Source organism: Somniosus microcephalus, chromosome 12 (genome assembly GCF_052327205.1).
Source record: "Somniosus microcephalus isolate GS21.2 chromosome 12, FLI_Smic_1.0, whole genome shotgun sequence".
NCBI classification, from domain to species: Eukaryota; Metazoa; Chordata; class Chondrichthyes; order Squaliformes; family Somniosidae; genus Somniosus; species Somniosus microcephalus.
This window is the reverse complement of record NC_140998.1, coordinates 42995427-43283784: the sequence shown is the minus strand read 5'-3', so window position 1 is coordinate 43283784 and position 288358 is coordinate 42995427.

The following is a 288358-nucleotide window of genomic DNA, read 5'->3' as shown; positions in this document are numbered from 1 at the left end:
ATCCTTGTAAATTTTCTCTGGACCTTCTCCAGTGCCTCTATATTCTTTTTATAATATGGTGACTAGAATTGTATGCAGTACTCCAAGTGTGGTCTAACCAAGGTTCGATACAAGTTTAGCATAACTTCACTACTTTTCAATTCTATCCCTCTAGAAATAAACCCTAGTGCTTGGTTTGTTTTTATATCGCCTTGTTAACCTGTGTCGATACTTCTAGTGATTTGTGTATTTGTACTCTGAGATCACTTTGCTCCTCCACCCCATTTAGATTCTTATTTTCCAAGTATGTGACCTCCCTATTTTTCTTACCAAAATGTAATACCTCGCATTGATCTGTGTTGAATTTCATTTGCCAATTATATGCCCATTCTGTAAGTTTACTAATGTCTTCTTTTAATTTTTTGCAGTCCTCCTCAGTATTGATAATCCTTGCCCCCCCCCAAATTTGGTGTCATCCACAAATTGTGTTTTTGATTCCAAAGTCTAAATCGTTAATATAAATTGTGAACAACAGTGGTCCCAGCACTGATCCTTGTGGAACACCACTTCCCACCTTCTGTCACTCTGAATAGCTACCCTTTACCCCTACTGTTGTGTATGTAACCTGTACCACCTTAAGAGACTACCTTAAGAGATGGACTACTTTCTCTTGGCTACTGTATATTGTAGTACCGGTGGTGACCACACCGGTATATAAACTCTGTGTAGTAATTTGCTAAGCAGTTCAGCCCTGACCTTCGATTAGTAAAGACCTGTTTTAGTTATTCTTGTTGTCTGTGTCCAGTGATTTATATTAAGCATATCTGGAACACTCAGACTCAACAGTGGCGACGAGTCCGATCTTACCCTGCGGCAGTTTGCATCCAAGGCAGCTTCGTCCCCAGAACGGGCGTCGAGAAGAGGCATCCGCCCTCATCATCCTGCTGAGCACCGCATTCGCACGGGAGGCATCGAGAACCCGGGGAAATTACTGACCACGAAGTCCTCCATCAGCGACAGGCAGTGATCATCCTTCTACCACGGTGGTGGGTAAGCCGATCTAGCGACACGGGCAGAAAGTCGGCCGCGTTGTCAGTGGAGAAGGGGAGGGAAACCGGAGGAAAAAGGGCGGAGAACTCGACCGCGGCCGGTGAAAAGGACTGGGCTGCAATCGGGGCCGAGAGGCGCAGCGACAAGGGCAGCGTTAAGGCCACGAGAACCGCGGAGAACTTGACCGCAGCCGGTGTAAAGGGCCGGGCTGCAATCGGGGCTGAGAAGCACAGCAACGAGGGAAGCGTTGAGGCCACGAGAACCGCGGGGGAGCAAAAGCAGCGTCGGGGGAAAGTAGGAACCGCTGGGAGGCAAGAACGGCAACAGCGCGGTCAGAGCCATTGTAGCCAGCGGGGGAAGAAGACAAGCGCAGGAAAAGCCGCCAAGCACGGGAAGCCACCATTGTAGTCGGCGGGGGAAGAAGACAAGCGTGGGAAAAGCCACCAAGCGCGGGAAGCCGCCATCTTGGGAAAATTAAAAAAATTAAAAAAATTAAAAATTCAAGGATGCCTAAACACGGTAACATCACTGCTTTTGATCGTGATGTTGAAGATTGGACCACGTATGTAGAATGCATTGGAGTTTATTGTACAGCAAATGAAGTACCAGATGATAAGAAAGCAATAACATTATTAAACTCAATGGGGGCGAAGACGTACGGGTTATTGAAGCATCTGATAACACCAGATAAACCGACGGATCAGACTTTCGCGAAAATTGTTACGATCCTGCAACAACATTTAAACCCCACGCCGCTGATGATAGCGGAACGATTTAAATTTTACAGCAGAACGCAGCTGAAAGAGGAAAGCAACGCTGAATTCTTAATTGAACTGCGTAAGCTATCAAAGTACTGTCAGTTTGGTACAGGACTAGCAGATGCTCTGAGAGATAAATTTGTGTGGGGATTATTAAAAGAAGGAACACAAAAGCGTCTGCTAGAAGAAAAGGACCTTACGCTTGAGAAAGCTGTCACCATTGCAGCATCGCACGAGGCCGCAGCAAGAGGCACCGCGGAAATGCAACTAAGGTCATCGGAACTCAGCACCAATCAAATGGCATTGGGTGCAGTAAAGTGTTATCGTTGCGGAAGGACAACGCACGATCAGAACCAGTGCTGGTTCAAAAATCAGGAATGCAGAAAATGTGGCAAGTTCGGTCACATAGCTAAAGTATGCTGGTCAGGTAAGAAGACCAGCAGCAAAAAGTCACCGCAGGAAAAGTGCAAAAAGGTACACAAGGTGACAGAGAACAGTTTGGATGAACAGAAGACGGATTCAGACTCCAGCAGTAAGGAACTGGGTTGTCTAAGAATACATAATGTGGGTAACACAGCAGACCACCAAACTATCTGGGTCACACTTCAGATAGCAGGAGTCCAAGTGAAGATGGAATTGGACACTGGATCGGCATTGACGGTCATGAATAAGCAAGATTACAAAAGGTTATTTCCACACATTCCCTTAAGGGATACGGAGATTGTTTTGAAAACATACACGGGGCAAAGAGTATACCCCATTGGAAAGATAAAGGTAAAGGTGGTCCACAAGGATAAAGAAAACCGAGCAATGGACTTGTATGTGTTACCTGAGGGAGGTCCACCATTACTGGGACGGGAATGGATCAGGAGAATAAATATGGACTGGCATTCCTTAAAAGCACTAACTGTAGATTCCGGCAAAAAGGAAGATGTCAAACCTAAATGACTGTCCAGAATATTGGACGATGCTAAAGAAGGGTTCCAGCAGGGACTGGGAATACTGAAAGGAATTATAGCAAACATCAAAGTTGAAGAACATGCAAAGCCGAAATTTTCCAAAGCCAGACCGGTACCTTATGCGATACGACCTGCTGTGGAAGCTGAGCTGGAAGGACTAGAACGTTCCGGAGTACTGTCAAAGGTGGACTGGAGTGAATGGGCCACGCCCATTGTTCCCGTCATGAAGCGTTCATCGAGTAACAAACCGGGGGAACCGGGGAAGGTTCGCATCTGTGGCGATTTCAAGATCACTGTTAATCCGGTGCTTCACACAGTGCAATATCCGCTTCCACGGATTGAGGATATCTTCGCTTCGTTGGCTGGCGGGAAACACTTCACCAAGATAGACCTGGCGTAGGCGTATTTACAGATGGAAGTTGATGAAGCGTCACGCCAGTATCTCACGATCAACACGCATAAGGGCTTATATCGGTATAATAGACTGGTTTTTGGAGTGGCATCGGCTCCAGCGATTTGGCAGAGGGCCATGGAGCAGGTATTACAGGGAATTCCAGGCACACAATGTTACCTGGACGACATTCTGATTACAGGAAATGATGATGAGGAACACCTTGCAAATTTGGAACAGGTGCTCAACAGATTGAAAGAATATGGACTTCGAGTTAATCACCAGAAATGTGAGTTCTTTCAGAAGCAAATCTCGTACTGTGGTCACGTCATTGACCAGGAGGGGCCTCACAAGTCACCTGACAAGATCGAAGCTGTTGTGAAGGCTCCCGCTCCGGAGAATGTATCCCAGTTGAGGTCATTCCTAGGGTTGATTAACTATTACCATAAATTTCTGTGAAATTTATCCACGGTGCTACACCCGCTGAACGCTCTTTTGCAGAAGGGAGTGCCATGGAAGTGGAGCGAGGACTGCAAGCGGGCCTTTCACAAATGCAAGGCATTGATCACCTCTAAGGAAGTGTTGGCTCACTTTAACCCAACGCTGCCTATTCGGTTAGCTTGTGATGCTTCTCCATATGGTATTGGGGCAGTGCTCTCTCATAAGTTGCCAAATGGCTTGGAAAGACCAGTCGCATTCGCATCCAGATCATTGACCTCCGCTGAGCGCAACTATGCTCAGATAGATAGGGAGGCTCTCAGCCTTGTGTGGGGAGTAGGAAAATTTAATCATTACCTGCAAGGGCAAAAGTTTACGCTGCTGCCAGACCACCAGCCGTTGGTTTCCATTTTTAACCCTAAGAAGGGTGTTTCGGTGATGACAGCGCTGAGGCTCCAGAGATGGTCCCTTTTCCTAGGGGCACATCAATATCAGATCGAATTCACAGGTACAAAGCAACATGGTAATGCTGATGGGCTGTCGCGCCTGCCACTACCTACAGCGGAAGAGGCACCAACAGTTGACCCTGTTGAGTTATTTCACTCGACCATCATCGAATGTTTACCAGTCACCAATGCAAGTATTGAAAGAGAAACCAGGAACGACCTGACACTGTCTCGGGTCTACGAATTGACAGTGAAAGGATGGCCAGCTCATGGTGAACCACTGTTAACAGCATTCTCAGCCAGACGAGAACAGCTGTCCGTCTGTCAAGGAACATTGATGTATGGAACACGGGTGATTATTCCTCCTAAATTAAGGGAGAGAGTTCTAAAGGAACTGCATGAAGGTCATCTGGGGGAGTCAAGATGAAAAGCCTTGCTAGGGCTTATGTGTGGTGGCCAGGCATCGACCAACAAATAGAGGATCTGACTAAAAGCTGCTCAGGGTGCCAAAAAGTTCCAAATGCACCTTCAATTGCACCGCTGCATCCATGGGAATGGCCTTCAACCCCATGGCAACGTGTACATATTGACTTCGCAGGTCCATTCATGGACTCCATGTTTTTAATTGCGGTAGACGCACATTCTAAATGGCCAGAAGTGATTAAGATGGCAACCACTACCTCGGAAAAGACGATCGCAGTGCTAAGAACGATATTCGCAAGAAATGGATTGCCAGAACAAATATGTTCAGACAACGGACCGCAGTTCGTGTCAGATGAATTCCAGAAATTCATGAAGAAGAATGGGGTGAAACATTATACCTCTGCCCCATATCATCCGGCTACAAATGGGTTGGCCGAGAGATTTGTACAAATGTTCAAAAAGGCGATAAAGGCCATGAGCGAAGACCAGATTCCACTACAACACAAGGTGGACAATTTCCTAATGGCATATCGAAATGCCACTCATGCAGTGACAAATGAAAGCCCTGCCGTGATGTTCTATAACAGGAGGTTGCGGTCCAGGTTGGACTTGTTAAAACCAAATGTGCGGAGGGAAGTCGAAAACAAACAGTTCCAGCATATAAATAACAAGACCACTCGGAGTTTCGAAATAGGACAACCAATGTTAGCCCGGGACTATAAGAATGAGAAATGGCAATCTGGAAAAATTTGTGCCAGACAAGGACCCCTGATGTACACGGTAGATATTGGTGAAAACGTAATACGACGTCATGCTGACCAACTTGTAGAATCGAGAACAAGGGTCGAACCCATGACTACGACAGAGACACCAGTGGAAGAAGTTAGTGAACCTGAAGCATCTACCTCAGACACCAATGTATCTGATGATGTCCAATCCATAAGAGAACAACTAGATGAGTCACCCCAGCAACGAGAACCGGAGACCCCTGAAAGGTGTTATCCATCTCGGATCAGGAGGCCTCCTCAGAGACTGAATCTTTGAACAGATTTGCATGAAGTTGTATATATGTTATCCGCCTCCTCAGAGACTGAATCTTTGAACAGATTTGCATGAAGTTGTATATATGTTATCCATGTTATGTTTAAATTGGGATGTATACTGTTAAGCTAAAAAGGGAGGAATTGTTGTGTATGTAACCTGTACCACCTTAAGAGACTACCTTAAGAGATGGACTACTTTCTCTTGGCTACTGTATATTGTAGTACCGGTGGTGACCACACCGGTATATAAACTCTGTGTAGTAATTTGCTAAGCAGTTCAGCCCTGACCTTCGATTAGTAAAGACCTGTTTTAGCTATTCTTGTTGTCTGTGTCCAGTGATTTATATTAAGCCTATCTGGAACACTCAGACTCAACACCTACTCTCTGCTTTCCCTCTTGAAGCCAGCTAGCTATCCATTCTGGTACTTGTCCTCTGACTCCACATTCCCTGACATTATTTATTAGTCTATTATGTGGTACCTTATCAAAGGCCTTTTGAAAATCTAGATAAATTACATCTACTACATTACCTCTTCAAAAAATTCAATTAGGTTGGTCAAGCAAGACTTTCCCTTTTGAAATCCATGCTAACTATTTATTATTATATTTTTGGTTTCTAGATATTCTATTCCATTTTCTCCTTTAGTAGGGATTCCATTATTTTTCCTACCACCGATGTTAAGCTGACTGGTCTATAATTCACTGGACATGTTCTATCTCCCTTCTTAAATATTGCTATTATGGTAGCTATCTGCCAGTCCTCTAGGACTACACCTTTTTCTAATAAATTACTAAATATGTGTAGTAATGTCTCTGCTATCTATTCCCTAGATTCTTTTAAAATGTGCAAATGTACTGGGGTTTTATCCTCTTTGAGTTTGATTAGTTTATTTAATATATCGTCTCATTTTATTTTACATGCAGTTATCTCATTATTGATCTCATCATCCAATGTCATCTCCACCTGTTCTATATCCCTGGTAAATACTGAAGCAAAGTAATTATTTAATATCTCTACCATCTCTCTATCGCTGCCTGTGGTATTATCCTGTCCATCCCTTAGTGGCCCTATTCCCATCCCAACCTTCTGTTGTTTATTGACGTGCCTTTAAAATATTTTTTATCATTTTGTTTTATGTTCCTTGATAATTTACTTTAATAGTTCCTCTTTGCCTTCCTAATTGGTTTTTTTGGACTTCTCTCCTAATCTCTTCATATTCTCCTTTATCATGCTCTCCTCTGCTGTCCATGTACTTAATATATGCCTCTTTCCTTACCCTCAATTTTTCCCGTACGGCTTTATTCATCCACAGTATCTCATTAGTGTTTAGCTTGTTCTTGTTTTTTAGCAGAATATATTTTTCCTGGACTCTGTTGAACACCGTTTTAAATGTTTCCCATTGCTGTTCTACATAACTGTTTGCCAATATTGTTTTCCATTTTGTTTTCCCAAGTTCTATGCTCAGCCCCTCAAAATCAGCTTTTCTCCAATCTATTACCCTGGTCTTTGTCATGCTTAGGTCTTTCTCAATTATTATCTTAAAGCATATTATATTATTGGTCACTATTGTCTCAATGTTCCCCTATTTTTACTTAATTATGTTATTCCTAATAAGTACAGCTACTCCACCTCCCATTTTTCCCTCTCTATCATCTATAAATATGTTATACCCTGCAATGTTTAATTCCCAGTCCTGATTTTTCTGTAGCCATGTCTCAGTAATCCCTACTATGTCTGGTTCCTCGCAATGCACGATTGCCTCCAGCGCCCCTGTTTTATTATGGACACTGTGTGCATTGCTGTACAGACAGATTAATTCATTTTTAATAGCAGTTCCTCTCACTTTATTTTTAACCATTTTTTAAACTCCAGGGGATAAGAATTGGGTAGCGCCCCAAAAAAGTTAGCACCCCCGCGGCCGAATTTCCCACGTAGCGCCCTGCGAGGGAGGAGGGGTGCTACTGGAAGCACCCCGCACCCCTCTTGGGGCGCTGCAAGTCAAAACCGCGGTGCAGCGGCACATTGCGCTGCGGTACTGCAGGCCTTCCTCCCCTTAGTAAAGGGGAGGGGCCTGGCACAGCACGTCCCAGCGCCCAACTGGGCCACCAGGGATCGGGAGCGCCGGCAAATGAGCCTGGCACTCAAGAGGAGTGCTGGGCTCACAGAGAGCAGCCGGCACCCCATGGGGGAACTTCATGGGGGCCGGGAACAGTAACGGGGGCAGGTGCTGACAGGCGGTCAGCAAGAAAAATGTCCGCCTGCCATCTCCCCTTTAACTAGCGCTGCCCCAGCCGCAGGTAGGCACCCCTGACCGTGGCAGACATAGCATCCAGCGATAAGTTGGGAGGGGCACCACCAAATGTTACAGCCGAGCAGGGGATGCGCACGGTGAAGATGTCATCGCCAGTGCGCAGCGCCGCGCTAATGGTTAGCTTCGCCGCTAACCTCCCGCTGAATTCAATTCAATTCAATTCAATTCAATTTTATTTGTCATATATGCAGCAGACATGTGTACTGCACAATGAAATGTTGATTTTTACGAGTCCTCCCAACATTGGAATAAATATGGCACATTGGAATAAATATGGCATTTTTATTATTTCACTAGGACATGGGTCCCATCCTGGTTCAGTTGGAGCCCATCCCATCAGTACAGCTCCTTTCTCTTAGGGCACTAACGGGAGGTGCAAATCAGCCAAATTTAGCCCCTCTGTTCTATAACTCTATTTATTCTCTGGCCATTAATGTCCTCCCTTATTTTACTCTTTCCTATGCTCTCCTTTCCTGCTTTGTTTATATTTAGGCTGTTTTCATTTCTTGTAGATTCCTCCACCTGTGTTGCTAGTTTAAAGCATTTGCCACCTCCCTATTTATCCTTTCCGCTAGGACATGGGTCCCATCCTGGTTCAGTTGGAGCCTGTCCCATCAGTACAGCTCCTTTCTGTCCCAGTACTGGTGCCAGTGTCCCATGAAAAGGAACGCCTCTTTCCCACACCATCCCTTTAGTCACATGTTAATTCTGCTGATCTGACTGTTTCTATGCCAATTTGCATGTGGATCGGGCAATAATCCAGAGATTATTACCCTCGAGGTCCTGTGTTTCAATTTAGCTCCTAACTCCTGATACTCCCTCAGCAGGACCTCCTCCCTGTTCCTACCTAAGTCGTTTGTTCCAACATGGACCATGACAACTGGATTTACCCCCTCCCTTTCCAAATTCCTCTCCAGCCGTCGTGAGATATCCCTTAACCTGGCACTGGGTAGGCAACACACCCTTCGGGATTCTCCTTCTTGGCTGCAGAGGATGCTATCTATCGCCCTATTTATAGAATCCTCTATCACTGCCACATCTCTTCCCCCCCTCCCCCCCCCCTTGGACAGCCTTCTGAGCGATGGTGCCTTGGTCTGCATTGTGGCTGTCCTCCCCGCAGTCTTCCTCCTTGTCCTCACAGGTAGTGAGTACATCGTACCTGTTGGACAGGACCAGTGTCTGTGGGACCTCCTTCTTAACCTCTCCTAAGTCCCTGCTACCCTAACAGTCATGCCCTCCCTTTCCTGAATCTGTGCTTTCCTCTGGGGTGTGACTGTATTCTGGATTAAACTATCCACAAATTCCTCCCTGTCCCTTAAATTTCAGTGCATCTCTAACTCATACTCCAGCTCAATGACTCTGAGCCAGAGTGACTAAAGGAAGGGACATTTCCTGCAGAAGTGGGAATCCGGGACAGTCTCGCTGTCCACAAACTCCCACATACTACAGTCCCGACACATAGCCTGCCCTGCCATCTCTAGACATTTTTATTTATTTGCTTGTTTAATTAGTGATGTGCCTTCAATAACTCAAAGACAAGGAGTTTAAAGGATTCAACTAAGGCTTTTAATCACTAAGAACATTGCAGCACATTGCAGCATTACAGGTCTTCCCACATTGGGTTCGTCTGGTAGGAATGACTCATACAGCTCCTGAGACCTTTATATGGCAAAAGACAGGGGCGTAGCCAATACACACAATAGGAACAAAAGGGGGCGGTTCACACAATACAAGCAGGTAAAACACATGGGCTGATGAAGGCATATATTTCATCACATTCACCCCTTCTACAGATTTAGTCTGTCCGGGGGTGTGATAGTCCTTCCTGAACGTCGCAACAGTGCCTCGGGTTCCGACCGGGGGTCCGTGGTGCCCTCCTGGGCATACCCATGTGCTGGGGGTGTTGCAGGTACTGCTGGGGGTGGTGAGGATACCTCTGGGGATGGTGGAGGTTCTTCTGGGGGTGGTGGTGATGGGTCATCGTCGTCGCTTCCTGCCGAGGCGAGGTCCTTTATGGACACGGTGTCTTCACGCCCGTCGGCGTGCTTGACGTACGTGTGCTGTGGGTTTGCGTGGAGTAGGTGTACTGCCTCCACGAGGGGATCCGTTTTGTGGCCCTTCACATGCTTCCGTAACAGGACTGTCCCTGGGGTGGAGAGCCACAAAGGTAGGGATACTCCTGAGGTTGATTTGCGGGGAAAAACAAACATCTTCTCGTGAGGAGTGGCATTAGTAGCAGTACACAGTAGCGACCTTATCGAGTGGAGTACGTCTGGGAGGACCTCCTGCCAGCGGGAGGTGGGGAGGCCTTTAGACCTTAGTGCTAAGGTGACCGCCTTCCACACTGTCGCATTCTCCCTCTCCACTTGCCCATTACCCCGGGGGTTATAACTAGTGGTCCGACTCGTGGCTATCCCCTTTGACAGCAGGTATTGGCGCAGTTCATCGCTCATGAACGACGCCCCCCTGTCACTGTGGATGTAGTTGGGCATGCCGAACGTGCAAAACAGGTTGCCGAGGCACTTGATGACCGTGGCACTGGTCATATCTGGGCAGGGGTAGGCGAATGGGAAGCGGGAGTACTCGTCCACAATGTTGAGAAAGTACACATTGCGGTCGGTGGAGGGGAGTGGTCCCTTGAAATCTAAGCTCAGGCACTCGAGTGGCCGTGTAGCTTTGATCAGGTGGGCTCGGTCGGGCCTGAAAAAACGGGGCTTGCATTCCGCACAAGTGCGGCAGTCCCTGGTCATAGACCGGACCTCCTCGATGGAATAGGGCAGGTTACGGGATTTTATAAAGTGGAATAGCCGGGTGACCCCCCGGGTGGCAGAGGCCATTGTGGAGGCCCTGTAGCCTGTCCCCCAGGATGCTGGCACACATCCCTCGTGATAGGGCATCAGGGGATTCGTTGAGGGCCCCCGGCCTATATATTATGTCGTACTCAAACGTGGAGAGTTCGATCCGCCACCTGAGAATTTTGTCGTTCTTGATCTTCCCCCTCTGTTTGTTGTTAAACATGAAGGCTACCGACCGCTGGTCGGTAAGCAGGGTGAAGCATTTGCCGGCTAGGTAGTGCCTCCAGTGCCACACTGCCTCCACTATGGCCTGGGCCTCCTTCTCTACTGAGGAGTGCCTGATCTCGGGCCCTTGGAGGGTTCTTGAGAAAAAGGCTACGGGCCGCCCATCCTGGTTGAGGGTGGCTGCTAAAGCAAAGTCGGACGCATCGCTTTCGACCTGGAAAGGGATGTTTTCGTCCACTGCCCGCAGCGCGGCCTTCTCAATGTCGTGTTTAATGCTGTTGAAGGCGGCGTGGGCCTCGGCCGTGACCGGGAAGGACGTTGATTTCAGGAGGGGACGGGCCTTGTCGGAATAATTGGGGACCCATTGGGCGTCATAGAGTCATAGAGTCATAGAGTTTTACAGCACAGAAAGAGGCCCTTCGGCCCATCGTGTCTGCGCCGCCCATCCATCCCTGTCCAGTCTAATCCCATTTTCCAGCATTTGGTCCATAGCCTTGTATGCAATGGCATTTCAAGTGCTCATCCAAATGCTTCTTGAAAGTTGTGAGGGTTCCTGCCTCTACCACCCTTTTAGGCATTGAGTTCCACATTCCAACCACCGTCTGGGTGAAAAAGTTCCTCCTCAAATCCCCTCTAAATCTCCTGCCCCTTACCCTGAATCTATGCCCCCTTGTTAGTGACCCCCCTACTAAGGGGAAAAGTTCCTCTTTGTCCACCCTATCTATGCCCCTCATCATTTTGTACACCTCAATCAGGTCCCCCCTCAGCCTTCTTTGCTCCAAGGAAAACAACCCCAGCCTGTTTAGTCTTTCTAATAGGAGAAGAACCCTGTTGAGTCTGAGTGTTCCAGATATGCTTAATATAAATCACTGGACACAGACAACAAGAATAACTAAAACAGGTCTTTACTAATCGAAGGTCAGGGCTGAACTGCTTAGCAAATTACTACACAGAGTTTATATACCGGTGTGGTCACCACCGGTACTACAATATACAGTAGCCAAGAGAAAGTAGTCCATCTCTTAAGGTAGTCTCTTAAGGTGGTACAGGTTACATACACAACAATTCCTCCCTTTTTAGCTTAACAGTATACATCCCAATTTAAACATAACATGGATAACATATATACAACTTCATGCAAATCTGTTCAAAGATTCAGTCTCTGAGGAGGCGGATAACATATATACAACTTCATGCAAATCTGTTCAAAGATTCAGTCTCTGAGGAGGCCTCCTGATCCGAGATGGATAACGCCTTTCAGGGGTCTCCGGTTCTCGTTGCTGGGGTGACTCATCTAGTTGATCTCTTATGGATTGGACATCATCAGATACATTGGCGTCTGAGGTAGATGCTTCAGGTTCACTAACTTCTTCCACTGGTGTCTCTGTCGTAGTCATGGGTTCGACCCTTGTTCTCGATTCTACAAGTTGGTCAGCATGACGTCGTATTACGTTTTCACCAATATCTACCGTGTACATCAGGGGTCCTTGTCTGGCACAAATTTTTTCCAGATTGCCATTTCTCATTCTTATAGTCCCGGGCTAACACTGGTTGTCCTATTTCGAAACTCCGAGTGGTCTTGTTATTTATATGCTGGAACTGTTTGTTTTCGACTTCCCTCCGCACATTTGGTTTTAACAAGTCCAACCTGGACCGCAACCTCCTGTTATAGAACATCATGGCAGGGCTTTGATTTGTCACTGCATGAGTGGCATTTCGATATGCCATTAGGAAATTGTCCACCTTGTGTTGTAGTGGAATCTGGTCTTCGCTCATGGCAATTTTTTGTCTTTTTGAACGTTTGTACAAATCTCTCGGCCAACCCATTTGTAGCCGGATGATATGGGGCAGAGGTATAATGTTTCACCCCATTCTTCTTCATGAATTTCTGGAATTCATCTGACACGAACTGCGGTCCGTTATCTGAACATATTTGTTCTGGCAATCCATTTCTTGCGAATATCGTTCTTAGCACTGCGATCGTCTTTTCCGAGGTAGTGGTTGCCATCTTAATCACTTCTGGCCATTTAGAATGTGCGTCTACCGCAATTAAAAACATGGAGTCCATGAATGGACCTGCGAAGTCAATATGTACACGTTGCCATGGGGTTGAAGGCCATTCCCATGGATGCAGCGGTGCAATTGAAGGTGCATTTGGAACTTTTTGGCACCCTGAGCAGCTTTTAGTCAGACCCTCTATTTGTTGGTCGATGCCTGGCCACCACACATAAGCCCTAGCAAGGCTTTTCATCTTGACTCCACCCAGATGACCTTCATGCAGTTCCTTTAGAACTCTCTTCCTTAATTTAGGAGGAATAATCACCCGTGTTCCATACATCAATGTTCCTTGACAGACGGACAGCTGTTCTCATCTGGCTGAGAATGCCGGTAACAGTGGTTCACCATGAGCTGGCCATCCTTTCACTGTCAATTCGTAGACCCGAGACAGTGTCGGGTCGTTCCTGGTTTCTCTTTCAATACTTGCATTGGTGACTGGTAAACATTCGATGATGGTCGAGTGAAATAACTCAACAGGGTCAACTGTCGGTGCCTCTTCCGCTGTAGGTAGTGGCAGGCGCGACAGCCGATCAGCATTACCATGTTGCTTTGTACCTTTGAATTCGATCTGATATTGATGTGCCCCTAGGAAAAGGGAACATCTCTGGAGCCTCTGCGCTGTCATCACCGAAACACCCTTCTTAGGGTTAAAAATGGAAACCAACGGCTGGTGGTCTGTCAGCAGCGTAAACTTTTGCCCTTGCAGGTAATTATTAAATTTTCTTACTCCCCACACAAGGCTGAGAGCCTCCCTATCTATCTGAGCATAGTTGCGCTCAGTGGAGGTCAATGATCTGGATGCGAATGCGACTGGTCTTTCCAAGCCATTTGGCAACTTATGTGAGAGCACTGCCCCAATACCATATGGAGAAGCATCACATGCTAACCGAATAGGCAGCGTTGGGTTAAAGTGAGCCAACACTTCCTTAGAGGTGATCAATGCCTTGCATTTGTGAAAGGCCCACTTACAGTCCTCGCTCCACTTCCATGGCACTCCCTTCTGCAAAAGAGCGTTCAGCGGGTGTAGCACCGTGGATAAATTTGGCAGAAACTTATGGTAATAGTTAATCAACCCTAGGAACAACCTCAACTGGGATACATTCTCCGGAGCGGGAGCCTTCACAACAGCTTCGATCTTGTCAGGTGACTTGTGAAGCCCCTCCTGGTCAATGACGTGACCACAGTGCGAGATTTGCTTCTGAAAGAACTCACATTTCTGGTGATTAACTCGAAGTCCATATTCTTTCAATCAGTTGAGCACCTGTTCCAAATTTGCAAGGTGTTCCTCATCATCATTTCCTGTAATCAGAATGTCGTCCAGGTAACGTTGTGTGCCTGGAATTCCCTGTAATACCTGCTCCATGGCCCTCTGCCAAATCGCTGGAGCCGATGCCACTCCAAAAACCAGTCTATTATACCGATATAAGCCCTTATGCGTGTTGATCGTGAGATACTGGCGTGACGCTTCATCAACTTCCATCTGTAAATACGCCTGCACCAGGTCTATCTTGGTGAAGTGTTTCCTGCCAGCCAACGAAGCGAAGATATCCTCAATCCGTGGAAGCGGATATTGCACCGTGTGAAGCACCGGATTAACAGTGATCTTGAAATCGCCACAGATGCGAACCTTCCCCGGTTCCCCCGGTTTGTTACTCGATGAACGCTTCATGACGGGAACAATGGGCGTGGCCCATTCACTCCAGTCCACCTTTGACAGTACTCCGGAACGTTCTAGTCCTTCCAGCTCAGCTTCCACAGCAGGTCGTGTCGCATAAGGTACCGGTCTGGCTTTGGAAAATTTTGGGTTTGCATGTTCTTCAACTTTGATGTTTGCCGTAATTCCTTTCAGTGTTCCCAGTCCCTGCTGGAACACCTCTTTAGCCTCGTCCAATATTCTGGACAGTCGTTTAGGTTTGACATCTTCCTTTTTGCCAGAATCTACAGTTAGTGCTTTTAAGGAATGCCAGTCCATATTTATTCTCCTGATCCATTCCTGTCCCAGTAATGGTGGACCTCCCTCAGGTAACACATACAAGTCCATTCCTCGGTTTTCTTTATCCTTGTGGACCACCTTTAACTTTATCTTTCCAATGGGGTATACTCTTTGCCCCGTGTATGTTTTCAAAACAATCTCCGTATCCCTTAAGGGAATGTGTGGAAATAACCTTTTGTAATCTTGCTTATTCATGACCGTCAATGCCGATCCAGTGTCCAATTCCATCTTCGCTTGGACTCCTGCTATCTGAAGTGTGACCCAGATAGTTTGGTGGTCTGCTGTGTTACCCACATTATGTATTCTTAGACAACCCAGTTCCTTACTGCTGGAGTCTGAATCCGTCTTCTGTTCATCCAAACTGTTCTCTGTCACCTTGTGTACCTTTTTGCACTTTTCCTGCGGTGACTTTTTGCTGCTGGTCTTCTTACCTGACCGACATACTTTAGCTATGTGACCGAGCTTGCCACATTTTCTGCATTCCTGATTTTTGAACCAGCACTGGTTCTGATCGTGCGTTGTCCTTCCGCAACGATAACACTTTACTGCACCCAATGCCATTTGATTGGTGCTGAGTTCCGATGACCTTCGTTGCATTTCCGCGGTGCCTCTTGCTGCGGCCTCGTGCGATGCTGCAATGGTGACAGCTTTCTCAAGCGTAAGGTCCTGTTCTTCTAGCAGACGCTTTTGTGTTCCTTCTTTTAATAATCCACACACAAATTTATCTCTCAGAGCATCTGCTAGCCCTGTACCAAACTGATAGTACTTTGATAGCTTACGCAGTTCAATTAAGAATTCAGCGTTGCTTTCCTCTTTCAGCTGCGTTCTGCTGTAAAATTTAAATCGCTCCGCTATCATCAGCAGCGTGGGGTTTAAATGTTGTTGCAGGATCGTAACAATTTTCGCGAAAGTCTGATCCGCCGGTTTATCTGGTGTTATCAGATGCTTCAATAACCCGTACGTCTTTGCCCCCATTGAGTTTAATAATGTTATTGCTTTCTTATCATCTGGTACTTCATTTGCTATACAATAAATTCCAATATGTTCTACATACGTGGCCCAATCTGCAACATCACTATCAAAAGCAGTGATGTTACCGTGTTTAGGCATCCTTGAATTTTTATTCCCGCGCTTGTCTTCTTCCCCCGCCGACTACAATGGCGGCTTCCCGCGCTTGGCGGCTTTTCCCGCGCTTGTCTTCTTCCCCCGCTGGCTACAATGGCGCTGACCGCGCTGTTGCCGTTCTCGCCTCCCAGCGGTTCCTACTTTCCCCCGACGCTGCTTTTGCTCCCCCGCGGTTCTCGTGGGCATCAACGCTTCCCTCGTTGCTGCGCCTCTCAGCCCCGATTGCAGCCCGGCCCTTTACACCGGCTGCGGTCAAGTTCTCCGTGGTTCTCGTGGCCTTAACGCTGCCCTTGTTGCTGCGCCTCTCGGCCCCGATTGCAGCCCGGTCCTTTTCACCGGCTGCGGTCGAGTTCTCCGCCCTTTTTCCTCCGGTTTCCCTCCCCTTCTCCACTGACAACGCGGCCGACTTTCTGCCCGTTTCACGAGATTGGCTTACCCACCACCGTGGTAGAAGGATGATCACTGCCTGTCGCTGATGGAGGACTTCGTGGTCAGTAATTTCCCCGGGTTCTCGATGCCTCCCGTGCGAATGCGGTGCTCAGCAGGATGATGAGGGCGGATGCCTCTTTTCGACGCCCGTTCTGGGGACGAAGCTGCCTTGGATGCAAACTGCCGCAGGGTAAGATCGGACTCGTCGCCACTGTTGAGTCTGAGTGTCCCAGATATGCTTATTCTAAATCACTGGACACAGACAACAAGAATAACTTAAACAGGTCTTTACTAATCGAAGGTCAGGGCTGAACTGCTTAGCAAATTACTACACAGAGTTTATATACCGGTGTGGTCACCACCGGTACTACAATATACAGTAGCCAAGAGAAAGTAGTCCATCTCTTAAGGTAGTCTCTTAAGGTGGTACAGGTTACATACACAACAAACCCCAGGCACCTTTTCAGGGCCTTGGGGGTGTTTGGTAGGGGTAGCTCCCGTAGGGGGCGCAATCGGTCGGGGTCCGGACCGATTTCCCCATTTTCCACCACGCAGCCCAGGATACAGAGGCGCGTGGTGCTAAAGACACACTTATCCTCGTTGTAGGTGAGATTGAGTCTGAGGGCGGTTTTCAGAAATCTCGCGAGGTTCGAGTCGTGGTCTTGCTGGTCGTGGCCGCAGATGGTGATGTTGTCTAGTTATGGGTAGGTGGCTGTTAACTGGTTCTCTTCGACCATGCGGTCCATCTCCCGCTGGAAGACCGAGACCCCGTTCGTTACCCCAAAGGGGACTCTGAGGAAGTGGTAGAGACGTCCATTCGCCTCAAAGGCAGTGTATGGACGGTCCTCCGGCCTAATGGGGAGCTGGTGGTATGCCGATTTTAGGTCGATGGTGGAAAACACCCGGTATTGCGCGATTTGGTTAACCATATCCGCTATGCGGGGCAGAGGGTAGGCGTCTAGCTGGGTGTATAGATTAACTGTCTGGCTATAATCTATCACCATCCGCTTCTTTTCGCTACCCTTAACTACTACTACTTGGGCGTGCCACGGGCTGGTACTGCATTCGATGATACCCTCCCGCTTGAGTCTTTCTACTTCCGACGCAATGAACCGTCTGTCCTCCCAGCTGTACCGCCTACTCTTGGTCGCTATGGGTCGACAGTTGGGTGCGAGGTTGGCGAACAGAGAGGGCGGCTTGACCTTCAGGGTAGCCAGACCGCACACTGTGAGGGGCGGCTGGGACCCACCGTAGGTATGCGTGATACTTTGGTGGTGGCACTGGAAGTCCAGACCCAAGATCACGCTCACACAGAGATCTGGCATTATCAATAGTTTAAAATCTCTGTAATCATTGCCTTTTACCGACAACATAACCGCGCAGAAACCTGTAATTTTTGAGGTATGAGTCTTATCGGCCATGGCGATTTTGCCCTGTGTGGGGACTATCATTAGTGAAAGTCGTTTTACCAGGCTAGGATGAATAAAGCTTTCGGTGCTCCCGCAGTCAATCAAGCATTTAACCTTGTTCCCGTTTACCTCTATGTCCATCATCGATTTAGACAACGGATGCGGCCTGGACTGATCCACTGTGATCGAGGCCACCAGTGGGTCCTGGAGGTCCGTGTAGTCGGGGCAAGATGGTGGACTCCATGAGGGTGGACAAGATGGCTTCCAAGATGGCCGCTCCCACGGCGCGCACGCGGCAGTGGTGGGGTTGGAGGCGGGGTTCCCTCTGCAGACTTTGCTGAAATGTCCTTTCTTCCCGCATTTAAAATAGGTGGTGCCCTTCGCTGGGCACAGATGCCTGGAGTGTTTGTCCTGGCCGCAGAAGTAGCATTTTGGGCCCCGATGCATCGCGGCAGTAGTGGGGCTCCTGGGTGGAGGCTGGGGCTCCGATGGTGCTGGGCTGGCCTGAGACCTGGGAGGTGAAGATGGCTCCCAAGATGGCGGCCCCCACGGCGCGCACGAGGCGGAGTGGGCCGCGTGGCCTGGGGAACAGGATTCAGAGTTCTTCTGGGCCATATCCAGCGATCGCGCTATGTCTATAGCCTGTTTTAAGTCCAGTCCCTCTTTTTCAAACAGTTTCTGCCGAATGTAATTTGAACTGAGGCCCGCAATAAGGGAGTCTCGAATCAGCTCCTCCGTGTACATGATAGCAGACACGGCCTTACAGTTACAGTCTCTGCCCAGTACTTTTAGGCTTAGTATAAAGTCCTCTAGTGACTCCCCATGCCGCTGCGTGCGAGTAGTCAGAAGACGCCTGGCGTACACCTCGTTTATTGGCTGCACGTAGTGGGCCTTCAGAATGGTGCAGGCATCCCCGTAGCTGGTGGCATCTTGGATGAGAGGGGAGACCCGATGGCTCACCCAGTTTCGCAGGATTCCCAGTCTCATGTCTCCGGTAGCGGTTGCGGCTGCTGTGGTGGTGGATGAGTTTGCAATGAAAAATTCGAAGCATTGGAACCAGTGTCTGAACTGTATGGCTGCGTCTGAGGCATGGGGGTCCAGATCCAAGCGCTCTGGTTTCAGGAGTCGATCCATCCTGGTGTTTTAGTGATTAAAATTGATGTGCCTTCAATAACTCAAAGACAAGCGGCTGAAAATTCAGTAGCCTTAGCGCCTCATTTGAGGCGCTAGAGGGCCATGCGCCGGAGTTATGGCCAGTAGTGAAATTCCCTGGGGCCCTAAATCGGCGTTGCTCCGGTAGCGCTGCACCGGCACCGATGACGTCATCGGTGTGCGCAGCGTCCCGGTTGCCGTGGTAACCCGCCCGAACTCCGAAATTGAGTTGCGGCCGCCTCGCCCGTGGCAGCCGCAACCAGCGTTTTGTCAGAGGTGCCTTACTGCAGTTAGCGCCGGCGCATTAAAGGCCCCGCGGCGGCCGGCCGCTTTCCCGCCGGCCGCCTGCCCGCAGCTCCCTCCCCGGACTTCTCTCCCCCCGCCCCGGAACAGATGCAAGCCCGGCACTTGTCCGAGGTGCCGGGCTCATTTTTAAGCAGATTTGCGCGGGCCGCGGCCGGGTGCAGGCAGCTCCTCCTTAACGGAAGGAGGAGGCCTGCACTTCCCCAGCCTGCCGCATCGGGTGCCGCAGCGCCGGAATTGCGGCGCGAAACGGCAGTTAGCGCCCTTTTCCAGGCGCTAAGACCCTTCAGTAGCGCCAGCAGCCGTTTGGGCGCGGCGCCACTGAATTTTTGGCGCGTGCAGGGGACTTAGCGCCGGCACTAATTTCCGGCGCTAAAGCCTTGGCTAAGCCAAAACCCAATTTCTAGGCCAAGGAGTTTAAAGGATTCAACTAAGGCTTTTAATCACTAAGAACATTGCAGCACATTGCAGCATTACAGATCTTCCCACATCGGGTTCGTCTGGTAGGAATGACTCATACAGCTCCTGAGACCTTTATATGGCAAAAGACAGGGGCGTAGCCAATACACACAATTGTAACAAAAGGGGGCGGTTCACACAATACAAGCAGGTAAAACACATGGGCTGATGAAGGCATATATTTCATCACAATTAGTTAAAGTTTTAATCAAATGATTATTTATAGTTATCTTACTTAATTCGTTTATCTAGTTAAATTACTATTTAATAATGTAATAGTTATAGTTCCCCAGCTCTTAGTTTAAAGAAACAAAATCTGTAATACTCACCAACCAGCTGGCCTGTGCCGACACTCCTTGTTTTTTTTTTAAATCAGTATGTTCTGGGACTTCTGCTCTGTCGCTCTTTACTGTGTGCTATTGTAGGATTCGCAAAATTGGATTTCATATTAATAAGGGTTAAATGGCAGAAGAGGCCGTGATTCTAAGACTGTTTTAAAAGAAGCCCAGAAAAAGGGGCATACAAAATGGCCACCATACCATGTGTTCAGCTCATTGGGACACTTTAAAATGGTTCCTGCGCAACCTCAGACAGCTATGTGGATTGAACCCACAGTAAGTTCTGGAAGCCGTTTCGGAGAGAACGAAACCAGACCCACAGGCATGCATATGTATTAGATGCAGATCCACTCAAGATCGGCCTGGAGACAGAGGCCATCAAGATGCTGCCCCAGACAAAAGGGGACAATTTCATATTCATGAGAACAGCACCCAGGACTAGATAACGAGATCAGCAGGACATTCAAAACAATGAAAGCCATTTCCGACCAGAGATGGGCCTGTTACCTGCCGCTTAAAATGATTTTAAATATAATAACTGCCCCGCTGTGCTCAAAGCCCGCCAAAGTTAAAACAAAGACTAACCTGATTTTGGGTGGGAAGTGAGGCCTCGGGAAGAAAGGTATATCTGGAGAGACTTTTCGGCAGGGGGGGCAAGCACTCGGAAACAGTCGGGGCAGGCAGGCCAGAGCGAGTTGGAAGGCGGACAGTTGCAAGCCTGCAGCTTGAACACAGACATGCCGGGTTGGAGAGCTGGAAACACGCAGCTTGAATCCGGACACCCAGAAGAAGGAGCAGTCAATCGCAGGCGTTCCGCCCTGGGAAAGCACATTGGGAGATCATCGACCATCCCTGGGCCGTTGCCGGAACGTGAGGCCATAGACCCAGCTTGGGAGAAGAAACAAAATATATAAAGGTCCCAAGCGAAGAAACCTTCCAGCCACCACGGCTCGGTAGAAGAGAGGAAAGGAACCTGAAGAAGCGATGGGAGCCAGCCCAAGGCTCCTCTGACCAGGGTCAAGCTGACAATCCACGACCCCGCCAACATCCAGGCCTGCTGGTGTCCAGCCGCCCCCGACCCCCACCTCAGGAGAGAGGTGTGGCGCAGCTCGCAGGGGCTCCACGATCCACGTGGAGATGAGACGCCTGAAAGGACCAAACACAGACTCGTTTTCAAAACCTTGCACTTCCTAGTGGGATTGGTGAGCATGTTTCTGGCCCTTCACAATCAGATCTAGATAGGTTTAATAAGGGGGTGGATTTAAGGGTACAATTAACATGAGTTGTTGTCCCTCGATGTTCCGTGTGTTTCCTTATTTCATGATGATCTTTGTAGAATATAAGATGCCTGTATTTGCCTTAGTTAGTATAATGTTGTTATGATTTGTTTGTGTTTGTTTTTCCCTCCCATGTACCGTACTCTTATCTGTGTTGCATTTGATTCGATATATTTTTCCATTTGCATTAAAATTTTATTTTGATTCATCAAACTTGATCTACATGAGTTTTCTCTACATTGTAGTTCCTGCGCCTAAGTCCAGAGTACAGAATCTAAGGGGCGAGTAGGTCGAACCACTCAAGGTTTACTGTGCACGAGAGAGAGGCCTCGAGAGAGAGGAACCTCTGGGAAACCCCTCGAGGAGGAAAACCCCTTACACTATAGTAAATAGTGCTATTGAATCTTTTACATCCACCTGAAAGGGCAGATGGGGCTCGGTTTAACATCTTGTCTGAAAGACAGCACCTCCAGCAGTGCAGTATTCTCTCAGTACTGCATTGGAGTGTCAACCTAGATATTTTGTGCTCAAGTTTACGGAGTGGGATTTGAACCCACAACCTTTTGACTCAGAGGCAGGGGTGCTACCAACTTTTTAAAAATTATATTATATATTGAACATTAGAACATTTACAGCATCGTGATCATTCCATTGTATCATACAAATCAATTCCGCTGCTCTGCACAGCCATTCCTCCACCACATATCAAAATCAAAACCTGAAGTTTAATTTGTCTCCCGTAACATATATTAATCGATTGTACTTTAAAAATTGATCGTAAAATACTTGCTTTAATTCCTTTCTGAATAAAACATCCACAGAGCCTTATAATGATCTTTTAGCTTATATTTAAAATACTCTTTTAGATTGATTCTCCTCCCCTTATAAAACAGAGCATTCCTTCTTTGCACAATAACGAATCTAGCCAAACTGAACATTAAATTAACTGCCACTCCACTAGACTCGGGCAGACTCTCCTGTAATCCCCATCTCAAAATTGAGTTCCACGGGATTTGCATTCTCGTTCTTCGGTCCCCACCCAGCAAAAGAACTTCACACAACTGTTGAGCAAAATACTTAAAATCCTTTAACTGCAAACATAACACCAGTAAATGGGACAGAGTCTCATCTCATGTCCCACACACTGGGCAAGTTGCCCCCTCCACTCGCCCAATCTTACACAAGACCGTCATGGTAAAAATTTGGTTATGAGCCAATTTGAAATCCAGTTCAATCCACTCTGGACATTTAAAATTCACCCACACTCCCTTCCAAATCCTATTGAAGTCCAGCTGTGGGTAGATACTCTGCCAAAACTCCTGACCAACAGGTGTCTTGAATCGCCATTCTCTAAATACCTCATAGAAATTTCGAGTATTACAGTTGTCAAATTGGACCAACTCTCCCCCTTCAGCAGAAAGCTTGGAAAAGCGGGATGCATTTTACTTCCTTTGGAGATTTCCGCATTTATTTATTCCATCCAATCCTGTGGCATTGCCCTCACAATCTTCTCATACATGATTCCTATTGCTTTTTCCTCTACCTCCTGATCCTCCTCCCACACCATGTCCCTCACTATTGCTTCCGGCAACCAACCTGGAATTACTTTGTATAATACATCTTTCACACATATAATACCAGCTTTTATAAAAGCTTGATGAAATAATACCTCTCCTTCAATGTTGACCCACCTGTTCAAAAATAAGGGCTGTTCTAAAAATTCCTCAGCACCCTTGGGCATAAACTACACACTTTTAAAAAATTGGGCTCAAGTCTCGACAACCCCCTTTTAAAACCTAGGGAGAGGTTTAATCGATTTCAAAAACATATTATTGTATTCCATATACAATACCCCCTGCCCTCCTATCCCACTTCATTTTTAAAAATGCTCAAAACAACTCTTCCAAAAACTTGCATTTGACTTCTGAAGAAATCTCTTCACCCATTTGATTCTAAAGGATTTTTTCTTCAAATCAATATCTGGGAAATTGAGTCCTCCCTGATTTCTCCGTCCAATGATGGTATTGTAAGCCACCAAGGCTGGTTTCCCTTCCCATAAAAACCTCACACAAGCCTCTCGGATGGACTTTTCCACCCACTCAGGAATCTCCTCCACCATCAATAAGTACCATAGCTTAGATAACAGGAGAGCGGACACCACTGTCACTCTTCCTTGCACTTTCAACCGCCTTCTTTCCCATCTTCCCAAAATCTTTTTAATTTTCATAACTTTTGGTTCCCAATTTAATCGATCCACTTCATCCCTGTCTTTCTTGCACCCCATATGCACCCCCAGAACTTCCAAAACCTCCACCACCTTAAAGGGACTTTCCTCCAATCATTCCCCCCTACCCCTTCCTGCAACCAGGAATTGGGACTTGCTATAATTCACTCTGGCTCCTGAAGCTCTACAATATTCCTCCACTACGTCCATAGTTTTCCTCACTGATTCCCCATCTCTCAGTGTTAAGGTTGTGTCATCTGCATATTGGTGTATCACCGACACCAGCCCGGAACTGGGAACCGGAATCCCAACTACACCTTGTTTCTTTCGCATCACGTAACCTAATGGTTCTGCTACCAATGTGTACAACAATGGGGACATGGGGCAACCCTGCCTCACTGACCTCTGTATCGGAAAATACTTGGATAAAAAACCATTAAATTGAACACAGCTAAATATGTTTGAATAAAAAATCTTTATCCACTCAATGAACCTTTCCCCAAAACCAAATGCTTCCAAAATCTTCAATAAAAACTCATGAGAGACCCCATCAAAGGCTTTCTCTTGATCTATCTTTAATACATAAGCCTCTGTCCCACTCTCTTCCATGAGCTCTATCTCATTTCGGATTAAGACCACAGAGTCTGCGATGTCCCGGCCTATGACTCCATAGGACTGAGAGGGCAAAACTATCTGTGGCAACACCTCCTTCATACGATTTGTCATAATCTTTGCCAAGGTCTTATAATCCACATTTAATAATGTGACGGGCCTCCAATTCTTCAGATCCCTTCTATCCCCTTTATTTTAATAAGCTAAGCTTATGACAGCTTGAAGGGATAATTACTAATCCTAGCCCTTTTCAGGCTACCCCAGATCAGGCATATTCCCCAGACGGTCACCTTCAACTAAAGTTAAAGATAGCCGAATTCTATAAAACGCTTAAATAGGTCTAAAGGTTCAGGCTATCTCTCCCTAAAGGAAAGGAACGACATGAAGATGTTACCGTCCTCTGGATAGCATTTTTAATAAGTTTAACTAGACTGTAACCTTTCAGATATTATGAGGGTCCAGAAACCGCCCCCCCCCAGAATTCTGCAACTCCTTACAAAAGAGTGTACAGAAATTGAGTTCACGAGTTTGATACAGAAATACTCTGTGAGACAATTCTAAAAATATATAGGGCCAGAAATTCAGTTAGGCCCCGCCAGCTCGCTTGCGCCCAGAAGTTACCGCTGGGCGCGGAGCCACTCGCGCCCGTCGGATATTCAGTTTCAGCACCCCAAGTCGAAGACGGCCGCTGTTCAAGGGTGTGGCCGCACCCGCTTGGGGCGCTGAAACTGAATTTTGGCACGCTAGTTGCCGCAGCGCCACCCGCTGCGGAGCGGCAGGCTGCGGTACTGCAGGCCTTCCTCCCTCTCTTAAGGGGGACGTGCCTGCAACAGCGAGATCGCCGCTCGCTAGTGCCGGCAAATGAGCCCGGCACCACGGAGAAGTGCCGGGCTCCCCGAAAACAGCCGGCAATGCCGCGGGGGGGGTTGGAGGAGGCCGGGGAAGGAGGTGCGGGCAGGCGGCCGCCGAAAAAGCGGCCGGCCGCACCTCCACCTTAACTCGCCCCACTAAGGCTGCAGTACAGCCCCGGTCTCTGAACGTTGTTTGCGGCCGCTACGGAAGAGGCGGCCGCTACTCAATATGGTGGTCGGGCTGGTATCGGGGCGGTAGCGGGGCACTGCGCACGCTGATGATGTCATCAGCGGCGGCGCAGCGCTACTGGCTAATGCCGCCATTACCGCAATGCTGAATATCGGCGCAACCTCATCAAGTGGCGCAAGAGCCCTCTTTGGGCGAAAACTGGGCGCAACGCCTACTGAATTTCTAGCCCATAGATTTATTTAAGAGCTAACATACAGTTAACAGCTTGTGAGTCAATCGCAACTTTAACAGTTCAAAAAGGAATAGCTTACATTTCTTATCCTCAGAGATTCTATTCTCAAATTTTAACTTTGTATATTTTTACATTTCTTATTCTTAATTCTAAACCAGAATATCCACCAAAATCAAATTAAAAGTACCTTTTTGATTCCCAAGACTCAAAGAATTAAAAACTTACAGAGATGCCTCTGAAGAGTGAGAGAATCGCTTTACCCCTTTCCAGCGACTTCTGACTGTCTATCTGAAAAGCTCTATTTTTATATCTTTTTAGTGCTTTATCCTTTGAAGTTTTCTGCTGATGTAAGCTAATTATCTCTAGTCATCTTCCTGTTGACTTTTCTCAATACTTACTGCCAATTCAACTGTTAGCTTGCACACTTCTGTCTGTTGTTTAGGTGTTTCAAAAACTTATCATAAAACACAATATGACAGTAGTATTTATTTGATGCCATTCTTATCGAAGGGCTTCCATTAAATTCTTAATATTGGCTTAACTGGTTATTAGCAGACGTTGTGACTCCTATGTGTTCCAAGTTCAACACAAACACAATGTGATTGCTTGGCGCATCTATTGAAGTCATATCTTCAAAGTGTTCTGTTGGTATCATATTTACAACATGTAAGTTAAAGCCACTTCAACTACGGTGTTTGTTTTCCTAGCCATGTTAGTTGGTTATATAATATCGTGTTTCCTGTTTCATTTGATGTTACTTTTACAAAGGCACATGATGGTTTTTTAATATTCTGTGTTCCTGTTTGAAGTGTTAGTTTTTAACACTTTACTTGGGTTATTCCATTGTGTTTCTCCCAAACTCCAGATCTTCTGGAAGTGCCAAACTTTTATTTCAATAGGGTCATTGTTTCAGTATTTTTAGCCAATTCCCATTTCAAAAGCTTGTGTGTAAACACTTCATCTTACCTCAGAAGCCTGTATTGACACAGCCTGTGTTGTCGAGACTTTAGATTTTTAAACCCAATATATCATGTATTAATAAAATCAGAATTCTGTTCATATGATGGTGTATCTCTTGGAATATGGCTTTTTCCTTTACAACCTCTCCTCATAGATGGGGCCAGGCTTCCCTCAATTTTAATTTCCTTAAAAACATCTAAGAGCAATGGACTTAAAATCTCAAAAAATTCTTTATAAAATTCTGCACTTAGTCCATCAGACCCTGGGCTTCCCCCCCACCTTCCCCCCCCCCACCTTCCCCCCCCCCAACGCACACCCCCCCACCCACTTCATTCCACTTATTGCGACTTTTATTCCCGCTAATCCTACTTCTTTGTCACACATGCTTCTCTCATCCTCCTTTAAACCCTCTTCAATAAAAGCACTAACCTTCTCCATCGCCAAATTGGAAATGTCTTCTTTTGTATATAACTCTTGATAAAAGCTGCTAGCCGCCTCTAAAATCTCCCCACTTTCATTAATGATCTTCTCCCCAACCTTCAACTCTCCAATTAATGATAATCTCTGTCGCAGCTTCTCTTGCTCTAGAAAATATCTAGTGCATCTTTCACCCTCCAATGCATCTTTAGCCTTTGCACAGAGAATGACCCACTTGCATTTTTCAGCTTGCAATAATTCCCACTCTTCCTTTAACACCCGGAACTTAGTCTCTGCTCCCTTATCCCCTCTGTCAACTGCTTTACAGACATCCATAAACCTTTTGTTTATATTCTCTTCTCAACGCCGGTTAGCTGCCGCTCTCTTTTTCCTATAATGTACCGAAAAAACTTTTACCTCATATTTGAAATTGTCCCACCAAACTCTTCTTTCTTTCAAGAACAAAGGTTCCTTCCGAGCATTCTTTATTATATTTTAAGTCCCTTCTTTATAAGCAATTTCTTTCAGGTATTTATTGCTTAAAATCCACACCCCTGAACCGATCATAACTCTGATGTTCCTAATTCTAAGAACCAAAGCCGAGTGGTCACTAAAAAATACTTTTTTGTAATAAATGTCCATCACCTCAGAACTTAACCCTTCCCACATTAACACAAAATCTATTCGGCTCTATTAAAACATCACCCACCCAACCTGTTCTGGAGAACTCCCTTTTTATGAGATTCCGGTCCCTCCATAAGTCTCTCAAATTTAAATTTGCCATCATTTTTATAATCATCCCTCTGGAGTTTTCATCCTTCAAGGTCATCTGGGCTGAAATGTCCATCCGAGATAAAAATATATTAAAATCCCCCCCTATACAAGAATTTTCCACCTCTGCCACTTCAGCGAATAACCCCCGAAAAACTTGCAATGCTTGCAATGATCGCTCGGTGCATAGATATTAAAGAGATCGCAATTAAATTCCTTCATTTTTACCCTTAGCTGTAAAAGTCTCCCCTCAGTGTCCTTGTCCACCAAGGGAATGTTCTCTTTTATGGACGGACTCACCAAAACAGCCACCCCTCTATGGTTATTGTTTGCACAACTTGAGAACACCTCTCCCTTCCAAACCTTCCGAACTCTTTCTAGGATATCTTCATCCCAAAAGGTTTCTTGCATACACAACAAGTCAGTGCCTTTAAAACAGTGCAACAACTGCTGCAATTTCTTCTCACCCCTCAGTCCATTCACATTAATCGAGACCAATGTAATCATGGCTCCAAATAAGGGAAGTATGCCTGATAATCTGCCCATCATTTAATCTCTGGTCCTTCCCTCCTCTCATGCGCCTTCCCAACTTTTTGGCCAGCTGTTGCTTTTTCCTGCAGCTTCCGACTCTTTTTCACCTCCTGTTTGAACCTTCCCTGCTGTTTCAACCTCTTCCTTGCATTAAGTTTGGTCCAAGGAGCTGCCCCTTCTCCCTCCTTCTGCCCCTCACTAACCTTTCCCTTTCCATACGATGCCACCCCCACCCCCCACTTCCATATCTCTGTTCCCCTCTAATTACTCACTCTTGAGCTCTTCTGTAACCTTCTGTTCCTGCTCCCCATCAGATACATAATCCTGCTCCCCGTCAGATACATCAGCTCCCATAGAGAGTCTCCCTGCTATCGCAGTTATGCCAACAGTGCCGATCACTTCAACCTCATCTCCGCCGCTGACCCTTGCTCCCTGATCCTTCTCTCTCTGGGACAATGGTGCACCGATATTGCTCCCTTCTGGCGTCTTTGTCTCGCCACTCCCTTCCTGCTGCCCCTTTAAGGCTCCTGTCTCTTGCACCCACTCCTTATCTTGCCCCCTCCTGCTCACCGAGGTGTCTGACTCCCCATCTTTCTTTGGAGTACTTACATTTACCAAGCACCCCGCTCCCGCCTCCTCTCCCCCCGCAGACACCAGACTCTTTAGGGAGAGCTGGACCATATTATGGCTCGACTCTGCCCTCGACCCGTGCTGCCCTTTGCTGTCTTTGTCCTTTTCCACTGTACTTGGTGTGTTTCTCCATCCTGTTCTCTCCTCTGCAATTTTCTGCCTCTGCCTGTGCTCTTTTCTCCTTCAATTCACCAGCTGTGTCCTCCAACTGCTCCACTCCTCCGGCCATTCCACTCACACCACCTGCTCCTTCTCCCATCTGCTCGTCACTCATAGAACTTCCTTCTGCCTCACACTCACAGTGGGTGAGGCCTTTGTGACACACCCCACAGCTCTCCGCCTTGCAGCTCCAAGCGGTGTGTCCAGACTCGCCGCAATTATAACAGTACAAGTCCGGGCAGTTTCTTACAAGATGGTTGTGTGCAAGACAATAATAACAAACCTTCACTTGGTTATCATGCAGTACTCGGAAGTACTACACTCCTTCCATTGTCTCGAATTTCATGCTGTACGGCAATGACTTCATCCCTCTGGGAACCGCACCTTTATGTAATGGGCTCCATCTGCTACCCGTGTTCCTGGATAGTATCTCCTCTTTATTGCTGAGCAAATTATAATGTCCCAAGACTCCAACTTTTTGATTAGCACATCGTTCTCAATATAAACCAGCAAGTTTAAGAATGAGACCACCACCTCTTCTGAATATAGCAGAGATACCTCCAAGAACTTATCACCAACCTGCAAACTGAGTCAAAGTCTTTCCAACTCCTCTTGACCACTGAACATCACATCGAACCCAACATTCAGCTTTGGTCAGCAGGCAAAACAGCTTCCCTCACCACAGTCCTCATGTACCGCCTGGATAATATCCCAAGCTCGTATCTCTTTATCCTTGCACTGAACCACCACCGTGCTTTCTTTTCCTAACCTCCTAGGGTCCTGGCCCAAATCTTTGGGCCTATTTCTCTCCCTTCCAACAACATTTTCTCCCCTGATTAAATTCATCTTGTGAACACTGTCCTCTGAGGGGCCCAGACCCCTCAGCAGCCATCTGGCTGCTGTTTATGGGTCATAAAGACCCTAAAACCTGAAAAAAAAAACTTTTACAAGGTCACTCCATCTCCCTGCAGTAATCAGGCAACCAGCAACACCTGCTCCCTCCTAGCCCCTCCCACCTAGAGAGTGCTACCCACTGAGCCACAGCTGCTGATATAATGAAGGAGCTGACTGAGAGATACTGATGCTGAATCTGAGGGGGCTACTAACACAACAACAACCACTCGCATATATATAACTAGCTGCAGTGCCCGGTGGTGCCAAGGGAACTCAAGAACCTGTTTTCTTGAGGGCATGCTGTTACGAAAAATGAAATTTTTTTTTTAATCTATATATATATATCAATGAGTCTGTCCGTCTGTCCATCTGTCTGTCTGTCTGTCTCTGTGGGGGAAGGAGAGAGAGAGGGGGGAAGGAGAGAGAGAGGGGGAAGGAGAGAGAGAGAGGGGGAAGGAGAGAGAGAGAGAGGGGGGAAAGAGAGAGGGGAAGGAGAGAGAGAGAGGGAAGGAGAGAGAGAGGGGGAAGGAGAGAGAGAGAGGGAAGGAGAGAGAGAGGGAAGGAGAGAGAGAGGGAAGGAGAGAGAGAGAGGGAAGGAGACAGAGAGAGAGGGAAGGAGAGAGAGAGAGGGAAGGAGAGAGAGAGAGAAAAAAAGAGAGAGAGAGAGGGGGGAAGGAGAGAGAGAGAGGGGGGAAGGAGAGAGAGAGGGGGAAGGAGAGAGAGAGAGGGGGAAGGAGAGAGAGAGAGAGGGGGGAAAGAGAGAGGGGAAGGAGAGAGAGAGAGGGAAGGAGAGAGAGAGGGGGAAGGAGAGAGAGAGAGGGAAGGAGAGAGAGAGGGAAGGAGAGAGAGAGGGAAGGCGAGAGAGAGAGGGAAGGAGACAGAGAGAGAGGGAAGGAGAGAGAGAGAGAGGGAAGGAGAGAGAGAGAGAGGGAAGGAGAGAGAGAGAGAAAAAAAGAGAGAGAGAGAGGGGGGAAGGAGAGAGAGAGAGGGGGGAAGGAGAGAGAGAGAGCAGGGGGAAAGAGAGGGAGAGAGGGAAGGAGAGAGAGAGAGAGATGGGGGAAGGAGAGAGAGAGGGGGGAAGGAGAGAGAGAGAGAGAGGGGGGAAAGGAGAGAGAGAGAGAGAGGGGGGAAGGAGAGAGAGAGAGAGAGAGGGGGGAAGGAGAGAGAGAGAGAGGGAGAGGGGAAGGAGAGAGTGAGAGAGGGGGGAAGGAGAGAGAGAGGGAGAGGGGGGGAAAGAGAGAGAGAGGGGGAAGGAGAAAGACAGAGAGAGGGGGGAAGGAGAGAGAGAGAGGGGGGAAGGAGAGAGAGAGAGAGGGGGGGAAGGAGAGAGAGAGGGGGAAGGAGAGAGAGAGAGGGGGGAAGGAGAGAGAGAGAGAGGGGGGGAAGGAGAGAGAGGGGGGGAAGTAGAGAGAGAGCCGCCGCTCCGCCGGTCAATGTGTTGCGGGCCGACCGACCCCTGATGAGCGCCCGATCAGCTGAGCTCGAGCCTCCACACGCGGCGTAGCACCTCAGGCCCGGCCGGGCTCTCGGGCCACGACGTACCTCAGCTGAGCACCCGCTTCGGGAGAGAGAGAGAGAGAGAGAGAGAGGGGGAAGGAGAGAGAGTGAGAGAGGGGGGAAGGAGAGAGAGAGAGAGGGGGGGAAGGAGAGAGAGTGAGAGGGAGAGGGGGGAAGGAGAGAGAGAGAGAGAGAGAGGGGGAAGGAGAGAGAGAGAGAGAGCGGGGGAAGGACTTAGAGGCAGGCTGCGGTGACCGTGTGCGGCCTAGCGCTTCAGGCCTGGCCGGGCTCTCGGGCCGCGACTCACCTCAGCTGAGCTCCCACTTCGGGAGAGAGAGTGAGAGAGGGGGTGAAGGAGAGAGAGAGAGAGAGAGAGGGGGGGGAAGGAGAGAGAGAGAGAGGGGGGTAGGAGAGAGAGAGTGGGGGGGAAGGAGAGAGAGAGATAGAGAGAGGGGGGAAGGAGAGAGAGAGAGAGGGAAGGAGAGAGAGAGAGAGGGAAGGAGAGAGAGAGAGACTGGGGGGGAGAAGAGAGAGATGGGGAGAGAGAGACTGGGGGGGAGAGAGGGACTGGGGGAAGAGAGAGAGAGAGAGACTGGGGGAAGGATATATATAAATGAGTTTGTCTGTCTGTCTGTCTGTGTGGGAAGGAGAGAGAGAGAGAGGGAAAGAGAGAGAGGGAAAGAGAGAGTGAGAGGGAAAGAGAGAGGGGGAGGGAGAGAGAGAGAAAGGGGGAAGGAGAGAGAGAGAGAGGGAAGGAGAGAGAGAGAGGGAAGGAGAGAGAGAGGGAAGGAGAGAGAGAGATAGAGGGAAGGAGAGAGAGAGAGAGGGAAGGAGAGAGAGAGGGAAGGAGAGAGAGACAGAGAGAGGGAAGGAGAGAGTGACAGAGAGAGAGAGGGAAGGAGAGAGAGAGAGAGGGAAGGAGAGAGAGAGGGAGAGGGAAAGAGAGAGAGGGAGAGAGAAGGAGAGAGAGAGAGAGAGAAGGAGAGAGAGAGAGGGAAGGAGAGAGAGAGAGAGGGGGGAAGGAGAGAGAGAGAGAGGGAATGAGAGAGAGAGAGAGAGTGAGAGGGGGAAGGAGAGAGAGAGAGAGAGGGGGGAAGGAGAGAGAGAGCCACTGCTCAGCCGGTCGATGTGTTGCGGGCCGACCCCTGATGAGCGCCTGATCAGCTGAGCCCGAGCCCCCCAACGCGGCGTAGCGCCTCAGGGCCGGCCGGGCTTTCGGGCCGCGACTTACCTCAGCTGAGCACCCGCTTTGGGAGAGAGAGAGAGAGAGAGAGGGGGGGAAGGAGAGAGAGAGAAAGAGAGGGGGGGAAGGAGAGAGAGAGAGAGAGGGGGGGAAGGACTTAGAGGCAGGCCGCGGTGACCGTGCGCGGCCTAACGCTTCAGGCCCGGCCGGGCTCTCGGGCCACGACTCACCTCAGCTGAGCTCCCGCTTCGGGAGAGAGAGAGAGGGGGGGAAGGAGAGAGAGAGAGAGAGAGAAATTCCTGAATCAATACTAATGAATCAACAACTTCCTCACCTCCATTACCATTTTTTTAGCTTCAGGCCCGGCTGGTCTGTAATGGCCGCCACTCACCTCAGCTCAGCTCCCGCTTGGCAGTTTGAAGGATTAGGCACTGCCCACAAATGCCATGAAATGCCCCCCGTGCCCCCGTAGGATTGGTCAAACATCACGTCACTCAACGCTAATGAGCGGTAGGATTGGTCAACCGTTAATGAGCGGATTTTGTCCGTTTTTTGAAAGTTTTTTGTATACTGTCTGAACAATTTTTGTCTGACCAAAAAGTAAATACACCTATGACACTCCCCTAATCATAAGCTTTCTTTTGATATAACATATGTGTAGGTACGCTCTATAACTTTTGAGTGATGCCCGAACATACACATAGACACACAGACAGACACCACGATCCTTTTATATATATAGATACCTTCAACATAGGAAAATGTCACAAGCTACTTCACTGGAGAGATATCAAACAAAATTTAACACCGAGCCACATGAGGAGATATTAGGACAGGTGACCAAAAGCTTGGTCAAAGAGGTAGGTTTTAAGGAACGTCTTAAAGGACGAGAGAGGGATAGGGATGCGGAGCGATTTAGGGAGGGAATTCCAGAGCTTAGGGCGTGGACAGCTGAAGGCACGGCCGCCAATGGAGGGGTGATGGAAATGCGGAAGAGGCCAGAATTGAAGGATTGCAGATTTTTCAGAGGGTTGTAGTGTTGGAGGAGGTAATAGGGATTGGGAGGGGCAAGTAATGGAGGGATTTGAAGCCAAGGATGTGAATTTAAAATTTGAGGCATTGCTGAACCGGGAGCCAATGTAGGTCAGCGAACATAGGGGTGATGGGTTCACAGGACTTGGTACGAGTTAGGGTACGATCAGCAGAGCTTTGGATAAGCTGATGTTTACAGCGGGTGGAGGATATAGTTAACACATATGGTTAAAATGGCAAGCTTGTTAGAATGTTCTATATTATTGATTCTAACTGCTGAGCTTAATTCAGATGCCTTGCCAGCTAATGAAATTATCTTATCCAGCTCCCTCTGTCATTTTGGCCCAGTTAGTAGCTCTTTTGCTTCTGAATCAGAAGCTTTTGGCTTCAAGCCCCACCTGAAGAGTAAAGTACATAAGCTAGACTGACACTTCAGTGTTATACTGAGGGAGTGCTACCTTGTTGGAGGTGTCAGGTAAATATAAAGGATGCAATGATACTATTTAAGGGAAAGAGCTTGGAGTTTCTGCTAGGTTGCACTGTTTTTGAAGTGCAATTCACCTGAAATCAGCCAAAGCAGCGCAAAAGATAAAGGATTTCAAACGCAAATTATGTCCAGTGCAACACGAGTTTCTGCGATCTTTTGCATTGCGAGAGATCTTAATTAATCAGCATTTGAGCTGCTGGCGAAGTGTAATTGAAGAACAGGTCACTGCTGACATCACAGTGGTCCTCAGGTAAGTGAGGATGGGTGAGGGATTAGGCTTCAGACTCCGAAAGGTGGGGGTTTGGGCCAGAAATGTTAGGCAATTGGATCTTGGGACAGGTGGGTGATCGGGACTCGAGCTGGGACAGGTGGGAGATCGGATCTTGGGCTGGGACAGGTAGGTGATCGGGACTCGAGCTGGAACAGGTGGGTGATCAGGTCTCGGGCTGGGACAGGTGGGTGATCGGGACTCGAGCTGGGACAGGTGGGAGATCGGGTCTTGGGCTGGGACAGGTGAGTGATCGGGTCTCGGGCTGGGACAGGTGAGAGATCGAGTCTTGGGCTGGGACAGGTGGGTGATCGGGACTCGAGCTGGGACAGGTGGGAGATCGGGTCTTGAGCTGGGACAGGTGGGAGATCGGGTCTCGGGCTGGGACAGGTGAGAGATCGAGTCTCGGGCTGGGACAGGTGGGTGATCGGGACTCGAGCTGGGACAGGTGAGAGATCGGGTCTCGGGCTGGGACAGGAGGCTAATCAGGTCTCGAGCTGGAACAGGTGGGTAATCAATTCTCTGTAAGGGGTTTTGGTTTGGGGTTTTTGCCTGGTCAGTCAGCCGTGTGTCTGAGCTGTTCCAGCCCCATGTGGTTCAAATCACTTCCCCTTTGGTTCTGACCGCCGGACTTATTTCAGTAGCGATATAGACAAAATGAGACCAGTGGTTTGGTGCAAAGAAAACCAATGTTTAATTGAAATAAAGAATGAATTGCTATTCAGTGAAAACAATTATGAATACAGTACACTTTTACATAACGGGGAGGAGAAAAGATGGGCACATCGAGGGAAAATTGACTAAAATGACAATTTAACAAAATTCCCCTTTAGTTCCCACCCCTTATACCTATCTAGGTTGCCTTGTAATGGGCCAGAAAGTTGATGCTCACCAGTCTACGATGTTGAAACGCCTGCTCCGTGCCCTGCAGTCTGCCTTGGATTTTTCACCTCACGGAGTAGAGATACCCCAGTAATTCAAAAGTAACTGCGGGTATTCCACTTCTTTGGGTGGGCTGTGACGATCCTCTTGAAGGCAGGGCACTGGAGGTGAGGCGGTAGAGAGCGAATGGCTTCCTGAGGGGCTACCTTTATACCCCATTGGGAGCCCTTATCTTCGTGCCCAAATCTGGACGTATCTGGGTTACACAAAAGGGACCGATCTGGCCCCATTGACCATAATGGGTTTGAATGCAGCTACAATGCATTTCCCATTCGTTTAACTGGTTTGTGAATGGAGCTGTCCCAATTTGAAATGTCCCGCTGGTTTCTTGAGTGCTGGGTAAACAGTACTTGAGTGCTAGTGTAAACAATCCTTTGTCCTGTGGTTACAGCCCAACCGCAACTTGATTGACAGCAACCACTTAAGCCCTTGAGTCAACACTGCTGAGGGCTTGAGTAAACAGAGTCCTTTGTTCCATGTTGAAACTTCCTAACCGCATTTGATTGACAGCTTCAAGTACTTAAGTACTCAGAAGCTGGGTTTTTTTCCAATCCTTTCGTCAGCCAGTGCTGGGAGATCCTCCTTTCAATTTCATACAGGTTGTCTTTCTCTTTTGCCATGGGGCCGGCTACAGCCATCTTTGATATCCTGGGTTTTTAATGTACATTCCAACCAGGTTTTCTTTAATCAAATAATCTTCGGGGGCTGCCGAAATTTTGTGAACCTTAAATCTCGGACTGGGACAGGTGGGTAATCAGGCCTTGAGCTGGGACAGGTGGGCGATCGGGTCTCAAGCTGGGACAGGTGGGTGATCGGGTCTTGAGCTGGGATAGGTGGGCGATCGGGTCTCCGGCTGGGACAGGTGGGTGATCGGGTCTCGAGCTGGGACAGGTGGGTGATCGGGTCTCGAGCTGGGACAGGTGGGTGATTGGGTCTCCGGCTGGGACAGGTGGGCGTTCGGGTCTCCGGCTGGGACAGGTGGGTGATCGGGTCTCGAGCTGGGACAGGTGGGTGATCGGGTCTCAGGCTGGGACAGGTGGGAGATTGGGTCTCGAGCTGGGACAGGTGGGAGATCGGGACTCGGGCTGAGACAGGTGGGCAATCGGGTCTCCGGCTGGGACAGGTGGGCGATCGGGTCTCGGGCTGGGACAGGTGGGTGATCGGGACTCAAGATGGGACAGGTGGGAGATCGGGTCTCGGGCTGGGACAGGTGGGTGATCGGGTCTCGGGCTGGGACAGGTGGGCGATCGGGTCTTGAGCTGGGACAGGTGGGTGATTGGGTCTCGAGCTGGGACAGGTGGGAAATCGGGTCTCGGGCTGGGACAGGTGGGCGATCGAGTCTCGAGCTGGGACAGGTGGGTGATCGGGTCTCGAGCTGGGACAGGTGGGTGATTGGGTCTCGGGCCGGGACAGGTAGGTGATCGGGTCTCGAGCTGGGGCAGGTGGGTGATCGGGTCTCGAGCTGGGACAGGTGGGCGATCGAGTCTCAAGCTGGGACAGGTGGGTGATCTGGTCTCGTGCTGGGACAGGTGGGTGATCAGGTCTCGGGCTGGGACAGGTGGCCGATCGAGTCTCAAGCTGGGACAGGTGGGTGATCGGGTCTCGAGCTGGGACAGGTGGGTGATCGCATCTCGAGCTGGGACAGGTGGGTGATCTGGTCTCGTGCTGGGACAGGTGGGTGATCAGGTCTCGGGCTGGGACAGGTGGGTGATCGGGTCTCGGGCCGGGACAGGTGGGAGATCAGTTCTCGGGCTGGGACAGGTGGGTGATCAGGTCTTGAGCTGGGACAGGTGGGTGATCGGGTCTCGGGCCGGGACAGGTGGGAGATCAGTTCTCGGGCTGGGACAGGTGGGTGATCAGGTCTTGAGCTGGGACAGGTGGGTGATCACTTCTCGGGCTGGGACAGGTGGGCGATCGGGTCTCGGGCTGGGACAGGTAGCTAATCGAGTCTCGGGCTGGGACAGGTGGATGATTTGGCCTCGGGCAGTAAGGGCGGGCAATCAGACTGGGATGCAGTGGAGGCATGGGGGGTGGAGGTAGCATTGGCCGGAGAGGGTGGGGGAGCGGCGTCAGGAGGAACACTGCTGCTCCTACCGGCTTCACATCTAGGTAAGTATGCGGGTCTTCCTCCTGGTTAGCGCCACGTTGTACTGTGCAAATTCAGCCTGAGTGAGTGAAGTGCTGGGGCATTCAAAACTCGAGAACAGATCCTGCAAGATGCGCAGGACCCTGATTTAAATAAATTATACTGGCCTTTAAATGTTCCCAAAATGTGCTCCTGCTGTCTGCGCATTTACCTGCACAGCTCTGGACAGAAAGGTTCGCCGCTTCCTACCCACCATATTGCGGGCTTAGTAGGCCAGTTAGAGCCTAAAATATGGGCGCTGCAGGGCTGAATTTCTAGACCATGGGCCCAGAAATTCGGCTCTCCCTGGGTGAGTACGCACAGGGTACTCACCCGTAGGCTGAATGGAATTGCCGGTTTCCTGCATTCACTGCGCATGCGCGGGAAACCGGCACTTCCGATCCTCTGACCGAAGAGGTTCAGAGGTCGAACGCACGCGTAGGGTACAGGTTTTCCCGGGAGGGTAAGTCTGCAGGATTTACACATTTAAAAAGCAGGCGTAAGGCCTGCTTTTTGCAAGTTAAGTGGTCAATTAATTAAAATTAAAACATTTTTTCCACAGGTTTATTATTTTTAAATACTTTAAAGCAAGGTAAGTATATTTTTTGCCCCGTTATAATATAAAGTTATTTTTTTCAAAAATTTAAATTATTGTTTAAAATAGTTATTTAATGTAATTTATAGTTTATTTAAAAAGTTTGATGTTTTTTTAAAATTTATTTGAAGGTTTACTGCTATTTTATGCCTGTAGTATTTATAAGTTTTGACAGGTCTACCTGTCAATCTTATGAATGGGCTTTTCCCTCCTCCGATTGGCTGCCCATGGCTCACGTGATCCCAGGGGATGCATAGCACTAACTACGCCCCTGGGACACGCAAGCATAGTATGCCGGCAGCTGGGCCAGGCCCCAGAGTGGAATTCCACGGGGCCCTATAGCTCAACTGCCGGAGCGCAAGGTAAGTGCAGGTCGGGGGCTTAAACCCGCGGGAAGCCCCCGACTCGAATTTCTGGGCCATTTTATTGGGCCTGAATTTGTGGTCGGGGGTGTAACATTTGCATATTGATTTATCATTGGCCCGCAGGCATCTGTAAGGACTGCTATTGTTTTGGAGGACCCAGGGTCCTGACTCCATCTTGTACACATGGTGCTGGATGATTGAGAAAGCTTACAGACCTGATTCTTTATTAAAAAGAGTTTAAACTGTAATACTCCGTTGTCCTGCAATTTATTATTTTTGTACAAAGTGTGCAAAACAAGACATGGTGTCAGAACAGGGATTTGAAATGGACATCGTTGGAGCTCCCTTGCCTCGAATTAATTGGGGATCTTTGAACTTACATAGAGAATGGTGCAAGTTCAAGCAACACGTGGAATTGATGTTCTCGGGTCCACTGAAAAGCAAAGGGGAGGAAGAAAAATGCAGCTATGTACTCTTGTGGATCGAAGAAAAAGGGAGAGACATTTTTAACACACGGTCTCTCACTGCAGATGACTGTACTGAAAAGTTATTTTGACCGTTTTGAAGCATATGTGATGCCCAAGACAAATACGATATTCGCTAGGTACAAGTTTCAGGAGAAAGTACAAGGAGCTAGTGAGTCGTTTGAACAGTTCGTGATTGAGTTAAAACTGCTGGTAAAAGTCTGTGAATATGCAGATAAAGATGAAATGGTCAGAGACCGCATCGTGTTTGGAATACATTCAGCTAAAGTGAGAGAGAAACTTTTCAATGTTGGGTCCGGGCTAACGCTGGACAAAGCTATAGACAGAGCTAGATCGCACGAGATAGCCCAAGCACAGTTGAAAACCATAACCGGCACCACAAGCAGCTCGAGTGAACAGACAGTGCATGCAGTTAATAGACACACACCAAAGAACACTGCCCAGAGAGCGTGTTTCAGAACAGAAAGAACAGCGAGAGTTCTAAAAATGGGTGACACAGACATAAAACGCTTCAAAAACTGTGGATATTGTGGAAACAACTGGCATGCAGAAAAGGAGTACTGCCCTGCCAAAGGAAGGCAATGTACTAAATGTGGTAAACGGAATCACTTTGCTAAAGTTTGTAGGACTGTTTTCAGAAAAACAATACGCACAGTGAGTGACAGCCAAATGCCAGATAGAGAGCCAAATGCAGAGGAACTGTTTATTGATTCAGTGTCACAGAAAAAACAGATTTCAGGGACTGAGCAAGCCTAGGCCAATATTGAGATAGGAAAACAGGGCAAAGAGCTTAAGTTTAAACTAGACACTGGATCTCAGGTTAATGTAATTCCTCTGAGTGAGTATCGCAGCTTGAAGGATGAGTGTGAGCTACAGCCCACCTCACGCAGACTGACTGGCTATGGGGGTGAGCAGCTCATTGTAAAAGGCACATGTGTGATGAAATGCAAGTACAAAGAAAGCGACATGATGTTGGAATTTTACTTTATTGACACTCAAGCACCTCCAGTGCTAGGTCAAAAGGCATGTTTAGACATGGACCTCGTCAAGCTAGTGCTATCATTGACAGCACCAGTTGAGAAGCAGACAGTCATGGAGGAGTTTGCTGACGTTTTCAAAGGAATCAGACTATTCCCAGGTGAATGCACTATTCACCTTGACCCAGCAGCAACCCCTGTGGTTTGCCCACCGAGAAGGATACCCCTTGCTCTACGTAGTCACCTGAAGGAGGAGCTGTAGAGCATGGAGAATACTGAAATCATCGTCCGGGAAACAGAACCGACAGAGTGGATCAACGTGTGAGTAGTGGTTGAGAAACCACGTACAGGCAACCTCAGAGTCTGTCTCGACCCCAGAGATTTGAACAAGGCTATCAAACGCCCTCACTACCCTCTACCAATGCTAGATGACATCACACCCAAGCTAGTGGGAGCACATTACTTCAGTGTAATGGACCCATGATCAGGATACTGGACTATCAAGCTCACGGAAGAGTCATCTAAGCTAACAACATTCAACACACCATTTGGGCGCTACCGATTTCTGCATTTACCATTTGGTGTTATCTCAGCTCAGCATGAATTCCAGCGGAAGATTGACGAAACCTATGAAGGCCTCGACGGAGTAGTCGCAATCGTAGACGACATCCTCATCTATGGCAGGAATAGAGAGGAACATGACAGGAACCTCCGTGCGATGCTACAAAGATCATGGGAGAAAGGTATCCGGCTCAACCCCGAGAAAAGCATAATCGGATCCACTGAGATCAGTTATTTCGGGCATCGCCTCTCAACTGATGGCATTAAGCTGGATCCAGAGAAAATCTCCGCCATCAAGAAGATGGAGCCGCCGAAGAACCGCGCAGAGCTAGAGACAGTACTAGGCATGGTTAACTACTTAGCCAAGTTTGCCCCGAGCCTCTCTGAAATCAACGCACCCATGCATCAGTTGCTCAAACAATCCAATGAGTTCCTGTGGGACAAACAACATGACACAGCATTTCAGAAAATGAAAGACCTAATCACCAGAGAACCAGGACCAGTTCTGGCCTACTTCAACCCCAACAAAGAGCTCAGACTAAAAGTGGACACATCAAAGTACGGACTATGCGCAGTATTACTGCAAGAAGGAAAAACCCATCGGCTACGCTTCCAGATCTCTCTCAGACAGTGAAATCAACTATGCTCAAATCGAGAAAGAGCTATATGCAATGCTGTTTGGATGTAAGTGTTTCCACCAGTACGTCTATGGCCGACAAGTCATTGTGGAATCCGACCACAAGTCCCTTGTGTCAATCATGAGGAAACCAGTAGCTGCAGCCCCACCAAGGCTACAGAGAATGATCCTTCAGCTACAGAAGTATGACTTCACAATCATTCACCGTCCAGGCAAAGACATTCCTGTCGCAGACACGCTCTCCAGAAAGTCTCTTAGCTAACAGGACAGCAGCCTCAGTGAAGGCATGGATGTGCAGGTGCACATGGTGTACAACAGTTTACCTGTGAGTGACTCAAAACTGAAGAAGATCCGAGCAGGAACAGAGAAAGATGCACAACTCACACTGCTGAGCAAAGTCATACATGAAGGATGGCCTGAGGAAAGGAGGAAATGCCCTCAAAGCATATCTGAATTCTGGGACCACAGAGACGAACTGTCACAAATCAACGGAATCATCTTCAAAGGGGAGAAAACCATCATTCCTACCAGTCTCAGAGAAGAGATGTTGACAAAAATTCATGTTGGAAATATGGGCATGGAAAAATGCAAACAAAGAGCACGTGACATTATGTTTTGGCCCAGAATTTGCAAACACATTGAGGACATTGTCAGAAAATGTTCCATTTGTCTAGACTGCCGCCCATCAAATGTCAAAGAGCCCATGATACCTCACCGTATCCCAGACAGGCCCTGGCAGGTCGCGGCAACGTATGTTCACATGGAACAACGAGGACTACATAGTGACTGTTGATTACTACAGCAGATTTTTTGAATTGGACAAGCTTCACAGCACCACATCTGCAGCTGTGATCCACAAGCTAAACGTAGCCTTTGCCAGGCATGGCCTTGTAGAGACTTTAGTTTCAAACAATGGCCCCCAATACAAATCGAAAGAGTTCGAGTCGTTTGCCAAGGCATGGAATTTCACACATGTCACATCAAGCCCACATTACCCTCAAAGTAATGGCCTTGCTGAAAAAATTGTCCAGATTGCAAAGGCACTCATGAACAAAGCCAAAGCGGACAAAAGAGACCCCTACATCAGTCTCCTTGAGTATCGCAACACTCCGGTTGACAACTTCAAGTCACCAGCACAGCTGTTGATGAGCCGCAGACTTTGCTCAATCCTTCCAAGCACCAACCAGCAGCTGCAGCCAGAGGTCGTCAGCTGCAAGCAAGTGCATGCAAAACGTGTACAGAGACAGCAACACCAAAAGAGATACTATGACAGGTCAGCTAGACTACTGCCGCCGCTGCACAATGGAGAATCCATCAGAATCCAGGAGCATGACTACTGGAAGCCAGCAGTCGTCATCCAGCCAGCTGATACTGAGCGATCGTATCACGTCCACACCCCAGAAGGACAGGTGTACCGCCGCAATCGCAGGCACTTCCTGAACACCAAGGAACAACACTGTCATTCCGACAAGAGGATCAGTGCAACAGAGTGTGATGAACAGAGCAATACACAAAACACATCATACTTACCTGAATCTAAACCTGAACCTGATTTATTGACCGATTCAGGAGTATGCTCAGTTCCATACCACACAAGGTCGGGACGAGAGGTCAAGCCTAGATTTATCCTTGATTTGTGAACTGCCAAAGGGTGTAGGCGGATCGCTGCCCTAAAAAAACTGTACATCGTTATTGAAACATTGAGATGTTTTCAGTGCTAGTTAAATGCTGAGTTTACTTATATGTTGATGCTACTGAGAACATTATGTAGAAGAAAGGTTCAAAAGTAATGCATAACATTTTTCTTTTAAAAGAAAGGGGATGTAACATTTGCATATTGATTTATCATTGGCCCGCAGGCATCTGTAAGGAATACCTATTATATTCACATGTGAGCACATGCTGAGTTGTCATTGGCCTGCAGGCATCTGTAAGGACTGCTATTGTTTTAGAGGACCCAGGGTCCTGACTCCGTCTTGTACACACGGTGCTGGATGATTGAGAAAGCTTACAGACCTGATGCTTCATTAAAAAGAGTGTAAACTGTAATACTCCGTTGTCCTGCAATTTATTATTTTTGTACAAAGTGTGCAAAACAAGACAGGGGGCTTCCCGCGGGCGAATGCCTCTGAACCGCAAGCAAAGTACGAACCTACCCGATGATCCCGGAGGTTCAGACACTCACGCTCCTGGGCCTCCGCACTATGCCTGCATAAAGGCCCACGTATTCCGGGGCACACGCGGTTCGCGAGCGCCCCTGGGATCACATGGGCCGGCCCAACCAATCACAAAGGGGGATTCCCATCATGCTTATGGGGATTCCATTTAGGTACGGAATCCCCATAAGCGTGACTAGGAATCCCCTAAAAAACACAATTACACACCAGTTAAATAAAAATAAACCATTACAGGTTCAAAATTAATTAAAATACAATTGAATTAAACATTTAAAACTAAAAATTTAATTAAAAAAAAATTTTTTTTTAATGTTTTAAAAGGGCTAAAAATAACCTAAACTAATTTTAAAGGTTTTTTATGTTTAAATATATTTTTTTAAATTATTTCAACATTTATTTAATCTCTTATGCTGGTGTAAAAAGGCCCTATGCCTGCTTTTACCAGGCATAAGCGTTTCACGGACATTCGCTGGGCAGTAGTTGGGCAAATAGCCCAACTCTCTGCCCGCGAATGTCCATTTCCCGGAGATGCAGATGATCTGTCAAGCTGCATCTTAACAGATCGCAAGTGCCGGGTATTTGCGCATGCGCAGCGCATACGCAGAAACCCAAAACCTGCGGGGCACTTACGGCCGCGTACGCGGTCATGAGCCCCGGAAAATCCTGGCCAATGAATCGATGGTTGCTTCCTTACATATCATCACGCATTATACTGGACATTAAGTAAAGAACAATAAAATATATAGAAGCAGAATTATTATTATTTTCCAGCATGCTTTGTACGTTGATGACTTAACTAAGCTGACTTGCCATTTATAGAGGCACAAGAAAAGGCATAGCAAACATAGAAACAGGAATTGGTTGTGAAACAATAGGGGGAATTTTAACGCAGAGGAGCACATAAGTTTAGGTGTGGGTGGGGGTTTATTAACTGGGGAAAATGACAGCGTGTCGGGAAGCCGGCTCCAACCCGCCGTCTTCTGTATTTCACTCCAGCACGTCAGACTACATGCACACAACCCCCTCAGGAGAGGCGTGTTGTCCATTTCCATATGTTAATCGCTCAATTATAGCGATATTTAAACAGATTTTTGAGTTTAACGTCGGGTCCGTGGGATTCCCAGGCTTCCTGAAACTCGCTATTGAAAGCAAGGCGCGTACACAGTGGCAATTGAGGGGGTCATTACATCTCATGAGAATATGGCAATAAATACTCAGTAGTCACAGCTGTTTTCTTACCTGCTAGTGGGAAAAGGCGTTCGCAGTACTTTTGCTGAGAGTTTACTTTCTACACTTTGGAGGTTTGTTCTATCACATCAGGATGGGTGGTGCTTTGGCTGCCTTAGATTGGACTTCAGATGAGGGGCAACATGATCAGCAGCAGCAGCAGTAGCCTGCTGGTCACAGAGCCATAGCTGCACAGGGGAGAGGAGAGCAGCAGAGAGGGGAGCAACAGAGGGGTGCAGCTCACGGGAGGCATGACCCATGAAACAGGGTCTACAAGCAAAGGTCAGTTTCCTTGACATGTCTGAATAGCAGTGTCTCAGGAGGCTCAGGTTGTCGAGTCAGGTGGTGGCAGATATCTACAGCCTCTGAGTAGAAGATCTGCTCCCTGTTGGACCTGGTGGCCACGCTTCTACCAATGGTTGTCAAAGTCACCCCCGCCCTCAACTTTTTTGCATTCAGATCCTTCTAGGGCTCTGCCGCAGACATATCCATTTTCTCCCAGTCAGTCGCCCACAAATGCACAAGACAGGTCACTGATAGGTTGTTCGCCAGGGCCGGCAATTATGTCAACTTTGCCTGCAATGATGCCAGTCAAAATGAGTGGATGCTCGCATTTTTAAAAATGTTCTCAACTGTTGTAATGAAGCATGGTTGAGAAGCACTATTGGTGCAAACACATGAACTCATTTCTCTTATTTGGAAGGAGGAGAGCGTGCCAGGGGATCTCAGAGATGCCGTAATCATGACCATCTTCAAGAAAGGTGACAAGTCCGTTTTCAGTAATTACAGAGGAATTTCCCTGCTGTCTGCCACAGGGAAAGTAATCACAAGAATCCTCCTCAATCGCCTTCTCCCAGTGGCTGAAGAGCTCCTCCCAGAATCGCAATGTGGATCCCGCCCACTATGGGACACAATGGACATGATCTTCACCGCTTATCAATTACAAGAGAAATGCAGGGAACAGCACCAATCACTGTACATGGCCTTCTTTGACCTCACAAAGGCCTTCGACACTCAAACATGATGGATTATGGAGTGTCCTCTTCAAATTTGGCTGTCTTCAAAAGTTTGTCACCATCCTCTGCCTGCTTCACAACAGCATGCAAGCCGTAATCCTGACCAATGGATCCACCACAGACCCAATTCACGTACGGGTCAAGCAAGGCTGTGTCATTGCACCAACGCTCTTCTCGATCTTCCTTGCTGCAATGCTCCATCTCACCCTCAGTAAGCTCCCCGCTGGATTGGAACTAATCTACAGAACAAACGGGAACTGTTCAAACTCTGTCGCCTCCAGTCCAGATCCAAGGTCGTCCCATCCTCTGTCATTGAATTATAGTATGCAGATGAAGCTTATGTCTGCGCACACTTGGAGGTCGAACTTCAAACCATTGTCAACATCTTCACCGAAGCATACAAGAGCATGAGCCTTACACTAAACATCCATAAGACAAAGATCCTCGCCACACAGTACTGCCCCCCGATTATCAAAATCCACAATGAGGCCTTGGACAACGTGGACCATTTTCCATACCTCGGGAGCCTATTATCAACAAGGGCAGACGTCGTTGACGAAGTCCAACACCACCTTCAGTGTGCCAGTGCAGCCTTTGGTCACCTGAGGAAGAGAATGTTTGAAGACGAGATCCTCAAACCCGGTACCAAGCTCATGGTCTACAGAGTGATACCCGCCCTCCTGTATGCTTCAGAGACATGGACCATGTACAGCAGTCACTTCAAAGCACTGGAGAGGTACCAGCAACGCTGCCTCCGCAAGATCCTGCAAATCCATTGGCAGGATAGGCGCACCAACCTCAGTGTTCTCGCTCAGGCCAATATTCCCTGCATCGAAGCTTTGACCACGCTCGATCAGCTCCGATGGACGGGCCACATCGTCCGCATGCCCGATACAAGACTCCCAAAACAAGTGCTCTCCTCTGAGCTCCGACACGGCAAGAGAGCCCCAGGTGGGCAGAGGAAATGCTTCAAGGACACCCTCAATGCCGCCTTGAAAAACTGCAACATCCCCACCGACACCTGGGAATCCCTAGCCCAAGACCACACAAGGTGGAGGAGAAGCATCCGGGAAGGCGCCGAACACCTCGAGTCTCTTCACTGGGAGCAAGCAGAAGCCAAGCGCAAACAGCGGAAGGAACGCACTTCAACCCAAGCACCCCACCCACCCGCCCCTTCAACCACCGTCTGTCCCACCTGTGACAAAGACTGTAGGTCTCGCATTGGACTCATCAGTCACCTGAGAACTCATTTTTAGTGTGGAAGCAAGTCATCCTCGGTTCCGAGGAACTGCCTAAGAAGAAGAATGTAGGAAATAATAATGTTACACCTCATGCAAGTAATTGTCTTTTTGTGTTATCAGCTCTCCAACAGATCCAATAGGTACACACCGCAGGCAATATCAGGTAGTCTGGTGCCCGTCGGTCACAGGTGCCTGCTCGACAGCTTCCCTTGCAGTGCCCTAAACTGCAAATGAACAACTTTGGTACCAAAGAATAGAGGGTTATGCTGATAGAGTTAGATGAGGAAAGATGGAAGAAGGCGCAAGTGGAGTGTAAACACCAGCATGGACTGATTGGGTCGAATGGCCTGTTTCTGTGCTGTATATTCTATGTAATTCTATGTAATTGTAATACGCATGGAGGGAATACATTCTGTAGTCCTTGCTGCTTATACATGTGTAATGTTGGTAATCTTTAAAAGTAGAATGCAACACATGCACAAAAGTATGAATAAGGAGATGAGATTTAATTTGAATAAAAAGTGTCTGTATAGGTACAGCCTTTAGGCTATTGATTTTAAACAATGTCTCATTAATTGTACACAAGATGAACTTTTCCTAAAATCAATATCCTCTTGCTGTGTGTTGAGAGTGATTTCCATCTTATTGTACTGTGCAAGTATTTCTGTCACAAGACATAAAGGTTTCTGTGCAATTACAGTCATAGGGCATTTGCAGTAGGAACCATTAAAGGTTCCATTTTGTGTATTAAATTGCACCAGAACGTGTAGATATTCAAATCTCAAGACTCTTTAGGATTTTGAGTACCGAGGTTTCATTTTTAACCCACAAAGTGCTGTTTTAATGGAAAGAGTAACCACTGTCCAATGGCATATGTGCAATGTTTAACTTCATGCACGTCACATACTGCACAGCATTCATTTAAATTGTGTATCGTATTCAGGGTTACTTAAGGTATAATAGGCCTTCAGAGTGATTTATAGCTATGGATTTTATGTCCAGATTGAAAAGTTGCAGTTCAGTATGTGGTGGACCCACTGTTTTAAAGCACGATTTGGGCTGTTAGAGATGGCACCTGACACAATAAAGGGGAAAATGACCAAGTTGGCCTCATATTTACTGCCATTGAATACCACAGGTCTTACAATGCAGTCTTTGCTGAATCCCAGCATCATTTTACAAATCTGTCCCATTCAACTTCCAGCAGTTCTTTAAATTTAACTTTATAATATTCAGCATTGTGAATTTACAGAAAATAATTATTGTTAAAAATGTAGCATAAGCAATGCAACATGTCTACAACTCTGTTTTCTACCGGTTGAGCCATGAAATGGAACTGTTGCAATTTTTTTTATATATGGCAACTAAATTCAGAGGGTCTAAAGATAGCAACAGCTTGCTAAAGTGGTTCCATCATGTTTAAAATGGATGCCTTGTTTCTCATCCGTATGAGTTTTAAGTCATGTGCTAGAGACATGAAGACATTGTCAGCATACTGCAGGCACATTTAAAGCAACAGAATCAATACCTCATTTTATAGAATAAACTGAGTGTAAATTTATGTTGCTGAATGTAATTCAGGCCTACAGACAATTTAGATCTCATACCTAACTACTTCAGAAGCTAATAACACATGGGTTTCAAAATACATTTAAGTTCCTCTCACCTGAATTTATTGCCCCTGTCTTCAAATCCTTCCTTGTCTAAACATTACTGGTTGACTTTGAATCAAATGAGAGGCAAAGGTTGCTGTTTCAAAGTCGTGTGTAAAAGTCTCAATTTAGCTCGAACATTTTACAGGTTGCACCCAAATTAGAGCTATTTTTCTATCTGCTTGCAGGGGTCTTTAATTCAGACTGACTTAATATGTACACTATTCATGTAAGGTACTGGGTCACTTTTATCCTTTGCCTGATGAAAATTGTACCTCTCTCTAGTTATCACAAAAGAAAATCTGACAAGTACAGAAGGGGCGATGCATTTTACCAGTTTGTTTTCCTAATGGAACTTTGATTTTTAGTCTACAGGGTAGATATGATATTGCATAGTAACTATGATCAGACATGTCAATCATACATAAAATATATGCAAAAATGGCACCAAACACTGAAGATTTTTGATGTGGGTTCAACCTTTTGAGGTCTCTTTGATCAGTTCTTTGGATAAAAATGTCATCTCTTTTGTAGTATTTGTCCCTTTAAAAAATCTTTAACAGAGAGTTACTTGCATTCTTTTTTTTGACCCAACAAGACCTCTTCTGCTGCCCCCTTCCTTTGGATTTCTCTCTGGTTAACCCTGCCATCTGGGACTCCTTTAAACTTCACCCGGCAAGTTATTCATCCTCTTGATTCGACGCTCCATACAAAACAAAAATGTTTGTCATTGAGTTTCTGCTTCTAGATCCTTTCAACTAAGGCAAATGCATTTAAGCTCCCAATAGGCTAAAGAGGCTTAGGAGTACCTCATGTGAAGTATGGCTCTTATAAACATTGCATTTAAGCAAGTGCTGCATCTGTCCCATTGATTCCAAATCAATAGTCTTGAAGGAATGAGTATATGCTTCCTGCTGACTCTTCCTTGATTTCTGTAAATTATCAAAATACCTCTAGGCAATTGAACCCGCCCTGCAATTGAATTCATTTTTGCCATAAATGAGGAATTGTATTAATTTATATGAATTCTCTTGGGTGGTGCACAGCTTACACTACTCTGATAGTGCCCAGAATTCCTATCGGGTTAACAGGATAATCGGTTCCAGAAAAAGATGCCTTGAGAAAACATACCAGCTCCTGTGAAATGTTATTTTTTCCAGAAAGCCAAGCTTGACCTGCCTGAATGCATTAAGTATAACCTTAGAAAAATTGTATCAGCATGAGAGATTTATCTGGGCTATTTTAATGCACAATTATGATTGCACTTCTGCACAGGAAGCTTGATAAGCTCATTGCAGTAGGAGCTCTGAGGTGAAAGATATACTGCTATTTGGAATAGGAAGATGACTGTTGTAGCTTCTGTTTCGCAGGCTATGTGATATTAATGCAATTGGTGCCAGCTAGTATATTTTCCTTTGTACTTTGACTGATGAACCATCCTTATTTGAATCTATTCAGGTTGGTGCTCTGTGTCCTTTCATTGTGGAATAACATGTTTCATTCATTACAAAAAATATTTACAGCAAGGATTGATATTATTAAAGCAACAAAAGTTTATTTTATTAGTAATGTGATATATTTCTAGTATAACTCTTGGGGGATAAAATTTGGTGGCACCCCCTTTGGGACGCTAACGTCACCAGGGCACCCCTGCACCATAAGTTCAGTAGTAGCGCCCCAAGCAGGAGGCAGGGCGCTACTGGAAAGCTACTGGGGCGTTACCAGTGAATTTTGCAGTGCTACGTGCAACTGCGTCACGCGCGCCGGCATGTTGTGCTATGTCATTGCAGGCCTCCCTCCCATGATTAAAGAAGAGGGGCCTAATGCTGCATGCACGGGGGCCCTGCTGGACCACAAGGGAGCGGGGTGCCGGGAAAACAGCTCAGCACTCAAGAGGAGTGCCGGGCTGAGCGGTCACGGCCGGCACCCTGCATACAGAAATAAGAAGGAGCAGGTGCAGGCAGTCGGCCAAAAGAAAAATGGCCGCCCAGCACCTACCCTTTAATTTGTACCACTGCTGCTGCCAAAATGCCCCCTGAACCAATCGGACATATCGTCCGGTGATAGGTCAGGGGGCGCAAGGGAAGTTTGCAGCTGGGGCACCACGGGGCGCTACCGGCTACCACCGCTGCTAACCTCCCACTGAATTTCACGGGAGGCGTTAGCACCACTGCACCCGAGTGCTAGGGGCTTTGCGCCCCTGTGAAGGAATAAGCCATTTAACCTATTCAGAAAAATACACCATTCTATGAAAGAATTCTGGCCTTATTAGAACATGACAAACTGGGTCTGGAAATCTAGAAACCTAACGATGAAAAAGCTGTGAAAGCATTCTGGCTATAGAGGTAAGATAGTTGTTGACACTGAATCAATAACCTTATTGAAACAGAAGGTTAAAGACTCCCGACAGGCTGACCTTTGGGATCAAGACAATGGTTCACCCTGGACAAGGTGTTCTAATTTAAACTTCGTAAAGAAGCACATAAAAGTAAGAAACATCTGCCTTCTTAAAAATGACATCAAATGAAACACACCTGCCATTACACCGTTTTTTATGGTAAACTTAGAACACCTAGAGAGGAGACATAATTCTGTAATGCTACCAGCTGAAGTGACTATAAGAATTACAGGGGTCAGCAGAAAAATGACTAGAGATAATTAGCTTACATCAGCAGAAAACCTTAAAGGAAATACCACTGGAAAAGGGTATAAATATTGATCTTTTAAATGGGACAGTAGACTCGCTGTAAAGGGGCAAAGCAATTCTCGGTGACAGAGGCAGCTCTGTAAGTCTCCAACTCTTTGTACCTCGGGATCAAAGGTATTTGATTTTGGTGGATATCCTGTAGAAAACTAAGAACTATAAAACTGTAGCAAAGTTAAGATTTGAGAGTAAGGTTCTCTGATAATAGAATTGTAAGCATTCTCTTTTTGGAACTGTTAATGTTGCGATTGACTCACCAACTGTAAATTACATGTCAGTTCTTTAATAAATCTATATATTTTTAGAATTGCCTCACTTAAGACTTCTGTATCAAACTCATGAACTCAATCTTTGTACACTCTTTGGTGAGGAGTTACAGAATTCTGGGGGAGTTTTCTGGACCCTCATAATATCCGGAACATTACAGTCTAGCTAAACTTATTAAAATTGCTATCTGGAGGACAGTAACATCTTCAGGTTGTTCCTTTCCTTTAGGGAGAGATAGTCTGGACCTCTAGACCCAATTAAGCATCTTTAGGATTCAGCTACCTCAAACTTTAGTTAAAAGTGAACATCTGAGGAATACGCCTGATCTGGGGTAGCCCTAAAGGGGCTAGGGCTAGTAATTATCCCTTCACCCCATTAGTGCCCCTGGGGGCACTAACGGGAGGTGCAAAGCAACCCAATTTTTCCCCCTTGGGTTTTCCATTCACTTCCTGACAACAAAGATGATGACATAACTGTTTTATCAGCAATTAGTTGCTTACTGTTTAGTCAGTTATTTGGGGTATAGTAATATTATTGTGCCCTCACTATTTCTTTCTTTTATTAGATGTTCTTAATTCAAGGATCTTTCTATTATTTTCAATGGGAGCAGGGATCCTGAAGTGACCAGACCCAGGACTGCTGGGATTTCCTGTCCCAGGATATCTGCAATGCCTGGGAGCATGACCGGTGAGTGCCCACACCTAACAGCGCCTAGCACCAGCAGAAAGGGCAGGAAAATCAGCCACACCTGCAGGCCTCTCGAGCCTGCAGCTACACGTCGGGCCTTGGAGATCAGGATCTACAAACTGCTGATCAACACAGGTAGCCAGGAGGCCCTGATTAAACATGGACATCCCGGGGGAGGTATTTAAATTTAAAAAAAACTCACCTTAAAGGGATGATGTTAACTCTGCCCGCCCAGTGGAAACTGGGCAGGAGGCCAGTTAAACTCGCCCATGAGACTTACCTGTCATAGTCCCGCTTTCTTCCTACAGGTTCTGATGTTACCAAGCCTAGGACCCTAATTTGAATAATAATATTATTTGAATATTTTATTCATCATTTAAAATATTTCTGGCATACGTCTGGATGCCTATGGAGCAGCCTGATTCAATATGGCGGGCTGTGCTACTTCTGGCTCGTAATGGGAGTGCACACCCTGCCCGCCATATTCGATGAAAAACAGGTGTGTGCCATCGAATTTCTAGGCCACAATCTTGAAGGTCTGACCAATCCCTTAAACAACAATACAGCCTCTTTTGAATTTTGTTCTATCCTTCAGATAATGCAATACCTTTTACTAATGCAGCTACACACTGTACTGACAGTCTCAAACATTTATCCACTTTAATCCTGAGCTGTCTTTGCTGATCAACATTCCATACCACTGTTCCATTGGTTCCTTGCTCCCATACTACTTATTCACACTTATCTATGGTAAACTACATCTGCCACTTATTTACTCAGTATCACAAATAATTAAATCCTATTAGAGCTTGTTGTTTGCTTTACTTCCTATTTTGCTTATCATCTGCCTACCTGTAAATTCTGTTTAAGATTTGCAAACAATGAAATGCTTGGAACAGACTCTAAGAGCCGTAGAGGCAAGGAGGCAGATTTCCCTCTACCTGCTCGTGGGCTATTTGGTGGGACGAAGTGAATATGGGATAGCTGGGTGGGGGAGGCGTGTATACCCATGAGGGAGCCCGGCTGTTTTTGAGGCCAGTAATTTAAATGCAAAGATCGGGTGGGCTCCCTTCGGGACATGCGTACTTCCCAGACAATTCTCCCCTCTGAACAAGCGCCCAGGTGATTCAATACGCACAGTCACCAGAGCAGGAAATTCTACCCCAAGGGAAAGGAGAAGGATCAACGGGTACCCTTGAAAGTCTAGTCTTAAGGAGACCCTGCTTTGCAGCTGTTTGGAGTCTGGAGATGGTTCAGTAATTGGCTGAGTGGTAATTCTCTGCCATTACTGCTTAAACCTTATTAATCAAGCCAGCACTACAGATGACATAGCAAGCCTTATAGCCTATAGGTATACATATATGTGTGTGAATGTATATATGTATGTATAATATGTATATATATAAGTGTATATATATATATATATATATATAGTCACAGTTTGCCATTGAAGTGCCAAGTTTCACAGATACCTGTGAATGGCCCAGAAATTCGGGTCGGGCGCTTCCCGCGGGTGTAAGCCTCCAACCTGCACTTACCTTGCGCGCCGGCAGTTGAGCTGTAGGGCCCCGTGGAATTCCGCTCCGGGGCCTGGCCCAGCTGCCAGCGCGCTGTGCTTGCGTGTCCCAGGGGCGTAGTTAGTGTGATGCGCCCCCTGGGATCACGTGAGCCATGGGCAGCCAATCGGAGGAGGGAAAAGCCCATTCATAAGATTGACAGGAAGACCTGTCAAAACTTATAAATACTACAGTCCCCAAAATAGCAGTAAACCTTCAAATAATTTGTTTTTTTAATCACACTTTTTAAATAAACTATAAACTACATTAAATAACTATTTTAAACAATAATTTAAATTTTTGAAAAAACTAATTTTTTATTCTAACGGGGCTAAAAATAAGCTTGCCTTGCTTTAAAGTATTTAAAAATAATAAACCTGTGGAAAAAATGTTTTAATTTTAATTAATTGACCACTTACCTTGCAAAAAGCAGGCCTTACACCTGCTTTTTAAATGTGTAAATCCTGCAGGCTTACCCTCCCGGGAAAACCTGTAAAAAAAACCTAAGTTCAAAGCACACGCGCAGCCTCTCCTGCGCGTGCATTCGACCTCTGAACCCCTTCGTTCAGAGGATCAGAAGTGCCGGTTTCCCGCGCATGCGCAGTGCATGCAGAAAACCGGCACTTCCATTCGGCCTACAGGTGAGTACCCTGTGCGTACTCACCGTGGAGACCCGAATTTCTGGGCCATTTAATATAAATGAATTGGCACTTCCATTGCTGGTAGCAGCACACACCATCTGACGGAAGTGCTGCCTCTTACTGCAGTATTAGGTTGTCAGAGGGGAGCAAATAAACATGACTGGCAGTCAGCTGAGTGCTCCTTAAACTGAGCAGTGAAGCGGTTTAACAATTGCTGGCCTCTGTGGAACTTCCCCAGCTATTGGGGAAACATCACAGCACCAGTGAAATAGTTTTGATGCAGGTTTTTTTTTACATTGGAGCTGCTGCATAATTCCAGCACTTTTTTTGTCTTTATTCCAGTTGCTGTTTGTGACTTGAAAATAACTAAGCAAACACTGGTTGCTGTAACACATGCAATATAAATCTGCAACAATATACAGTGGTGCTGGGAGTCGCTACTGAGCAAAGCACTTCAGCACGTGGCCCTCGAATATCTATGCAGCATCATTAATCAACATGTTGCTTTCTTTATACATTTTTGATTCTTTTGTGTTTATTGTTCCTTGTCATTGTTGATGAAGTTAATGGGCTGGTTGACATTTTTGTCATCTGCATATTGCTCTGCTAATTGAAAACTACTCAACCATCTCTCCTGGGACAGCAAGACAAGGTTCAGCAGATTTACAATTGCAGAATATGCCGCGATCTCCTTACATTTCACTGCTCAATGAAAATCTGCTCCTCTCTGCATTGAACTAATGAGCTTAGATGTTTCAAAAACCAATAGCCTGATATTTTCCTATTTTTATTGCTCAGCGTTTTTAAAATTAATTTATGGGATGTGGGCGTCACTGGCAAGGCCAGCATTTATTACCCATCAGTAATTGCCCTTCAGTAAGTGGTGGTGAGCTGCCTTCTTGAACTGCTGCAGTCCGGTTGGTGAAGGTACTCCCACAGTGCTGTTAGGTAGGGAGTTCCAGGATTTTGACCCAGCGATGATGAAGGATCGGCGATATAATTCTAAGTCAGGATGGTGTGTGACTTGGAAGGAAACTTGGAGGTGGTGGTGTTCTCCTGCGCCTGCTGCCCTCATCCTTCTAGGTGGAAGAGGTTGCGGGTTTGGGAGGTGCTGCCAAAGAAGCCTTGGCGAGTTGCTGCAGTGCATCTTTTAGATGGTACACACTGCAGCCACAGTACGCCGGTGGTGGAGGGAGTGAATGGTTAAGGTGGTGGATGAGGTGCAGATCAAGCGGGCTGCTTTGTCCTGGATGGTGTCGAGCTTCTTGAGTGTTGTTGGAGCTGCTCTCATCCAGGCAAGTACAGAGTACTCCATCACACTCCTGACTTCTGCTGAAAGGATAATTACTAGTCCTAGCCTCTTTAGGGCTACCCCGGATCAGGCGTATTCCTGAGACATTCACTTTCAACTAAAGTGTGAGATAGCCAAATCCTAAAGACGCTTAATTGGGTCTAAATGTCCGGACTATCTCTCCCTAAAGGAGAGGAACAACCTGTAAATGTTACCGTCCTCCAGATAGCACTTTTAATAAGTTTAGCTAGACTGTAACATTCCAGATATTATGAGGGCCCAGAAAACTCCCCCAGAATTCTTCAACTCCTCACCAAAGAGTGTACAGAGATTGAGTTTGCGAGTTTGATACAGAAGCATTATGTGAGACAATTCTAAAAATATATAGATTTATTAAAGAACCGACATATAATTTACAGTTGGTGAGTCAATTGCAACATTAACAGTTCCAAAAAGATAAAGCTTTACAATCTTATCAGAGATGCTTACTCTCAAATCTTAACTTCGCAACAGTTTTACAGTTCTTAAAATTTATTCAGGAAATCCACCAAAATCAAATACATTACCTTGATCCCCGAGGTACAAAGCGTTGTAGACTTACAGAGCTAGCTCTGAAGCTGAGAATTGCTTTGCCCCTTTAAGTGAGTCTATTATCCCATTTGAGAGTTCAATATTTATACCCTTTTCCAGTAGTATTTCCTTTAATGTTTTCTGCAGATGTAAGCTAATTATCTCTAGTCATTTTTCTGCTGACCCCTGCAGTACTCAGTCACCTCAGCTGGCAGCACTACGGGACCATGTCTCTCCTCTAGGTGTGCTAAGTTTATAATAAAAAACAGTGTAATCAGCAGGTGCGCTTTACTTGGTATCATTTTTATGAAGGCAGATGTTTGTTACTTTTATGTGCTCCTTTATGAGGTGTAAATTAGAACACCTTGTACTGGGTAACTATTGTCTTGTTCCCAAAGATTCAGACTTCAGGAGCCTTTAACCTTCTGTTTCAATAAGGTTATTGATTCAGTGTCAACAACGTATCTTATCTCAATAGGCAGAATGCTATCACAGCTTTTTCATCGTTAGGTTTCTAGATTTCCAGACCCAGTTTGCCATGTTTTAATAAGGCCAGAATTCTTTCATAGAATGGTGTATTTTCTGAATAGGTTATATGGCTTATTCCTTCACACACCCCTCTTGACCAAAAGCTGAACTGGAGCATCAAGACAGAGTTTGGTCAATGTTACTAATAAGGCTACAATAGCACATTAATTTCACGAGATTCACAAGAGCCTAATCATGTGTTACATGAAAATTCCTTTTAAGTCATCCCAGGACAATGTTTTGCCTTATTTTAAATTGAACAGAAATTAAAAGGATGAGAGGTACATTGTCATGCATTTAGTGAAACAACATGTACTTAGAATGTCCAATTGACATATGTATGTTCCGTATAGGTGAGTTATTCATACGAGTCAAGGAGATGTCATTTGGAACTAGCTGAAGCTTGACACGCTGTTCCATTGATCCAGCGTGAGGACAGATTCTTGTTTTCATAAAGGCCTTACCAGGAGCTCAGTTGATTCCTTCTCCATCCATGGTGTCTTCCTCCTTTGTTGAAGTAACTCGTTGATCTTTCCTTGTTTTGGTTGTGGCTTTTTGTGAATCCAATTCCTGAGGCATTGCCAAGCATCGTGTGGAGGAGTCGGCGACTCCGTTTGGCTGACCATCATCAGTAGTTCGATCGCATCCATTTCCTGTGTCGTGCTCCAAGCTGGGTCTTGGAAGACAGTGTACGACTGCACCTTGTATTGTTCCTCCATTTCGGTATCCTTCAGGACATCTTTTGAGATTGTCTATGGAGACAGTTTAAAGAATATGCTTGCCATTCAACTGGTTACAATGTCTTTTAACACTTCTTTCATTAATAACAGAATGTATTTGAACACGTTTTTTCCACTTTGGTCTTAAACCAGGTTTTTGCTCGAACTTCTTTTCCTGTACCCATTCTCCTGCTAGGGGTTGCTATGCTTTGTTTGTCAATTTTTTCTGCCTAGTTGCCTCCCTTATTCTCTGATCAATTTGATGAATCTCCTCTGTTGCAACTTTTTAAAAATCTAACTGTCGATGTGGGGTCAAGAACTCAGAGTGTGTAGAGGCAATAAAAGAACCATGGGTAAGCGGTGGATGCATCTCAACCCCATACATCAGATAATATGGAGTTTTAGGGGACACTGTCCCTGATGCAGATGCGGGCACATTATTAAGTGATAGCTGCACCTCCGGAATGATGGTAGTCCACTTATTTCCCCTGATTCTCAACAGTTTGACCAATAGCTTTTTTACTTCCTGGTTTTTACGTTCCACCAGCCCTGCTGATTGTGGATGACATGGCGTGCTGTGCTCTAACCTAATCCCCCTTTGTTCACAGTAGTCGTTGAAGACCTTGGAGACAAAGGCTCCGCCTTGATCGGAGTGTAAAATTTTGGGTGCACCAGCTATAGTAATTATGTCAGTAATAGCCCTGGCGAGTGCATTTTACGAAACAGTTTTTGTGGGGACCAGCCAGCCGAAGGAAGTGCATCCATCTACACAAATGAGAACATGTTAATATCCCAAAGATGGGGGAAGTGGTCCAATAAGGTCAATAAAGAATTTTCCCATTGGCTCATCAGCTTTCACAGGAGCCAATGGTGGTGGCTTAATTTGTGATGATTTATTGATTAAATAGCATGGCTCACAATTTGCCATGCATGTTTTACAGGCCTTAAGCATGCCTGGCCACCAATATAAGGGAGTCCATTTGCAGAATGTTATTCTGGCACCACAATGTGCTTGACCTATGCCCTCGTGAGCTTCTTTTACAAGCTGTTCTCATTTGTGCCTCGGGGGTACTTCTCGGTTTCCCTTGGGCAACTTAACTAGCAGAATACGTGATGGGGTTTCCGAGTAAAAGTACTTTGGTGGATATCCTGGTGGATTCTCTTTTGTTGGGTCTAATAGCTGAATCAGTTCCTCATCCTGATTAGCTGCCCGTTCTGCCCTAGTGATTACACTAACATTGGCAGGCCCCTCTCGACGGTGTGTCATGCAGACCGAACGTTTCGCTTGTTCGTCTGCAGGACTGTTTCCTTTTGAGTGTACTGTCCCAGTGGTATGCCCGTTTACATGAATCACCTGACAATTCTGTTTCTTCATTCTCAAACAGAGAATGTCTCCCCACAATGACTTATGTTTTATGGGTTTACCCTTATGATTGCTAAAGTTTGTTTGTTCCCAGAAAACTGGATCTTGGTTATATCCTCTTTAACAATAGTCGCTATTTATACTGATTAGTGTGGGTTTACTAGGTTCTGCATTTTCTAAAGCATACCGTAATGCTACGGTTTCGGCATATTGCGCTGTCTTATGGCCAAGGGGTATGGACAGTAATTCTTCGGGATAAAAGGAATAGGAATCTCGAAAAGTCCCTACTACAATCCCCATCCCAGCTGAGGATTGTTGTGATGTCCCTTTTTTAATCATCATTGACGATCCATCAAAAATTATTACTTGGTCTTGTGGAGGTACAGGGATAGGATTATTTCCCCTAATAAAACAATCGTTTGAATTTCCTAATGAAAAGACTTGGCCAATTCCGACAGGGTTTGCCATTTCATCAGGACATAACCTCATTTAGCGTTTAATATGAACTTTATAAGAAATTTCTAGACCTCAGTGGTATATTGAGGGAGTTCTGATTTAAGTTCTACAAGGCCTGATCAGGGACTTGTCGTCTCTAGAGACTTAAATCTGGGTCTTAGTACCACTGTCAGTAAAACACTCCTTCTATACTTAACAATCTACAAGATGGATATAGATATAAATATAAGTATATGTTCTGTATCAACTCGTTAACGCACACGTTGGGCACCAACTGAAGGGATAATTACTAGACTTGCCCCTTTAGGGCTAACCCGGATGCAGCGTATTCCTCAGATGTTCACTTTCAACTAAAGTTTGAAGTAGCCGAATCCTAAAGACGCTTAATTGGGTCTAAAGATCCGGACTATCTCTCCCTAAAGGAAAGGAACAACCGGAAAAGAGTGTACAGAGATTGAGTTTGTGAGTTTGATACAGAAGTATTATGTGAGACAATTCCAAAAATATATAGATTTATTAAAGAACCGACATATAATTTACAGTTGGTGAGTCAATCGCAACATTAACAGTTCCAAAAAGAGAAAGCTTTACAATCTTATCAGAGATCCTTATTCTCAAATCTTAACTTCACAACAGGTTTACAGTTCTTAAAGTTTATTCAGGATATCCACCAAAATCAAATACAGTACCTTAATCCCTGAGGTACAAAGAGTTCTTGACTTACAGAGCTAGCTCTGAATATGAGAATCGCTTTGCCCCTTTATGCGAGTCTATTATCCCATTTGAGAGTTCAATATTTATACTCTTTTCTAATAGTATTTCCTTTAAGTTTTTCTGCTGATGTAAGCTAATTATCTCTAGTCATTTTTCTGCTGACCCCTGCAGTTCTTAGTCACGTCAGCTGGTAGCACAACAGAACCATGAGGCAGAAATTCCGGTCCCTACGGGTGAGTATGCGCAGTGTACTCACCCGTAGGAATATCGGAAATGTTGGTTTTAGGCATGGACTGTGCATGCGCTGGAAACCAGCATTTCCAATCTGTCAAGAACGCTCTTGACAGATCGGACGCCTGCCATGGAGCAGGGCCTCTGCAGGTGGAGAGTTCTGTTTATTGGAGACCCTCCGCCCACAGAAAGCACTTACAATTCTTGCGCCTGTAAAAGCAGGCACCAGGCATGCTTTTACCAGTGTAGGAGATGAAGAAAGTAAAAAAAAAAAAAAAATTTTTCCACTGATTTATCATTTTAAAAATTTTAAAGAAAGGTAAGTTTATTTTTAGCCGCATTAAAAACGTTAATTATTTTTTTCAAAAATTTAAATTTTTGTTTAAAATAGTTAATTTATGTAATTTATGGTCATTTAAAAAATGTGATTTAAAAAAAAAAATATTTGAAGTTTTCTTATGTTTTGAGGGTGATCTCTATTCATAAATTTGGCAGGTCTTCCTGTCAAATCTATGAATGGAGATTCCCTGCTCTGATTGGCTCCCCATGGCCCACATGATCCCAGGGACGCTGCAAACTGCCTGCGCCCCTGGGATACGTGTGCCCTGCACACCGGCAATTTGAAGAGGCACAGCAATGGAACTCTGCACCTCCCGGGAGCCCTCCGGTCCAGGCGGAGATTTTTCCACATTGCAGCCCACCACTGCGAACGGAATTTCTGGGCCCATGTCTCTCATCTTGGTGTGCTAAGCTTATCATAACTAATGGTGTAATCAGCAGGTGCTTTGCCTGGTATCATTTTTATGAAGGCAGATGTTTGTTACTTTTATGTGCTCCTTTATGAGGTGTAAATTAGAACACCTTGTACCGGGTAACTATTGTCTTGTTCCCAAAGATTCAGACTTCAGGAGCCTTTAACCTTCTGTTTCAATAAGGTTATTGATTCAGTGTCAACTACTTATCTTATCTCAATAGGCAGAATGCTATCACAGCTTTTTCATCGTTAGGTTTCTAGATTTCCAGACCCAGTTTGTCATGTTTTAATGAGGCCAGAATTCTTTCATAGAATGGTGTATTTTTCTGAATAGGTTATATGGCTTATTCCTTTACAGTGCCTTGTAGTTGGTGGAAAGCCTTTGGGGAGTCAGGAGTTGAGACACTACCAAACTTGTACAGTTACTGGCAAATATTTTTTCTGGTCACATGCCCAATTAGGCCAGCTTTCCCATTGTCTGGTCAATCATTCCCCCAGACAGCAGCGAGAAAGAAAGTTCAGGCTCGTATCTCATCTTTCTCCTGCCACCCCTGCAGCACTCTCATCTGGACACAGCCTTTAGTAACCTCAGAATTAACCATACTCCCCATTCTCTTTAAAGCAGGGATTGCTGGGGCTATTGTGTGGGGTGTCTGTGCTGTGGGGAGGGGAGGTGGCTTGACATTTTGGGGTGTGGACACTTCATTAGAATACTTAGAAACATAGAAGATAGGAGCAGGAGTAGGTCATTTGGCCCTTCGAGCCTGCTCCGCCATTCAATGAGATCATGGCTGATCATCCAAATTCAGTACCCTGTCCCTGCCTTCTTCCCATATCCCTTGATCCCTTTAGCCTTAAGAAATATATCCAACTCTTTCTTGAATATATTTAATGAACTGGCCTCCACCGCCAGAGAATTCCACAGGTTCACCACTCTCTGGGTGAAGAAATTCCTCCTCATTTCAGTCCTAAATGGCTTACCCCTTATCCTTAGGCTATGACCCCTGGTTCTGGACTCCCCGGCCATCAGAATCATCCTTCCTGCATCTAGTCTGTCCAGGCCTGACAGAATTTTATAGGTTTCGATGAGATCCCCTCTCAATCTTCTAAACTCCAGTGAGTATAAGCCCAATCAACACAATCTCTCCTCATATGTCATTCCTGCCATCCCAGGTATCAGCCTGGTGAATCTTCGCTGCACTCCTTCCATGGCAAGAACGTCCTTCCTCAGGTAAGGTGACCAAAACTGCACACAATACTCGAGTTGTGGTCTCACCAAGGCCCTGTACAACTGTAGGAAGACATCCTTGTTCCTGTACTCGAACCCTCTTACTACAAAGGCCAACATACCATTTGCCTTCTTAACCGCTTGCTGCACCTGCATGCTTACCTTCAGCGACTGGTGCACAAGAACACCCAGGTCTCTTTGCACTTCCCCTTCTCCCAATCTATTGCCATTCAAATAGTAATCTGCCTTCCTGTTTTTGCCGCCAAAGTGGATAACCTCACATTTATCCACATTATAGTGCATTTGCCATGTTTCTGCCTATAGTAATCTCGGATGTAATGCTTAAGTTATCCACCAGATGGAGACAAAGTAAAGGGTTCATTTACCAGTGTTTTAAGGTAAGCCCTGCTACACAAGTATTTAGGCAATGTGGCCTTGTGGGTAGAATGACTCATAGCATCCTCCATGTTGGTTGCATCGTGCAATAAGAAATACCAGTGCATGCCTGTAGTTGTAAGAGCTCTGTTCTCTCCTTATTCTGTGTAATTAAAAAGTAAAGTTTTGTGTTCCTGAAGTCTCACTTATCGTAGTTATTGGACCTTACTACTCGGATATAACATTTGGCGACGAGGATTAACTGTTTCAACTTGAAGACGGGAAAATACAAGATCACTGCATCTGAATCATGGCTCTCGAGTAGGAGAGATTTCTGCTTTTGATGTTCAAAATCAAACATGGATAGAGTACTGTGAGTTATTGGAGCATTTCTTTGTAGCAAATGATATTGTCGCTGTTGGAAAAAGGAGAGCTATTTTGCTAACTTCGATGGGGAGTCTGACGTATAGTTTATTGAGAAACTTATGCAGTCCTGCAAAGCCTGGAAATAAATAATTTACTGAATTAGTGGACTTGCTAAAGGAACATTTCAATCCCAGACCAAGTGAGATTGTACAGCATTTCAAATTTAATTCACGGAACAGGATACCGGGAGAGTCTGTGTTGGATTATGTAGCGGTGTTGAGAAAACTGGCACATGATTGCAATTACGGGAACAGCTTGAAAGACATGCTGAGAGATAGGCTGGTTTGCGGGATAATGGATGCTCGAATGCAGAGGAGATTATTGTCCGAGACTGGGCTTACATATGAAAAAGCGTTGGAACTTGCTCAAGCCATAGAGACAGCTAGCCATGATGTGAAAGAAATACAAGGTTCAGACTGGTCTACTATGAAGCAAGTTGCAGGTCAGGCGCTGGTGCACAAGTTAAATATGAGTCATACACCACAACGTGCGCATTTAAAGGAATGTTATAGATGCAATGGAGATCACCTGGCAAGGGAATGCAGGTTTCTGGGGGAAAAGTGCCACAAGTGTGGGAAAAAACGACATATAAAATGTGCATGCAGAGCAAAAGCTACCCTGGAGGTATACAAACCTAAAGGAGGAGAAAAGCAAAACCTGGTAAGAGAAGTGAAAAACAGGGAGCACATCACATCAGTGGAGAAGCTGAGGAAGAAGACGACGTGTTCATATTGCATTGTATGGTAGAGGACATTCCTAAAGTGGATCCTATCACTTTGCAACTGATAGTAAATGACACTAAGGTGAACTTTGAGGTGGATACTGGATGTGGTGTTACCATAATGAACAGGGAAGATTATTCAAAATTGTGGAACCGCGCAAAAGTTCCAGAGTTAAAGTCTTGCTCTATGAAGCTGAAAACCTATACCGGTGAACGAGTGGCAACATTGGGTACAGCTACTGTAACTGTGAAACACAGGGACACCGTGGAACAGCTACCTATAGTTGTAGTATCGGGTTCTGGACCAAATTTGTTAGGTCGGGGCTGGATACGAGAACTTAAATTGGATTGGGGAGCAATAAATCAACTAGAGAGAGGCAAACAGTTGTCTTTGCAAGACGTGTTGATTGAACATGAGAACGTGTTCAAGGAAGAACTTGGAACATTCAATGGCCCCCCAGCTAAGATTTATGTAGACAAGGAGGCACTGCCAAGATTTTTTAAACAACGACCTGTGCCTTATGCCATGAAACCGAAGGTAGAGGCTGAGCTTGATCGTCTTTTGAGGGAGAACATTCTGGAACCCGTGAAATGTTCAGAATGGGCAGCTCCAATTGTACCTTTTTTAAAACCGGACAATTCGGTAAGAATCTGTGGAGATTATAAATTGACTGTAAATAGGGTGTCTAAACTAGAACAGTATCCTATTCCTAAAACTGAGGATCTTGTTGCAAACCTGGCTGGAGGGAAGAAATTCACGAAGCTGGATATGAGTCATGCTTACTTGCAGATTACACTAGATGAGGAATCCAAGAAGTATGTAACTATAAATACACACAAGGGTTTGTTTAGCTATAACCGCTTGCCATTTGGTATCTCGTCTAGTCCAGCTATCTTCCAGAGGACTGTCGAGGGTGTACTGCAAGGGATTCCACATGTTTCCATCTATCTGGATGATATTTTGGTGACGGGAAGAACCAACCAGGAGCATCTGAGCACTCTGAGAGAGGTACTACTAAGATTCGATAAGGCTGGGTTACGGCTCAAGAGAAGTAAGTGTACTTTCATGGGGAATGAGGCCGTGTTCCTGGGGCACAGAGTGGACGCCACTGGGCTCCATCCAATCAAGGAGAAGGTAAAAGCACTGCAGGAGGCCCCAGATCCTGCAAATGTGACTGAGTTAAAAGCTTACCTGGGACTGCTAAACTATTATAACAGGTTTTTGCCAAACTTGTCAACAGTGTTAGCACCTCTTCACAAATTACTGCGCAAGGAGACACAGTGGCAGTGGGAAGAGGAACAGAGGGTTTCATTTGAACAATCCAAGAAACTGATGCTGTCCTCGGATGTGCTGGTTCACTACAATGCAGAGAAAGACATAATTCCATCTTGTGACGCTTCACCTTACGGGGTGGGGGCAGTTCTTTCACACTGTATGGAAGATGGAACAGAAAGACCGATCGGGTTTATGTCTCGAACTCTGACCCCAGCAGAAAAAAAACTATTCCCAGTTGGATAAAGAGGGATTAGCAGTAATGTTTGGGTTACAGAGGTTTCATAAGTACATATATGGCAGGAAATTCACCATATGCACCGATCATAAACCTCTTCTATCTCTTTTTAATGAGATGAAAGCAATACCACAGATGGTGTCACCCCGAATCCAGAGATGGGCAGTGACGTTGAGGGCATATGAGTATGTCATCGTTTACAAAGCGGGCAAGTAACATGGGAACACAGATGCCTTGAGCCGTCTTCCACTACCAGGTACACCTATCCGTGCAGCTCCAAAGGACAGAGTTTTGATGTTGGGAACTGGTCAGGTAGTACGCAGGCATGTGGATCAGATACTGACCAGACAACGGGAGATCAAACTGGAGGTTCCAGAGGAAATGTTGGAGGACAAGTTGGTCCCCAGTTATCCAAATGCACTGGTGGTTCCAACTCCACGAACAGAGACAGTTATACCTGGACCCCTTAATCAAGAGGAAACCATCGTAGCAGAGTCAGATACTCTGAGTACTGCTCAGGAGCAGCAGGTGGCTTTACCACAACCAAGCAGGGACTTGACTGTAAGACGTTCAACAAGGGCTCACAAGCCGCCAGAGTGATTGATCACGACCTGCTAGATTCGTTCCGTATGGACTATCGTTAAAGGAGTTTCCTTATGGACTTTTAAGAATGTTGTTAAGAATTGTTGTAACTTAAGAGGGGGGGGATGTAGTAATCTCGGATGTAATGCTTAAGTTATCCACCAGATGGAGACAAAGTAAAGGGTTCATTTACCAGTGTTTTAAGGTAAGCCCTGCTACACAAGTATTTAGGTAATGTGGCCTTGTGGGTAGAATGACTCATAGCATCCTCCATGTTGGTTGCATCGTGCAATAAGAAATACCAGTGCATGCCTGTAGTTGTAAGAGCTCTGTTCTCTCCTTATTCTGTGTAATTAAAAAGTAAAGTTTTGAGTTCCTGAAGTCTCACTTATCGTAGTTATTGGACCTTACTACTTGGATATAACACTGCCCAATCACCCAACCTGTCCAAATCATACTGGAGTTTCACGACATCCTCCTCACAGCATACCCTCCCACCCAGCTTTGTGTCGTCTGCAAATTTGGAGGTATTGGCCCAGAAATTGGTGTTGGGGGCTTCCCACGGGTGCAAGCCCCTGACCTACACTTACATAGCGCGCCGAAAGTTGAAGCCTGGCCCTGCGTGGATTTCCTGTCAGTGGCCCGGTTCAGCTCCCGGCGCGCTGTGCTTGCGTGATCCAGCAGCGTAGTTAGTTCGATGAGCCGGCTGGGATCACGTGAGCACTGGGCAACCAATCGGAGGTTGCAAAAGTTCATTCATGGGTTTGATAGTAAGAACTGTCAAACTCATGAAAACTCCGGGCGCCCAAAACAGTACTTAAACTTCAAATAAAAGTTAAAAAAACATCCCACTAATTAAATGAACTATTAATAACTGTAAAAAACTATTTTAAACAATTATTCAAATTTCTGAAAAAATATTTTTTTTAAGAAACCAGGTCTAAAAATACACTTACCTTACTGTAAAGTCTTTAAAAATAATAAACCTGTGGAAAAAAATTTCTAACTTTAATTATTAGACCACTTACCTTTTAAAACGAAGTCCTTACGTCTGCTTTTTTCATTCGTAAAAAGTTGAGGCCTTCACGCACGGGCAAACCTTTAAAAAAAAAGGAATTTCAGCGCGCACGCGCAGACTCCTGCGTGCACGCGTTCGACCTCTGAACCCCTTGGCTCAGAGGAAAGGAAATGGAGGTTTTCCGCACATGCGCTGTGCATGCTGAAAACCGGCACTTCCATCGCGCCCATGCGTGAGTACGCCATCCGTACTCACGCGTTGGGACCTGAATTACTGGGCCAATACATCCAATTCCCTGGTCCAGATCATTAATATATATTGTGAACAGCTGGGGTCCTAGGACCGATCCTTGCAGTACCCCACTAGTCACTGCCTGCCACTCGGAAAATGACCCATTTATTCCAACTCTTTGCTTTCTGTCTGCCAACCAGTTCTCTATCCTAGTCAATACCTTGCCCCCAATCCCATGTGCTTTAACTTTACACGCTAATCTCTTATGTGGGACCTTATCAAAAGACTTCTGAAAGTCCAAATACACCACATCCACTGGTTCTCCCTTATCTATTTTACCAGTTACATCCTCAAAAAATTCCAGTAGATTAGTCAAGCATGATTTACCTTTTACAGATCTGTTGCAGGGAGGAGGGGAGGGGGGTCTTCACCTGGAGAGTTGATCTGTTTTTAATCTTTTCAGGACTGACAGGCCAATGAATTTCTGGCATTTTCAGTTTTCGATTCAGTCTGCCGTTTTTACCCCCCAAATGTCCTCCATTTTGTTTCCTTGTGTACGCATTTTCACTATTTTAGCTATTTTCACATTCTCTTAATGCCTTTCAATTGAGATGATCTTTTGTATCATCAAACAGTCTGCAGGTCATTCAACCCATTAACTTCTGTTTAGAAACAGAAAATGCTGGAATCCTCAGCAGGCTGGGCAGCAACTGTGGAGCGAGAAACAGAGTTAACGTTTCAGGTCGATGACCCTTCGTCAGAACTGGAAAACTTTAGAGATGTAAAAGGTTTTAAGCAAGTGCAGAGGCAGGGAAAGGGGGGAGGGGAGGAAAGAACAAAAAGGAAGATCTGTGATAGGGTGGAAGGCAGGAGAGATTAAATGACAAAAGGGATGATTGTGCAAGGCAAAAGGAGATGGTAATGGGACAAGAAAAGAAACAAAAGATGAGTCTAGAAGAGGTGTAAATGGGAATGGCAGAAGCATCAACAGCTGCCAACTTCTTCTGTATGTTTCGAGGATTTGATATTTGTTCCCCCTTCTCCCTTTTTTCCAAACGTCACTAGAATGCTTGTGTGCGGTTTTCAATTCTGACGCAACATTGAACCCAGCCTTTTCAGTTTACAGAGACTGACTGATCTGCTGTGTATTTCCAGCATTCTCTATTTTTGTTTCAGATTTCCAGCAGGTTTTAAGAACATAAGAAATAGGAGTAGGAGTAGGCCATACGGCCCTTCGAGCCTGCTCCACCAATTAATGAGATCATGGCTGATCATCAACCTCAACTACACTTTCCCACCCGATCTCCATAGCCCTTGATTCCCCGAGAGTCCAAAAATCTATCTATCTTAACCTTGAATATACTCAAAGACTCAGCATTCACAGCCCTCTGGGGCAGAGAATTCCAAAGATTCACAACCATCTGAGTGAAGAAATTCCTCCTCATCTCAGTCTTAAATGGCTGACCCCTTATCCTGAGACTATGCCCCCTAGTTCTAAACACTCCAGCCAGGGGAAACAACCTCTCAGCATTATTTCTTTTTACTAACACTGAACGTGCCCATTCATGGATGAAGCAACAGATTGTATCTTGACGCCCGATTTTAATTCTTTTAACAAGAAAACTCAGAAGTATTTCTAGATTTAGCGCAACAAAAAATTACTAAAATAAACACAGAAAATTATTTTAAAAAGAGCCCGAGGTCCATTCCGATTGTAATTTATTGCTTCTATGGAAGCATTTTCTGTCAGATTTATAACAAAGAACAAGAGGGACAATTCACCTTTGACTGTACAATTATGCTGCCACCACGCTTAATGCATATTTAATCAGTAAATTAATAGTTCACCTTTGTAAATACCAATCTGTTAATTGTTCATTTAAGTAAGCAGTTCAACACCTCATCATTCACTTTAAATGAAAGTTTGCCTCTCACAGAATGTTCTAAAGGCAATCCTCCCTCCACCTCAACTCGATTGTAACCGCCAGCTAACCTTCTCTACTTTCTGTGTATCTGCTGCTTGCTACTAATTCTCTCTGAGATACTCCTTGAGAACCACAGTGTTAACGGTTACTAAAATGTAGTCATGTGCTTTTTAATACATGCATCAGAAAATTAACTTGTGACAAATTAAAATTTAAAACACCAAAATTCAAATTTAAAAAATTGAGACTAAACTTCCCTGCGTATTGCAGTTTAGGTATAAGCGCATAATTTATGGTCCATGTGATGGCATTCTGAAAGGCCCCGTGAGTTCCGGGTCTCCGCATGCTCTGCACATGTGTGAAAATTCGGAACTTGTGTTCTGTCAAGATACGGCTTGACAGATCATCCGAACCGACTAGAAATTCACTTTCGCTGGTGCAGATTTGGGCTATTTGCCCAACTAATCCCCAGCACTTGCCCACAAAACTCTTACGCCTGGTAAAAGCAGGGTTATTTTAAATCTTAAATTAATAATTTAAAAAAAATTGATGCACAAAGAGTTAGGGCTGGATTTTACCAGCCCTGAGGAGGTGGGCTTGGAGGCAGGACTGCTGGGAATGTCAGAAAGAATGGGAGCGGGTCCTGAACCCGCCCCCAACCCACCTCCAGCCAATCTTCCCGGGAGTCGGGTCCACGATTTGCGCAGGGACCCATCTCCAAGCTGCGGGAAGAGGATTATAGCTAGTTAACTGCCTGTTAACAGGTTGTTAACAGGCATTTAAGAGGTTTTTTCCAATTTTGAGACTTCTGCTGCGGGCTTCCCGATGTCAGGGAACCCCGCCAGGATAAGTGAGGCGTGCTGTGGGTCTATTGTTATATTGGTGTATAGATGACAGCTGCAGAAGTAGTGTGAAGGATGCAATGGGACACTAGTGAGTATCAGAGGTAAGGAAATGTTGGGAAAGTCATTTTAATGTGTTTAGATTTTTCTGTAGGTATCAAGCTTTGAAGTGTTTGTGTGGTCTCACCTCAATGGGAGAAGTGACAGATCGCTTCTGTATCCTCACCTGCATCTGCCATCTGTTTTATCCTAAGGAGGGAGTCACTGGAGAGCCTGGATGCAAGGGCTCACCTGTGTACATTGATTGTCACTGTTTGACAGAACCTCAATGCTGTCAAACACTGTCAAATCATGTCAAGAATTTATGGTTCATGTGCCTTTAAGAAAACCGGCAGATGAAGCATCATCAACTGACGTCATCTGACACTGGCTTTCCCTTAATTGGCCAGCAAGCCTGCAGGGCAGGCTTAACAAGGGCGAAAATAGCGTCTGCATTAGATGTTGCTGGGGGTGGGACTAGAACCCATGAAGCAGCAGTCCCGCCCCCAAGTCGTCTCAGTGAGTAAAATCCAGCCGTTAAAATTAGTTTACACAAATATTGCCCTGGATTAAAATGTTTAAAATAATTTTCAAAAAATTAAATTTTTATTGTATTTGCTATAATGAAGGGGCTTCTAATTAAATTTGAAAATCAGAACATTTAGTTTTTATTACAGTTGTCTAAATTGTTTATTTATTTGGGGATTCCATTCAAAATGGTATCCTCCTTTCTCATTGGAGGACCTGGTCCACGTGATCCCATGGACACTTCCGAGCTACCTGCATCCCTGGGATCCATGGGCCTTTACACAGGCATACGTCTGGAGGCCCAGGACCCAAACTCTCCGTAGCTTTGGAGCCAGGAGGTAAGTTCGTAGATCTTTCGCGGGTCAGATGCGTACTCCAGAGGTACGCTTCCGACCGCAAATTCAGGGCCAGTGTCTTCCTATTGTTGTAGGTTTGGTACAGTATCTCATCATGCACCTGGACAACCTGCAGTTCTCTCATCTGGACACTGACTTTAGTAACTTCAGATCTTAACTGTACTTCCCATTCTCTTTACAGCAGGGATTGGTGGGGCTGTTGTGTGGTCTGTATCATATTTTGTTGTTGTTTCAGCATATTAAGTGTCATTCTGTTACTGATTTGGTACACTGTATTTTGTTGTTTCAGTATTTGATGTGTTATATTTTGTTGCTGATTTCGTGTATAATATGTTATATTCTGTTATTGTTTCGGGGGAAAAATTCAGTTGCTTTGTGCCTCCCGTTAGCGCTCTAAGAGGGCATTAATGAGGCACAAAGCAACTAGTGTCCGGGCGCAGCGATGATTGCGCCACTCGTGAAATTGACCAGACATTTTGTGGCGGCGCTAAACACTACCGCCACGATCTCCTGCGCCCACAGATCATGATGTCAGTCGAGCGTGCAACGCCCCGGTAGCGCCCCGGACCGGATATTGAGTGGCGCCCCCTGCCTTACCGCCTGCCGCTAGCAACGACAGGTTGAGGGGAGCATTTTGCAGTCGGGAAGGGGCTGGGGGAGCGCTATTTAAAGGCGGCCACTTCCTGCCTTTGTTTGTCGGTGACATTTTTGCACCATGCATTCTGAGAGAGAAACTTCTGGAGAAATTCAACGCTGTGTGAAGGATTTTTGGGTACTGAGCTTCCTTGCATCGATTTAGAAGAGACTGTGGGGGCTGCACTCTGAGCTCTTTCCCTGGGTCTCTCCATTGTTCTTTCCAGCAGATTTGATGTACAGGTCTCTCCAGGCTGAGATTCAAGGCTGCAATGAGCATGGTGTGGCTGGAGAGCAAGATTGACCCTCCTCTTTAAGAACTGGCCGATGCCAGTGTGTCTGTGTTCCATTGCTGGCTGACATCACATGAGCTTCGCCAGCGCTCTGAGGTAGCGCATCGCTCCTCGGCTTTAGCGCCTTAAGAGAGGTGTGTAGCACCTGATTTAGCGCTCCAATCACTTCCAGGGGCGATAGAAGCCAAGTTTGCACTCGGAGGCGATAATTAGCTCCAGGCGCTAAACTTTGCGCCTGGCTGATAATTGGCCCCAAATGGGGCGATACCGAATTTCTCCCCTTCAGTATTTAATGAGCTGTATTTTGTTGTTTCAGGATTATGTTGCACTTCATTTTGTTTATATTTATGTCCTGGGAAACATGTAAAAAATATTGTTCGTTCTCTATTATGCTAATTTTGGTAATGTAATCGACTGTTATGTGAGCTACTGGCCTTTCAAATGTTAAAGCCCCATGGTCCTTAGCAAGGCTAGATGCCAGGTGTAGTGTATGTAACCTGTACCACCTTAAGAGACTACCTTAAGGTGATGAACTACTTTCTGATGGCTCCTGTATATTGTAGTACCGGTGGTGACCACACCGGTATATAAACCCTGTGGAGCAGTTTGTATTTCAGTTCAGCCCTGACCCTCAATTACTAAAGACCTGTTTAAGTATTCTGTTGTCTGTGTCCAGTTATTCAGCATAACTACATTTGGAAAACACAGACTCAACAGTGGCGACGAGTCTGATCGTACCTAGCGGCAGTTTTGCATCCAAGGAAGCTTCGTCCTCAGAACGGGCGTCGAAAAGGGGCATCCGCCCTCATCATCCTGCTGAGCACTGCATCGCACGGGAGGCATCGAGAACCCGGTTTGGATTTGCTGGCCACAAAGTCCACCATCAGCAACAGGCAGTGATCATCCCTTCTACGACAGCGGCGGGTAAGCCCGATCTAGCGACACGGAGAGAAAGTCGGCCAAGTTGTCAGTGGGAGAAGGGGAGGGAAACCAAAGAAAAGGGCGGAGAACACGACCGCAGCCGATGAAAAGGGCCGGACTGCAATCGGGCAGAGACGCACAGCAGCCAGAAAAGCGTTAATGTCCACGAGGACCGCGGGAGCGGCGGGGAACAAGAGCAGCAGCGTCAGGGGAAATAAGGACCGCTGGGAGGCGAGAACGGCAACAGCGCGGTAATCACCATTTTAGTCGGCGGGGGAAGAAGATAAGCGCGGGAAAAGCCGCCAAGCGCGGGAAGCCGCCATTTTGGAAAAATAAATAAAATAAAAGAAACTCAACAAGATGCCAAAAACGGGTAACATCACTGCTTTTGATAGCGATGTAGAAGATTGGGCCACTTATGTGGAACGCGTTGAAGTTTACTGTACAGCGAATGAGGTACCGGCGGATAAGAAAGCACTAACCATATTAAACTCGATGGGTGCGAAGACATATGGGTTATTAAGGCACCTTGTAACACCAGATAAACCGGTAGGAAAGAGTTTCGCTGAGATTGTTACTATCCTGCAAGAGCATTTAAACCCCACGCCGCTGCTGATAGCGGAACGATTTAAATTTTACAAAAGAATTCAGCTTAAAGAGGAAAGCAACACTGAATTCTTAATCGAACTGCGCAAGTTATCAAAGTACTGTCAGTTCGGTACAGGACTAGCAGACGCTTTGAGAGATAAGTTAGTGTGTGGGCTACTAAAGGAAGGAACCCAGAAGCGACTGCTAGAGGAAAAGGATCTTACGCTGGACAAAGCTTTCAGCATTGCAGCATCGCACGAGGCAGCAGCACGAGGCACTACGGAAATGCAGCAAAGGCCATCGGAATTCAGCACCAATGAAATGGCATTGGGTGCAGCAAAGTGTTATCGTTGCGGAAGGACAACGCATGATCAGAACCAGTGGTGGTTCAAAGATAAAGAATGCAGGAAATGTGGCAGACTTGGTCACATAGCGAAAGTATGCCGGTCAGGAAAGAAGACCAGCAACAAAAAGTCGCCGCAGGAGAAGTACAAGAAAGTACACAAGGTGACAGAGAACAGTTCGGATGAACAAAAGACGGCTTCAGACTCCAGCAGTAAGGAACTGGGTTGTCTAAAAATACATAATGTGGGTAACACAGCAGACCACCAAACTATCTGGGTCATGCTTCGGATAGCAGGAGTCCAAGTGAAGATGGAATTGGACACTGGATCGGCATTGACGGTCATGAATAAGCAAGAGTACAAAAGGTTATTCTCACACATTCCCCTGAGGGATACGGAGATTGTATTGAAAACATACACGGGGCAAAGAGTATACCCCATCAGAAAGATAAAGGTAAAGGTGGTCTACAATGGTAAAGAAAGTCAGGGAATGGACTTGTATGTGTTACCTGAGGGAGGTCCACCACTACTGGGACGGGAATGGATCCGGAGAATAAATATGGACTGGCATTCCATACAAGCACTAACTGTAGATTCCTGTAAAGAGGATGATGTCAAACCTAAACGACTGTCCAAAATATTGGACGATGCTAAGGAGGTGTTCCAACAGGGACTGGGAACACTGAAAGGAATTACGGCAAACATCAAGGTTGAAGAACATGCAAACCCAAAATTTTTCATGACCTGCTGTGGAAGCAGAGCTGGAAGGGCTAGAACATTCAGGAGTACTGTCAAAGGTGGACTGGAGCGAATGGGCCACGCCCATTGTTCCCGTCATGAAGCGTTCGTTGAGCAACAAGCTGGGGGAACCTGGGAAGGTTCGCATCCGTGGCGATTTCAAGATCACTGTTAATCCGGTTCTTCACGCTGTGCAATATCCGCTTCCGCGGATTGAGGATAGCTTCGCTTCGCTGTCTGGCGGGAAACACTTCACCAAGATAGACCTGGCGCAGGCGTACTTACAGATGGAAGTTGGTGAAGCGTCACGCCAGTATCTCACGATCAACACACATAAGGGCTTATATCGGTATAATAGGCTGGTTTTTGGAGTGGCATCGGCTCCAGCGATTTGGCAAAGGGCCATGGAGCAGGTATTACAGGGAATTCCAGGCACACAATGCTACCTGGACGACATTCTGATTACAGGAGATGATGATAAGGAACACCTCGCGAATTTGGAGCAGGTGCTCACCAGATTGAAAGAATATGGACTCAGAGTTAATCGCCAGAAATGTGAGTTCTTTCAGAAGCGAATCTCGTACTGCAGTCACGTCATTGACCAGGAGGGGCTTCATAAGTCACCTGACAAGATCGAAGCTGTTGCGAAAGCTCCCGCTCCGGAAAATGTATCCCAGTTGAGGTCGTTCCTTGGGTTGATTAACTATTACCACAAGTTTCTTCCAAATTTATCCACGGTGTTACACCCGCTGAACACTCTTTTGCAAATGGGAGTACCATGGAAGTGGAGCGAGGACTGTAAGCGGGCTTTTCAAAAAAGCAAGGCACTGATCACCTCTAAGGAAGTGTTGGCTCACTTTAACCCAACGCTGCCTATTTGTTTAGCTTGTGATGCTTCTCCATATGGTATCGGGGCAGTGCTCTCACATAAGTTGCCAAATGGCTTGGGAAGGCCAGTCGCGTTCGCATCCAGATCATTGACCTCCGCTGAGCGCAACTATGCTCAGATAGATAGGGAGGCTCTCAGCCTCGTGTGGGGAGTTAAGAAATTTAACCATTACCTGCAAGGCCAAAGGTTTATGCTGCTGACAGATCACCAGCCGTTGGTTTCCATCTTTAACCCTAAGAAGGGTGTTCCGGTTATGACGGCGCAGAGGCTTCAGAGATGGTCCCTTTTCCTAGGAGCACATCAATATGATATCGAATTCAAAGGTACAAAGCAACATGGTAATGCTGATGGGCTGTCACGCCTGCCACTACCTACAGCGGAAGAGGCACCAGCAGTTGACCCTGTCGAGATATTTCACTCGACCATCATCGAATGCTTACCAGTCACCAATGCGAGTATTGAGAGAGAGACCAGAAACGACCCGACACTGTCTCGGGTCTACGATTTGACAGTGAAGGGATGGCCAACACATGGCGAACCACTGTTACCGGCATTCTCAGCCAGACGAGAGCAGCTGTCCGTCTGTCAAGGAACATTGATGTATGGAACAAGGGTGATTATTCCTCCTAAATTAAGGGAGAGAGTTCTGAAGGAACTGCATGAAGGTCATCTGGGGGGAGTCAAGATGAAAGGCCTTGCTAGGGCTTATGTGTGGTGGCCAGGTATCGACAAACAAATAGAGGATCTGACTAAAAGCTGCTCAGGGTGCCAAAAAGTTCAAAATGCACCTCCAATTGCACCGCTGCATCCGTGGGAATGGCCTTCAACCCCATGGCAACGTGTGCATATCGACTTTGCAGGTCCATTCATGGATTCCATGTTTTTGATAGCGGTAGACGCACATTCTAAATGGCCAGAAGTGATTAAGATGTCGACCACTACCTCTGAAAAGACGATCGCAGTTCTAAGAACCATATTTGCAAGGAATGGGCTGCCGGAACAAATATGTTCAGACAACGGACCACAGTTCGTGTCAGAAGAATTCCAGAAATTCATGAAGAAGAATGGGGTGAAACACTATACATCTGCCCCATATCATCCGGCTACAAATGGGTTGGCCGAGAGATTTGTACAAACGTTCAAAAAGGTGATAAAGGCCATGAGCGAAGACCATATTCCACTACAACACAAGGTGGACAATTTCCTGATGGCATATCGAAACGCCACGCATGCAGTGACAAATCAAAGCCCTGCCATAATGTTCTATAACAGGAGGTTGCGGTCCCGATTGGATTTGTTAAAACCCAATGTGCGTAGGGAAGTCGAAAACAAACAATTCCAGCACGTAAATAACAAGGCCACTCGGAGTTTCGAAATAGGAGAACCAGTGTTGGCCAGGGACTATAGGAATGATAAATGGCAATCCGGAACAATTCGTGCCCGACAAGGACCCTTGATGTACACGGTAGACGTTGGTGAGAACGTAATACGACGTCATGCTGACCAACTTGTGGAATCGAGGACAAGGGTCGACCCCATGTCTACGGCAGAGACACCAGTTGAAGAAGTTATTGAGCCTGTAGCATCTACCCCAGACTCGAACGTACATGATGATGTTCAATCCATAAGAGATCAAATGGATGAGTCACCCCAGCAACGAGAACCAGAGACCCCTGAAAGGCGTTATCCGGCCCGGATCAGGAGGCCTCCTCAGAGATTGAATCTTTGAACAGTTTTGTATGAAAGTTGTATATATGTTATCCATGTTATGTTTAAATTGGGGTGTACACTGTTAAGCTAAAAGGGGAGGAATTGTAGTGTATGTAACCTGTACCACCTTAAGAGACTACCTTAAGGTGATGAACTACTTTCTGATGGCTCCTGTATATTGTAGTACCGGTGGTGACCACACCGGTATATAAACCCTGTGGAGCAGTTTGTATTTCAGTTCAGCCTTGACCCTCAATTACTAAAGACCTGTTTAAGCATTCTGTTGTCTGTGTCCAGTTATTCAGCATAACTACATTTGGAAAACACAGACTCAACACCAGGGACACACAGGCTGGTGTGCAAATGATGGGATTTACATCATACAAGGCATAGTACGCTAACTCTCCTATATTAGCATTGAACTGAATTTTGAAAGTCTGTTTGTCTATATTATAAACTAACTGGTATATTCCTAACATGTATTCCTCTTTTACTACAGAGCTTCTTCCTAATATCAGTACTAAATTTACTTTTGACAAATTTAAATTTATGCGGTGATTCGATGATCCTGAACGCCCACCAGCTAGTGCTGCACAGAGGGAGAACATCTCAGAATATCAAGAGCTATATGTCTTCACACTTGGTATCAGTCTCACTGCTTCTCTTTGGACACTTTCCAATGCATCCACACCTTTTATGTTGTGGTGACCGGAACTAAAACACAGTACACCAAAAGTAATTTGGCCAACGCATTGCGAATCCTTGGCAAACTTCTCTGGCTTGTCCTCTACAGTTCACACTACATACAACAACAACTTGTATTTATATAGCGCCTTTAACATAGTAAAACGTCCCAAGGCGCTTCACAGGAGTGTTAGAAGACAAAAAAAATTGACTCCGAGCCACAAAAGGAGAAATTAGGGCAGGTGACCAAAGCTTGGTCAAAGAGGTAGGTTTTAAGGAGCGTCTTAAAGGAGCAAAGAGAGGTAGAGAGGCGGAGAGGTTTAGTCAGGGAATTCCAGAGCTTAGGGCCTGGGCAACAGAAGCCACGGTCACCAATGGTTGAATGATTAGAATCAGGGCTGCGCAGATATCTCAGGGGGATTGTGGTGTTGGAGGAGATTACAGAGATAAGGAGAGGCGAGGTCATGGAGGGATTTTTTTAAAAGAATGAGAATTTTGAAATCGAGGCGTTGCTTAACTGGGAGCCAATGGAGGTCAGCGAGCACAGGGGTGATGGGCGAATGGAACTTGGTGCAAGTTAGGACACGGGGAGCCGAGTTTTGGATGACTTCAAGTTTATGTAGGGTGGAATGTGGGAGGCCAGCAGGGAGTGTGTTGGAATAGTCAAGTCTGGAGGTAACAAAGGCATGGATGAGAGTTTCAGCAGCAGATGAGCTGAGGCAAGGGCGGAGATGGGTGATGTTATGGAGGTGGAAATAGGCGGTCTTAGTTATGCTGTGGATGTGGTCAGAAGCTCATTTCAGGGTCAAATATGACATCAAGGTTGCGAACATTGTGGTTCAGCCTCAGACAGATGTTAGGGGGAAGAAAAGAAAGACTTGCATTTATATAGCACCTTTCAGAACCTCATGACATTCCAAAGCCATTGAAGTACTTTTGAAGTGTAGTCACTGTTGTAATCTAGGAAACTCAGCAGCCAATTTGCGCACAGCAAGCTCCCACAAACAGCAATTTGATAATGACCAAATAATCTGTTTCTGTGATATTGATTGAGCGATAAATATTGGCCAGGACACTGGGGACAACTCCCCTGCTCTTCTCTGAAATAGTGCCATGGAACCTTTTACATTCACCTGAGAGAGCAGATGGGGTCTCAGTTTAATGTCTCATCTGAAAGACAGCACGTCCTCAATATTGCACTGGAGTGTCAGCCAAGATTTTGTGCTACAAATCTCTGGAGTGGGACTATGAACCTATGACTGACTGATTCAGAAGTGAGAGTACTACCAACTGAGCCACTATACCTCAACATTTTATAAGTTGTCAATTGCTTCATCACCTTGAAACTGATGTGTTTACTATAAAATGAGACCATTCTCTGTCTTCCTGTTAATTCACTTCTATTTATTACTTATTTGTGGTCCACATTTATTTGACTAATGTGCACTATCGTATGCTTTTCTTGTTTTAAATTTCATTTGGAATTTGTCTGTGTAATTACATAACACATCTTTTGTTGCATCCTCTGTCCCAATTGGTCTCCATATTTTGTTAACCGTGGCCCAGTGGGTAGCACTCTCGCCTCTGAGTCAGAAGCTTGTGGGTTCAAGTCCCACTCCATGACACTTGAGCACAAAATTTAGGCTAACACTTCAGGGAGTGCTGTTGGAGGCGCTGTAGGAGTCTCTGCACTCCTAACAAAGAATCTATAAACTCACTGGAAGTTAACAAACTGAGTTTAATGTATTAAAACTTTACAAAACAAGAAAATGCAGGAGAAGCTCTAAACAGGTCTTTTCTCTATCACTCCACATGAGGACTGGCTGACCACGCCCTCTACCTCTGACATCATGACGTCATCACGTTTCCCTTGGGGAACGTCACATGACCTACGTGATGACGTCATCACGTCAGATCGCGATTTTGTCGATCTAGCTCTGTTTAACCAGAGCCAACATTGAAAGGTAATAAACATGATTAAAGGCAATTATACAAGTCCCTGTGAGAGTCTGTTAGTGGCTTTGCCACATACGCCTCCCCAGAATTGTCTTTAACGAAAAGAGTCAATCGCTGAGGAGGTCGGACAAGTCTGTTGGACCGACTCCTAAATTCCCGGAGGGGAAAACGCTGAGCAGGCGGCGAGCTGGCAGGTAACACGGCGCTGTCAGATGTGGCGGCGGCTGGTGGCCGGCCGCGGCACAGAGGCTGCGCCTACTCGATCGGTCGTTCGAGGTCCAGGTGCGCAGGCTTGAGACGATCGAGAGAGATGTGATCCGGCTTGCCCCCGATGTCAATCACGAAACTCTTGTCCCCTGTCTGCAAAACCTTGAAGGGCCCGGCATAAGGAGGTGCGAGCGGGGTACGATGTTCGTCTTGGCGCACAAACACGAACTTGGCTTTCGACAACTCCCCTGGGACGTTGGACGAAGGCAAACCATGCTGTGAGGTCGGAACTGGGCGGAAACAGCGGGCCGCATCCCGGTGGGTCTCTCTTTGCCTGGCCATGGACCATGGTCACGTAGGGGATGGCAGGAATTCACCCAGGACTCGAAGCGGTTGCCCGTAAACCATCTCCGCTGCCACCGACTGGAGATCTTCCTTCGGCGCCGTGCAGAGTCCTAACATCACCCACGGCAGTTTGTCGACCCAGGATGCATCCAGCAGGCTGTCCCTGAGCGACGCCTTCATGGAACGGTGGAACCGTTCGCACAAGCCGTTCGCTTGCGGGTGATAGGCCGTAGTGCGGTGGAGTTTAACGCCTAACACGGAAATCACCTCATTCCACAGTTCGGACGAAAATTGCGGCCCCCGATCCGACAAGATATCCGCAGGGACACCAAAACGGGCTACCCATGATGAAATGAAAGCTCGAGCAACATCCGCAGAGGTGGTGGACGTCATGGGGACCGCCTCCGGCCACCTCGTGGTGCGACCCACCATCGTAAAAAGGTACGTAAAGCTCCGGGAAGGTGGAAGCGGGCCCACTAAGTCGATGTGAATGTGATCAAATCGCCGCTCCGGAACCTCGAAGGTGGCGAGCGGGGCCCTGACATGCCGCTGCACCTTGGCCCGTTGGCAAACGACACAAGTGTTCGCCCAGTCTCTGACGTCTTTGCGTATTCCCCTCCATACGAATTTGGAGACCAGCAGCTTTTGTGATTCCCGCACTCCAGGATGCGATAGGCCATGTATGGCATCGAAAACCGCTCGGCGCCATTTAGACGGAACGATCGGATGGGGTGCACCCAGCGAAACATCGCAGAGCAGAGTAGTACCTGCGGAATGGAACGGCACATCCCTCAGCTGGAGGCTGGTTGGAACCGAACGAAAACCCTGGGTCTCCGGGTCGGCCGCTTGGTCAACCGCCATCTGTGTGTAGTCAATGCCCAATTGGACGGCCTGGACGGCGGCACGGGAGAGGCAATCGGCGACGACGTTGTCCTTACCGGCCACATGCCGGATGTTGGTGGTGAACTCCGATATGTACGTCAGCTGCCGTTGCTGCCGAACCGACCATGGTTCCGCAGACTTGGCCATTGCGAACATCAATGGCTTGTGGTCAACAAACGCGATGAAGCGTCGTCCTTCGAGGAGGAAACAAAAATGGCGGTTGGCCAAAAACAAAGCCAACAGCTCTCAATTGAAAGTACTGTAACGGCGCTCATGCCGTTGTAGCTGGCGGCTAAAAAAGGCCAGAGGTTGCCATGCGCCGCCGACCCACTGCTCCTGGACGGCCCCCACCGCGTAGTCTGACGTGTCCGTCGTGAGGGCGATGGTGGCTCCCAGCAGGGTGTGTGCTAACATGGTCGCATTATCGAGCGCAGCTTTCGTCTCCTCGAAGGCGCAATCCATGTCTTGCGACCATACCACTGGCTCCTTTCCATTCGTGCCCCTGAGGGCCTCATAGAGCGGACGCATGAGCTGTGCTGCCCTGGGGATGAAACGATGATAGAAGTTCACCATCCCCAGGAACTCCTTTAAGGCTTTCATGGATTTTGGTTTCGGGAACGCCGCGATTGCCTCCACCTTGACTCGAAGTGGCATTGCCCCAGTGGGGGTTATGCGGTGGCCCAGGAAATCGAGTTGCGCTAGACCGAAACGGCATTTGTCCGGGATAACGATGAGGCCGTGCTGCTGAAGCCATCGGAAAAGGACCCGAAGGTGCTCGAAGTGTTCCTCCTTGGAGGTGCTGGCAATCAGAATATCATCCAAATAAACAAATAAAAAGTCAAGGTCCCGCAGGACTGAATCCATGAGGCACTGAAACACCTGCGCCGCGTTCTTAAGCCCAAAGGGCATTCGCAGGAATTCAAACAGTCCAAAGTGGGTAATTACCGCTGTCTTTTCGACATCTTGAGGGTGCACTGGCACCTGGTGGTAACCACAGACGAGGTCGATTTTCGAGAAGACGAGAAGTCCTGTATATGGGGAATGGGGTAGCGGTCGGGCGTCGTTATCTCATTGAGGCGGCGACAATCACCACAGGGCCGCCATCCCCTGCCGGGCTTGGGGACGATGTGGAGCGGGGAGGACCAGGGGCTACTGGACCGACGGATGATCCCCATTTTCTCCATCACGGCGAACTCCGCCTTCACTGCCGCTAGCTTGCTGGGCTCTAAACGTCGTGCCCTGGCGTAAACAGGAGAGCCGGTAGTCGAAATATGACGCTCCACCCTATGCTTGACGGTCAGAGCCGAAAAGGTGGGCTTCGTCAGCTCGGGGAACTCCTCGAGGAGACGGGCGAAATCGTCGGGCTGTGGCTGCGCACATGAAATCGTGTGTGACGCAGACGTGCTGCGCGCCCCTGAAATATCGTCGAGTGTGGCGGCGCGAATGCGGCGTCGATTTTTCATGTCCTCCAACAGGCCGTTGGCGCCCAAAAAGTCAGCACCCAACAGGGCCTGTGAGATTTGAGCGGTGACGAAATTCCAGGTGAGAAACTGTCCACCGAAACATACTTGGACGAGCCGCGTTCCGCAAGTGTGGATTGAACTCCCATTGGCCGATTGCATAGGGGGACCCCGTCCGCCGGAGCGAAGGTCGATGACCGAGGCGGGAAGTATGCTGCATTGCGCCCCTGTGTTGCATAGAAAACGACGGCCCGAGATGGAGTCGGTTAAGTAGGTGAGATTCCCGGAAGCACCGATCGCCATCGTGGCCGCGGGGGAAGTACCGGGACTGGCGTGCTTGACTCGTGGTGGTCTATTCGATGGTCTGGTAACGAAACTGCACGGTGGGCGGCAGCAGCAGGCCTTCGGTCCGAAACGAGCATGGTAGTAATAGTAACCGGTCATCAGAGGCGCCGTGGTCGGAGCCGGGGCCGGGCTCCTCGTGGCGGGGCGTTGCGCGAGGACGCAGTACTGTTGCCGGACCGCGTAAATCTTATCCGCCTCTTCGGCGCGCGCAACGCAGTCTGCGGTTTCTGCTCGGGCGAGAGCCACCTGGACTTGCTCGGGGAGTTGAGTAAGGAACAGCTTGCGAAACAGAAAGCCCTGGGGCTCGGACCCCAGGAGAGTCAGCATATGGTTCATAAGCTCTGAGGGTTTGGAGTCACCTAACCCTGGTAGCGTCAGTAAACGGCGAGTGCGCTCCGCTTTGGTAAGACCAAATACCTGCAGCAATCATGTCTTGATGGCGACATACTTGTCAGCATTCGGGGGACTCTCCAGAAGGCTGATGATTCTCGACGCCGTCGAGCTCTCGAGGGCAGAGACCACGTGGAGATATCTGGTCTGGTCCTGTACAATGTTGCGGAGCTCAAATTGCGCCTCGGCTTGCACAAACCAAGAGGCCGCCTGTTCTTCCCAGAATTGGGGGAGCTTCAAGGCCACTGCATTGGCCTCCATTACTGGCCCGTTCTCTGCGTTCACCGCGAAAAACGATCGCGAGGATTCGGGGTCACCAATGTAGGAGTCTCTGCACTCTTAGCAAAGAATCTATAAACTCACTGGAAGTTAACAAACTGAGTTTAATGTATTAAAACTTTACAAAACAAGAAAATGCAGGAGAAGCTCTAAACAGGTCTTTTCTCTATCACTCCACACGAGGACTGGCTGGCCACGCCCTCTACCTCTGACGTCATGACGTCATCACGTTTCCCGCCGTTGGGGACGTCACATGACCCACGTGATGACGTCATCGCGTCAGATCGTGATTTTGTCGATCTAGCTCTGTTTAACCAGAGCCAACATTGAAAGGTAATAAACATGAATAAAGGCAATTATACAAGTCCCTGTGAGAGTCTGTTAGTGGCTTTGCCACAGTGCCATCTTTAGGATGAGACATTAAACCAAGTCTGCCTTCTCTGCTCCAAGGAGAACAACCCCAGCTTCTCCATTCCATCCACATAACTGAAGTCCCTCATCCCTGGAACCTTTCTGTAAATTGTTTTTGCCCCCTCTCTAAGGCCTTCAGATCCTTCCTAAAGTGCGGTGCCCAGAATTGGACACAATACTCCAGTTGAGGTCGGACCAGTGTCTTATAAAGGCTCTTCATAATTTCATTGGTTTTGTACTCTATGGGCTGTATTTTGTCAGCCCCGAGGAGGCGGGTATGGAGGCAGGACTGCCGGTAAAGTTGCAGAATGTGGGGGCGGCTGGCAAACCCGCCCCCATTCCGCTTCCGTGCCCTTTTGCCAGGAGGCGGGCAGCCCTCCTGCCCCGGGTCCCATCTCCTCAAGGCGGGAAAGGGATTAAATCCTTTTAACTGCCCGTTAACAGGTAGTTAACAGGCAGAAAAAAGGATTAGTCCCATTTTACCTTATCAAGTGCAAGCTTCCCAACCTCAGACAACCCCGCCGGGGTGGAGGAGACGTGAAGGAGGTCTGCGGGGGTCGGAGGGGTCTGAAAGTGAAATGGAGAGGTGAGTGATGAGTATGTAAGGTCTGTAGGGGGTGGCGGGTGCTGGTGTTTGGCACGTACGTACGCCCAGCCAGTTATGCCTCTGACTGTTTTGTGAGCGGTTCGAATCGCCCCCACACCCCTGGGTTCTAGACACCGGACTTAGGTACAAGGAGGCGGTACAGAGAAGACTCGAGTAGACAGGTGGTTGGATGCAAACAAAACCAAGATTTTATTGAAGAGGAAAACTTGATACAATCTTATGAAAAAATTACTAGTGTACACTTCTACAGGCAAAAATTACAAGAGAATCATAATGGCCCAGAAATTCGGGTCTCCACAGGTGAGTACGTATGGGGTACTTACCCGTAAGCCCGATGGAAGTGCCAGTTTCCTGCATGCACTGCGCATGCGTGGGAAACCGGCACTTCCGTTCCCCTGAAAGAAGAGGTTCAGAGGTCGAACGCGTGTGCAGGAGAGGCTGCGCGTGCGCATCGAACTTCATTTTTTTTTGCAGGTTTTCCCGGGAGGGTAAGTCTGCAGGATTTAGAAATATAAAAAGCAGGCGTAAGGCCTGCTTTTTACAAGGTAAGTGGTGAATTAATTAAAATTAAAACATTTTTTCCACAGGTTTATTATTTTTAAATACTTTAAAGCAAGGTAAGTTGATTTTTAAGCCCGTTAGAAAATAAAATTATTTGTTTCAAAAATTTCAATTATTGTTTAAAATAGTTATTTCATGTAATTTATAGTTTATTTCAAAAATGTGATGTTTTTTAAAATTTATTTGAAGATTTAGTGCTATTTTGGGGCCGTAATATTTATAAGTCTTGACAGCACTTCCTGTCAAGACTTATGAATGGAGCATTCCCTGCTCCGATTGGCTCCCCATGGCCCATGTGATCCCAGGGGATGCATCGAACTAACTGTGCCCCTGGGATACGCAAGCACTGCGCACCGGCAGCTGGACCAAGCCCGGATTGGAATCCCACGGGGGCCCACAGCACAACGGCCGGTGCGCAAGATAACTGCAGATCGGGGGCTTACACCCACGGGAAGCCCCCGACCTGAATTTCTGGGCCAATAACACTTATACTTATACAGGGAATGGGGATCACACGGCACATCGAGGGAAAACAACTATCTTAACAATCCCCTTATACTTATCCCACCCCCTATAACTAACTAGGTTAAGCTATGAGGGGTCAGAACTTCATGCTCACCAATCACAGGTTTGTTAGACTCAAAACAACGGTTGGGTTCGGGGTTCGCTCTTGGTGCTCTCTGGAGCCTGCCATCGTCACGTGGTTTTCGGGCGCTGCAAGGGCGTTGTCCAGGTTCGCATACCCCAAAGTCAAAGTCTCTGTTTGGGTAATTTACCTTGCAGGGATGATTCTTCATCGACAGCCGCCAGTTTGAGTTGGTGTGCAGATATTCGAAGGTCGGCCGAGGCTGAAGGCCCGATGATTCGAAGCCTCCCCTCGGTTCGTCTCCTCGGTTGGTCTTCTTCAGCCGGTCTGCCCCTCGGTGGTCTTCCCTTCTCCCCTCGTCGCATCCCGCTTCACCTGGCCTGAATTGTCCGTGTCCGCCCGACCCGGTGCCGGGGCGGTTCCAGATGGAGTGGGAAAAGGGCACGGGCAAAGGCCAGGAGTTAAGCGCGGGATGGGGAAAGAGCGGCAGCCATGAGGGCGCGAGGCCAAGGAGCAGCACCAGCGCACCAACCTGACGATCTTGGACACCAACTCACGAACTCTCCAACTCCCGACCTCCCAATGCTACCCGGGGCCTTCAATTATACCTTCATCGAAAATCCTTATCTGCGCACCAAATCAGTTTAGTTCTTTGTTTTAATTTTGGTGGGCTAGTTTAAAATAATGGTAGCAATTCATACTAACTGGTTTTAGATGGCCGGTAATCACATCTACCGGCCCGATAATTGGCTTGTATTGTCATGAAAGTTCCTTGATGGGCTTGTCCAGCCTCGATGGCTCTGTTAATCTGTTTCCGATAATATATGCAGACTGTTTGATGGCCTTAACTATAGGCCTAAACTGAATTTAGTGTTTGTCTCCAATTCGGTCTAATGCATAATTCAGAGTCCTGTCTGGTTCCAAAATACAACGTTTCTCTTCACAGACACTGCAGCTTTGGTTTTGATTTCTCCAAGCTGCCTGCGTTGCAGAATCCATTTTAAAATCCCACAGGCTTTCTGCCACAAGGCACGGATGCCATCTTGGGTACCCTTTTTGATTTAAAATGTCCACGCAGGGTCCCGTTTATTGATAACAGCCTTCGGGGAAATGCAGAAATTTTGCGAATCTTACAGTTGAGTGCTAAGTATTATAAAATGTTCACTTACCTTTGTTTCTGCCTAAAGCCTTCAGCCGCGGTGGAACCGGAGTCCCGACATCTTCATTGTAGATTTCATAGACTGGCTGTTTGATCCTCTGAACCAACAGCCTGAACACAAGGGCCTAGAAATTCAGTTGGGCGCGCCAGCCGTTAGCGCCTTAGGAGGAGTAGATCTCGAGCGCTAGGCGCTTAGCGCCCGGGCGCAGCGCGATCTGCGCCTCGCCCCAACTTCAGTACACATTTAGCGCCGGCGCAAAGTCTTAGCGTGCACCCTGCTGCGCGCGCAGATCATGACGTCATTTCCTAGTGCAACGCCCTTTGTGCGCCCCGAACCGGAACTTCACTCACCCCGGCCCATTGTGCGCCGGGCGGCCCTAACGACTGTGAAGTGGAACGGTACACAGCCGAGGCGGGCCGCGGGGAGCGCTAATTAAAGGGGACTTACCCTGCACTATAAAGGCCAGCCATTTTGCAGCATTCGCTCTTGTGCAACGGTTTTTTGGAGAGAGACCAAGGAGGAGAGCTTACTGGTTTGGACCAACACTAGGACAGGTATTTTTGGCTCAGGCCAGAGCTTAGCAATTATCTTTGCCTTCATTGAGAGCTCAGTGTTTGCCAGCATATAATGGGGGCTGCATTGGGTGCCAACGCTGACTTTCAGCCTTATGCCAGAAGGGCTTACAGACGCCGTGAGAGAGCGGCAGCCCTGGCTAGACGCAGAGGGGGCAACAGGCGTCGCCAACTGAGGACTTACCCACCCAGGGTATACCGCCAGCAGTCCTCCTATCTGACCATGTCTGCCGCGAAGTGTGTTAGGAGGCTACGATTCAGAAGGGAGGTGGTTGCAGACATCTGCCAGCTGCTTCACAGAGATCTGCGTCCACAGCTGATGCGCAGGACATCTCTGTCGGTGGCAGTGAAGGTGACGGTGGCTCTCAACTTCTATGCCACCGGCTCCTTCCAATCCGCTGCTGGGGACATCGCTAACATCTCCCAGTTCGCCGTGCATTGCTGCATCCGCCAGGTGACCGATGCCCTTTTCAGAAGGAGACATCAATTCATCTCCTTCCCCATGACCCTGGACAAGCAGCAGCAGCGTGCAGTGGGATTTGCAACAATAGCGGGCTTCCCCATGGTGCAGGGCGCCATTGACTGCACGCATGTGGCTTTGCGGGCACCTCTGGAGCATGCCGAGGATTACCGCAACCGGAAGGGCTACCATTCCCTCAACGTACAGCTGGTGTGTGACCACAGGCAGCGCATCCTAGCTGTCAATGCACGCTTTCCAGGCAGCAGCCACGATGCCTTTATCCTGCGACAGACAACTGTGGCTGACATGTTCCAGGCACAGCCTCACCCAAGAGGATGGCTTATCGGAGACAAAGGCTATCCTTTGTGTACCTGGCTCATGACCCCGCTCCGCGCGCCCACGACACCTGCTGAAGAGGCATACAACGAGAGCCATCAAGCGACTAGGAACATCATAGAAGAAACAATCGGCGTCCTCAAGCAACGGTTCCGCTGTCTCGATCGCTCCGGGGGAGCCCTCCAGTATTCGCAGGAGCGAGTCTCCCAATTCGTCGTCATTTGCTGCATGCTGCACAACCTGGCTATCCGCAGGACTCAGGCAGTGCCACCTCACGTTGGACCACCACCTCAGGAGGAGGAGCAGGAGGAGCATGAGGAGGAGGAGGACGAGGAGTACCAGCCCAGGAGGGAGGCAGAAGGTCCAAGGGCCACCCGTCGGCGGCTTATTGAACGTCACTTCTAGGCCCCCTGTCAGGAAATGGCTTGTGCCAATGAAAGAACATGATTGCAGCCGCTCCGCAAGCCCTCAGCCGGTTAAGGCAACAAACACTTCAAAGATCAAACATGGACAATGTTAATAAATAAAATGCTTTATTGTACAAACTCAGGGCCCTTCCCACATGAAAACCAAAAACAGACGAAACCCCCAAAAAACACTCAAACACATTACTCGCTCCCACAACCTGGAGAGGATTAACAAAACAGTGCAACTAAAATGGCCGTCATCCTCAGCCTTCGTAAAAAACAAACATCACATCCTCGGCCTTCAAAAAACAAACATCCAATTCTCGGCCTTCAAAAAACAAACATCCAATTCTCGGCCTTAAAAAAACAAACATCCAATTCTCGGCCTCAAAAAACAAACACAACTGGCCACACATTCGACTTTTTGGCCCGCTAGGGCGATGCCTTGGCCATCTTTGTGTGGCCCCTGCCCGCCCTGCTGCTCCTTCTCAAAGTAAGGCCATTGGCTGCTGCAAGGCTGGGGGCAGGCTCCTGAGGGGCACATGTCGTGACGGCAGATGCCCTTGGCGGTCGGCCTAGTCGAGGTCTGGCCGTCGAGCGGGTGGCTGTTGAATGCTGCAGCTGTGGCTGGCCAGCATCAGTCACTGCAGCAGCTCCTGGCAGCTCCACTGGGGGAGTGGAAGTGGCGGCTGGAGGAATGGGGGCAAGCTGGCGGATGGCAGGTGCTCGCTGGTCGCCTGAGACACTGGCACTCGCCCGGGCCAGCACTGCAGCATGCGCACCAATCTGCCGAGGGACAGACCGCTGTGCTGCTGCAGCGCGCCGGGTGCCCTGGCGATGCCTGGCTGACACAGCGAGTGTGGCAGCAGTGAGTGCCCGTGTTGCCCTGTTCAGTGACCTCATCAGAGCATCCAGTGACTGCACGGCACCACTGATCAGCTGCCCACTCGCTGCCTGAGCTGCCCCGAATGCCGCCCGACTCGCTGCCTGATCTGCCCCGAATGCCGCCCGACTCGCTGCCTGCTCTGCCCCGAATTCCGCCAAACTGATGGCCTGTGAGGCCCCGACGTCGGTCACACTCCAAGCGAGGGACTCGATGGCCTCAGGCAACCGTGCCACTACCCCCATGAGCTCCGTGTGCCGGCGCTCCGAGTCCGCGGACAAGTTCTCGAGGCGTTCCATCTCCTCGGCGAAGACCATCTCCGGACTGGAGGCCGGACTCTCCCTCTGGGGAGAAGGCCGCCAAGCTGGCCGACCCTTCCTGCATTGCTGGACGCCGCTGGGCCCAGCAATTGGACTCCCCTCCGACCCTTCCCCCCTCTGGGGAGAAGGACGCCGAGCTGGCCGACCCTTCCTGCGTTGCTGGACGCCACTGGGCCCAGCAATTGGACTCCCCTCCGACCCTTCCCCCCTCTGGGGAGAAGGCCGCTGAGCTTCCACCCCCCTCCCACGTTTCTGCAGGCCGCAAGTCCCATGAGCCCCCCTCCCCTCCGACACTTCCGCCACGCTCCCCTCCAGGGAAGACGTATCCCCTACATTCGCATGGGTTGCCGCGGCTGAGGGTTCCCCTGATGGGCCGCCTTCCTCTTGCTCCTCCTCCTCCTCCTCTTCTGAGGGGCTGTCACTGGCAAGTTCAGGGACCTCCTCCTCACCATCTGAAAGCAGGAAGGCACAAGAGTAGCTTTAGAGTGAGGAGAGGGCATCAGCGAGGGATGCATGAGTGGTGGCATTCAGCGCATTGGTCGGACAGTGGCAAAGGATGTAGATCTGATGCGCAAGTGGGACGAGAGAGGTCCAAAAGGTGATGTCCTTACCATTGGTGCCCAGAACAGGGTCGGCATCTCCACATGCAACGGGGCCAATCACCCGGCCACCCATGATGCGCTCCACACGATGTTGCAGCTCGGTGAGCGGCTGGATCTGGGGTCGGCCTCCCCCGGTCGCAGTCCGGCTCTTCTTATTATTGGCCAGCTTGGCCTGCAAGAGAAAGGACGGCCTCTAAGTACAGTGTGTAGCCCTGATCTTGTGTGCACTGCCTCCCATGGTGGAATAGCCTGGCCAGTGTGTTAAGTGCAGAATGTGCAATTGATGTTCATGCCTGTCCCATAGCTGCTGCATGAGGGCTGGCCATTAGGGCTTTCAGGTCCCTTTGCCCATAATGTGAGGTGCACATGCAAGGATGAGGAGGACACTGGAAAGGGTACTCACCCTGACAATCCGAGTGAGGTCATTAAACTTTTTGCGGCATTGGACACCGCTCCTGGGGACCTCGCTGTTGGCTGACACCTTGCTGGCGACATGCCTCCAGGCTCTCCGGTAGACGCGGCCCGGCGCCTTCCTGCCATTGTCCGGGTACAAAATATGGCGCCTCTTCTCCACAGCACCAACCAGCACACTCAGATCAAGCACTGAGAAGCGCTGCGCTCGTTCACGGGCCTTCTGCATGGCTTCAGGCGCTATTTGGGTCCAGCAGCAGTGTTCAGGCCTAGCTGGAGGGCTCCACTATCCAGGGCGTGGCAGCAGACCAAGTCGACCCTTCCCCCTTAAGAGCTGGCCGGCGCCAGGGTGTCTGCTGTCAATCACGAGATGGCCACACCTGCACTGCGCCCGGCCTCGGCGCTCTCGCTCAGCACCTCCGGCTTAGCACCTAAAGAGAGGCGTGCAGCGCCAGTTTTAGCGCTCGAGCAAACTCTTAGGGCGAAGCTAATGAATATCGGAGAAGTGGCCTCGATTTTGCGCCAGGAGCAAACTTTAGCGGCCGCCCGACTTTACCGCCCCAAAAGTGGCTACAATGAATTTCTAGGCCGACGACTCATCAAATTACACAGAATGTCAGTGTTTGACAGCTTCACAGAGATGTCAAATGCTGATATTTCTTCTTTCAAGAAATCTTGACAGATAGCACGTCAGACGCTGGGCGGGCTTAACGAGGTCAATCGGGGAAAATCCCGCTGGTTGGCCAGAGGCTGATGGAGGCGTGACATAGATCCGGCAAGCAGCAGTCCCGCCTCCATCACGTCTCCATTGAGAAAATCCAGCCCATCGCCTCTATTTATAAGGCCCAAGATCCCGTATGTTTTTTTAACCTCTATCTCAACCTGCCCTGCCACCTTCAACGATTTGTGCACATATACCCCCAGGCCTCTCTGTTCCTGCAGCCCCTTTAGAATTGTACCCTTTAGTTTATATTGCCTCCCCTCGTTCTTCCTACCAAAATGTAGTTCTTCTCAGAAGAACTATTCCTTCCTTTTTTTGACTTATAATACTCCTGTGCAGCGCCTTGGGATGTTTTTCTACATTAAAGGCGCTATATAAATTCACATTGTTGTTGTTGTTGTTATCCCAGACCCATGTTTTGCCCTGTATTCCTATTGCTTTTAGTTAATTAGAGGTCTTTCATTTGAAACCATGCCAAAGGCTTTGTAAAAATTAAAATAAATGGTACCACAGTGAGATATACCGTTGACTTTATCAGTGATACCTTTAGTCAATAAGATTTGTCAGGCAGGTTCTTCCTCTTATAAATTCACACTGGCTGTTTCTTATTAAGGTATTTAGATCTCTAAATAATGAGATGTCTCTAAATATGATGGTACCCATTTAGAATGTTTTTTTTTAAATCACTAGTTTTTGCCCTGACTAGTGACTAGGAAAAGATTTACAATGCATTTACTGATTAATATTTGAAAGCCTATTTATTTCAATTTGAAATGCAATATGCACCTTTCTTCTCGATTGATCTGCCTGCAGTTTGGATGATAGAACTTTATCTCTATGCACTGACTGATTCCCAGTTTGAATCATCAGGCAGCTGCAACGTTTTGAGCAGAATGCCGTTTTCGTTTAACGCTAACAAATAAAATATGACAAGAATGGTACTTTGAAGAAAGAATAAGAAATTTGTTTGGCAAGGTGAGTCTGACAGGGATGGGGTCTGTGGAGATCAGAATATGACAAAGACCTCATTAGGGGGGTGTATTAATTAAATCTTCTTTGATTTGCTCTGTGGAGCCAATAGTGAGATGACCGGTGCCCTTGTCACGAAGGTGGATCAAGTGCTGGTTCCCTGTATAATTAGGCACTTAATAAAGTGGTTACAGAGCACTGTCAGCACTCAGAACCTGTGCATGTAGGGCCTGAAAATCCTTGGAGCTTATGGTACACTACCCTAACTCGGGTGGGATTGAGGCCGATGGCCTGTGATCGTAGGCCGAAACACAGATATGCCAGGTCCCAGCTTGAGCTGCTACTTTCCGTAGGGCCTTATTTGGGGTGGAACCTCCTGCTGCCTCCAAAAAAGGACCCATCGTTAAAGGAAGCATGGCCGGCTAGTGAGGGGGGGTGTTTCCTTGGCCTCAGCCTGGATTCCACCAAGGGGCCGGTATATTGGGCGAAGCAAAAAGTAATGGCTTCCTGCCGAGTGGATGTTGGTCCCTCTGAGAGACTTCACTTTGCCTTCAAGACTGACCAGCACCCTTCACAACAACAATTTGCATTTATATAGCACCTTTAATGTAGTAAAATGTCCCAAGGCACTTCACAGAGTTGTTATCAAACAAAATTTGACATTGAACCACATAAGGAGCTATTAGGACAGGCGACCAAAAGCTTGGCCAAAGAGGTAGGTTTTAAGCAGCATGATAAAGGAGGAGAGAGAGGTAGAGAGGCGGAGAGATTTAGGGATTGAATTCCAGATGAAAATTGGGGATGCACAAGAGGCCAGAATTAGAAGAGTACAGAGAACTCGGAGAGTTGTAGGGCTGGAGGAGGTTACATAGATAGGAAGGGGCGATCCCATGGAGGAATTTGAAACCAAGGATTTTAAAGTCAAAGCCTTGATAGGTGGTTGATAGGCCCTTTGTAATTACCATGTCTGCTCAGGATTGCTGTGGTCAGCTCAAGCGATTAACCTCTGCCACTTCAATTGCCCCCCTCAAGTGCCCAATATACATCTGCAGTGTGCAGATTCCTGCCAAGGATATTTAAAATAGAGAACCTCCTCCTCCCAGTGGGTGGATCTCAGTAGTTATGCCAGGATCAAAGGTCCATGGTTGTTTGGGCCCAAAGTGTGCACAAGGCTGACTAAGAGCATGGCATTTATTTAATGGCGTTCTGCTCCTCCTAATGTGGCTGGAGTGACTAAGAAGCACTCCAGTCACTTAGCAGCCATTACAAGCTGGAACTACAAGGGCGGGCTGCAATAGCACATAATTTTTTTTTACCTGGGTCTTTCCAATAGGATCATCAAGCTTTCCTGCTGCTGAACTGTTGGGTCTACAGGTCAAGTTCACTCGAGTATCATTCGCCTTCCCTTCACTCCCTGTTCCCAAAATGGTCTTTTCTGTCAGAGACACTAGAAGCCTTTCGTGTTCCAGGTATCCCAATTCACAAATCCCTCATTCTTCCAGCCACATTTTTGGCTCCGTAACTTGCATAAGGGTGTTCAGATACACTGATTGTGCAAGGACACATCACTATGCATAGATGACAAAGTAGTACCCAAGTGAATGCGTGCCTATGCACTCATAGGGCGTAATTTTCTGAGTACATATTGGGCTATTGGCAGAACTTAACAGAAAAATACAGGCACGCTGTCCACAATTTACCATCCATTGATATGGACAGATATGCACACTATGGGTGATATTGAGGCTGATATTCAGCATGGTGGCATAGTGGTTAGCACTGTTGCCTCACAGCGCCAGGGACCCGGGTTCAAATCCGGCCTCGGGTGACTGTCTGTGTGGAGTTTGCACATTCTCCCTGTGTTTGCGTGGGTTTCCTCCGGGTGCTCCGGTTTCCTCCCACAGTCCAAAGATGTGCGGGTTAGGTTGATTGGCCATGATAAAAAGTTAAAAAATTGACCCTTAGTGTTAGGGGGGATTAAATACGTGGGGTTACGGGGTTACGGGGATAGGGCTTGGGTGGGATGGCTGTTGGTGTAGGGACCGGGTGCTAGGGTTTGGATGATCAGCCATGATCTCGTTGAATGGCGGAGCAGGCTTGAAGGGCCGAATGGCCTACTCCTGCTCCTATCTTCTATGTTTCTATGATATTGATAATGTTGAGGAAGCACAAGGTGAAGCATAGGACACTGGTGAGGAAGGGGATGGGGGAAGCGGGTAACAGTGGTAGTGATTGAGGAGCCAGCTAGTACATGATGGAAGTATCCATGCCCTGTGCTTCTACTGAGTTGCAGGGGTATAGAGACCATGGTGGCTCTACTTTCAATCAGAGGCTCTTACATCAATAGGACTATAATGAGGAGTCACATGCCTCCTTGCACACAAAATTAGAAGGGGTTGTCCATACTCTAGAGGAGTACAACCCCCACATGTGTAGCCATTTCCCACAAGTGATCTCATGTCATGTTAGTGGGAGTTCTGTGCCATCACATAGGACTGGATTTTGCCAATCGGGAGCTTTTGGAGGCGGGACTCCAACTGGTCCTGCCTCCATCGACTTCTGGCCAACCCACGCTATTTTCCCTTGATTGATCTTGCTAAGCCCATCCAGTGGGCTTAGCAGTCCAATTAAGGGGAAGCCGATTACAGAGAATGTCAATATATGGGGCCAGAAATTCGCGGCCAAAGGCGCGAGTGCGCTCGGGGTACTCACGCATCTGGCCGTTGGAAATGCCGGCGTTCAGCATGAACAGCGCATGCGGGGAACGCCGGCATTTCCAGACCTCGAGCGCATGCGACTGCACAGGCAGCGCTTGCGCAGTGAACTTCGTAGATTTCATTCATGAAATCCATGAGGGTAAGTCCTCAGAAGTTACACTTGAAAAAAGCAAGTGTAAAGTGGTTCATTGGTTGCGGAGGAAGAAACATTTTATTGTGGAGCTTCTGAAATGCAATATTTTTGTTTGGGAAAGGGAGGGAAGTTATTTTAAGAAATTTTAAGTAAGTTTTAAAGTTAAAATTTTTTTTTTTTAAAAGGGTTTTCAGAACGGTAGATAGAAGGAGCAATTGTGGCTGTGTGAATGGAATGTGAGAATGAGTTATGTATGTATGTCCACATATATTCCTTTACGTATATGTATGTATGTTTTATATTCCTTTACTAACGTGTATGAATGTATGTTTTTAATTATGATTTTCCAATAAGTTGCTTTCTCTGAAAGTCATAATTAAATAATACATTCATACACATAAGTAAAGGAATATATACATAACACGCAAAGGAATATATACAGACATACATACTTTCAGAAGCTCCAAGATAAGAAATATCTTCCTCCGCAGCCTCTGGAGCAACTGTACCCATGCTTTTTTCATGTGTAAGTTGTAAGGACTTGACCTCATTGAAAGCAGTAATGAAAGCGGCGAATTATACTGCGCACGCGCTGCATGTGCAGTCGCACGCGTTCTGCCTCTGAACCCCTTCGTTCAGAGAACAGGAAATGCCGGTTTTCCCCAAAAGCACTGTGCATGCTGAAAACCGGCATTTCATCCGGCCAGATGCGTAAGTACCCCGACCGTACTCGCGCAGTTGGAAGGGAATTACTGGGCCAACATTTTACATGTCAATAAAATGAAAAATTTAACAATTGCACGACTTGCCCCCTCGCATCTGCGACTGAGGGTCCAAGGAGGTGCATTGCGCAAGAGGTCATCATCGTACGTATCCTCACACTGTTCCCTTTGGGGAACTGTATGAAGTGGTGGAAGGATTTATGGCCGTGATTAACGCTCATTCCGTGACCATAACCATCTTTGAACCAACCATTAGGGTGGTTAGTCCTATGGCGGGAGGGTTTTACGGGCTCCCACAACCCATCTGAGGGGGGGGGCCACCAACACCCACGGACGCAAGTATCCCGCTGGATGTCCACCCAGAATTTAAAGTTGGAGCTCCGACTCCACTTGCCGGGACTGTCTGGAGTGGGGTTCAAAACCCTACTCCTTCTGGCCCAGCGGCGGGGATGCTTACTGCTACGCAAAAGGCCCACTCCGCACAAAAGGTGACACCCATACGTTTCCTGCGCCTTTTCCCTCCCCGTGACTGGAGCCCTATGCTGCCATTTCACGTTGCTAATCGGATTGGGCCTTTGTCATAGCGGTAGGATCCCCGCCGCTGGGCCAGATCAGGGTAGGGTTTCGAACCCCGCCCCAGACAGTCCCGGCAAGTGGAGTCGGAGCTCCAGCTCTAAATTCTGGGTTGACATCCAGTGGGATATTTGCGTCCGTGGGTGTGGGTGGCCCCCCCTCCCCCCTCCTTCTATAGCTTGTGGGAGCCCGTAAAACCCTCCCGCCATAGGACTAACCGCCCTAATGGCTGGTTCAAAGATGGTTACGGTCACGGAATGAGCGTTAATCACAGCCATAAATCATTCCACCACTTCATACAGTTCCCCAAAGGGAACAGTGTGAAGACACGTATGACGACGACATTGCTAAATAAATAAATGGAATTAAAAAAAATCTTTTAGGGCTTTTAAAAGTCTTTAAATTGCTTTAATTCTCTTTAAAACTACTTCAGATTACTCAAAATAATGTAAACTTTTTAAAAAGTTTATAAAAGTTACCAAAATCTTCAAAAAACTTCCAAAAACCTATTTAAACTGCTGCTTTGCATGTAGAAATGCTTAGCAGCTGGACAGAAACATTGGGGGCGTGTCCACTTACACTGCACGCTCCTGGCTTCGCGCTGGCTGCACTCCTGGGCGGCGTGACGTCATACGCTGCCCGGGATTCTTCTTTTTCATTCACCAAGTCCAGGCGTCCCTGGAGCTGATCGTCAGTAGCGCGGGGTAAGTGTAAATACGGGGCTTGCACGCGCTGCAAGCCCCGTTCTGGAATTTCTGGGCCATGATGTTTCATCTTTCAAAAATTTTTGACAAATGAATTGTCATCGTTTGACAGCTCTGTGAAGCTGTCAAACACTGTCATTCTCTGTAGCTTGATGAGTTCTAGTATTCAAGACTCATCAAACCTCTTTCTTTAGCAGAAATTAGATGGTTGTTGTATTGGAGAATGCAGCAGCCATCTGTCATCGCTGCCACGGAAATGCGAGACTCTCTGCATCTCCAACGATTGAAGCCTGCAGGAAGAAACAAAGGTAAGTAAACTTTTTCTAACATTTTCCACTTACCTCACATACTCACCTCTCCACACTTCCACCCATCACTTACCTTCACAGCGCACGTTTTTACTCCTCCGACCCCCGCAGACACACTACTCGCCTCGGTGACCCTGGCGGGGTTCGCAGCCTTCGGGAAGCCCGCACATGTGTGGGTAAAATGGGGATAATCCTCTTATCTGCCTGTTAACTACCTGTTAACAGGCAGTTAAGTGGCTGTAATCCCCTTCCTGCCTCCAGGAGATGGGACCCGGCGCGGATCGGCTACCCACCTCCTGGGAAGATGGCACGGAGGTGGGTTGGGGGCGGGATGGGCACCCGCCCCCAGATTCTGCCATTTTCCCGGCAGCCCCGCCTCCATACCCACCTCCCCAGGGCTGGCAAGATCACGCCCTTTGCCTCGTACATCTGACAGTAGGCACTTTCTCAGAAAGCACCAAGTCCACAGTGAGTACAGCATCAGAGACTTGTGATACAGCCGCTTTATGGTTGGTAACAGATGCAGATAACTGATCTTTTCGAATTCCCCTGTAGCACTATGCAGCTACATATCAGTGCCACTCCTTCAACTAGAGGAGCACTTCATAGTGGGACACGTCACAATCAGACGTTCATTACACACAAGGGGCAAGCACAGGAGCAGAACACATTGAACACATATATCAGCAGCACTGCACAACCTAATAAAATTGAATTCATTGATGCTACAACTTGCAGTTTGTCTTTTTTTCCTTCTTCAGAAAATAAGGCGTCAGTTGTCCAGAAGCCAAACAAAATATGCAACATGCAGCAAAAGGTAAACACTGATTGCAAATAGCAGTTCAGTGATTGTAAATAGCTCCAAAAGTAAATAATAGTGCCCACTGAAAGATCAATGATACCCACATATAACTGTCTTCCTGCCTGTGATGGCTGGTCTGCTGCTAATTTATGTTTTGATATATGTAGAGGCCTGAGTAGTAATAGAGAACTTCAGTAACCTCCTTAATGTAGCCTTAATACAGCAAATCGGCTGACTCCTGAGAACCTGGAAGGTCACTGTGATACAATAGTTGAGGTATCCTTTACTGTCATTGGTATTGCATTACAGATGACTAACTGACCTATAAGCTTTAGAAAAACAAAAAACTGTGAATGTTCGAAATCTGAAATAAAAAACACTAAATGCTGGAAATACTCAGCAGGTCAGAAAACATCTCCCAAGAGAGAAACAGAGTTAACATTTCAGGTCGATGACCTTTTGTCAGAAGAACATAAGAAATAGGAGCAGGAGTAGGCCATTCGGCTCTTCGAGCCTGCTCCACCATTCAATGAGATCATGGCTGATCATCTACCTCAACTCCACTTTCCCGCACTATCCTCATATCCCTTGGTTTCTTTAGTATCCAAAAATCTATCACTCCCAGGCTTGAATATACTCAACGATTGAGCATCCACGGTGCTCTGGGGTAGAGAATTCCAAAGATTCACAAACAATTGAGTGAAGAAATTTCTCCTCATCTCAGTTCTGAATGGTCGATTCATTATTCTGAGACTGTGACTCCTAGTTCTAGACTCCCCAGCCAAGGGAAACATCCTCCCTGCATCTACCCTGTTAAGCCCCTTAAGAATTTTATAAATTTCAATGAGATCACCTCTCATTCTTCTAAACTCTAGGGAATAAAGCACTAGTCTACTCAATCTCTCCTCATAGGACAATCCACCAATCCCAGGAATCAGTCTAGTGAACTTTTGTTGCACTCCCTCTAAGGCAAGTATATCCTTACTTAGGTAAGGAGACCAAAACTGTACACAATACTCCAGGTGCGGTCTCACCAAGACCCTATATAATTGCAGTAAGACTTCTTGGGGGAAAAATTCGGTTGCTTTGCGCCTCCCGTTAGTGGGAGGTTAACAATGGCGGTAACCATTAGCGCCCCGCAGCGCTGTGCCACCGGCAATGACGTCATCGCCGTTTGCAGCGCCCCGGCCGCGATCTTCGGTAGCGCCCCCTGACTTACCGCCGGATGCTATGTCAGACGGGGTCAGGGGGGCCTACCTGTGGCCGGGACAGTGCTAATTAAAGGCGAAGTGCCTGGCGGCCATTTTTATTGCTGGCTGCCTGACAGCACCTGCCCCCGTTGCCGTCCCCGGCCTCCTCTTCAGCTCCCCCGCACTCCGATCCCTGGTGGCCCAGCTGGGCCCCGGGTCGCATTGCGCAAGGCCCCTCCCCTTTAAGAAGGGGAGGAAGGTCTGCAGTACCGCGGCACATAGCACCCCAATATTCCCTCGCAGCGCCCCAAGAGGGAGGTGGGGCGCTTCCAGTAGCATCCCGCTTCCCTCTTGGGGCGCTACCAATGAAGTTCGGCCGTGGGGGCGCTAATTTTTTCGGGGCTCTAAAAGTAGCACCCCGGTGAAGTTAGCACTCCAAAGTGGGTGCGACTCAATTTTTCCCCTCTTTACTCTTGTACTCCAATCCTTTTGTAATAAAGGATAACATAACTTTTTCTTTACTAAGTGCTTACTGTACCTGTCTGTGATTCATGTACAAGGACACCCAAGTCCCTCTGAATACCAACATTTCATAATCTCTCATCATTTAAAAAATATTCTGCTTTTCTATTTTTCCTACCAAAGTGGATGACTTCACATTTCTCCACATTATATTCCATCTGTCATGTTCTTGCCCACTCACGTAACCTGTCTATATCCCTTTGCAGCCTCTTTGCGTCCGCCTCACAACTTACTTTCCCACCCAACTTTATATCGTCAGCAAACTTGGAAACATTACACTCGGTCCCTTCATCTGAGTCATTGATGTAGATTGTAAATAGCTGAGGCCCAAGCACTGATCCTTGCAATAGCTCATTAGTTAGAGCCTGCCAACAGGAAAATGACCCGTTTATTCCTATTCCTTGTTTTCTGTCCGTTAACCAATCCTCAATCCATGTTAGTACATTTCCCCCAATCCCATGAGCCTTATTTTGTGTAATAAACTCTTATGTGGCACCTTATCGAATGCTTTTTGAAAATCCACTACATTCACTGGTTCCCTCTTATCTACCCACTAGTTACAACCTCAAAAAACAAACAGATTTGTCAAGTATGATTTCCTTTTCATAAACCTGTGTTGACTCTGCCCAATCATATCGTTACTGTGTCCCTAATAATAGATTCTAGCATCTTCCCGACTACCGATGTCAGCCGAACTGGTGTATAATTCCCTGTTTTCTCTCTCCCTCCTTTCTTGAATAGCGAGGTTACATTTACTACCTTCCAATCCACGGGGACGTTCTACAATCTAGGGAATTCTGGAAGATAAAAAACAATGCATCCACTATCTCTATAGCTACCTCTTTTAAAACCCTAGGAAATGGAAAAGTTAGAGGTGTAACAGGTTTTAAGCAATTACAGAGGCCGGGAAAGTGGGGAGATGAGGAAAGAACAAAAGGTCTGTCATAGGGCGGCAGGCAGGAGAGATTAAATGACCAAAGGGGTGGTGGTGCAAGGCAAAAGGAGATGGTAATGGGACAAGTTAAGAAACAAAAGATGGGACGAGAGGAGGTGTAAATGGGAATGTCAGAATCATCAACAACAGCTGCCGGCTGAGAAAATGGGGGCAGAAGTTATGATCTGAAATGGTTGAACTCAATGTTGAGTCTGGAAGGCTGTGAAGTGCCTAATCGAAAGATGAGGTGCCGTTCCTCAGCTTACGTTGAGCTTCATTGGAGCAGTGTAGGAGGCTCAGGACAGAGAGGTCAGAGTGGGAGTGGGGAAGAGAATTGAAATGACAGTCGATCGGAAGCTCAGGGTCACGCTTGCGGACTGAATGGAGATGTTCCGCAAAGCACTCACCCAATCTATATTTGGTCTCCCCATTGTGAAGGAGACCGCATCGTGAGCAGAGAATACAGTATAGTAAATTGAAATAAGTACAAGTAAATTGCTGTCTCACCTGGAAAAAGTGTTTGGGGCCCTGGATAGTGGGAAGGGAGGAGGTTAAACTGCAGGTGTTGCATCTCCTGCGCTTGCACGGAAGGTGTTGTGAGAAGGGGAGGGAGTGTTCAGGGTGATTGAGGAGTGGACCTGGGTGTCGCAGAGGGAATGGTGCCTTCGGATTGCTGAAAGGGGATGGGGGGGGAAGATGTGTTTGGTGGCGGAAATGGTAGAGGATGATCCATTAAATGTGGAGGCTGGTGGAAGGTGAGGACAAGGGGAACCCTACTGTGGTTCTGGGAGGGAGGGAAAGTGTGAGAGCAGTGTGGCACTGTTGTTGTTTGATAAACCGACCTCCATCTTGCGGAGGCTGAACTCAAACTTTCTGACATCTCCTCCTCCCTCCCCCTGGATCATGACCCCACCACCAAACTTCAAATCATTATTTCCAAGACGGCAACTGACCTCATCTCTTCTGGAGATCTTCCCTCCACAGCCTCCAACCTCATCGTCCCCCAACCACACACAGCCTGCTTCTATATCCTTCCCAAGATCCACAAACAGGACTACCCTGGTAGACCTATCATTTTTGCCTGTTCTTGCCCCATAGAACCTAACTTGATTCTATTCTTTCTCCCCTTGTCCAGTCTGTTCCCATCTACATCCGTGACTCTTCCGATGCCCTCCGCCACTTTATCAGTTTCCAGTTTCCTGGCCCTAACCGTCTTAGAGGGAGAGAGAAAACAGGGAACTACAGATCGGTTAGCCTAACATCAGTAGTAGGGAAAATGCTAGAGTCTATTATAAAGGATGTGATAACGGGACACTTAGAAAATAGCAATGGGATTAGACAAAGTCAACATGGATTTATGAAAGGGAAATCGTGTTTGACAAACCTACTGGAGATTTTTGAGGATGTAACTGGTAGAATAGATAAGGGAGAACCAGTAGATGTGGTGCATTTGGATTTTCAGAAGGCCTTTGATAAAGTCCCACATAAGTGGTTAGTGTGCAAAATTAAAGCACATGGGATTGTGGGTAATATACTGGCATGGATTGAAAATTGGTTAACAGACAGGAAACAGAGAGTAGGAAAAATTGGGTCTCTTTTGGAGTGGCAGGCAGTGACTAGTGGGGTACCACAGGGATCAGTGCTTGGGCCCCAGCTATTCACAATATATATCAATGATTTGGATGAGGGAACCAAATGTAATATTTCCAAGTTTGCTGACGACACAAAAGTGGTGGGATTGTGAGTTGTGAGGAGGATGCAAAGAGGCTTCAAGGCGATTTAGTCAAGTTGAGTGAGTGGGCAAATATATGGCAGATGCAGTATAATGTGGATAAATGTGAAGTTATCCACTTCGGTTGGAAAAACAGAAAGGCAGAGTATTATTTAAATGGTGATAGATTGGGAAATGTTGATGTACAGAGGGACCTGGGTGCACTTGGAAAGCAGTGACAGGATCAGGCCAAGTCAACATGGATTTACAAAAGGTAAATCATGCTTGGCTAATCTACTGGAATTTTTTGAGGATGTAACTGGTAAAATAGATAAGGGAGAACCAGTGGATGTGGTGTATTTGGACTTTCAGAAGTCTTTCGATGAGGTCCCACATAAGAGATTAGCGTGCAAAATTAAGGCACATGGGATTGGGGGCAAGGTATTGACTTGGATAGAGAACTGGTTGGCGGACAGAAAGCAAAGAGTTGGAATAAACGGGTCATTTTCCGAGTGGCAGGCAGTGACTAGTGGGGTACCGCAAGGATCGGTCCTAGGACTCCAGCTGTTCACAATATATATTAATGATCTGGACGAGGGAATTGGATGTAATATCTCCAAATTTGCAGACGATACAAAGCTGGGTGGGAGGGTAAGCTGTGAGGAGGATGTCGTGAAACTCCAGTACGATTTGGACAGGTTGGGTGATTGGGCAGAAAAATGGCAAATGCACTATAATGTGGATAAAAGTGAGATTATCCACTTTGGTGGCAAAAACAGGAAGGCAGATTATTATTTGAATGGCAATAGATTGGGAGAAGGGGAAGTGCAAAGAGACCTGGGTGTTCTTGTGCACCAGTCGCTGAAGGTAAGCATGCAGGTGCAGCAGGCGGTTAAGAAGGCAAATGGTACATTGGCCTTCGTAGCAAGAGGGTTCGAGTACAGGAACAAGGATGTCTTGCTACAGTTGTACAGGGCCTTGGTGAGACCGCACCTTGAGTATTGTGTGCAGTTTTGGTCGCCTTACCTGAGGAAGGACGTTCTTGCCATGGAAGGAGTGCAGCGAAGATTCACCAGGCTGATACCTGGGATGGCAGGAATGACGTATGAGGAGAGATTGCGTCGATTTGGCTTATACTCACTGGAGTTTAGAAGAATGAGAGGGGATCTCATCGAAACCTATAAAATTCTGTCAGGCCTGGGCAGACTCGATGCAGGAAGGATGTTTCTGATGGCCGGGGAGTCCAGAACCAGGGGTCATAGTCTAAGGATAAGCGGTAAGCCATTTAGGACTGAAATGAGGAGGAATTTCTTCACCCAGAGAGTGGTGAACCTGTGGAATTCTCTGCCACAGAGGGCGGTGGAGGCCAGTTCATTAAATATATTCAAGAAAGAGTTGGATATATTTCTTAAGGCTAAAGGGATCAAGGGATATGGGGAGAAGGCAGGGACAGGGTACTGAATTTGGATGATCAGCCATGATCTCATTGAATGGCGGAGCAGGTTCGAAGGGCCGAATGGTCTACTCCTGCTCCTATCTTCTATGTTTCCTTGTACACCAGCCACTGAAAGCAAACATGCAGTTGCAGCAAGCAGTTAGGAAGGCAAATGATATGTTGGCCTTCATTGCAAGAGGATTTGAGTACAGGAGCAAGGATGTCTTTCTACAGTTATACAGGACCTTGGTGAGACCATACCTGGAGTACTGTGTGCAGTTTTGGTCTCCTTATCTATGAAAGGATATACTTGCCATAGAGTGAGTGCAGCAAAGGTTCACCAGACTGATTCCTGGGATGGCAGGACTGTTGTATGAGGAGAGATTGGGTTGAGTATACCTGTATTCACTAGAGTTTAGAAGAATGAGGGGATATCATTCAAACGTATAAAATTCTGACAGGGCTAGACAGACTGGATGCAGGGAGGATGTTTCCCCTGGCTGGGGTTTCTAGAACAAGGGGTCACAGTCTCAGGATACAGGGTGGGACATTTAGGATTGAAATGAGGAGAAATTTCTTCACTCAGAGGGTGGTGAACCTGTGAAATTCTCTACCACATAAGGTTGTGGAGGCCAAGTCACTGAATATATTTAAGAAGGCGATAGATAGTTTTCTAGACACAAAAGGCATCAAGGGGTATGGGGAGAGCGCGGGAATATGGTATAGAGATACAGGATGAGCCATGATCATATTGAATGGCGGAGCAGGCTTGAAGGGCCGAATGCCCTACTCCTGCTCCTATTTTTCTATATTTCTATGTTTTCACAATGGACGTCCAAGCCCTCTGCACCTCCTTCGCCCACCAGGACGGCCTGAGGGCACTCCACTTCTTCCTTGAACAGAGGCCCAACCAGTCCCCATCCACCACCACCCTCCTCCACTCCTCCGCCTGGCTGAACTTATTCTCACATTAAACAACTTCTCCTTTGACTCCACTCACATCCTCCAAATAAAAGGTTGCTAATGGAACCCATATGGGTCCTAGCTATCCCTGCCTTTTCTTGGGATATGTGGAACGTTCTTTGTTCCAGTCCTACTCAGGTCCCCACCCTCACCTCTTTTTCTGGTACACTGATGACTGTATCGATGCCGTTTCCTGATCTTGCCTTAAACTAGAAAATTTCATCAACTTAGCTTCCAATTTCCACCCTTCCCCCGTCTTCACATGGTCCATCTCCAACTCTTCCCTTCCCTTCCTCAACCATGCTGTCACCCCTTCCTCTCCCTCACAGAACCACAATAGGGTTCTCCTTGTCCTCACCTTCCACCCCACCAGCCTTCACATTCAGTGGGTCATCCTCCACCATTTACGGCACCTCCAGTGTGATCCCACTACCAAACACATCTTCCCCTCTGAATGAAAGAGATTGAATCAGCACAATAACTCAAAGCACATTACAAAATAAATGAGCAATGTAAAATTGTAAATGCAGAATTTCACATGTCACACTCGGGTATAGAATCTAGGAGGTGCAGGATAAAGATAATAGGAAGACTAATTCTACCTTTGATCATAAGGAAGTCACGTAAATTTGAAAATTTTGTTCATATTGCTTGAATCCAGTAAATATAAATATGGGGACCGGTTTCCTCTCGACACTCGGTGTGACAAAACTCTGAACACAAGTGCTTTCTGGAACTTGCTTGATCACCTTTGAGGAATCAGAGAGGAGTAATTACAGAGGTTTCCTGGATTGGCCATGTGTCTCCCAGCAGGCTGGGGGAAGAAGGATAGGTACATGGGTGTTACGTTCATTAATAAATAGACATTCTTATTATGAACACAGCTAGCTTCTAGCTAGTCATTTATTCAGTACACGTTCTCTAGGTACAGCATCTGTAGAGATGCAGCATGTGTGCTCCTGTGTGTAGGCTGCCATCATGACTGTTGCCTTGTGGGTAGCCTAGTGCCTCATGGGTAATGTAGTCTTAATATCTATACAGCTGGGTAGTGTAGTCTTATATACATACAGCTATATACAGCTCTATGGCTCCACCTAGTGTCCACTATAGAATGACATGCTATTGATCACTACATCCCCCTTTCTTTGAGGTTTAACAAAATCAATATCCATCAACTTTCAAGAAAACAATAAAGATAATATCAGTAACACTTTTGTTAGTGCTCTATAAACATAAACATTTTCAAAACAGTCAACACATTTTCAAAGCTTTACATTGTACTCAAAGTCTATCAGGCTTTTTTACTTCACGTGTGGATCTTCTCAACACGGGTAAGTCTGATGTGTCTTCATGAGATTGTTCTGGCGGTGAATGACAAGATGCAGTTGCGGCATTGTCATCAATCTGCTCTTGTATAGATCGAGGTCTCCTTGCGATCTTTGCTTGGAGAGGGTTTCAGTGTTTCCTTCACTCTTCATGCCATAACTCTCAATGTAGTCAATGCACTCTCGAAAAACTGCTGGCAGCTGGATCCCATCATACAGCATGGTCCTCTCAGCAGCCTCGGCTAATGGAACACCAAAGATTGGCCTGAGGGAAGAAGGAGTATCCACCGGAACTGCTTCCTGCTCTGGTGCAGGCTTCTTCTTTTTCTTTTTCTCTTTCCACTGCTTAACAACATCTGCTGTGGTTATATCTTTGGACTTTTTCTCCTTGTGTTTTTCCTCTTTGTGCTTTTCTTTGACCTTAAAGTCTTTTTCTTTCTTCTTGGAGAAACTAGGCTTTTTGAAGACATGGATACCCTTTGGCCTTTTCATCCTCGATGGGCTCTCTGCTTCATCACCTGAGTCATCTGGTCTGCTTATGGCACAGTTTATACGGTAGACTCTCTTGACCAGTTCTAAGTCTTCACAAGCTTTGTCACCTAGTATCGAATCAAGTCTTTCAGCCACAACAGAAAACACGAGATGATGCACTTTGTCTTTGACTGTCACTTTAAGTCTGCATACACCTAAGCTATCTATTTTCTGTCCATTATAGTTCTTCAGTAGTACTGACTTTTTCTGTATTTTGGGCTTTTCTTTCATATTTTTTATGTCACTCATACTGATTAAGTTTGCTTTTGCCCCAGTGTCCAGTTTCAATGTAACTAATGCTCCATTTATCTGCAGTGGGATCATCCATTTGTCCACTTTTACTGCATTGACTTTATGTTCAGCATTGTCCATTTCTGAGGGCTGCACATTTTCTGTATCTTTTTTGATATCGTCACATGACACCATTCCTACAAAAAATGCCTCACTTAAATCAGTGTCCTCAATCACATTAACTTGTTGCCCTTTTGTTGTTTTTACTTTTGAAAAGCATTGTTTGGCAAAGTGAATCCTGAGCGGCAGAGCGGGGCTATAAAAGTCCCAGAGACCAGGTAAGGCCTCACAGCGTCGGCGGGAAACCTGAGCGGCAGAGCGGGGCTATAGAAGTCCCAGAGACCAGGTAAGGCCTCACAGCGTCGGCGGGAATCCTGAGCGGCAGAGCGAGGCTATAAAAGTCCCAGAGACCAGGTAAGGCCTCACAGCGTCGGCGGGAATCCTGAGCGGCAGAGCGGGGCTATAAAAGTCCCAGAGACCAGGTAAGGCCTCACCGCGTCGGCGGGAAACCTGAGCGGCAGAGCGGGATATAAAAGTCCCCAGAGACCAGGTAAGGCCTCACAGCATCGGCGGGAATCCTGAGCGGCAGAGCGGGGCTATAAAAGTCCCAGAGACCAGGTAAGGCCTCACAGCGTCGGCGGGAAACCTGAGCGGCAGAGCGGGGTATAAAAGTCCCCAGAGACCAGGTAAGGCCTCACAGCGTCGGCGGGAAACCTGAGCGGCAGAGCAGGGCTACAAAAGTCCCAGAGACCAGGTAAGGCGTCACAGCATCAGCGGGAAACCTGAGCGGCCGAGCGGGGTATAAAAGTCCCCAGAGACCACGTAAGGCCTCACAGCGTTGGCGGGAATCCTGAGCGGCAGAGCGGGGCTATAAAAGTCCCAGAGACCAGGTAAGGTGTACCAGTCTCTGAACTCGGAGGGAAGGAGAGAGGTAAAAAGTAATCCAAGTGTGACGTCACCAGAAAGCGGGTAAGTGATTGGTTGGTAAGTATTTCTCCCTTTTAAGCTTAAATCTCTTTGGTTTATAGTTCTAAGGCGTGATATTCACCATCTAGAATCGGGGCAGAGGATATTTAAGAATAATATTAATAAATTTAATTAATTACATAGAATGGGAGATCAGGCGATGTGTTGCTGCTGCAATATGTGGGAGCTGGTGAACACCATTGATGCTCACGGTGATCACATTTGCAGTAAGTGTTGGCTGCTCGAGGAATTCCGGCTCCGTGTTGAAGAGCTGGAGTCCGAGCTTCAAATACTGAGACACATCAGGGAGGGGGAGACTTACCTGGACTCTGTGTATCACGAGGTAGTCACACCAATTAGATTAATTAATGCAGATGTAGTCCGTGGCCAGGGTCAGGATGGTGTGACCAGAAGTGAGGCAGGTACGGGGATCCAGGAGGTAGTGTTGGAGGAGCCGCAGCCCTTGCACTTGTCCAACAGGTTCGAGGCTCTTACTCCCTGTGGGGACAGGAGCAGGGACTGCAGGGAGGATGAGCAACCTGGCCACAGCACCGTGGAGCAGGGGGCCATTCAAGTGGGGGGAGTTAAAAGAAATGTTGTAGTGGTAGGGGATAGTATCTTTAGGGGGATAGATAGAGTTCTTTGCAGCTGAGAGCGAGAGTCCTGAAGGCTGTGTTGCCTACCCGGTGCCAGGGTTAAGGACATCTCCTCTGGGCTGGAGAGAAACTTGGAGTGGGAGGGGGAGGATCCAGTTGTCGTGGTCCATGTTGGTACCAACGACATAGATAGGACAAGGAAGGAGGTTCTGCTGAGGGAGTTTGAGCAGCTAGGTGCCAAATTAAAAAGCAGATCCACAAGGGTAATAATCTCTGGATTACTACCTGAGCCACGAGCGAATTTGGCTAGGAGAAATAAAATTAGAGAGTTAAATGCGTGGCTCAAAGACTGGTGTGGGAGAAATGGGTTTTGCTTCCTGGGTCACTGGCACCAGTACTGGGGCAGGAGGGAGCTGTTCCGTCGGGACGGGCTTCACTTGGCCAGTGCTGGGACTAGAGTCCTGGCGGATCATATAACTAAGGCTGTAGAGAGGGCTTTAAACTAACTAGTGGGGGGGAGGTTCCTAGAGAGCAAATAATAAAAATGACAACAGAGAAGGTCATAGACTTAGGTAGCAATGGGAAAATGAAAAACCAGAGCGTGTCAGGAAGGGGCAGAAGGTATGGAGTAAAAGGTAAAGTAATAAAAAGGGCAAAAGCAGGAACTAAGTGTCACAAAACATCTTTGAAAGTTCTTTATCTGAATGCACATAGCATTCGTAACAAAATAGACGAGTTAATGGCACAAATAACTACATATGGGTATGATCTTGTGGCCATTACAGAAACATGGCTGCAGGGTGACAATGCCTGGGAATTAAACATACCAGGTTATTTAACGATCAGGAAGGACAGGCAGGAAGGAAGGGGAGGTGGGGTGGCTATGTTAATAAAGGAAGGAATCACTGTAATACAGAGAAATGACATTGGGTCAAAAGATCTGGATAATGAAACAGTTTGGGTGGAGGTAAGGAATAATAAGGGGAAAAAAACACTAGTGGGCATAGTCTATAGTCCTCCGAACAGTGGCAACTCTGTTGGACTGAGTATCAATCAGGAAATAGTTGAGGCTTGTAATAAGGGAACATCTATAATTATGGGGGATTTTAACTATCATATTAATTGGACAAATCAAATTGGGCAGGGCTGCCATGAGGATGAGTTCATTGAGTGTATTAGGGATGGGTTTCTTGAACAGTATGTAACTGAACCGACCAGGGGGCAAGCAACCTTAGATCTGGTCTTGTGTAACGAGACGGGATTAATTAAAAATGTCCTAGTAAAGGATCCCCTTGGAATGAGTGACCATAACATGGTTGAATTCCATATTCAATTAGAGGGTGAGAAGGTTGGATCTCAAACAAGCGTGCTAAGCTTGAATAAAGGAGACTATGAAGGTATGAGAGCGGAATTGAGTAGAGTGGATTGGGAAAATAGATTAAAGGGTAAGACAATACATGATCAGTGGTGTACATTTAAGGAGTTATTTTACAACTTCCAAAAAATATATATTCCACTGAGAAGAAAAGGGTGTAAAAGAAAAGACAGCCATCCGTGGCTAAGTAAAGAAATTAAGGATAGTATTCAACTAAAAACAAAGGCATATAAGGTAGCCAAATCTAGTGGGAGGATAGAGGATTGGGAAAACTTTAAAAGACAGCAAAAAAATAACAAAAAGATTGATTAAGAAAGGGAAGACAGATTATGAAAGTAAAATAGCAAAAAATATAAAAACAGATAGTAAGAGTTTTTATAATTATATAAAAAGAAAAAGGGTGGCTAAAGTAAATGTTGGTCCCTTAGAGGATGAGACCGGGAAATTAATGGTGGGAAATATGGAGATGGCAAAAACACTGAATGAATATTTTACATCAGTCTTTACAGTAGAAGACACTAAGAATATCCCAACACTGGACAAACAGGGGGCTAAAGGGGGGGAGGAGCTAAACACGATCAAAATTACTAAGGAAGTGGTACTCAGTAAAATAATGGGACTCAAGGCGGATAAATCACCTGGACCTGATGGCTTACATCCTAGGGTCTTGAGGGAAGTGGCGGTAGGGATTGTGGATGCATTGGTAATAATTTTCCAAAACTCCCTGGACTCGGCAAAGGTCCCGGCAGACTGGAAAACTGCAAATTTAACACCCTTATTTAAAAAGGGCAGTAGACAGAAGGCTGGAAACTATAGACCGGTTAGCCTAACATCTGTGGTAGGTAAAATTTTGGAGTCCATTATTAAGGAGACAGTAACAGGACATTTGGATAATCATAATTTAATAGGACAAAGTCAGCATGGTTTTATGAAGGGGAAGTCATGTTTGACAAATTTGCTGGAGTTCTTTGAGGAAGTAACGTATAGGGTGGATAAAGGGGAACCAGTGGACGTAGTGTATTTAGACTTCCAAAAGGCATTTGACAAGGTGCCACACAAAAGATTATTGCTTAAGATAAAAAATCACGGGATTGAGGGTAATATTCTGGCATGGATAGAGGATTGGCTATCTAACAGAAGGCAGAGAGTTGGGATAAATGGTTCATTCTCAGACTGGCAATCAGTAACTAGTGGTGTTCCGCAGGGGTCAGTGCTGGGTCCCCAACTCTTTACAATCTATATTAACGATTTGGAGGAGGGGACCAAGTGTAACATATCAAAGTTTGCAGATGATACTAAGATGGGAGGGAAAGTAGTGAGTGAGGAGGACATAAAAAACCTGCAAGGGGACATAGACAGGCTAAGTAAGTGGGCTGAGATTTGGCAGATGGAATACAATACTGGAAAGTGTGAGGTTATGCACTTTGGCAGGAAAAATCATAGAGCAAGTTATTATCTTAATGGCAAGAAACTTGAAAGTACTGAAGTACAAAGGGATCTGGGGGTCCTGGTGCACGAAACTCAAAAGGTTAGTATGCAGGTGCAGCAAGTGATTAAGAAGGCCAATGGAATGTTGGCTTTCATTGCTAGGGGGATAGAATATAAAAATAGGGAGGTATTGCTTCAGTTGTACAAGGTATTGGTGAGACCACACCAGGAATACTGCGTACAGTTTTGGTGTCCATACTTAAGAAAGGACATACTTGCTCTCGAGTCAGTACAAAGAAGGTTCACTTGGTTAATCCCGGGGATGAGGGGATGGACATATGAGGAGAGGTTGAGTAGATTGGGACTCTACTCATTGGAGTTCAGAAGAATGAGAGGCGATCTTATTGAAACATATAAGATTGTGAAGGGGTTGGATCGGGTGGATGCGGGGAAGATGTTCCCGATGATGGGTGAAACTAGAACTAGGGGGCATAGTCTTAGAATAGTGGCTGCTCTTTCAAAACTGAGATGAGGAGGAACTACTTCACTCAGAGGGTGGTAGGTCCATGGAATATGCTGCCCCAAAAAGCTGTAGAAGCTACATCATTACATAAATTTAAAACAGAAATAGACAGTTTCCTAGAAGTAAAGGGAATTAAAGGTTACGGGGAGCGGGCAGGAATTTGGACATGAGTCTAGGTTCGGATCGGTCATGGCACTGTGGGTAGCAGAGCGGGCTCAGGGGCTGTGTAGCCTGATCCTGCTCCTATTTCGTGTGTCTAATTCTGTTAGATTCAGGAGATGGTTCTGTGATAGTGGATTGGCGGTTAGGATCAGATCAGCCATGATCTTATTGAATGGCGGAGCGGGCTCGAGGGGCCGATTGGCCTACTCCTGCTCCTATTTCTTATGTTCTTATGTTCTTATTACACTTTGTGCACATTTTTCCAAACGCTGGGCATTGTCTTAACTGGTGTTTGTAACCACAGCGTTTACAATTAAAAATGTCATCCTCCGATTTCTTTTCATTTCTGTTCTGCCCACGTTTCTTTCCCTTATAGGACACAGCACCGACAGCAGCATTATCACTCATTACACTCGCATCATTATTGATTTCACTGAAAGTCTGCACGTGCTTTCGAGCTAGCTCGCTGGCTTGGCATATTTTCACCGCATTTTCTAAATTTAGTTCGGTTTCTCTCAACAGACGTTCCCTGACTTTTTGATCATGAATACCAAACACAATCTGGTCACGAATCATGGATGCTTTGAGCTCAGAGAAATTACATGTCTGTGCTTTCAGTTTCAGATTAGTTATAAGGCTACCAAAAGTCTAATTTTGTTGCTGTGTCCGAGAACGGAAGATGTACCTTTCATACGTCTCCTTCTTTTTGGGAGAGCAATATGCATCAAAATTTTTTAGCACATCTTCTAATTTTTCTCTGTTCTCCGCTGGATTAAATATAAATGTATTAAATACCTCTATCGCCTGTGGGCCTGCAACTGTAAGCAGCAACGCTATCTTCCTTGCGTCTGGCTTTGTACCGAATCCGATAGCTGCAATGTAGAGTTCGAATTGTTGCTTATAAATCCGCCAATTGTAGTCGACATTTCCCTTGAGATTCAAACGCTCTGGTGGCTTCAAATTCTCCATGTCGCTTTTCACAATTTTCAGCAGATCTTTACCACCCAGGTACCATGTTATGTTCATTAATAAATAGACATTCTTATTGTGAACACAGCTAGCTTCTAGCTAGTCATTTATTCAGTACACGTTCGCTAGGTACAGTATCTGTAGAGATGCAGCATGTGTGCTCCTGTGTGTAGGCTGCCATCATGACTGTTGCCTTGTGGGTAGCCTAGTGCCTCATGGGTAATGTAGTCTTAATATCTATACAGCTGGGTAGTGTAGTCTTATATACATACAGCTATATACAGCTCTACGGCTCCACCTAGTGTCCACTATAGAATGACATGCTATTGTTCACTACAATGGGGATGAGTCCAGCAAAAAGTGGGACAAGCATTTATTGGCTTGATGGCTTTTTCTCATCATAGGAACGGAAAATAACAACATAACATAACAAAAGCAAAATACTGCAGATGCTGGAAATCTGTAATAGAAACAGAAAATGCTGGAAATATTCAGCAGGTCAGGCAGCACCTTTAGAGAGAACCAACATTTCAGGTCAATGACCTTTCGTCAGAACATAAGATAACAAGTTTATGATTTTGCTGCGTCTAGTACATAGAGGAAATCTTTGCCCATCATGAGCATCAAGCCTTCCATTTTCCACAGTCCCTGTCTTGTATAGGGGGACACATTACAAAAAGTAACCAGAACATTGCCGAGCTCAGGGAGCAGGTTGAGCTTTCAGTGCAACATCAGAGTTGCTTCTAAGCTGGATAATTTGGAACTGGCACGCCAACCTGCAGGTCTTCCAAGTGCCTGATGGCACACAAAGCAGCAACATATGTTTCAAGGGCTGACTGCTGAAGGAGTTTTTAGGCTACTATACCGCATGATTTGGCAACACGTATTAAAAGCCACATTGCACTTTGATATTTCTTTCCATTGATCCAGCTTGCCCATGGGCTGTAATCTTGAGAATTATACGAACTTTAAATGAAAGAGCTCATTCTGTGTTCGGCCTGCACCACAGCTAAATTGGGTCAGAGGAGAGGAGATATCTTTCAATTTCTGTGATGTGTCAGCAGAGTTGGTGCAGTGCCGCAACAGTATGTCACTGTATTGATACCTCATTGCCAGAAACAGAGATCAAACTACATTACATTGGATGTCAGATCGGGATTGGTTTGGCAGACTACAGGGAGACAGAAGTTTAATGTTTATATCCATTTTTCTTTCAGATGCTAAAAGAGTAAGTCCTGGGCATGTGAAGAATTAGATGCACAGTAGCACGAACCGTGGTCCCTCTTAGAGCTCCCGCTTACACATGCCCCAATTGGTTTTTGTGCGATTTAACTAGTTCTAAATCACTTTATTAACCTTTAAAATTGATTTGTCTCTTGAATTACAACTGCAAGAATCCCAAAACTTTAATTGAAGTCTCACCACTGCCCTATTGTTACTATCATTGCAGGCGCAGGAGGGCAGCATAGGAAAAAAGGTGAGATAATTACTGTGGATATTTTTGTTGTGGGTCTGTAGGACCAAGTTGTTTGCATGAATGTCAATTCATTTCTTTTTTCCTATTTAATGTTAGCAGTCCCAAGGCCGCACTGCCAGTGGGGAATTTCACGCTGGTCGGGCTGGATTTTGCCAGCGCTCAGAGTCCGGGTTTGGAGGCGGGTCAGCTGTCAAAATAGCAAAGATGGACAGCGGGTAGGAAACCCGCAGTCAACCTGCCTCCACGCAAGTCTCCCAGGTGCCGTGTCTGTCTATGCAGAACTGACCCGACACCAAGCGACGGGGGAGACAATTTATATCATTGTTAACAGCCAATCTAATGCTATATTGAGCCTACCTTGCAATTTTACGTGCCCCCCCCACGGGTTACCCGCTGCTTGGGGAACATGCCAGCTCACCCTGTCGTGAGTTGAGTCTGCTTTGATTTATCTGATAACCTGACAGTTGCAGAAGTGGTGTAAAGGATGCCATGTTACAGATGGTCAGTTTCAGAGCTCAGGGGCTGTTGGTTACTGCATTTGTAAGACATATAGAGGGAAAAATTGGTTCACGCCCCCTTTGGGGGCACTAACTTCACCGTAGCGCTACTTTTAGCACCCCAAAAAAGTTAGTGGCCCCCGCACCCGAAATTGAATGGTAGCGCCCCAAGCAGGCAGCGGGGTGCTACTGGAAGCGTTCCCCCTTCTTTGAATATCGCGGCACTGTGTGCAGCAGTGCCAGGGTGCGGCATGCCTCCCTCCCCTGATTAAAGGGGCCTAGCGCAGTGCGCACCGGGGCCCTGCTGGACCACCGGGGAGTGGGGTGCCGGGAAAAGAGCCTGGCACGCAAGAGGAACCACATTTTTCCCCCATAGAAATTTCTTTAGCTTGCAAGTATTTAGAGCCAATTGTATATCCAGTGCCACCTCATTGGAACAGCCTTACTCACCATTGACAGATCGCTTCTGTCATCTCACCTGCAGATGCCATCTATTCCAGCAACATCGGTGCCCTTGAAAAAAATCACACCTTGGTCCTCTGAATCCTTCCACAATCAGCCCCAACACTAACATCACCAGGTACAACAACATCACCAACCTTCTCCGCCATCACCGAATGCTGCACAGGACACAGGGATCAGCCCCCGACAATATTACTGCCCGGGAGGCCAGCGATGGCATCACCACGGCCAGATTTACTTAACTTGATGCTGTAAACCCTGGCTGCCACAAGATGCGCCAGGTTGACACCATCCCACACCAGCACCGTAAAGCATCCCTATAAACCATTCCATTCACACTCATCACTATAGCGGGGTGCAGGAAAGTTATGTCTCAACATTAACTGGAACTCAGTAAGACACTTCTCAAGGTCGCACAGATCTGTCCAATAAGTTGAAGTGTTGAAAATACAGATTTCACTGTATGACAACACATTACCAGAAACTTCACATGAACACTGGCTAAACCTCTCAAGCGCCTACCCTTGTGTGTTGTTACTTGGTATGTTTGCAGTAGGATAAGGGTGAGTGTGAGGGGTGACTAATGAGGTGGGGAAGTGATAATGTAGATAGAGAGGGATGGGTGGAGGTGCAAGGTAAGCTGGTGTGAGTAAGGATGTGCAGGAGTAGGGTAGGGAAGGCAGAGTGATGGGGATGCGATGAGTGGCACAGCAGGATGAGGTTATGTAAGGGGTTTTAGATCGCAGAGGTTTCTCTCTCTAGAGGCCTCTCTCTATTGCACAGTAAAACCGTGAGTGGTTCGACCCACTCGCCCCTTAGATTCTTTACTCTGGACTTTGGGGCAGGAACTACAATGTAGAGAAAACTCTTATAGACCAAGCTGGATGAAACAAAATGAAATTTTATTGCATAATGTAAAACAAATCAAATGCAAGCAAATAAGAGGGTACATGGGAGGGGAAAACACAAACAAATCATAATGACACAGTACTAACTAAGGCAAATACAGGCATATTATACTCTACAAAGATCATCATGAAATGGGGAAAACACACTGAACATCGAGGGACAATAACTCATGTTAATTATACCCTTAAATGTCCACCCCCTTAAACCTATCTAGATCTGATTATGAAGGGCCAGAAACATGCTCACCAATCCAACTAGGAAGTGTAAGGTTTTGAAACAGGTCTGCGTTTGATCCTTCCAGGCGTCCCATCTCCACGTGGTCGGTGGAGCCCCAGCGAACTGCGCCACACCTCTCTCCTGAGGTGGGGGTCGGGGATGGCTGGACACCGGCTGGTCTGGATGTCGGTGGGGTCGGGGATCGTTTGCTCGACCCCGGTCAGAGGAGCCTTGGGCTGGCCCCCATCATCTTTTCTGTAGTTTTTTAATTGTCTCTTCTCCCGAGCTGGAGCGGGTTGATGGCCTCTCATTTCGTCAACGGCCCGGGGTTGGTCGATGATCTCCCGATGTTTTACCCTGGGGCGGGACGCTGGCTCGAACTGTCTTCTTCTTCTTCCTCTCCGATGATGGCCGCTCCGTTTATGGCTTCCTCCTGTTTTCCACGATGCCTTCTTTCTACCTCTGGGTTCCCAGATATACTTTTCATCAGAAGCCCTATCTCACGTCAAATCAGGTTAGCCTTTTGTTTTAATTTTGGCGGGCTGGGAGCACAACGGGGTAGTTATTATATTTTGAACTGTTCTTGGATGGCCAGTAACGGGCCATCTCTGGTCTGGAATGACCTTCATTGTTTTTAATGTCCTGGTGATGTCCTTAACGGGTCCTTGATGCTCTTCTCATGAATATGAAACTGTTCCCTTTTGTTTGGTTAAACATTTAGATGGCCTTTATCTACAGACCGATCTTGACTGGATCTGCATCCAACCTATATGTATATGTGGGTGTCTGGTTTCGTTCTCTCAGAAACGGCTTCCAGAACTTACTGTGGGCTGAATCCACAAAGCTGTCTGAGGACTGCACGGGGTTGGTCACGGGGTCTGGTGGCCATTTTGAATGCCCCTTTTTCCTAGGCTTCTTTTAAAAGTCTTTAAAATCATGGCCTCTTCTGCCATTCGACCCTTTATAATATAAAGTTCAATTTTGCGAATCCTACACTCCCCCCTGATGATACTGTAACTTGCTTGAAGTATCATAATTCTGGGTGAGCAAAATTTTCTGACTTTCCATAATCAAACCATCCCCAGTATTTACCTATCTATGACCCCATGACACATGCATTTCCCATTTCAGAAAAACCTAGAGTACATTAAGCATCTATAGATGGCAATACTTCAGATGTGAAATTTGACATACTCACTTCCAGGCGTGGAGGGGGGCCTAATACCCCTACATCACCTGGTGCACACACACTATCTTTTAATAATAACAACACATCTAATAAACTTCAGGAATAAAAATAAAGTACACACACAAAAAATCAAATGCACATGAATACATAATCAAAATAATACAGAGGAGGGAGGGAAAACTTTAACTTTATACAGAGCAGCAAAAATCTAAACGGGTGTCTCTTCTTCTACCCGCACATAATGCTCCCTCCATTCCCCTCTGTTCTCATACTTTTGCGAATGTTTGACCTTTTTACAGTGTACAAACAGTGAATAAACTACAATGATAACCTGGCACACTACAAGAATGTGGGAGGCTATCCTAATCCAAGAAGGGACTTCTATACTAGTGAACAGGTCCCACCACGGCGGGGTCACTATATCCAATATGTCTACCCCTATCTCTAAAGTCTTCTGCTCCAGTGTATAGAAATGTTTCTGTGAAACAACAATGGCTTTTAATATCTTGGTGAGGTGTTCAGGGAAAGGGGGAATGATATATCCAAAAAGTGCAACGAATCGCTACAGATCGGTGAAATTCTCTTTAACAGTGATGTGAACAGTGGAAGGTTCAGGAATGGGGACAATTCGCTCTTGGGCCACTTGAACTTCTGCCCTGGGCTTGAAACAGAAGCTGCTGTCACTAACCGGACACCAACCGTGCTGTCCATGTTGGTAGTGGGGCGCTGCAGTGGTGACACAGTGTGTCCCACCTCCTATATATGCCACCTGCAGGGGCACATGGCCTTGTGCCATTGCCTCCATGGTGCAATTTATAGGCTCCACGCCAGCAGTTCTGAACCCGCACTGTGGTTTTGAATGGGCATTCAAGTGCTGGGGACACAGGATGATGTGTGCTCCCCGGCTCCGGCATCCCGAGAGGTCGGTACCCGTCATTGCATGCTCCCATCGAATGACGTAAGGTGGGACCCCCGTGTAGCGAATGTGCGCAGCCCCTGAATGACTCCAATGTTCTCCACCCTGTATACCGGAGCGGATTTAGCTGTCTTTCCCATCACCGGCATTCTTACCGCTATATCCTCGGAGTCCACATCACAGAAGACCTCTCCTGGTCCCTCAACACCTCCTCTCTGGTGAAGAAGGCCCAGCAGTGCCTATATTTCCTAAGGAGGCTGAAGGGATGTAATCTGTCACCCCTGATCCTCTCTAACTTTTACCGCTGCACTATAGAGAGCATCCTGACAAACTGTATCACAGTATGGTATGGCAGCTGTATCTATTATGACCGGAAAGCCCTGCAGCGGGTAGTCAAAACTGCCCAACGCATTACCAGCACCCGGCTACCGACCATAGAGCACATATACCAGAAACGCTGTCTATGGAGGTCATGGTCCATCATCAAAGACCCTACCCATCCCAGCCACAGTCTGTTCGCCCTCCTGCCATCTGGGAGACGCTACAGATGCATTCGCACGCGTACGACCAGATTTAGGAACAGCTTCTTTCCCAGGGCTGTCATCCTACTGAACTCCACAAATAAACTCTAAAGCCTGCACATCTGCCAATGCACTTTATTATGGTTATATTTATGTTAATATACTACAAGCCAAATGTATGTTGAATGTTTAAATGTCTTAATCCAAATGTACACTCTCGGGAGCCGCAAGCTTACATTTCGTTGTACTGCACTTGTGCACTAACAATGACAATAAAAGTTGATTTGATTTGATTGATTTTGATTTTATACCCATAATGGTGTGATTAGACCATCCACAGTCCACTGGGACTGGGTAGGCTTCTGAAGCTAGTCTGAGCTAGCACGGACTCAATGCATTCAGAAAAGGGTGGAGGGCTGCGAGGTGCTTGTTTCAAATCCTCCAGGTTACTGCGGCCCTCGCCCAGTAACCACGCCCCGTACAGTACACAAGCTTCGTTCTGTGCAGCCTGATCGGACGCATTCCGATCCTCCCTGATGAGAGCATTTACCGTTCTGGCGTGTTTTTCCAGCTCAGCTATAATTTCTTTTAAGTGTAGTGTCATGGCCTGGTCCTCATGTAACTCAGAACCCACTACCTCGTTCTCGTCAGTCAGTATCTTTCTTAACTGTGTTTTAAAACCATTGATCTGGGCTTGCAGCTCCATGTCATCCAGTGTGTTGATGACGGACGTTCCTGTATTAAGAGCTGTGAAAATATCATTTACTGCACCCCTTCTTTGCCTCCCTATCCTGTCCAAGACCTCATGTGGTGTGGTGTACAATTCAGCTCTGTCGACATCGGCAAAGTCGAATTCGTAAAACTGTTTGAAAATGTTTGTTAACAGGACCTGGTACAATTGTTCCATTTCCTTGGGGCACCACTCGGGCAAGCACACCTCGGTGAGGTTTAAAATCACCAAAGCCACCGCGTAGTGTACCCCTTGGTACAGCACCTGACCTGTGGGCACTAATACCAATCCGTTCCCAGGTCCCTTGGTAGTGGTGGGGCACCCTTCCTTGCGGGCCTTGGCTACCGGAATCATGGGCAGGGGCTTGCGGGGGCGGGTGATGAGCTCAGTGGCATTTACTGGGATCTGAGAGTATGGGACTCCGCACGCCCATGTGCTGACGTCCCACCTCATTCCTCTCCCAGCATCTTGCCACTGCCTTTGGAAAAAGATGGAGACGCCAGTGGGGCAAGCGCGTTCTGAACCCCACATACAGATGTAGATCCCCTCATCTGGTTCCCACCATTTGTCCCAACAGACACTCAACCCCCCATGAGTCCCCGTAATATTCCGATGGGTGTTGTTACCCAATCTTTCCCACTCGACTGTGGAGTTCTTCATGGTGCTGCTCAACTTGCACAGCCACCACCAACGATTCAAAGGTACATGTCCCTTGCAGACCAGGCAAATCTTCTCGACGGTAACGCTGACTCTGGGTGCTATGACCCGCACCCTGGGGCACATCAGAGATGTCTCTCTGTATGCAAACCTCGTCTGGCTGGAGTATTCAGTAGAGTTCGACCCCAGCCAGCCTGGCCATCTTCCTTCATGGAAGTAGGCGGTAGTCTGTTCAGCGTCCCGCGGGCCGGTTCCGTCAATCGCGATGGGGCCTCTGTTGCCAGAGCACCCATACACCGTGGAGTTCTTAGTGCGGCCCCAATAGGCCACACTGTACCCAATCATCATGGCCACGACAAGGATCCTGCTTATCTTTCTCCTGGTTCCTGCAACAAATCTAAACAATGCCGCCAGGCTCCCGAGAGATTCTGGCTTAGGTGAAGGCATGATCGGGTCTTCCGACCTCGATCCAAATAAACACACGTACTGGGCAGATTCAAAACTACTTATAACTCTAAACACTTTAATATTTATACAACTTAAACTTAAAACTTATGTACAGCGCCGCCCGTCCCCGGGCGGCTTGCCTAATCCCTGATCGGACTGCAGCTTGCCACTCCCTGTGGCGGGGCTGCAGTGACCTATGGCTTGGGTTCCTCGCAGCCTTTTGCTGTCAACTGGGGACTGCGTTCTGCCAGGGGTTTCCCAAGTCTGCGTTTACTGAAGGTGAGGGGATCGGGCCAGGGCTTCCTTGGCTGGGGCGCTCGAGGCGACCTGCGAGGGGGTGCCTTTGGTGAGGCTCCCGTAGCGAGGGGACCTTGGCTCTCACAGCCCGTGGCTCCTCCACGACTGCCGGCTTCGGCTCCCTTCCCTCAGGCTCCGCCCCTTTGGGATTTGGGTCTGTGGCAGACAACTCCTCCTTACCTGTCCCTACAGGTGGAGGATCTCTGCCCCCAATTTCTACCTCCCCCAAACTTGAGTCGAGGGCGGGATCTCCGTCCTCCGACTCCACCTCCTCCAGAATCACATCAAGGGCGTGGCCCAGCTGTTCGGGCTCCTCGGCTCCAATAGCGTTCGGATCAGGAGGAGGGCCTTGATCTTCGGGCTCCTCCTCGTCCGAGTCCCAGGCCATAGGGGAAACCTCCCCTCAGGTGGGCGGGACAGCTTCTCCTTCCAAGCAGGCTACCGCGCCAGCTTGTGTGGTCTGTGACTTTTTGCACGCCTCAGGCTGAGGGTCTTTACCCTCAGACCTGGCTTCGGTTGCTGGTACTCTTGCATCTGGCTTAAACAGTCTGCACCGCTTGATGTGAAACCATTTATTGCGTCGGGGTACCTCCACTGCGCGACTGGCGGGGACCGGTGGATCCTACAGTTAAGTGTGGCTTTGCAGTAACGTTTCATGATCTACTGAGATCATTGAAAGGTTGGCACCACTGCGGCCAGGCACTCCTGACGACATCCCTGTTGGTGTCCTCCTCTGCAATGTGCAACCAGACTGCGTTGATCTCCTGGGGAGGTCTCTTCCACCCATGGGAAGGGAAGAGAATCTCCCTGCGTGCTATGACTCCCTCTATAAGCATATGGAGGGAGTCATGCATGAGCCTGGGTGCAGACATGCACCTTTGTGCAGTGCTTGTCAGCGTTTGCAGCACTTCAATGCTAAAGAACACTGACAGCACAACTGGCAAAATCAATGTGGTCATGGTCCCTTTAAGGAAACCGGCTGATAATGCGCCATCAAATGATGTCATCGGACCCGCATCCTGTCAATTGGCCAGGAACCCCACAGGGCGGGCTCAACAAGGCCAATCTACGGAAAATCTTTTTGAGAGAGCGACTACAGACGGGAGCGAGACCAGAACCCGCCATCCTGCCTCCACATGGATTGTCCAGCCCATAGTCTGCATTCATAAAATTGGCCCTTCCCCACTGTCTTCCTGAATCCAACAAAAGCATATAGGTAGGATACTAATGTATGCTTTATTTTTCTATGCATCACACTTGTCAAATCTTAATACAAGGATATGGATTAAAACAGCTCTCTGCCGATTTTCTAATGCCAGCCTATATTCCATGCCCATTATATATCTGACTATGGCTATGCTTTCTACTAACCAAACAGACTTACCTAGATGGTCTTTATACCAAGAACACTCCAGTATTGAACTGGTGGGCTGTTGTTTTAATGTAGTTACTGCAATGCATCTTAGTGGTCTCCACTTTAATGAGCTCTTCAATCTGACTTAGTGTAATGGAGCATAAATCCAAGAGCTTCCAGTTAATGAGCTTCTCTGTCCAAAATTAGTCTGTAGTAAGCACTAATTTTCACAACACTGTCCTTATTTGGCAATATGAAAAGCGTCTCATGGTGCTGTTGCATTATCACGTTCATGTTGATGCAAAGCAGTTTACGATGGGCAGGGACACAAGAATGGCAGTGTACAGATTGGATTTCCGAGTACATTTCAACTGGGAGATGAGAGGTCAACTCCAGTATGTAGTCTCACACCAACTCGGTGCATTATAATTCTGGTCCAACGCCACACCTGACGAGGGTCTATGGGGTCAATTGACAGCATGTGTAGTTTATTAATTTATCACTTCTGCTGTCTCATTAAAAATTAACCACTGGGGAGTGTTCAGGTGGATGTAAAAGACTGCCCGACGGACACTGGACAGGTAGGCAGTTAAAATTGACCGACTGATTTACCCAACAATGTCTGGCCTGGAACCCATCACCTTCAAATTTAACCTGCTCTTCCGAGCAGGCATCAAAGGCACCCCTCCTGAAGTCAGCGGGGTCCTTCTTTAAATATGCAGAGGTCCGTTGATGTCATTGGGCCCCAACTGCGATTTTAACTATAACCTGAGGTAAAGTCAAGTGAGGAGAGGATTGGAAGCAGAAGCAACCATTCAAAATAAGATTTTTATTTTCCTTTGTGGGGCCAGGAGGAGTAGAACTCCTGCTCCAGGCCGCACAAGGAAAGTTAAGGCCTCCCCTTCCATGGGCTCCACCCTCCCTTTCTGTACCGCAGGACCCCTCCTTGGAGCCCCAATCCCCACACTTACCCGAGAGCTAGTCAGAGGCGAAGGGCCACTCGCATTTCCAGAATGGGTGGGAAGTCAGCTGGTGGCATGTTAATGAGACCTCAATCTACCGAGACCAGGCGAGAAACTAACCTAAACCAGCAGTTTCTCACCGCCAACCCGCTAGCAATTAAAATCGCCCTTCCACAGGACTATTTGAAGAAGAGTAGGAAGTTCTCCCTATGATCATACCAACTCAACCATCACCACCAAAAACAGATTACCTGTCATTCATCCCAATGGGCCCCAACAACATCCCGGCTGTCGTGCTGAAGACTTGTGCTCCAGAACTAGCCGCACCTCCAGCCAAGCTTATCCAGTACAGCTACAACACTGGCATCTACCCGACAATGTGGAAAACTTTCCTGGTATGTCCTGTCCGCAAAAAGCAGGACAAATCCAATCAGCCAATTACCGCCCCAAGATGGAAGGTGTTGTCGACAGGGTTATCAAGCAGCATTTACTCACCAATAACCTGCTCACCGATGTTCAGTTTGGGTTCTGCCAGGACCACTCAGCTCCAGACCTCATTACAGCCTTGGTCCAAACATGGACAAAAGAGCTGAATTCCAGAGGTGAGGTGAGAGTGACTGCCCTTGACATCAAGGCAGCATTTGACCCAGTGTGGCATCAAGGAGCCCTAGTAAAATTGAAGCCGAAAGGGAATCAAGGGAAAAGCTCTCCACTGGCTGGAGTCATACCTGGCACAAAGGAAGATGGCTGGGTTTGTTGGGGGCCAATCATCACAGCCCCAGGACATCGCTGCAGGAGTTCCTCAGGGCAGTGTCCTAGGGCGAACGATCTTCAGCTACTTCATCAATGATCTTCCCTCCATCATAAGGTCAGAAGTTGGGATGTTCGCTGATGATTGCACGGTGTTCAGTTCCTTTCCCAACTCCTCAGATAGTGAAGAAGTCCATGCCTGCATGCAGCAAGACCTGGACAACATTCAGGCTTGGGCTGATAAGTGGCATGTAACATTCGCTCCCACAAGTGACAGGCAATGACTATCTCCAATAAGAGAGCATCTAGCCACCGCCCCATGACATTCAACAACATTACCATTGTCAAATGCCCCACCATCAACATCCTGGGGGTCACCATTGACCAGAAACTTAACTGGACCAGACACATAAATACTGTGGCAACAAGAGCAGATCAGAGGCTGGGTATTTTGTGGTGAGTGTCTCACCTCCTGACTCCCCAAAGCCTTTCCACCATCTACAAGGCAAAAGTCAGGAATGTGATAGAACACTTGCCTGGATGAGTGCAGCTCCAACAACATTCAAGAAGCTTGACACCATCCAGGACAAAGCAACCCACTTGATTGGCACCTCATCCACCACATTACACATTCACTCCCTCCACTACCGGCGCACCGTGGCTGCAGTGTGTACCATCTACAAGATGCACTGCAGCAACTCGCCAAGGCTTCTTCGACAGCACCTCCCAAACCCACGACCTCTACCAGCTAGAAGGACAAGGGCAGTAGGCATATGGGAACACCACCACCTCCAAGTTCCCCTCCAAGTCATACACCATCCTAACTTGGAAATATATATCACCATTTCTTCACAGTTGCTGGGTAAAAATCCTGGCACTCCCTCCCTAACAGCACTGTGGGAGTGCCTTAACTGCACGGGCTGCAGCGGTTCAAGAAAGCGGCTCCACCACCTTCTCAAGGGCAAATAGAAATGGGCAAGACGCCCACATCCCAGGAACAAATAATTAAAAAAATACTGTTTGTGGGACCTTGCACTGTGCAAATTGGCTGCTGCAGTTGCCTGCATAACGTCATTGACTAAAATAATTAATTGGATGTGAAGTATTTTAGGACGTCCAGCGCACAAGAAAGGGACAACATAAATGCAAGTTCTTCATTTCTTTGTCTTTCATCTCAATGTGACCCAAAGTGAGGTGCAGTTGACAGTGTGTCGCAATCCTGCTGGCTGCATATCGCATTGAAGAGATACTATTGATTTCTGTCATATACCAACAACCAAAGTCAGTTTTTATCGTCCTGATTTTGTGATAATGAAACATTTGTGTGCATGCACACCCGTCGCCCAGGTACATCCATGTCCATAATGTGCAGGAAGGCCTTGTTGAATTGTGGTATTTTGGATCCCTCCCCCTATCATTTGCCGAAGTTCCCTGTGCATGGAATATATATGCAAGGTGACAGGATGCCAATCACAAAATTGGGGCAACCAGCTGCATTTAAAGGGAGGATGCCTGTCCTTAAAGGGGAGTCAATTGTTTTGCTGTGCAGAGCTTCATTTCAACTGCAGAGCCGTGGCTGAGAGGAGCAACATGGGCAAAATGGCACCTTTTGGTGATGAAGTCCTGGTGGAGGTCGGAGGGGGTGGAAGAGGATCATTCACCTGTAAAGGTATGTGTGGAGGAAGCTGCATGGAGGAAATTACATCCCATAGATCCAGCAGACACCACGGCAAATGAGGAAAGGTTTTCGGGCATTCACTGAAGTGCCAAGGTAAATGCTTTATGCACACATGCTGCCTTTCTTCTCCTTGAAAAGTGTGCCCCACAGGATTTAGAGCTCCCACTCAGGGATACTGAATGAAGAGATGTTTGCCTTCACACAGTGCTCTTGTGTGCAATACAAAGCACAGGGTACATTTCCAGTGGGCCACCTTAACATCTTTTATGTAATACTGCAGCTTTTCCTGAGGAGAGCTGAGAGTAGCCACCCGTGACATCAAGTCTGTCTCACGGCAGCTGTCACTGCTGCCGTTGAGGCCTTGGACACTCAGTTACTGGAATCCTTCTCTGTTAAATGGGGATGATTTGGAGATTGTTTTGAAACAGCAGTGATGGCAGGCTTTACCTACATAGGAGATGCCTTACAGACTGTTCTCATGCAGCCTGCAGCTGCAGTGCCCAGTATTAGTGGCATGTCTGTGGAACGTGCTGATGACATGGCTTCCTCTCAAGGTCCTCCCGCTGTAGCCAGAGATCCCAGCAAGGAATGCCAGATTCATTGTGTTCACACCCACTGTGTTTGGACAACTGTTGTTGGAGGGCCATCCTGTGCTAAGAGGATCAGAGTCACAACCATCCGAGGAGCCTGGATTGCCCTCCTTCTCCATCTGCCACCACAGTTGCTCCTCCCCCTTGGGAAGCACTTTGTCAAAGTGTAAGTTTACAAAGTAGATTTAGTATACCTTGCACAGTCACCAAGGGAAAGTGTAGGTGTAGGGAATAGATAATTATTGGACTTTATCCCCCCTTTGAAGTGCTTTTCTTTGGGGGGTGCAGGTTATAAGTGGGAGGAAAGGCAAGTATCCTGCCTTAAGAAGATGGATGTAGTCACTGTATTTTAGAGGGGAGTGACATGACAGATTCTGTATTGGAGTTGGAATTCCTTTATTCACAATAGTTGTGGATTTTTGCCCATCTAATCATTATGGACCTCCATCTCAGCCTCCTCGTCTTCCTCGGCCACTTCCTATGGGGCTGTTGCTGCATTGGACTCATCTTTCTGCAGATACATGCTCATCCCCGTGCACAGCATAATTAAGGAGCATGCAGCTAACAATGATAGTCTTGACCACTTTTTCTGACTGAACAGTAGCACCCTTCCAGAATGGTCTGAACAATGGAACTGGTGTTTCGGCATCCCAGTACTGTGTTCCACTCTAATTTGAGTGGCAAGTTTGGGCTTCATTACCTTGCCCATCTAATGCTGTGTAGGGGTTCCAAAATGATGTCATTAGCCTCGAGAACGATAGGTAGTGCTGATTCCCAAGAGCACTCAGAACAACCTGTCACCACTGTAGAGTTTTGCGTATCTCTGGTAAGCAGGATCGAGTGCAAACCAATATGGTGGGTGTACGGTGTTTAATCAGAGTTTCGGACGGAATATAACACACTAGTTAGACAGCAAAAACATACGACCGTGACAAGCAGCTGGTACCAGCCCAATCGGACAGACGGCTGGCGTGCACGAACAACTCTTCTTATTCATTCTCCTTCTTGTCTCACGTGTCTGTCTCTCTCTTTCTCTGAACTGCCCAAGAGTGCTAGACTAAGGTCCACATGGGTCCACTCTCTGAAGAGTGTTAGACCACCATTTCCACTTTTGGGAGCCCCTCGCTCCATGGTCTGAGCTAAGAGTTCTTTAGCTCTTCCTTTTATTCTCTTTTTAGGGGTAGGCCTGAGGTAGGATAATGGACAAGACTATTAAACCTATAGAGATTCCCCTTAAAACAAGGCGCCCAATGGCATGTCGAGTTCTTTGTCGAAACTATGGAAAAAGGGTCAACCTTCCTGTTATCTCCCACCTGTCAGGGATCTTCTCACAACCATTACACATGCTTTCTGTACTTGACCAATCATAGCCTTACAGCATGTTGAGGACTGTCTTCCCTTATCTCATCCAGCCTTTTCCTTCCAAATCAATAGTCTCTTATCTCAGCCTATCTTGTCCCCCCTGCTGCAGTCAGTGCATGTACCAGGCACAGCTTTGGGCCATTAAATCAGAGGCCCAAGCCAGAGCTGTCTTACTCAACCAGCCGCTACCCAAACTATCTCCCCTTAATCTAACAGACTATTCCATCCTGAGATGGTATCTTAACTCCCCTAAATTCCTTCTATTCTAATTCGGGGAAAAATTCGGTTGGCGAGTGCTTCCCGTTAGCGCCTCTAGGGTGCCTCTCGTTAGCGCCTCCGGGGGGCGCTAATGGGATGCTAGGATGCAGTCGGAGGCAATAATTAGCACTGGGTGCTAAACTTTGCGCCTGGCCAATATTAGCACCCCAAAATGGGCAATACCGAATTTTTCCCCCATTAACTTTTAATTATCTTCGCAAGCAGTTCTGTTAAACAAACTCCAAATTCTATCTTAGCATTATAACATGGTTATTAGTAATAATGGAAGAAACATAGGTTGGGCCTCTATTGACCAAATTAAAGACACAACAACAGTCAAAATCCTAAACTTACAAACAGCAGACAGCTATCCTATTGTTAGTTGACAAGGCCATACTTTGGGCCCCTGTGTGAGATGTTATACATCATCTAATCTAACGAATTAAAAACACTGTCTCAAATTCTAATGCATGTTTCTCCAAGAAACCGAAACTTATGCAGTCCCAGTAAAACGTAACTTATACATTAACCCTACTATGTCCGTGTATGATTGAGACACGGACAGCAGGAGTTCAACAAAACAAGTCTTTACTGAAAGGAGTCAATCGGGAAACTGAAACTACAGAGGCTTACTAGCGCCTTTTATACAGGGGTGGTCACTGCCGGTACTGCAGTCTGAGACCAGTTATTCTCTTAAAGGTACATACACAACAATTCCTCCCCTTTAGATAAACAGTACATAACATTAATTTAACAACTAAATGATAACTAATTACAATCACAATTACGGTTGCTAGATACATTGGTTAGGTTTAAGCAATTCTAAGTTCAGTCTTTGAGGAGGCTTCCTGATTCTGTCTGGATAACGCCTCTTTGGGGTATCAGGTTCCTCTGGTAAGGTTGAGTCGGGATCAATGTCGTTGTTTGGTTCATCTGCTTCCAATATCACCGATTCTGCGGTAGCTGCAATTGGTACGTCAATTTCATTGCCAGGTGTATCAGATCGTGGTGTGGAGTTGACGTTTTCCAGTGACTCTAGAATCTGGTCAGCATGGCATCTTACAATGCTCTCTCCAACGTCCACGGTATACATGAGAGGTCCTTGCCGTGTACAAATCATTCCTGGCTGCCATTTCTCAGTGCGGTAGTCCCGGGCCAAAACTGGTTGACCTATCTTAAAACCCCTGGTCGGCCTTTCATTCATATTCTGAAACTGCCTGTTCTCCACATCTCTTCGGACGTTTGGCTTAACCAAATCCAAGCGGCATCGTAGTCTTCGATTGAAGAACATCATGGCTGGAGTTTGGTTGGTAACCGCATGTGTCGCATTCCGGTAGGCAAACAAGAAGTTGTCCACCTTGTGTTGTAGGGGTATATCTTCATTACACATTGCCTTGATAGCCTTCTTGAATGTTTCAACAAACCTCTCAGCCAATCCATTAGTGGCTGGATGATATGGGGCAGATGTGTAATGCTTAACACCATTGTTCTTTAAGAACCTCCGGAACTCTTCAGACACAAACTGTGGTCCATTGTCAGAGCAAATCTGTTCAGCCAGCCCATTCCTGGCGAATATGGTTCGTAAAACTGTGGTAGTTTTTTCCGTGGTGGCTGAGGACATTTTTATTACCTCTGGCCACTTTGAATGTGCATCCACCGCAATTAAAAACATCGAGTCCATGAAGGGACCAGCAAAATCAATGTGCACCCTTTGCCATGGAGATGAGGGCCACTCCCATGGATGCAGAGGAGCTTGTGGTGGGGCATTTTGGACCTTCTGGCATCCTGCACAGCTCTTGGTCATCTCTTCGATTTCTCTATCGATTCCCGGCCACCACACAAACGCTCTGGCTAAGCTCTTCATTTTTACCCCACCCAGATGACCCTCATGAAGCTCATTGAGCACTCTATCCGTCAACTTAAGTGGAATTACTGCTCTGGATCCACACATCAAAGTTCCTCTGCACACTGACAGCTGTTCTCTTCTTGGCGAAAATGCTGCCAGCAGTGGTTTGCCATGTGCTGGCCATCCCTTCACCGTTAAATCATAGACCCGTGATAGTGTCGGGTCATTCCGTGTTTCCTTTTCTATGTTTGCATTCGTCACAGGGAGACATTCGACTATGGTCGAGTGGAATAACTCCATTGGATCCACTGCAAGGTCTTCTTCTTCCACTGTCGGCAACGGTAGACGTGACAATCCATCAGCATTTCCATGCTGTTTAGTTCCCCTGTACTCGATGTCATATTGGTGTGCCCCTAGGAAAAGGGACCATCTCTGCAGCCGTTGTGCTGTCATTATCGGTACGCCCTTCTGAGGGTTGAAAATGGAGACAAGAGGTTGATGATCGGTTAGTAGAGTAAATTTTTGACCGTGCAGGTAGTGATTGAACTTCTTCACCCCCCACACTAGGCTGAGGGCCTCTCTGTCAATCTGGGCGTAGTTACGCTCGGCAGAAGTTAACGAGCGTGACGCAAAAGCTATCGGCCTCTCTAAACCATCCAGGAATTTATGTGACAGTACCGCCCCAATGCCGTAGGGAGACGCATCACACGCCAGTCTGATCGGCAGTGCTGGGTTGTAGTGAGCCAATACTTCTCTTGAAGTGATTAAGTACTTACTCTTCTGAAAGGCCCACTTACAGTAATTGCTCCATTTCCATGCTACTCCCGTTCGTAGCAGGGCGTTCAGTGGGTGCAGGATTGTCGACAAATTCGGCAAAAACTTATTGTAGTAATTCACCAATCCGAGGAATGACCTCAGTTGCGACACATTTTCAGGCGCTGGGGCCTTAACAACCGCTTCAATTTTGTCAGGGGACTTATGTAACCCCTCTTCATCAATCACATGGCCACAATACGATATCTGTTTCCTAAAAAACTCGCACTTGGGGCGGTTGGCTCGTAGCCCATGTTCCCGTAGTCTCGTGAGCACCTGTTCTAGGTTGTTAAGGTGTTCACTGTCATCTTCACCTGTCACAAGGATGTCGTCCAAGTAACACTGAGTCCCCGGAATTCCTTGCAGGACTTGTTCCATCGCTCTTTGCCATATCGCCGGAGCCGATGCTACTCCGAATACCAATCGCTGATACTGGTAAAGACCTTTGTGAGTGTTTATCGTGAGATACTTCCTAGAGGATTCTTCAACCTCCATCTGCAAATATGCTTGTGCTAGGTCAATTTTTGTAAAACGCTTCCCTCCAGACAGTGAGGCGAAGATGTCTTCTATCCTTGGAAGAGGATATTGTACAGTGTGAAGGACTGGGTTCACCGTCACCTTGAAATCCCCACAGATGCGAACCTTCCTTGGCTCCTCAGGCTTATTGCTTAACGTTTTCTTCATGACAGGAACGATGGGTGTCACCCACTCGCTCCAGTCGACCTTAGACAACACGCCTGCCTTCTCCAGATTCTCCAGCTCTGTCTCGACGGCTGGGCGAATTGCATATGGTACCGGTCTTGCTTTGAAAAACTTGGGAATTGCATTCTCTTCTATGTTTATCGAGGCGGTTACGCCTTTAAGAATGCCCAGTTCTTGTTGAAATAACTCTTTGGCGTTAGCTAAGATTGTTGACAATTGTCCAGGAGTGACGTCTTCATCTTTTTTACCGTCCACCATCATTGCATGAATGGAGTGCCAATCTAAGCTTATCTTCCTGATCCATTCACGTCCCAATAACGGTGGTCCACCATTTTGCAGTATGTAGAGATACAATTTCCGTATTTTCTTGCCGTTGTATTCGACAGGCGCCCTTATTTTTCCTCTGGGGTATACTTTTTGCCCCGTATACGTCGTCAAGACAATGGCTGTCTCTCTCAAGGGTATGTGTGAGAATAGCCGCTCATAGTCTCGTCGATTCATGATGGTTAGCGCTGATCCTGTATCCAATTCCATTTTAACTTGGGACCCTGCTATCGTGTGGGTGACCCAAATGGTTCGGTGATCCTCTTTTGCGATTACAATGTGAAGTTTGAGACAGCTTAGTCTCCTGTTCCCGGATTCACTATCGTTCATCTGGTCTTCGGAACTACTGTCCGTCATCTTTTGTACTTTCTTGTACGGTTCCTTAGTAGCCTTTTTGTTGTCGCTGGTCTTCTTCCCAGACCTGCAAACTCGTGCAATGTGTCCCATCTTTCCGCATTGCCTGCATATTTTGTCCTTGGACCAGCAGTCCTTCTGGTCATGGTTAGTTCTGCCGCAGCGATAACATTTTGCAAATCCCCGTATCATTTTGTGGGTGCCGTATTCCTGTGGCTTTTGTTGAATTTCCGCAGCTCCCCTGGCTGCTGCTTCGTACGATACTGCCACGCTGAAAGCCTTATCTAGCGTCAGCTCTTTCTCTGAGAGTAACTTCTTCTGTGTTCCTTCACTCAGGAGTCCACAGACAAATTTGTCCCGTAGCGTATCTGCCAGCCCTGCTCCGAACTGGCAGTGCTTTGATAGCTTGTGTAGTTCCGTAAGGTACTCAGCATTGCTCTCATCTTTATGCTGAGTTCTCCTGTGGAATTTAAATCTTTCGGCTATCAACAGCGGTGCAGGGTTTAGGTGTTCCTGTAGGACAGCAACAATTTCGTTAAAACTCTTCGCCTTCGGTTTGGCTGGAGTAATCAGGTCCCGCAATAGGCCGTACGTTCTAGCGCCCATTAAGTTTAGCAATACCGATGCCTTTTTCTCATCGGCTATTTCGTTTGCCTCGCAATATACCTCGACTCTTTCCACATACGTGGTCCAGTCCTCTATTGTATTATCAAAGGCAGTGATACAGCCAGTCTTCGGCATCTTGAAAATCTAAAATGGCGCCTCCCGCGCTTTGCCTTCGTCTCCGATTTAACAAAATGACGTCTCCCGCGCTTTGCCTTCTTCCCCCGCTGATTAAGATGGTGCCTCCCGCGCTTTTGCCTTCTTCCCCGCTGTTGCTAGCGCTGCTTTCCGCGGTTTCCGTTGCAACCTGCAGCTCCTTGCGGTTTCCTGTGCATTTAATATTTCTTTTTTATATTATTTTCCCGTCGTGGAACAACCCTGTGGGACTCTTGCCTCCCTCTTCTCGGGTCTATATGCAGCCCGGCTTCGTAGCACCGGCCGCGCCCTGTGTGCTCCACCCTCTCTCTCTCCTCTTCCCGACAACGCTGCTCGGCCCCGTTGCAAGCCACCCGCTCGAGTTCGCGACCGCCGCAGCCCAGGAAGGATCAGTGTACTACCTGCCACCAGCCCGATTAGCTGAAGCACCGTCGACAGGAACCAGGCCCCGCTTTCGACAGCTTCTCCAGCAATCTTCAACTCCGCTAACACAGGGGCGGATGCCCACGGTCGACGCCCGTTTCTACTGCTTCTTTCTTCCTTCTGGCCTCGACCTCTGCTCACTTCCCTGCAGGAATGGATCCCAGGAGGTGGTGCAGACTGTAAGTAAGTTCGTATCTGCTCGTCGCCAGTATTATGTCCATGTATGATTGAGACACGGACAGCAGGAGTTGAATAAAACAAGTCTTTACTGAAAGGAGTCAATCGGGAAACTGAAACTACAGAGGCTTACTAGCGCCTTTTATACAGGGGTGGTCACTGCCGGTACTGCAGTCTGAGACCAGTTATTCTCTTAAAGGTACATACACAACAAACCCCTTACTTGTCTCGAGCAGAAACATACAATCATTTAACCACAGTATTCTTCGCGTAGCCATATACATTTTTAGGCACCCCTAGTTTCTAACACCCCTGTGAGGCAATGTGGGGATTGAGGACTGCTGCAGTATGAAGGAATCCTGGCTGCTTCCTGGGTAGGCTGCATTGACATGCAGGATGACATTGTTGTGGTTTGACGCCAGCTGCACCTAGAGGTTGTGAAAGCCCTTCCCTTTTCCTGTTAGCATTCGGGTTGTGATGCCACATGCATGCTATCTATATTGGAGGCCTCTAGTTCATAGAAGTTCTGGACTCTCTCCTGCTGCTGTCTCCTTTCCCCTGGAAAAGAGGTAGAGTGATTCCCAACAGTCAAACATGACATCTGTGACTTGCCTAATGCCGACTGATTGATTTGGCAGATGATCTCTTCAGTCACTTGGAAAGATCTTGTGACATGGAGGAGAAGGACATGGTACCGGGAAGAGTGGTGCCAGTCATGGAGTGTGCTACAAATCAGACTGCAACAGATGGCAGAGATATGTTACAGCATTTCCAGTGAAGCAGAGACACTGAAGACAGGTCTCAACTTGCTTGCCGAAATACGGGTGACATGGCCTCTAGACAGGTCCGGGGGAGGGTCTGAATCAACTGCTCGAGCTGTCTAGCACCTGCAGATATTGTTCGACTGGGAGATAGTTTTCCTCATCCTGATCGTGCATTAGAATAGAAGTCTGTAGTATAATGCATTAGCACATGGTTTGTCACATCGTTTAATATGCTCAGTTAGCTGTGGCCTAATAAACAAGCACATGGACTAGCAACTCATCCTGTCTCTGTCGTTCATTTGTTCTACCCACATATATTACAATTTGGTGATGAGGATGGGATCCCAAAGCCATTTTTAGGGATCATGGAAGGACACAGTGTTCAACCTTCGAGTGGAAAAGTTTAAGATGAATTTGTGACACCTAAACTGATTTTGTGAGATGTTTTACCGTTACTGCTCATGCAGAATCATCTGTGCTTCGCCTTCACGTGTATGTATACACAGCAGCAGCGGAGTTGATTCGCACAATTACACAGGTAGCGTGCTGAGTCACTGTTCGACAGGATTGGGACAATCATGGCCGTGCCTATGGGATTCATCGGAAGCCTTGGCATGTATGACCAAGCTCATGAACCATTCAGTTCTTAGATTGAATGGATGGAGATGTTTTTTAAGGCCAGTAACATTATTGGGACCAAAGGTACAGATGAGAATGTTCAAGCTCAAAATAAAGTAATTCATGAATGGAAGAAAGCAATTTTTCTAACGATCGGGCCAGATGTCTACAGAATATTGACAAACCTACTCGCGCCAGGGAAAGCAAAGGCATTGTTGAGAACCTTGAGGACCATTTCGACCCAACGTCGTTTGAAATAGCAGAGAGCTATAAGTTTGGTTCCAGAAACCAAAAACAAAGTGAAACCATCTGTGAGTAGTACACTGTATCTCTTAAAAACCTGTCTTTGCATTGTAACTTTGGCACATTTTTTGAATCGTGCGTTGTGAGATAAGTTTGTGTGTGAACTGATGGATGAACGCACACAGTCCAAGTTACGGAACACTCCAAACCTAATGTTTGATATAGCATGCAAAATTGCCCTATCTATGGAGATGATGTCTAAGAATGCTAGGGAGATCCGTCCAGCTCAAGTGACTGGTGCAGCTGAGGTCTACAGTCACAAAGCCACCGCCAAACCTAAAGTTGTGAGACCAAGTCAAAAGCATGTTGGTGAGAGCAGTTCAGTGAATTGTTATCACTGCAATGGAAAACACTCACCACAGTCCTGCCAATACAGAATTGCAAAGTGTTTTCACTGCCAGAAGCAAGGCCATATTTCAACAGCTTGCAGAATTAGATCTATAGCAGGAAGTAAGAACCATTCTAGTGGCAATGCAAAGCAGTGACAACAAAAGGGATTTCACACTACTGAAGTGAACACTCCTGATGTTGAAGAACTAGGCATCTACTGTATCTATGCCACTAGTGGCAATGCTAGCAGTCATGAGAAAAACTTCCGTAAAAATGTTTTAATTGATATGTGTAACGACATGGCGGCGGGCTGCTCTATCATGAGTAAGGTTACATGTGAGAGTAAGTTTAATCAAATACCACTTACAAAGAATACCGTAGAGTTAAAAACCTACTCTGGAGAAATCCTAGAGACATAAAAAAGAGACTTGCATTTATATAGCGCCTATCACGACCACCGGACGTCTCAAAGTGCATTACAGCCAATGAAGTACTTTTGGAGTGTAGTCCATGTTTTAATGTGGGGAAATGGAATGGAATGTAGACAAATGGAATGTGCAGTTCAATATAATGGCCAGTTAGTATAGCTGCCTATTATTGGGCAAAGACTGGTTCAGAAAGTTAAAACTAGACTGGAAAAATATCTTTAGTGTAGATGCTTCAAATAAGCGACTTGACACAATGCTGAACCAGTACGAAAGCGTGTTCTCAGATAGATAGGAGGGCATCACTGGGTATAACGCGCATATCCGCATCAAGTCCAACATGAAGCCTGTCTATTGTAAGGCAAGGTCGGTCCCCTATGCTTTAAAAAGTCAGATGGAGGAAGAGCTAGCAATGCTCAGAGGGAACCGAGTGCTAGTAAAAACTGACAAAAGTGAATGGGCGACGCCGATTGTGGTAGTGCCCAAAGCAAACAAAACTGTACGCTTGTGCGGTGACTACAAAGTTACTATCAACCAAGCAGTTGATGATGAGCAGTACCCGTTACCTACATCACAAGATTTGTATGCAGCACTCTCTGGGTCAAAGGTTTTCTTCAAGCTTGACCTGTCGCACGCTTACACTCAGCTGGATGTTGACAAAGAGAGTCAACAGTATCTCACCATCAACACACACAAGGGACTGTATTCATACACTAAGCTACCGTATGGCATAAAGTCCTCCCCCAAAATCTTCCAGGCTACGATGGATAAGGTTTTGCAAGGAGTTCCAAATTGCTTATGCAATAAAGACAATGTGCTGATTGCAACAAACAGTGAGGAAAGAAAATTTAGAAGTGTTAGATTTAATGCTTCAAAGGTTGAATTCCCACAATGTCAAATTGAAAAGGAGCAAATGTGCATTGTGCAGCCCAAGGTTGTGTACCTTGGTCTGAAAGTTGATGCAAATGGCTCGCAACCAGTGAAGGAAAAGGTTGATGCTGACATCAATGCTCCAAAGCCACAGAACGTGTCTGAATTAAGATCTTTCCTTGGAATGGTCCAGTACTATGCACATTTCTTACCTGAGTTAGCGACCATGTTAGCGCCATTGCACAAGCTCCTCAAGAATGATGTCCAGTGGAAGTGGACAAAAGCACAACAGGAAGCTTACGATGCTTGTAAGAGAAGTCTCTCTAACAATGCTCTCTTTATGCACTATGACACAGAGCGTGAGCTTAAGTTAGCGTGTGATGCTTCCAGCTATGGTGTGGGAGCTCTCATAAGCCACGTAATGGATGAAGGCCAAGGGAAACCAATCGTATTCACATCGCAAACCCTCACAAAGAGCAAAAGAAACTACATGCAAATTGACAAGGAAGCACTCACCATAGTGTTTGGAATCAAGAAATTCCAACTGCTCCTGATCGGCAGAAAATGTACCCTGAAAACCGATCACAAACCGCTCCTAGCAATACTGGGGCCCAAATCTGCCACCCCTTAATGGCCGCATCAAGAATGCAATGTTGGGCAGTGTTGTCACAATATAACTGCACAATTGAATATTGCACTTCAAAGCAGAATGCAATCGCAGATGCTTTGTCCAGGTTGCCACATGAGGATTCCTGTGTTGGGAGTGAAGGTGCTATTTTCACATTAGGTGCAGTTGACAAAGACTTTCCCTTGAATGCAACTGAGATTGCAGGTGAGACTCAAAAGGACTTGGTACTAAAAAGAGTGTATGAAAACACCTTGAATGGATGGACTGATCAGTGTATGGACACAGAATTGAAACCATTCCATAACCATCGTACTGAATTGTCTTGTGAGCGGTTGTATCAAGTGAGGAACCAGAGTGGTGGTACCTACATCTTTGAGAGATAGAATTCTGGCCAAACTTCATACTGAACATCCAGGGATCGGCAATATGAAATCAATTCCAAGAAACTTTGTTTACTGGCCTGGATTGGACAGTGACCTTGAACCACTCGATCATGAACACATATATGGGTTTGACTTTGTTCAGACTTCAGTAACTGAAGTACCAGGTTCAAACAATTCTGAGATGGAAACAGGATCATCTAAACAAAACAGCCCGAAAATTGGTTCAACACCAAAGCCTTATGTAAGGAGATCAGGAAGGGTCCACAAACCTGTTATTAAACTGGATTTGTAGTTCATTTGTAGGATTTGCAGTTCATTGAAAAGAAAAAATGCCAGGAGTTTTTGTTATTTGGTACATGTAATGCTTGGAAAGGTGGGACCATAGTTTTGTTGTATTTGAGAGGTGAATACATACATTTTTTTTATGGGGGAAAGCAGTGTAATGTATTATCGCATGGTCAGTTTGCTTTGGCCTAATTAACAAGTAATGGACTAACAACTCATTGTGTCTCTGTCCTTCATTTGTTCTACCCACATATATTACAAATAGTGTGGAGTTTGCACATTCTCCCCGTGTTTGCATGGGTTTTCTCCGGGTGCTCCGGTTTCCTCCCACAGTCCAAAGATGTGCGGGTTAGGTTGATTGGTCATGATAAAAATTGGCCCTTAGTGTTAGGGGGGATTAAAATACGTGGGGTTACAGAGTTACGGGGATAGGGCTTGGGTGGGATGGCTGTCAGTGTAGGGACTGGGTGCTAGGGTTTGGATGATCAGCCATGCTCTCGTTGAATGGCGGAGCAGGCTCGAAGGGCCGAATGGCCTGCTCCTGCTCCTATCTTCTATGTTTCTATGTTTCTAGTGCCAATCCCATTCTCCTCGCTTTCCTAGGCAGCATCTAACAGCAGGTCTTTAAGGTCCGGTTCAGCACAAATTTGGATCGGGCAGAAGTACTCAAAAGGTATAGTCATGCTTAAATGCAAAAATTAGGAAAAGCTTGCAGCCCAAAAAAAAACAGCTTTGCAGTAATACAACTAACCATTATACAGACCTGAATTAAGAAGGTCTACTAAGCATCTTTGTCAGCTGCAGCTCCTATACACCCATGGGCTAAAATTTTGTGTGAATTCCACCAGTCTCCCACCAGAGTTATGGTGGCCAAAGAGTGAAACCCATAGGGAAATGGCTGAAACGGTTATTTCCACACTTAGTCAAAGGTAACTGATCCCCTCTGAACAAGGTATATGGCCTTTTTCAAGAGACTCACACTAGCTCTTAGATGAGTGAATTTCGCTGAGGACTTCCAAGGGCATAATGAGTGAGATTCCTGGGGAAGCCCAGGAACTCCCCCAGAAACAGTCCCATGACATGGGGAAAGGGAGGTGGGGGGGGTGCGAGTGTAGATGGAATATCCGCAATGGCTCCCCCTCAGCTGGAGTTGAATGGGGCAGTGCAAATGGGGTGGAATCCCAACATAGCCTCCCCAAATCCCTGCCCTCTTCGGCCCCAAGAATCGCAGAAACTAAATTTACCATTCAGACTACATTTGAGTCCAGGTTAATCAGCACAATAGAAAAACAAGAGTTGCTGGACATTGTTGAGACTACTATAGCTCTCTAGTACCAACATACTACACAGCTTTATGTATTTTACAGGACAGAGGAAGGAAAATGGACTGGCTCTTAAGTTCCTTTGTAGCAGGTGGTGTTTGGGGTTAGCTTCGCCTCTGACTTATGAGCTGTTCGAATCACTCCCACTCCCTTGGTTCTAGACCTTGGACTTATTTGGGGGTTGTGACAAAAGTGCAGCAGACAACTGGTTTTGGTGCAAGAAAACTTTGATCTTTATTTGAGAAAGAAAATACAACACAATAATCTTAACACTCTAATAAAATGGGGAACACTTCGATACACATGAGGGAATTACAGTAGAAAAATACTTCACCCCTCCCAATCCCACCTTACTAGCTAAGTTGGACTCTAAAGGACCAGGGATAATGCTCACCAAAACGAATCCTTGACAGTTGGGCTGGTTCATGGTTTTAGGGTTCGCTGAATATGTTGGTTGGGGGCCTGCCGTACCCCGGACGGGGTAGAGGACTTCACCTGCGTATCTGGTCAGTCTTCGTGAGTCCACTGATGCGGTAGGGTGTGTATTGGATTTATCAGGTGAGTACCCAATTTCCTTCTGTTACAAATAGGGCTTAGAGTCTCTTTGTGTAGGATTCACAAAATTCTGGGACCCCCTACTCAATGGACATGTGCCTGGAATTTAAAAAGGGACTGTGTTGGACCTTTTTGGAGGAGAAATGTAGACAGAAATATCTCACTATTAGGTGCCTTTGGACTAAACTAGGGCCTATTGGATTGAGTATGGACATTTTAAATTGTATGTTGGGTCTGCACAGGAAAATGGGATCCTTATAGGGCTGCTAACCCACCTGGGAGGCAGGCCCCCAGGGAGACATTAGCAGTATAACAAAAGCCCACTTACCAGGGACCCAGATACATACATTTTAATCGTTCTTAAAATGGCTGTACAGAAAAACCCTGGCATCAGCAAAACACACAATGGACAGTATCAAGACCTGAATACATCCTAACAGCACCATTCAAAAACCCCATCAACACCTTTGGGAATCTTGTATCATGCTAATGCTCAATCAGCCCACCAAAATTCTCACAAAGGGATCACATCAGTGTTGATCAGCCTGCCAAAAACGAACAAAAGGGAGTCATCTAAAATCAACTGCGCACCCGAGTTTTGGCGCAAAAGTTTAAGCAGCCTCTCAGTTATAACTGGGGGCATGCTAGTAGCTAAAGAGACTTAAACAGACGGGCTGGAGAGAGAGTGCCGGCGGGCGGCAGCAGCAGCACACTGGAGTAGAAGAAACGTACCCAAGAACACGCTGGAAAAGCATCTGGACTCTGGGCTGTTTGACTCTGGCTTTGAAACATCTAACTTGCCACACGAGGTTACAGCAACGCAACAAGAAAACCGAACAAGAAGCCTGGGAGTCACTGAAAGATCAACCATCATCCAGCGCTGACTCTAGGAAAAACATGTTTACCATCAAAACGTCGACCAATGCTAATACCAAAGGCACCGCAACCAGCCAAGGAGTCCACAAGATTGAGGCGAGAGAAAGCAGTGTGCAACTGGTCTAAACTGTGGAGAAATCCTTTGCTGAGCATAGTCCCTGTAATTTCAGAGCCTAACTTAGTTAGTGTAGAGGTGGGTGGTGGTTTTATTTTGTTTTGGGTTTTCTTCTCTCACTGCATAACCTCTGTACCCATTGCGTATACGTTTTTGTTTAGTGAATTTGTGTGGTGTGTGATTTCTAAATAAAATATTTGTTCTTGCACCAAACAGTTGTCTGCCTACATTTATCACGGTGTGGAGATGCCGGAGTTGGACTGAGGTGGACAAATGTAAGAAGTCACACAACACCAGGTTATAGTCCAACAGCTTTATTTGAAATCACAAGCTTTCGGAGCGCTACTCCTTCGTCAGGTGAAGTGGAGAAATGCATAAAGACACAGCTTATATAGTCAGAGAATAATGTCAGATGTTTACAGGTAACCTTTCCAACTGCCATTTATCACACCTCGGCAGAGAGATAATCACAGCAATCAAAGGTGTGAATGGTGTCCAAACAGGTCAGTCAGGAAAACATTACATCAAAGAACAATGAGGTGGGGTCACAAGGGGTCAAATATTGCAGATGCTGGGGTCTGTATGAAAAACAAAAAAACAGACAAAAAACATTTATTTTTGCTGGAAATCACAGCAGGTCCGGCCGCATCTGTGTAGAGAGAACAAGCCAATGTCGACTCGAGTCTGGATGACCCTGCGTCAGGTGGGGTTACATGTAGCGTGACATGAACCCAAGATCTCGGTTGAGGCCATCCTCATGGGTGCGGAACTTGGCTATCAGTATCTGCTCGACGATTTTGCGTTGTCGACCGATTTAGCCACCGATCTTCAGGTAAGCATTCTCCAAGGCGGCCTTCGAGACACACGACAACACAAAATCGTCGAGCAGAAACTGATAGCCAAGTTCCGCACCCATGAGGACAGCCTCAACCGAGATCTTGGGTTCATGTCACGCTACATGTAACCCCACCTGACGCAGGGTCATCCAGACTCGAGTCGACATTGGCTTGTTCTCTCTACACAGATGCGGCCGGACCTGCTGTGATTTCCAGCAAAAATAAATGTTTTTTGTCTGTTTTTTTGTTTTTCATACAGACCCCAGCATCTGCAATATTTGACCCCTTGTGACCCCACCTCATTGTTCTTTGATGTAATGTTTTCCTGACTGACCTGTTTGGACACCATTCACACCTTTGATTGCTGTGATTATCTCTCTGCCGAGGTGTGATAAATGGCAGTTGGAAAGGTTATCTGTAAACATCTGACATTATTCTCTGACTATATAAGCTGTGTCTTTATGCATTTCTCCACTTCACCTGATGAAGGAGCAGCGCTCCAAAAGCTTGTGATTTCAAATAAAGCTGTTGGACTATAACCTGGTGTTGTGTGACTTCTTACATACATTTATCACATCCCCTAAATAATTCCAAGCCCCAGGACCAGGGAGTGGGACGATTCGAACCGTCAAGGTTAATTTAAACATACAAACATAGAAACATAGAAACATAGAAGATAGGAGCAGGAGTAGGCCATTCGGCCCTTTGAGCCTGCTCCGCCATTCAATGAGATCATGGCTGATCATCCAAATTCATTACCCTGTCCCTGCCTTCTCCCCATACCCCTTGATCCCTTTAGCCTTAAGAAATATATCCAACTCCTTCTTGAATACATTTAATGAAATGGCCTCCACCACCCCCTGTGGCAGAGAATTCCACAGGTTCACCACTCTCTGGGTGAAGAAATTCCTCCTCATTTCAGTCCAAATGGCCTACCCCTTATCCTTAGACTATGACCCCTGGTTCTGGAATCCCTGGCCATCGGGAACATCCTTCCTGCATCTAATCTGTCCAGGCCTGACAGAATTTTATAGGTTACGTTGAGATCCCCTCTCAATCTTCTAAACTCCAGTGAGTATAAGCCCAATCGACACAATCTCTCCTCATACATCATTCCTGCCATCCCAGGTATCAGCCTGGTGAATCTTCGCTGCACTCCTTCCATGGCAAGAACGTCCTTCCTCAGATAAGGCGACCAAAACTGCACAGAATACTCAAGGTGCGGTATCACCAAGGCCCTGTACAACTGCAGCAAGACATCCTTGTTCCTGTATTCAAACCCTCTTGCTATGAAGGCCAACATACCATTTGCCTTCTTAACCGCCTGCTGCACCTGCATGCTTACCTTCAGCGACTGGTGCACAAGAACACCCAGGTCTCTTTGCACTTCCCCTTCTCCCAATCTATTGCCATTCAAAAAATAATCTGCCTTCCTGTTTTTGCCACCAAAGTGGATAACCTCACATTTATCCACATTATAGTGCATTTGCCATGTTTCTGCCCAATCACCCAACCTGTCCAAATCGTACTGGAGTTTCACGACATCCTCCTCACAGCATACCCTCCCACCCAGCTTTGTGTCGTCTGCAAATTTGGAGATATTACATCCAATTCCCTTGTCCAGATCATTAATATATATTGTGAACAGCTGGGGCCCTAGGACCGATCCTTGCGGTACCCCACTAGTCACTGCCTGCCACTCGGAAAATGACCCGTTTATTCCAACTCTTTGCTTTCTGTCCGCCAAACAGTTCTCTATCCAAGTCAATACCTTGCCCCCAATTCCATGTGCCTTAATTTTACACGCTAATCTCTTATGTGGGACCTTATTGAAAGCCTTCTGAAAGTCCAAATACACCACATCCACTGGTTCTCCCTTATCTATTTTATGAGTTACATCCTCAAAAAATTCCAGTAGATTAGTCAATCATGATTTACCTTTTGTAAATCCATGTTGATTTTGTCCGATCCTGTCACTGCTTTCCAAGTGCACTGCTATTACATCTTTTATAATGGACTCTAGCATTTTCCCCACTACTGGTGTCAGGCTTACCGGTCTATAATTCCCCGCTTTTTCTCTACCACCTGTTTTGAATACTGGGGTAACATTAGCTACACTCCAATCCATGGGTACTGTTCCAGAGTCTATCGAGTTCTGGAAGATGACCAGCAATGCATCAACTATTTCTAGGGCCACTTCCTTAAGTACCCTAGGATGTAGATTATCAGGCCCTGGGGATTTATCGGCCTTCAGTCCCATCAATTTTCCTAACACCATTTCCTTACAAATACTGATTTCTTTCAGTTCCACCTTTTCATCAGACCCTATATTCCCCAGCATCTCTGGGAGGTTATTTATGTCCTCCTTTGTGAAGACAGAACTAAAATATGTATTTAGTTGGTCAGCCATTTCTTTGTTCCCCATTATAAATTCCCCCGATTCTGACTGCAAGGGACCTACGCTTGACTTCACCAATCTTTTTCTCTTCACATATCTATAAAAGCTTTTACAATCAGTTTTTATGTTCCCTGAAAGCTTACTCTCATAATCTATTTTCCCTTTCTTAATTAATCCCTTTGTCCTCCTTTGTTGAATCTTAAACTGCTCCCAATCCTCAGGATTATTGCTTTTTCTGGCCAATTTATATGTCCTCTCCTTGGATCTTATGCTATCCCTAATTTCCCTTGTTAGCCACGGTTGAGTCACCTTTTTTGTTTTATTTTTATGCCAAACTGGGATGAACAAATTCTGTAGTTCATCCATTCGGTCTTTGACTGTTTGCCATTGCCTATCCACCGTCAACCCTTTGAGTGACATTCCCCAATCAATCCTACCCAACTCGCTCCTCAGACCATCGTAGTTTCATTTATTTAAATTGAGGACCCTAGTCTCTGAGTCAACTACTTCATTCTCCATCTTAATGAAGAGTTCGATCATATTATGATCGCTCTGACCCAAGGGGCCTCGTACAACAAGATTGCTAATTAATCCTTTCTCATTACATAATACCCAGTCTAAGATGGCCTGATCTCTGGTTGGTTCCTCAACATATTGGTCCAGGAAACCATCCCGTAAACACTCCAGGAATTCCTCCTCCACAGTATTGTCACTAATTTGGTTAGCCCAATCTATATGTAGATTAAAGTCACCCATGATGACTGCTGTGCCCTTATTGCACGCTTCTTTAATTTCCCTTTTAATGCCATCCCCAACCTCCGCCTTACTGTTTGGAGGTCTATATACCGCTCCCACTAACGTTTTCTTCCCCTTAGTATTTCTCAATTCTACCCATACAGATTCCACATCATCAGAGCTAATATCCTTCATTACAATTGTGTTAATCCCTTCTTTAACCAGTAATGCTACCCCACCTCCCTTTCCTTTTTGCCTATCTTTCCTGAATATCGTATACCCCTGGATGTTGAGTTCCCAGCCTTGGCCATCCTTGAGCCATGTTTCCGTAACCCCAACCAAATCATATTCGCTTACCTCTATTTGCGCAGCCAATTCATTCACCTTATTATGAATGCTCCTCGCATTAAGATACAAAGCCTTCAGGCTTGTTTTTTTAACGCTCTTAGAGCTATTAGAATTATTATTTATTATGGCCACTTTTGATTTAAAGCGCTGATTTCTCTGACTGCCACTTTTGTTTTTCTCCTTCCTATCTTTTGCTTTTATCCTTGTTTCCCTTTCCTCTGTCTCCTTGCTCAGGTTCCCAACCCCCTGCCATTTTAGTTTAAACCCTCTCCCAGAGCACAAGCAAACACTCCCCCTAGGACATCGGTTCCAGCCCTGCCCAGGTGAAGACCTTCCGGTTTGAACTGGTCCCCCCTCCCCCAGAACCGGTTCCAGTGTCCCAGGAACATGAATTCCTCCCCCTTGCACCATTCCTCTAGCCACGTATTCATCTGAAATATTCTTCTATTTCTACTCTGACTAGCACGTGGCACTGGTAGCAATCCTGAGATTACTACCTTTGAGGTCCTATTTTTTAATTTACCTCCTAACTCCCTATATTCTGCTTTTAGGACCTCATCCCACTTTTTACCTATATCGTTGGTGCCTATATGCACCATGACAGCTGGCTGTTCACCCTCCCCTTCCAAGATGTTCTGCAGCCGCTCTGAGACATCCTTGACCCTTGCACCAGGAAGGCAACACACCATCCTGGAGTCTCGTTTGCGGCCGCAGAAACGCCTATCTATTCCCCTTACAATTGAATCCCCTATTACTATAGCTCTCCCACTCTTTTTCCTCCTGTGCTGTGCAGCAGAGCCACCCCTGGTGCCAGGAAGTTGGCTGCTGCTGCTTTCCTCTGATAAGCCATCTCCCCCAACAGCACTCAAAGTGGTGTATCTGTTTGAGAGGGGGATGTCCGCAGGGGACCCCTGCACTACCTGCCTGCATCTAGTACTTTGCCTGTTGGTACCCATTCCCTTTCTTCCTGTCCAACCTGTACCTGCGGTGTGTCCAACTCTGTAAACGTGCTATTCACGATGTCCTGAGCATCGCGAACGCTCCAGTATGCATCCAATCACAGCTCCAGTGCCGCAATGCGGTCTGTCAGTAGCTGCAGCTGGATGCATTTCCTGCACATGTAGTTTTCAGGGACACAGGAAGTGTCCCTGAGTTCCCACATATTGCAGGAGGAGCATATCACGTGGCCGGGCTGTCCTGCCATGACTTACCCTTTAATTAATTGAATTTAAATTAAATCAATCAATCCCACTAATTACACTACCATTAAATGGTTTACCAACAGTCCCCACTACACCAGAGAGACCTTAGTAACTACAACCCACAGAGTTAAAGTTTAAAAAAGAGAGAAATACTCACCAACCAATCACTTACCTGCTTCCTGGTGACGTCACGCTTTGATTACTTTTTACCTCTCTCCCCCGCTGTTGAATTGGTCGGGCCTCACCTCGCTGCTCCTTTTAAACCCGCCGCGCTCGCTGTTCCACACCCAGGTCCGCTCTGGTCGGGCCTCGCCTCGCTGCTCCTTTTATCCTCCACCTCGCCTCACTGTTCCACACACAGGTCCGCTCTGGTCGGGCCTCGCCTCGCTGCTCCTTTTATCCTCCACCTCGCCTCACTGTTCCACACACAGGTCCGCTCTGGTCGGGCCTCGCCTCGCTGCTCCTTTTATCCTCCACCTCGCCTCGCTGTTCCACACACAGGTCCGCTCTGGTCGGGCCTCGCCTCGCTGCTCCTTTTATCCTCCACCTCGCCTCACTGTTCCACACACAGGTCCGCTCTGGTTGGGCCTCGCCTCGCTGCTCCTTTTATCCTCTGCCTCGCCTCGCTGTTCCACACACAGGTCCGCTCTGGTCGGGCCTTGCCTCGCTGCTCCTTTTATCCTCTGCCTCGCCTCGCTGTTCCACACCCAGGTCCGCTCTGGTCGGGCCTCGCCTCGCTGCTCCTTTTATCCTCCACCTCGCCTCGTTGTTCCACACACAGGTCCGCTCTGGTCGGGCCTCGCCTCGCTGCTCCTTTTATCCTCTGCCTCGCCTTGCTGTTCCACACACAGGTCCGCTCTGGTCGGGCCTCGCCTCGCTGCTCCTTTTATCCTCCGCCTCGCCTCGCTGTTCCACACACAGGTCCGCTCTGGTCGGGCCTCGCCTCGCTGCTCCTTTTATCCTCCGCCTCGCCTCGCTGTTCCACACACAGGTCCGCTCTGGTCGGGCCTCTCCTCGCTGCTCCTTTTATCCTCCACCTCGCCTCGTTGTTCCACACACAGGTCCGCTCTGGTCGGGCCTCGCCTCGCTGCTCCTTTTATCCTCTGCCTCGCCTTGCTGTTCCACACACAGGTCCGCTCTGGTCGGGCCTCGCCTCGCTGCTCCTTTTATCCTCCGCCTCGCCTCGCTGTTCCACACACAGGTCCGCTCTGGTCGGGCCTCGCCTCGCTGCTCCTTTTATCCTCCGCCTCGCCTCGCTGTTCCACACACAGGTCCGCTCTGGTCGGGCCTCTCCTCGCTGCCCTGACAGACTGTAGGGAACTGGCAGGAGAGGCAGCAGCCCCACCGGTCGTAGCCTCTGAAGGGAACGAGCCCACAACAGAGGTAACAGCCCCACCAGACACTGAACCCGATTATGGGAAGCCTGTGGGGGAAGTAGCAGCCCCACCGGACATAGGTTCTGACTATGAGGAACCAACATGGGAGATAGTAGTCCTACTAGCTTTAGTGTTAGGCGCGGTTCACTGCATAGAGGGAAGGGCCATCCCGCCTATGGTATGGGACTCGAAAAAACCCCCGAGTACCAACCCTGTGAGAAGGAGTAGCTGAGTCTCACGGCCTAGGATGCCATGGTCCCCGGTACAAATGCTGCCCAGATACCGCAGAAGGCACAAAAGTACAGCAAACAACTGGTTTTGGTGCAAGAAAACTTTGATCTTTATTTGAGAAAGAAAATACAACACAATAATCTTAACACTCTAATAAAATGGGGAACATCTCGATACACATGACGGAATTACAGTAGAAAAATACCTCACCCTTCCCATTCCACCTTATTAGCTCAGTTGGACTCTAAAGGACCAAAACGAATCCTTGACAGTTGGGCTGGTTCACAGTTTTGGGGTTTGCTGGATATGTTGGTTGGGGCCTGCCATACCCCGGATGCGTTAATGGACTTCACCTGCGTATCTGGTCAGTCTTCGCGAGTCCGCTGATGCGGTAGGGTGCGTATTGGATTTATTAGGTGAGTACCCAATTTCCTTCTGTTAGAAATAGGGCTTAGAATTTCTTTGAGTAAAATCTTACCCAGGGGTAAGTCAGGAATAGTTTGTAGAGTGGAAAAACTTGCAAATCTTTGGTTTTCTTCTGAGTTGGTTTTCCTTGGTCGCGGTGGCCTAATATTACCCGGTTGGCTGATGGTAATGTTCGGTTGGTTGTTTCGTAAGGCCCTTGTTGCCGCGAGGTGTCCGATGATCACTGAAACTGTTGCTCTGGTTTCTTCTTGTGTGTTGCTTCAAGAGAGAGAGAACTGCTTCGAGATGCTTGAGCTCCTTGATTTGATGTTGCTCTGAAACCGCCGAGTTTCGATGTTGGATTTGTACTGAACTCGAACTTGGAACTCCTCTGTACTTCTTGAACTCCCACCTTGCTGAACTGTTCTCTCGAGAAAACAGGCCTTCAATTATACTAATTGGGGCCTCCTAATCTGCACGCCAAATCAGTCTAGGTTTATTGTTAGATTTTGGCGGGCTTGTTAATATTAAGTTGTTTAAAGTGGTTTTGAGATGGTTCCATGGGCTGTTGAAGTTTTAAGAATGTGTGAAGTGGTTTTGGGATGGTTTCCTGAGCTGTTGAACCCTTACTTGATTGTAGTGAATTGTCCTCAGGCTTGGAGTTTCCTGTGGGGCCTGAGATTCTTTGTAGGTTGGCAAAGTAATTAGTTTTATGCATGTTTTTGGATGGGCCCTGTAATTTGGGTGAGGCTATTCTTCCGTGGGTCTACTGTTAGAATATAAATTGTCTGATAGGGGCTGAGTGACATTTAAATAGTTCCCCAGACAGCGTGATTAACTGATTAACTCCAATACTCAAACTGTCTATTACAGAGGTTGATCCCATTTCCTGTTGTAGCCTTTTCTTTCTTTACAAGCCAAAACATGCCTTTAAAAATGTCAAATCTTGGTTTACGAACTTGAATTTCCCTCTGTAGGCCCAATATTTAATTTATCCTCCTGAAGTTTTTAGCAAGGGTCCAAAGTCATTTTCTTTAGGGTTTTTCTCCGAGTTTTGGGGGATCTGTGAATTTTGAGAATCTTACACCCTCCATCTTCTGTCAGTGTCGGGGTGGGTGTTAGCTATTTTTTTTTCACATTGATGTTGGTTTTTCAGTTGAAAGTTTTACCCGGCAGGAAATACAGTGACCGTTTTTCAAAAACATATTGCTGATTAGAATCCCTATGATTACTCCGGCTTTGAAAGCTGCTGATTTTAAATCTGCACTTGCTGCCAATTGCTATTTAGAGGCGTAGGGTGATAGTCAAAGACCGACTGTTCTAGTGCAGATTAAAGGACGTCTCACAATCAGCAGTAAAGTAAACTGATTGCCTGCTCATTCCATGCACATTTCAATGCCAGAAATCCACATACATGAGCTGTTTTGAAAGCTGTGGAAGACAGATTAATACTCTATGGGTTTAAGAATGTGCTTAAAAAGTCACCATGAATTAAAGGATTTATTAAGAAAAACATCAAAATAGCCCTGTACTAATTTCAAAGAACCACAGATTGATTTTTTTTAAAGTGTTTTCACAATGCCTTTCAATCTTCTATAAATTATATACGAGCATGCAATGTGTGGGTAAATTCACCAATCCTCTGCTCCCAGTGGGGAGCTGTACTTGAAGTGAGCATGGGTCGGAGCATTGATCATTGCCACCCTAACTCTGAGCCACACTCCCCTTGAGCATGCCTCCCTGCTGTAAGTGCTCGATCAATGATGGTGTCCTGTAATTTGTACCTTACCTTTTTTTTTGTCAATTATATGAAAGGGAAAAACAATGCAAGATCTTCCTCCCTTCACTCGGGAAAAAGGTCTGGAGCCCACCACCACTAGAGGCTTCTTTTCTTTCCCCACTGCAGAAGGTGCCAACACTAGTTTTCATCTCTTTCTACCAGATTCTAAAATGGTTGCCTCAGAGTGTAAAATGATGCTGGAAGTTGTGTATTCTTCTCAAAAGGCACTGCTTGAGGATATTTTACAGACTTGGCACTTGGAGAGGTGGGATTTCCTGAAATCCGCTGAATTAAAAGGCCCAGAAATTCAGGTCGGAGGCTTCCCGCGGGTGCAAGCCTCCGACCTGCACTTACCTAACGCGCTGGCCGTTGAGCTGTGGGCCTGCATGGGATTTGGATCCTGGGCCTGCTACAACTGCTGGTGCGCAGTGCTTGTGTATCCCAGGGGTGCAGTTAGGTCAAAGCGTCCCCTGGGATCACGTGGGCCATGGAGAGCCAATTACCATTAGCAGGGAATCTGTATTCATAGATTTGACAGTAAGACCTGCCAAATCTATGAATACAATTCAGCCCCAAAACATCACTAAAACTTCAAATACATTTTTTTTTAAATCACATTTTTAAAATAACTATAAATTACATAAAATAACTATTTTAAACAATAATTTAAATTTTTGAAAGAAATAATTACAGTTTCTAATGGGGCTAAAAATAAACTTACCTTTCTTTAAAGTATTTAAAAATAATAAACCTGTGGAAAAAATGTTTTAATTTAACTTAATTCACCACTTACCTTGTTAAAAGCAGGCCTTGTGACTGCTTTTTACAAGCGTAGCTCCTGGAGACTTAACCTCCCAGAGAAACCTGCAAAAAAAACGGAAGTTCCAGGCGCACGCGCTGCCTCTCCGGCGCACGCGTTCGACCTGTGAACCCTTTCCTTTAAGGGAACGGAAGTTCCGGTTTCCCACGCATGCGCAGTGCATGCATGAAACCGGCACTTTCGTTGGGCTTACGCATGAGTCCCCAGCGCGTACTCACCCATGGGGAACCGAAGTTCTGGCCCAACTGGGGGAGCACTCCTGCTCCTCCTGGCCACAAGCAGTGCTGGAAAAGCACTGACCTCTTCCATGTAGCAGTCCTTACCTCACTTTAGCTGCCGGGTTTCCCAAAGCCTGGGCCGGCTAGGATTAAACCTGGAACTCAGATAAAACCTGAGGCACGCAGCCTCATTAAAATATTTAAATGAGCGCCCCGCCTCCTGGGAGTGGGTTGGTCGCCTGTCCTCCCCGTCCCACCTCTGTTAAACACGGAAGTGGGTGGGTTGGGTTCAGGTTTTGAGATTTTTTACATTTTAACATCCCATCCGACCCAAATCCACCCATTTTTGGGATTAAAATTCTTCCCGTAGTGTCAGCTACCTAAAAGGAAACTGTAGAAAATTGTGCTTTTAAAATTAGTATATAACAGTCGAAATAATGTGGTCATAAATCAACAAATGCCAAATCCTGATGGCAAGTGGACAGATATTATGATGCTTCTGGGTCCTGGGGACCTTAGTTTGAAAACCTATGGCCTGAAGTCATGTTTCCATCACCTGGGGATTGGAATATCTGAAAATTGCAGGCAAGCCTTAATAATGTTTGAGGGGTTTTGGAGGTATTGTCAAATTAATCCTATTTCATCCAAATCCATCACAGCCATGTGCTGAAATCAGTGTGGAGACAAACTGCAGTTGCTTTAAATGTTAGGGGAAGTTTTAGATTTCTCCTGTGTGCCCTTAACAACAGCCCTTCATAACTAATTATGCCCGACTTTACATAAATTATATTAACAGGAAGGATTGAGTTATTCTTTAACCTTGAGGGTTTTGCTTCAAACATTGCCTGGAGCCCACAGACATCAGCTATCTATAGTCTGAAGATGGTTGTTTCAAATTGCTGCTGGCGTCACGTATCTGAGTGTTTTACATCTAATACCATGTAGTCAGCAACATGGAACTCCCTATCCACAGTGTCTTCGGCTATTCATTAATGTTCCATCCTGTATCAGAATTTTCATCATTTTCATTGCTGTGCTTAATGTTGCAGTACTTTAACCCTATAGTTTTCAGACTGCACAAATTGTTAAGCAACTGAGGGCCCATGAGTCTCTATACCTCGCTGAAATAGCAATATCGCTCTGCGTAACTTGCTTCCTTTTACATTGGAAAATCCCAGGTATACGTGGCGGTGTCAATTTTCGTGAGGCGAGGTGCCCGGGGCTTTATGAAACTTGCGGGTTAATTTTCTGGGCGGTAGTGTGGTGGAGCGATGGCCCACCCATTGCAGAACTTGTCCAAATGAAGTGGTACATCCGCCTCTCCAGATCACTGCTCAGATAGTGAAGATGAAAATATACTCCGTCGTTTTGTAAAGTGAGTTTCTCTGGCACATTGGCTAAATGCTTCATGTGGAACTGAACCATTTAGGCCAAGCAGATCTCGGCTTGTCACTTGGTCTGTGCTTAGCTAGCTGATTATAGCCAAGCCAGATACTGGAATACTACAAGTGTCCTTTGTGTTCCTAGGTAAGGAAGGGGACAAGCACGAGCCAGGGATCTCTCTTCTGTTTGATGCCCCGTGAATTCTGCTTGAGGTATGTTTGTGTGAATGATGGGGGAGGATAGGATGAAGCTTGGCTGTGGTGCCTAGCCACAGCTATATGGCACATCATCACTGGCTGTATAAGCTCACACACAGAGAATAACCTCTTGGTCAAGGTACTGGAGAGGTCGAAGCACTCCTGGAATCTTACCCAATCACGAGTCATCACCTTCAGCAGATTAAAGGAGAACATTTGAAAGAAAGGATGAACGTGCCTTTCACATTCCAAAGTACTTCACAGCCAATTATTTATTGTTGAGGTGTGGTAACTATTGTTATGTAGGCAAACCCTGTAGACTGAAACCCAATAGTGAGTTCCTGCCTTTATTACAAGATTGATTAGTTTTTGCTCAGGGGTTACGTGATTCTACAAAGCTAGATATTTAATTTATGGAGTATAAAGAGTTGATTATAGTTGCAGTTTTGCACACCAAACAATTAAATATAATGCACATGTTCTACTTTCTGTCAAGCACTTCTATGGCATGGTGTTCATTTTAATTAACAGCTATTGATAGAACCATGGCCATTAACTGAAGCAGGATTGAGATGATATCTTAGTATTATGTCCTCGCTGAGGCTGAAGAAAGAGAAATTGTATGAAATTTGGTCTCACTGCCAAGGGCTGGCCAGCACAGCAACATCTGCCCTCAGATAAGTCATATATATATATAATATATAGCAAATATGTTCCATCCCACCCATTCCATCAAAGCCCTTGTGGTACAATCACTACCACTGACATGTTGGGGAAGTATAGCAGTGTGCCTCAGCACCAAAATCTTAACATAGCTTTTCTCTTAAAAGTAAGAAAACTAAATAAAAATGTGAGAGTAGGAATAGACTGGATGTTAGGTAGTTCTTCTTTTCCGAGAGTGTGGTGAGCCTCTGAAATACATTTCCGGCTGGTGCGGTGGGTGCGGCCTATCTGTATACCTTCTAAAGAGAGCTGAAGTGGTTATTAACTGGGGCAGAGATCGCATCATATAGAAGGTAAGTGGCTTTACAGAGAACATTTGGTCCTTGTGATCTCCTGGACTGGTTCTGATTGCCTGAGGAGGTTGGAGATGAATTTCCCAGAATATTTTTCCATTATTGACCCTGGATTTTTCTGTTTTTTTGCCTCTCCCAGGAGATTACATGACTGTGGTGTGGGAGGAATTCCGATCCCTAGTTAAAATCGGCCCTTTGGTTTCGAAAATTCTAAGTAGTCAGAGGATATGTTATTTTCCCTGCATTTTAAAAATGTCTGCACTGAATAAGCCAGCCTCAGGTGACCTGTCAATGATATAGTTCTTCCAATAATAAAACAGAAAATGCTGGACATACTCAGCAGGTCAGGCAGCATCTGTGGAGAGAGAAACAGTTAATGTTTCAGGTCGATGACTCTTTGTCAACAGCAACTTTTTTTACTCTTGATCAGTGATTCCCCTTGTGTAACCCAAAGTTTATTATACTTCCTGAAACAAAATTATTTCCCCCAAACAACACTATGATAAATTCAGGAATCCTGTCATGGACAAGGAATGTCTGGTTTACTATTTAATTAGGTAGTATGAGAGAAAAACAAAACTGGAGGTGTGATGCGTCCTCCAACATTTTGTAGTATCAATCCACAAATGAACAATAGCCATCTCCTCTATGATGCTCTATCCTCTTTCAAATGACGTGACTGTGATATTACATGTTTTCTTCTTTATTCTATAGGAGTGGAGGGGAAAGTAGAGAGGGAGTCTAGAGGGCAGAGGCAAAGTGACAAGGAATGGTGACCAATGGTGGATAGCTTCAGAAGAATAATCTAACATTAGAGGAGCAAAGGGGTGTGCAAGGACATAGACTGGCAAAAGATCAGTGAGGAAAGGTGGGGGTGAGGGTATGGAGGATTTGAAAATGAGGCTCGGGATCCTAACCTCAATTCACTGGGAGACAAGAGCTCTGCAGCTTGACAAGGATGCAGATAATTAAAATGAGAGACTTTGTTCAGGAGAACGCATGAGCCATAGTATTCTGAATAAGAAGTAGTTGTGGAAGGTGGATGCTATCAAAAAATACATTGGAGAAGTCAAACCTCAAGGTGATAAAAGAAAGGACTTGCATTTATACTGCACCTTCCATGACCTCAGGACATCCCAAAGCACTTCATAGCCAATTAAGTTGTTTTGAAGTGTAGTCAGTGTGGTACTGTAGGAAAACACGGTAGCCAATTTGTGCACAGCAAGGTCCCGCAAACAGCAATGAGATAAATGACAAGATAATCTGTTTTTAGTGATGTTGGTTGAAGGATAAACGTTGACCAGGACACCAGGATAATTCCCAGGGTCCTGATGGACTTCATCCTAGGGTCTTAAAAGAAGTGGCTAGTGAGATAGTTGATGCGTTGGTTTTAATTTTCCAAAATTTGGGAAGATGTGGTAATTCAAAGATTAGAGACAAGGCAATAGAGAAAGGTAATAATATGGGAAATGATAAACAGACCGTGACAGGAAGGGATAGAGAGTACAAAGCTAAGAGTAAATCAACAGATAAGGCTAGAGGTTACAAAAATAATAAAAGGACAAAACTAAAGGCTCTGCTTCTGAATGCACGTAGCATTTGAAACAAAACAGATGAACTGATAGCGCAAGTAGAAGTAAGTAAATATGATCTGATAGCCATTACAGAAACATGGCTGCAGGATGACATAGATTGGGACCTGAATATTGAAGGGTACATGACATTTAGGAAGGACAGGAAGGTGGGAAAAGGTGGCGGGATGGCTCTGTTAATTAATGATGGTATTAGCACAATAGAGAGGGATGACCTAAGTTCAGGAAACCAGGATGTAGAAGCGGTTTGGGTAGAGATGAGAAATAATAAAGGCAAGAAGTCACTTGTGGGAGTGGTGTACAGGCCCCCTAACAGTAACCACATGGTAGGATGGAATATAAAGGAAGAAATAATGGGAGCTTGTCAGAAGGGTACGGCAATAATCATGGGGGATTTTAATCTGCATATAGACTGGAAAAATCAGATGGGTAAAGGTAGCATAGATGAGGAGTTCATGGAATGCTTTCGGGATAGTTTCTTACAACAGCTCGTTCTGGAGCCAACCAGAGAGCAGGCTATACTAGACCTGGTATTGTGCAACAAGATAGGATTAATTAATGGCCTCATAGTGAAGGCGCCCCTAGGTAACAGCGATCAGAATATGATTGAATTTTACATTCAGTTTAAGAGAGAGAAGAGTGGGTCCAAAACTAGAATTTTAAACTTTTAAACTTAAATAAGGGCAATTATGAGGGCATGAAAGCAGAGCTAGCTAAAGTGAACTGGCAAATTAGATTAAGGGAGAGGTCAATAGAGTTGCAGTGGCAGACATTTAAGGGGATATTTCAAAATACACAGAATATATACATTCCAACAAGAAAGAAAAATTCCAAGGGGAGGACCCACCATCTGTGGTTAACTAAAAAAGTTAAAGATAGTATTAAACTTAAAGAAAAAGCATATAATTGTGCAAAGATGGGTGGCAGGTCAGAAGATTGGACAGAATATAAAAAATAGCAAAGAATGACTAAAAGATTAATGAGAGAAAAATTAGAGCACGAGAGAAAGCTAGCTAGAAATATAAAAACAGATAGTAAGAGGTTCTATAGATATTTTAAAAAGGGAAGAGTTAACAAAGTGAGCATTGGTCCTATAAAAAGTGAGTCTGGGGAATTAATAATGGAAAATAAGGAGATGGCAGTTGAATTGAACAGGTATTTTGCATCGGTCTTCACTATAGAGGATACAAGTAACATCCCAGAAATAGCTGTAAATCAGGAAATGGAAGGGAGGAAGGAACTCAAGAAAATTATAATCACCAGGGAAGTGATACTGAGCAAATTGTTGGAGCTGCAGGCTGACAAGTCCCCGGGTCCTGATGGACTTCATCCTAGGGTCTTAAAAGAAGTGGCTAGTGAGATAGTTGATGCGTTGGTTTTAATTTTCCAAAATTCCCTAGATTTGGGGAAGGTTCCATTAGATTGGAAAATAGCCAATGTAACTCCTTTATTCAAAAAGGGAGGGAGACAGAAAGCAGGAAACTACAGCCCAGTTAGCTTAACATCTGTCATACGGAAGATGTTAGAAGCTATTATTAAAGACGTTATAGCAGGGCACTTAGAAAAGTTCAAAGTAATCAGGCAGAGTTAACATGATTTTATGCAAGGGAAATCATGTTTAGCCAATTTATTGGAGTTCTTTCAGGAAATAACATGTGCTGTGGATAAAGGGGAACCGGTGGATGTACTGTACTTAGATTTCCAGAAGGCATTTGATAGGGTGCCACATCAAAGGTTATTGCGGAAAATAAAAGCTAATGGTGTAGGGGGTAACATATTGGCGTGGATAGAAGATTGGCTAGCTAATAGGAAACAGAGAATAGGCATAAATGGTTCATTTTCTGATTGGCAAGATGTAACGAGTGGTGTGCCACAGGGATCAGTGCTGGGGGCTCAACATTTTACAATTTACATAAATGACTTGGATGAAGGGACCGAAGGTATGGTTGCTAAATTTTCTGAAGACACAAAGACAGGTAGGAAAGTAAATTGTGAAGAAGACATAAGGAGGCTACAAAGGGATATAGATAAGTTAAGTGAGCGGGCAAAGATCTGGCAAATGGAGTATAATGTGGGAAAATGTGAAGTTGTTCATTTTGGCAGGAAGAATTAAAAAGAAGCATATTATCTCAATGGTGAAAGATTGCAGAGCTCTGAGATGCAGAGGGATCTGGGTGTCCCAGTGCATGAATCACAGAAGGTTACTATGCAGGTACAGCAAGTAATTAGGAAAGCTAATAGAATGTTATCATTTATTGCGAGGGGAATTGAATACAAAAGTAGGCAGGTTATGCTTCAGTTATACAGGGCATTGGCGAGACCACATCTGGAGCACTGTGTACAGTATTGGTCTCCTTATTTAAGGAAGGATGTAAATGCGTTGGAAGCAGTTCAGAGAAGGTTTTCTAGACTAATACCTGGAATGGGCAAGTTGTCTTATGAGGAAAGGTTGGACGGGCTAGGCTAGTATCCACTGGAGTTTAGAAGAATAAGAGGTGACTTGATTGAAACATATAAGATCCTGAGGGGTCTGGACAGGGTGGATGTAGAGAGCATGTTTCCTCTTGTGGGAGAATCTAGAACTAGGGGTCACTGTTTAAAAATAAGAGGTCGCCCATTTAAGACAGAGATGAGGAGAAATATTTTCTCACAGAGGGTCGTGAGTCTTTGGAACTCTCTTCCTCAGGGGGCAGTGGAAACAGTCTTTGAATATTTTTAAGACAGAGGTAGATAGATTCTTGGTAAGCAAGGGGGTGAAAAGTTATTGGGGGTAGGCAGGAATGTGGAATAATCGGATCAGCCATGAACTTATTGAATGTCAGAGCAGCCTCAAAGGGCCAAGTGGCCTACTCCTGCTCCTAATTCATATGTTCATATGTTCGTAAATATAATTTCATTCATATAACACTCAAGAATCATAGAATCATAGAATTGTTACAGCACAGAAGGAGGCCATTCGGCCCGTCAAGCCCGTGCCGGCTGTCTGCAAGAGCACTTCAGCTAGTCCCACTCTTCTGCTCTTTCCCCGTAGCCCTGCAAATGTTTTTCCTTCAGGTACCTATCCAATTCCCTTTTGAAAGCCATGATTGAATCTGCCTCCATCACCCTTTCAGGCAGCGCATTCCAGATCATAACCACTCACTGCGTAAAAAAGTTTTTCCTCATGTCGCCTTTGGTTCTTCTGCCAATCTCCTTAAATCTGTGTCGTCTGGTTCTCGACCCTGAGAACAACCTGAGAACAACCTCAGCTTCTCCAGTCTATCCACATAATTGAAGTCCCTCATCCCTGGAACCATTCTTGTAAATCTTTTCTGCACCCTCTCTAAGGCCTTCACATCCTTCCTAAAGTGCACTGCTCATAATTGGACACAATACTCCAGGCCAAATCAGTGTTTTATAAAGGTTCATCATAACTTCCTTACTTTTGTACTCTATGCCTCTATTTATAAAGCCCAGGATCCCGTATGCTTTTTTAACCGCTTTCTCAACCTGCTCTGCCACCTTAAATGATTTGTGCACATATACCCCCAGGTCTCTCTGTTCATGCACCCACTTTAGAATTGTACCCTTTAGTTTATATCGCCTCTCCTCATTCTTCCTACCAAAATGTATCACTTCGCACTTTTCTGCATAAATTTCATCTGCCGCATGTCCACCCATTCCACCAGCCTGTCTATGTCCTCTTGAAGTCTATCACTATCCTCCTCACTGTTCACTATACTTCCAAGTTTTGTGTCATCTGCAAATTTGAAATTGTGCCCTGTACACACAAGTCCGAGTCATTAATATATATCAAGAAAAGCAGCGGTCCTAGTACTGACCCCATGGAAACAACACTGTATACCTTCCTCCAGTCCGAAAAACAGCCGTTCACCACTACTCCCTGTCAAATTTTTTGTCATAATACTCCTGTGAAGCACCTTGTGACGTTTTACTACGTTAAAGGTGCTATATAAATACAAGTTGTTGTTTCCTGTCACTTAGCCAATTTTAATAAACACTAATAACATTAATAAAGAAACAAATTGTGAATTTAATTAACCCTGATGGAAAATATCTCAGCAGCAAATTTGTCAGCCAAGGCTCCCAACATGGAGCCTTGCTAAATGTGTAGCTCGGTAGTAGAATCAGACTGGTAGTGGTTATAGACCTATCTCCAACCTAATGAGGTGCAATGCAGATGTGGAGGTTCAGAAAACAACTGCTCTGATTTTTAGTTCAGTGCATATTTATCTTCGAAGAAATTTGAATGTATAGCCAGAATATACTGCTGGAAAAACAGCTTAGAGGAGCAATAATTGTGATGATAATCTTACAGCAATTGGCCCTGTGAAAAGGTTCGATTAAGTAGCGTAATCATCACAGTAAGTTGGTCAGCAACTCCTGTTCCCCACAGGAGCCCCTCGGAACCTTCTCCATTCCAGGGATAATGTTCGTGATGATTTGCTAATTATTCCTCTGGAAAAAAGGCTCAATAATTTTCTCAGGAGGACTTATTATAAATTTTGCTTACACGGAAATTAGCAAAACTTTAGCTTGTGTTTAAATTGAGAACAGCTGTCGTGGAAGACGAATATATATCTATAGCTGCTGATTAGTTAACCTGTTAAAGAATGAGCGCTGAACTCTCCCTGTTGCTAAGTAATTGCATGAGCTAGTGCGGAACTTAATCATACCAGGCCAGTAAGGTCCCAGCCTTGATTCATGGTCTGTGTTGGGTTAACTGATCTCAGCCAGAAGAGGTAGACATGCTAGATTCAGCCCAGAGTAGAGAGTGGAAAACTCAGCCATCTTACCCAATCCACTTCCCAATGACACATACTGGGAAGTGCACACACGTGAATGTTGAATTAGGTCAAGGATGAGATTTAGCTGAGAAATAGGAAGTTACCACTCACTGTCCAATCTGGTGCACAAAAATGATACACCATCTTCAGGAGAGGAGCGGAGAAACTTACAGGAGGGGTATCAAGCTGCTATACTTGCTGTGCTGACTGTACAGCAGTTTTTTTTTTAAGGGTTAATAATAAAAATTCTGCAGATGACTACCTTTTCTTTATCTGAGCAGCAACAAACACATTCAATTTTCTCTTTCAACTTCAAAAGGAATAGGAAAATTCATCAATTACCTTTACACACTTAAAATTCCTCTTGAAAGTTACTTAATGAAGTGTACCTCAAGGAAAGCCCATATCAAGAGACCAAGAGGGAAAAATTGGTTTCAGCCCATTTTCAATCTGGAAAAGCGCGGAGTGATTGCTCTACGGGCCCGATCAGATGGGCGTGAGGCGTGAGGGATTTGCACAAGGATGATTTTTAGTTCTCAGTTGTTAATGTTTTAGAATTAGGAAATTAAGACTGATGAAACATTTTGGTTTTTTTTAACTTAGCTGTTGGTCTTAACTTTCGCAGTGATGTGAGTGTATCACCCAAGAAGGTGTACACCTTGAGGACATTCAGGTGGTGAGTGCAAGGACCATGGCGAGGTGGGAGGAGGGACTGTTGGTGCATTGAAGAGGGGAGGGATTACTCAACTGAACCGCTCCTCGATGATTTGCTGTCTCACAGCTCTGGCAGCTTGGTGGTCCTCGATCTTCGCCAGCATCGTGCTCTTCCTGCTCATCTTCATGCTCCAGCATTTCTTCCTCTGCAGGTATCTGGAAGGGTTGGCCTCTTTGCAGGGCAAAGCTATGGAGGATGCAGCAGACAGTGACAAATCTGGACACTCTATCGGGCTGTACTGCAGAAGGCCTCCAGAACAATCCAGGCAGTGGAACCTCTTCTTCAGAAGGCTGATGGTCTGCTCTATGAGAGCTTTGGTGGAAACATGACTCTGATTATAGCATTCCTCAGGATCTGTGCCCGGGTTCCTGACAGAAGTCATGAGTCAGGCAGTCCATAGAAACATAGAAACATAGAAGATAGGAGCAGGAGTAGGCCATTCAGCCCCTCGAGCCGGCTCCGCCATTTAATGAGATCATGGCTGATCATCCAAATTCAGTACCCTGTCCCTGCTTTCTCCCCATATCCCTTGATCCCTTTAGCCTTAAGAAATATATCTAACTCCTTCTTGAATATATTTAATGAATTGGCCTCAACTGCCTTCTGTGGTAGAGAATTCCACAGGTTCACTACTCTCTGGGTGAAGAAATTCCTCCTCATCTCTGTCCTAAATGGCTTACCCCTTATCCTTTGACTGTGACCCCTGGTTCTGGACTGCCCCGTGATCGGGAACATCCTTCCTGCATCTAGTCTGTCTAGTCCTGTTAGAATTTTATAAGTTTCAATGAGATCCCCTCTCATTCTTCTAAACTCCAGCGAATATAAGCCCAATTGACCCAATCTCTCCTCATACATCATTCCCAAGCATTGTTCCCAAGCAGCCAGCCTGATGCCTGATGGTCTGAGTGGCAGAAAGGGGGCACTGAGGATTGGCGCAGGAAACTGGGCACACACCTGTGTAGTACACTGCCTGTCATCACTGGACATTCAGGGAGTGGAATCTCTTCCTGTTGACATAGATCCCTGGATCTTCACGGTGAATTGATTCCTCTTGGAGTAAAGATGCTCCGTCACATCCCTGATGCAGCAGTGGACTGCAAACTGGGTGATGTTGCTTGTGTCACCTGTTGCAGCCTGGAATGACCCTGTGGCATAGTAATTAAGGGCAGTGCCAGTGCTGCCCATGCCCTGGTATGGGGTGCCAGTTGGTGCTGCAACAGGCGAAAGAGTTTCAGTGACAGCTTCCCTGCTGAAGTGGAGGCAGCTCACCCACTCCTCAGCCAGCTGAGGTAGGAAACCCAGTTCCTGAATACACGCATAGTGTCGGGTCTCCTACGCAGCAGCATCTCCTGGTCTGTGCCCTCTGCCTTTGTTGGTGCTGCTGCTCCTCATTCTCCATGCCTCAATGGTCGACCCAGCATAACATCTCTGAGGAAAGTAATAGTGTAGAACGGCTGGCACAGAAAGACTCCCGCACCTCTAAAGAGTTCTGCTGAGAAATGTTTAACCACTGCTACTGCAGCCTAAACGGCCCAAAGAAATTGTACAGGGCCTTGGTGAGACCACACCTGGAGTACTGTGCACAGTTTTGGTCTCCATATCTAAGGAAGGAAATATTTGCCTTGGAGGCGGTGCAACAAAGGTTTACTGGATTGATTCCTGGGATGAGAGGGCTGTCCTATGATGAGAGAATGTGTAGAATGGGCCGATACTCTCTGGAGTTTAGAAGAATGAGAGGTGATCTCATTGAAACATACAAGAATCTGAAAGGGATTGACAGGGTAGATGCTGAGAGGTTGTTTCCCCTGGTTGGAGTGTCTAGAATGAGGGGGCATAGTCTCAGGATAAGGGGTAGGCCATTGAAGACTGAGGTGAGGAGGAATTTCTTCACTCAGAGGGTTGTGAATCTTTGGAATTCTCTGCCCTAGAGGGCTGTGAATGCTGAGTCTTTGAGTATATTCAAGGCTGAGATAAATAGATTTTTGGACTCTAAGGGAATCAAGGGATATGGAGATCGGGCGGGAAAGTGGAGTTAAGGTCAAAGATCAGCCATGATCCTATTGAATGGCGGAGCAGGCTCGAGGGGCCGTATGGCCTACTCCTGCTCTTATTTTTTATGTGCTTAGGTTCTTATTGATGTGCCTCAATAATTCCGAGACTCGATGTTAGCGAAACAAAACAAGGCTTTTATTAACTTAGAAGGTAACACGTAGTGGAGAGAGGTATCTTCCATCCGGAGGGCTGCAGTACTGGATATGAGGCCAGACTGAGCTTGCTTACATAGGGGCCAGGTATGGGCGGAGCCCTACACACAACACATTCCAATATACAATACAATGGTGAGGAAACGGAACTGGGGGAAGGGAAATGAAACTGAAACCGACCACAGTCACAGGCAGTGATGAATGGAATATTTCATCACATTCACCCCTTCTATAGATTTAGTCTGTTCGGGGGTTTGATAGTCCTCTGCGACCGACGTGGCTGTTGCGGTGCCGCGGGTGTCGGCTGGGTGTCCCCGGTAGCCTCCTGGGTCTCTGCCGGGGGTGCCGCCAGGGTTGTTGAAGGGGTAGTTGGTGGGGGTGCCGTTGGTCGATGTTCTTCCGGGGGTGATGAAAGAGTAGTGGGTGGGTAAGAGTTGCTGCGATCGTTGTCGCTGCTATCGCCGTGGTTGTTGTTACCGGCTGGGGCGACGTCTTTTATGGACACGGTGTCCTCCCTTCCGTCGGCGTGCCGGACATATGCGTATTGGGGGTTGGCATGGAGTAGGTACACTGGCTCCACGAGAGGATCCGTCTTGTGGCCCCTCACATGCCCTCGCACGAATACCGGACCTGGGGTGGAGAGCCATGACGGCATGGATACGCCTGAGGTGGATTTCCGGGGAAAGACAAACATTCGTTCATGAGGCGTGGCATTAGTGGCAGTACACAATAGCGACCGTATCGAATGGAGCACATCCGAGAGGACTTCCTGCCAGCGGGAGATAGGGAGGCCCTTGGTCCTTAGAGCTAGAGTGACTGCTTTCCATACTGTCCCGTTCTCTCGCTCCACTTGGCCGTTACCCCGGGGGTTGTAGCTGGTGGTACGGCTCGTGGCGATCCCCCTGGACAGCATGTACTGGCGTAGCTCTTCACTCATGAAGGACGCCCCCCTATCCGTATGGATGTAGCTCGGCATACCGAACAGGCAGAACAGGCTGTTGAGGCATTTAATGACTGTGGCGCTGGTCATGTCTGGGCAGGGGAAGGCGAATGGGAACCGGGAGTATTCGTCCACAATGTTCAGGAAGTAAACATTGCGGTCGACGGACGGGAGGGGGCCCTTGAAATCTAAGCTGAGCCGCTCAAAGGGCCGTGTAGCTTTGATTAAGTGGGCTCTATCTGGGCGGTAGAACCGAGGCTTGCACTCAGCGCAAGTGCGGCAGTTCCTGGTCAGAGACCGAACTTCCTCAATCGAGTAGGGTAAGTTACGGGACTTTATGAAGTGGAACAGCCGCGTGACCCCTGGGTGGCAGAGGTTGTTGTGGAGGGTCTGTAGCCGATCCCCGGTGGCGCTGGCACACGTCCCTCGTGAGAGGGCGTCAGGGGATTCGTTAAGGGCCCCTGGCCGGTAAATGATGTCATACTCGAAGGTGGAGAGCTCGATCCGCCACCTAAGAATCTTATCATTTTTAATCTTCCCCCTCTGTTTATTATTGAACATAAACGCTACCGACCGCTGGTCGGTAAGTAGGGTGAAGCGTTTGCCGGCTAGGTAGTGGCGCCAGTGGCGCACTGCCTCCACGATGGCTTGGGCCTCCTTTTCCACAGAGGAGTGTCTGATCTCGGGCCCTTGGAGGGTCCTCGAGAAGAAAGCTACGGGCCGCCCCGCCTGGTTGAGGGTGGCCGCCAAGGCGAAGTCAGACGCATCACTTTCCACTTGAAATGAAGTGTTCTCGTCCACTGCCTGTAGCGTGGCCCGCTCAATATCCTGCTTAATGCTTTTGAAGGTGGCGTGGGCCTCAGCAGAGAGTGGAAAAGAGGATGCTTTCAAGAGGGGGCGGGCTTTGTCGGAGTAGTTGGGGACCCATTGGGAATAATAAGAAAATAACCCCAGGCACCTTTTCAGGGCTTTGGGAGTGTTGGGCAGGGGCAGCTCCCGTAGGGGGCGCAATCGGTCGGGGTCTGGTCCGATTTCCCCATTCTCCACCACGCTGCCTAGTATGCAGAGGCGCGTGGTGTTGAAAACGCACTTGTCCTCGTTGTAGGTGAGGTTGAGTTTTTGTGCGGTTTCCAGGAACCTCTCGAGGTTCGAGTCGTGATCCTGCTGGTTGTGACCGCAGATGGTGACGTTGTCGAGGTAGGGGAAGGTTGCCTGCAAGTGGTGGTCATCGACCATGCGGTCCATCTCCCTCTGGAAGACCGAGACCCCATTCGTCACCCCAAAGGGGACTCTGAGGAATTGGTAGAGGCGTCCGTTCGCCTCGAAGGCGGTGTACGGGCGGTCCTCTGGTCTGATAGGGAGCTGGTGGTACGCTGACTTAAGGTCGATGGTGGAGAACACCCGGTATTGGCCGATTTGGTTCACCATTTCTGATATGCGGGGTAGCGGGTAGGCGTCTAGTTGGGTGTACCTGTTGATCGTTTGGCTATAGTCGATCACCATCCGTTTCTTCTCGCTACCCCTTACCACTACCACTTGGGCGCGCCACGGGCTGTTGCTGCGTTCAATAATGCGCTCTTTCAGGAGCCTGTCTACCTCGGTCGCGATAAACCGCCTGTCCTCCCAGCTGTACCTCCTGCTTTTGGTCGCTATTGGCCGGCAGTTAGGGGTAAGGTTCGCGAATAGCGAAGGCGGCTTTACCTTCAGGGTAGCCAGACCGCACACTGTGAGGGGTGGCTGGGACCCACCGTACTTGAGCGTGATGCTTTGGTGGTTGCACTGGAAATCCAGGCCCAAGATCACGCTCGCACATAGATTCTTCATGATTAATACTTTAAAATTATCATATACAGTTCCGTTAACGGACAATTGTACCGTGCAGTAACCCAGAAAGGTCGATGTCTGGGTTTTATCAGCCATAGAGATGGTACCCTGAGTAGGGACCACCTTTAGGGAGAGTTGCTGTGCCAGTTCAGGGTGGATAAAACTCTCCGTGCTTCCACTGTCAATTAAACATTTAACCCTGCACCCGTTTACCTCGATGTCCACTATTGATTTGGATAGCGGGTGCGGCCTGGTCTGGTCCACTGTGACCGATGCCACTGTAGGGCCCTGATCGAGACAAGATGGCGTCCACGCTGTCTGCTCATAAGATGGCGGACCCCACGAGGTCGGGCAAGATGGCGTCCAAGATGGCCGCTCCCACGTCGCGCACGCGGCGGTGGCGGGTTTTCCGGCGGTTGGTTTTCCGGCGGGGTTCCCTCTGCACACCTTCCCGAAGTGCCCCTTCTTACCGCACTTAAAGCAGGTGGTGCCTTTCGCCGGGCACAGGTTTCTGGTGTGCTTTGGCTGCCCGCAGAAGTAGCAGTTGGGTCCCCGATGCGTCGCGGCTGTCGTAGGGCTTCTGGGGGGAGAGCGGGGCCCCGACGGTGTCGGGCTGCCGGGCGGGGAAGATGCCTTCCAAGATGGTGGCGCCTTTGGTGCACACGTGGCGGCGTGGACGGCGCGGGCTGAAGAGTAGGCGTCCGAGTTTCTCTGGGCCACATCCAGGGATCGCGCGGTGTCCGCAGCCTGTTTCAGGTCCAATCCCGTTTTTTCCAGCAGTCTTTGCCGGATGTAAGTGGAGCTGAGGCCTGTGATAAAGGCATCGCGAACAAGCTCGTCAGTGTACACTGCGGCTTTTACATCTCGGCACTTGCAGTCTTTGCCAAGCATTTTCAGGGTGCCTAGGAACTCCTCCACCGATTCCCCAGGTCGCTGTGCGCGAGTAGCGAGCAGATGCCTAGCATACACCTCATTCGTAGGCTGCTGGTAATGCGCCTTTAAGATGTCGCAGGCAGCCAGGTACGTGTCGGCGTCTTGGTGAGGGGGTAAACCCGGTGGCTTACCCAATTCCGCAGAATTCCGAGTTTCATACTCGCAGCGTCCGTAGCGTCTTTGACGGCTGCGGAATTGTCCAGGAAGAATTCCATACACATAAACCAGTGTCCGAAGTGTGCTGATGCGTCCGGAGCATGCTGATCCAAATCCAAACGTTCGGGTTTCAGGAGTTGGTCCATTGTGTTGAAAAATAAGTTAATAAAATTGATGTGCCTCAATAATTCCGAGACTCGATGTTAGCGAAACAAAACAAGGCTTTTATTAACTTAGAAGGTAACACGTAGTGGAGAGAGGTATCTTCCATCCGGAGGGCTGCAGTACTGGATATGAGGCCAGACTGAGCTTGCTTACATAGGGGCCAGGTATGGGCGGAGCCCTACACACAACACATTCCAATATACAATACAATGGTGAGGAAACGGAACTGGGGGAAGGGAAATGAAACTGAAACCGACCACAGTCACAGGCAGTGATGAATGGAATATTTCATCACACTTATGAAAGGCGCACACGCGCCCTATCAGCCTATAATGACTACCAGAGTGTCCTCAATGGAGAAGAGGATTCCTTCAAGTAGCACTATGGCTTACTCCTGCTCCTAATTCTTATGTTCTTGTGTTCTGCAACTTGCTTCTTGACTGCTTCCACCATGATTTGCTGAGCAGACATATGAATTAGCGAAGTGGGCACTAACACAGATTAACTTGATAAAAGGATCCTAAAACCAGTCGAAAGACCCTGATTTAAATATTTTAATTGGCTGAATCCTCATTTTAAACAGCCCAGGAAGACTCCTTGGTGTCCAATCAAAATGATAGGCAACCTACCTCCTGCATATATCGGGTGCACATGATTGGCGCTCGATATTGGTAAGTTTGGCACCTATTTTGAGCCCAAAAACGAGCGAATCAAGGTCCAATTTCGCCTGCTCCCAATAGAATCACTGACAACCTAAAATGAATGCAATAAGCCTTCAAACTGGACAATTCAATAAGAATCGAATTGGGAGACACCAAGAAGGATGCCTTGACGAGGCAAGGCTGGGGTACGGGGCTCAGGCAGTGGGAAAGACGAAAAAGATGAAGAGTTGTTCCTGGGGCATGGAAGAGACGAGAGCAAGGAGCAATGCTCAAGGTGAGGTGAGGCTTAGCAAGGCCCCAACCTTTCCTTTACCCGAGCCATGATCCCCACTGGTCAATGTTTTGTCCAATCTCCCATCTCATTGGTCATTAGCCTTGTTAATGAAATATATTGGACTAATGAGATGGGAAAGAAGGAACGTTGAGCTGACTAATTGGACTAACACCGAACAGGCACAATTAAAAAAAAATATTATACAGATAATTGAAACACTGATTAACATGATTGATTTTCTTTGAGATACAGGTATTGATGTTCCAGAGCAATCAAATTCAACTTTATTTTCATGGTTAAAACCATTTCTCAAATAGTAAATGCAAGGCTTGTTTAATAATGTATTACTGATTTTGAAGCGGCAATGTTACTCACAGCACATGTAAATAAGGGTCGCACATTCCGAAAAGAAAATGTTCGCATTATTTTCCACTCAGTTGTTCCTGTTGGACTCAGGTCACGTTCCTCACTCAGAATATCTATTACGGTAGAATGGGCTTGTATCAAATTCCTCTTTGTTATTTTAACAGAGGTATTAAATGATTTTTTTTATAGGTTAACTCCACAATTAAAAGCACATAGAGCGAAACTTGATACCAGCATGTTAATTGTTTATATAATAACATGGCTGACCATCCTTTCTACACCATACAATTGGCTTGGCTGCTGAAAGAGTCCTCGGTGCTGCTTCTGGTTTGGCCAGTTGGAGATGTGCTAGTGAAGGTGGGGGTGCATTCCCTTTCTCATCACTGGCGGTACCTCTTGCCTTGCTACCATCCCCATTTGTAGGTGTAGATGGGGTGATGGGGGGATAAAAATTGTGACAAAAACACGCAGACCTAACGTTCTGATTTTCACGTTAACCTCAATTTAGGTGGCCAGCGTTTCCGCTGGAAACAGGCGAGGACCTCATGAAAATATTCAGATAGGGGCCCACTGAGGTTCGTCGAACCTTCAACGCCATTTTCATGTTGATTAGCATTGTCACCACTACTTTTTCAAACCATGGGCAGTACAGCTCAGAAGGCGGCTATTTACAGTACAATTTAAAGGCATCCTTAAGCTGCAGTCAGGGGAAGCTGGTCGAGCACTTGAATTTTTCTTCAGTTTCTTGAGCGTTTTGAGCCTTAAAGGATTCCATGAGTTCGTCTCCTTGCTGCTGTGTCCACTCCTAAAAGTTCCCTGCCGCTGAAATCTGCTGTTATGTTTAACCACTGATGCTTCCAACCCTCCCCTTTAAGGTGCTGCTGCAGGCCCATTGTGAGCATCTGTCCCGTCGGATTTCCCACCCGCTGAGCACCACGATTAGCTCTGTCAGCTCACCTGTTCTATTCAAATAAGGTCCAACCACCAAAACCGACCGGGCCTCCCGCAAACGTCATTGGATGGGCAGAACAATCGCCCCGCCCACCGTCATCCCGACCTGTGCTCCACACCAAAATTGACCCTGCAGTGTCTTCAGTTAACAACGTGTTAATCAACTCCACTTTGCTTGACTCAATTGCCATAGGGGTGAGGGGAAGCAGAGAGCGGACAAAGACCAAGTACAAACTGGAGTTGGTATCTGACTGGCTCAGCATTTTCTTCTCTGCATCCCAAGGTAAATTCTTTTACTAAAACTGTCATTGTAAATCTCTCCGGTTTAGTGAAATAATTTTTCTTTAAACCTTTCGCACAGGGAGAAACGTATGCCAGTGGAAAATGATTTAGGGTGTTGTGCATGGGGCTTCCCCCAGGGTTTGGTTAGAGACCTTTGAAATTGGACAGGCTGACACAGATTGTAGACGAGAATACTGCTGAAGGAATAAGATGCATTTGTCTGCTCCCCTCCAAATCCCACTATGGTGTTTAAGCACAAACATAAAGGAATAACTCAAAGTCTCAAAGAGGCATCACTGCCTCTGTTGAGGGGCTCGGAACATTATTTGAATGGCAACATTCACATCGGAAAACACCGCTGCTTTGTAAAGCAATCATTGTGTCTTTTGCCCACGATGCTCTTTCCAAAATGCAAATAATTCCCATTAAAAGCTACAGGATTAAATTTTCTCATAAGTACACTTGAGAAGTATTTCTATAACTGAAAACAAAGGGCATTTTTGTTAAACCAAAACCAAAGGCGGCATGAGGAAAAACTTTTTTACGCAGCAAGAGGTTAGGATCTGGAATGCACCGCCTGAAAGGGTGGTGGAGGCAGATTCTATCGTGGCTTTCAAAAGGAAATTGGCTAAGTACCTGAAGGAAAAAAAATTGCAGGGCTATGGAGAAAAGGCGAGGGAGTGGGACTAGCCGAAGTGCTCTTGCAGAGAGTTGGCAAGGGCTCGACGGGCCAAATGGCCTCCTTCTGTGCTGTAACCATGCAATGATTCTATAATTTTCCTTCAGATGTGGTGATAATCAGGAACGTGTGCAGTGTGTCAACTTTGTAAATTTTACTCAATGTATTTGGGAAATTACGTGTCTTGAAAATATTTTTGTTTGTTCCTCCTTTCACTTTCCACCAAAGCAGACATGAGTACTAACAAATGGAGGATCTGAGGGCACATACTTAACAATCTCCAGTGCAGACCTGATGCTCTTTCTCATTGCCAGTTTCTGTTGAAGTGCCAGTCAAACCCAGTGGATAAAGTAGAGTCTGTCTGAGACACCAGAAGTACTGACTATCATGCTAGAAATTCAGGCCACATGCTGTGCCAGAAACGATTCGAACAATACTCATAATTGGATGTGTTTCCGGTAGCTTCATTCAGCATAGAACTGAGCAGAGCAGAGAAGAATCAAGCAAATACTCTAAGCCCTCCTGCTACACCACCCAGGCTGCCATTTTTCATGTGGCTATGCCAAGCAGATTGTAATTAGATGCTGCTGTCCAACCAGAGCCTTACCACACTTCCCAAACTATGCATAATGTGACACTCATGGTATTTTACCTTTCATGTTGTCACTTCAGCTGACCTGAGACAGCTTGGAGGGAGAAAGGACTAATTAACTAATGCAAATTCATTGTTATTTAAATAAAACAAAAAGTAATAGTAGTCAAGGTACAGTGAAAATACCATGTGATGCTCCTAAGAGAGATCTAATTACAATTATAGCGTGATAGTGATGTAAAGTGTTAGATGTCTCATGGTGATGATGTATTCAGGTGGAAATAGACTTCACAGGGTGAAAATATGACTAGTAAGGGAAAAAGTATTAAACCTGGATCGGGATTTTGTTTGGATCAGGAGCTGGAGTGGGTGAAAAGTGATTTGGAGCATTAGGGAATCTGGAGAAAGATTGTGTTGAATACATATTATCAGAATGAAGTCCTTATGTTGGTTTATACTCACAAAAATCCTACGGCAATTCTTCCATTTTGCACTCTGCATTCTTTGGCTATTGTGGTATATTTCCTGTCGCGTCAGTTGTGGGCTGTGCAATGGAGATCTGGGAATGAACAGCTGACATATGAGTGTGAGTGACAGAATTAAATTGTGATGGGGGGGAAAGGTGCGAGGTGGAGACTGAGCTGCAGGCAAGAGCCAAGGCCTGTCATAGAGCATGAATCCCAGCTAATGAGTGCTTGGGGAGGTGGTAGTGGAGTGCTTGGGAAGGGGACAGCAGGCGATGGGGGTTGGCCATTTGGCCTTTATTTACTTGCTGTGTTTCTCTCTCTCAGTGTACGTACGTACATGCAAAAAGTATTTCTTTAATTTACAGGACAGATGATCAGTCATCATATAGAAGCCACAAAGTTGAATATAGTTTGTGAAATATTTGAGGCATTCCTCATCAATTCCTTTCATTAGTTACATAATTATCTCAAGTGATTGCTTGTGTGCAGTGCATATAAGACTTGTACCTTCAGCTTTGTACAGTAAGACGGATCACACCTTTGAAATCTGATACATGGAGTTAGTTAATTCATTCATCGGACTGTTATATTGACGAAAGATTAATTGTGCATAAACTGTAAAATTATCCACAATCTCACTTGCAGTTTTATATAATGAAGAATGCTTTACATGCGGTGTTACAATTTTTGAGACATTAATAGTCTTCCATTTTGATTGGCACATATTTGAATGTACAAAAAAAAATCGGAAAACTTTTCAAAACTAAAAAGGGCAAAATATACCTGAAAGTGAACGCAATTTCACTTTTGTAATTCATCAAATAATCTGGCTGCAGATTATTGAGCAGGCAGGAGGCTAATAGCCCTTTAACTGATTACTGGACTAGAGCAGTGAACAGGCAGAACTGCAGCCTTCTGCTTCGGAGATATCACTGAGTTTTTTTAAAATGATGAAGGAATGTTATCCTGTCCAATTGGATAGGTTATTTGAGATGGATAGGGAAGGAAAAACTAGGAAATTTATATAGAAGCCATGTAGGCAAAGAGTTAGATTAAATGTTAGAAAGTATTTCTTTTCACAGCGAGCCATCACCCTTGAGAACGGATTACCAAAGCATGGATCGCCAGGCGATGGGGGTTGGCCATTTGGCCTTTGATTTACTTGCTGTGTTTCACTCTCTCAGGGTACGTACATACATGCAAAAAGTATTTCTTTAATTTACAGGACAGATGATCAGTTATCATATAGAAGCATGTGCGTACGTACTGATCATCTGTCCTGTAAATTAAAGAAATACTTTTTGCATGTACCCTGAGAGAGAGAATCACAGCAAGTAAATCAAAGGCCAAATGGCCAACCCCCATCGCCTGGTGATCCATGCTTTGGTAATCCGCTCTCGAGGGTGATGGCTCGCTGTGAAAAGAAATACTTTCTAACATTTAATCTAACTCTTTGCCTACATGGCTTCTATGTACATTTCCTAGTTCTTCCATCCCTAGCCATCTCAAATAACCTATCCAATTGGACAGGATAACATTCCTTCATCATTCGTCTTGTCTGGTTTTGAATACCTCTTAATGTCTCTTCACTTCTCTTTTGTTCTTTCATCCCCATTTCCCAACCCCCAAACTGGCCTTTTAATCTGTTTCATTTCCTGTATTTTTTCAGTCCTGACGAAGGGTTTCGACCTGAAACGTTGACTCTATTTCTCTCTCCACGGATGTTGCCTGGCCTGCTGAGTTTTTCCAGCATTTTCTGTTGTTATTTCGGATTTCTAGCATCCGCAGTATTTTGCTATCTTACCAAAGCATCCGGTGGGTATGGACTTTTTCCAGTACTTCAAAAAGGGAACTGGACATTTTCCTGAACGAGAAAAGCATTTTGATTTATAAAAGATAGGTTGCAGGGTAGCTGGGAATAGAGAGATTTATGAGCTAATCCAGTATCCTGTAGCTTGCTTGATTACCTTATAAGATTGGAGAGCAAATTCCCAGAAACTTTCTTAAACTTGCTGTTTGTTTTTGCCTGTTCCAGGAGATTGCTTGACTGGGGGTGGGGGGATAAATGGTATATGTGGCTTTGCCCCAACAAGCTTCAGTCAAGATAACAGCAAAAAGGCATTTTCCATGAACTGAACCATGCAACTTTATGCGTGACATGAATGGGACCACATGCCACATTCCGAAAAATTACACTTCTATTGTGGCAGTAAAAGGCAGTAAATAACATGCTGTCAAACCATTGCAGTTAGGCCACAACTAATAGTCAAATTTATTTAGCTGCAGGTTAGTTGCACAGAAGAAGAGATGCACAGGAAGAAACAAAAGGCAAGACAATTGATACCATAGAGGTCCCTTCACCATCTCAAGATGGAAACAGGTAGTCAAAACCCCTATCTCGGTTCAATTTTTCTTGGCCTCCAAATAGCTGATTCCCTCTACAAATGAGAGTTTCTTGCTCAATGGTCAGGCAAATTCTTCCCTTTCTTAGGTCTCCTGTCCTATACAGCACTATCAGGAGAGAGGGTAATGTGTTGACCTGCTCCCAAGTTTCTACGAATGCTACCCGAAAGTAGAAATAGAAACATAGAAACATAGAAAAATAGGAGCAGGAGTAGGCTATTTGGCCCTTCGAGCCTGCTCTGCCATTCAATATGATCATGGCTGATCCGCTATCTCAATACCATATTCCCGCTCTCTCCCCAAACCCCTTGATGCCTTTTGTGTCTAGAAATCTATCTATCTCCTTCTTAAATATATTCAGTGACTTGGCCTCCACAGCCTTCTGTGGTAGAGAATTCCACAGGTTCACCACCCTCTGAGTGAAGAAATTTCTCCTCATCTCAGTCCTAAATGTCCTACCCTATAGCCTGAGACTGTGACCTCTCGTTCTAGACCTCCCAGCCAGGGGAAACATCCTCCCTGCATCCAGTCTGTCTAGCCCTGTCAGAATTTTATATGTTTCAATGAAAACCTCTCTCATTCTTCTAAACTCTAGTAAATACAGGCCTAGTTGACCCAATCTCTCCTCATATGACAGTCCTGCCATCCGAGAATCAGTCTGGTGAGCCTTCGCTGCAATCCCTCTATGGCAAGTATATCCGTTCTTAGGTAAGGAGACCAAAACTGCACACAGTACTCCAGGTGTGGTCTCACCAAGGCCCTGTATAACTGTAGTAAGACATCCTTGCTCTTGTACTCAAATCCTCTTGCAATGAAGGCCAACATACCATTTGCCTAAATGTCCTACCCCGTAGCCGATGGGCCTCTGATAATTTTCCCGCCTCTTTATGGATTAAGTGGATTTTTTATCATGCCTCCTCATAGATCACAGCTAAAGATAGAAACTCAGTGTGAGAGGTCTTCAAACACTCTCTTCCTCAGGCGACCGAAGGCTGCACTGGCACACTGAAGGCGGTGTTGGACTGTGGAAGCAAGTCATCCTCGGTTCCGAGGGACTGCCTAAGAGAAGAGAGAAGAGTGTGAGAGGGTGGTAAGCCTGCATCCTAACATTACATTGCACATCGGATTGAGAATCCAGCAGCCTGCAATACCACCTTGTCCCAGCATACTTTAATCAAGAGGTCTTACTCTCAAGACTTGACTAATCAGACTGGGTAGTAGAGCCTCCACAAGGTTACATATCACGTTGAAGAGTCAAACATCAGTTTACCATCCATCTTCGGGTAAAAAGTTTTTTAAAACTCAATAGGTTTGAATGGACAAGTGGATCTGCACAAACGCTGAGTCAAACTTTTTGTCTCGCACTTGATCATTTATTAAGAAATGACAGTATAGAGGAAAGCGATTGATTGCAGCTTATGGTTATTCAGTCATTTTAAAATAGAGCCACTGCACCCCCTAATTAAAATCAGATCATTTTTCATAGCTTGTGAAAGAAAACAAGTGGTTTGGCAGCTTCTTTTTCTTCCTACTAAAAATCTATAATCATCAGTTTAGAAATTAATTGTTCGGACCTTAGTCATTAAAACAGTGGTGACAGCTAATGTGACCTTTGTCAATCCAACCCCATTGAGATCCAAGTCATTAGCAGCATTATACTATTTAAAATGTAACACTTATACTTACACCAGAGGAAAATGCAAACTTAATTAAAATTAGGAGTAAGCTGAAAGCTCATTCATCATCGTGGTCGAGTTTGGTTTGTGCCTGTCAGTCAAATACTGCCGGTGTCAGATCCTGCAGTCATTACCATTTGATAAAATATAACACATGGTGGTGAATGACTCAGGAGCTCACCACAGAAACCATAACCTTGCGGTACCCTTCCAGCAGCTAAGTGACTTAATGGAGTGTCAGGAAGTCTTAAGGCAGAGGCCTCGAAATTCCCCGGGTCGCACTCCTGGCAGTTACATTGGCATCGCATCTGTTGGCACCCTCCACTGCTGAGCCTGTTGGAGTTTGCCGGGTCAGCGGGAGGTCACCCGTTATTTGCAGCTGGCGGGCAAGCAGGCGGGCGCAAGTACGACTTTCAGGAGAAACTTCTTTAACCAAAGAGTGGTTAGAATGTGGAACTCGCTACCATCGGGAGTAGTTGAGGTGGGCAGGAAATTGGACATGAGTCTAGGTTCGGAACGGTCATGGCCCTGTGGGTAGCAGAGCGGGCCCAGGGGCCGTGTAGCCTGGTTCTGCTCCTACTTCTTGTGTTCTAATTCTGTGTTAGATTTCAGGAGATGGTTCTATTCCTGTTCCTGGCTGGGGTGGAGATCACCTTTTACAGAAGGTAAGTACTGTAGAAAATATAGGGACAGAGTGATCTCCTGGACGAGTTTCGATCGCCTAGATGGGTCGGAGAGGAATTTCCCAGATTTTTTTCTTCCAAATTGGCCATTGGGTTTTTTATCTGGTTTTTCGCCTCTCCCAGGAGATCACATGGGTTCGGGTGGGATGTAGAGTGATAGTAGATTTGAGGTTAGGATCAGATCAGCCATGATCTTATTAAATGGTGGAGCAGGCTCGAGGGGCCGATTGGCCTACTCCTGCTCCTAGTTCTTATGTTCTTATGTTTCTTATGTTGTTATGAATAGCATAGATACATTTAAGGGGAAGTACTTAACGGAGAAAGGAATAGAAGGATAATAGAAGGCCTGGCTAACTCAGTCGGTAGAGCATTAGACTCTTAATCTCAAGGTTGTGGGTTTTATCCCCGCGTTGGGCAGTTGTTGTTTCAAATTTTCCCAGCACAGACTCGATGGGCCGAATGGCCTCCTTCTGTGCCGTTATGATGCTATGATTTTGTAATGCATTATCACATGCTTTGTCACATGGTTTAGTATGAGCATGCTCAGTTCGCTCTGGCCTAGTAAAGCAAGCATCCTGTCTCTGTCCTTCATTTGTTCTACCCACATATATTATATTTTTGGTGATGAGAATGGCATACCAAAGCCATTTTTAGGGATCATGGAAGGACACAGTGTTCAAACTTCGAGTGGAAAAGTTTAAGGTATACAGGTAGCGTGCTGAGTCACTGTTCGATGGGATCGGGACAATCATGGCTACGCCTATGGGATTCTTCGGAAGCCTCGGCATGTATGACCAAGCTCGCAAGCCATTAAGTGCTTACATTGAGCGGATGGAGATGTTTTTTTTAAGGCCAATAACATTATTGAGCTCGAAGGTGCAGATGAGAATGTTCAAGCTCAAAATAAACTAATTCGAGAATGGAAATAGCAATTTTTCTAACAGAGATCGGGCCAGATGTCTACAGAACATTGACAAATCTAATTGCGCCAGGGAAAGCAAAAGAAGTGCCGTTTGAAGACATTGTCGAGAAACTTGAGGACCATCTTGACCCAAAGCCTTTAGAAATAGCAGATTGCAATAAGTTTGGTACCAGAAACCCAAAACAAAGTGAAACCATCAGTGAGTACATTGTAGCTCTTAAGAAATAACAACAGAAAATGCTGGAAATACTCAGCAGGCCAGGCAGCATCCGTGGAGAGAGAAACAGAGTTAACGTTTCTTTGCATTGTAACTTCAGCGCATTTTTGGACCGTGCATTGCGAGATAAGTTTGTGTGTGGACTGAAGGATGAGAGCACACGGTCTAAGTTACTGAACACTCCAAACCTAATGTTTGACATAGCATGCAATATTGCCCTATCTATGGAGATGGCATCTAAGAATGCTAGGGAGCTCCATCCAACTCAAGTGACTAGTGCAGCTAAGGTCTACAGTCACAAAGCCACCGCCAAACCTAATGTTGTGAGATCAAATCAAAAGCATGTCGGTGAGAGCAGTTCAGTGAATTGTTATCACTGCAATGGAAATCACGCACCACAGTCCTGCCAATACAAAAATGCGAAGTGTTTTCACTGCCAGAAACAAGGCCATGTTTCAACAGCTTGCAGAGCTCGATCGAAAGCAGGAAGTAAAGTAGTGGCAATGCAAAGCAGCGACAACAAAAGGGAGTTCACAATATTGACGTGAACATACCTGTTGAAGAACTGGGCATCTACAGTATCTATGCCACTAGCAGCAATGCTAGCAGTTGTGAGAAAGACTTCCATACAAAACTTTTGATCAATGAGCAATATATTGATATGTGTATCGACACAGCGGCGGACTGCTCTATCATGAACAAGGACACATATGAGAGTAAGTTTAATCAAATACCACTTACAAAGAGTACCATAGAGTTAAATACCTACTCCGGAGAAATTCTAGAGACATGTGGACAAATGGAATGTACAGTTCAGCACAATGGCCAGTCAGTAAAGCTGCCTATTATTGTAGCAAGCTACAACAGGCCAACCCTCATGGGCAAAGATTGGTTGAGAAAGTTAAAACTAGACTGGAAAAACATCTTCAGTGTAGATGCTTCAAAGAAGCGACTTGACACAATACTGAGTAAGTACAAAAGCATGTTCACAGACAGTTATGAGGGCATCACTGGGTATAATGCGCATATCCGCATCAAGTCCAACACGAAGCCTGTCTATTGTAAGGCAAGGCCGGTCCCCTATGCGTTGAAAAGTCAGGTGGAGGAAGAGCTAGAGAAATTGAGAGAGAACAGCGTACTAGTAAAAACTGATAAAAGTGACTGGGCTACCCCGATTGTGGTAGCGCCCAAAGCAGACAAAACTGTACACTTGTGCAGTGACTACAAAGTTACTATCAACCAAGCAGTTGATGATGAGCAGTACCCGTTATCTACATTGCAAGATTTGTATGCAGCACTCTCTGGGTCAAAGGGTTTCTCTAAGCTTGACCTGTTGCATGCTTACGCTCAGCTGAATGTTGACAGAGAGTCAACAGTATAGAGTCATAGAGTCATAGAGTTATACAGCACGGATAGAGGCCCTTCGGCCCATTGTGTCCGCGCCGGCCATCACGCCCTGTCTAATCTAATCCCATATTCCAGCATTTGGTCCGTAGCCTTGTATGCTATGGCATTTCAAGTGCTCATCCAAATGCGTCTTGAATGTTGTGAGGGTTCCAGCCTCCACAACCCTTCCGGGCAGTGAGTTCCAGACTCCAACCACCCTCTGGGTGAAAAAGTTCTTTCTCAAATCCCCTCTAAACCTCCCGCCCTTTACCTTGAATCTGTGCCCCCTAGTTATTGACCCTTCTACTAAGGGAAAAAGCTCCTTAGTATCCATCCTATCTATGCCCCTCATAATTTTGTACACCTCAATCATGTCCCCCCTCAGCCTCCTCTGCTCCAAGGAAAACAAACCCAATCTGCCCAGTCTCTCTTCATAGCTGAAGCGTTCCAGCCCTGGTAGCATCCTGGTGAATCTCCTCTGCACCCTCTCCAAAGCTATCACATCCTTCCTGTAGTGTGGCGACCAGAACTGCACACAGCATTCCAGCTGTGGCCTAACCAGTGTTCTATACAGCTCCATCATAACCTCCCTGCTCTTATATTCTATGCCTCGGCTAATGAAGGCAAGTATCCCATATGCCTTTTTTACCACCTTATCCACCTATTCCGCCGCCTTCAGGGATCTGTGTACTTGCACACCCAGATCCCTCTGACCCTCTGTCTTGCCTAGGGTCTTACCATTCATTGTGTATCTCACCATCAACACACACAAGGGTCTGTACTCATACACCAAGCTGCCATATGGTGTAAAGTCCTCTCCCAAAATCTTCCAGGTTACGATGGATAATATTTTGCAAGGCATTCCAAATTGCTTATGCAATCAAGACGATGTGCTGATCGCAACAAGCAGTGAGGAAAAAAAGCTAGAAGTGTTAGATTTAGTGCTTCAAAGGTTGAATTCCAACAATGCCAAATTGAAAAAGGAGCAAATGTGCGTGTGTGCAGCCCGAGGTTGTGTACCTTGGTCTGAAGGTTGATGCAAATGGCTTGCAACCAGTGAAGGAAAAGGTCAATGCTGCCATTAATGCTCCAAAGCCACAGAACGTGTCTGTGTTAAGATCTTTCCTTTGAATGCTTCAGTACTACACATGTTTCTTACCTAAGTTAGTGACCATGTTAGCTCCATTGCACGAGCTCCTTAAGAAGGATGTCCAGTGGAAGTGGACAAAAGTGCAACAGGAAACCTATGTCGCTTGTAAGAGGCGTCTCGTTAGCGATGCTTTACTTGTGCACTGCGATACAGAGCGTGAGCTTAAGATAGCGTGTGATGCTTCTAGTTATGGTGTGGGAGCTGTCATAAGCCACGTAATGGATGACGGCCAAGGGAAACCAATCGCATTCGCAATGCGAACCCTCACAAAGAGCAAAAGAAACTACGTGCAAATTGAAAAGGAAGCACTCACCATAGTGTTTGGGATCAAGAAATTCCAACAGTTCCTGATCGGCAGAAAGTTTACCCTGCTATCTGATCACAAATGCTGCCTTGATGTCACGGGCAGTCACTCTCACTTCACCTCTGGAATTCAGCTCTTTTGTCCATGTTTGGACCAAGGCTGTAATGAGGTCTGGAGCCGAGTGGTCCTGGCGGAACCCAAGCTGGGCATCAGTGAGCAGGTTATTGATGAGTAAGTGCCGCCCCATAGAGTAGACTGATGGGGCGGTAATTGGCCGGATTGGGTTTGTCCTGCTTTTAGTGGACAGGGTAGTTTTCCACATTGTCGGATAGATGCCAGTGTTGTAGCTATACTGGAGCAGCTTGGCTAGAGGCGCAGATAGTTCTGGAGCACGAGAGCCGGGATGTTGTTGGAGCCCATAGCCTTTGCTGTATCCAGTGCGCTCAGCCATTTCTTGATATCACGTGGAGTGAATCAAATTGGCTGAAGACTGGCATCTGTGATGGTGGGGACCTCGGGAGTTGGCCGATATGGATCATCCACTCGGCACTTCTGGGTGAAGATGGTTGCAAATGCTTCAGCCTTGTCTCCTTATCCTTATCACAACCTCTTGGACTGACCTCTTCAGTATTCTAATTCAAAATAACAAGTCATTTAAAAATGTGGAATTTATTGTGCAACATAAACTGTGTTTTGCCTTGTAACAAAACATTAAGAAAGTATAGCATCACTGCTTCCATCATTTGTCTTAATATGTGGCTGGCTTTCTGGCTCAACAAAGTATAAAGCTGAAAATATAATTAGCAAATTAATATAAAAACTAAATCGGCAAGTCTTTAGTGATATATGTATTTCAGTCGCGGAAACAGCAGCACTTATTAATATATGCACATCATTTATTTGAAATGATCAAGCTAAAGTTTCAACACATGGTTAAGTTTACATCAGTGTCGGATTTAACATGAGAGACTGATTCTTTTGAATTGAGCCTTTGTGCTTTATTGGAACAGGATTATGAATATGAATCTTTGAATCCTTCTACTTGATTTTACAGGCAGCATGTGGTCCTGTAACTGATATCCAAGCATGTTAAAAAACAATAATACTCCACATAATTTCATTTTAAGTAGCTGGTAAATGGCTGTTTTTCAGACTGGAGGATGGTAGTTAGTGGTGTTCCCCAAGGGTCAGTGCTGGGGCCACTGCTTTTTTTGATATATATAAATGACCTGGATATTGGAATACAGAGTAGAATTTCTAAATTTGCCAATGACACCAAACTTGGGGGTGTGGCAAACAGTGATGATGATACCAATCGACTGCAACAGGACATAGAAAGGCTAGCAGAATGGGCAGACAAGTGGCAGATGGAATTTAATACAGAGAAGTGTGAGGTGCTGCATTTTGGCAGAAGGAACAGGGAGAGGCAATGTACACTTATTGGCACAGTTTTAAAGAGTGTGCAAGGACAGAGGAACCTGGGACTTAATGTGCATAGGTCCCTGAAGGTGGCGGGACATATTGAGAGAGTGGTTAGCAAAGCATATGGGATCTTGGGCTTCATAAATAGAGGTATTGAGTACAAAAGTAGAGAAGTTATGCTGAACCTTTATAAAGCGCTGGTTAGGCCACAACTGGAGTATTGCATCCAGTTCTTGTCATCACACTTTAGGAAGGATGTGAAGGCCCTTGAGAGGGTGCAGAGGAGATTTACCAAAATGGTTCCAGGGATGGGGGATCTTAGCTACAAGAAGTTGGATTTGTTTTCATTAAAGCAAAGGAGGTTGAGGGGTGAATTGATTGAGGTGTACAAGATTATGATGGTTTTGGATAGGCTAGACGGGGAAAGGCTGTTCCCACTAATTGATGGTACAAGGACTAGGGGACACAGATTTATGGTTTTGGGCAAGAGATACGGGGGGGGGGCATGAGGAAAAACTTTTTTACGCAGCAAGTGGTGAGGACCTGGAATTCGCTGCCAACGGAAGTGGTGGAAGCGGAGACACTCAATGTTTTCAAGGGGAGAGTGGATAGGCACTTGAGAGAAATAAACTTGCAGGGCTACGGGGATATAGCGCGTGAATGGGACTGACTGGATTGTTCTACAGAGAGCCGGCATGGACTCGATGGACTGAATGGCCTTCTTCTGTGCCGCTATGACTGACTCTATGACTCGATTAGGCACAGCAAATGGCAGCCCTGCCTGATCCTGTGTCACTGACACATTATGGCCCATATTTGCCGATCGGAGGCTTCCTGCATGCGGAGGCCTCCGATCTGGAAAAGATCTACGCCCTTACCTGAGGGCTCCGGAGGTCCGGACATTTCCGCTCCTGGGCCTCTGCTCTACGAAATGTGCAGGGCCCAGGTATCCCGGGGCGCAGGCAGTTCGCAAGCGTCCCTGCGATCATGTGGGCCATGGGGAGCCAATGAAAGAAGGTAATCCCCCTTCATACTTTTGACAGGTCTCTTAGCTTAGACCTGTCAAAAGTATGAATGAGGATCACTCAAAAAACACAAAACATTAAATATTTTTTTTTTTAAATCACGTTTTTAAAATTAGTTAAAATTACATTAAATTAAATATTTTAAACGAAAATTAAATTTTTTGAGAAAAAAAATTAAAGATTTTTACAGGGCTAAAAATAAACTTAACTTTTTTTAAAGTATTTTAAAAATATAAATGATAAATGAGTGAAAAAATAGTATCTTTTACTTTTTTAAACTCTTAGGGGGAGAAATTGGGTGAGTAGCGCCACCTGTTAGCGCCTAAAGAGGCAGTCAGTGGCTGTAGCGCCACTGGCTGCGCCTCCCGCGAAATTCAGCAGAGGCGCTAATGGTGGCGTTAGCCTGTTGCACTGCGCCACCACCGATGACGTCATCGGTGTGCGCAGCACCCCATTAGCGCCCCGTTCGCGATATTTGGTAGCGAACGCCGCTGTAGTGCCGTTCGCTACCCACGCCCGGTTCACGGGGCCTTGCTGTGCCGGCAGCGGCGCAAGTTAAGGTGGAGGTGCAGGGCGGCCGCCGAAAAAGGCGGCCACCTGCCAGCACCTCCGTCCCCAGCCTCCTGACCACCCCCACCCCCCCCCCCACGGCATTGCCGGCTGTTTCCCGAGAGCCCGGCACTTCTCCTCGGTGCCGGGCTCTTTTGCCGGCACTCACAATCGGGGATCGCGCTGTTGCAGGCCCCTCCCTCTTAACAATGGGAGGAAGGTCTGCAGCACGTTGCACTGCGATGTTCAGTTTCAGCGCCCTAAGAGGGATGCGAAGCGCCTCGAGCCTCGCCCTGTGTCCCTCGAGGGTTTCTGAAACTGAATTTCTGGCGATCGGTATTACTCCCAACGCAGCGCAAAAATCAGCGCCCAGGCGAACTTGGCGCCAGTTTGGCGCCTCAACCCAATTTCTAGGCCATATGCTGGTAAAAGCAGGCCTTACACCTACTTTTACCAGGTGTAAGATTTTTAAGGGATTTCAGCGGGCGGAGGTTCTGCAGAAAGCGAAACTCTCCACCCGCAGAGGCCCTTCTCCAGGGCACGCATGCAATCTGTCAAGAGCATTCGTGACAGATCGGAAGTGCCAGTTTTCAGTGCATGCGCTTCGCTTGCCTGAAACCGGCACTTGCAAGGCCCCTACGGGTGTGTACACAGCTCATACGCACCTGTGGGGGTCGGAAAATACAGGCCAATACCACCTGAAATATCAAACATTTCTATCCATCTGATAGACCAGTGGGTCAAGATAGCAGAAGAAGACCAAGCTTACAAACAGTTCAGATTAATAAAATTCTGCAAGAAAAATACCAGACATGTAATGCAAGAAATAAATAAAGACAGAGAAAACCGGACAGTTAGAAAAGCAAAGAAGTAAGATGGACAGCACAAGATGCAAATACAAAGACAGCTTGTGACAGAATCAGGAGCAAATGACAAAGAGGAGTACGAACAACCTTTTCTTGGAAGGAAAACAAAACCAAGAGCACGCAGCAGCAGGTATTGCTGCATTTCTGGTAGGTATAAAGGCTGTAATGGCTCACAGACATCCATTTCTAAATTATACAGATGGGTCAATAACTCTAAGTACCACAGAAATTGGGAATGTAGTTACTGCTGTATTGTTGCCTCAAATGGCCAAAATGAGTACCAAGTACCAAGTATGAAACTGAAAGGCACTTTGAAGGAAGCTTTAGTTCAAGGTGGTCCTAAATTACTCACACGGGAATTTCTGCCTGATTGCAGAACCACTTGGTCATATTGGCAAAATGGAGGAAAACCATCTGGCCAGCCAAAGTGTCTCGAATTCTGCAATTGTTGCTCTCCTGAGCCATGGCATGGTATAAAAGCAGAAAGTTGCTTACTGGCTGGAAATTCTGGGAGAGAATATGCAAAGTGCTTCTTGAAAGTTTCCTTGGCTGAACCAGAAATGCCAAATAAGAATGTTCCATGTTTGTGTACAGATTAACTAGGGAGAACTGCAAGACCAAACCATGGGACAGGTAAAACAAATTATGCGCCCTTGAAACAAACAGATACATTCAATAAAGGAGTACAGAAACAACACAATCTCTTTGGGTTCCACCAATTACACTGGTCCTAAAGATAAATGGTATTTGGCTCTTTGGTGTATACTTTTTTCCTTAAATTGCCAAGACAACAAATGATGTTTATCCTATCACTGCTGTGAATGCATTTTAAATTCAGGTTGTGGAGTATAGTAACATACTTTATTCAGTCACTACAGTGGTTGTAATGAAGAAGTCGCTTCAAAGTAATGCCTTATATCCTACAAATATGATTTTTTAAATAAAAAATTGTTGGCTTCCTTTCAAAGTCAATTGGAAAACATTTCAAAAGAGCTTAAGTGTATTATTATTTTCATTCACACAGGGTAAGAGGCCCTCTGGTTGCTCTGTTCAGTAACATGGCGAATGTGTTTTTAAACACCTCCTCTGTTCAGTATTTCTAGTCAGACTGTGCATACATTCTTTTTGACACGCAAGTCCAGTAGCAGGAATGAGCAAAAGGTCTTCATGAAGCTTTCTGAGAATATGCACCAGACCTTGCAAGGTATCACAAAAGTTTGAGATAATCTGCAGAAGTGCAGGACCAAAATCTGTATAATAATAAAGTACAATTTACAGGCCTGCAGGCCACCATAGGCACAGCAACTCAACAAGTACCTGCCAGAAGCCCCCGAGGACAGGAGTACTGGGGGAGAAATTTGGTACATTAGCACCTCCTGTTACCACCTCCGGGGGCGCGCTAACGACTTACCGGCTGGGCACGGCGAAATGAATGACTCCCGCTTACTTGGCCGAGAGGCTTGTGGCAGCGGTAAGGCTTTGCGCAACGATCTCCTGCGCCCAGAGATCATGACGTCATTGCCCTGCGCATCGCCCCAGACCCAAACTTCGGTTCCGCCCCCTGCAGCATCGCTGGGCGACAACACCGATAGCTGCAGTTGGCATTGTTCGGGAGGCCAGATGTTTTGGAGGCGCAAATAAAAGGGGATGTTGCCGCGGGTAGGAGAACATTTTTTAACAACGCTTCAAGTGATTTTTTCGATTGCCCCTGGGTCGCGATCGATCAGCCCGGCACTCTGCTGGAGTGCATGGGGCTGATCGGGCTGGATCGTGGCTGTCGTCGGGGACCAGCTAACTGCAGCGATGGCCCTTCCCTTTAAGGGAGGGAAGGAGCCTCAGAGCATGGCAGCGCTGCATTGAAGGGATAATTACTAGCCCTAGCCCTTTTAGGGCTACCCCAGATCAGGCGTATTCCTCAGACGTTCACTTTCAACTAAAGTTTGAGGTAACCGAATCCTAAAGACGCTTAATTGGGTCTAAAGTTCCGGACTATCTCTCCCTGAAGGAAAGGAACAACCTGAAAATGTTACTGTCCTCCAGATAGCACTTTTAATAAGTTTAGCTAGACTGTAATGTTCCGGATATTATGAGGGTCCGGAAAATTCTCCCAGAATTCTGCAACTCCTCACCAAAGAGTGTACAGATATTGCGTTCACGAGTTTGACTCAGAAGTATTATGTGAGACAATTCTAAAAATATATTAGATTTATAAAAGAACCGACATGTATTTTACATTTGGTGAGCCAATCGCAACATTAACAGTTCCAAAAGGAGATAGCTTTACAATCTTATTATCAGAGAAACTTACCCTCAAATCTTAACTTCGCTACAGTTTTACAGTTCTTAAAGTTTAGTTAGGATATCCATCAAAATCAAATATAGTACGGTACATAGAAACATAGAAGATAGGAGCAGGAGTAGGCCATTCGGCCCCTCGAGCCTGCCCCGCCATTTAATGAGATCATGGCTGATCATCCAAATTCAGTACCCTGTCCCTGCTTTCTCCCCATATCCCTTGATCCCTTTAGCCTTAAGAAATATATCTAACTCCTTCTTGAATATATTTAATGAATTGGCCTCAACTGCCTTCTGTGGTAGAGAATTCCACAGGTTCACCACTCTCTGGGTGAAGAAATTCCTGCTCATCTCAGTCCTAAATGGCTTACCCCTTATCTTTAGACTGTGACCCCTGGTTCTGGACTCCCCCGCCATTGGGAACATCCTTCCTGCATCTAGTCTGTCTAGTCCTGTTAGAATTTTATAAGTTTCAATGAGATCCCCTCTCATTCTTCTAAACTCCAGCAAATAGAAGCCCAATCGACCCAATCTCTCTTCATACGTCATTCCTGCCATCCCAGGTATCAGTCTGGTGAATCTTCGCTGCACTCCCACCATGGCAAGAACATCCTTCCTCAGATAAGATGACCAAAACTGCACACAATACTCAAGGTGTGGTCTCACCAAGGCCCTGTACAACTGCAGCAAGACATCCTTGCTCCTGTACGCGAATCCTCTCGCTATGAAGGCCAACATACCATTTGCCTTCTTAACCGCCTGCTGCACCTGCATGCTTACCTTCAGCGACTGGTGCACAAGGACACCCAGGTCTCGTTGCACTTCCCCTTCTCCCAATCTATTGCCGTTCAAATAATAATCTGCCTTCCTGTTTTTCCACCAAAGTGGATAACCTCGCATTTATCCACATTATACTGCATCTGCCATGCGTCTGCCCAATCACCCAACCTGTCCAAATCATACTGGAGTTTCTTGGCATCCTCCTCACAGCACACATGCCCACCCAGCTTTGTGTCATCTGAAACTTGGAGATATTACATCTAGTTCCCTCGTCTAGATCATTAATATATATTGTGAATAGCTGGGGTCCTAGCAGCAATCCCTGCGGTACCCCACTAGTCACTGCCTGCCACTCAGAAAAAGACCCGTTTATTCCAACTCTTTGCTCCTGTCTGCCAACCAGTTCTCTATCCAAGTCAGTACCTTACCCCCAATTCCATGTGCTTTAACTTTACACGCTAATATCTTATGCGGGTCCTTATCGAAAGCCTTCTGAAAGTCCAAATACACCACATCCACTGGTTCTCCCTTATCTATTCTACCAGTTACAGCATCAAAAAATTGCAGTAGGTTAGTCAAGCATGAATTACCTTCTTTAAATCCAAGTTGACTTTGTCCTTTCTTTAGGGGGTGGCGGGTGTGGCACGTGCGCCCAGTCATTTATGCCCCTGACTGTTGGTGAGCGGTTCGAATTGCTCCCATGCCCCTGGGTTCTAGACACCGGACTTAGGTACAGGCGGCGATACAGAACAACTTGAGTAGACAACTGGTTTGGATGTAAGAAAACCAAGATTTTATTAAAACAGAAATTAAAAGTCTTATGAGAAGTCACTAGTATAAAAATACAGGCAAATACAAAATAACTATACTTATACAGGGAATGGGGAACACACGGCACATCGAGGGAAAACAAACTACAATAACAATCCCCTTATCCTTATCCCACCCCCTATGCCTAACTAGATTAAGCTATGACTGGCCAGAATTCGTGCTCACCAATGCAAAGCAAAGCCAACCGTTTAACGAATGCAGGTTTTGAGGTTTGGTTTTCTGTCCTCTTAGGTACCCCGTCGCCAAGTGGTCTTCAGGGGCGTGGTGCTGGAGCTGCTGCTGCGACACACCTTCTTCTCCTCCGCTGCCGTTATCATCTCGTCACAATGGGTTCTCCTCTTCTTCTCCCTCGGGCGGTCGGCGGCGGTAACATTGTGCCTATAGGGCAGTTGACAGTTTTTACTGCATAGATTTTCCTACCCAAGCGTAAGAACGCCAGTATACTCATCGTGGCGTGGGCACCTGCATTTTTGCAGTGCTCAACAGGAATGTTCGTCTCACCAAGCGCCAGCTTATAACTAGATGCTTGGCCTCATCAATACGTTTTTCGCTTTCCTGCTCTGCTCTTATCGAGCTGTTACCGTCTTCTTCGTCTCCTTTCGCCTCATCTCGTTCGGTTACTATACAAGTCCTGGACTGCCGACTCACTTTCGTCTCGCCCCCTTTTCGCGGCCAGGGCGTCCTGGATGGCTATGGACTTGGGTCTTATTCCCCTCCCCCGCAATTGGTATGGTGTCCTTAGTTGCTGAAACTCTGCTACGGGGAGCGAGGAGAGAACCCACCATGAGGCCAGGGCACAAGTACGGGTGGCGGCAGCCCAAGACCAGACGAGAGGTCAGAGTCAAGAGCGCAAGCGTCAAGAGCAAGAGCAAGAGCAAGAGAGCGATTGCTACTGGTGGCCTACAGTTATACTCCTTTTGATGGCCCCTTATCTGCGCGCCAAATCAGGTTAGTTCATTGTTTCAATTTTGGCGGGCTGTTTTAAATGATTATAGCAATCTAACTTAACTGGATTTAGATGGCCGTTTACCGCACCTAATGGCCTGATGTCCGGGCTGTATTGTCATTAATGCATTCTAATCGGCCTGTCCAGCCTTGACGGCTCCCATAAGCTGTTTCCGATTATTTATGCAGACAACTTGATGGCCTCAAGCATAGGCCTAACTGGTTTTGATCTGTCTACGGTCTGGCGTAATGCATATTCAATGTTTGCTGTCTATTTTCCAAAATACAAAGTCCTTTTTCACAGAAACTACATTTTAGGTTTCGATTTCCCCAAAAACTACTTGTGCTGCTACAGAGTCCAAGCTTTTAAAATCTTGCAGGCTTTTGGTCATGAGGTGCGGACGCCATCTTTTGGGTATGCTTTTAAAAATGTCCATGCAGGGTCCCTTTAATTAATAACTTTGGGGAAATGTGGGTATTTTGCAAATCTTGCAGATCATGTCACTGTTTTCCAAGTGCTCTGCTATTACATCTTTTATAATGGACTCTAGCATTTTCCCCACTGTCAGGCTTATCGGTCTATAATTCCCCGTTTTCTCTCTACCACCTTTTTTGAATAGTGGGGTTACATTAGCAACCCTCCAATCCATGGGAACTGTTCCAGAATCTATAGAATGTTCGAAGATGACCAGCAATGCATCGTCTATTTCTAGGGCCACTGCCTTAAGTACCCTAGGATGTAGATTATCAGGCCCTGGGGATTTATCGGCCTTCAATCCCGTCAATTTCCCTAACACCATGTCCCTATGAATACTGATTACATTCAGTTCCTCCCCCTCATTAGACCCTATGTTCCCCGACATCTCTGGGAGGTTATTTGTGTCCTCCTTTGTGAAGACAGAACCAAAGTATGTATTTAATTGGTCAGCCATTTCTTTGTTCCCCATTATAAATTCCCCTGATTCTTACTGCAAGGGGCCTATGCTTGACTTCACCAATCTTATTCTCTTCACATATCTATAGAAGCTTTTACAGTCAGTTTTCATGTTCCTAGCAAGCTTACTCTCATACTCTATTTTCCCCCTCTTAATTAATCCCTTTGTCCTCCTTTGCTGAATCCTAAACTGCTCCCAATCCTCAGGTTTACTGCTTCTTGGTAATAATCTTCCAAAACTCCCTGGACTCAGCAAAGGTCCCAGCAGACTGGAAAACTGCTAATGTAACACCCTTATTTAAAAAGGGCAGTAGACAGAAGGCTGGAATCTATAGACCGGTTAGCCTAACATCTGTGGTAGGTAAAATTTTGGAGTCCATTAATAAGGAGACAGTAACAGGACATTTGGATAATCATAGTTTAATAAGACAAAGTCAGCATGGTTTTATGAAGGGGAAGTCATGTTTGACAAATTTGCTGGAGTTCTTTGAGGAAGTAACATACAGGGTGGATAAAGGTGAACCAGTGGACGTAGTGTATTTAGACTTCCAAAAGGCATTTGACAAGGTGCCACACAAAAGATTATTGCTTAAGATAAAAAATCACGGGATTGGGGGTAATATTCTGGCATGGATAGAGTATTGGCTATCTAACAGAAGGCAGAGAGTTGGGATAAATGGTTCATTCTCAGACTGGCAATCAGTAACCAGTGGTGTTCCGCAGGGGTCAGTGCTGGGTCCCCAACTCTTTACAATCTATATTAACGATTTGGAGGAGGGGACCGAGTGTAACATATCAAAGTTTGCAGATGATACAAAGATGGGAGGGAAAGTATTGAGAGAGGAGGACATAAAAAACCTGCAAGGGGACATAGACAGGCTAAGTAAGTGGGCAGAGACTTGGCAGGTGGAATACAATACTGGAAAGTGTGAGGTTATGCACTTTGGCAGGAAAAATCGTAGAGCAAGTTATTATCTTAATGGCAAGAAACTGGAAAGTACTGAAGTACAAAGGGATCTGGGGGTCCTGGTGCACGAAACTCAAAAGGTTAGTATGCAGGTGCAGTAAGTGATTAAGAAGGCCAATGGAATGTTGGCTTTCATTGCTAGGGGGATAGAATATAAAAATAGGGAGGTATTGCTTCAGTTGTACAAGGTATTGGTGAGACCGCACCTGGAATACTGCATACTGTTTTGGTGTCCATACTTAAGAAAAGACATACTTGCTCTCGAGTCAGTACAAAGAAGGTTCACTCGGATAATCCCGGGGATGAGGGGATGGACATATGAGGAGAGGTTGAGTAGATTGGGACTCTACTCATTGGAGTTCAGAAGAATGAGAGGCGATCTTATTGAAACATATAAGTGTGGTAAACCACGTTCACTATCGTATCACTGTAAGTAGTTAGCACTGTTCACCACTGTTCGTTATAACTGTATCACTGACCACTATTGTATCACGGTACGAGGTCGCCTCTTGCCACACTGCTATACCTGGGATGACCACTGCCGACTCCGCCTTGGCTCCACCCACCAGGCCAGGTATAAAGGTGAGCGACTGGCTGGTATTCCTCCTGCTTGGATCGGATCACCCACGAGAGTGGGCTCTGTTATTTAGTCAATAAAAACCTTTAGTCACCTTCGTAACTCTTCGCCTTTTATTGGAGGAATTGATAGGTATATCAATTTTATTGACTAAATTTAATGATGTCCGACAACGAGTCACAACCGGCGGAGGAGCCACCAGCGCAGCTCCCAGGAGCACAGCCACACCAGCCAGCTTGGCTGCGAGCCCTCAGACCGCCGTACCTGGACCTGAACCCACGAGCAGCAAACTCAGCCGCAGACTTTAAACACTGGCTGGTCTGCTTCGAATCATACCTGAGAGAATCCAGCGTCCCTCAGGCATCCAAACTAAGTGTCCTGCAGGCACAACTGAGCCCGAGAGTATACACTCTCATCGAGGACATGACTACCTACGAGACCGCCATCAACCTGCTGAAACAGAAGTACCGGACCCCGGTAAACTACATGTACGCTAGGCACCTCCTAAGATCACGGCCGCAACAGCCAGGAGAATCAGTAGCCGAATTCTCACAGGCGCTATATGCACTCGCCAGGAACTGTGACTTTAAATCGGTGTCGGCAGCCGAAAATACTGAAGATAATATCCGCGACGCATTCCTGAAAGGCCTATGGTCCGAGTACTCACGGCAAAGACTGCTGGAAGCTAAAGACCTCAGCATGGAAAAAGCTGAAGCCCTCGCTATCTCCCTGGAAGTGGCCCACCAAGATCAGGAAGCATTCACCAGGTACTGCTCGCGACCCTGGGACTCGGGCCCGACCCCTACCACAGCACCCTTCCCAGCGCCGCCCCCGGGACCTACCTCTGCGTCGGCATCCCGGACCCGACCGGCCCCGCCACCCCCGGCACCGGCCCCGACATCGGGCATCCGCGATCGGGCCGCCGGCTGTTTTTTTTGTGGCCAGGAGAAGCACCCGAGGTCGCGCTGCCCAGCCAAGAACTCCATATGCAAAACCTGCCTGAAGAAAGGCCACTTCTCCAAGGCCTGCAGGAACGGATCCTCAGAGGCCAGCAGTGCCGCATGCGAACTATGGGGGCGGCCATCTTCGTTTAGGGCAACTGAGGCCAGCATCCCCACACATGAGTCATGGGGGTGGCCATCTTTGTTTAGGGCAACTGAGGCCAGCATCCCCACACATGAGTCATGGGGGCGGCCATCTTTGATTAAGGCAACCGACCCCAATAGTGCCTCATGTGAGCTACGGGGGCAGCCATCTTCTCCGTCATTTTGCCCTACCTCGTGGGAGACGCCATTTTACTCACCACGCCCGACCGCCTCGCCCGCAGATGACAACGACTCGCTCAGCTACACACTAGCTTCCGTCACCCTGGACCAAGCCCGCCCGCACCATCTGTCCAAGTCAATGATGGACATCAAAGTGAACGGCCACGCCACGACCTGCCTGTTCGACAGCGGAAGCACGGAGAGCTTCATCCACCCAGACACGGTGAGCCACTACTCCCTCTCTGTCCTACCAACGCGCAGCCGAATCTCGATGGCATCGAGGTCCCACGCCACGGACATCAGCGGCTACTGTGTCGTGACCCTGTCGGTTAAGGGCACGGAGTATAAAAACTTTAAACTCCTCGTCCTCCCCCATCTCTGCGCTGCCGTCCTACTAGGGCTGGACTTCCAATCCCACCTCCAAAGCGTAACCCTAGCATACGGTGGACCCCTCCCCCCACTCACAGTCAACAACCAGCAAATGTTAAACCGCCCACCGCGTAACACCTGCAGCCTCTCCACCCTCAAGGTCCCGCCACCCTCTCTGTTTGCTAACCTTACCCCTGACTGCAAACCCGTCGCTACCAAGAGCAGGCGGTATAGCGCCGGGGACAGAGCCTTCATTAGCTCTGAGGTGCGGCGCCTCCTGAAAGAGGGCATTATCGAGGGGAGCAGCAGCCCCTGGCATGCCCAGGTCGTAGTCGTAAAGACCAGCGATAAAAACCGCCTGGTCATCGACTACAGCCAGACCATAAACAGATATACCCAGCTGGACGCATACCCCCTCCCCCGCATATCTGACATGGTCAATCAGATTGCACAGTATAAAGTATTCTCGACCATCGACCTGAAGTCGGCCTACCACCAACTCCCTATCCACCCTGAGGACCGCCAGTATACCGCCTTCGAGGCGAATGGGCGCCTATACCACTTCCTTAGGGTCCCCTTCGGTGTCACTAATGGGGTCTCGGTCTTCCAAAGGGAGATGGACCAGATGGTTGACCAGAACGAACTGCAGGCTACATTCCCCTACCTAGATAACGTCACTATCTGCGGCCGCGACCGGCAGGAACATGACGCGAATCTGGAGAAATTCCTCCGTACGGCCCAACGGCTGAACCTCACCTACAATAAGGAGAAATGCGTGTTTAACACCACGCGCCTTGCCATCCTCGGCTGCGTAGTGGAGAACAGAATCATCGGCCCCGACCCAGAAAGAATGCGCCCCCTCATGGAGCTACCCCTCCCCCACTGCCCTAAAGCACTTAGGAGAACCCTGGGGCTTTTCGCCTACTATGCCCAATGGGTACCCAATTACGCGGACAAAGCCAGACCCCTCCTGAAAGCCACTTCCTTCCCCCTCACGGAGGAGGCGTGTGCGGCCTTCTCCCTCATTAAGGGAGACATAGCCAAGGCCACGATGCACGCAGTGGACGAGTCCATCCCCTTCCAGGTGGAGAGCGACGCATCCGACTTCGCCTTAGCCGCCACCCTAAACCAGGAGGGGAGGCCAGTGGCCTTCTTCTCAAGGACCCTACAGGGCCCCGAGATCCGACATTCGTCGGTCGAGAAAGAGGCCCAGGCGATCGTGGAGGCAGTACGGCGCTGGAGGCACTACCTGGCAGGCAAACGATTTACCCTCCTCACCGACCAGCGTTCGGTGGCTTTCATGTTTAATAACAAGCTGAAGGGCAAAATCAAGAATGACAAGATTTTGAGATGGAGAATCGAGCTCTCCACCTACGATTATGAGATCTTGTACCGGCCAGGCAAGCTGAACGAATCCCCTGATGCCCTTTCACGAATGACATGCGCCAGCGCGCATATCGATAGGCTTCAGACCCTCCACGACCAGCTCTGCCACCCCGGAGTCACCAGACTCTACCATTTCATTAAGGCCCGCAACCTGACCTACTCCATCGAGGAGGTCAGGACCATGACCAGGAACTGCCAGACCTGTGCGGAGTGCAAACCGCACTTCTATAGGCCGGACCGAGCAAGCCTGATCAAGGCCACCCGCCCCATCGAGCGCCTGAGCATCGACTTTAAGGGGCCCCTCCCATCCTCTGACCGTAATGTGTACTTCCTCAACATCGTTGATGAGTACTCCCGTTTCCCCTTTGCCTTCCCCTGCCCCGACATGACCAGTAGCACGGTCATTAAGTGCCTGAATGCCCTCTTCGCCTTGTTCGGGTTCCCGAACTATATACACAGCGACCGGGGCTCCTCCTTCATGAGCGAGGAACTCCGGCAATACCTCCTAGAGAGAGGTATTGCAGCAAGCAGGACCACCAGCTACAACCCCAGAGGTAACGGTCAGGTGGAAAGAGAGAACGCGACGGTATGGAAGGCCGTCCTCTTAGCCTTAAAGTCTAAGGGCCTCCCAACCTCCCGCTGGCAAGAAGTCCTCCCGACAGCGCTGCACTCCATCCGGTCATTACTTTGCACGGCCACTAATGTAAGATTCGCAATTTTCAGCAAAAATCACGCAAGAAAACTGGATAAAATAAGACTGTTTATTGACCAAAGTAAGCTTGCACAGAAAAACCTTTGATAAAAGGGCATACAAAATGGCCGCCAGGCCCCGTGATCAGTTTATGAACCATTTTATTTCTGTTACTGCAAGCCAGACAGGCTTGTGGATTGAAGACAGTGAGCCCGCGAAAGCCAGTATCTGGGAACCGAAACTCAGAGCAACAGCATACATATTCAATGGATTATAAGTACAGGATGGGGCCCATCAAGATATGGGCGGACAATGTAAAAACACTTATACCCATTTATCGTACAAAGGAAAAACCGTTTAGCAGCCATCAAGGAAAATGTCCGGACCGATCAATATGCGAACCGAGCCGCAGTGACAATGCAAAGGACATTAACAGACATTATCGGCCAGGAAGGCCAGTTCAAGTTATCACCGGCTCCGTTACAAGACAAAGCGCCCCTGCAGAGATTTCTGCCCGCCAAAATTAATACAAAGACAGGACTATGATTTGGCGGGAGATAAGACTGTCCCAAAAGAGTATAACTATGGATTGAAAGTCCATCTAAGTTACTTCTTCACTGCTACGGCTTCTTGTTGGGCGACTTCAGGCTTCCATTTCTTCAAGAACTTTCTTCTACAAGGAATGAACGAAGGGCGGACGGTGCCCGGATCGGCGCCTCTTCCACTTCGGCAGATCGATGAAAACGTTTTCGTCTTTTTAAAGACGGACGGTTTCGGAAAAAGGACAACGTGGCCGGTGTTCAGCCAAACAAGGCTCGGCCACAACGAGAAGACGACAAGGGTGGCCCGGGTACTGGGGTCGGGAGATCATCGACGACCCAGGCCGACGGAGAAGAAACCCTCTGGAGAACCGGCGATCGATGCCACAAGATTCTCCCATGTGCATAACCTGCATCTAGGTCTACTCCATGAACCAAAATCCACGATTGTGGATCTCAACCTTGACGAGCGCTCATCGAGGCTGGGTCTACCCCACCGCCTCGAGGGAGGAGAGAATATCGACTGCGCCAGAAGCTTCCAATCCACGTGACGACGGGAAGCGGTGTCAAAAAGTCTGCGAACCCCTTTTCGCGATTTCGAGAGTGGTGAGCATGATCCCAAGTTCCCCAGGTCGAAACTTAGTTTAGGTATAGGGGAGGGAGTTAAGGGAAATCGTAATGTGTTTCCCCTTTTACGATGTGCCGTGTGTTCCCCATTTCCATAGAGTCAAGTTCATAAATTTGTGCATGATTGTAGTTACTTTAATCTGTGCCTATGACATGTATTTTGTAATGCTTCAAACTGTTCAAAAATAAAAGCATCCATTTCGTGCTATTCAGCCTGGTCTATTGAGTCCTCTTCTCTGCACTACTGTTCTCTGCATCTAGTCCAAGGTCTAGAACCGTAGGGGGGGTGGGTCGAACCACTCAAGGGTAATTCTTGCACGAAGCCTGGCAGGGGGCCAGAACGGGCAAGAGAGCAGAAAAGCCCCCTACAGAAATGGCGACCGCGGCAGGACCTTGGCAGCAGGAAAGTAGTGTGTTAGATCAAGATCTGAATAAACGAAATGTGATGGATGAAAGAATAGCAGATTATGTTTTCGGAAAAGTCAACCTCACAAAACAATGGATATCTGATCTACTAAGGGATAGGCGCCCGCTAGACGCAGCCATCAAGTGGACAGCGGGTAGAGAGCATAAGAAATCTGTAGAAAAGGCGGTCTGGCTGATGTGCTACAAGAAGCAAGTCCAGCTTTTGGACCAGGTAGTTGCAGCACAGACAGTCCAGATCAACGGCTTGCTTAAAGACGTAGAGGAAAAGGTTGCGGGAGGTCAAAAACTGATTGAATCGCTTGACGCGCTGAATCAGGAACGTCGCTCTGTAATTCGCTGCCACGAAACCCGGGTAGAATATTTAAAATGTCAGGTCGTTGAGGCCAAGGCCAGTGAAGGTAGAATGAGAGAGAGGTGTTTCCGTCTAGCCAAACAAGTAGATGCCCAAGAGGAAAAGCTCCTGGGAGCCAGGGCAGCATATAAGATGGCCATGGAGGATAGATCTGAGAACACCGACCACAGCGCTTGCCGCCGGGAGCTAGAGGACCTGAGAAAGGCCCTAGCGAAGGCAAACGGGTTGGTGTGTCTCATAAATCCACCAGCGAGTCAGCTGTTGCTAGCCAAGGAATCCAAAAGACCGATTCCACAAGAGGCAGTTGGGGTACCAACCCCCGAACCTTCTGCGCCTCCTGCCTATGAGGAGTCTTGGACTCCGGGACAGGAGACGGAGACGGTAGAGGAAGAGAGCCCTGAGGTAGAGCAACCCCAGACAGTGGAGTCGGGGCCGGCGCCAATGTGTCCAACGAGACACCGGAGGATCGGTCCAAATGAAGAAAATGGCGATGACGGACCCCTTGAGAGTCAGATCATAATGCCTCATAGCGCACGACAGCTAAGAGAGATGATAAGTCACATCCCAAAACTCTCCGAGTCAGGAGATCCCTCCGTGCATTTCAGGGACGTGGAGCAGACCGCAGCAGTCAATAACTGCGACGGGGTTGAACAGTCTAAAATGCTGCTGTTCTCCCTGGACAGTTCGCTCCTCCAGTGTCTCCCTGACGAGAGCAAGAGAGGGCACAGGGACTATGAGTTGCTACGGGATGAGATTCTGGAGATCATGGGAGAGGGGGACGGAACTCCGTTCCTCCGTTTAGAAAAGACAGTGCAGCTAGAGGGAGAACCCCCACGGGTTTTCGCCGACAGGTTGTGGCCAGTGTATCGGCGCAGCTGCCCGGGCGGGCCGGCCCGGGCCGGGCTGGATGGCGAACAAAGGGCTCACTGGCTTCGGTGCCTGGTAGCAGGTTGCCTGCCAGTAGTGAAGGAACAGGCCAAAGCATGGTTTGACCCCACTAACGCCCGCTCCACGGAGGAAGTAGTACTAGATCAGCTCACGATCAGTTATAGAAACAACAAGGGCAAGAAAACGCCTGTTGTGAAAGGAAAGGTGCATGAGGTGAGACCCGCAGTCTCTGCTAAAAAGGAATGGCGTCAGGAGGGAAATCGCCATCCCCAAGCAAATAGCAGTTGTTACGGGTGTGGGAAGGAGGGTCATTGGCGCAAGGACTGTAGGAAACCTTGGAAGGATAAGAGGGAGAGAGCGTTCGCCGCAGCCCAAGATCAAGCCCAAGCCCGAGTCGCCAACGGCCCGAGAGTTTACCCAACACCAGCACAACCACAAGTGCAGGCCGCTGCCCCAACACCAGTCCAGAACCCAACCGTAGCCTCTGCCCTGAATAAAGGGGGTGGTGCGGTTGTGGACCCCGCTGCGATCGAGTCAGTCTTGGAGACTATGCGGTCTCTGATGACCTGGCAGGGGAAGGTAGCGGTTGCTAACAGCCCTATCGCCCCCGAGACCCCAGCCGAAACACCTAAATGACTGACGCCCGCGCAGCCCATCTACTTGTGTCCGCTCCGCTATGACGCTTGGAGAAGACCTGTGGTGGAGATGGAGGTGGAGAAACAAAGGGGTAGTTACCTGTTGGATACGGGAGCTTCGTGTACCGTGATCCACACGGACAAACCTTTTGCCTCACCTCTGTCCGCCCAGGCTCCATATTTAGTAGCGGGTTTCACAGGTAGAGAACAGGCTGGCGCGTACTCCCTCCCGCTCTCCATTCAGTTGGGAGCGCTCCACACCACATGGACGTGCATCCTATTGAAGTGGAATGAGGGGGGGGGGAAAGGCATCCTCGGGGCTGATTTCTTGGTGGAACACGGGATCCTCGTGGACCTGAGAAATCACTGTCTCTGGGGAGCCGAGGGCGGTTTAGGTAAGGTAGTCGTAATCCCGGGGAAGGAAGAAAAGGGGGCCCTGTGCACTATGAAGCCGTCAGGAGGTTACGATCTCGAGCTCATGATAACAAACGTTCCAACGGACTTGCAGGCGCGTGTGTCAGAAAATCTGACCGCGTTCGCCACCCACAAGCACGACTGCGGGAGAGTCACTGGGTTCGAAGTCAGCGTAGACGGGGACCCCATGATCCGACCCCAAAAGCAGTATAATTTCCCCAAGGAGGCAGAACCCGACATGGAGACAGCAATATCTTCATTGGTACAGCAGGGCGTGTTGAGGACGATAGCCACCCACGTGAACTCCCCATTATGGCCGGTAAAGAAACCGGACAATTCGTGGAGAGCCACGGTGGACTACAGAGTCCTCAATAGTAATACCCCAGCCTGCGCGCCCACGGTAGCAGCAGTTGCAGACTTAATAGGGAGTATTCCAGCATCGGCGACCACATTCACGGTGCTGGACATCTCGAACGGTTTTTGGTGCATTCCGCTGCGGCGGGAGGACCAGTACAAGTTTGCCTTTACTTTCAAAGGGCAACAGTACACTTGGAACTGCTTACCACAGGGTTTTCACAACAGCCCCAGCATTTTCCATCAGTGCATGGCGGGGAGTTTGAAAGAGTTCAGCCAGCCCAACCAGATAGTGCAGTATGTGGACGACTTACTCCTGTTCACAGATACAAGGGAGCAGCACGGCCCACTGTTAGCCGAATTGTTGGAACTGTTAGAAAGGAAGGGTTTCAAAGTAAACCCAAAGAAAGCCCAGATCGGCCAGCAGGAAGTTAAATTCCTGGGTCTGGCCATCCGCGCTGGGGAAAGAGCCATAGATAAGGCCAGACGGGAATCTATACAAGATCTGCCGATTCCCAACACAGTAACGGGTGTAAGGTCCTTTTTGGGATTGACCGGGTACTGTAGAGATTTCATCGAGGACTATGCTGCCACAGCGGCCCCGCTACTTCGACTCTTACACAAGGGAGTCGAGTGGTCTTGGGACGAGGGGTGCCAGGCAGCATTCGAGAAGTTGAAAAGAGATCTGCAGACCGCGCCAGCCCTAGGGGCCATAGATGGGGGAGAGGAGTTCTTTCTGGAGGTAGCCGCTAGTGGGGACAGCCTGAGCGCAGTGCTGCTCCAAGAGCGGCACGGCAAGCTAAGGCCAGTAGTTTATTCCTCCAGGGTGCTCACGGATGTGGAGAGGAGTTTCTCCAATTGCGAACGGCATCTCCTGGCCACGCATTGGGCTGTGAACAGATCAGTGATCTTCACAGGGACCTCTCCCATTACGCTCCTCACCCATCACACCCCCATGAAGATGCTTCTGGACGGGAGGATTAAGGATGGGACCGTAAGCAGCGCTCGGATTGCGCGCTGGACCCTCCTCCTTTCCCAGATGGATCTCAAAGTTAAAGGCCTCTGCGCGCCAAGGCTCGCAGCCAATGTGGCATATCCCGGGACAGCCCATCAATGTTCCGTAGAAGGGGTATGGGAAGTTAACATAGGTTTACGGGCCGGGATACATCCCACGGGCCGCGAGATCTACGTAGACGGTTCTAGCACTGTAGCTGACGGCAAGCGACTCACAGGGTGTGGAGTTTATGACCCTGCGGCAAACATTGCCCTGGCAATTAAGCTCCCCAGCACTATGAGCGCGCAGCAGGCTGAACTGTCCGCGGTGGCGTACGTGGTTACCCACCCCGAGATTTTCCCAACCCTATACACGATTTGCTCAGACAGCATGTTCACGTGCAATTCGTGTACAGAGTACCTCGCCATCTGGTCCCGACGCGGGTACACCTCCGCGGCCGGGCGGCCTTTAACAGTTAAGCCCTTGCTGGAGAAGATCCTAGCAGCTGTGGGGGAGAAAGGAGAGGTGTTCATCCATAAGGTGAAGGCTCACTCCACTACAGAACCCCGCAGTCAGGGCAACCGGCAAGCGGATGCGCTAGCCAGGGAGGGTGCCCGCAACGGCATTCTCTGGGACCCATACGAACCCGGACCCGTGGCGGCGATCCAAGGCAGGGAGGGAATTCCCGGGAACACAGGGGTGACACCGCCCCCAGACCTAAAGACCGTCCAAACCCTGGATCCCGCCCTAAAAGCAGTCCTAAAATCCATCACAGAGGGCAAACAGGTAGAAGGTCCGTACAGTACGGCAGCCCTCACAGTCAAAGAAGGTATGCTGTTCCGAGAGGAGCAGTGGGTTGTGCCGCAGCAGCACCGAAGGGAATTCCTGCAATTGGCCCACGAGGGTCCAGGAGCGGGACACCCCGGACCTGAGGTCACCTGGCAACGGGTGGAGCAGGCGGGATGGTGGCCGGGACTTCGGGACGATGTCCGCGAGTTCTGCGCAAGCTGTCTTGTGTGTGCTGCTAACAACCCAGACCCCCACAAAAGGAAGGTGCCCATGGGGCACATCAGGAGGGTAGAGGGACCATGGCAGTCGATTCAGGTCGACTACATAGGGCCCCTGCCCGCCGCCCAGGGAGGCTATAAGTACTGCCTTGTCCTGGTAGATGTGTTCACCAAATGGGTAGAAGCCTTCCCGTGCAGAACAGCTACGGCACTGGGTACTGCTAAGATCTTGATTCGGGAAGTGTTCTCACGGTGGGGACTCCCCCGTTTTGTAGAGTCCGACCAAGGGAGTCAGTTCACCGGTCAAGTAATGCAGAACGCCCTCATGCTCTTGGGCATTGAGGGAAAGTGGCACGTAGCATACAATCCCCAGTCATCCGGGATTGTTGAGCGTATGAATCGGACCCTCAAGGAAAAGCTGAGGAAAGAGACAATGGGCTCGCCCCAGAAATGGGCGGAGGTCCTGCCTTTAGTCCTCATGGGGATCCGAGCCAGCCAGTCCAAAAGCACGGGGTATTCCCCGCACGAGTTAATGACTGGAAGGATCATGCGAACACCCACCCATGTGCTAGCCCCGGTGCTCACTGAGGGCCAGCTCCGAGAGGTGAAACGGGACAAATTCGCCCAAACCCTCTTGGAGCGCCTGAGACAGATTTATGGGCAGGCGGCTGGGAACATGGGAAGACAGCACCAGGGAAATAAACTGTTGTTGGAACCTCGGAAACAACAAGAGTGGGTAGTCGGAGACCAGGTCATGGTCCGAAACTACGCCAGGGTAGGGAGTTTTGAACCACTGTACATGGGGCCATACAGCATTGTAGACAAGGCCAGCCCCATGGTTTATGCAGTGAAGACGCCCCGACGTACCAAATGGTTTCACATCAACCAGTGTAAACTGTTTAAACCGGGTACACAAGGGCCACCAAAGGGGACCAGGTCTGAGAACAAAGATCCTCAGCCTGTAACAGAGTCACAGACCACACAGGCTGGAGCAGTAGCCTGCGTGAAGGGAGAGGCCATCCCATTGGAGTGGGAGGTCTCATCTTTTGAATGGGATTTAGGCAGGGGAGAGCCCGAACAGCTCAACCTCGCTTTAGACCCAATCACGGAGGAGGAAGAGTCAGAGGACGGCAGTCCCGCCCTCGACTCAAGCTTGGGGGAGGTAGGGAGTGGGGGTGGAGACTCGTTACCTGTAGGGACAGGTGAGGTGGAGTCGGAAGCCACAGATCCCGACCCCGGGGGGGCGGAGCCTGAGGGAGGGGAGCTGGAGCCGGCAGCTGTGGAGGAACCACAGGCTGTAACGGTAACAGTCACAACCCCCGGTCCATCGGCCCCGGGAGCCCAACCCAAAGCAACCCCTCGTAGGTCGGCTCGAGCGCCCCAGCCCAGAAAATTTTGGCCAGATTCTCCCCATCCTCCCCAACCACGGTTTAAAGCAGCCCCAGGAAGACATGATCCCCGTTCAGCAGCGACAGGCTGCGGGGGATCAAAGCCAAAGATCAATGCAGCCCCACCGCAGGGTGTGACACACGACAGACCTCACAGGGATTCGGAAAGCCGCCCCACGGAGGGCGGCGCTGTACATAAGTTAAGTTAGGTAATTATGGTCATAGTTTAAGGAATGTAAAGTATATGGTGTTAAGAGTACAATTTTGAGGTCTGCCCGGTATGTGTGTTTGTTAGGAAGCAGGGTCCAGGAACCCGCGCGTCCAATTAATTTAGGCCAGCACCTATCGGGAGCCCGGCTACATCATTTTGTTGGTTACAGAAACCTGGGATACGATGGAAAGGATTGTCGTCGCGTTCATGGCGATCGGGTGCGGGTGGGCCTACCGAGGCCGCACCAAGGACGTCATCATTTTCGGGTGCTCCGGGGACACGGCCCCCATCGCAACGGATGGGACGGGGGAGCGAGAGGTAGAGGAAACCGCCACCTACTTCCACCAAGGGAGATGGCCAGGTTGGCTGGGAACGAATTCTACGGAATATTCCAGCAATTTCGGTTTTGCCTACCAAGAGACTTCATTAACGTGCCCTCGAGTGAGGATCCTAGCGCCCAGAGTCAGCGTCACCGTGGGAAAGAGGATTTGTCTGGTGTGCAATGGGAACGTACCACCAAGGCGATGGTGGTGGCTACGAAAGCTGGGAAAGGACATGAGAAACTCTATGGTCGAGTGGGAGCGACTGGGTAATAATACCCATCGGACTATTACGGGAACTCACGGACAATTACGTGTGTGTTGGGACAAATGGTGGGAACCAGATGAGGGAATATATGTCTGTATGTGGGGTTCGAGACACGTCTGCCCCAAGGGCGTGTCCATCTTCTTCCAGAGGCAGTGGCAGGATGAAGGGAAGGGGATGAGATGGGATGTTAGCACTCGAGCGTGCGGAGCCCCATACTCCCCTATTCCGGTGAACGCCACTGAACTCATCACCCGCCCACGCAAGCCCCTGCCCACGCTTCCGGTAGCACTAGCCCAGAAAGGAGGGTGCCCAACCACCACCAAGGGACCCAGGAACGGTTTAGTATTGGTACCCACCGGTCAGGTGCTGTACCAAGGGGTACACTACGCGGTGGCCTCAGTGATTTTAAATCTCACTGAGGTAAGATTGCCGGAGTGGTGTCCCAAAGAAACGGAACAATTATACCAGGTCCTGTTAACCCGTATGTTTAGACAATTTTACGAATTTGACTTTGCCGACATCGACAGAGACAAATTATACACCACACCGCCAGAAGTTTTGGATCGAGTCGGGAGGCAAAGAAGGGGTACTGTAAATGACATATTCACTGCTTTTAATACCGGGACATCTGTTGTCAACGCTCTAGATAACGCGGAGCTGCAGACACAGATCAACGGTTTAAAAGCCCAGTTAAGGAACATATTGACAGACGAAAACAAGGTCGTGGGTTCTGAGTTGCATGAGGACCAGGCCATGACACTACACTTTAAGGACATAATTGCTGAGCTGGAGAAACACGCGAGAACGGTAAATGCACTCATTAAGGAGGATCGGAATGCGTCCGATCAAGCTGCGCAAAACGAGGCCTGTGTGCTGTACGGGGCGTGGTTACTGGGCAAGGGCCGCAGTAATCTTGAGGATTTAAAACAGGGTTTGGTCCCGTCCTGGATCAGCAACAAGCACTTGCAAGCGCTCCACCCTTTTGAGAATGCATTAAGCCCGTGCCAGCTCAGGCTAGCCGCAGAAGCATACCCAGTTCCAGTGGACTGCGGACATTCGAATCACACTATTATGGGAATAGTAGTAAGAATGCCGGTGTTGGGTCCCGCAGCAAAGCCCGCCCCGGTATACAGAGTAGAGAACATTGGAGTCATTCAGGGGGGCGCACACATTCGTTACGCAGTGGTCCCGCCTTACGTCATCAGATGGGAGCGTACGATGACAGGCACCGACCTCTCGGGATGTCGGAGCCGGGGAGCACACATCATCCCGTGTCCCCAGCACTTGAATGCCTTTTTGAAACCACAGTGCGGGTTCAGAACCGCTAGCGCGAAGCCGGTGAATTGCACCATGGAGGCAATGGCAGAGGACCATGTGCCCCCACAGGTAGCATATATCGGGGGTGGGACATACTGCGTCACCATTGCAGCGCCTCAGTACCGATATGGACAACACGAGTGGTGTTCGGTCGGTGATAGCAGTTTCTGTTTCAAACCCAGGGCCGAGGTTCAAGTGGCACAACAACGAATTGTTCCCATTCCTGCGCCCTCCACCGTACACATCACTATCAAAGAGAATTTCACAGACTTACAACGATTTGTCGCGCATTTTGGTTATGTCATTCCCCCTCTTCCCGAACACCTCACCAAGATTTTAAAAGCCGTTATAATTTCGCAGAAACATTTCTACACACTGGAGCAGAAGACTTTAGAGATAGGAAAAGACATATTGGACATAACCATCCCACCATGGTGGGACTTGTTCACCAACATAGAGGTCCCCGCCTGGATTAGAATAGCATCCCATATCCTAGTAGTATGTCAGGTTTTGATTGTGATATTTTTGCTCTTCGTGCATTGCAAAAGAGGCAAACGCCTCCAGAGGCACGAGAACACAGGAGAATGGAGAGAACGCTATGTGCGAATGGGGGAAGCAGATACCCCACTCTAAGCTGCTAGTATAAGATTAAGCGTCCCTCCATTTAAAAAATTTTTGTGATTGTTTTGGGTTATAAGGAAATAAGTATTGTTATGTTATTAGTCGTTCTTAAGTTTTTTTGGATTAATAAAAGATGCATGCAGATGGTGCCAGGGGGTATCAACCCCCGCACATCTGACAAGTGAATGTGTTATAGTTTAAAATACACTGTCTATGATTGTCCAAATGTACAAAAGGTAATTTTCGTTTTCTGCGGAAATGGGAACTGCATGTGTCGTGAGGGTCATAGATAGCTAAGTGCCAGGAATGTTTGGATGTGGGGAATCAGGGAAAATTTGCTCATCAAGGATTATTGATACTTTAAGCAAGCTATCAGTATCACAGGGGGGCCTGTAAGATTCGCAATTTTCAGCAAAAATCACGCAAGAAAACTGGATAAAATAAGACTGTTTATTGACCAAAGTAAGCTTGCACAGAAAAACCTTTGATAAAAGGGCATACAAAATGGCCGCCAGGCCCCGTGATCAGTTTATGAACCATTTTATTTCTGTTACTGCAAGCCAGACAGGCTTGTGGATTGAAGACAGTGAGCCCGCGAAAGCCAGTATCTGGGAACCGAAACTCAGAGCAACAGCATACATATTCAATGGATTATAAGTACAGGATGGGGCCCATCAAGATATGGGCGGACAATGTAAAAACACTTATACCCATTTATCGTACAAAGGAAAAACCGTTTAGCAGCCATCAAGGAAAATGTCCGGACCGATCAATATGCGAACCGAGCCGCGGTGACAATGCAAAGGACATTAACAGACATTATCGGCCAGGAAGGCCAGTTCAAGTTATCACCGGCTCCGTTACAAGACAAAGCGCCCCTGCAGAGATTTCTGCCCGCCAAAATTAATACAAAGACAGGACTATGATTTGGCGGGAGATAAGACTGTCCCAAAAGAGTATAACTATGGATTGAAAGTCCATCTAAGTTACTTCTTCACTGCTACGGCTTCTTGTTGGGCGACTTCAGGCTTCCATTTCTTCAAGAACTTTCTTCTACGAGGAACGAACGAAGGGCGGACGGTGCCCGGATCGGCGCCTCTTCCACTTCGGCAGATCGATGAAAACGTTTTCGTCTTTTTAAAGACAGACGGTTTCGGAAAAAGGACAACGTGGCCGGTGTTCAGCCAAACAAGGCTCGGCCACGACGAGAAGACGACAAGGGTGGCCCGGGTACTGGGGTCGGGAGATCATCGACGACCCAGGCCGACGGAGAAGAAACCTTCTGGAGAACCGGCGATCGATGCCACAAGATTCTCCCATGTGCATAACCTGCATCTAGGTCTACTCCATGAACCAAAATCCACGATTGTGGATCTCAACCTTGACGAGCGCTCATCGAGGCTGGGTCTACCCCACCGCCTCGAGGGAGGAGAGAATATCGACTGCGCCAGAAGCTTCCAATCCACGTGACGACGGGAAGCGGTGTCAAAAAGTCTGCGAACCCCTTTTCGCGATTTCGAGAGTGGTGAGCATGATCCCAAGTTCCCCAGGTCGAAACTTAGTTTAGGTATAGGGGAGGGAGTTAAGGGAAATCGTAATGTGTTTCCCCTTTTACGATGTGCCGTGTGTTCCCCATTTCCATAGAGTCAAGTTCATAAATTTGTGCATGATTGTAGTTACTTTAATCTGTGCCTATGACATGTATTTTGTAATGCTTCAAACTGTTCAAAAATAAAAGCATCCATTTCGTGCTATTCAGCCTGGTCTATTGAGTCCTCTTCTCTGCACTACTGTTCTCTGCATCTAGTCCAAGGTCTAGAACCGTAGGGGGGGTGGGTCGAACCACTCAAGGGTAATTCTTGCACGAAGCCTGGCAGGGGGCCAGAACGGGCAAGAGAGCAGAAAAACCCCCTACACTAACACCACCCCCCATGAACGAATGTTCGTTTTCCCCAGGATGTCGACTACGGGAACCACTCTACCAACCTGGCTGACCGCCCCGGGGCCGGTCTGGCTGCGGAAACACGTGAGGGCCCATAAAACGGACCCCCTGGTCGAGAGGGTGAACCTCCTGCACGCCAACCCCCAGTACGCCTACGTGGCGTACCCAGACGGGCGGGAGGACACTGTCTCCCTACGAGACCTCGCACCCTCAGCCGATGCGGAAACACCGCCACCACCCCCCCCAACCTCAGCCCAGGTAGACGGCATGCCGGAACCCCACGAGCCCTCGCCGACCACGCAAACACCAGCATCAACACCGGATAAGGCACCAGCACCGGATAAGGCAACACCACCGCTGCGGCGATCGGAGAGGCTTACGAAGCCTCCGGACAGACTGACCTACCAGAATTGGTAGTACACTTCACCCCGCCGGACTTAATTCTAAACAAGGGGTGAATGTGGTAAACCACGTTCACTATCGTATCACTGTTAGTAGTTAGCACTGTTCACCACTGTTCGTTATAACTGTATCACTGACCACTATTGTATCACGGTACGAGGTCGCCTCTTGCCACACTGCTATACCTGGGATGACCACTGCCGACTCCGCCTTGGCTCCACCCACCAGGCCAGGTATAAAGGTGAGCGACTGGCTGGTATTCCTCCTGCTTGGATCGGATCACCCACGAGAGTGGGCTCTGTTATTTAGTCAATAAAAACCTTTAGTCACCTTCGTAACTCTTCGCCTTTTATTGGAGGAATTGATAGGTATATCAATAAGATTGTGAAGGGGTTGGATCGGGTGGATGCGGGGAGGATGTTCCAGATGATGGGTGAAACTAGAACTAGGGGGCATAGTCTTAGAATAAGGGGCTGCTCTTTCAAAACTGAGATGAGGAGGAACTACTTCACTCAGAGGGTGGTAGGTCCATGGAATATGCTGCCCCAAAAAGCTGTCGAAGCTACATCATTACATAAATTTAAAACAGAAATAGACAGTTTCCTAGAAGAAAAGGGAATTAAGGGTTACGGGGAGCGGGCAGGAATTTGGACATGAGTTTAGGTGCAGATCGGTCATGGCCCTGTGGGTAGCGGAGCGGGCCCAGGGGCCGCGTAGCCTGATCCTGCTCCTGTTTCGTGTGTCTAATTCTGTTAGGTTCAGGAGATAGTCCTGTCATAGTGGATTGGCGGTTAGGATCAGATCAGCCATGATCTTATTGAATGGCGGAGCAGGCTCGAGGGGCCAATTGGCCTACTCCTGCTCCTATTTCTTATGTTCTTATGTTCTTATGTTTTTCTGGTGAATTTATATGTCCTCTTTCTGGATCATATGCTCTCCCTAATTTCCCTTGTTAGCCACGGTTGAGTCACCATTTTTGTTTTATTTTTATGCCAAACAGGGACGAACAAGTTCTGTTGTTCATCCATACGATCTTTAAATGTTATCCGTTGCCTATCCACCATCAACCCTTTAAGTAATGTTCCCCAATCCATCCTAGCCAACTCGCGCCTCATACCATCGTAGTTTCCTTTATTTAAATTCAGGACCCTAGTCTCTGAGTCAACTACTTCACTCTCCATCTTAATGAAGAATTCGATCATATTATGATCGCTCCACCCTAAGGGGCCTCGCACCACAAGATTGCTAATTAATCCTTTCTCATTACATAATACCCAGTCTAAGATGGGCTGATCTCTAGTTGGTTCCTCAACATATTGGTCCAGGAAACCATCCCGTATACACTCCAGGAATTCCTCCTCCACAGTATTGTTACTAATTTTGTTAGCCCAATTTATATGTAGATTAAAGTCACCCATGTTAACTGCTGTGCTCTTATTGCACACGTCCCTAATTTCCCATTTAATGCCATCCCCAACCTCAGCATTACTGTTTAGGGGTCTGTATACAACTCCCACTAACGTTTTCTGCCCCATGGTATTTCTCAGCTCTACCCATACAGATTCCACATCATCAGAGCTAATATCCTTCCTTATTGTTGTGTTAATCTCCTCTTTAACCAGCAATGCTACCCCACCTCTTTTTCCTTTTTGCCTGTCTTTCCTGAATATTGAATACCCCTGGATGTTGAATTCCCAGCCTTGGTCACCCTGGAGCCATATCTCCATCATCCCAATTATATCATATCCGTTTACATCTATTTGCGCAGCTAATTCATCCACCTTATTACGAATGCTCCTCGCATTAAGACACAAAGCCGCCAGGCTTGTTTTTTTAACACTCTTGGACCTTTTAGAATTATTGTTTACTGCGGCCATGTTTTACACCCTTGATTTCTCTGACTTCCACTTTTGCTTTTCTCCTTCCTGTCTTTTGCTTCTATCCTTGCTTCCCTTTCCTGTGTCTCCCTGCACAGGTTCACAACCCCCTGCCATTTTAGTTTAAACCCTCCCCAACAGCACTAGCAAACACTCCCGCTAGGATATCGGTCCCGGTCCTGCCCAGGTGCAAACCGTCCAGTTTGTACTGGTGACAGCTCCCCCAGAACCAGTTCCAATGCCCCAGGAATTTGAATCCCTCCCCCTTGCACCATTCCTCTAGCCATGTATTCATCTGGAATACCCTTCTATTTCTACTCTGACTAGCACATGGCACTGGTAGCAATCCTGAGATTACTACCTTTGAGGTCTTTTTTTAGAAACATAGAAGATAGGAGCAGGAGTAGGCCATTCGGCCCCTTGATCCTGCTCCGCCATTCAATGAGATCATGGCTGATTATCCAAATTCAGTACCCTGTTCCTGCCTTCTCCCCATATCCCTTGGTCCCTTTAGCCTTAAGAAATATATTCAACTCCTTCTTGAATATATTTAATGAATTGGCCTCCACTGCCTTCTGTGGTAGGGAATTCCACAGTTTCCCCACTCTCTGGGTGAAGAAATTCCTCCTCATCTCTGTCCTAAATGGCTTACCCCTTATCTTTAGCCTGTGGCCCCTGGTCCTGGACTCCCCGCCATCGGGAACATCCTTCCTGCATCCAATCTGTCCAGTCCTGTTCGAATTTTTTAAGTTTCAATGAGATCCCCTCTCATTCTTCTAAACTCCAGTGTGTATAAGCCAATCGACCCAATCTCTCCTCATACATCATTCCTGCCATCCCAGGTATCAGTCTGGTGAATCTTCGCTGCACTCCCTCCACAGCAAGAACATCCTTCCTCAGATAAGGCGACCAAAACTGCACACAATACTCAAGGTGTGGTCTCACCAAGGCCCTGTACAACTGCAGCAAGACATCCTTGTTCTTGTACTCGAACCCTCGCGCTACGAAGGCCAACATACCATTTGCCTTCTTAACCGCCTGCTGCACCTGCATGCTTACCTTCAGCGACAGGTGCACAAGGACACCCAGGTCTCGTTGCACTTCCCCTTCTCCCAATCTATTGCTGTTCAGATAATAATCTGCCTTCCTGTTCTTGCCACCAAAGTGGATAACCTTGCATTTATCCACATTATACTGCATCTGCCATGCTTCTGTCCAATCAGCCATCCTGTCCAAATCATACTGGAGTTTCTCGGCATCCTCCTCACAGCACACACGCCCACCCAGCTTTGTGTCGTCTGCAAACTTGGAGATATTACATCTAGTTCCCTCGTCTTGATTATTTATATATATTGTGAATAGCTGAGGTCCTAGGACCAATCCCTGCGGTATCCCACTAGTCACTGCCTGCCACTCGGAAAAAGAGCCGTTTATTCCAACTCTTTGCTTCCTGTCTGCCAACCAGTTCTTTATCCAAGTCAGTACCTTACCCCCAATCCCATGTGCGTTAACTTGACATGCTAATCTCTTGTGCCCCTTAACTTTACACATGTAAGAAGTCACACAACACCAGGTTATAGTCCAACAGCTTTATTTGAAATCACAAGCTTTCGGAGCGCTGCTCCTTCTTCAGATGAAGTGGAGAAATGCATAAAGACACAACTTATATAGTCAGAGAATCATGTCAGATGTTTACAGGTAACCTTTCCAACTGCCATTTATCACACCTCGGCAGAGAGATAATCACAGCAGTCAAAGGTGTGAATGGTGTCCAAACAGGTCAGTCAGGGAAACATTACATCAAAGAACAATGAGGTGGGGTCACAAGGGGTCAAATATTGCAGATGCTGGGGTCTTACACTGTACACACACAGCCCGAGAATGGCCTCTCCCTTCCTCCACACACTCCATGTTACGGAACTAGTTCCTGTTCCAATCTGCCGCTGAAATTACCCCGACTCAAAGCCATCTGTGGACACAGGCCCAATGCGATGTGTTGCTGTGAAGAGGCTGCTGTTTACTCCCTTACTCGGGCCCGTGATATCTCCGCTCCATGATGTGTTCAGCGATCATCAGCTGAGCACCAAGCAGTTGGAAAGGTTACCTGTAAACATCTGACATGATTCTCTTACTATATAAGCTGTGTCTTTATGCATTTCTCCACTTCACCTGAAGAAGGAGCAGCGCTCCGAAAGCTTGTGATTTCAAATAAAGCTGTTGGACTATAACCTGGTGTTGTGTGACTTCTTACATTTGTCCACCCCAGTCCAACTCCGGCATCTCCACACCATAACTTTACACACTAATCTCTTTACCTCCTAACTCCCCATATTCAGCTTTTAGGACCTCATACCGGTTTTTACCTATATCGTTGGTACCTATATGCACCTTTGATCCCCAAGGTACAAAGAGTTGTAGACTTACAGAGCCTGCCTCTGAAGCCGAGATTCACTTTGCCCCTTTACAGCGAGTCTAGTATCCTATTTGAGAGTTCAATATTTATACCCTTTTCCAGTTGTATTCCTTTTAGGTTTTCTGCTGATGTACGCTAATTATCTCTAGTCATTTTTCTGCTGACTTCTGCAATTCTTACAGTCACTTCAGCTGGTAGCATTGCAGGTGCATTTTATTTGATGTCATTTCTACTAAGGCCTTCTGTTTGTGCCTCTTACGAAGTGTAAATTAGAACACCTCAACCAGGGTGAACCATTGTCTTGTCTCCAAAGATTCAGACTGTCAGGAGCCTTTAACCTTCTGTTTCAATAATGTTATTGATTCAGTGTCAACAACCATCCCATCCCCATAGCCAGAAAGCTTTCACACCCCTTCGCAGCCAAGTCTCCAGATTTCCAGACCTAGTTTGTCATGTTTTAATGAGGCCAGAATTCTTTCATCGAATGGTGTATTTTTCTGAATAGGTTATATGGCTTATTCCTTCACAGCATCAGTACTGCATCACCTGCGTCCTTTAGCACTCCAGGAAGGAAGTGGAGCACTTGATTTAGCACTCTACTCCCTTCCTGGAGCGCAAGCACCGAATTATGAAAAAGCTGGGAATCATTAGCGCCTGGCGCTAGATTTCCCAGCTTTCAAATGTTAACGCCCCAAATGGGGTGATACTGAATTTCTCCCCCATTCTCTCATGAAAGCTCTGACTGGGGCTATTGACACTGTGGCTTTCAATTCTCAGGGATCTCAGTTCCAGATTGAATGGGCTAGGAAATGAGATTGAAAGAATCTTGATGGCAGGCGTCAGGCTCCTCAGCGGTAACCCATGGTCTGTGTCCATGCAGAACCCTGGTCATATTGGAGTGTCCAGCACTTGGAGCAATTGGGGGAGGCACAGCTGAGCCAGCTTCTTCTAAGGGCAACGGCAGATCCACTCAGAATAGACATCTCGCCCAAATTATAGATTATTACATTAAGCTGAAAATAATAGACATAATATAATAAATCAGTGCTATGCTGCGAGATCATTAATAGTTCACCATTTACTAAGGGTTAAGCTTAAGCTGTCTTGCATTTTTCATACATCTTCACTTTATTTCAGTGCTGAGCCTAATTCCTTTGTCTGTGCTGTCTAAGCAAATCTAAAGCATTTTGTTAACGGATGGAGTATATGTATAATAAAATTTTAATTTGGTAGGATTATGCAGAATAATCATCGCTGCAGACTATCAGTTAAATGGAGATAATCTTTCATTTCCTTAAGAGCATATTACAAAAATGTCTGTTTCTTTCATATCCTAAAGCTTGATGGCTAATCCATTGTACAGGAAGTTAATTGTAGTTTCATAGAGTTGTCCATGCTGCCTCATATGGGGTCTTAAATACCTTTTTTTCTCCAAGAGGATTTTAAGTTTCTGTTAGGTGGGGGAAGATTTCTGCTCATCAAGATCAGTATGGCACTACTGTGAAATTAGATATTTTTAAAACATTTTCTGTATCCATTGGCAGCATGAAGCACTTCCAAATCAGGTTGGGTAAAATAACCATCATTGCTTCAATGAGGTGCGTTAACCCCAATACACCACAATGACAGTTGCAATTTAGGGGTTGAATTTATGCAGATACACTGGTTCCCGACCTGCGTGTGGTTTGCCATTTGGCCATGTAAGGGGCAGAGGGGTGGGACTGGAAGCAGAGGCTTTCTTACACATGGAGTTTCTTCTTCCCTGTCCTATATTTGACCCGGCATATGTATGGAAGCTGGTACGCCCAGTAAGATGAGGCATAATGGCTAGCAGATGAGTGCAAGTGGGCCCCACCAGATGGGAAGGTACAGCTCAGGATATGTATATTAGCTCACTTGGTAAAGGACTGAAGTGGGCAGAGAAAATGTTCCCTGGGGGCGCCAGGGCAACACCCCCAAGCAGATAGCAGGCAGGTACCAGAGTTTTCAACAGTGTAGGCTTGACAGGTGCCCAAGATGCCCCTGTTGTGGCACCTATGCAAATGAGGTGCCCTCTCACTGACCCTGTCATAAATCGCAACTTCTACAAGGAAGTACTACTGAACGGCCAGCTGAGGGCGCCGCCCGAGGAGTATAAATACTAGGGCGTGGGCCCAGCTTGGCCAGAGACAGTCCGGAAACAGGAAGCTGGTGGCTACTAACTAGACCTCCATGTTTTGTTACAAGTCGATTAAAGCCTTGCTTTATGTACAACCAAGTGCGTAGTGAGTCTTTATTACGTCAGACACCACATGCTCCAGTGTGGTTAGTGCTAAAGGGCACCAGTGGGGTTAGTGCTAAAGGGCACCAGTGGACACAGTCCCAGTATAACTTCCGGGGTGGCAATCCATAGACTATTGGGTCTTTAGTTTTCAAACCCAGACCAATTTGTTTGCTCTCCAGCGCCTCCTGCTGGTATATATGTGGACGGCAGGTGGGGACAGGATTAGGCGTGCCTATGATGGCCTCTCAAGGTTGTACAGTCTGCTAACACTCACCGTCAAGGCTCATACACAAATAATAGTCACATAACAGAGGGCTTGTGGTGCCTGTGGAACTATACCTTAAACCTTTAGGAGAGGAGATGCAGAAAGGGAGAGAAAATGACTAGAGGATAAATGTGCTTCTGCTTTACACAAATCCATTAATTAGGATTAAGAGTAATGAACTGGAAAACTACTATCCCCAAAATTATAATTATGAAACATATAATTAAGGACACTTTATAAAAATCAGGAGATTTGTTATTTATTGAGACGTATTAATAATTTGGTAGTTTGTCAGTGTGATGGGGATAGAATGTGTAAATATATTTAAATTGAATAATATAGGGCTGAAAATGAATATATTTTAGTATTGTATTCACTAATGTTAGGCCAAAGGCTGCTTTGCCAAATCCCTTCCAACTTTCATCAGCCTGGAAGTTTTGAGTTATGATGAAAATATTTCTAATTATCCAAATTTATATATGTAAGTTAGGATTAATTAATGTAATCTATTACAATTCTGGTCCTAATGATATAATAATTATACTCTTTGGCTTTCATAAAGAAAATGTTCTGCTTTTTGAGGAAAGGAATTTTTTTTTAATTAACCTAACTTTATTAACAATTTGTTTCCTAATAGCATCTGAGTTTCATAAAGATAGGAGTTGCACGTTTAAATTATTTATGAAATTTTAAAAGTTGAGGCTATTGAGTTTTGCTTCCCCATCATATGCATTGTTCAGTTACATAAAATTAAATTAAATTGATTACCTAGCTACAGTGGATTAGTATTTTGACCCTCATTACATTATATTCAAAGCAAGATAGAAGGCCGAGCTAGTATGTAATTTTTTCACGGTTTAACTACAAATAGTTTATAATTCAAAATCCTGTTTAGTTATGCTTTTTACATCTGGGGGCTGCCATGGTTGATGTTGGGTATTTTTCAGTATAAAAATGAAAATAAATCTAATTTATAGCTTGGGAGGGAACTCCCTGGATGTCTCTGCTAATTAAGGTATTGGGCAAAGAAAGAAAGCATTTATATAGCGTCTTTCACAGTCTCATGATGTCCTAAGCGCTTTACAACCAATTGTAAATTACTTTTGAAGTGTAGCCACTGTTATAACCAGGACACCAGGGAAATTCCCCAGCTCTTCTTTATGTAGTGCTATGGGATCTTCTACATCCACCTGAGAGGGCAGATAAGGCCTTGGTTGAATGTCTCATCTGATAGGCACCACCTCCAATAGTGCACTGGAGTGTCAGCCTAGATTAGGCACTCAAATTTCTGGAGTAGGAGCTTGAACCCACAGACCTCCTAACCCAAAGGTCAGAGTGCTACCGCCGAGCCAAGAATTGCACCAAGTAACTGAGCCATAAAGATCAGACAGGTCCCATATTTTAATGTGATAGCAAAATACTGCAGATGCTGGAAATCCAAAATAACAACAGAAAATGCTGGAAAAACTCAGCAGAGGCAACATCCATGGAGAGAAAATAGTCAATGTTTCGGGTGAACCCTTGACTCTATTTTCTCTCCACGGATGTTGCCTGGCCTGCTGAGTTTTTCCAGCATTTTCTGTTGTTATTTCCATATTTTAATGCTTAGTTTGTGCTGAATTAGCTAGGTGATGGTAGGAACTCTACAATTGACCTTGGATTTAGTGAGGAGAAATTGAACCAGATTTTGCACTCCTGATCACTATCACAGTGGCCACTGATGAATATGCACATGTGTGCTTGTGAGACGCGATGGTGGAGCCTTTCTCCACACAGTCAAACACTCTGCTAGTGAGTATAGGAATAGGAGGATAGAGCAAATGAATGCATGGCTAAAGAGTTGGTGGGAGGGCTTTAGTTTCCTGGATCACTGGGTCTGTTTCTGGGGAAGGTGGGACCTGTACAAGTCGGACAGGTTGCACCTGAACCAGAATGGGACCAACATCCTTGCGGGGAGGTTTGCTAGTGCTGTTGCGGGGTGTTTAAACTAACTTGGCAGGGGGATGGGATACGGAGTGGAGCTGTAGTAGGGGGTGATACACAGCCAAATATAGAGGAAAAAACAAGTCAGTCTGGAAGGCAGAGCAAATATGTAATGGCACAAGGGAGTATGGCAAGGCTGGATGGCATTTATTTTAATGCAAGGAGTCTTGCGAGTAAGGCAGATGAATTGAAGGTGTTGATGAACACATGGGAGTATGATATTGTTGCTATCACAGAGACATGGTTGAGGGAGTGGCAGGACTGGCAGCTCAATATTCCGGGGTATAGAATCTTCAGGCGAGACAGAGGGGGGTGTAAAAGAGGAGGGGGTGTCGCAATATTAATCAAGGAGTCAATTACTGCTCTAAGGAGGGATGATATTTTAGCAGGTTCCTCTAATGAGGCCATATGAGTAGAACTTAAAAACAAAAAGGAGGCAAGCACCTTGCTGGGAGTGTACTATAGGCCCCCAAACAGTCAGGGGGAGATAGAGGAACAGGTATGTAGGCAAATCTCAGAGAAGTGTAGAAATAATAGGGTAATAATAGTAGGGGATTTCAACTACCCCAATATTAACTCGGATAGTCAGAGTGTGAAAGGCTTAGAGGGTGCAGAATTCTTAAAGTGCATCCAGGAGAGCTTTTTGAGCCAGCATGTAGAAAGTCCTACAAGAGAGGGGGCGGCACTAGACCTAATTTTAGGGAAAGTAGCCGGGCAAGTGGTAGATGTGTCAGTAGGAGAGCATTTTGGTGACAGTGACCATAATTCAGTGAGATTTAAGGTAGTCATGGAAAAGGACAAAGACGGACCGGATATAAAGGTTCTAAATTGGGGGAAGGCCAACTTTAATATGATAAAGCAGGATCTGGCAAAAGTGGACTGGGATCAGCTACTTGTAGGAAAATCCACATCAGAGCAGTGGGAGTCATTCAGAAAGGAAATAGAGAGAGTACAGCACCAATATGTTCCCATAAAGGTCAAGGGTGGGACCAACAAGTCCAGGGAAACCTGGGTGTCAAGGGATATACAAGAATGGATTAGGAAAAAAAGGGAGGCTTTTGGCAGATACAAAGGACTAAAAACAGTGGAAGCCCTCGAGGAGTATAGAAAGTGCAGGGGGGTACTTAAAAAAGAAATTAGGAGAGCGAAGAGGGGGCATGAAAAAACACTGGTGGGCAAAATAAGGAAAATCCCAAGGTGTTTTATAAGTATATTAAGGGCAAAAGGATAACCAGGGAAAGAGTAGGGCACATTAGGGACCAAAGTGGCAATCTGTGTGTAGAGCCGGAAGATGTGGGTGAGGTTTGAAATTAATATTTTGCATCTGTGTTCACTATGGAGAAGGACGATGTAGGCATAGAAGTCAGGCAGGGGGATTGTGATATACTTGAACAAATTAGCATTGAGAGGGAGGAGGTTCTAGCAGTTTTAATGGGTTTAAAAGTGGATAAATCCCCAGGCCCAGGCGAGATGTATCCCAGGCTGCTGTGTGAGGCAAGGGAGGAGATTGCAGGGGCTCTGACATAAATTTTCAGAACGTCTCTGGCCACAGGGGAGGTGCCAGAGGACTGGAGGACAGCTAACGTAGTACCATTATTCAAGAAAGGTAGTAGGGATAAACCAGGGAATTACAGGCCAGTGAGCCTAACATCAGTGGTAGGGAAATTATTGGAAAAAATTCTGAGGGACAGAATTAGTCTCCACTTGGAGAGGCAAGGACTAATCAAGGATAGTCAGCATGGCTTTGTCAGTGGGAGGTCATGTCTAACCAATTTGATTGAATTTTTCGAGGGGGTGACTAGGTGTGTGGATAAGGGTAGTGCAGTTGATGTTGTCCACATGGACTTCAGTAAGGCTTTTGACAAAGTCCCGCATGGGAGACTGGTCAAGAAGGTAAGAGCCCATGGGATCCAGGGCAATTTGGCACATTGGATCCAAAATTGGCTTAGTGGCAGGAGGCAGAGGGTGATGGTCGAAGGTTGTTTTTGTGACTGGAAGCCTGTGTCCAGTGGTGTACCGCAAGGATCGGTGCTGGGTCCCTTGCTGCTTGTAGTGTACATTAATGATTTGGATATGATTGTCGGAGGTATGATCAGTAAGTTTGCAGACGACACGAAAATTGGTGGAGTGGTAACTAGCGAGGAGGGAAGCTTTAGGCTACAGGATGATATAGACGGGTTGGTCAGATGGGCAGAACAGTGGCAAATGGAATTTAACCCTGAAAAGTGTGAGGTGATGCATTTTGGGAGGACCAACAAGGCAAGGGAATACACAATGAATGGTAGGACCCTAGGAAGGACAGAGGATTAGAGGGACCTTGGTGTTCATGTACATAGATCCCTGAAGGCAGCAGGACAGGTAGATAAGGCGGTTAATAAGGCATATGGGATACTTGCCTTCATTAGCCGAGGCATAGAATATAAAAGCAGGGAGGTTATGATGGAGCTGTACAAAACGCTAGTTAGGCCACAGCTGGAATAATGTGTGCAGTTATGGTCGCCACACTATAGGAAGGATGTGATTTCATTGGAGAGGGTGCAGATGAGATTCACCAGGATGTTACCTGGGCTGGAGCGTTTCAGCTATGAAGAGAGACTGGACAGGCTGCAGTTGTTTTCCTTAGAGCAGAGAAGGCTGAGGGGGGACCTGATTGAGGTGTACACAATTATGAGGGGCATAGATAGGGTAGATAGGAAGGAACTTTTCCCCTTAGTAGAGGGGTTAATAACCAGGGGGCATAGTTTCACGTTAAAGGGCAGGAGGTTTAGAGGGGATTTGAGGAAAAACTTTTTCACCCAGAGGGTGGTTGGAAGCTGGAACTCACTGCCTGAAAGGGTGGTAGAGGCAGGAACCCTCACAACATTCAAGAAGAATTTAGATGAGCACTTGAAATGTCATAGCATACAAGGCTACGGACCAAGTGCTGGAAAATGGGATTAGAATAGATAGGGCTTGATGGCCGGCGCGGACACGATGGGCCGAAGGGCCTCTTTCTGTGCTGTATAACTCTATGACTCTATGACACTATTTGGGCTCACACATGAAGAATGGCCACTTGTCAGGTAAAGGGGAGCAAGAAAGAGCCTACACCTTCAGAAGAGCAGGAGGGGAGAACACTGAGAGTAAAGGAAGAGAACAAAATAAATTCTCTCTGATTTTGATTATTTTTTATGTAGCAGAGCAAGAAATCTGTTATATTTAACATAATTAAAGAAACTGATAACTATCCTACCATCCGTAAATTGTACTGAGATTGAAATACTTAAGATAGAGATAGGTTAGTGTTATGGGTTTTACAATACAATTACTAGATAATCATTACTTGGTCCAAGGAGCATGTCAAAGTAGCAAACAACATCTCCTTCACTTATATTTAATAGGCTCTTGCATACCTCCACAACCACAGCCCCATTCTTATGGCCATCTGCTCTTTCTGGACTGTATAACGTAAATTAAGTGCAAACATTAGGATTACTGCTCAACTTAAGATATAAATATATAGTCAAAATATTAATTGAAAAATAATTCTTAGTACAAGCATAATTAGAAACCCAGGCATCAAATGTTCCATATCCCTGTGAATTGTAATTCTTGGTACAGCAAATTTAACCAAACCACTGAAAATAATCATCTAGAGACAGTAAAACATGTCAGAAGTTTAAACATTTTTGTCTATATTGTAACATGTTTACTGCTGTTTTGTTTTCTGAATGAATGTCAAGAATTGTAGCCAGTACTCCAGGTGGGGCCTAACCACAGCACTGCAGATACGGACTGACCATAGCAGTATAGGTACAGACTGACCACAGCATTACAGGTGGAGCCTGATCACAGCACTGCAGGAAGGGCCTAATCACAGCCTGATCACTGGAGGTGAAACCTGACTACAGAACTGAAGGTGGGGTCTAACCGTACTATTGCAGGTAGAGCCTGACTACAGTTCTGCAGGTGGGGCCTGAACACAGCCTGATCACTGGAGGTGAAACCTAACTACAGAACTGAAGGTGGGGTCTAACCGTACTATTGCAGGTAGAGCCTGACTACAGTTCTGCAGGTGGGGCCTGAACACAGCCTGATCACTGGAGGTGAAACCTAACTACAGAACTGAAGGTGGGGTCTAACCGTACTATTGCAGGTAGAGCCTGACTACAGTTCTGCAGGTGGGGCCTAATCACAGCCTGATCACTGGAGGTGAAACCTAACTACAGAACTGAAGGTGGGGTCTAACCGTACTATTGCAGGTAGAGCCTGACTACAGTTCTGCAGGTGGGGCCTGAACACAGCCTGATCACTGGAGGTGAAACCTAACTACAGAACTGAAGGTGGGGTCTAACCGTACTATTGCAGGTAGAGCCTGACTACAGTTCTGCAGGTGGGGCCTGAACACAGCCTGATCACTGGAGGTGAAACCTAACTACAGAACTGAAGGTGGGGTCTAACCGTACTATTGCAGGTAGAGCCTGACTACAGTTCTGCAGGTGGGGCCTGAACACAGCCTGATCACTGGAGGTGAAACCTGACTACAGAACTGAAGGTGGGGTCTAACCGTACTATTGCAGGTAGAGCCTGACTACAGTTCTGCAGGTGGGGCCTGAACACAGCACTGGAGGTAGAACTTGACCACAGCACTGCAGGGGGAGCCTGACGACTGAACTGAAGGTGGAGTTTTCTCAGTTGATTTGAAAAGTCATTTTTTAGGAAACATTACATAAAAGACAGAAAGCGAAAGAAAAATAATGAACCAAGAAACCTCCTGCAAGAGTTATTTGACATTTATATAAAGCTATATAGGGCTAGAAATTCGATACATTTGCACCTCTTGTTAGCGCCCTCGGGGGGCGCGATGGGGCGCAAAAGACTTTTTGCCCGGGCGCGGCGCCGCTAATAACTCCCACTAAATTCAGCGGGAGTTTAGCGGTGGCGGTAAACGTTAGTGTCCCACTCCGCTGCGCAGGCGATGACGATGTCATCACCATAGGCAGCACCCCATTTTTGCCCTGCCTGCAAAATTGGCCCGCATGGCCTGAATCTGCACCGGGCGATGGCAGAGACCAATTCAGGGGGCGGGAACGGAGCGGCAGGAGGCTCGCAGGGTGGTAAGTAAAAGGGAGGTGGCGGGCGTGGGGAAAAAAATCGGCTGACTTACTTGTCACGGCCCATTGCCTCTTTGAACGTGGGGTCTGTGCTGCGATCTGGCAGCCAGGTACTCTTCTCGTGTGCTGGGCTGCTGGCACGGCACCCCACTCCTCGGTGGTCCAGGTAGGGTACTGCAGTGTTATGGGCTTGGGCCTTCCCTTCCCTTCCAGGCGGCAGTGCTACGTTGAAGGGATAATTACTAGTCCTAGCCCCCTTAGGGCTACCCCGGATCAGGCGTATTTCTCAAGACGTTCACTTTCAATTAAAGTTTGAGGTAACCAAATCCTAAAGACGCTTAATTGGGTCTAAAGGTCCTGACTATCTTTCCTAAAGGAAAGGAACAACCCGAGAATGTTACCGTCCTCCAGATAGCACTTTTAATAAGTTTAGCTAGACTGTAACGTTCCGGATATTATGAGGGTCTGGAAAACTTCCCCAGAATTCTGCAACTCTCCACCAAAGAGTGTACAGAGATTGAGTTTGTGAGTTTTTGATACAGAAGTCTTAAGTGAGACAATTCTAAAAATATATAGATTTATTAAAGAACCGACATGTAATTTACAGTTGGTAAGACAAATCACAACTGGCAAAAAATATAAAAACAGAGAGCAAGAGTTTCTACAGCTATATAAAAAGAAAAAGGGTGGCTGAAGTGAACGTTGGTCCCTTAGAGGATGAGACCGGGAAACTAGTGGTGGGGAACATGGAGATGGCAAAGACGCTGAACAAATATTTTGTATCAGTCTTTACAGTAGAGGACACTAAAAATATCCCAACACTGGACAAACAGGGGGCAATGGGGGGGGAGGAGCTAAACACGATTAAAATCACTAAGGAGATGGTACTCGGTAAAATAATGGGACTTAAGGCGGATAAATCCCCCGGACCTGATGGCCTACATCCTAGGGTCTTGAGTGAAGTGGCGGTAGGGATTGTGGATGCATTGGTGATTATTTTCCAAAACTCCCTGGACTCAGGAAAGGTCCCGGCAGATTGGAAAACTGCTAATTTAACACCCTTATTTAAGAAGGGAAGTAGACAAAAAGCTGGAAACTATAGACCAGTTAGCCTAACATCTGTGGTTGGCAAAATGTTGGAGTCCATTATTAAGGAAACAGTAACAGAGCATTTGGATAAACATAATTTAATAGGACAGAGTCAGCATGGTTTTATGAAGGGGAAGTCATGTTTGACAAATTTGCTCGAATTCTTTGAGGACGTAACATACAGGGTGGATAAAGGGGAACCAGTGGATGTAGTGTATCTGGACTTCCAAAAGGCATTTGACAAGGTTCCACACAAAAGATTACTGATCAAGATAAAAAATCACGGGATTGGGGGTCATATACTGGCATGGGTGGAAGATTGGCTATCTAACAGAAAACAAAGAGTTGGGATAAATGGTTCATTCTCAGGATGGCAATCAGTAACTAGTGGTGTTCCGCAGGGGTCAGTGCTGGGACCCCAACTCTTTACAATCTATATTAACGATTTGGAGGAAGGGACCGAGTGCAACGTATCCAAGTTTGCCGATGATAGAAAGATGGGAGGGAAAGCAGTGAATGAGGAGAACATAAAAAACCTGCAAAAGGACATAGACAGGCTAAGTGAGTGGGCAGAGATTTGGCAGATGGAATATAATATTGGAAAGTGTGAGGTTATGCACTTTGGCAGAAAAAATCAAAGAGCAAGTTATTATCTAAATGGAGAGAAACTGCATAGTGCTACATTACAAAGGGATCGGGGGGTACTGGTGCATGAAACACAAAAATTTAGTATGCAGGTGCAGCAGGTGATCAGGAAGGCCAATGGAATCTTGGCTTTTATTGCAAGGGGGATGGAGTATAAAAACAGGGAGGTCTTGCTGCAGTTATACAGGGTATTGGTGAGGCCACACCTGGAATACTGCGTGCAGTTTTGGTTTCCATATTTAAGAAAAGATATACTTGCTCTCGAGGCGGTTCAGAGAAGGTTCACTTGGTTGATTCCAGAAATGAGGGGGTTGACGTATGAGGAAAGGTTGAGTAGGTTGGGCCTCTACTCATTGGAATTCAGAAGAATGAGAGGCGATCTTATCGAAACATATAAGATTGTGAGGGGTCTTGATCGGGTGGATACGGTGAGGATGTTTCCACTGATGGGTGAGACTAGAACTAGGGGGCATAATCTTAGAATAAGGGGCTGCCCTTTCAAAACTGAGATGAGGAGAAACTTCTTCACTCAGAGGGTAGTAAATCTATGGAATTTGCTACCCCAGAGAGCTGCGGAAGCTGCAACATTAAATAAATTTAAAACAGAGATAGACAGTTTCCTAGCAGACAAGGGAATTAGGGGTTACGGGGAGAGGGCAGGGAAGTGGACGTGAGTCTAGATTCGGATCAGCCATGATCCTATTGAATGGCGGAGCAGGCCCGAGGGGCCTTATGACCTACTCCTGCTCCTACTTCTTATGTTCTTATGTTCTTATTAACAGTTCCAAAAAGAGAAAACTTACAATTTTATTATTAACAGAGAATCTGACTTTTAAATCTTAACTTCACTACAGTATTACATTTCTTAGGCGGAAAAATTCAGCTGGTAGCGCCTCCCGTTAGCGCCTTAAGAGGGCGCTAAGTGGGACGCAAAGCAACTAGCGCCCAGGCACGGTGGTATCTGCGCCTCTCGCGAAATTGACAGGACATTTTGCGGCGGCGCTAAACAATACCGCCCGATCTCCTGCATATGCAGATCTTGACGTCATTCGAGAGTGCAACGCCCTTGTGACGGCCCGGACCGGAAATTGAGTGGCACCGCCCTCCTTTCCGCCTGGCGCAACCAATGACAGGTTGACTGGAACACTTCCCAGTCACTGTAGGGCTGGGGGGTGCGTTATTTAAAGGGGGCCTCTTCCTGGCTTTTGTGTGGTAGCCATTTTGCACCACTCATTCTGAGGGAGAGATTTTGAGAGAGACAAAGAAAGAAAGAGAGGCTTCTGCATTGAGTCAACGCTGTCTGAGGTAGTTTTGGCTTCTGACCATAACTTTGCAGGTACTTTGCTTTTTGACCTTCATAATTTTCATTGCCTAGATACTATGGGGGCTGCAATGGATGGGAACGTCGTCCTTCTCCATCACATTCGGAGGGCACAGCGATGCAGAGAGAGAGTGGCAATCATGGTCAGATGGAGGAGGGCCAACAGGCCTCTGTACAGGAACCTTACCCTCCCAGGGTTTTTCGCCAACAGTTCTCCTACATTAATATGTTTGAGGAGCAGTGTTTGCGAAGGCTGCACTTCAGCAAGGAGGTTGTCACTGAGCTCTGCCACCTGCTTCAGCCAGATCTGCAGCCTCAACTGAGGAGCAGGACGTCTCTGTCAGTGGCAGTGAAGATAACAGTGGCTCTCAACTTTTATGCCACCGGCTCATTTCAATCAGCTATTGGGGACATCACCAATATCTCCCAGTTCGCGGTGCATTGCTGCATCCATCAGGTAACAAATGCCCTCTTTAAAAGGAGATGAGAGTACATCTCTTTCCCCATGACCCCGAACAAGCAGCAAGAACGCGCAACGGGCTTTGCGATAATAGCGGGCTTCCCCATGGTGCAGGGCGCCATTGACTGCACGCATGTGGCTTTGCGTGCACTGCAAGAGAATGCCGAGGATTTCCGCAACCGAAAGTGCTTCCATTCCTTAAACGTCCAGTTGGTCTGTGACCACAGACAGCTGATACTCGCTGTCAATGCCCACTTTCCTGGCAGCAGCCACGATGCCTTCATCCTGCTCCAGACTTCTGTGGCAGACCTTTTAACATAAGAAGTAGGAGCAGGAGTAGGCCATACAGCCCCTCGGGCCTGCTCCACCATTCAATAGGATCATGGCTGATCCGAACCTAGACTCACGTCCACTTCCCTGCCCGCTCCCCGTAACCCTTAATTCCCTTATCAGCTAGGAAACTGTCTATCTCTGTTTTAAATTTATTTAATGTTGCAGCTTCCACAGCTCTCTGAGGTAGCAAATTCCATCGATTTACTACCCTCTGAGTGAAGAAGTTTCTCCTAATCTCAGTTTTGAAAGGGCAACCCCTTATTCTAAGATTATGCCCCCTAGTTCTAGTCTCACCCATCAGTGGAAACATCCTCCCCGCATCCACCTGATCAAGCCCCCTCACAATCTTATATGTTTCGATAAGATCGTCTCTCATTCTTCTGAATTCCAATGAGTAGAGGCCCAACCTACTCAACCTTTCCTCATAAGTCAACCCCCTCATCTCCGGAATCAACCGAGTGAACCTTCTCTGAACTGCCTCGAGAGCAAGTATATCTTTTCTGAAATATGGAAACCAAAACTGTACGCAGTATTCCAGGTGTGGCCTCACCAGTACCCTGTATAGCTGAAGCAAGACTTCCCTGCTTTTATACTCCATTGTAGGAATTGTTGTATTCCTAACTAATAACGGAGGTCGAACTCAGGAGAACAATCAAACAGGTCTTTAATGTAGGTTTAGATGAATTCCAGAAAACAACAAAGATCGATGCAAGAGAGCCATGGAGCAAGTCTTTCCCCAATGGGGATGCCACGAAGACTGACGAGGCAGTCCGGTCGTTTGCGTCGTGACATCATTGCGTTTACGTCGTGATGTCATCACGTTTACCCACGTTTTCCCGCGCTTGGGTGGTCACGTGATCTGCGACGTGACGTCATCGCGTTTGCCCGCGCTCTTAAAGGGGCAACGCCCCGTACATGCAAACTCTATATAAACATCGTTAAAGAGAATTATGCACAGTAAGTAAGGGACACTCGGTGGTACCGCTACATGCGCCCCCCCAGAATTCGCTTTAACGGACAAAGTCAAACAGTGAGATGGTATGACAAGCCTGTCCGAACGACTCCTGTAGTATTGAGGCGGAGGCTGTTGGGCGGCTGGTGGTCTGGCGGGCAGTAGCACTTGGTCTGCCGTAACGACGATGGGTGGCCGGTGGTCTCGGCGGCTGTGCTGTCTCGACGTGGCGGGCGAGGTCTAAAGGTGTTGGTTTTGAGCAGATCCATATATGCGTCAGAGCGAATAAAACGTATGCAGCCTTGTGAAGGACCGCGGAAACGTGTGACCTCTGCGGCCCGTGGCGCGAAGTGGGCACCGGTGCGAAACATCTGGCCGGTTGGCGGTCTGGCGGGCGGTCGCACCTGGTGTGCCGTAACGACGATGTGTGGCCAAAAGGCGGTGCTGTCTGGCGGGTGGTCGAGGTCCATGGCTCTGTCGATGATCTGCGGGGAACGCCGAAACGGGCGATCCTGGAGGTGTTGAACGTGGGTCTTGTCAGATCGGGAAACTCGCCGAGCAGGCGAGCGCAATCTTCAGAAGTCGGGAACGCACAGGAGACGGTGCGCGACGTAGTGTTACAGCGGTAACATAGAAGAGAGTGACCAGTTGCTGCATTGATCTGTGATCAGGGGTGGACAGCAATTGTCCCGCCTGGCCGTTCGCGGCCGCGGGATGCCCGTAGACCCGTACCTCGGTGGTTGCAGTGTCAGTTGTTATTTGGTTGAAACGGGGAAACTGCCGGGAGGGCGGCAACGCTTTGCTTTCGCGCCGAACCGCGCGCGGCAGAAAAAACAATCCAGCAGGCTGGCGGGCTGGTGGGGCGTCGGCGGGGGATGAGTCCTCGAGGTTTGCGAGGAATGAATCCCCGTGGTTCGCGAGGGGTGAGTCGTCGTGGGTTGCGAGGGGTGAGCCCTCGTGGGTTGCGAGGGGTGAGCCCTCGTGGGTTGCGAGGGGTGAGCCCTCGTGGGTTGCGAGGGGTGAGCCCTCATGGCATCTCCGCGGGGGCGCGCTCCGATCATGTGGGCCTGAAAACCTGCAGTACCCGCGCTTTGAGGGTTTCATACTTGCTGTTCCATTGTGGGGTGTCGAGAAGGCGGATGATCTGAGAGGCGGTAGAGCTGTCGAGTACGGAGACCTTATACAGGTACGTGGTCTGCGCCGCATCGATGCTGCACAGGGCGAATGGGGCTTCTACCAGAATAAAGCACGAGGGCTGTTGTTGCTCCCAGAACTGCGGTAGCGTAGCGAAACGGCATTTGCATCCATGGCGTGCTTCTTTTGTGAAAAACGTTCACAAAAATCGGGGTCCGGCTGCGCTGCTTTCGTGAAAAATGTTCACGAAAAACGGGGTCACCAATATAGGAATTGACGTATTCCTAACTAATAACGGAGGTTGAACTCAGGAGAACAATCAAACAGGTCTTTAATGTAGGTTTAGATGAATTCCAGAAAACAACAAAGATCGATGCAGGAGAGCCATGGAGCAGCTCTTTCCCCAACGGGGATGCCACGAGGACTGAGGCAGTCTGGTCGTTTGCGTCGTGACGTCATCGCGTTTACGTCGTGACGTCATCGCATTTGCCCACGTTTTCCCGCGCTTGGGTGATCTGCGACGTGAAGTCATCGCGTTTGCCCGCGCTCTTAAAGGGGCAACGCCCCGTACATGCAAGCTCTACATAAACATCATTAAAGAGAATTATGTACAGTAAGTAAGGGACACTCGGTGGTACCACTACACCATCCCCCTTGCAATAAAAGCCAAAATTCCATTGGCCTTCCTGATCACCTGCTGTACCTGCATACTAACCTTCTGTGTTTCATGCACTAGGACCCCCAGATCCCTTTGTAATGTAGCTCTTTGCAGTTTCTCTCCATTTAGAAAATAACTTGCTCTTTGATTTTTTCTGCAAAAGTGCATAACCTCACACTTTCCAACATTATATTCCATCTGCCAAATTTCTGCCCACTCACTTAGCCTGTCTATGTCCTTTTGCAGGTTTTTTATGTCCTCCTCACTCATTGCTTTCCCTCCCATCTTTGTATCATCGGCAAACTTGGATACGTTGCACTTGGTCCCCTCCTCCAAATCGTTAATATAGATTGTAAAGAGTTGGGGTCCCAGCACTGACCCCTGCGGAACACCACTAGTTACTGATTGCCAACCCGAGAATGAACCATTTATCCCAACTCTCTGTTTTCTGTTAGATAGCCAAACTTCCACCCATGCCAGTATATTACCCCCAATCCCGTGATTTTTTATCTTGTGCAGTAATCTTTTGTGTGGCACCTTGTCAAATGCCTTTTGGAAGTCCAAATATACCACATCCACTGGTTCCCCTTTATCCACCCTGTTTGTTACGTCCTCACCACATCACCCAGGAGGTTGGCTTCTCAGGGACAAGGGATATAGTCTGTGCCCCTGGCTGATGACACCGCTCTGTACGCCCAGCACCCCTGCTGAGCTGCGGTACAACAAGAGCCATCAAGCTACCAGGAACATCGTTGAGCACACAATCGGCGTGCTCAAGCAACGGTTCCGCTGTCTGGATCATTCTGGAGGAGCCCTTCAGTACGAGCCTGAGCGAGTCTCCCACTTTGTTGTTGTGTGCTGCATGCTGCATAACCTTGCAATCCTCAGGACCCAGCTAATGCCACCAGGCATTGGAGCACCAGCAGAGGAGGAGGAGGAAGAGGAGGAGGAAGATGAGGAGGATGATCATCAGCAGCACCAAGACGGGAGGGAGGCACACAATGTACAAAGTGGAAGGGCCGTCCGTCAAAGGCTCATAGCAAGTTGCTTCTAGGCTCCCTCTGAGGAAATGGCTTCTGCCATTCAAACAACCTGAATGAAACCATCCCGCAACCCCTAAGCCGGTCAAGGCAACAATGATTGCAAATACCAAACATGTACATTTTGAATACAGACACATTGTGGCGGAGCCACTAAGGGACTCAGACCAACTGTATATAATTCCCTTTAACAATATGTTAGCTACAGCCTGAGTCTGTATCTTTGTTTTTACTGTTTGCATGTACAGAGCGCGGTCCCTTTAAGAGCGCGGGCAAACGTGATGACGTCACGTCGTTCATCACGTGATCCCCCACCGGCGGGAAAAACGTGATGATGTCATGATGCCAACCACGGGACCACCCTAGCAGTCCTCGTGGAGCCTCCGAGCTGACTAGACCTGTATACGTAGTTCTCTTGCATTTTGTTGTTAAACACTGTTAGTTTTTCATTAAACATCGTTTGTTTGATCGCCTGAGTCGACCTCAGTCTCTTGATAGGAACTAGAGATTCCTACAACTTCTTTTTTTGACAAACTCTGTATGTCTCATTTTCACATGACAAACTAATAGAAAGAAACACAAAAAAAGGCAGTCATTTACATAACTGGCTCTCACAACCTGGAGACAATGTCCAAAACAGTTTCAAAAATTGACCACGAACCTCGGCCTTCAATAAAACAATGAAAAACATTTGGTCACACCTCCTACTTTTTGCCCTTTGAGGGTGATCTCCTTCCCTTGCAAAATTCCCCCCTTCCCACCCTGCAGCTCCTCTGTAATGGGACCCCAGTGGCTGGAGCAAGGCTGGGGGAAGGCTGCTGATTGTCACAAACTGAGACTGCAGATGCCCTTGAAGGACGGCCTGGACCAGCTCTGGGCCTGGAGGGCCCGGCTGCTGACTGCACCAACTCTGCATGGGCGGCAACAGTCTGTCCTACAGGTGGTGGCAACTGCAGTGGAGAAGTGCCAGTGGTGGCAGCGGGCATGCTGTCATCTTGAGAGAGGACAGCAACTCCCTGCTCGACCGACACACTGGCACTCCCACGCAGGAGCACTTCAGCATCCGGAGCAATCTGATGGAGCACAGATTGCTGGCCTGCTGGGGCGCGGTGAGAGCCCCGGGGAAATGTGCCCGATCCAGTGAGGGTGGCAGCAGTCAGTGCTCGCGTAGCCTCAATCTGGATCTGCATGAGACCAGCCACTGATGGGTGCATTGCAGCACTAAGCATTTGTGTGGCAGCCGCCTGTGCTACACCGAAGTGCTCCACACTCCTTGCCAGTGATTCAATGGATTCGGGCACCTTTGCCACTGCAGCCATGAGCTCAGTGAGCCTGTGCTCCGCCTGGGCGCTCATTTCAGTGAGGGCCCGCTCCTCCTCTGCGTCCAATGCAGCAGGCCTCGAAGCCATACTCTCCCTCTGGGGACAGGGCCTCCGAGCTTCGCTACCCCTATCGCGTTGCTGCAGCCTGCTGGGTCCTGGAGCTTCACCCTCATCAGACCATTCCCCCCTGCTCCCCTCCAGGGAAGGCGTGTTCCCAGTGTGGGCATGGGCTGTCTCGGTAGAGGGTGGCGCTGATGCTCTGGCATCCTCTTCCTCCCTGCCTTCAGCTTCACTCTCACTGGCAGCTTGAGGGCACATCTCCTCACCTGGTGAATCACCATCGGAAAACAAAGAGGTACAAGAGTGGCTTTAGCGTGAGGACAGGGTGGCAGCAAGGGAGGCATGAGTGCAGCGATTTAGTGGTTTGGATTGAAAGTGTCAAAGGCTGCTGTTGTGAGGAACAAGTGGAAGGAGAGAGGACAAAATGCTGATGACCTTACCATTGCTGTCCAGAATGGGGTTGGCATCTCCAGTGGTGACGGGACCAATCACCCGGCTTGCCACAATCCTCAAGATCGCTGAGGGGTTGCAGCTGCAGTCGCCCTCCATCGGTCCATTGCTGCTGTGTCCTATTATGAGACAGCTTGGCCTGCAAGAAAAAGGACGGCGCCTGAGTAAATATGCAGCCATGGTCTTGCCTGAAATGCCTCCCATGGTTGAATAGCCAAAGTGTTTGGCTGCTAGATTTAGCCACAGGTCTGCCCAGGCCGAGATTCAAGCCTCCACTGAGCAGGGTGTGGCTGCAGAGCAAGATCGACCCTCCCCTTTAAGAACTGACCGGCGCCAATGTGTCTGTGTTCAATCGCGAACTGACAGCACCTGCACTGCACCCGCCCTCTGAGGTAGCGCCTCGCTCCTTGACCTTAGCACCTTAAGAGAGTTGTGTAGTGCCTGATTTAGCGCTTCAATCACCTCCAGGGGCGAAAGAAGCCAAGTTTGCTGTCAGAGGCGATAATTAGTGCCAGGCGCTAAACTTTGCGCACTGCCAATAATGGCGCCCCATATGGGGCGATATCGAATTTTTCCCCCTTAGTGTTCTGCAGGATATCCACCAAAATCAAATACCTTTGATCCCCGAGGTACAAAGAGTTGGAGACTAAAGATTCGCCTCTGAAGCTGAGAATCGCTTTGCCCAATTAAAGTGAGTCTACTATACCATTTGTGAGGTCAATATTTGTACCTTTTTCCAGTGGTATTTCCTTTATGTTTTTTTGCTGATGTAAGCTAATTATCTCTAGTCATTTTTCTGCTGACCTCTGCAACTCTTACAGCCACCTCAGCCAGAATCAGGTCTCCTCTCTAGGTATTCTAAGTTTACCATATAAAAACGGTGTTGATGGTAGGTGTTCCTTACTTAATGTCATCTTTACGAGGGCAGATGTTCCTTATCTTATGTGCTTCTTTACGAAGTGTAAATTAGAACACCTTATTCATGGTGAACCATTGTTTTTGTTCCCAAAGGTCAGTCTGTCAGAGCCCTTCACCTTCTGTTTCAATAAGGTTATTTATTCAGGGTCAACAACTGTCTTATCTCAATAGCCAGAATGCTTTCACAGCTATTTCATAGTTAAGTATCTAAACTTCCAACCCCAGTTTGTCATGTTATAATGAGGCCAGAATTCATTCATAAGATGGTGTATTTTTCTGAATAGGTTATATGGCTTATTCCTTCACAACGTGGCCCAGTGCGCAGCGCTGCAGAACGCACTGCCCCGATATTCGGGATTAGCACGCCAAGAAGGAAGTGGAGTGCTTGAATTAGTGCTTCACCTCCCTCTTGGGCGCTAATGCTGAATTTACCGATCGCCGGTGCTATTTTTCGCCAGGCGCTAAATTTAGTGCCCAGGCGATGTTAACGGCCCAAAGTGGTAGCGAGTGAAATTTTCCCCCATGTGCCTAACACTTGGTTGGGTAGTTGTTTTTTTATTTGCTCATGGGATGTGGGCATCGCTGGCAAGGCCAGCATTTATTGCCCATCCCTCATTGCCCTTGAGAAGGTGGTGGTGAGCCGCCTTCTTGAACCGCTGCAATCTGTGTTGTGAAGTTACTTTCACAGTTCTGTTAGGAAGGGAGTTCCAGGATTTTGACTCAGTGACGATGAAGAAATGGCGATATATTTCCAAGTCAGGATGGTGTGTGACTTGGTGGGGAACTTGGAGGTGGTGGTGTTCCCATGCGCCTGCTGCCCTTGTCCTTCTAGGTGGTAGAGGTTGCAGGTTTGGGAGGTGCTGCCAAAGAAGCCTTGGTGAGTTGCTGCAGTGCATCTTGTAGATGGTACACACTGCAGCCATGGTGCACTGGTGGTGGAGCCAGTGAATGTTTAATGTGGTGGATGGGGTGCCAATCAAGCGAGCTGCTTTGTCTTGGATGGTGTTGAGCTTCTTGAGTGTTGTTTGAGCTGCACTCATCCAGGCAAGTGGAGAGTATTCCATTACACTCCTTACTTGTGCCTTGTAGATGGTGGAAAGTCTTTGGGGAGTCAGGAGTTGAGACACTCGCCGCAGAATACCCAGCCTCTGACCTGCTCTTATTGCCACAATATTTATGTGCCTGGTCCAGTTATGTTTCTGCTCAATGGTGACCCCCAGGATGTTGATGGTGGGGGATTCGGTGATGGTAATGCCGTTGAAAATCAAGGGGCAGTGGTTAGATGCTTGCTTTTTGGAGATAGTCATTGCCTGGCACTTATGTTGAGCGAATGTTACCTGCCACTTATCAACCCAAGCCCGAGTGTTGTCCAGGTCTTGCTGCATGCAGGCATGGACTGCTTCATTATTTGAGGAGTTGCGAATGACACTGAACACTGTGCAGTCATCAGTGAACATCCCCTCTTCTGACCTTATGTTGGAGGAAAGGTCATTGATGAAGCAGCTGCAGATGCTTGGGAATAGGACACTGCCCTGAGGAATTCCTGCAGCAAAGTCCTGGGGCTTTGATAAATGACCTCCAACCACCACAACCACCTTCCTTTGTGCTAGGTATGACTCCAGCCAGTGGAGAGTTTTCCCCCCGAATCCCATTGACTTCAGTTTTACTAGGGCTCCTTGATGCCACACTCGGTCAAATGCTGCCTTGATGTCAAGGACAGTCACTCTCAGCTCACCTCTGGAATTCAGCTTCATGACAATGGTGAGGGTTGAAGAAAATTGGTGTTAATTTATTACACTCGGATAGGACAGGAAATATTGATACACAGACAGCTGCTGATAAAGTTATATTTTGTAACCTTAACAACATCAAGCTACAAAATGTGCCAATGACATCAAACTGTGTGGCTGTGTGATTAACTTAGGGGAATTCAATGGGTTCTCATTCAATTCAGTGGATGGGCTAAGGAACTGCAGATGGAATTTAACATATTTAAATGTAAGGCTGTACAAACTGGCACAAGAAACATGTAAACAGTAATAGATGTCCATTGAAAAAAGTGGAGGACAAAAAGATTTGGAGTCTGATTATTGACCCGCCACTGAAAGGGTCCAGTTAATGTATTGACAGTTAGAATGTCACATACGCTATTACATTTCTTACTTAAGCCCATATTTGGAATACGGTGAGCAGTTTCTTGCAGTCCACCTTTAAAAAGACATTGATGTATTGGAGAGAGTTTAGCGAAAAGCCACAAGGATAACACTGAGTTATCAGGGAGGGCTCACAGAACTGTTCTTGTTCTCACTGAAGAAAAGACGATTGAGATGGGCCATCTCAGTGAGAAGGTTATTTAATTTAAACTGTGCTCTCAGAGCTGCAGGATGATTAGAAATTGGTAAGCTTTCAGCAAGCCCAAGAGATCAGAGGAATCCTTGTCTTGCCACAGAATAGGCGTAGAAATGTGGAGTAGAATCTCATCAAATGTAGATAATGGTGTGTCAATCAATTCCTTTAGCAAGGTTCCTGATGAATATCTGGGTAAGAATGGAAGTGAACATTACAGGGATAAGGAGACACATAGATGTTCAAATATGGTATGAAAGACTTTAAGCCCCAGCCTCCTGAGACCATTGACATGTCACCTATAGAAAACAACTGATCAGAGTTGAATGATGTGCATTGTAATGTTAGATTGCTAGCTTGAGTTTCCACTCCATTATTTTCAAGGGTCACTTTTACCATGCTGAGATTTTGAGGTGGGAATTCATTATCTCCAGGAGATTAACCTGAAAGTCCAGAAGAGAGTAAGTTCTCTAGGAACTTCCGGAAGGAATGGGCTGAATGAACCAAATAAAAATATCATGGGAAGGAAGACAACTATTCAAGTATGAATAAAAGAAGATAAAGAAAGGCTTGCATTTATATAGCACCTTTAACAGCTTCAGGACATCTCAAAGTGCTTTACAGCCAATGAAGTACCTTTGAAGTGTAGTCACTATTGTAATGGATGGAAACACAGCATCCAATTTGTACACAGCATGGTCCCACAAACAGCAATGTGATAATGACCAGATAATCTGTATTTTTTAATGTTGGTTGAGGGATAAATATTGGCAGGCCACCGGGGAGATCTGCTACTCTTCTTCAAATAGTGCCATGGAATCTTTTACATCCACCTGTGAGGGCAAACGGGGCCTTGATTTAACGTTTCATCTGAAAGACGGCATCTCCAACAGTGCAGCACTCCCTCAGTAGTGCACTGGAGGTTCAGCCTAGATTCACTCAAATCACGGGAGTGGGATTTGAACCCACAATCTTCTGACGAGGAGCCAATGCTGATATTTAACTGAGGATATGAGGTAAGCGAAGGCTGCGGGGCTTTGGTTGATTTATTTTAGTCGGGAAATATGAAGAAGTTTTGTAGAATCTTTTCTTAGAACACAAAATGATCTTCTTAGAGTCCCTACTGATTTCATTGTACGTGGTTTGTGGAAGCAACAGAACGACCTTTACTTGCTCTATGCTTTCTAATGATTCTTCTGATTTTGTTTCATTAACACACAAATAGACTTGAAAAATTAGGGGTTAGTGAGATATGGGAAATGATGAGGATCTGGAGTTTTAGAACATAAACATAAGAACATAAGAAATAGGAGCAGGAGTAGGCCTGTAGGATTGATTCCTCCCCCGCAACAGTAAAAATATTGGATTATGAAATATAAAAACCCAGAACTGCACAGCCCGCCAAAAAGGGCTCAGCAATAAAGTGTTAATTCAAACATTGCAGCCGAACTACGACTGGATCACAGACAATCTAAAATCTGAACAAGAACATTCGCATATTCATGTACCTTAAGGGGTTACTTTGGGAAGGTTGCATTGTCAGAAAGGTATCTCTAATCAGTGGGCAATACCAGGGACAATTCACACATTTTAAAACAAATTGTATGCTCAGGAGGGGGCCAGGGAATGTGTGTCAAGATACTGCAAGTTGGTTTTGGTTAAAAATAAGAGCACTTCAAAGACAGTGGTGTGGGAAGCCAACAGTAGAACAGCAAGCAGAAAGACTCAGGCCTACAATCAACTCCAAGAGACAGCCGATCGGGAGTGGTGATTGTATGTTTCAGTCAAATCATAGAGGGGGCTTTTATGATTGAGTCTGAGTAAGTTTCAGTCAGATCACAATAAGGGCTTTATGATTGAGTCTGGGTAACTTTATATGTAACAGTCAAATCGTGGACGGGTTTAACAGTGTCATATTGTGTCGATGCAAATGACCCTTGCGTAGGGGTTTGTATTTTGGGGTTGTTAGCCTGATATAAATCATAGGGATTTATACTGGGGAAGTAATTGTGTGTGTGTGTTCAATAAATGAACGAATCAAAGGTTGAGCCAAAACCCTGTGCCATGTGTATTTTGTTCTTATAAATCCTGACGTCCAAGAAATGTGTGTAACGGGGGACCAGTAGCGGAGAAAACCCCTTACAGAATATGGCGACCGCGGCAGGACGTCAAGGTTTAGAACAAAATTATGGACCGGGTTAAGTGCAAGAAACCCACGAGGGAGGTTAGGATATCCTCATATGTGTTTGGGAAAGTAAACATTTATGAGCACTGGGTGTGGGAAATGTTACACTCTGACAGTCTGTCTGAGAATGCGGTAGAGTAGACGTGTGTTAGTATACATAAGAAATCGAAGGGAAAGGCAATTTGGCTAATATGTATGCAGAAACAAATTCAGATGCTCTCGGAGAAAGTTGAGCATTTAGGAAAAGAGAAACAGGAATCAGAAAGTAGGGCAGGAGAGAGAGAGGCCGTAGTGAACCGGCTGACAGAAGATTTGAGCTTTGAAAGGCAGAAGAGAAAATTGCAGGAAGAAACAGCTAGAAACACATTAGAGAACCTGCAATGTCAGGTCACAGAAAGTATAAGGCAGTGTCAGGCTCAGCGTGAGGAAGGTAATAGGAACTCAGAGAGAGCTGACAAGGCTGAGGAGCAGTTAAAAGATATAAAGGTGGCAAACAGGGTAGCCAAAAACCGGGTATATGAAGAGGCCGATCACGGGCCCTGTAATGAAAAAATCCGTAAGTTGACCCTAGCATTATCCAGGGCCAGGGGTATGGTTTGTTTCATGGCACCGGGGGAAGTTGGGGTAGACTGGGATGAGGAGGAAAAAGGAGCCTGATGATGGGATCCAGTATAGAGAGGTTCGACCGGCTCCCGAAGCACCTGGACCACCGGGACAGATGTGTCCCCTGCGACAGCAAAAGTTCGGTCCACCTCGACAAGGCGGCGGTCAGGGGCCATTGCAGAGTGATTATGTGCTTCCCTATACGTCCCTTCAGTTGCAGGAAATGCTGGCCAGTGTGCCGAAACTGAAGCACGGAGGGGATGCCTCCGATAATTTTGCCAATATAGAGCAGATAGGGGGGATCAATAATTGTGACGATGACGAACGGAAAAAGCGGATACTGTTCTCTCTAGATGGGAAGCTGTACCAGGGTTTGTCGGCAGCCAGTAAGTTAGGGGAGGGTACCCTGGACGGGATAAAGGATGAAATTTTAATGGCGCTGGGACATAGCCAGGGCAGCCCGTTCTTGCAGTTCGAGCAGACCAGACAGCTGGTTGATGAGGCACGGATGCATTCACAGACAGGTTGTGGCCTGTGTATCTGAAAGCGACAAGGGGATATCTAGCCCAAGCACAGTTGTTTGGGGCTCCCAGGAATCATTGGTTGAGGACCCTAGTGGCTAACAGCCTACCACGGATCAGGGCTAGGGCAGAATCATGGTTCAACTCCGAGGATGTTAATAATACAGAGCCAGGTGTGTTAAGGAAACTGACTCTGGCTTTAAATCCGACCAAGGGGAGGAGAATAAAGAAAAGGGAAAAGTGCATGAGATGAAGGGAAGTGTGGATGGTAGAAAAGAATGGAAGCAGGAGGGGGGTAAGGTGGACAGAACCCAGGCGTGCTTTAACTGTGGTAGAATGGGACACTGGAACAGGGAGTGCAAGTTCCCAAAAAGGGAATATCCAGGATATGGGGGTCCTTCAATGTCAAAACCTCAGGTAGTACAGACGGGGAAGGAGAGGGTAGAAGACCCGATGGAACTTCTAGTGACTGCATTATGGCAGGTTATGGTCAATGACCAAGAAAAGCTGGACGCTGCCGTATGCAGTGAAAAGCCCAGTGCGCCCCCACTTCTCCCATGACTAGGACACACCCAGCCCGAGTACCTGTGCCCGCTCACCTACGATGAGTACTGGGGCAGACCTTGTGTAGAAATCAGGGTAGAGGCTGTTCGGGGAAAGTATCTAGTGGACACTGGAGCTTCCAGTACGGTGGTTCACTCACCAAACCCGACCACTTCTCTATGGTTGAGCAGGGTCCCATTTAAGTTAGTGGATTTCACAGGGAACGAGCAGACTGGGGCATTATCGAAACCTTTGTCTATAGGGTTAGGACCCCTTGTCACTAAATGGGAATGCATACTGATGCAATGGGATCAGCCCGGCGCTGTGTCCTTGGAGCTAATTTTATGCTGGCCCACTATGTGACCGTGGATATGAGAAACGACTGTCTATGGGGGGGCGGTTGGTGCAGATAAACCTGGGGAAGTTCTAGTGATCCCCAAGGCGGAGAAAGTGAAAGATAGCACCTGTACTATGAAACCGAAGGGAAGCTATGACTTGGAACAATTGACCCGTAGCACTCCGGAAAGGTATCGGGGGTATGTGAAAAATAATCTCGCAGTGTTCGCCACTCACCGACATGACTGTGGTAGGGTAACGGGGGTAGAGGTGGAGGTACACGGGGACCCAACCTCAGAAACAGTATAGTTTTCCCCGGGAGGCAGAGAAGGACATGGAAACTGCACTGAGCACCCTCGTGGAACAAGAGGTACTGAGGCCGATAGCGACCAATGTAATTTCACCCCTATGGCCTGTTAAGAAGCCCGGTCAGCCATGGAGAGCCATGCTAGACTACCGGGTTCTCAGTAAAGGCATTCCAGCATAGGCGCCCACGGTAGCAGCAGTAGCTGATCTAATAGGGACTATCCCTGCGGAGGCAATGACGTTCACTGTATTGGACGCAGCCACAGTGTTTAATACGGGGACGTCACTGGTCAATAGTATAGATGATGCCCAGTTGCAAACGTAGGTCAATACCTTACGGGATCAGCTAAAGAGGATACTGGGGGAGGGTAATGAGATTGAGGGACAGGAATTACGAGAAGATTATATATCACATTTTGGGCATGATATCCCGCCATTACCTGAGCACTTGACAAAACTGGTAAAGGATGTAGAGCTTTCCCAAAAACATTACTACACTCTCCAGCAGGAAAACAGAGAAACACGAGAGGAGATCAGGGAAATAACCACCCCACCTTGGTGGGACATTGGGTATAATATTGAAATTCCTCCCTGGATTCCAAAGATTCATGACTCTCAGAGAAGAAATTCCTCCTCATCTCCGTTTTAAATGGTTGACCCCTTATTCTGAAACTATGCCCCCTTTTTCTAGATTCCCCCACGAGGGGAAACATCCTCTCTGCATCTACCCTGTCAAGCCCGCTCAGAATCTTATGTTTCGATAAGATCCCCTCTCATTCTTCTAAACTCCAATGAGTATAGGCCCAACCTGCTCAACCTTTCTTCATAAGACAACCCCGTCATCTCAGGAATCAACCTAGTGAACCTTCCCTGAACTGCCTCCAATGCAAGTATATCCCTCCTTAAATAAGGAGACCATAACTGTATGCAGTAATCCAGATGTGGTCTCACCAATGCCCTGTACAGTTGTAGCAAGACTTCCCTACTTTTATAAGCATGAATTGAAAATTGGTTAACAGACAGGAAACAGAGAGTAGGATTAAATGGGTCTTTTTTGGAGTGGCAGGTGGTGACTACTGGGGCACCGCAGTGATCAATGCTTGGGCCCCAGCTATTCACAATATATATATATCAATGATTTGGATGAGGGAACCAAATGTAATATTTCCAAGTTTGCTGACAATACGAAACTAGGTGGGATTGTGAGTTGTGCGGAGGATGCAATGAGGCTTCAAGGCAATTTAGACAAGTTGAGTGAGTGGGTAACCTCAAATTTTCCCATATTATACTCCATCTGCCAATTTTTTGCCCACTCACTTAACCTATCCCTTTGCAGATTCTTTGTGTCCTCTTCACAACTTGCTTTCCCACATATCTTTGTATCATCAGCAAATTTGGCCGCATTACACTTAGTCCCTTCATCCAAGTCATTAATATAGATTGTAAACAGCTGGGGCCCCACCACTGATCCCTGTGGCACCCAACTAGTTAAATTTTGCCAACCTGAAAATGAGCCAGTTTTCCCGTCTGTTTCCTGTTAACTAGCCAATCCTCTATCCATGCAAATATATTACCCCCAACCTATGAGCTCTTATCTTGTGCAATAACCTTTTATGTGGCACCTTATCGAATGTTTTCTGGAAATCCAAATGCACTACATCTACTGGTTCCCCCTTTATCCACCCTGCTCGTTAAATCCTCAAAGAACGCTAGCAAATTTGTCAAACGTGATTTCCCTTTCATAAAACCATGCCAACTCTGCTTGATTGTATTATGATTTTCTAAATGTCCTGCTATTACTTCCTTAATAATGGACTCCAGCATTTTCCCAATGACAGGTGTTAGGCTAACTGGTTTATAGTTTCCTGCTTTCTGTCTCCCTCCTTTCTTGAATAGGGACATTACATTTGCAGTTTTCCAATCCGCTGGGACCTCTCCAGAATCCAGGGAATTTTGGTAGATTGCAACCAATGCATCCACTATCTCTGCAGCCACTTCTGTTAGGACCCTAGGATGCAAGCCATCAGGTCCAGGGGACTTGTCCACCTTTAGTCCCATAAGTTTGCCTAGTACTTTTTCGCTAGTGATAGTGATTGTTTTAAGTTCCTCCCTCCCTATAGCCCCTTGATTATTGATTATTATTGGGATGCTTTTAGTGTCTTCTACCATGAAGACCGATACAAAATATTTGTTTAAAGTCTCTGTTATTTCCCTGTTTCCCATTATTAATTCCCCAGTCTCATCCTCTAAGGGACCAATGTTTACTTTAGTTACTCTCTTCCTTTTTATATGCCTGTAGAAGCTCTTACGATCTGTTTTTATATTTCTTTCTAGTTTACTCTCATAATCTATCTTCTCTCTCTTTATTATTTTTTTAGTCATCCTTTGCTGGTTTCTAAAAATTTCCCAATCCTCTGGCTTACCATTAATCTTTGCATCATTGTATGCCTTTGTTTTCAATTTGATACCATCCTTAACTACATCAGTTAGCCTTGGATGGTTCATTCTTCTCTTAGTCTTTCTTTCTCACTGGAATATATCTTTGCTGAGAGTTATGAAATATCTCCTTAAATGTCTGCCACTGCTTATCTACCATCTTACCCTTTAATCTATTTTCCCAGTCCACTTTAGCCAACTCTGTCTTCATACCTTTGTAATTGTCTTTATATAAGTTCAGGACACTAGTTTGAGACTCAAGTTTCTTATGCTCAAACTGAATTTGAAATTCTAATATGCTATGATCACTCTTCCCTAGGAGATCCTTTACTATGAGATCATGAATTAATCCTATCTCATTACACATTACCAGATCTAAAATAGCCTGCTCCCTGGTTGGTTCCACAATGTATTGTTCTAAGAAACCATCCCGAATGTACTCTATGAACTCTTCCTCAAGGCTACCTTTGACAATTTGATTTGTCCAATCTATATGAAGATTAAAATCACCCATGATTATTGCAGTACCTTTCTTACAAGCCTCCATTATTTTTTGATTTAAACTCTGTCCTACAGTTTAACTACTGTAAGGGAACCTATAGACGACTCCCACCAGTGACTTCTTTCCCCTATTGGCCCAGAAATTCGGGTCTCCACGGGTGAGTACGCGCTGGGTATTCACCCGTGGGCCCGATGGAAGTGCTGGTTTCCTGCATGCACTGCGCATGCGTGGGAAACCGGCACTTTCGTTCCTCTGAACAAAGAGGTTCAGAGGTTGAACGCGTGCACAGGGGAGGCTGCGCGTGCACATCAAACGTAGTTTTTTTTTACAGGTTTTCCCAGGAGGGTAAGCCTACAGAATTTACACATTTAAAAAGCAGGCATAAGGCCTGCTTTTTACAAGGTAAGTGGTGAATTAATTAAAATTAGAACATTTTTTCCACAGGTTTATTATTTTTAAATACTTTAAAGCAAGGTAAGTTTATTTTTAGCCCCATTAGAAAATAAAATTATTTTTTTCAAAAATTTAAATTATTGTTTAAAATAGTTATTTAATGTAATTTATTTGAAGGTTTAGTGCTATTTTGGGGCCGTAGTATTTACAAGTCTTGACAGCACTTCCTGTCAAGACTTATGAATGGAGCATTCCCTGCTCCGATTGGCTGCCCATGGCCCACGTGATCCCAGGGGATGCATCGAACTAACTGCGCCCCTGGGATACATAAGCACTGCGCGCCGGCAGCTGGACCAGGCCCCGGATCGGAATTCCACAGGGCCCTACAACTCAACGGCCGGCACGCAAGGTAAGTGCAGGTCAGGGGCTTGCACCCACGGGAAGCCCCCGACCCGAATTTCTGGGCCAATATTTCTTATCTCCACCCAAACTGATTCTACATCTTGATCTTCTGAGCCAAGAACATTTCTCACTACTGCACTGATCTCATCCTTTATTAACAGAGCTACCCCATCTCCTTTTCCTTTCTGCCTATCCATCCGAAATGTGAAATACCCCTGAATATTCAGTTCCCAGCCTTGGTCACCTTGCAACCACGTCTCTGTAATGGCTATCAGATCATACCCATTTATTTCTATTTGCACCGTCAACTCATCTATCTTGTTACAAATGCTGCATGCACTCAGATAAAGAACTTTTAATTTTGTCTTTTTACCATTTTCCCTACTCTGACTCTACTTTCTGATGCACTCTTATGTTTTATACGCTCTGTCCCTTTTTGTCACACTCTGGTTATCATTACCCCTATCGTTACCCTGCACTATTGCCTGAACCCTCCCCCCCCCCCACTATTTAGTTTAAAGCCCTATCTACAGCCCTACTTATTCAATTCTCCAGGACACTGGTCCCAGCATGGTTCAAGTGAAGCCCGTCCCAATGGAACAACTCCATCTTTCCCCAGTACTGGTGCCAGTGCCCCATGAATCGAAACCCATTTCTCCCACACCAATCTTTGAGCCACGCATTCATCGCTTTGATTTTATTTACCCTATGCCAATTTGCTCATGGCTCAGGTAGTAATTCAGAGATCATTACCTTTGTGGTTCTGCTTTTTCTATGTTAGCAGCTCAGCACACCTGAAGGAAATAACTTTCTGTTCCATGGTTCCATCGTGCAGTCTTTATTTAACAGTAAAGTTAAAAATAAATTCAAATGTACTACATTTCAGTAATACTGAAGTAGTTTGAGCACAGAGGTTGGAGACAGAGCTGGGTGAATGCAATCGGAGTGGATCACAAGCAGAGCAGTAGAATTTGGTGAGCGCAGGAATCGGTGAAGAGGAGGAAGACAAGTGAGACATCTCACTGAAAATGTGGAGTGGAGCCACAGAACCCAAGGGCTCTATGCTAATAGGATCGAGAGCGGACCTGCGGGAGAACGAGAGGAGCGGCCACAGCCTGGAGCCTGGAGGGAGCACGAGCACCAGGGAGCGAGACAAAAAAAACCAAAAGTGACGTCAGTACAAGGGAAGAAGCTGATTGGTGAGTAGCTGGTGATTGGTTTTTTTTACATAAGATTACATAGGATATACAGCACAGAAACAGGCCATTCGGCCCAATCAGTCCATGCCGGCATTTATGCTCCACTCGAGCCTCCTCCCGTCTTTTCTCATCTAACTCTATCAGCATAACCCTCTATTCCCTTCTCCCTCATATACTTATCTAACCGCCCCTTAACTACATCTATACTATTCGCCTCAACCACTCACTGTGGTAGCGGGTTCCACATTCTCATCACTCTCTGGGTAAAGAAGTTTCTCCTGAATTCCCTATTTGATTTCTTGGTGACTATCTTATATGGATGGCCTCTAGTTTTGCTCTTTCCCACAAGTGGAAACACTCTCTCTGTATCCACTCTATCAAAACCTTTCATGATTTTAAAGACTTCTATTAGGTCACCCCTCAGCCTTCTCTTTTCAAGAGAAAAGAGACCCAGCCTGTTCATTCTTTGCTGATAGGTATACCCTCGCATTTCTGGTATCATCCTTGTACATTTTCTCTGGACCCTCTCCAGTGCCTCTATATTTATAATATGGCAATCAGAAGGTCTAACCAAGGTTCTATACAAGTTTAGCATAACATCACTACTTTTCAATTCTGTCCCTCTAGAAATAAACCCTAGTGGTTGTTTTTTTTTTATGGCCTTGTTAACCTATGTCAATACTTTTAGTGATTTGTGTATCTGTACTGAGATCCCTTGGCTCCTCTAGCCCATTTAGATTCTTATTTTCCAAGTAATATGTGACCTCCCTATTTTTCTTACCAAAATGTATCACATTTATCTGTGTTGAATTTCATTTGCCAATGATGTGCTCATTCTGCAAGTTTATTAATGTCTTCTTGTAATTTGTTGCAGTCCTCCTCAGTATTGACTATCCCTCCCAATTTGGTGTTGTCTGCAAATTTAAAAATTGCGTTTTTGATTCCAAAGTCTAAATCGTTAATATAAATTGTGAACAACAGTGGTCCCAGCAATGATCCTTGTGGAACACCACTTCCCACCTTCTGCCACGCTGAATAGTTACCCTTTACCCCTACTCTCTGCTTTCTGTCTTGAAGCCAGCCAACTATGTATTCAGCTACTTGTCCCCTGACTCCACATTTCCTGACCTTATTCATTAGTCCATTATGTAGCAACTTATCGAAGGCCTTTTGAAAATCTAGATAAATTACATCTACTGCATTACCCTTGTCTACTCTCTCTGTTACCTCTTCAAAAAATTCAATTAGGTTGGTTAAGAAAGACTTTCCCTTTTAAATCCATGCTGATTATTTGTTATTATACTTTTGGTTTCTAGATGTTCTTCCATTTTCTCCTTTAGTAGGGATTCCATTATTTTTCCTACCACCGATGTTAAGCTGAATGTTCTATAGTTCCCTGGACATGTTCTATCTCCCTTCTTATATATAGGTATTATTACATTAGCTATCCACCAGTCCTCTGGCGCTACACCTTTTTCTAACGAATTACTAAATATGTGTATAATGCCTCTGCTATCTGTAATCTGTCCAGACCAGGGGTTTTATCCTCTTTGAGTTTCTTTAGTTTAGAGGAAGATCGGGAAAGCAATAGTGATAGGGAATTCGATAGTTAGGGAAACAGACAGGCATTTCTGTGGCCGCAACGTGACTCCAGAGTGGTATGTTGTCTCCCTGGTGCTGGGGCCAAGGATGTCACTGAGCGGCTAGAGGACGTTCTGAGGGGGGAGGGTGAACAGCCAAAGGTCGTGGTCCATATTGGTATCAACGACATAGGTAGAAAGAGGGAGGAAGTCCTGCAGGCAGATTTCACGGAGCTAGAAAAGAAATTAAAAAACAGGACCTCAAAAGGTAGTAATCTCCGGATTACTCCCGGTGCCTCAAGCTAGTAAGTACAGAAATAAGAGGACAGAGCAGATGAATGAGCAGCTGGAGAGATGGTGCAGGTGGGGGGGCTTTAGATTTCTGGGACATTGGGTCCGGTTCTGGGGGAGGTGGGACCTCGACAGGCCAGATGGGTTGCACCTCAAAAGAGACAGGACCAATATCCTCGCTGGAGGGTTTGCGAATATTGTTGGGGAGGGTTTAAACTACTTTGGCAGGGGGATGGGCACCAGGGTGTAGCATTCGAAAGGAGAAACAAGGTACACAAAGGTTTGGGAGAGACAGATAGCACTGGAGACAGAAATAGTAAGGTATTAGGTGGGGTCAGACTAAGAGAGAATAGAAGAGGCTCTAAGATAGGCTTACAGTGCATGTGTGTAAATGCACAAAGCATGGTAAATAAGTTTGGTGAGCTGCAGGCGCAAATAGCCACATGGGAATATGGTGTTGTGGCGATAACGGAGACATGGCTCAAAAAGGGGCTGGATTGGGCACTAAATATTCCTGGATATAAGGTGTTCAGGTAAGATAGGGAAGGAAAGAAAGGAGGTGGGGTGGCATTATTGATAAAGGAGAATATTTTTCTTCTCTTCGTAAGCAGTCCATCGGAACCGAGGATGACTTGCTTCCACACTAAAAATTAGTTCTCAGGTGGCTGATGAGTCCAATGCGGGACCTACAGTCTCTGTCACAGGTGGGGCAGATGGTGATTGAAGGGGTGTGTGGGTGGGGTGCCTGGGTTGACAAGCGCTCCTTCCGCTGTTTGTGCTTGGCTTCCGCTTGCTCCCGGTGAAGAGACTCGAGGTGTTCGGCACCTTCCCGGATGCTTCTCCTCCACTTTGTGCGGTCTTGGGCCAAGGATTCCCAGGTGTCCGTGGGGATGTTGCACTTTTTCAAGGAGGCTTTGAGGGTGTTCCTTGAAGCGTTTCCTCTGCCCACCTGGGGCTCTCTTGCCGTGTCGGAGCTTTGAGTAGAGCGCTTGTTTTGGAAGCCTCGTATTGGGCATGCGGACGATGTGGCCCATCCATCGGAGCTGATCGAGCGTGGTCAAAGCTTCGATGCTGGGGATGTTGGCCTGAGCGAGAACACTGACATTGGTGCGCATATCCTGCCAATGGATTTGCAGCATCTTGCGGAGGCAGCATTGGTGGTACCTCTCGAGTGCTTTGAGGGGCCTGCTGTACATGGAGAATAGGAGAATATTACAGTGCTGGAGAGAGAGGAAGTCCAGGAGGGGTCAAGGACAGAATCTATTTCGTTAGAGTTAAGAAACAATAGAGGTACCATTACACTACTAGGTGTATTCTACAGGTCACCAACTAGTGGGAAGGATATAGAGGAGCAAATTTGCAGGGAAATTACAGAGAGGTGCAAGAACTATAGAGTCGTGATAATGGGGGACTTCAGCTATCCTAATATAGACTGGGATAGTAATAGTGTAAAGGGCAGAGAGGGGAAAGAATTTCTGAAGTGTGTTCAGGAGAAATTTCTTGATCAATACTTTCCCGGCCCAACGCGGAGGGAGGCATTGCTGGATCTGGTGGGGAATGAGATGGGTCAAGTGAAGTGGAGCAAACGTCAGTAGGGGAACATTTAGGGAACAGTGATCACAGTATCATAAGGCTTAAATTAGCTATGGAAAAGGACAGGGAGCAATCTAGAGTAAAAACACTTAATTGGAGGAAGGACAATTTCAGTGAGTTGAGAATGGAGAAATTGGTAAATTGGAATGAAAGATTGGCAGGAAAAACTGTAATGAACAGCGGGCTTCTTTTAAAAAGGAGATGGTTCGGGTACAGTCGAGGTGCATTCCCACGAGGGGGAAAGGTAGGGCAACCAAAGTCAGAGCTCCCTGGATGATGAAAGAGATAGATGAAGCAGAAAAAGGAGGCATATGACAGATGTCAGGTTGAGAATACGTGAGAATCAGGCTGAATATAGAAAGTTCAGAGGGGAAGTGAAAAAGGAAATAAGAGGGGCAAAAAGAGAGTATGAGAATAGATTGGCAGCTAACATAGAAGGGAATCCAAAAGTCTTCTATAGTCACATAAGTAGTAAAGGGGTAGTAAGAGGAGGGATGGGGCTGATTAAGGACCAAAAAGGAGACCTACACATGGAGGCAGAGGGCATGGCTAAGGTACTAAATGAGTACTTTGCACCTGTCTTTACCAAGGCAGAAGATGCTGCCAAAGTCATAGTGAAAGAGGAGGTAGTTGAGATAATTGATGGGATAAAAATTGATAAGGAGGAGGTACTAGAAAGGCTGGCTGCACTTAAAGTAGATAAGTCACCAAGACCAGATGGGATGCATCCTAGGATGCTAAGGGAAGTAAAGGTGAAAATTGCGGAGGTACTGGCCATAATTTTCCAATTCTCCTTAGATATGGGGCTGGTGCCTGGGCTGGAGAATTGCAAATGTTACACCCTTGTTTAAAAAAGGGTGCAAGGATAAACCCAGCAAATACAGGCCAGTCAATTTAACCTCGGTAGTGGGGAAGCTTTTAGAAATGACAAAATTAACAGTCACTTGGACAAGTGTGGATTAATTAAAGAAAGTCAGCATGGATTTGTTGAAGGCAAATTGTGTTTAACTAACTTGATTGAATTTTTTGATGAGGTAACAGTGAATGTTGATGAGGGCAATGCAGTTGATGTAGTGTACATGGACTTCCAAAAGGCGTTTGATAAAGACCCACAAAATAGGTTTGCCAGCAAAGTTGAAGCCCATGGAATAAAAGGGACAGTGTCAACATGGATACAAAAACAGAGAGTAGTGGTGAACGGTTGTTTTTCGGACTGGAGGAAGGTACACAGTGGTGTTCGTCAGGGGTCAGTACTAGGACCACTGCTTTGCTTGATATATATTAAAATAACTTGGACTTGCATGTACAGGGCACAATTTCAAAATTTGCAGATGACACAAAACTTTGAAGTATAATGAACAATGAGGAGGATAGTGCTAGACTTCAAGAGGACATAGACAGGCTGGTGGAATGGGCAGACACATGACAGATTAAATTTAATGCAGAAAAGTGCAAAGTGATGCATTTTGGCAGGAAGTTTGCAGAGAGGCAATATAAACTAAAGGGTACAATTCTAAAGTGTTTGCATGAACAGAGAGACCTGGGGGTATATGTGCACAAATCATTGAAAGTGGCAGGGCAAGATGAGAAAGCGTTTAAAAAAGCATACGGGATCCTGGGCTTTGTAAGTAGAGGCATAGAGTGACATGAATCGGTCATTCATGAAAGAAAGACTTGTGAAGTGATGCTGAGCGGCCTGCAGGTGGCGCTGTCCAGGGAGAGTATAAATACTCAGGCATGGGCCCAGCTTGCGCAGGGACATTCTTAACAGGAACTAGTGAAGGACACAACTAGACCTTCATGTTGTAAAACAGTTGGTTAAAGCTTTGTTTAACGCTTAGACCAAGGGCCTAGTAGTTTTCTTACATCAATTTAATCAACTGAAATTTGCTCCACGCTCTGAGTGATTTTGAGAACAGACAGCTACAACTCAAACGGTAGAAGGGAACCAGACGTAGTAATCAATCCATCATGGTCTTAACCTGGACCCGAATTCACCTACAACTGCTAAGGTATGGAAACACTGGTGTCGTACCTTCAGAAACTTCCTCGGGGCTTGTGGTGAGAATGTTCCTGATATGTTACAAATGCTTGCCAATTATGTATCTCCTCATGTGTTTGACTATATCGAAGACTGTGTAGACTATGATTCTGCTATTCAAATACTGCAGCAACTATATGTTCAGGCCCCAAACAAAATTTTTGCTCGGCACTTACTGGCCACAACTCGACAACAACCCAGGGTATCACTTGACGAATTCCTTCAAAAGCTTCGCAGGCTCAGCAAAGACTGTAATCTCAAAGCTGTCTCAGCTGAGCAGTACCAGGAGGAATTAATTTGTGATTCTTTTATTAATGGGATTGCGTCTCCCTTCATACGCCAGCATCTGTTGGAGAATAAAACCCTTGAGTTACAAGCTGCCTATGACCAGGCATATTCTCTGGACTTAGCAAAAAAAAATGCAGATGCCTATCTTTTACCACGTGTACGGACTGCTGCTATCACTTTTAATGACTCCTCCGATAAGCCTCAGGCAGAAGCCCTCACTGATGACGACTCTGTCCTAGCTGATGACAACCCTACCCTAGCAGCATCTTGGCAATCTAAAAAGAAGCATTTCTTCTGTGGAGGTTCATTTCACTATAGGAAATTTTGTCCTGCTCGTAATGCAAACTGCAATCATTGCAGTAAGAAAGGTCACTTTTCTAAAGTATGTCAGTCAAAAGCCTCTCCTAGGGCTACAGCTGCTATCTATAAAACTGCTCTTTCCCCAAGAGCCACTACTAATGTTACAGCTATCAAGTATAAAACTGCCCCTCCTCCCATCACAGCTGTTTTTCCCCAAAGCCTGTCCCATGCAGCCATGGAGGTTTCGGCAAATGGACACAATTTGAGTGCACTAATCGGCTCATGTAGCTCTGACAGCTTCATCAGTGAGCAGGCTGTCAGTAAGTTAAAACTGCGTATTTACCCCTCAGACAAGGAAATTGCAATGGCTCTGACGACACTGACCACCAACTCTTCCGGCTTTTGTCTTGTCGACCTTATTCTCAATGGCCACATTTATGTTTCCACCTGGCTTGGGGTGCTCAAAAACCTATGCAGTGATGTGCTCCTGGGGCAGGATTTCCAGAAGCAACACAAAAGACTCACTTTCGAGTTTGGAGGGTCAAAGCCGGAGCTTAATATTACCAAAGTACCATTTTGTGCACTTTCGGCGGCTTCGCTTGACAAGCCCTCCTTGTTTGCCAATCTTTCCCCCCGATGTCAGCCCATAGTCACTAAATCATGACGTTTCAGTCAAGATGACCTATCCTTTATCGAGGCAGAAATCTCTCACCTTCTAGCGGATGGTATCATTGAGCCATGTTCATCTTCCTGGCGGGCGCAAGTCGTCATTGTTAAAAATCCTCTGAAGCAACACAAGAAACGTCTTTGCATCGATTACTTGCAAACTATTAACCAGTATACCAACATGGATGCCTACCCACTACCATGCATCGATGACATGGTCAATAACCCTGCCAACTACAGGGTATTTTCAACTTTTGACTTAAAGAGCGCATACCATCAAGTACTGTTAAAGGACTCTAAGAAAAAGTATACGGCCTTTGAGGCCAATGGTCGGCTTTACCAGTTTTGTCACCTTCCATTTGGGGTCACCAATGGGGTGGCCGTCTTTCAATGGACAATGGACAGCCTAGTCAAACAGGAGAACTTAACGGACACTTTTCCATATCTGGATAATATCACCATTGCTGGTCATGACCAGAAGGAGCATGATGCCAACCTCCAGAAATTTCTTGACGTTCTCCGTCGTCACAGCTTAACCTTAAATGAGTCCAAATTTGTGAAATCAGTACCATCGGTCAACATCCTTGGCTACTAGGTGGGCAATGGTGTTATCAAACGGGATCCGGAGCGACTTTGTCCGCTTCAGGAGCTCCCTCCTCCTACGAATCTCGGCTCTCTTTGTCGGGCACTTGGCATGTTTGCCTATTATGCGAAGTGGATACCCCACTTCTCCAACAAGATCCAGCCCCTGCTTCACGCAAAGTCATTTCCGTTGGACGCGATGGCTATTTCAGCTTTCGACCTCCTCAAGCAACAACTGGAAAATGCCACACTTCGTTCCATCGATGAAAACCTCCCTTTCGTGGTCGAGTGCGATGCATCGGATGTGGCGATCTCGGCTACCTTGAATCAAGGTGGTCGACCCGTTGCATGTCTGTCCAGAACTTTGCAGGGTAGCGAGCTCCATTATCCTCCTGTCGAGAAGGAGGCTACGGCTATCATCAAAGCAGTACGTAAATGGAGTCATTTTCTCGCTCGTCGCCATTTCACGCTTATAACCGATCAGCGCTCCGTGGCCTTTATGCTGGATAACCGGAAATGCACTAAGGCCGAGAATAACAAGATACAGCTCTGGAGAATGGAATTGGCCGCCTTTGGCTACACCATACGTTATCGACCCGGCAAAGATAATGTGGCCCCGGATACCCTCACACGTGCATTCTGCTCTTCCATGTCAACTTCGACTCTTGCGGATATTCATACTGACTTATACCATCCTGGCGTTACCCATATGTTACACTTTGTGCGATCTAAAAATCTCCCATTTTCTATGGAAGACGTGAAAAGAACATGCTCCACTTGTAGAATTTGCATGGAATTAAAACTGCAATTTTTCCATCCGTCGGATGGCTCGCTCATACATGCTATACAGCCTATGCAATGACTCAGCATTGACCTTAAAGGGCTACTGTCTTCTTCAATGCGAAACACTTACTTGCTTACTATAGTGGACGAATATTCACACTTTCCCTTTGCTTTCCCCTGTCCCAATATGCTTACTTCCACAGTGATCAAATGCCTCAATCAGGTCTTTTCCCTTTGCAGTCTGGCCAATTTCATCCACTCTGATCGGGATCCCTCCTTCATGTCAAGCGAACTCAAAAGTTATCTTTCCCAACGTGGAATCGCCACAAGTAAAACAACACCATATCATCCTATTGGAAATGGGCAGGTTGAGAGATACAATGCTATCATTTGGAATGCTGTTCGTCTTGCACTGAGGTCACACAACCTATCAAACCAGCAGTGGGAAACTATACTCCCTGACCCGTTGCATTCCATCAGGTCTCTCCTTTCTACATCCACCAATATTACTCCTCACGAACGATTTTTCGGGTTCCAGCGTCGCTCCACTCATGGGACGTCCCTACCATCATGGTTGGCAGCTCCTGGCCCCATGCTGCTCTGAAGATTCGTCCGATCCTCCAAGAGTGATCCCCTCGTTGACGAAGTGGAACTAATGGATGTCAATCCTACATACGTGTACGTGCAGTAGCCTGATGGCCGGGAATCCACAGTTTCGCTTTGGGATCTGGCTCCCTGCCCAACCGGTCCCACAGACCCAATCGATAGAGGGATCCATATTAACAACGCCGATACTCTGCACTCCTCCGAGGATGACGCCCTAGCCGGGACGTCAAGGGATCTGCCAGCCACTCCATCGGATCAGCCCGGGGAACAGAGCGCTCCCCGCGGGATGACCACCCGAAGCCAGGACGCCGGTCAATCACCGACTACTGAGCAGGATGAAGCCAGCTTTGCACCTGTGGGGACCTGCACCCGGAGTCACGATCTCCCCAATCCCCCTCAGGTCGATCAAGGCGACATGGGCTCTGCCAGCCTGCCGGTATGAACCAAGCAACCCAGGGACCAAGACACGATCCGAGGAGACGTGTCTTCCAGCCACAAGCGGAGATCCAAACGACTGCGGCTATTCGTAGTCCGATTAATCCGATAGAAGGAAGTTGCCAGACTACCAATCCTTCAGGCGGGAAGAATGACATGTATCGGTCATTCATGAAAGAAAGGCTTGTGAAGTGATGCTGAGCGGCCTGCGGGTGGCGCTGTCCAGGGAGAGTATAAATACTCGGGCACAGGCCCAGCTTGCGCAGGGACATTCTTAACAGGAACTAGTGAAGGACACAACTAGACCTCCATGTTGTAAAACAGTAGATTAAAGCTTTGTTTAACGCTTAGACCAAGTGCCTAGTAGTTTTCTTACGTCATAGAGTTCAAAAGCAAAGAAGCTGATGAACCTTTATAAAACATTGGTTTGGCCTCAACTGGAGTGTTGTGTCCAGTTCTGGGCACTGCACTTTAGGAAGGATGGGAAGACCTTGGAGAGGATTGACAAGAATGGTTCCAGGGATGAGGGACTTTAGTTATGTCGATAGACTGGAGAAGCTGTGGTTGCTCTCCTTAGAGCAGAGAAGTTTGAGAGGAGATTTTATAGAGGTGTTCACAATCAAGAAGTGTCTAGACAGTGTAGATGGAGAGAAACTGTTCCCATTGGCGGAAGGGTTGATAACCAGGGGCCACAGATTTAAGGTGATTAGCAGAAGAACCAAAAGGTGACATGAGGAAAAACTTTTTATGTAGAGACTGGTTAGGATCTGGAATGCACTGCCTGAGAGTGTGGTGGAGGCAGATTCAATTGTGGCATTCAAAAGGGAGTTGGATAAGTACTTGAAGGAAAAAAAATTGCAGGGCTACAAGTAAAGGGCGGGGGAGTGGGACTAGCTGAAGTGCTCTTGCAAAGAGCCGGCACAGGTTCGACGGGCTGAATGGCCTCCTCCTGTGCTGTAACCATTCTATGATTCTATGGTCTGGGGAAGAAACAGAACGGCCTTTACTTCCTCTATGCTTTCGAATGATTCTTCTGATTTTGTTTCATTAACACACAATTAGACTTGGAAACTTAGGGGTTAGTGAAATATGGGAAACAATGCGGATCTGCTGTTTGTAAGTTAGCAGCTCAGCACACCTGAAGGATATAACTTTCGGTTCTATGGTTTCCCATCATGCAATATTATTTAACATTATTTAACAGAAAAGTTAAAAATAAATTCAAATGTACTACAATCCAGTAATACTGAAGTAGCTTTAATCTCAGGAAAATCATTATAAAGGAGATTAATTTCACTATAAACAGTAGGGGAAATCTTTCTCTACATCTATTCCCTAATTTTAAAGAAGTAGGAAGAGATTGAACTATATTAATATTTTGAAGTGGATAAAGAATAAGTATTTTTAATAAGTAAAATGTGAATCTTCCTTCTAATTAGTGTTACTCACATATGACATAGAACAGGTACTTTGCTCTTAAATGTTTCTTGAACAGTCTCCTTGCAGTCTGTGATATACAATCCATACAATACCAATCCTTCTTTCTGTCCTGAAAATGGTTGGCTTGATTCTTCCTTTTGGATTCTCCTATATTAGAACTATTTACGGAAAGTGCATATCTGCTTTGTACAATGCAGCTTTGAAAGTGCCGTGGTATTTTTAAATAGTTTTCCTTGACTCTGACAGAGTCTGTAGGAACCAATCTTCTACTATTGTGAACTGAATAAAACCATCAATTCTGTTACAAGCTGTAATCAGGAACTCACTTATGAGTTCAAGTATTTAAAAAAAAAAATGATGCTGTGTAAATCGAACAGCCTGTTTGAGAAATCGAGAGCTTCTTTCATAAAGTGGCTAGCTCGTCAGTATTTTTTGACTTGTCACATTCTGCATTTGCGTCAAGGTTATAGGCTACTTCCCGTCGGCCCTCTTATGTGGACATGAAAGATCCTATGATTCTTTTCAAAGAAGAAAAGGGGAATTCTACTGGGTATTCTGGCCAATATTTATCCCTCAATCAACATCACTAAAAAAAACACACTGGGGTAGAGTTTCCACTTTGGGTGCATTTGGCGCAAATTGTACCCAAATTTGCGTCCGTTTTGAAGTTTTTTCCCCACCCCGATATCGCTGAACGCAAAATCTGCCAGGAACCAGCGCAATCGGGCAGCGTTTTAAAAGTAATTTATTTATTTTTTTAGTTTGCTTTAAAAAATATTCCTTGATACATTTAAGAATAGTAACTCAGGGCAGTTTGATTAATACAGCTGAAAATGGGTTTATCACAAAAAATATACATTTTAAATCACAGTGTCAATCCACCAACTGTGAGCAACCCGATATTACATTACTGAAAATGACTTTTAGAAAAAATACAGAACTATTTCCTAGTTAGATTGGGGTAAAGTAGTCAGTTCCTTTGTAAATTGAAAGAAAATTACAGTCAAAACCTTTCAAAACGTACCTATTAATATGCTTGCCCAAAAGATCCAGCTTAATATTTGGAGCCTCCTCAAAGGCTTGCAAACGAGCGCAAATAGTTAGTTAGTTAGTTAGTTAGCTAGCTAGCTTTCTTTCTTTCTACATTTCACCATATATTTGTTTAAATATGGTAAGCAGCTCTACCGGGATCATCCTGGAGAAGCATGTATGCATTTCCAAAGAGGTTGAAGCTCTGGAAGAATCTCCAAGAAATGTCATGCAATGAATACATGAGATGGTGAGTGTTTTTAGCTGTGCTCAGCACACTGAAGATCATAGTCCTAAACTCTTTCACTTATGACTGTGCTTACCCTATACTCCCTAAAAGACATCGACACCCTATATTGCTTCTAGCCATATTTAAAATGGTTATTACCAAAGGAAAAGAGAGTTACGGGCAATGCAAATAACAAAGCCAGCTTTATTGGAACTTTATTTAAATAATACTTAGGTACAAGAAAGCTCAATTTAGAGAAAGCATCTTCCCTTGGGAAGATAACCGAGAATGGTGAATCACAGCGTGAGCAAAACACAACAGCACAATTACAAGGAAACATTACAAAGAAAGTGCAAATGGAGAAAATAGAGTAAATCGTATGCAGATAACAATGTGCCAGTAAACTATTTGTGATAACAAGCATATGGAGAGCAATTCATTTTGCTTTATTTTTTTTATGTCACCTTTTCCACGCATTAATTCAGTTTGCTGCTGTGTCTTTCATGTTTGCTGAGTAAGGTAATGAACCTATTAAAGTAACAGGAAGAATCGAATGGAAGAGTGACATTAGATGGACAGTTGCAGAAACTAGAAAATGAAAGTGAGATACTAAGATTTCATGGTGTCTGTGGCCAGACAGATTTACTAATTGATATCAGATAAGTTCTGAGGATCTTAAAGGTATGCCTGCTGTAAATTACACCAAAAAATGAATACCAAATCATAACATAAGAACATAAGAATTAGGAGCAGGAGTAGGCCATGTGGCCCCTCGAGCCTGCTCCACCATTCTATAAGATCATGGCTGATTTTCAACCTCAACTCCACTTTCCCGCCAATCTCTATATCCCTTGATTCCAAAAATCTATCGATCTCAGCCTATTCTAACAGAGTCGCAGTTTATATGGATGTTTTAGGCAGTTTGAGGCGAGCCCCTTTGCACTCGGAGCTGTTGTCAGCGGAGTTTAAAAAAAAATCCCATTGAAACCGAATTAAAACCAACAATATGCACTTGTATATATCTTGAATTATAGAGAGAGAATTCAGAAGAACCACAGGGGAGAGAGAGAGAAAGAGAAAAGGGGGAAAGAGAGAAAGAGAAAAAGAGAAGAAAAAAGCAACACAGGCACGAGAGAACAGGGGTTAGTAGCAGAGTTAGGAGAGGTGGCCAAAGGTGGTCTTGAGGTAGATTAAGAGGTGGCGAGAGGTAGAACGGAGGGGATTATGGGAGCGTGCGGAAGAGTGGGATGTCTGATGACTTGGGGCTCTATCACCGATGGGGAAGAGAGTGTGGACACATCGGCCTAGAAATTCAGTTAAGGCCCGCCAGCAGGCTAACGCCCAAAAATTAGCGCTGCGCGCGGAGCCAGTTGCGCCCGCCAGAAATTCACTTTTAGCGCCCCAAGTCGGAACCGGGCGCTGTTCCAGGGTGTGCCCGCCTCCGCTTGGGGCGCTGAAAGTGAATTTCAGTGCTCCAGCTGCCGCTGCGCCACCCGATGCGGTGCGGCAGGCTGGGGTACTGCAGGCCTCCTCCTTCTCTTAAGGAGGAGTTGCCTGCAGCCGTGAGATCGCCGCTGGATTCTGCCGGCAAATGAGGCCGGCACCACGGAGAAGTGCCGGGCTCGCGGGAATCAGCCACCAATGCCGCGGGGGGGGGTGGTGTAGGAGGCCGGGGAGGGAGGTGCGGGCAGGCGGCCGCCGAAAAAGCGGCCGACCGCACCTCCACCTTAAAGCGCCCCAGTAGCGCAGCAGTACGGCCCCGTTTTTCAAACGCTGTTTGCGGCCGCTGCAGAAGAGGCGGCCGCAACTAAATATGGGGTTTGGGCCGGAAGCGGGGCGGTACCGGGGCACTGCGCACACCGATGACGTCATCGGTGTCGGCGCAGCGCTACCGGCTACCGCCGCCATTACAGCAGCGCTGAATATCAGCGCACCCTCTTACACTGGCGCAGAAACCCTCTTTGGGCGAAAAGTGGGCGCAAAGCCTACTGAATTTCTAGGCCATCAAATCCCACGGCAGGTTAGGGGAAAGCAGTCGACCAGGTAAATAATATAAACAAAGTGCAACATACACACAGAAATGTGAAAAAGTGGATTTATAAAATAAATGCTATTGGGAACAAAGTAAGCAAAAGGAGAAACATGAAGTCAGCATTAGTGCAACAAGTGGGAGCGGCCTGAAGGTGATTTTCTGGTTACATTCTAACCTGAAACAATCTCACACACAACAAAGCATTACGTTGCGTGGGAGCTGCACCCGATACACCGATACACAAATCATTTAATAAAGCTGAAGAGAGGAAAATTCAGTTTGTTAGTGCCTCCCATTAACGCCTTCAGGGAAGGCGCTAACGACTTAGCGCCCATGCGCAGCGATTTTAGCGCCGCCCGCGAAATTCAACTGGCGGTTTGCGGTGGCGCTGAACACTACCACCATGATCTCCTGCACCCGGAGATCGTGACGTCATCCAAGCGTGCAGCGTGCTGGTAGCACCCCGGACTGGAAAGTGATTCTCGCCCCTGCTTCAGTGCCTGCTGCTAGGAACGACAGGTGGAGGGGGACGGTTTGCAGTCGGCTGGGAGCTGGGGAAGCACTATTTAAAGGTGTGCGCTTCCTGTTTTTTTCCACAGCTACAACCAGAGCCTCCAATGCCTGGTCAATGAACCGGCGAGCTCTCTCCCTGGGCCTCTGAGCAGCCATGATAATCCTGGTTGATGAATTGCACCTCCTTGCAGGCCCAGGTCAAAAGCAGCAATGATCAGGGTGAGGCTGTGCCGCATGATTGAACCTCCCCTTTAAGAACTGGTAGGTGCCAGTCTGTCTGAGTACTAGGTAATTGACAGCGCCTGAGCAGCGCTCTGAGGTAGCGCTCCCTTCTCCAACGTTAGCGCCCTAAGAGAAGTGTGTGGCACTTGATTTAGTGCTCCAATCACCTCCGGGGTGCTGGAGACAAATTTCGCAGTCGCCGGCGCTAATTTGCGCCGGGCGCTGAAGTTTGCGGCCAGCCGATGTTAGCGCCCCAAAATGGTCTATTTGTACAATGTGCACTTTTACTTAACTATCAGTTAGCTGTGTTTTTGGGTGTTACTTATATTTGTACTAATCGACAGAAGTAACAATTTATTAGAACATTACGGCTTCAATCCATTCACACTCTCACAGGGACATAATTATATGCTGGATAAAAAAATAATTTTTTCTTACTAAAATTATATTAGATTCCAATTCAGCTAGCTACATTATTTTCTTATACCTTGTATTCTAAACTTTTATTTTGCATTATTTCTCATAAAAAAACACTGTTTTAATGAAAACACGTTTGGCAAATTCTTTGATGTTGAAGTAAACCGGATTGCAAAATGTCGTTTGTGCGTGACTCCGTCAAAACAATCTGGTAAATAGTCCCGCCGGCTTTTTCTCCCGCAAATAATTAGAGATGCACCAAACACTTTTTATGAAGGCACTTTAATGACTGAGACAGTGTACCCAGTAAGAAGGCCCTGAGAAGTTACATTGAGCAAGCTAGATATAATGGGCCAGGAATTTGGGTCCCCATGGGTCAGTACGCGTTGGGTACTCACGCGTAGGCCCAACAGAAGTGCCGGCTTCGTGCATGCACTGCGCATGCGCGGGAAACCGGAACTTCCGTTCCCTTAAAGGAAGGGGTTCACAGGTCGAACGCGTGCGCCGGAGAGGCAGCGCGTACACCTGGAACTTTCGTTTTTTTTGCAGGTTTCTCCGGGAGGGTAAGTCTCCAGAAGCTACACTTTTAAAAAGCAGTCACAAGGCCTGCTTTTAACAAGGTAAGTGGTGAATTAAGTAAAATTAAAACATTTTTTCCACAGGTTTATTATTATTAAATACTTTAAAGAAAGGTAAGTTTATATTTAGCCCCGTTAGAAACTGTAATTAATTTTTTCAAAAGTTAAAATTATTGTTTAAAATAGTTATTTCATGTAATTTACAGTTATTTTAAAAATGTGATTTAAAAAAAATTTATTTGAAGTTTTAGTTATGTTTTGGGGCTGAATTGTATTCATAGATTTGACAGGTGTTCCTGTCAAATCTATGAATAGAGATTCCCTGCTACGATTGGCTCTCCATGGCCCACATGATCCCAGGGGACGCTTCGAACTAACTGCGCCCCTGCGAAACGCAAGCACTGTGCGCCGGCAGTTGGAGCAGGCCCAGGATCGGAATCCCACGTGGGCCCACAACACAACAGCTGGCATGCTAGGTAAGTGCAGGTCGGAGGCTTGCACCTGCGGGAAGCCTCTGACCTGAATTTCTGGGGCAATTACTTCACTTTCACTATACTCCACAGCAACTGCTGTGCATTATTTATTTCAGTGAAGTCTACAACAGAAAAAGTCACCTTTTGTGTAACCTGGATCCGGATATGAGGCGGTGTATGAACTCCTCTGAAATTCCTCTCGATCCATTTATTTAAAATAGATTCATAGTTACTTGAAGCGGTTCAATACCTCCACTAAATTAGAGAAGGAAAGATTTACAGATTAACACACTGGGTGCAAATTTACACTGGCGGAACCTGGGTGGGGGATGGAAATACAGATTGCCCTTCTCCCTGCCACATAAGGCAGGCACCTCAGAAATGCCACAAATGGTACTGGCAGCTGCCACAAATGTTATGATGCTTCTGACCACCCTGCAAAATAGGCTGAGATCAGAGGCGCTGCTAATGGTGGGCACGTGTCATTGAAGGCATTCAGGAAATTTGATTGGATAATTCCCTGATTTTCCCACTTGTCAGGTAAAGCTTAATTTCAAAATGATAAATCGCTATGCATTTTTCCTTATGGTAACCCCTTTCCTGAAGAATAACAAAGATATCCACCCAATTAGCCCAAATAAAAACATTAGTACTGCAAGTGTTAATGATTATTAATTTTTTTGCTGAAGATAATGTGCTGCTTAAATAATATCGCAAACATAATTAAAGTTTTAATGGTCCTTCCGACGATTTCAATTTAAAATTTACTGTTTAAGCTCCAGTTTAATGGGCTTGTTGCCCACAGTGTGTGACACCAGATTCCTTTGAAACTGTTGTAAAGCAGAGGCATTATCTGTCTGGAGCCTCCGGTATGCCCACATCAATTAAAAGAGAGACAGGTTTGAGCTGAAATGTATTTACAAATAGATGCTGAAGTCTCATCCCTTGGGGATGAGTAAGACGCTTTCACACCAAGGTACAATTGATTTAATATTTAGCTTTACTCTCTTTACTTTTTTTTAAAATGAGAACTTTTCCCACACCAGCTGCATGAGTATGTATGCACATTGGGGGAAAAATTCGGTATCGACCATTTTTGGGCACTAACATCACCCGGACGCAAACTTTAGCGCCCAGCGCTAATTAGCGCCGGTGACTGCAAAATTCAGTTTTAGTGCCTGAAGAGGGAAGGGGAGCACTAAATCAAGCGCTACACACTTCTCTTAGGGCGCTAATGTCGGGGAGCGGGGCGTGGGGCGCTACCTCAGAGCACTATTCAAGGTCAGGCACTGTCAATTACAAGTACTCAGACAGAATGGCGCCTTCCAGTTTTTAAAGGGGAGGTTCAATCATGCTGCACAGCCTCACTCTGATCATTGCTGCTTGTGACCTTGGCCTGAAAGGAGCTGCGATCCATCAACCACAAATCTCATGGCTGATCAGAGGCCCAGGGAGAGAGCTCGCCGGTTTAGCGACCAGGCTTTGGAGGCTCTGGTAGCAGCCGTGGAACGCCAACGGGCAGTGTTGTTCCCAGATCCTGGCAGGGGGCCATTGCCGCAGGAGTTCAGGAGGTTGTGGAGGGAGATGGCCTAGTATGTCTCGGCCAGAAGTGTGGTCCACAGGACTCCCACTCAGTGCCGCAAGAAGTTCAATGACCTCACTTGGGTGGTCAGGGTAAGTACATGCTTCAAAAACCTCCACATGCCACCATCTCAACCTCACACTGTGCATAGATGGTATAAACCACCAAATCCCCAACTCACACCCACCAACTATGCCCACCTACTAGAAGTCACATCCACATCTCACGCCTTGCAAACATTAACAGCTATTCAACTACAGTAGGCACATCTGTCAAACGCATGACTGCACACTCACTCTCACGCTGTTCTTTTTCTTGCAGGCCAAGCTTGCTCATAACAGGAGGGAGCAGCAATGCACGGAAGGAGGTCAGGTGGAGCTGCGCCCCTTACCCAACTGGAGGAGCGAGTGCACAGCATCATCGCAGCCCAGGTCGTGGGCGCTGTGGCAGTCGGAGAGGTCGACCCCTTGGGGACAACAGCGGTATGTTCATCACCACTCACTCTTCTCTCATACCTCTTCCCCCACACACCACAAGCCCTTCCCACTTTCCATCTAAGTATACTGTCTCCATTCCTTGTTCCCTACCTGCCCCCCTCCCCTGACGTTAAACCCACTTTTGTGCCTTAATGCTTTCAGATAATCAGCCACCATCTGACCAGCCTGTCCCTCTGCCTCCCAGTGGCAGCAACACAGGAGAGAAGGAGGATCACCAAGCTGGAGCCTCCCTGCCTGTGTCTCCCAAGGGTGAGGCATCTGATAATGGGGACACGCGGAAGCTGGAGGGGAGCAGAGGAAATTACTCTGATGTGGGTGAAACTCCGGGACCCAGCGGGCTGCAGCAATGCCACGGGGAAAGGGAAGCTCGGGGGCACATCTCCCTGGGGGGTGAGTGTGCGCACGAGTTCTGCTGCACAGGACTCCGATGAGGACCTCGATGTGGAGGCAGTGACCACACAGGCGATGAGAATGCACACCGAGCTCATGGGTGCAATGGCAGGCAAGGGCATGGATGCACTGGCTAGGAGCGTGGAGGAGTCCACCTCCAACATTGCTCTCATCTCTGTGCAAACCATCGAGCCCATCCTTGGCAGTTTACAGAGGATGGTTGACTTGCAGAGAGACCGCGGGGACCCAGACCTCATGCTGCATGTCATGAGTGAGGTGGCAGCAGCTATTGCAGCACAGGCCGAGGCAACGCAACGGCTTAGTGCTGTAATGGAGTCAGTGGTTGCTGGCATCCAATGTCAGACTGCTCTCATGCAGTCTCAGATTGATGTCACGCAAGTGCTGACTGCTGCCATCCTTGCTGTGTCGCCCACAGTCCACTGGGGACCTCACAGTGTCGCAGAAGGCCAGCAATCTGTGCTCGAGCAGATTGCTCCGGATGCTGAAGTTCTGCCCCGGGGGAGTGGCAGTGTGTCGGTCAAGCAGAAAGCTGCTGTCCTCTCTCAGGATGACAGCATTCCTGCTCCCACCACTGCCACTCCGCCATTGCAATTGCCGCAGCCTGTAACCCAGCCAGCCCAGACTGCTGCCACCCATGCTGAGTTGGTGCAGTCTGCAGCCGGGCCTTCCAGGCCCAGAGCTGGTAGAGGGTGTCCTGCAAGGCCATCTGCAGTCTCTGGCTCTCAGACTCAGCAGCCTTCCACCAGCCTTGCTGCAGCCACTGGGGCCACATTACAGAGGAGCAGTAGTGTTGGGAGGGGGGAATTGCAAAGTGGAAGGAGATCATTGAGGAAGGCCCAGTAAATAAAATGTTAATAGCAAATGGAGGGAGTGTGTGTACAAAAGTTGATGTGTTTGTTAATATATTGTTCAGTTTAGTAAGAAATTTCATTTGCTAAGAACCAATTGCGTTTGTTCATAAATTGTTGTGTTTGTTTATTATTGGTTGTGTTTGATAAGAAAGAGTTGTGCAGGATAATAAATGTTTATTTCGACATAGCACATTTTGTGATGTTTCTCAGTTGACCTTTGCCCAGTGATAGGGGCTGCGAGCTGGCTGTAATGATGTGGTTGTTCTGTGCCAATGCCATGTGCTCTCTCATTTATTGGAAGCGCTGTGTAATGAGGCAATCACGATCGGCCCTTGCAGAAGCAACATTGAGTGGCTGCCTCCTACATTGCTGCTGCTCCTCCTCCTCTTCATCCTCCTCCTGTGGAGAGGGTTGGTGATGGTTGACCCACTGCCAGGGTCCACAGGGCCATCGCTGGGAGGGGTGAGTTGGACAGGGAGGAGATTGGCAAGATTAGCCCCCAGCGGGCGCGCTGGGTGGGAAGGATGGCAAGAGATTGGGATGGGACAGTTGGGGTTGCTGCTTGTGAGGAGGCAGCAATGAGAGCCTCAATGGGCCTGTCGGAGGATGCCAAGAGAGGCACAGAGAGAGGCTGTAGGCTTATCGAAGAGGGAGTCAAGCCTGGGATGGCAGCAGGAGAGTAGGAAGGTGGAAGAGTAATGAAGGATTGGAGTAGGGATTTGGGAGTGCAGAGTATCTGAGAGAGGAGAGATGAAAGGAGGCATGACGACAGGCAAGAACAGTCAGGGAGGGATAAAGAGAAAAGGAAAAGGGGGGAGAACAATGATGTAGCATAGTGGTGATATAATGACCATTTACAATGTGATAATGTTATTACTGCTGTGTGTTTGTAAACAAGCAAAGGTAAAAGGTTTGCCCTCATTTTCTTGAAGACAGTGACCCTAAAATTCCTGGGCATGGAAGGGCAGTACTGACGCCAGGCAGGAAGGCTGGAATTTAGTCCGGGATCCTGGGTGTCCGCCCCTTTCTTACCAGTAGCAAGAATTCCAACAGGAGTGGGGCACATGCTTCTTGTGCCCTATCCCTCGCCACCCCTGCCTTCTGTCCAGATGCCATTAAACAAGTGGCAGTGATGGGCTAAAGTCCCCTGCCAGAATGATGTCCTCCACCAGAACTCCCATCAGGGTCCATTTTTGCTGCGGCCAAGATAAAGTACATCTGCATCATGCAGGGGATCTTATTATATAAACATGGACATGGCAACTTTATGCTAGTTTCCTAGCGATGAACTGTAATGATATCAGCAAATAGTGATGGTATTTGCCTGTTTGATTATGATGCCTTACCAGCATGTTTGCCTGATTGATTGCTTGTGCCTGACCAGCAGAGGGCATGTGAGAGACAAGCAGTTTAGTTTTGGTTTCGCTTTAGATGGATCTGTAAGATGGTGTCTCCTGTAAATGCTGTTAACTGAGTTGAAAATAGCTTTAGATAAAAAGTCATTCTCTTTCATGAATGTGTCGTCATTGAACCCACACACAAGAAATCAATACATGGTGTCAGAAGTGATTGAAAGAGATGAAGAGGAAAAATCTGATGTTAAATCAGCTCTCCACAAATTAGCAAGCCAAAAGAGAACATCGTTACTTACCATTGGAGAATAGCTAACAAAGTGGAAAAATGGAAGGTTTACACCCACTGGCGAAGCTTCAGTTGATAGGTAATGTGGCTGAAAGTTGGAGGAGGTTCAAACAACGTGTGGGGTTGTATTTAGCGGCAATCGGAGCTGACGAGAAAAGTGATAAAAAGAAATCGTCAGTGTTCTTACATGTCGTGGGTGATGAAGCGCTGGAGGTGTATAATAACTTCACATTCACTGCTGATGGAGACAAAATGAAGCTGGGTAAAATAATGGAACAGTTTGAGGCCTACTGCATACCTAAACGTAACGTGACGTTTGAGAGGCACAGATTTTTCACATGTGTACAGAAAACGGGTGAGACTATTGATCAGTATGTGACTGAACTGAGAAACCGAAGCAAAACATGTGAATTTGGGGGACTGACAGACTCGCTGATAAAAGATAGACTGGTGTGTGGTATTCCAGATAATGGTCTAAGGGAAAGACTGCTAAGAGAGCAAGATCTAGACCTGGGAAAAGCCATAGCACTGTGTAGGGCTACAGAGACTGTGAAGTCGCAGGCAAAAGAGCTGTTCAGTGACAGTAGCTGCAACGTGGATGCAGTGAGAAAGAACGGACACAAACCGTTTAATAAAAAGAGCGCCAATGTGAAAAAAGAGGCGTGGCCAGCGAACGAAAATGAAAGGGACAATCGAAAGTCATGTAGTCGATGCGGTACACAGCATCCACCAAGAAAGTGTCCGGCATATGGTAAAACATGCAATAGTTGCAACAAAAACAACCATTATGCCCGTTGCTGCAAGAACCAAGCGCAACAAAGCAAGGTCCATGCAGTAGATGAAAGCGAGATAGAGGAGTTCAATGTAGATGTTGTGTCTGAAAACAAAGAAGAAAAAAGAGACTGGATGTTGACACTAAAAGTGAATGACATACACATTCCATTTAAATTGGACACTGGAGCACAAGTTAATGTGATATCAGAGACTGATTTTAAGAAAATTAGACCCAGACCAAAGATACATGGAATAAAAGTGAAAGTGACAGGATACTCAGGTACTGATATACCAGTGAAAGGAAGATGCATTGTCAAAGTAACACACAAGGACAGAGAGCACACGCTAGCATTAATCATGGTGCCAAAGGATGTGCAAGCCATACTAGGGTTAAAAGCCTGTGAGAGACTGAACCTGGTAAAGAGAGTCCTCGTTGTGGAAAGCGAAGGAGAGACAGTCTATGATGAACTCATGAAAGTGTACAACGACCTATTTCAGGGTCTAGGCTGCCTTCCAGGAGAACACACGATCAGAGTAGATAAAAGTATGCCAACGGTCATACATCCATGCAGAAAAGTTCCGTTTGCTCTTCAAAAGCAACTGAAGGCAGAGTTGGACAGGATGGAAAGCCTGAACGTGATTCAGAAGATAGATGAGCCAACTGAGTGGGTGAGTTCCCTCGTCGTTGTGGACAAAAAGAATGGAAAGCTCAGAATTTGCCTGGATCCAAGAGATCTAAACAGAGCAATAAAGAGAGAGCACTTCAAGCTTCCTACATGTGAGGAAATCATGTCACAGTTTGCAAATGCAAAGTATTTCAGCAAGTTAGATGCATCATCAGGATTTTGGCAGATGAAACTGGACGAAGCAAGTTCAAGACTGTGCACGTTCAACAGTCCATTTGGCAGATACAGATTCCTAAGGTTACCATTTGACATAGCCTCAGCTCCTGAAGTGTATCACAAAACTATCCATATGATCTGTGAGCACCTGGAGGGAGTTGATACATCAATGGATGACATCATAGTATGGGGAACCACGAGAACTGAGCATGACGAGAGACTGAAAAAAGTGCTGGAAGCAACAAGGAAAACAAACCTGAAGCTGAATAGAGAGAAATGCCAGCTCGGGGTGACAGAACTGACATTCGTGGGAGATATCCTCAGCGGTGAGGGCATCAGACCAGATCCCAGAAAGGTGTCCGCCATTGAGAATATGCCAAAGCCACAATGCAAAAAGGACATGCAGAGGCTTAATGGAATGATCAACTACATGGGTAAATTCATATCCAACCTCTCAGAAAAGATGGCGCCACTGAGAAGACTAACTGAAAAGAACATAGAATGGGAATGGAATCATGAGCATGAGAAGTCATGGAGCGATCTAAAGAAACTGCTCACAGAGGAACCAGTTCTGAGGTTTTATGACCCAGCGAGACCCATCAAGATATCATCAGATGCATCACAGAGTGGGCTCGGTGCCGTTCTTCTGCAAAAATATGACTACTGGCAACCTATTGCATATGCATTGCGCTCAATGACAGACGCGGAGACGCGATATGCTCAAATAGAAAAGGAGCTGCTCAGCATCACATACGCCTGCAAAAGATTTCACCAGTTTGTGGCAGGACAAGCAATCAGTGTAGAGACTGACCATAAGCCCTTGATTGCATTGTTCCAAAAGCCACTAAATAGCTGTCCGCTTAGAATACAAAGAATGATGATCAGGCTGCAACGCTATACACTGAATGTTGCGTACACACCGGGTAAGCTGATGTATACAGCAGACACGTTGTCCAGAGCTGTTGACCCAAGTGAGCCCGCAAACACCAAAATGGATGAAAAAGTGAACGCCTACGTGAACATGATCACAAGTGCACTGCCCATAGCAGATGCAAAAATGGAGCTCATAAAGACTGAGACAAACAAAGATGAAACAATGAGACGACTGAGGAAAAGCATCTTGGATGGATGGCCCAACATGAAGCAAGACTGCTCACCTGACATGGCAGAGTACTGGAACTGCAGGGCAGAACTATCAGTGGTCGAAGACATCATCTACAAAGGAAGTAAAATAGTTATCCCAAAGAGTCTGAGAAAAGAGATGCTAAAAATGATCCATGGAGGACATCTGGGAATCGAAAAGTGTAAGAAAAGAGCAGGAGAGGTGATGTACTGGCAACAAATCAACCAAGATGTGACAAATGAGGTGTCAAACTGCACAATATGCCTGAAATGTCGAGCAAGCAATCCGGTAGAACCACTAAAGCCACACCCAGCGCCAGACAGACCTTACCAGAAGGTAGGCGCTGACCGATTCGTATGTCAAGGGAAGGACTATCTTGTAGTCACAGACTATTACTCCCTGTATCCAGAGGTTTGTAGACTGAACACCACCACTGCAGATGCTGTGATAACATGTATGAAATCCATATTCTCCAGACATGGCGTGGCAAGCGAGGTCTTCACAGACAACGGACCTCAGTTTTACAATGCAAATTTCCGACACTTTGCCAAAGAGTGGGACTTTGTCCACACAACGTCAAGTCCTCACTTTCCACAGTCCAATGGACTAGTGGAAAAATCGGTCCAGGCAGTGAAAAGACTGATGTACAAGGCAAAAGACAGTGGAACTGACTTCTACCAAAGCATGCTTGTATACCGCACAACGCCGCTCGAGTGTGGTATGTCACCAGCCCAACTCCTTATGTGACGTCGGCTAAGGTCAAACCTACCCATCCCGGAGAACCTCCTGAAAACAAAAGAGGGGGAGAAAGTGAGGAAGTTCAAAGAACAACAGAAAGAAAAGCAGAAGTACTACTATGACAGAAGAACACAAAACCTACCTGAACTCCACACTGGTGACCAAGTAAGGTTCAAAGACAAAACAAACACATGGACTCAGAAGGGAACTGTCCTGAGTGAAGTTCAACCAAGATCATACACCATTCAGACAGATGTGGGTGCTGTTCTGAGAAGAAATCATCGAGATCTTCTCATGGGACCAGCCACAGCAGGTCAAAAGACTGATACTGTTGAACAACCTGATCACACAGCAGGTCAAAAGACTGATACTGTTGAACAACCTGATCACACAGCTGAGAAAACATCATCAGAGGCAACAACTCAGATTCAAGGACAATCCATCAGAAAATCCTCAAGACACGTGAAGCCTCCTGAGAGACTCATTGAGCAAATTTAAGGACTATTGTTATAGAAGGAAATAATGTTATCTTATTCTTTCTTCAAGTTCTAGTGTATTTACATATTTCATGTGAACACACAAAGCAAGATTAAAAAACCTTGATCATGATAATGATAATGTAAGTTCATTAAGTGTTACAGTTAAAATGCAGATTAATACAAAGAAAACATGTTGTTAGTTAAAAGTAAAATACTTTTGTTTTAAGAAAGGGAGATGTAATGATATCAGCAAATAGTGATGGTATTTGCCTGTTTGATTATGATGCCTTACCAGCATGTTTGCCTGATTGATTGCTTGTGCCTGACCAGCAAAGGGCATGTGAGAGACAAGCAGGTTAGTTTTGGTTTCGCTTTAGATGGATCTGTAAGATGGTGTCTCCTGTAAATGCTGTTAACTGAGTTGAACATAGCTTTAGATAAAAAGTCATTCTCTTTCATGAATGTGTCGTCATTGAACCCACACACAAGAAATCAATACATGAACCACTGTTACAAAAGTGGCTCCAGAGAAATTGCCTGCATTTTCTTTCAAATTGAAACGGCCAACCTCCTGATGGAGTGGCAAGGTGCTGTTCTGATGTTCCTGGACCACCATGGGGCCGATCCCCAGGGAAGGAAAAAGAAAAAAGACGTGCATTTATGTAGCACCTTTCACGACCTCAGGATGTCCCAAAGTGCTTTGCAGCCAATTAAGTCTTTTTGAAGTGTAGTCACTGTTGTAATGTAGGAAACGTAGCAGCCAATTTGCGCACAGCAAGGTCCCACAAGCAACAACGTGATAATGGGCAGATAATCTGTTTTAGTGATGATGGTTGATGGATAATTATTGGCCATGTCACCAGAGAGAACTCCGCTGCTCTTCTTCAAAATAGTGTATGGGATCTTTTACATTCATCTAAGAGGGCAGACTGGGCCTCAGTTTAATTTCTCATCCGAAAGACAGTACATCCAATAGTGCACCACTCCCTCAGAATTGCAATGGACTTTCAGCCTAGGTTTGGTATCCAAGTATCAACATGGGATCCGAACCCACAACCTTCTGCCTCAGAGGTGAGAGTGCTACCACTGAGTCACAGCTGATGCCACAGGTAACATTGGCACCACAGGGAACACTGTACATGGCACGGGCACATGACCCATTTATGTAAATGAGCCTGCCCCTGGGATCAGCGAAGAGCCATACTTCTGGTGGCAGAGTGGAGCTCCAGGAAGTTCAGGGTACGAACATGTTCACATGAAAGAATAATCTTGACGTTCAGGTGCAACTGCAAACTGCTTGACCTGACATTCAATATCCCTGCATTGCAAGCTTTTGTAGAAGTAGAACACCAGGTAATGGAGTACATTGCACACATTATATACAGAATAAACCATGTCTGGGAGGACTGGATAACTTCCTCAAACACAAGGGCAATCATGGGAACCTGCTATCTGATGCTGTCAGCTCACCCACTGATGTATTATGTGTTATAAACAAACCCCTGACAATGTGCTATCTTACATGGAATTGAGCTTTGCCAGTCATTTGATCAATATTGTGCATTTGCTTATGTTATAAGGACTGTTAATTTGCAGACATCACTTCAGAAGGATATAAGGTAGCTCTGCTGAAAATGGCCAATAATGAATATTATTACATACAATGAAAACAGCAAATGTTCGGACCACCTTAGCTCAGTGGTAGCTCTCTCAACTTTAAGACTGAAGATCATGGGTTCATAGTCCCACTCCAGAGACATCAGCACATAATATAGGCTGATGCTTCAGTGCAGTACTGAGGAAAGCTACACTTTTGGATAAAGTGTTAAACCAAGGCCCAGTCTGCGCTCTTGGTTGGAAGATCCCATGGCACTATATGAACAAGAGCAGGGGAGTTCGCCTGGTGTCGTGGCCAATATATGTCCCTCAACCACCACTGAAAAAGATCCTATGGCCATTTATCTCACTCCTGTTTGTGGGACCTTGCTGTGCACAAATTGGCTGCCAAATTTCTGACATTATAACAGTGACTACAATTAAAAACTTCATTGGCTGTAAAGCACTTTGGGATATTCTAAGGATGTGAAAGGTGCCAGATAAATGCAAATTATTTTAGTTAAAGAAATAAAATGGCTGAAATTCAGAGTACACCTGAAAGAAAAAGATTAGGTTATTGTTTTGTGTGGTAACTTTAATCAGTTCAGAGCATTAAAGGCCTGAAAGTGAGAGTGTCTGCTCCTGGTGTGGAGTGTTGCTCGACTGGAGTACAGTTTGGAGTTCAGTGGTCGGCACACGTAATTCATGGCATTCCCAATTTTTTTTTAAATATTCGTTCATGGGATGTGGCGTCACTGGCAAGGCCAGCATTTATTGCTTATCCCTAGTTGCACTTGAGAAGGTGGTGGTGAGCCACCTTCTTGAACCACTGCAGTCCGTGTGGTGAAGGTACTCCCACAGTGCTGTTAGGGAGGGAGATCCAGTATTTGACCCAGCAACTATGAATGAACGGTGATATACTTCCAAGTCAGGATGGTGTGTGACTTGGAGGGGAACTTGGAGGTGGTGGTGTTCCCATGCTCCTGCTGCCCTTGTCCTTCTAGGTGGAAGAGGTCGTGGGTTTGTGAGGTGCTGCCGAAGAAGCCTTGGCAAGTTGCTGCAGTGCATCTTGTAGATGGTACACATTGCAGCCATGGTACTGCCGGTGGTGGAGGGAGTGAATATTTAAGGTGGTGGATGGGGTGCCAATTGTAGGGTGTTTTTGCATGCCCCGTGTTTCTATGACTCTCCCTTGAGTCGACCCGTGCATTAAAAACTCCCCGGTTTGGGTTGTTTCCCTTGGACGGCAGGAGCTTTTGCCAATAGCCCCTGCCCAGCCCGTCGATTAGCGGGTAATCCCACACAGAGAGAGAGACCAAGGCCAGATAGGTCTTCTCCGATGCCCGGTGTGCAGCGTCCCCAGCGGGATTACTGTGTAACCCGGCCGTGACCGGATGCCACCCAGTTGGTCTTCCGAATTATACCGCGAACCACAAGCCCCACAACCCCCAAGTTCGGACCCAAGGAGTTATTATGGATAGATTATATATGATTCAGACAAAACAAAACAGTTCAGGTTGGCCAAAGATCCTTTTATTACACTCACAAAAAAACGACAATCCCTACTCCTCTTGCTTATGGCAGAATGAGTTGGTGACCATGGACACTAGCTTATAACTTTAGACTAAAATAACCACCCTGTTGGTTACGCTGAACCAACCCCTTCCCAGAATCTAAGCCTAGATAATGGAAAAACCCTTCGAACTAAACCCTTCTCCCGGTTTGGTCAGAACCCACACTTTGAAGCCTCCTCACACACACACACACACGTGTTTGCCTGCATCTTGGACACTCACAGTTCCTCAGCAGCCAAACACGCGGGCGGTCCTGGGGATTTCTAGAGGTGTATGCCGGATATAATTACCAGCCCTTGTCGTTGATTCACGCGGTCCTGGCTCCGTTCGACTCCAGAGACAAAACCGTGCCTAACAGAGGCATTGTCAGGGTCCCAGCTACACGTTCCTCTGCTGGCCGCCAGGGGGCGGTTTAGGAGGCCTCAGTACACTGCTGCCATGTCTCTGTACCTCTCTCCTCAGCTGTGTCTCATTAGAGTAATTGTCTCATCAGAGTAATCAGGCCTGTTATTTAAGCTGACTATTTCCAGCCCCAGTCACTCAGTCTTGAGTTCTCATGCCTGCAAGTCACAGGTTAGTTTCTAGTCCTTGCCCTGCGTTTTGTATACTCGCTTTTGTTTCTTTGAATTGTTACTTTGGTCTTTTATTTGAAGAATTCTCTGTACGTCCTGTTTTTTGAAGAGCCTTCTACTAAAACATCTTTTGAGTTTTACTCCATCTCCAGTCTCTGGCTGTCTGTCTGCATTTGGGTCCACTACCACACCCGTAACAGGCATGCGATGAGGCCTAGAGAGTTACGTTCAGGTGGTACAACGAGGCGCTCACTTCAGCCATTCCTGGAGAGTTGGCGGATGCGTAGTTACACGGAGAGCCCCGTTACAGATGGTAGAGAAAAGCAGGCAAGCAACAGCCAAAAGCAAGCCCAAAAAAAGCGAAGCCCTGCATCCCCAAAGTGCAGCATGTTTATACCCCGTGCAATAAACAAAACTAGCTGGGCGGTTCCTGGTTACCATGGTCGCAGAGATGCTAGTTGGTTTACCTGGGGATGTCTCTTGTCCTGGATTGGTCATCTTGAAGAAAACAATGTTAGGCCATTATTGTAGATGAGCAGTACTCGAATTGCTAACTGTTTGTTAAGTTCTTGACTGCTCCATCATTGAAAGAGTCCAGAAGTGTTACTTTTGGCCTCCAAACCTCATTGTCCATCCAGACATCCCAGCTCCATGGACAAAGGGTGCTTTTCCCCAAATCTCACAAGTTCGAATATGAAAAGGCTCCTGCCTATCATGACATCATCGTTGAGACTGGTCCCATGGCAACCCAAAAGACAGACAGATCCTGCTATCTTCACAGGAACCAACAGGCAGTCCCTTTTAAAATCCAAAAATCGAAACTCCATTTTTGAAACGCAGCCCACGTGCATCTCCATTTTAAAAGGGTACATATCCACTTTAAAAGTCCAAAAATCCTTGAGGGACATGCACCCACTGATGTTACATAAGAACATAAGAATTAGGAGCAGGAGTTGGCCAATCGGCCCCTCGAGCCTGCTCCGCCATTCAATAAGATCATGGCTGATCTGATCCTAACCGCCAATCCACTATCACAGAACCATCTCCTGAATCTAACAGAATTAGACACACGAAATAGGAGCAGGATCAGGCTACACGGCCCCTGGGCCCGCTCCGCTACCCACAGGGCCATGACCATTCCAAACCTAGACTCATGTCCAAATTCCTGCCCGCTCCCCGTAACCCTTAATTCCCTTTACTTCTAGGAAACTGTCTATTTCTGTTTTAAATTTATGTAATTATGTAGCTTCTACAGCTTTTTGAGGCAGCATATTCCATGGACCTACCACCCTCTGAGTGAAGTAGTTCCTCCTCATCTCAGTTTTAAAAGAGCAGCCCCTTATTCTAAGACTATGCCCCCTAGTTCTAGTTTCACCCATCATCGGGAACATCTTCCCCGCATCCAACCGATCCAACCCCTTCACAATCTTATATGTTTCAATAAGATCGCCTCTCATTCTTCTGAACTCCAATGAGTAGAGTCCTAATCTACTCAACCTCTCCTCATATGTCCATCCCCTCATCCCCGGGATTAACCGAGTGAACCTTCTTTGTACTAACTCGAGAGCAAGTATGTCCTTTCTTAAGTATGGACACCAAAACTGTACGCAGTATTCCAGGTGCGGTCTCACCAATACCTTGTACAACTGAAGCAATACCTCCCTATTTTTATATTCTATCCCCCTAGCAATGAAAGCCAACATTCCATTGGCCTTCTTAATCACTTGCTGCACCTGCATACTAACCTTTTGAGTTTCGTGCACCAGGACCCCCAGACCCCTTTGTACTTCAGTAATTTCCAGGTTCTTGCCATTAAGATAATAACTTGCTCTATGATTTTTCCTGCCAAAGTGCATAACCTCACACTTTCCAGTATTGTATTCCATCAGCCAAATCTCTGCCCACTTACTTAGCCTGTCTATGTCCCCTTGCAGGTTTTTTATGTCCTCCTCACTCACTACTTTCCCTCCCATCTTAGTATCATCTGCAAACTTTGATATGTTACACTCAGTCCGCTCCTCCAAATCGTTAATATAGATTGTAAAGAGTTGGGGACCCAGCACTGACCCCTGTGGAACACCACTAGTTACTGATTGCCAGTCTGAGAATGAACCATTTATCCCAACTCTCTGCCTTCTGTTAGATAGCCAATCCTCTATCCATGCCAGAATATTACCCCCAATCCCGTGATTTTTTATCTTAAGCAATAATCTTTTGTGTGGCCCCTTGTCAAATGCCTTTTGGAAGTCTAAATACACTACGTCCACTGGTTCCCCTTTATCCACCCTATATGTTACTTCCTCAAAGAACTCCAGCAAATTTGTCAAACATGACTTCCCCTTCATAAAACCATGCTGACTTTGTCCTATTAAATTATGATTATCCAAATGTCCTGTTACTGTCTCCTTAATAATGGACTCCAAAATTTTACCTACCACAGATGTTAGGCTAACCGATCTATAGTTTCCAGCCTTCTGTCTACTGCCCTTTTTAAATAAGGGTGTTACATTAGCAGTTTTCCAGTCTGCCGGGACCTTTGCCAAGTCCAGGGAGTTTTGGAAAATTATTACCAATGCATCCACAATCCCTACCGTCACTTCCCTCAAGACCCTAGGATGTAAGCCATCAGGTCCAGGTGATTTATCCGCCTTGAGTCCCATTATTTTACCGAGTACCACTTCCTTGGCCAAACCCTACACAATCAAGCAGTCTGCTTTGTCTTGGATGGTGTCGAGCTTCTTGAGTGTTGTTGGAGCTGCACTCATCCAGGCAAGTGAAGAGTATTCCATCACACTCCTGACTTGTGCCTTGTAGATCGTGGAAAGGCTTTGGGGAGTCAGGAGGTGAGACACTCGCCGCAGAATACCCAGCCTCTGACCTGCTCTTGTTGCCACAGTATTTATGTGGCTGGTCCAGTTAAGCTTTTGGTCAATGGTGACCCCAGGATATTGGTGGTGGGGGATTTGGTGATAGTAATGCCGTTGAATGTCAAGGGGCAGTGGTTAGATGCTCGCTTGTTGGAGATAATCATTGCCTGGCACTTGTGTGGCACGAATGTTACCTGCCACTTATCAGCCCAAGCCTGAATGTCGTCCAGGTCTTGCTACATGTGGGCATGGACTGCTTCATTATCTGAGGAATTGTGAATGGCACTGAACATTGTGCAGTCATCAGCGAACATCCCCACTTCTGAACTTATAATGTAGGGAAGGTCATTGATGAAACAGCTGAAGATGGTTGGGCCTAGGACACTGCCCTGAGGAACTCCTGCAGCGATGTCCTGGAGCTGTGATGATTGACCTCCAAACACGACAACCATCTTCCTTTGTGCTAGGTATGACTCCAGCCAGTGGAGTGTTTTCTCCTAGATTCCCACTGACTTCAGTTTTACTAGGGCTCCTTGATGCCACACTCGGTCAAATGCTGCCTTGATGTCAAGTGCAGTCACTCTCACCTCACCTCTGGAATTCAACTCTTTTGTCCATATTTTGGACCAAGGCTGTAATGAGGTCTGGAAGCAAGTGGTCCTGGCGGAACCCAAACTGGGCATCAGTGAGCAGGTTATTGGTGAGTAAGTGCTGCTTGATAGCACTGTTGATGACAACTTCCATCACTTTGCTGATGATTGAGAGTAGACTGATAAGGCGGTAATTGTCTGGATTGGATTTGTCCTGCTTTTTGTGGACAGGACATACCATGCAGTTTTCCACATTGTTGAATGGATGCCAGTGTTATAGCTGTACTGGAACAGCTTGGCTAGAGGCATGGCTAGTTCTGGAGCACAAGTCTTCAGCACGACAGTCGGGATGTTGTCGGGCCCCATAGCCTTTGCTGTATCCAGTGCGCTCAGCCATTTCTTGATATCACGTGGACTGAATCAAATTGGCTAAAGACTGGTTTCTGTGGTGGTGGGGACCTCAGGAGGAGGCCGATATGGATCATCCACTCGGCACTTCTGGCAGAAGATGGTTGCAAACGCTTCAGCTTTGTCTTTTGCACTCATGTGCTGGGCTCCACCATCATTGAGAATGGGGATAGTCATGGAGCCTCCTCCTCCCGTTAGTTGTTTAATGTTCCACCACCATTCACGACGGGATGTGGCAGGACTGCAAAGCTTTGATCTGATCCGTTGATTGTGGGATTGCTTAGCTCTGTCTATAGCATGCTGCTTCCGCTGTTTAGCATGCATGTAGTCCTGTGTTGCAGCTTCTCCAGGTTGGCACCACATTTTTAGCTATGCCTGCTGCTGCTGCTGGCAAGATCTTCTACACTCCTTATGAAACCAGGGTTGGTCCCCTGGCTTGATGGTAATGGCAGAGTGAGGGATATGCTGGGCCATGAGGTTACAGATTGTGGTGGAATACCATTCTGCTGCTGCTGATGGCCCACAGCGCCTCATGGATGCCCAGTTTTGAACTGCTAGATCTGTTCTGAATCTATCCCATTTAGCACGGTAGTAGTGCCACACAATGCAATGGAGGGTGTCCTCAGTGTGAAGACATGACTTCATCTCCACAATGACTGTGCGGTGGTCACTGCTACCAATGCTGTCATGGGCAGATGCATCTGCGACAGGTAGATTGACGAGGATGAGGTCAAGTATGTTTTTCCCCCGTGTTGGTTCTCTCACCACCTGCCGCAGGCCCAGACTGGCAGTTATGTATTTCAGGACTTGGCCAGCTCGGTCAGTAGTGGTGCTACTGAGCCTCAGTGCCTGCATCTCCCGAGCCCGAGACTTCGGACACCGGGGCCAAGCGGTCACGCGAGGGGAGCATGGGAATGGCCTCTGATGTAGGTGAAGCTCCGGGACCCAGTGGCCTGCAGCAAGGCCATGGGGAAAGGGAAGCTCAGGGGCCATCTCCCCGGAGGACGAGTTCACGCACGAGTTGTGCTGCACAGGACTCGGATGAGGACCCCGACGTCACGGCCATGAATACTCAGGCGATGAGCCTGCACACTGAGTTCATGGGTGCAATGGCAAGGGTGCATGGAGGAGTCCGCCACCAGCACAGCTGTCATCTGTGCGCAAACCCTCGAGCCCATCCATGCAACTCTGCAGGTGATAGTGGAATTGCTGGAGGTCCGCGAGCACCCAGACTTCATGCCGCATGCAATAGGTGAGGTGGCAGCATCTATTGCAGCACAGGCCGAGGCAACGCAACGGCTTAGTGCAGGACCAGAGACCTTGGCTGGTGCCATCCAATCTCAGACTGCTCTCCTGCAGTCTCAGATTGATGCCACACAAGCGCTGACTGCGGCCATCGTCGCTGGGTCGACCACTGTCCACCGGGGATCTGACGGTGCCGCAGCAGGCCAGCAATCTGTGCTCCAGCAGATTGCTCCGGATGCTGTGGTTCTGCCCCGGGGGAGTGGTAGTGTGTCGGTCGAGCAGGAAGGTGCTGTCCTTTCTCAGGATGACAGCATTCCTGCTGCCACCACTGCCACTCCGCCATTACATTTGCCGCAGCCTGTAACCCAGCCATCCCAGACTGCTTCCGCCCATGCAGAGTTGGTGCAGTCTGCAGCTGGGCCCTCCAGGCCCAGAGCTGGTTGAGGGCGTCCTGCAAGGCCATCTGCAGTTTCTCGATCTGACATTGAGCAGCCTTCCGCCAGCCTTGCTGCAGCCACTGGGGCCACATTACAGAGGAGCAGTAGGGTTGGTAGGGGTGAATTGTGGAGGGGATGGAGATCACCGAGGAAAGCCCAATAACTGAAATGTTTGCACTAAATGGGGGGGCGGGGAGGAGAAGTGTTTCTCAGACATTTGATTGTGTTTGTAAATATGTTGTTCAATCTGTTACGACGTTCTCGCGTGTGCTAAGCACCAGTTCGGTTTGTAAATAAAGTGTATTGTTTATCTGTTACCATTTGTGGTTAATAAGATACAGTTGTTCACATTAATAAAAGTGTCTGTCTCCATGTTACAAATCTGATCATCTTTGTCATTACAACCTTGGCTGCTCATAGGGGCTGAGGCATGGCTGCGATGATGTGGCTGTGGAACCCCAGTGCCATGTGATGCCTCACTCATGAGAAGCACTGTCTGATCAGGCGTTCATGGCCCGCAGAGGCAACGCTGCGCAGCCACCTCCCACGTTGTTGTGGCTCCACCTCCTCTTCCTCCTCCTTCTCCTCCTCCTCCTCTGTCTCCTTGTCCTCCCCCTCGTCCTCGTCCTCCACCTCGTCCTCCTCCTCTTCCTCCTCCTCCTCCTCCTCCTCTGTCTCCTTGTCCACCTCCTCGTCCTCGTCCTCCTCCTCATCATCCTCCTCTTCCTCCTCCACCTCTTCGTCCTCCTCGTCCTCATCCTCCTCCTCCTCCTCTGTCTCCTTGTCCTCCTCCTCTTCCTCCTGCTCCTCCTCCGCCTCCTCGTCCTCCTCCTCTTCCTCCTCCTCCGCCTCTTCGTCCTCATCCTCTCCCTCTTCCTCCTCTTGAGGAGGTCCAGCTATCCCTGGTGGCAATGGCTGGCTCCGGAGAATGGCGAGGTTGTGCAGCATGCAGCAAATGACTATGAACAGCGACACTCGATCAGGGGAGTGGTGAAGACACCAGAACCGTTGCATCAGCAGGCTGATGGCCTGCTCGATGAGGTGCCTGGTGGCGCTATGACTCTCATTGTAGGCGAGCTCACCAGGCGTGTTGGGGTTATGGGGCGGTGTCATCAGCCAGGTGTAGAGTGGATATCCCTTGTCCCTGAGGAGCCAGCCACGAGTTTGATGCGGGGTTTCAAACAGTGCTGGGACACCAGTCTGGCGCAGGATGCAGCATTATTGCTGCTGCCAGGATAGCGGGTATTCACGGTGTGGTAGCCCTTCTGGTTACGGAACACCTCAGCATGTTCATGAGGTGCCCACAGTGCCACGTGGGTGCAGTCAATGACGCCCTGAACCATGGGGAAGCCCACTATCCTAGCGAAGCCACATGTGCATTTGTGCTGTTTCTCTCAGCTCATGGGGAATGCGATGTACTCCCTTCTCCATCTGTACAGAGCATCAGTGACCTCCCAGATGCAGCAATGGACAGTAAACTGGGAGATGTTCGCAATATTCCCTATCGACACCTGGAAGGAGCCGCTGGCATAGAAATTGACCTCCTTGCTGAATCGCAGCCTCCTGAAACACTGCTCCTCTGAGAGATGGATATATGAGAATTGTTCTCTGAGTATCCTGAGAGGGTAAGGTCTTGTGTGGAGAGGCCTGTTGGCCGTCCTCCCTCTGTCCATGTTTTGCACCATCTCTCTCCGCCTCCGCTGCCTCCGATGATGAAGCTGGAAGTCGAGCCCCCGTGCCATTACAGCCCCCATTAAATCTTCAAAGTGTTGCTGCAGCAAAGGTAACAGAAATGGGAACCTGATAAGTTTCTCTGCCGACCAACGGTCCCTCAAATGTGGAAGCGTGAAGTTCCTCCAAACACGTCTCTCCCACTCTGAGTGTGTGCATAGGCAGGATAGTTTGCCGACGGGAGAACACAGGAAGTGCGCGCCTTTAAATAGAACTCCCCCAGCTCCCGGCCGACTGCGCACTGTCTCCCTGTAACTGTCGTTTCTGTCGGCAGGCGCTGGAGCAGGGGGCGCGACCCAATTTTGCGTCTGGGCCACTACCGGGGCGTTGCACGCATGTATGACACCATAATCTCCGGGCACAGGAAATCGTGGCGCTACTGTTTAACGCTGCCACTAACCGGCAGCCAAATGTCATGAGCGGCGCTACAATCGTTGTGCAAGGGCGGTAAGTGGTTAGCGCCCCCCAGAGGTGCTAACCAACCGAATTTCGCCCCCCGAAGGCTTTAGTCATAATGCTCTGGCCATCATGGTGTGGGGCAGACTTTATGGACCAGAAAAAGCTGGTCTTTTGCTGCCTGTCACTTTTGTATGTTCGTATGCCATAATATCAGGATATAACTGACATCTTCTCAGTCTTCAGACAGGGATTAAGAAACCCTTTCTATTCATGTAAACACTAAACAGATCCTATTTTTATTTTTATTTCAGAAAACAAAAGGACAGATGAGCTGAATAAAATAAAATGTGGTCACTCGCCCCTTCCCCACTATCAATTATTGACTGTGCGGATGTAAGATGTTGGTGGAGCAGGAGTGTTTATCGCAAATTCATGCACAAGTTGCTGACAATTTTTAAAGGTTTAAAAAGAAAATCTTTTTGTCTGCTTTGTTTGAGTATCCTGATAAATGAGCTATTTAATATCTTGATCCTTGTAATCTCTTGGCCTTCAAATGGGATTATTTGAGTTATTGGCAGTCTCTTTGGGAAAGTCATTAGATTCTTTTTCCCAGAGGCTATGTTTGAGGACCAATAAATTTTCTTTTTTCTAAGCCATTACATTGCTCCATTCCTTATCTCGCCTTCTCTTAAAAGCACTGACTCTCTCTATTTGTGTACGGTTCCGAAGGAGGCAGAGGCTTTTTAACGCCTTGTCTCATCCAAAACTCTGCTGCCCGTATCCTAACTCGCAGCAAGTCCCACTCACCCATCACCGATGAGCTCACTGACCTACATTGGCTCCTGGTCCGTCAGCGACTCGATTTTAAAATTCTCACCCTTGTGTTTAAATTCCTCGATGACCTTGCAACCTCCCTTTCTCTGTAACCTCCTCTGAGATCTCTGTGCTCCTGCAATTCTGGCCTCTTACGCATCCCCGATTTTAATCGGTCCACCATTGGCAGCCGTACCTTCAGCTGCCTAGGCCCTAAGCTCGGGAATTCCCTACCTGAACCTCTCCGGCTCGCTACTTCTCTCTCCTCCTTTAAGATGCTCCTTAAAACCTACCTCTTTGGCTAAACATTTGGTAACATGCCCTAATATCTCTGTGGCTCTGTGTCAAATTTTGTTTGATAATGCTCCTGTCAAGCACCTTGGGACATTTTACTATGTTAACGGCACCAAATAAATGCAAGTTATTGCTGTTGTTAGTGATGAGGTGTTACATAAATGTAAGTATTATTACTTAGAAAAATGAATCTGAACAATTGAGCAACTACCATTTAAATTGCCATGGCCCTGAAAATCTGCGATCCCACTCTGTCATCATAACCTGGGTGGAGAGGGACTCCCTGTCTGTTAGCCCTAGGTGCCCCTCACTTTACCATAAAGCAGGTGGCTGCTCACACCAGTAGCAGCACAGCCAGGGTGCCCGCTAAATGGGGGAGGGGAGGAAATGAATGGCAGAGGCAAGACAGTGGGAGGAGTATTAGGAGAATTGGCTAAAAATGGATATTTAATCACATTGTAACTATTCACCGCTAGTGGTGGAGCCCGCACATTGAAAGGCTGGTCTTTTCCAGAATGGCTGGTCAGGAAACTAGCCTTTCCATATGCCGCAGACTCCTCTTCTGCCAGGATGTGGTCCTATCAAGTGCTGTACGCCTGCTTCATATAGGTATACAGTACATTGCAGGCAACAGAGGCAGAACTGGCAGAAACTCTGCTGAGTGGCATTATCCCAACAGTCCTGCCGCTTTTTCTGATGCCACCACCAAAGAGGGTGGACACAAGACTCGTCCCCACAACCCAAGGAAACCCTGGCACTGCCCAAATAGGCTAAAAGCAAAATCCGTTCCTGTCTACCCCAATTGGATTCTGAATCCAATTTAAATATTGTGGATTTTCGGGGCCTAATTTCTCAAGGCCTTAAAATTGTCTATTTTTACTAAGGCAGGGGGGAAAATTGGGTAGCACCTGCCAACATCGCCAGAATGCTAAATTTAGTGCTCTGAAAATGTTAGCGGCCCCCGCCGTAAATTCAGTCGTAGCGCCCCAAGCAGGAGGTGGAGTGCTACTAGAAAGTTCTCCACCTCCTGTTTGGGGCGCTACTACTCAATGTCGCGGCGCTACGTGTCGCCACGCATACGCCGTGTCATTGCAGGCCTCCTCCCCTGATTAAAGGGGAGGGGCCTAACACTGCGTGCACCGAGGCCCTGCCGGATCACCGGGGAGCGGGGTGCCATGGAAACAGCCCGTCACTCAAGAGGAGTGTCGGGCTGAGCGATCGCGGCCGGCACCTCACATACAAAATTGGAAGGTGGCAGGTGCTGGCTATCGGCCAAAATAAAAATGGCCGCCCAACACCTGCCCTTTAACTTACGCCGCCGCCGCTGCAAAACCGCCCCCTAATCCTATCACACATATCATCCGCCGATAAGTCAGGGGGCGCAAGGGAAGTTTGCGACCGGGGCATTGCGCACGGCGATGACATCATCGCCGGCGGTGCAGCTGAATTTCACGTGAGGCATTAGTGGAACCGCGCCCGGGCGCTAGGGGATTTGCGGGGGCGCTAACTAGAAGTGCAAACCAATCCAATTTTTCCCCCGGATTCTGTTAGGTGCCCTTTTCACACTGAACCAAAATGTGTGAGATTGGCTGTCAATCCCAGAATGAATTGCACAACATTGTTTTTTAAAGTGCTACAAACAATATTACAATTCTTTTATGTCAGTCATCAAGTGTGACTATGTTTTAATCTTCTGAATCCTTTACATTAGCCTTAAGCGTGACTGTGTTTCAATTTTCTGAATCTTTGCAGTACTACAGGTTATACTGCTGGTGACAGTGTGTAGGCATACAAGACCTTCTGATGGAGGTCAGAGTCTGGAAGGCTTACATATAATAAACAAGTCTGAGCCCTACAGCTATGAAACTTCCACCAAAGGTCGTATTTGCCACCTCCTTTTCCCAGTCTGTTTACGTGATTATAAAAAGTATCTGTCCTCTCTCGTGAAGGCTTTTCAGTGTCAGTCTGCCCCCAACAGTTTAAACATTTACCTGTCGCAGTCCGTTTTGATACATCATGAACTCAGCAAATTTATTTGCAAAATCAAATCACCACATCAAAATACTATTCGAATGATTTAGCAAAAGGCCTCGTCACACAGACAACCAGGAGCATTGTATTATTGTTAGACTATGGTACCAGGGACCCCTACTTAGCTTTGGTGCATCGATGAAAGGAAAGTTAAGAATGTCACTTCCTTTGCTGTCAACTTAATTGCTTGATCTGTGAAAGTTGCATGACCTTATAGCGGTGGAGCTCTGACTGTCCTTTGCTGTAATAAAACAATCCACTTTGTTGTCATGAATTAACCAGTTAGTTGCAGAATTCATTTCAACTTTCATTTTAGGAGTAATTTTGCCAATCCAGGAATATGGGCCCACAATCTAATGGTCAGAGAATCCTGCTCAGTGCATCTTAAAAAAACTCTGGTAAGCAGTGCCGAGGGTTGAAACGCCCCACTGGCAGCACAGGTGCGTAAAACCACCACCTTTTGTCTCATCTTTCAGAATCTACTTTACCCTTTCTGCAGTAGCACTTCTGAGAATTATTTTATGGGCCGATTCAAAAACCGGCACAAATTCAGCCCATCCTACAGTTCTGTGCATTTTTGTTATCAACATTTGGTGCATTTCTTTGTATTTTCAAAACAATCCATGCTGTAGTTTCTGTTCTTCGTGCCAGTTCTGATGGTGAATGGCAGCAGGTTATTCGATCTAGGCCATGCCTGATTCTGCTCACATCCAAGATCCACACTCACACACACATTTTGACTTTGGGCAATGTAACATTTGCATACTGAATTATCATTGGCCCGCAGGCATCTGTAAGGAGTACCTATTATATTCACATGTGATCATATGCTGAGTTGTCATTGGCCTGTAGGCATCTGTAAGGGGTCCTGACTCCATGTTGTCCACACGGTGCTGTATGTATGTATGTACTGCTGTGAGTAGGAACAGACCTGATGCTTCATAAAAGAGTTTAAACTGTAATACTCCGTTGTCCTGCTCATTATTATTTTTGTACAAAGTGTGCAAAGCAAGACATGGTGTCAGAACAGGGATTTGAAATGGACATCGCTGGAGCTCCCTTGCCTCGAATAAATTGGGAATCTTTGAACTTACATAGAGAATGGTGCATGTTCAAGCAACACATGGAATTGATGTTCTCGGGTCCACTGAAAAGCAAAGGGGAGGAAGAAAGATGCAGCTACCTACTCTTGTGGATCGGAGAAAAAGGGAGAGACATTTTTAACACATGGTCTCTCACCGCAGATGAAGCAAAGGTACTGAAAAGTTATTTTGACCGTTTTGAAGCATATGTGATGCCCAAGACAAATACGATGTTCACTAGGTACAAGTTTCAGGAGAAAGTACAAGGAGCTAGTGAGTCGTTTGAACAGTTCGTGACTGAGTTAAAACTGCTGGTAAAAGACTGTGTATATACAGATAAAGATGAGATGGTCAGAGACCGCATCGTGTTTGGAATACATTCAGTTAAAGTGAGAGAGAAACTTTTGAATGTTGGGTCCGGGCTAACGCTGGACAAAGCTATAGACATAGCTAGATCGCATGAGATAGCCCAAGCACAGTTGAAAACCATAACTGGCGCCACGAGCAGCTCGAGTGAACAGACAGTGCACGCAGTTAATAGATACACACCAAAGAACACTGCCCAGAGAACGTGTTTCAGAACAGAAAGAACAGCGAGAGTTCTAAAAATGGGCGACACAGACATAAAATGCTTCAAAAACTGTGGATATTGTGGAAACAACTGGCATGGAGAAAAGGAGTACTGCCCTGCCAAAGGAATGCAATGTACTAAATGTGGTAAAAGGAACCACTTTGCTAAAGTTTGCAAGACTGTTTTATGAAAAGCAGTACACACAGTCAGTGACAGCCAAATGCCAGATAGAGAGCCAAATGCAGAGGAACCGTTTATTGATTCTGTGTCACAGAAAAAACAGATTTCAGAGACTGAACAAGCCTATGCCGATATTGAGATAGGAAAACAGGGAAAAGAGCTTAAGTTTAAACCAGACACTGGATCTCAGGTTAATGTAATTCCTCTGAGTAAGTATCACAGCTTGAAGGATGAGTGTGAGCTACAGCCCACCTCACGCAGGCTGACCGGCTATGGGGGTGAGCAGCTCATTGTAAAAGGCACATGCGTGATGAAATGCAAGTACAAAGAAAGCGACATGATGATGGACTTTTATATTGTTGACACCCAAGCACCTCCAGTGCTAGGTCTAAAGGCATGTTTAGACATGGACCTCGTCAAGCTAGTGCTATCATTGACAGCACCAGTTGCAAAGCAGACAGTCATGGAGGAGTTTGCTGACGTTTTCAAAGGAATCAGACTATTCCCAGGTGAATGCGCTATTCACCTTGACCCAGCAGCGACCCCTGTGGTTTGCCCACCGAGAAGGATACCCCTTGCTCTACGTAGTCACCTGAAGGAGGAGCTGCAGAGCATGAAGAATACAGAAATCATCGTCCGGGAAACAGAACGGACAGAGAGGGTCAACGCGTTAGTAGTGGTTGAGAAACCATGTACAAGCAAGCTCAGAGTCTGTCTCGACCCCAGAGATTTGAACAAGGCTATCAAACGCCCTCACTACCCTCTACCAACGCTAGATGACATCACACCCAAGCTAGTGGGAGCACATTACTTCAGTTTAATGGACGCACGATGAGGATACTGGACTATCAAGCTCACGGAAGAGTCATCTAAGCTAACAACATTCAACACACCATTTGGGCGCTACCGATTTTTGCATTTACCATTTGGTCTTATCTCAGCTCAGGATGAATTCCAGCGGAAGATCGACGAAACCTATGAAGGCCTCGACAGAGTAGTCGCAATCGTAGATGACATCCTCATCTATGGTAGGAATAGAGAGGAACATGACAGGAACCTCCGTGCGATGCTACAAAGATCACGGGAGAAAGGTATCTGGCTCAACCCCGAGAAAAGCATAATCGGATCCACCGAGATCAGTTATTTCAGGCATCGCCTTTCAACTGATGGCATTAAGCCGGATCCAGAGAAAATCTCCGCCATCAAGAAGATGGAGCCGCCGAAGAACCGCGCAGAGCTAGAGACAGTACTAGGCATGGTTAACTACTTAGCCAAGTTTGCCCCGAGCCTCTCCGAAATCAACGCACCCATGCGTCAGTTGCTCAAACAATCCAATGAGTTCCTGTGGGACAAACAACATGACACAGCATTTCAGAAAATGAAAGACCTAATCACCAGAGAACCAGGACCAGTTCTTGCCTACTTCGACCCCAACAAAGAGCTCAGGCTACAAGTGGACGTGTCAAAGTATGGACTCGGCACAGTATTACTACAAGAAGGAAAGCCCATCGGCTACGCTTCCAGATCTCTCACAGACAGTGAAATCAACTATGCTCAAATCGAGAAAGAGCTATATGCAATTCTATTCGGATGTAAGCGTTTCCACCAGTACGTCTATGGCCAACAAGTCATTGTGGAATCCGACCACAAGCCCCTCGAGTCAATCATGAGGAAACCACTAGCCGCAGCCCCACCAAGGCTACAAGAATGATCCTTCAGCTACAGAAGTATGACTTCACAATCATTCACCGTCCAGGCAAAGACATTCCTGTCGCAGACACGCTCTCCAGAAAGTCTCTTAGCTACCAGGACAGCAGCCTCAGTGAAGGCATGGATGTGCAGGTGCACATGGTGTACAACAGCTTACCTGTGAGTGACTCAAAACTGAAGGAGATCCAAGCAGGAACAGAGAAAGATGCACAACTCACACTGCTGAGCAAAGTCATACATGAAGGATGGCCTGAGGAAAAGAGGAAATGCCCTCAGAGCATATCTGAATTCTGGAACCACAGAGACAAACTGTCACATATCAATGGAATCATCTTCAAAGGGGAGAAAATCATAATTCCTACCAGTCTCAGAGAAGAGAAGTTGACAAAAATTCATGCTGGACATATGGGCATGGAAAAATCCAAACAAAGAGCACGTGACATTATGTTTTGGCCTGGAATGTGCAAACACATTGAGGACATTGTCGGAAAATGTTCCATTTGTCTAGACTGCCGCCCATCAAATGTCAAAGAGCCCATGATACCTCACCGTATCCCAGACAGGCCCTGGCAGGTTGTCAGCTGCAAGCAAGTGCATGCAAAACGTGTACAGAGACAGCAACACCAAAAGAGATACTATGACAGGTCAGCTAGACTACTGCCGCCGCTGCACAATGGAGTATCCGTCAGAATCCAGGAGCATGACTACTGGAAGATTGCAGTCGTCATCCAGCCAGCTGCCACTGAGCGATTGTATCACGTCCGCACCCCAGAAGGACAGGTATACCGCCGCAATCGCAGGCACCTCCTGAACACCAAGGAACAACACCGTCATTCTGACGAGAGATCAAGCCTAGAGTTATCCTTGACTTGTGAACTGCCAAAGGGTGTAGGCGGATCGCTGCCCTAAAAAAACTGTACATCGTTATTGAAATGTTGAGATGTTTTCAGTGCTAGTTAAATGTTGAGTTTACTTATATATTGATGCTACTGAGAACATTATGTAGAAGAAAGGTTTAAAATTAATGCATAACA